The sequence below is a fragment of the Lissotriton vulgaris genome, chromosome 12, assembly GCF_964263255.1.
Source record: "Lissotriton vulgaris chromosome 12, aLisVul1.2, whole genome shotgun sequence".
Classification (NCBI taxonomy): Eukaryota; Metazoa; Chordata; class Amphibia; order Caudata; family Salamandridae; genus Lissotriton; species Lissotriton vulgaris.
The window spans coordinates 4,335,816-4,624,173 of record NC_141700.1 but is presented as its reverse complement, the minus strand read 5'-3'; the positions used below and the strand labels follow the sequence as shown (position 1 = coordinate 4,624,173).

The 288,358-nt window shown below is 51.0% G+C and overlaps 1 protein-coding gene and 1 long non-coding RNA gene across 2 annotated transcripts; one reads left to right on the top strand and one right to left on the bottom strand.

Moving 5' to 3' along the window:
- The first annotated feature begins 62,816 nt into the window (after positions 1-62,816).
- EFNA2 (ephrin A2) lies at positions 62,817-281,651 on the top strand. The gene is made up of 4 exons (XM_086946670.1): positions 62,817-63,163; positions 222,686-222,978; positions 270,388-270,453; positions 277,063-281,651. The coding sequence occupies exons 1-4, from the start codon at positions 63,039-63,041 to the stop codon at positions 277,179-277,181; spliced, it is 603 nt and encodes a 200-aa protein (XP_086802796.1). The 5' UTR covers positions 62,817-63,038; the 3' UTR covers positions 277,182-281,651.
- On the bottom strand, positions 190,989-192,949 carry LOC147673010 (uncharacterized). Its single transcript, XR_015302587.1, has 6 exons — positions 192,773-192,949; positions 192,595-192,682; positions 192,402-192,506; positions 192,203-192,314; positions 191,708-191,818; positions 190,989-191,151 (listed from the first exon to the last, which is right to left on the bottom strand). It is a non-coding gene; the product is annotated as an uncharacterized LOC147673010 (long non-coding RNA).
- Positions 281,652-288,358: the final 6,707 nt, after the last annotated feature.

Sequence of the window (288,358 nt, the reverse complement as noted above, 5' to 3'; positions counted from 1 at the left end):
GTCGAGCGCTGCGGTCAAACCCAAAGAGCAAGAGCAAGAATCAACTGCAACCAAAATACATTTGAACGCAGTATCCGAAATCAGTGAACCACAATGATCAAGGTAAATACAGTCGAAAGGCTTATGGGAAATCAAGAGGTGAGTCTGCAGTAGACGAGCCCTGGTGGAGCCTTTACTTTGGTGACAAATGCCACAACACAGGACATATTTCTTGGCCTGTTTGTATAAGCATTGCCACCAATAACATTGTGTAGCAGCAAAATTGTGTTGGCTACTAATGCATGTGCGAAAGCAACACCACATGTGCCGCTACAACCAAAGCTTATCTGTAGTCTCGGTTGGGAATCAAGCGATTGCCAACCAAAGGAATAGTTACAAAAGGAACATTCTGTTCATTTAAAGAATAAGAGTATTTAGAAGGAAAACCCTTTAGTAAAGGGGCGCCGTTCTTATTGACAATCATGGTTGCCAATACATTATCTATAAGGGTTTTTGAGTGTGTAACTGCTGCTATTTTAGCTGTGGTTAATGCAGATTTGGCTGCTTCATCAGCCAGTAAATTTCCTACAGTGTGCGCTCCCACATGCTGATGACTCGGTGTATGCATTACATGAGTTTGTGGAAAACGATCCATAAGGTCCAGCACTCTAACCCAAATCAGTTTATGCTTGACTGTGCTACTCTTTGAATCCTTGAATGCATATTGTTACCAATAAAGTATCATTAAAGGACTGTACACAGTAATACGAATCACACACAATAAGTGTGGCTAATTCTGGATCCGTATTTTCAAGTGCAAGAAGCAAAGCCTTCAGTGCAGCCAACTGCATAGTGCAGTCTCCTAGAGACTGTCCGCGAGTAGTTGGAGGGTGGAAAACTCCATCAAACATAATACCAATAACAATGGCGCATGCTGCTGAATATTGCTGTTTAGAGCCTATCAGAGGTTGAGCTGAACCGTGGGTATAAATAATACATTTATACTGATTAAGAGGCAGAAGAGTAGATGGCAAAGGGTAAACATGCTCATACTGTAGAAATTCTCGTTTCTACAAAGAAGAGTCAAAGACAAAGTCCACATCAACAGCTGTTAAGGATGTTGCACACTAATCAATCGAGGATGCAGGACTTTAGCTTTTGATACACTAGCTTTGGTAACAGCCTCTAAAGCTGGCATGGGACTAACAACAACAATGTGTTTCCCTTGATAAAGTCGCCATTCTTTAAGGATGGCCATCTGCATGACAGTCAGTACTTTTTCAGTGGAAGCAAAACGCATTTCTGCTTTGGAATATAAATGCAATTTATATGCAATGGGTGCTATTTCACCTTGGTTAAAGGTGATGTATGTAAATCCGATTGCACCTAGTAAAATTTGAATGACCAGGTTCATGGTATGGACACTGGTATGCAAGTGGCGTGTTTCAAGCAAGTCAGATTGTAAAGATCTGAGTTTGTCTGTGTGTTCTGATGTCCAACATGAAGAGGAAAAATCAGGGCGTATTAATGCTAAACGAGGTTTTATGTGTCCTAGCAGGGACTGCAATTTTTTCAAGTGTGTTTGGAGGTTTCAATTGTGCACATTTCTCAAAAAAATAAGGGGCTAGGCTTTTTCTCTCATGAGTAAGTTCATATTCTAAGAAAAGGACACTTGAAAAAGCCCTACTCTGGGTTCCCACTAATTAGTTATAAACACCACAAGACCTGAGCTCTGTAGAGCGGATATTCTTATATTTTTAAGACCCACTGGGAGTTTTTCAGCAACTTTGACTTGCCCCACATTCCAGCTAACTGCCAGTGACCTGTTGGTCCGACTATTGCATTTGAAAAGAAGGTCAATAACCACAAAACAAACACACATAAGAGTATGTTTGAACCATCACCTAAAATGTGTGAAACAGAAAAAATGCCAGAAAGGCCAGAAAGCACCTCACGTACGCACACCCAAGGAGCTGCTGGATGGTACTCACCATTATGCCCCCGCTATCATCATTGGTTGCTTTCATGACCAAACAGAAAAAGAAGGTGTGTGCCGAAATTCCTCAAAGGTGAGAAATCAGGAAAAAATAAGAAATGAATCAAAGGACGTATCAAACACCACTGAGAATGCTCGTGTCGCTCAGGGCCCCGGTCCCCAACCGCGAAAAGAAATGTATTATTCTCACAATTAAAATGGGGTGCCACTCACATGCAAGACATACTTTATTTAATGCTGTGAGTGTCCTCGGGTTAAAAGAAAGGCGTGTATAAGGCCCACTTTCAAACACTTTCAAATAGAAGCCGAGGCTGCCCGTGACGCTCTGCTTTCCTTTTTAGACACAGTGGGCCTTATTTACGAAGTCCTTGCGCCACGGGTGCGTCACTTTTTCCCATTTTAAAAGTGACGCACTGGCGGCGCAAGTCCTTCATAAATAAGGCCCAGTGAACTTAAGTGGTTTGCCCAGAATCACATGGTGCTGAGATAAAGACGGGACTTGAACCTACGAATAATATATTGTCTCTGAAATTGTTCACACGTAGGACTGACGTCCCCACCTGTGCTGAAAGAATTAAAATGACAAACGTCGCGTGAGGTGTCTGCTGGAAATTCATTTCCAGGACATTCTGAGGTTTTTTTCCTTCCAAACTGACCACGTTCCTGCGCTGGCATTACCGAATGGAGCCGGTAGATGGCGCCAGTGGAATGCATTTGTTTTTTTAAATCACAGCCGGATGTTGGAACTTTATTTAATTATTAGTAGCGCCAAGGTTTTCCCAGAGGCTGTGAGGGGCAGGGGAAAGGAGGCGCCGGGGCAAAGGAAGTGCAGAGGCCAGCGCTGTGAGCAGAGGGCACTGCCCACTGCCCAGAACTTCAAAACTGACCTCAAAGTTCTCCTCCTTCAAAGACACTTCCACATTTAATTCACACCCTCTCTATTATCTGAAGGAAGAACTTCCATTATAGGAAATTCTACCCCCATGACTATGGAAGTGCCTTCCCAGTGTGTTTTTGTGGTTTGAGAGTCTGCCATTTATTGCAGTATTACCCTTCTACCTCTTTTGTAACATGCACACATCATTTTTCTCTTGTAACTCACTGTTTGCTACCTCTTACATTTTGTTTGTTTTAGATTCTTGCAAATGTGCCACGATTGCCTACGTAAAGTTTGTTCTTGTGTTTGAGTGTCTGCCATGTATTGAAGTATTTTACCTCTACTTGTACTTTTTATATTTCTGTAACTTGCACACATGTCACTTTTTCCTCCTGTAATGCACCGTTCGCTCCTCTTGTATTTTGTTTGCTCACAATTGTCACTTTTGACTCATGTAACTTAACATTTGCTTTTGTAATTTGTTCACTTGTAATTTTCTCCTCATGTATCATTACTGTTCCTTTTGTGAAGCGCTCTGACACCTTCGGGTAAAGTACGCGCTATATAAAAACGCATAAAATAAATAAAAATAAATAAATAAATAAAAATAAAACTGGAGGGCTGTGGGGCCGTCTGCCCTGGGGCTCTCCAGTGCTGGACCTGTCAGGTGACATGCTGCTGGCCTCCTCGAGCAGCAGAGGGAGTATGAAGCAACTTTGTGTTCTGTGCTGCCATCTTGTGGACATTAGAGGCCTCTTCCTGAGGCTGGTGCCTACAAGGCTTGATGCAGGAGCTGAAGACAGGGAAGAGGTGTGGTGCAGCGGCCAGGGAGGCTGACTCCGGGGTGCAGGCGCAAGCTCAGCTCAGTTCAGCACCATGTGACTCTGGGCAATAGCTCACCTAATCTGCCCGACGGCCCCCAGCGCCTTGAAACTTTCAGGGGTGAAATGTTTGCGCTTTACAAGTATAGATTGATTTATTTAAGACTTGTATCCCGCTTGGTGGTGAAGGTGCAAGCAGGCACCCCAAGGCCCCTGTGCAGGAAGGTCAAGTGAGGTCAGACAGATAAGACTTGGGCAGGCCATGCGCATCCTCTCCGGCCTGACGGTGGTCCCAGCTGGGCTTCCAGAGCTCAAGGCCTCATCCCAGGCTGCCTGGGGGTCTTCTCTGGTGCAACCTCCATGAACCTGGCCGAGGAGAGCTTGATGGAGATGGACTCGGAGGAGACACCTGCTCATTTCACTGTAGTGATTCAGGACTGCGCGCTTCTTAGCGCAGAGTGAGTGCAGGGTGGGCTTCGGGGAGTGAAGACGCAGGGCACAGACCTTGGACATTTTGGCTCTCAGACCGCAGGGGCCTGGACTGCTGGGTGAAAGTGCCTGTGTACAGGACATGGGCTGAAAATCATTATTTCTTGGAGTATTTTTTTCACTTGAACTGGAGATAAATTAATACTTTTTATTAAAAAATATTTTTAATTCCATAGAATAATTTCAGCTAAAAGGGTTACAATTGAACAAAACAACCCCAGTGCACGTCTCATGACCGCAAATGTGACAGCATTCATAAACCTCATCGCATGAAAAGCTTCTGCGCGTATGTACATATGAATGTATGTAATATTTGCATACCACACACCAGCCTAAAGGCAGCTCACGGCTGTACAGGGTGAAAGGCCAGCATACAGACAGTTTGTGCTAGGAGCGGTAGCAGAAGTAGACTCTTACTGCAGGCTCATGTAGTGTTCTTTGAAGAGCTGCGTCTTTGACTCTTTCCTAAATAAGAACAGAATTGGGGCGGTCCTAAAGAACATAGGGATCCACGGGATGCTGTTCCAGATCCATGGGACGCTGTTCCAGATCCATGGGACGCTGTTCCAGATCCATGGGATGCTGTTCCAGATACTGGGGACGCTCTTCCAGATCCTGGACACTGTTGCAGATCCATGAGACACTGTTCCAGATCCATGGAACACTGTTCCATATCCATGGGACGCTGTTTCAGATCCATGGGACACTGTTCCAGATCCATGGGACACTGTTCCAGATCCTGGGGATGCTGTTCCGGATCCTGGGGCGCTGTTCCAGATCCATGGGATGCTGTTCCAGATCCATGGGACGCTGTTCTAGATCCTAGGGATGCTGTTCTAGATCCATGGGACGCTGTTCCAGATCCTTGGGACATTGTTCCAGTTCCTGGGGATGCTGTTCTATATCGTGGTGGGCTATTCCAGATCCTTGGGACGCTGTTCGGATCCATTGGACATTGTTCCAGATCCATGGGATGCTGTTCCTGATCCTGGGGACGCTGTTCTATATCCTGGGGACGCTGTTCCAGATCCTTGGGATGCTGTTCCAGATCCTGGGGACGCTGTTCCAGATCCTGGGGACGCTGTCCCAGATCCTGGGGACGCTGTTCCAGATCCTTGGGACGCTGTTCCAGATCCTGGGGACGCTGTTCCAGATCCTGGGGGTGCTGCTGCAGATTCCGGGGATGCTGTTCCAGATCCTGGGGACGCTGTTCCAGATCCTGGGGACGCTGTTCCAGATCCTGGGTTAAAAGAGGAAGAAGGCCTGCTGCTTTGTTTTTCTTTTTTACACTTGGAAGTGATGCATATCCTGGCCAGTGTTAAAGGTGTTCAAGAAAAGGCCTGGCTGAAACATGTCGACCACATAGGACGCGGGAGTTCTTAATTCGCTCCACCGCGTCCGCTTGCCTTTTTATACGCTAGCGTGGGCCCAGCTATTAAAGTTGTATATACCCTCGGGCACTGGGACCTACAGCATAGCTTTTAAATCACTTTCTTATCCACCCCCTCACAGCACACTCAGAGAAGTATACCAGCTCCTCAGTAATCTGGAGTCGAAGCACACCCGGGACGCATTCGGCGTCACTGTGGTGGGCCCGATGATGAAGCATGCCACCGACTAGGTCGGTGGGTGAGGGCTTAACAACCAAACCAAAATGGTTTGCCATCATACGTACTGAGTCTCCCTTTGTAAACACAACCTAGCTAGTCCTTTTTTGATATATTACAGTGTTAAAAGTAGTCATAAGGCTGGTGTCTAGATGTCCTTCCACTAAATATGTAGATTTACTAATCAGTTTAAATTTTTGTGCATTGCTGTGATTGGTGGTCGTATCTGGGCCATCAGTGCAGCCGTCCATAAACACCATTTGTTCATTGAATTTTTAGAATGATCTTCAAGCAGCTCTTTCTATTTCAACCCTCAAAGAGGGTCTCGGCTTGTGCTGCAGGAAAAACTGCTGAATGGAGAACACCAAATTTAACACGAAGACAGAACTTTATTCACAACCGCGTCTTGTGGTTTGGTGTAAATCCTGTCAAGATGTTGATATTATGGGCTGGATTTTGAGGGTCACCGTGGATATGTGTATCAATAGCTCATGTGTCATTGGCTTATCAAGATCCAAAGTGAAATCTTTGACAAATATTCAAATCTGATTGGATGAGGAAGCATTTCTCGTGTCAGCTGTTTCGATGTCCGAGGGTCCAGAATGGATCAGCAGATGTGAGCAGGGTCGGATTGGTAACGTGGGCACTCGGGCAATGGCCGAAGGGCCGGTAGCCGAGTTCTAGCTGTGGGCTGCTTTTCTGGGCAGCCTGGGAGCTGTCTGTGCTGTTAGGATACCTCCAGCGGCCCAGTGGGTGCCTGAGTGGCCTTTCTAGAGGCAGATGGGCAGAGGTATCACTCCCTTTCTCTCGCTGGGCCGGCCCATTAATGTATGCTGATTGAGCGGGGCGGGGGGCCTGAGCAGAAGTGGTCTCACTTGCATTCATGTGCGGCTCAGCAGTGTGAACTCATCTGTGAAGTTTTTTTTAAATCTAAGTGAAGTTAATAAAACATGCCCACCACCCCCTTTCTTTTTATACAACTTTGTGTAATCTGCTGGCCACGCTGTGCGAGATCTGTTGATGTTCACTGATTCCACGTCACTAGGAAACAGTTAGGATATAAAGCGACCAAGAGAGGATGTGGGGGCATTACAGATGAGATAGACCCTGCCCCCAAAAATGCTTAGAAATGTTGGCATCTGAGGTGGTCTCCATGGAGCCACATGAAGGGGCCTCCAGAGATATCCATGCTCCAGCTCTACAGATGGGGTGCAATGAGCCAGGGAAGGGTTCACTGCCTTATAGAAGTATTGGGGACTCTTAAAAGTGGAGAGCCTAAACACAAAACAATTTCAACCCACGGAGTCCATGGTTCTGAAAGAGGAACTTACAAAGCTGGGAACTTCTTTTCTTTGATAAAGATATACTTTGAAAGGTGTTTGAAGGATGAACTGGACATGGCCTACAGGCATGCCCAGCAGGGAATGTGAACATGGTATATCTTTATCAAAGAAAAGATTGTTAAAAGGACCTTGCTCTTGCCTGTTAACTTCACAGAGCTTCTTAAAGTTCCCCTGTGTGGTTAGCTCTGCAAACACAACACCCCGCCCGCCCCTTCCAAAGTGCTGATGGCCTCATGTAGAGCATCACCGAAGGCTTTGCTAGCTGGCAATCTCATCGACCTCCATCTCGGCTGGGAGCTTTCTTCCTACTCTATTTCAGCAATTCTAGGACAGTGTTTACCTCCCCTCCATATGCTGCATATGATTGAGACTCATACGTCCTAAATGGGGCACGCGCTCTTTTTGCTTATCATGGTCCTAAGCCTTGGAGCCAGCTTCTAAAATTGTTACATTTTCAATGGTTTGTTGTATTTTGTATTCTTCTCAGTTCTTGGTTTTCTTCCACCCATTGGGAGTTTCTTCCACCCATTGGGAGTTTCTTCCACCCATTGGAATTTATGTGGAGCTTGTAAGAGCCAAAGCATTATTAATGTTATTGTATTAGGGTCGAAGGCACTTTGCTACCCAGGGCCAGGGACCCGCATCACATACGGTCACTATGGGGAGTAACTTGTAGTAACTGAAAACGATTGAATCTTGTAGGGGTGTACTACATTTGTCTTCATTTGAGAAAATTACAATTTCGAATTCCGGCAACACCGTCGACGTCCATGGATACCGGGGACGACCAGTCTGCCTTGGAGGCTCCAGCAACACCGGAGCCCCATGAGGAAGAACCGGCAGAGTCCAACGAACTCGAAGAAGGAAGAGGGCTTGATGAAGAGTTATGGCATGATCTCGAAGCTGAATCCCCAGAGGAAGGAGTTGACAACTACCCTTTGAGGCCTTTGCCACCAGAAACCCTTTCGATGCACAACAGCCTTATCAAGAGGGCTGCAGATACCTATGGTATCGAACTTGAGGAAGTGATGGGAGACTCTTGCTTTTTCCTCGAATCTTTAATGTCGTCCAACAGAGGAAACGCATATCTGCCAATCCTGTCCAGCATTTTAGATCAGGGCAAGGACGCTCTTTGAGAACCTACCACTGCCAAAGCAGTGACTCCCAGAGTGGAAAAAACATGCAAGCCTTCGACACAAGATTCTTAGGGGCCTATTCATGAGGCCTTGCGTCACTTTTGCGCCACCAATGTGTCACTTTTTGTGACGCATCAGCGGCGTAAAAAGTGAGCCTTGTTGCACCATATTTACAAAGTGACACCTCTACCTAGAGGCGAAACTTTGTCAACCCCTGCGTCACAATATACATGCACCAGGTATAATGTATGCACGGTGGGCGTTCTGACGCAAGTAAGCCTCGTAGAAGTGATGCAGTGAAATCCATGAGATTTCACTGTGTCATTTCTAGGACGCAAATGCGTCAATATCTTACGGCTGCCTCACACCAGGTGTAAGACTGACGCAGGCACATTTCACATGGGGCTTGTCCCATGTGTAACGACCCATTGCTGGAGTTGTGTCATTTTTGCGCCTACAGATACGTCAGAAATACTGAGGTATCTGTAACTCCTTGCAACATGATGCTTCATACTGTAAATATCACGCACCATTGGTGTCGTAAGGAGGGCGCAATAAAAAGTGGCGCATCGCTGCTTTCTCACAGCGATGCGTCACTGTTCATAAATCAGGCCCCCGTACAGAGGGAAGGGCCCCAGCTGACCTCATCACTGTCACAACCACTATAAACTGGAGCAATGCTCACACCTCCACAGCGCCACCAACCGAAAAGAAGAACAAAAGGCGTGACATGGTGGGAAGGAAAATGGAGAGGGAGAGGGCAACCCAGGGGCGGATTGAAAACTCAAACGCTCTCCTAAACAGACACGGCCACCAAAGGAGGGCAAGATGGAGTCCCTCATGCAACACCTTCCTGAGGAATGCAAGGAGAGGCCACGGCAGTCATGCAGGGAGGCGCGGCACGGCCAATGCGCTGCTGACCCCGCCAGCAGGCAGATGTGCACAGGCACAACGCTGAGGACACGCACGTGGCTGAGAGTGTCCGGGTCTAAACCGGAGGTGCAAGCATCCATTATCAATTTGCCTTTTACTGGAGAGGCGCTATTCGTCCAGGCGCTCGATGAGTCCTTACAACAGCTGAACAAGGACATGAAAGAGCCGAGGCAATGGAGGCTGCACAGTACAGAGGCCCATTCCGAAGGGATAGAAACACAACCAGAGCGCCTTTGACATCTGCCAGCAGCAGCGATCACAAGGCAGCCTCCACCCGGCCACCCGGCAGACCATGCATTACCTCCTCGTCCTGGTCTCCCCGTCCCATTCCTGATACATGAGCAGCTAGTCTGCTCTACAGAACCCCTACCTAGCTGAGCTGTTGGCACTTCCCCCTAGGATGACGTCACCATCACGTGACTACAAAAGGGGGAAGTGCCGGAAGAATCATCCTGTTTTTTCTATTCTGCAGTCTACGACCGCGTTCCTGGCTGTGCTGTTTGGAGGCTTCCTGTGTCCTGGTAAGTCTCCTGGCTGTTTTACTTTGTTTTTGCGGCGACCTGCTCTAGCGGCCGCCTGTGCTTGTTGCGCTGCCTTTCCCCCACGCTGGCTCCATTTTGGGGGCTTGTTTCTTTCACGCGGCTCGCGTTAGCGGCCGGCTCTGTTTGGGGGCACTCCTTTACACGCGGCTCGCGTTAGCGGCCGTTTTTAGTATTTGTGCTTCGTGATGCTCACCTGACTTGGGTTGGTCTGCTCCAGCGGCCGTTCCTGGGCTTTCTCCGGTCCTTTTTCGCCCTGCTATAGCGGGCAGGGGCTGTTCTGTGGAGTTTGGTGTCCTGCATCCTCTTAAGGGGCGATTTTGGCGGCTGGCTGGGCTTTTTATGCCGGCCTGTTTTTTTTTTTTTTTTCTCCTCCCACAGGTGTTCGGGTCCTCGGCTATATCTGGGGTCCTTGTTGGGATGTTTTTTGTCCTTGTTGGTGCCTGTTGGGAGTGTTGTTTGGACTTTTTTGGCTTCCGCTATGGATTCGGATGCTTCTTCTTCTGCGGCTCCTCTTGATGCCCTGCGCCTCATTATTAATGAGGCTGTGGCTGCTGCTTTCCTGGCTAGGGACGCGGCTGGGCCTCCTCCCAAGGTGCCTCGTGTATCTTTAGATCCACAAGATGCTCCTGAGGATGGCGTTGATCCTGGTGAGGATGAGGGTGTCCGTGGTCGTTTTGTTCAGGGTGCTGAGCTCGCTGACCTGTTTACCCATGTGAGGTCCAACTTGGGTTTTTCTCCTCCTGCGGATGCTGTTGTTGAGGATGACTTTTTTGCACAGTATGTCCAGCCTGCTCCGGATTCTTTGCCTTTGCATGGTGCAGTGCGCAATGTGCTGTCTCACGAGTGGAAGGAGGTGGACAAGTCTTCTTTCCCTCGTTTCCTGTCCAGACGTTACCCTCTTGAGGGTTTTGCGGATGAATTCCCTCAGTCTGTGAAAGTGGACAATTTGATGGCTGGCCTTTCCTCTCAGGGTTTGGTTGTTTCTGAAGATGCCCTTCCTGCGGACGCTGTGGATAAGCGTGTTGAGGGGGCTGTGAAGCGTTCCTATGCTGCTTCTAATTTCTCTGTCCGGGCGACTGCGTATTCCAACTATATGGTTCAGTCGCTCCTTAAGGACTTCCAGTCTCTGTCTGTTCTGCTGAACGACGGCGAGGATGCCACTCCTCTTCTGTCTTTGATGGAGTTGCAGGTGCGTTACCTATCGGACATTTCCTTCGACAATTTGGGGGCGGCGGCCGCTGCTTCTGGTGCTTCCATTGCTGCCCGGCGTCATATTTGGATGCGTTCCTGGAAGGCGGACTCTTCGCAGAAGTCGGTCCTACTTAAGTTACCTTTTGAAGGTTCTAAGGTGTTCGGTCCTCAGCTGGAGGGCATGGTCAAGCAGTCCGCGGAGAACCGCAAGCTGGTGGCTCCGGTCCGTCCTCCTGCCCGGGGGAGCGGATTTGGTTATCATCGCGCTTTTGGGCCTCCTGCTCGTGGCGCTTCTCAGCCCTTTCGAGGCAGGGGTCGTGGCCGGGGGGCCCCTGGAAGTGCCAAGCCCCGGGCCGCTGCCAGTGTTGCCACTACCGCTTCCTCCTCTTCACAATGACTGTCTGCCTTTGCCCGTTGGTGGTCGACTCCAGTGCTTCCGCGCCCAGTGGTTATCGGTTCCGGATGCCTGGGCGGTTCAGACTGTTTCAGAGGGTTGCCGGATAGAGTTTTCCTCTCCTCCTCCTCCGGGTTTTGTTCAGACTCCACTGCCCCGTCTTCCCTTGCGAAGAGTAGCTTTGTTGTCGGGGGTTCAACTCCTGTTGCAGAAAAATGCTATTGTGGAGGTTCCGCCTCTGGAAAGGGGCGAGGGTTGCTACTCGATCCTATTTCTGGTTTCCAAGAAGGACACTTCGGATCTTCGTCCTGTTCTGGATCTGAAGCGTGTCAACCGCTTCGTAGTCCATCGCCCTTTCAAGATGGTGACCCTCCAGTCCATCCTGCCACTGGTCCTTCCGGGTGGCTTCCTGGCGTCCCTGGATTTAATGGATGCATACCTGCATGTTCCTATCCTTCCTGCCGACCAGCGTTTTCTGCGCTTTGCTGTGGAGTCCCATCACTACCAGTTCCGGGTGCTGCCTTTCGGCCTGTCCTCGGCGCCCAGGGTGTTCACCAAGCTCCTGGCCCCTCTGGTGGGTATTCTTCATTCCAGGGGGCTGCTGGTGTTTCCATATCTGGATGACTGGTTGATTGTCTCTCCCTCTTTTTCGCAGGCTCTGTCGGATGTGGCCCAGGTGTGCCATCTGCTGGGTTCCTTTGGCTTCCTTATCAACCACCGGAAGTCCTCCCTGGTGCCCTCTCAGTCCCTGAAGTTCCTGGGGGCTTTCTTCCGGATGGACCTGGGCATGGTGTTCCTCTCCCAGGAGCGCCAGTTGACTTTGTTTCGCCACCTTTCTTGGCTTCTTTCCCAGTCGCAGGTGTCTGCCCGTCTCTGGTTGCGGAGTCAGGGGGAGATGGCGTCCACTCTGCATCTCCTTCCTTGGGCCAGGCTTCATCTGTACCCCCTGTTGCATCATGTCCTGTCTCACTGGGATCCCGCCTCCTTGGACTACGAGACTCTGATCCCTGTCACTCCGGGGATTCGGGCGGATCTACAGTGGTGGTTGTTTCCTCTCTCCCTTTCCGGGGGGTTCGATCTCCTTCCCCCTCAGTCTGTGGTCGTGGTGTCCACGGATGCGAGTGCATTGGGTTGGGGGGCTGTTCTGGGTTCTTCAAAGGGTCAGGGTCGGTGGTCCCGATTCGAGTCCCTGCAGTCCTCGAACTGGAAGGAGTTGCGAGCGGTCTGGCTTGCTCTCCTTTAGTTCGCTCCTCTCCTTCGGGGTCGGGCGGTCTCGGTGCAGACAGACAATCAGGTGGTTCGCTCCTATGTGAATCACCTGGGGGGCATGTGTCATTCTCTCTTTCTCCTGTCCCGGGAGATCGGCCTTTGGGCCGAGTCGAATCTGTTGTCTCTGACAGCGGTCTATCTTCCGGGGAAGGAGAATGGGCCTGCGGATACTTTGAGCAGGGTGTTCCCCTCCTCGGTGTCCCTCTGTCTGTCCCCGGATCTGTTCGGGCAGATTGTCCTTCGGTTCCACCTTCCTTGGTTGGATCTTTTTGCCTCAGAGGATTCCGCCCTTCTTCCTCTGTTTTGCAGCATCATTCCGTCTCCAATAGCTTGGGCGACCGATGCTTTCTCGATTCCTTGGTCGGGGGGTCTGCTGTTTGCCTTCCCTCCCTTTACCTTGATTCCGTGGGTCCTCCGGAAGATTCGTTTGGATCGGGCGGAGGTTCTCCTGGTGGTTCCGGAGTGGTCTCGGCAGTCTTGGTTTCCCCTGCTGCTGACTTTTGCCGTTTGCCCTCATTGGAGGTTTCCCCTGTCTCCCTCCCCCCTGCGGGCTCCTCTTCTCAGTCTTGCCTCCCTGCGTCGCCTCCGGCTGGGGGTTTGGCACTTGAGAGGTTGAGTTTGCTGGGTCTGGGTTGCTCATTGGAGGTTGCCCAGTGTCTTCAGCTTTCCCGGCGTCCGTCCACCTTGAAGTCTTATGCCCGTCACTGGAAGAATTTTTCCACCTGGTGTCATGGGAGGGATCTCTCTCCTGTATCCTGTGAGGCAGTGCGGGTGTTGGACTTTTTACGGGATGGTTTTGTCTTGGGACTGGCTGTTTCTTCCCTGCGGGCGCAGTGGGCTGCCGTTCTTGCCTTTCGGGGTTCCTCTGTTTCATCTGTGTCCCCGTTGGTGGCTCGTCTTCTGAGGAGTTTCTTGCTTCAACGTCCTGTCTCCCGTTCCCCTGTGCCTCCTTGGGATCTGCCCTTGGTTCTACGGGCTTTGACGGGTCCCCCGTTTGAGCCTTTGGACTCCGTGGCCCTGAAATTCCTTTCTGCCAAAGTTATCTTCCTGGTGGCCATTACCTCTGGGCGTAGGGTTGGTGAGATTGGTGCGCTGATGGCTTCCCCCCCCTTCTTGCGCTTCTGCGCTGACAAGGTCGTTCTCCGACCGAGTCAGTTTTTTCTCCCTAAAGTGATTTCCACTTTTCACTGTCAGGAGGATATTGTTCTCCCTGTGTTTTTTCCTGCTCCTGCCTCTCCTGAGGAGGAGCTCCTCCATTCTTTGGATGTGTTGAGGGCTCTCCACATCTACTTGGAGCGGACGGCTGGTTTCCGTAAGGTTGACTCCCTGTTCGTCACCTACGGCCTGTCGGGTCTAGGGCTTCGTCCTTCTTTGTCCTCCTTGTCTCGTTGGGTCAAGGGCGCAGTGGTTGCTGCTTATGATTCTGTCCAATGTCCCCTGCCTTCTACTGTTCAGGGTCGGTCGACTCGGAGCGTTTCGTCCTCCTGGGCCATGTTCAGGGGTGCCTCTTTGCGAGACATTTGCAATGCTGCTACGTGGGCTTCTCCCCACACTTTTGTTGCCCATTATCGTCTGGAGTTGGGGATGGCGGCCTCCGCTGCCTTTGGGACTAGTGTTCTGTCTGCAGTGCTTGATTTATGATTTGTACTGTTTGATGTGATTAAAATGGACCTGTTTTTCTGGCATACTTCTGGTCTGTTTTCTTCTTACAATCACCATGTGCTTGGGTATGGGCTCATGTATCAGGAATGGGACGGGGAGACCAGGACGAGGAGGTAATGCCCGGTTACTCACCGGTAATACCCATTACTCCGAGTCCCGGTCTCCCCGTCCCATTCCTGAGCCGTTCCCTCCCTCCCTGTTTTGGGTTTTCTGTGGGTGATTGTATGTGTTTCGTTCTGTTGTCTTTGGTATTTTCAGGATGATTCTTCCGGCACTTCCCCCTTTTGTAGTCACGTGATGGTGACGTCATCCTAGGGGGAAGTGCCAACAGCTCAGCTAGGTAGGGGTTCTGTAGAGCAGACTAGCTGCTCATGTATCAGGAATGGGACGGGGAGACCAGGTCTCGGAGTAATGGGTATTACCGGTGAGTAACCGGGCATTCGCTGCGGCAACACCCAGACAGGCAGCCCTCTCATGCACGAGGAAGGGGGAGGACAGGCAGCCCTCTCATGCACGAGGAAGGGGGAGGACAGTCAGCCCTCTCATGCACGAGGAAGGGGGAGGACAGGCAGCCCTCTCATGCACGAAGAAGGGGGAGGACAGTCAGCCCTCTCATGCACGAGGAAGGGGGAGGACAGTCAGCCCTCTCATGCACGAGGAAGGGGAAAGGACAGTCAGCCCTCTCATGCACGAGGAAGGGGGAGGACAGTCAGCCCTCTCATGCACGAGGAAGGGGGAGGACAGGCAGCCCTCTCATGCACGAGGAAGGGGGAGGACAGGCAGCCCTCTCATGCACGAGGAAGGGGAAAGGACAGTCAGCCCTCTCATGCACGAGGAAGGGGGAGGACAGTCAGCCCTCTCATGCACGAGGAAGGGGGAGGACAGTCAGCCCTCTCATGCACGAGGAAGGGGAAAGGACAGTCAGCCCTCTCATGCACGAGGAAGGGGGAGGACAGTCAGCCCTCTCATGCACGAGGAAGGGGGAGGACAGGCAGCCCTCTCATGCACGAGGAAGGGGGAGGACAGTCAGCCCTCTCATGCACGAGGAAGGGGGAGGACAGTCAGCCCTCTCATGCACGAGGAAGGGGAAAGGACAGTCAGCCCTCTCATGCACGAGGAAGGGGGAGGACAGTCAGCCCTCTCATGCACGAGGAAGGGGAAAGGACAGTCAGCCCTCTCATGCACGAGGAAGGGGGAGGACAGCCAGCCCTCTCATGCACGAGGAAGGGGGAGGACAGTCAGCCCTCTCATGCACGAGGAAGGGGGAGGACAGGCAGCCCTCTCATGCACGAGGAAGGGGGATGAGGTAATATAAATTTTATGGTCAAGTTATGTTCCCTAGCGCGTACCCCACCGACTCCATGTACGAGTTAAAGTGCATGTAACTTCCCTCCTGTACCAGCTATGAAGACGCAAATACATTTGCGTCCAACGTTAACATGTCCTCTTTCAGACCCACCATGAATGGGTTGAATGGTCCGTTCCTAAGTATGCTATGCCAACGTCTTTTTGAAGTGTACTCCTACGTTTTTCAGCCTGGCTGAAAGTAGGCCCTGAATCTCCGCCACCGAGCCTCTTTTCTGGCTTCTGACTGCGAGGGCCTCTGCCCAGCAGCCCCCGTACCCGTGAACTCTGACTTACTTCTAGCGCGGCCCTCCGTGCTCAGCTCAGCCTGCTGCCTGCCAAGATTGACTATAACCTTCGAGTTATCTGTTTTCCTCCCCGAAAATACATTCCAGCCTGCTAACTTCAGTAAACATCCTTCCTCAGCTGCAGGGCTAAAGGGCCGACCTGTCTCCACGCAACTAATTCAAGTAATTCATAGCTCCGTTGCCATGCTTCCATGGAAGGCCCCATGCCCCACGCTTCTCATACAGACACTCAGGCGCTTATACACGCACTCACAGTTAGTATAGAATAGCTTCTGCCCTAGAGACCTTTCTGCCCAGATAGCTTAGTTCCTAAACATCAGATATCAGATATGATAGAAGCACAAGTTGATCTGACATGCCAGACTTCTGTCTCTTTCCGTCAGTGTAAATGTCAAGTCCCCTGCACCCCTCCAATCACACGTCATGCAGCTGCGCGCGCATCCAAGCTTCCGATTTCTGCTGACATTGCCACATTTTCTGTTAGTGCCACCCCTTTGTGACACCTATCAGTGACGTTTCCAGACTACACCTCTAGTTCACGCCTCTTGATTACGCACATGCACCACGTGTATATTGTTATCTTGTCTTCTCTCAGCTGTTACGCCTCTTGCACTGTAACCTATGGTATGAAATAAGTATATAAGCTATGTACTGTTAATAAAATGCAGCGCGCTCTATCCCTTCTGACACCCTGTGTGGTGGTCAGAACATGATATCTTGGCCATGACTATTCCTTTTTAAGGAATAAAACCCCTTAGAACTCTAACACCACGGACTCTGTCTTTTTTCATCCGATTTGAGTTATTATTGATTAAGTACTTACCTGCATAGAAATTAAGAGAGTAAATGAATTATTTACGTCATTTTGGCGCCCGAATAGGGACCCCTCCCCCACCTCACGCGCCGGTTGGTGCGTTGCAATCTGTGTCCCCTGCCGTCAGTTAGCTGGAAACATACGCGTATCGGCAGGATTTCCTGCATCTCCCTCTGACCCACGGAGGTGACGAAGACTGCGATCAGTACCCAGACGAGGCGGTGAGGAGTGCGGAGGATCCCGACCAGAGCCCAGCCGAAAGAAGCAAGGTCCGAGGTGTCAAGAGGCCCACCAGGTTTCCGAAGTTTTCCGAAATTTTCCGAAGTTTTCCGAAGTTTTCCGAAGTCCCGAGTCGAGTCCAGTCGAGTTTTCCGAGGCCTTCTGTTTTCCGTGCTTCCCGGTGAGTACCATTGCTGGGTCGTATCTAGACGGGTTTGGGGTACGCAAGTCCGGTCTGCACTGTTTTTAGGCAGTGTATCTGTACTGTTTAGCAGTATATCTAGTATTCCGAATTTCTGCATTTTTGCACTGTTACCACAGTGTATCTGTACTGTTGAGCAGTACATCTAGTATAGTGGGGTAGTCATCTATGTTTTTAATGTTTTTGTGATTAATGTCGTGGTATGAATGTGACTGTTTTTATGTGCATTACTGTGTTTTTGTATAAATAGTTAAAACTCAGAATTAAGTATTCAGGATCGAGCATTTCAGTATCAAGTAGGCACAATGCCGTTTTTCAACAAATTAAAGCAGATAGGAACTAGGAAAGGGATGTTAGAGGAAGAAATCCCTATCCCCCCTAGGGACACTCCAGGCAATTTTATGTATAATAAACATGGCATAGACGCCATACTGTATCTAGAATTATGGACCGAGTATACAAAGCACCTAGAAGAAAGATACCGATGGCCAGTTAACGGAACATGGGATGCCGAGTGCATCATTAAGGTAGAAGAGGCATTACGGAAAAAGAAAGCTAGACAATCTCAAAAGGACGCCATAGAATTTTGGCGTAAGGAGTCACATAAACGTGCTGAAAGAGCACTCCGTAGAGAAGACAGACTTAGAGAATCGGAAAAGGCCCAGGAAAATGAATTAGTTATCGAAGGAATCCGAGTAAAATCAGAACAAATAGATCGCATCCGAAATAGTCAAGTGAACAACATGTATCTTTTGGCCGAGGGTACACCTGACGCCATTTCAGAAATACCGAAAAATCTGCCGTCACCATTAGTTCCAACTAAAGTAATGCACAAGACTACTAAAGACATATTTCTAAATTCCTACCTAGAAGATGTAGCACCAGCTTACACCAATCTGCCTGTTCGTGCCCTGCCTACTGACAGGGACGGGGGTGGCACTCCACCCCCAGGTCATGTTCCGCCGGTACCACAACAGACTTCTCCTGTTCCGCCAGCCCCGCCACTTCCCGTACTCAAAACCGACCTGCCGAAACCACGTTTACCTGATGCACCTAAACGACAAATTCCAGTCCAGATACAGACTCCGCAGGGAGGTAATGCACAAGTTTCCGCTTCAGGAGGTGCGACCGCGGGTCCTCAGACCCCGCCACCAACTCACAGATTCAATCTCAGAGATATGCAGAGTCCTCTCACGTACAGGTCTCCCCACTCCTCTAATTCATCCCGCCTTGACACATTAAAAGAAAACATGTCAGTTTGCAGATATGATCCAGTACCCGGAAAGGACGATTTAATGATATTGGCATCATTACGGTTAAGGTCTGCTACGGATAGCTTGTTATGCTATGCAGGAATGAAGGACCGTCTAGATAGGATATATGAGTTTGTTCAGACAGGGAAAGACCCTGACAGTATTAAGGATGCCATGGAGAAACAGAAAGTTGCCATACAAGCACTGATACTACGATTTTTCATAAATTGCCTAATAAGAGAACGAGACAGGCCCGGAACAGATCAGAGTGAGTTAGATGCATTGAACAAGTGGGGTCAAAATATAGCTGATGGAAAACATGACAGACAAAATTGCATAGACTCTATGTACAAGAAAATTAGGAAAGCAGTGATAGCAGTACACCAGAAAGAGAAAGAAAAGGCTTCCTCCGAGGAGGAAGAAGAATCTGAAGAACCCGAAAGAAATATAGGCACCATAGCATATGTAGGTAAGGGAACTTACCTTAGGAAGGGTATCCGTCCGGAGAGCAAGAGAGTTTTCTTCTCTGCCTTAACAAATCCGAACTCCGCTGAGCATCAGTTCCAGGAAACTGATAAAAGGCTTCGAGACCGAGTTGGGTACCATGTACTCAATTCTATGGATGAACAAGAACTAGCTCGATCAGCTGTATCATGGGCCGAGAATGCAGACATATATAATGATGATACCGTAGCACAGACATTTCTGAACCTCTCCCCCGACGAACAGAAATTAGCAGGTGTATACATGATTCAGCACCTTCTTATCAAATACAGGAAACACTATTCTGATCCAGGTCCCTTACACGAAACACTAGAAGCACTACTGATGGATAGATGGAGAGGTCTAAGCACTAAATTAATTCAAATAATTCTAGAACAGCGACACAGATATGATACCTTTGTAAGCTCTGAATATGTTCCCGCCCCACCTCCAGAAAGGAAAATGTACCACATGCAATGCGGGGGTGGTATTGAAAGTCAGAACCCCTTACGAGAAGTGCACCCTGTTATGGGTGAGGATAAAACCTTGAAACGCGTGTATGTACACACGCCCCTGACTAAATTAGAACTGTTAGAAATGAAGAAATTAGTTCCGTGCCATGATAAGGACCCTGCAGGTTTTCATAGAGAGCTCAAAGATATGTTACTGATGGGAGACTACACGTATGATGACATCATGAAAATGTTGAAAGTATTATTGCCTACGGGTATATTCGAGAAACTGAAGGAAAAGGAATGGGAGGTGGGAGACACAAAGATTGCCTGGGCAGAAATAGAAGAAGAAGAGAAAAAACGGGTTCCAGGGTTAGGCCTTGGGGACAAAACTAAAGCATTACCAGGTTTGATAGTACAGGTCCTGCCCAGATTATTGACAACTAGAAAGGAGGATTGGGATGCAATCTCGTCCTGTAAACAGAAACATGATGAAGATACTAGTGACTTCTATTCAAGATTCGAGAAATGTTTTATTATCAATAGTGGCCTCCAGCCAAGTAGCGAGTCGTACCCACATCTTTTTGTATCAAAGTTAGTCGAGAATTCCCTACCGTTAGTTAAAAATAGAGTGTATAAAGTCGAGAGTACATGGCAAGCAAACACGCCATCACAGATGTTACAAATGTTACAATATCACCAGAACAGAATTAGAGAAGAACAAGATCAGGAACAAAAACGTATGAAAGACACAAAGATGAAAATGTTAGTAGCTCAGACGGTTCCATCCGACAGTCACAGAAAAGGTACGACCCAGACAAGTCACACTGCAGCTCCCGTTAAAGGGACATGTAACTACTGCAAACAGCCAGGTCACTACGTACACGAATGCCCAGTTCTGAAACATAACATAGCGACAGGTAAAACTAAAGAAAGACCGCATCCGCCTAGACAAGACCATAGCCAGCCTCAGTCTACACAGAATACACAGCCTATGCATGCTTCCTCGACTCCAGTACAGACCGTAGCAGTACCACAGCCACAGCCCATTGCTGCAACTCAGCAGGTTTCACAACAGATGTACCAGTATGCCCAGTCCGCTTATCCCGAATATTCCCGATATACATGAAACAGCCTAGAGAGGGAAGGTGGCTTGCCTCTCATTGAGATTCCCGTGGATCAAGAAGGTCCTTATGTACACAGTCAAGTATTGGGAAAAGACAGAAAGTTCTTAATTGACACAGGGGCAAGTCGCACGACAATAAGTCATGATGAAGTTCCAGGGGCACCCCTCTCAGGCTCACAGAATGTTTCCCTGGGTTTTTCAGGACAGCCTATTGTAAATGAAGTATCCGAACCAGTCCCCCTGGCTGTGGGTCCATTATCACGTGTTACAGATTTGCTACTTACAAAATCATGTCCAGAAAATCTGTTAGGCATTAAAACATTGAAGGCTCTAGGAGCTATAATCTGCTGTTCCCCGGAGGGAGTTAGACTCTTTCTGCGGGATTTCAAGGGTCACTATGTTCTTCGTGAGTTTGATGTCAGATTGAAAAATGTACCAGATTACTTGTGGGCAAAAGGCCCAACTGATGTAGGATGTATGCACATTACACCATACCGTGTTACACTCAAGGCAGGTGTTGTATTACCCAGAATCAGACAATACAAGTTACCACCCGATGCTGTAGTGGCTTTACTGAAAATGATTGAAGAGCTCATTGCCCAAGGAGTGGTCGTCGAGACCGACTCCAATATCTGTAATTCACCGATCATTCCGATTCTTAAACGTACTGATCCCAATGCACCGCCAGTATACCGGCTGGTGATTGATCTTCGAGAATTAAATAAATGCATTATCCCACAGTATCCTGTGGTCCCCGATATCTCATCCTTATTGACTGCTATTGATTCAGAAGCAACGTTCTTCACTGTAATTGATCTCAAGAACGCCTTCTTCAGCGTGCCTATTGATCCAGAGAGCCAATATCTCTTCGGATTCTGTTTAAATGGACGCAGTTTCAAATTTTCACGCGCACCTCAAGGATTCACAGAAAGCCCCAGCATCTATAGTCAAGCACTGAAAAGACAACTAGATTGTATTCAAATGCCAGTTAACACCGCTTTACTGCAATACGTCGATGATCTGCTGATCACCGCACGAAGTGAGCCCGAATGTGAAAAGGCATCACTGACAGTTTTACATTTCCTGGCCGACAAGGGACACAAGGTGTCTCCTTCGAAGCTACAATTCTGTGTTCAGCAAGTTGTGTACTTGGGTCACTTGCTGTCCAAAGTGGGGAGACAGCTCACTCCCGATCGCATTCAGTTAATTGCAAATATGCCGCAACCCCAGACACAAAAGGAAGTGCGGGCCTTCATAGGCCTCACCTCGTACTGCAGACAATGGATTCCCCAGTATGCATTTCTAGCCAAGCCACTCATTCAGTTAACGACACAGGAGGCAGCGACTTCGACTGTCCTCCCTTGGACTCAGGAACATACACAAGCTTTTGAAGACTTAAAGAAAGCATTATGCCAAGCACCAGTTTTAGCAACACCATGTTACAGCAAACCGTTTACACTTTTTGTTACAGAACGTGATGGTACAGCGTTGTCTGTCCTCACTCAAGATCAAGCAGGTTCACATAAGCCTTGCGCTTATTTCTCTAGTACATTGGATTCAGTAGCCCAGGCACTCCCTGCGTGCTTAAAGTCAGTAGCAGCAACAGCGTTAGCAATAAGACAAAGTGATTCAATTGTTCTAGGTCATCAGTTGACAGTTCAAGTACCACACTCTGTAGAGGTTTTGTTAAACAGAACCCAGACTCAACACTTAACTATAGCACGACTGACAGGTTATGAATTAACACTATTCCAGCCACACATAGAAATCAGACGTTGCAGCATCCTGAATCCAGCAACACTGTTACCTACAGTTATGACAGATCCAGCCCCACATGATTGTATAAAAATCATTAATGCAGTAACAAAACCTAGACGAGACTTGACAGATGTTCCTTTGACAAATCCAGACCTGACACTTTATGTGGACGGTTCATGCATGAGAACAAGTACAGGAGAATTAGTGGCCGCGTATGCCGTGACCACTGAAACTGAAATTAAAGAAACACATCGTATTGACACACTGTCTGCTCAAGCAGCAGAGCTCATCGCTCTGACCCGAGCTTGTATTCTAGCCAAGAATAGAAATGTTAACATATACACAGATTCCCGTTATGCCTTCGGAGTTGTGCACGACTTCGGAGTCCTCTGGCAAGAACGAGGTTTTCTGACTTCTCATGGGGCCAAGATACAGCATGGTCCCCTCATTCAAGCACTGTTAGAAGCAATACATTTGCCCTCGGGCATATCAGTCATGAAATGTAAGGCACATACTAAAGTTACAGATTCCGTTTCCCAGGGTAACGACCTGGCAGACCAGACAGCAAAACATACAGCACTGACTCACACTCAGACTACTGATGTGACAAAGACAATAGTACCGACACAGTGTATGGCAGTTAGAGATCCCGCCCTAGACGTAATTGATATCCAGACACATGCTACTCCAGATGAGATAAAGAAATGGACTGAACTAGGAGGGATTCAGACAGATCAAGGTTGGATGACGAAGGAAAAATCTAAATGGTTTCTTCCTGACTCAATGGTTCAAGTCATGATAAATACAGCACATAGTCCTGCACATCTCGGAGAGAAAGCCATGTTAGACAGTTTACAGAATCTCTGGTACAACAAACACTTACGAGCAGCAGCAAAACAGAAAGTGCGTACTTGCATGATCTGTTGTCAGTTCAATCCAGGTAAAAGCGTCCCTGTAGAGCAAGGAGGATTCCATCCTCCCGATCACCCTTTTGAAGTCCTCCAGATGGATTATATCCAGATGAACAGTTGTAGAGGATTTAAGTATGTCCTTGTAATTGTATGTGCTCTGTCCCGCTGGACCGAAGCATACCCAGTTCCAGATTACACTGCTCCGACCACTGCCAGACAGTTGGTTCGTGAATTCTTCCCACGGTACGGTTAGCCCCGTGTCGTGTATTCAGATAACGGACAGCCATTCTCGTCCGAGTTGATGAGACAAGTTTCCCTCTTGCTGGGATATCAGTGGAGGTTCCACTGTGTCCGACATCCCGAAGCAGCAGGCCTTGTAGAAAGGCATAATCAGACACTAAAAATCCGCCTTGCAAAGATCTGTCAGGAAAAAGGGGTCGACTGGATAGTCGCCCTGCCCGTGGCACTATTCTACATGAGAATGGTCGCCCATTCTAGATCAGGGCTATCCCCGTACGAGGTGGTCTTTGGCAGACCACCGAATATGTGGGGGACGCCCATTCCGAAGAAAATAACCGATGTTGATTGTAACATGTTGACAGATTACCTTGCCTCCTTGATGTCTGCACTCCAATCATGTCGTTTACAGGTTGCCGCAGCCTTCCCTGACAACACCGATGTAAAGGCGCATGAGGTCCGTCCTGGGGACCTGGTTCTCGTCCGGAATTTCGACCGGAAAAGTCCGCTGGAGCCCCGCTGGAAGTCTCCGAAGACCGTCCTCCTTACCACCAGGACCGCCGTGAAGATCGAGGGGAGAAAGGGGTTGGTCCACACGAGTCACATCAAACTATGCAATGAACTAAAGAACGGACTGAAACAGGACTCTGACTCGTCCACCCCCACCAAAGACTGTGTTGAAACGAAAGACGTTACCGTCTCCAAACGAGAAAAGACTCCCCAAGAACTATACCGAATGAAACTCCGATCTAGCAAGTCAGACAGTTTAATTGTTTAAGTCCTCCCCTAGGTGAATCGGTTAAATAGTTTCTGACATGTATCCCCTAGATCGAGATAGAGAGAGAGAGAGAGAAGCAAAGAAACGTACATACTGTAAATCACTGCGTAGTCACTGTATAGTGACGTTGTTAATAATGTTTTTTCTAAGTATTCTAATTATTATTGCCAGCATCCTGCTACCTATATATTGGCCTATTTTCAGGCGTGAACAATCTGCTTACAATGTCTCTGCTGAACACACTTTTAGTGAACTTCCTGCACATGAACTCTCTTACAGACTTGCGCTGCGCAATAACACATTCATTAGTATGTTACACCACTCCCATCAGACAAATAATGCTACCGACTGCTGGATATGTGGCCGACTCCCTCCCTACCAGAATTACAAGGGAGCTCTGCCCCTCTTTCCGTACCCATTCACTCACAATGGCTCCTGTGGGGCATGGTTTAAAATAATTAATTCATTGGATCCTGATATTGCTGTTTTCGATGGGGGCTGGGTTTGGGGAAACCTGAACTTAGTCCTGCTCAACGTCTGTTACCCTGATAAAGAGGGACTTCCCACTCGAATAGGAACTGATCTAGAAAATGAAGTATATGGATTAGGTAACTACACAATTAGTCTCATGATCCTTACTGTTGAATCCGAGACCGCTCCAGTTTTGCCCCATATGTTAGTATTACCAGTCACAGGTGAACTATGTGTTAGCAAGAAAGGTTCAGTACACGTAGGTCATAGTAAATGCACTACTGTGGTCGAATTCAGTGACCATGGTAAATCATCCTTCAAAGCTATCAGTCACTCCTATTTTGTTTGTGGTCATACCGCATACATACGTTTGCCTCCAGATTGGGATGGTACCTGTTATATTGCATTCCTTCTGCCACCTGTTTTTCTAGCTCCCCCTGATTACCATAGAAATACGAATCTAGTACAGAATAGACCCAAAAGAGATATTCCACTTGTCGACTACACAGAAACGGCATGGGAACAGTACACTGATTTCAATAAAGGATTCTTTTTCTTCCTAGGACCTGTCCAAAACAGTAAATTAATACGCAGATTAACCAGAACCCTTGAAGCTGTAGTACATGAAACTGCCTCCGCCTTAGGTAACTTAACAGAGGAGCAATCTGCTATGCGGGTTGTTGTCCTTCAAAATCGTCTTGTGATTGACGTCATCTTGGCAGATAGAGGTGGAGCCTGTAAGGTCATCGGGTCAAGTTGCTGTGTTTTCATTCCACAAAATGCACCATCTGTCTATCAAGCTATTACCCGTTTGCATAAAATTGCAAATCAGATACATCAGAATCCAGGCACCTGGACTTGGTCCGGTTGGTTCTGGACAACGTTATCCGCTTGGGGATGGAAGATCCTATCATTCCTAGGCATTGGCCTTGTTATAGTATTCAGTTGCTGCCTGTGCCTACAGTGTGGGCCAGCGATATGTGGACTGTGTGCCACATCCTGCATTGAGCATTCCAGTTGTCTTTCAAATAGTCAAAGAAAGAAAGATGAACACATAATGTTACAAGAACAGACTGATAGATTCATGAGGATTGATATATCATGAAGGGTCCGTAGGGAACAAGGAGGGAATGAGGTAATATAAATTTTATGGTCAAGTTATGTTCCCTAGCGCGTACCCCACCGACTCCATGTACGAGTTAAAGTGCATGTAACTTCCCTCCTGTACCAGCTATGAAGACGCAAATACATTTGCGTCCAACGTTAACATGTCCTCTTTCAGACCCACCATGAATGGGTTGAATGGTCCGTTCCTAAGTATGCTATGCCAACGTCTTTTTGAAGTGTACTCCTACGTTTTTCAGCCTGGCTGAAAGTAGGCCCTGAATCTCCGCCACCGAGCCTCTTTTCTGGCTTCTGACTGCGAGGGCCTCTGCCCAGCAGCCCCCGTACCCGTGAACTCTGACTTACTTCTAGCGCGGCCCTCCGTGCTCAGCTCAGCCTGCTGCCTGCCAAGATTGACTATAACCTTCGAGTTATCTGTTTTCCTCCCCGAAAATACATTCCAGCCTGCTAACTTCAGTAAACATCCTTCCTCAGCTGCAGGGCTAAAGGGCCGACCTGTCTCCACGCAACTAATTCAAGTAATTCATAGCTCCGTTGCCATGCTTCCATGGAAGGCCCCATGCCCCACGCTTCTCATACAGACACTCAGGCGCTTATACACGCACTCACAGTTAGTATAGAATAGCTTCTGCCCTAGAGACCTTTCTGCCCAGATAGCTTAGTTCCTAAACATCAGATATCAGATATGATAGAAGCACAAGTTGATCTGACATGCCAGACTTCTGTCTCTTTCCGTCAGTGTAAATGTCAAGTCCCCTGCACCCCTCCAATCACACGTCATGCAGCTGCGCGCGCATCCAAGCTTCCGATTTCTGCTGACATTGCCACATTTTCTGTTAGTGCCACCCCTTTGTGACACCTATCAGTGACGTTTCCAGACTACACCTCTAGTTCACGCCTCTTGATTACGCACATGCACCACGTGTATATTGTTATCTTGTCTTCTCTCAGCTGTTACGCCTCTTGCACTGTAACCTATGGTATGAAATAAGTATATAAGCTATGTACTGTTAATAAAATGCAGCGCGCTCTATCCCTTCTGACACCCTGTGTGGTGGTCAGAACATGATATCTTGGCCATGACTATTCCTTTTTAAGGAATAAAACCCCTTAGAACTCTAACACCACGGACTCTGTCTTTTTTCATCCGATTTGAGTTATTATTGATTAAGTACTTACCTGCATAGAAATTAAGAGAGTAAATTAATTATTTACGTCAGGGAGGACAGTCAGCCCTCTCATGCACGAGGAAGGGGGAGGACAGTCAGCCCTCTCATGCACGAGGAAGGGGAAAGGACAGTCAGCCCTCTCATGCACGAGGAAGGGGAAAGGACAGTCAGCCCTCTCATGCACGAGGAAGGGGAAAGGACAGTCAGCCCCAGTCAGCCCTCTCATGCACGAGGAAGGGGAAAGGACAGTCAGCCCTCTCATGCACGAGGAAGGGGAAAGGACAGTCAGCCCTCTCATGCACGAGGAAGGGGGAGGACAGTCAGCCCTCTCATGCACGAGGAAGGGGAAAGGACAGTCAGCCCTCTCATGCACGAGGAAGGGGGAGGACAGTCAGCCCTCTCATGCACGAGGAAGGGGAAAGGACAGTCAGCCCTCTCATGCACGAGGAAGGGGGAGGACAGCCAGCCCTCTCATGCACGAGGAAGGGGGAGGACAGTCAGCCCTCTCATGCACGAGGAAGGGGGAGGACAGGCAGCCCTCTCATGCACGAGGAAGGGGGAGGACAGTCAGCCCTCTCATGCACGAGGAAGGGGGAGGACAGTCAGCCCTCTCATGCACGAGGAAGGGGAAAGGACAGTCAGCCCTCTCATGCACGAGGAAGGGGAAAGGACAGTCAGCCCTATCATGCACGAGGAAGGGGAAAGGACAGTCAGCCCCAGTCAGCCCTCTCATGCACGAGGAAGGGGAAAGGACAGTCAGCCCTCTCATGCACGAGGAAGGGGAAAGGACAGTCAGCCCTCTCATGCACGAGGAAGGGGGAGGACAGTCAGCCCTCTCATGCACGAGGAAGGGGGAGGACAGTCAGCCCTCTCATGCACGAGGAAGGGGGAGGACAGTCAGCCCTCTCATGCACGAGGAAGGGGGAGGACAGTCTCCCCGGGGGGAAGGAACCACAAGCAAGTGACTTGCTCAACGACACAGGTCTCCACAGAACACTAGTGGGAGGCAGGATAGGAACTTAGCCACTGGAGTGGGAAAACAATCACCACAGACAATTGTACTTTGAACGTGGAATGTCACAGATACTGCATAGAACCACTGAAAGAACCACCACCAATCACACAGAAAACAAAATGGCTTCAAGGGTGGGATCATTTAACTCACGAAACAGGTCAAGGAACTTTCATAAAAGAGAGCCATTGAAAAGGAAACAAACAAAGGAAACCACTCAGCTTACTTCCTGGTCCCGAAACAAGACCTGACCCTAAGACCAACCTTATATCTCAGCTTCATAAACAAATTCATCCGCACAAAGCATTTCAGGATGACAACACTTCCAGCACTAGTCCCACTCCTGCAAAAGGGGGACACTATGACCAACTTAGATCTGAATGAAGCGCATCGAACACATCCCGATGAACAAAAGACATCAAAAATATCTAAGGTTTGTACTAGAAATGCTACACTACCAATTCAGAGCCCTAACATTCGGGATCAAATCCGCACCAAGGGCCTCATTTATGAGGCCTTGCGTCAGTTTTGCGCTGCGGATGCGTCACTTTTTGTGACGCATCTGCGGCGTAAAACATGCGCCTTGTTGCGCCATATTTAAAAAGTGACACATCTAGGTAGATGCGTCACTTTTTAAACCCCTGCGCCACATTATACCTGCGTCAGGTATAATGTATGCAGAGGGGGCGTTCCCCCGCAAAAAGCCTCGTAATAGTGACGCAGTGAAATCTATGAGATTTCACTGCGTCACTTTTAGGATGCGGTTGCGTCAAAATCTTGCGCCTGCCTCACAGCAGGCGTAGGACTGACGCAGGCCCTTTCACATGGGGCTTGCCTCATGTGAAAGGACGCATTGCTGGAGATGCGTCACTTTTGTGACACACTCCAGCAATGCGTCACTTTTGCGCTTACAGATGCATCAGAAATACTGACGTATCTGTAAGTCCTTGCGACATGATGCGTCATACATTAAATATGACGCATCATTGGTGTCGCAAGGAGTGCGCAGTGAAAAGTGACGCATCGCTGTTTTCACGCAGCGATGCGTCACTTTTTCATAAATGAGGCCCCAAGAGTCTTTATAAAGTGTCTCGCAGCAGTCGCAGCTCACAAAAGAAGAAAGGGAATGCATGCATACCCATACCTCGACGGCTGGCTAGTAAAGGCGACGTCAAAACAAAAGGGCAAAAAGGACATTCGCACAGTAATCACAACCTTAATGCCTGGGCTTCTCCATAAACCACAAGCAGAAAAGGTGTTCCGGAGCTCAACATTAATCTCAAGGACAGCGCAGGCATATCCAGTCCTGAAGAGGGTACAAGCGACAGCAGAACAAGCTCACCCATACCAGAGGGATCAGTCTCTGACAGTGAGGGCAGGCATGAAGCTGATGGGTATGATGGCATCATGCATCCCGCTTATAACACACTCGAGACTGCACATGCGACCCTTCCAAGGATGGATCTGCAATAAACGACCACGAGCGACCAGCAGTTGGAGGATCTATTGGTTGTCACAGCAAAGGTACAAAAGGAGATGCAATGGTGGCGATCAAAACACGTGGCCTTAGGGAGACCATTCAAGACACCCACTCCAACCCTGACCATCACAACGGATGCATTGCATAAGGATTGGGGAGAACACACAGTCAAACTGAAAGTGTTGGGACACTGAAACAATACAGCTGCGCCGAAACACATCAACTTCCTGGAGATAAAGAAAGTGTTCCCAGCGCTGAAAGCATTCAAAGCACACACGACAGGGCGAACAGTGCCAATACAGACAACACAATAACCACATTTTACCTGAACAAGCAGGGAGGAACGAAATTGTTCACTCCGAGCAAAATAGCCCAAGAAATGTGGCAATGGGCAATACCAAGGAAGCTCACACTACAAACAGTCCACCTACCTGGAAAATAAAACACGGAGGTGGACCGACCAAGCAGGCAAGAAAGAAGCTTCCACGAATGGGAACTAAAAACAAACACTGGAAAACGTATTCAGAACATTTCGCTGTTCGCAACACCAAAAAGCGCAAAATGTCAACACTTTGACTCCAGGCTTCAACAGCCCTAATCAGGGGGAATGCCGTCAATAAAGAGGTCAGGGAGATTTTGCTATTCCTTTCCACCAATTTCCCTAACACCGAAGGTGCTGGAGAAAGCCAGACAACAGCGGACAAAACTCATGTCCCCCGTTGTCTCTCGAATCCCCTAACACTGAAGGTGCTGAAGAAAGACAGACATCCGGGGACAAAACTCATCCTCATAGCCCCACAGTGGGCCAGACAAACCAGGTACTCAGACACAAAATCGACGTTTGTGCTAAGAGCACTGTGGAGTGAGGATCTACAATATATTTACATACTCAGAACCCCTAAAGTCTCCCCTAGATGTTCCAGGGCTGGGGGTCCTGTAGATATAGGCAGGGTCCTTTTAAAATATGTTTTATAAGCCCTGCTTTCGGAGAAATTGCCCAGTTTATTTTCCCTCAGCCACATAGATTAACATGGCAAGCAGTTATTATTTAAGTACTCCCGCCAGGACAAACTTAAAAATATGACTCTAGGGTTTAGTAGAACGGTATTGATGAAGCCAACAAAATGCTATTGTCGAATTTACCTTAAAATGTACAGACAAGAAGTTATGAGACTCTGGCCGCATTTATGAGCAGTAACGCATTGCTGCCTGAAAGCAGAGATGCGTCACTTCTCAGTGCGCCCTCCTTGCGACATGGTTGATGCGTTATATTTACTGTATGAAGCATCCTGTCTCAAGGAGTTACAAATACATCACTGTTTCTGACGTATCTGTAGGCGCAAAAGTGACGCAACTCCAGCAATGTGTACTTTCACATGGGGCAAGTCCCATGTGAAAGAGCCTGCATCAGTCTTACACCTGCTGTGAAGCAGGCGTACGTTTTTGACGCATTTGCACCCTAGAAGTGGCGCAGTGAAATCTCGTAGATTTCACTGCGTCACTTCTACGAGGGTTACTTTCGTGGGAAGGCCCACCCTGCATACGTTATACCTGACGCAGGTATAATGTAGCACAGGGGTTTGCGTCACTTTGTAAATAGAACGCAACAGGGGGCATGCTTTACGCTGCCGGTGTGTCACGAAAAGTGATGCAACAGCAGTGCAAAAACTGACGCAAGGCCTCATAAATAAGGCCCTCTGTTTTCTGTAAGCCAAAATTCAGCCTTCCAGTGATCTGTCCTGATTGGTGAAAGTTAAGTGGATTAGCCAGGCTACTTTGATGAGGTGATAAGTGGCACCTGGGGTGAAGAGCCATTCTGGGAAGAGATGGTTCTGTTGCATAGGGATGCCAGAGCACGGGGAAGGGGTTGTAAACCATGATTTTCAGATGAAAGAGAGAACAGGCAGAAGAAACCAGTTTCATTTACACCCCTGAATAAGAATCTAAGAGGGGCCGCTGTTTTCTGCGCTGCTGCTTGAAACAGAGAAGAAGAAGGAATTGAAAGCTTGAAACTTGATTTGCACCACTAGGCCCTGCATTCTGACTGGCTGCCACCGCTGCATTATCTGGAACTACAGCCCTTTGGATGTACCTTGTTTCAAGAGAAATAAAGAGTGGGCTCCCTGCAAGCTTCAGGTTAACAGAGCTCACCTGCGTCAACTCCACCAAGAGTCCCCTGTCTGGAGCGCATCCAGTGGACGTTTAAGGGTTTTGGACAGGTGCATTGTGGGAATTGTGGTCCCAAACCTTCAAGGACTATCTTGGAGCTTCCAGAAACTTGGATTGTTTTTTGGACCCTTTGGACCCTCAAGAGGAACTTCAGGAAGAAGTTCCAGAAGTTTGGAGCAACTTTGGAAAAAAACACCGTACAGTGACTAAGAGCTAGAAAGTGTGTATTCTTTAAAAAGTATTCTCTCAGATTCCTTACATTGGATTTTTTTTGTTTTGGCATCATTTTAAAGAAACGAATATTTCCTATTTTTAGAAATTGGTGTTGGGTTTTTATTGGTTGTTGTGTCTTAATTTTTTACTGAATTTTTGTTTTTAAATGCTTTACATACCAGTCTCAGAAGTTAAGCCTGCCTGCTTGCAGCCAAGCTACCCAGGGTTGAGCATGGGAATTATTTTCTGAGACCTGTTCTGAGCCCTAGACTGGGTTAGTGGCCATGTGGCCAGTGGTGGAAGCATATATGCCACTACTAAATAATCCCCTTTCCAATAGCCACATAATCTAATGCACAGCATGTGAATCCTATCACTGTTTCTCGCAAAACGAAATGACTACTTACCAGTAGGAGTAGTTTTGCAGCTTGAAGAGTTTTCTGGATGGAGATGCGACTCAGCCGCCTCCCCGGTAATGAGAGATGACGCAACTAGACGGGGAGCAAATTAGCAGAAAGAGAAAGAAAAAAGTAGCTGAAAATGGCTAGTACGCACAGAACACCCGTGACGCCATCTGATGTCACAGAGGGATGGGAGATCACCATTTGGGGGTTGACGATGGCCAAAAAGAGGGGAATTAAAAGACAATTACCGACGCGACCACTAGATGGTGGATTAATACACAGCATGTGAAGCCAGAAAACGTCTGTAGCTGCAAAACGACTCCTGCTGGCAAGTGACCCTTTGATTTCCATGTCATACATCACAGCAATGTAACCATTAGCAACTCTGGGCCACAGGGCCTTGAGGCGAGTAAAAGCGCAACATTGGTAAGTGCCGGAGCGCCCCTGTTGTGTCCAGCGAGGGTTCACAGCCCATGGTGGCACTGACTCCCCCTGTCCTCTGTGAGGGTCTGTGAGGGTCTGTGCCTCTGGGATGGCTGTCTTTAGCTTGTTGGCCTGCGGGAGAGGCAGTTGTTTTCTTTTCACCTGCTCCCCGTGCACCGGGGACGTTATATTTTTATTTCTGCTGCTCAACCAGGGCAGAGGGTGAAGGCTGAGCTCCTGTGAGGGGCAGAGGGTGAATGCTGAGCTCCTGTGAGGGGCAGAGGGTGGAGGCTGTGTTCCTGTGACAATGACAGAGGGTAAAGGCTGGGTTCCTGTGAGAGGGTCAGAGGGTGGGTTCCTGTGACAAGGGGCAGAGGGTGAAGGGTGAGTTCCTGTGATGGGCAGAGGGTGAAGGCTGGGCTCCTGTTACAGGGCCAGAGGTAGAATGCTGGGTTCCTGTGAGAGGGTCAGAGGGTGGGTTCCTGTGACAAGGGGCAGAGGATGAATGCTGGGTTCCAGTGAGAGGGTCAGAGGGTGGGTTCCTGTGACAGGGGCAGAGGGTGAAGGATACGTTCCTGTGATGGGCAGAGGGTAAAGGCTGGGTTCCTGTGACAGGGCCAGAGGGTGAATGCTGGGTTCCAGTGAGAGAGTCAGAGGGTGGGTTCCTGTGACAAGGGGCAGAGGGTGAAGGATGAGTTCCTGTGATGGGCAGAGGGTAAAGGCTGGGTTTCTGGGACAGGGCCAGAGGGTGAATGCTGGGTTCCTGTGAGAGGGTCAGAGGGTGGGTTCCTGTGACAGGGGCAGAGGGTGAAGGATAAGTTCCTGTGATGGGCAGAGGGTAAAGGCTGGGTTCCTGTGACAGGGCCAGAGGGTGAATGCTGGGTTCCAGTGAGAGGGTCAGAGAATGGGTTCCTGTGACAAGGGGCAGAGGGTGAAGGATGAGTTCCTGTGATGGGCAGAGGGTAAAGGCTGGGTTTCTGTGACAGGGCCAGAGGGTGAATGCTGGGTTCCTGTGAGAGGGTCAGAGGGTGGGTTCCTGTGACAAGGGGCGGAGGGTGAAGGGTGAGTTCCTGTGATGGGCAGAGGGAGAAGGCTGGGTTCCTGTGACAGGGCCAGAGGGTGAATGCTGGGTTGCTGTGAGAGGGTCAGAGGGTGGGTTCCTGTGACAGGGGCAGAGGGTGAAGGATGAGTTCCTGTGATGGGCAGAGGGTGAAGGCTGGGTTCCTGTGAGGGGCAGAGGGTGAAGGCTGGGTTCATGTGAGGGGCAAAGGGTGAAGGCTGGGTTTCTGTGAGGGGCAGAGGGTGAAGACTGGGGTCCTGTGAGGGGCACAGGGTGAAGACTGGGGTCCAGTGAGGAGTAGAGGGTGAAGGCTGGGTTCCTGTGAGGGGCAGAGGGTGAAGGCTGGGTTCCTGTGAGGGGCAAAGGGTGAAGGCTGGGTTCCTGTAAGGGGCAAAGGGTGAAGGCTGGGTTCCTGTGAGGGGCAAAGGGTGAAGACTGGGGTCCTGTGAGGGGCAGAGGATGAAGACTGGGGTCCTGTGAGGGGTAGAGGGTGAAGGCTGGGTTCCTGTGGCAGGGTCTGGGCTGGGAATCCCCGAGCCTCACACAGATTAATTGCATTTGACGACTCCGACATTTCCTAAACTCGGCTGCGGGTCCCTGGACGGCCGCTGGAGGGCAGTGTTGTCTTTAATGGCACATGTATCTGAGCCCGGGACCTGCCAGCACCCCCTCTTTAGAAGAGTCTGGTGGGGTCACTCCTGGACTCAGGGGTGGGGGGGGGGACGACATGCAGGCCCGATGAGTGCATTACGCACAGGATGTCGAGAGCGCCCCCAGCACCAGTGAGGCTCATGATGGAGACGCCCAGAGGGCCCCACATCTCAGCCGCCTTCCTAGGGGGACCCATGGCCCTCGCCCCAGCTCCTGCACATGGGGCCGCCACGCTTTGGTGAGCTATGCGCGTGTCCTCGAACGCGCACTAACAGCTCCGACCCATGTAGCGCCTGCACAGGGACACATTATCGTCAGCTGGACAGGCTCACGGAGCAGAAGCCACGTGGGCATCGTGCGGCAAGCTTCCCTACCTCAAAGGGCAGCTAGTAAATAGACTCCAGCTGTGCAAGCTTCGCTCGCAGAGACTGTACCACCTGAACCCCAGCTGTGCAAGCTTCCCTCGCAGAGCATGTACCACCTGAACCCCAGCTGTGCAAGCTTTCCTCACAGAGCATGTACCACCTGAACCCCAGCTGTGCAAGCTTCCCTCGCAGAGCATGTACCACCTGAACCCCAGCTGTGCAAGCTTCGCTCGCAGAGCATGTACCACCTGAACCCCAGCTGCGCAAGCCTCGCTCGGAGAGCATGTACCACCTGAACCCCAGCTGTGCAAACTTCCCATGCATAGCATGTACCACCTGAACCCCAGCTGTGCAAGCTTCGCTCGCAGAGACTGTACCACCTGTACCCCAGCTGTGCAAGCTTCGCTCGCAGAGCATGTACCACCTGAACCCCAGCTGTGCAAGCTTCGCTTGCAGAGACTGTACCACCTGAACCCCAGCTGTGCAAGCCTCGCTCGGAGAGCATGTACCACCTGAACCCCAGCTGCGCAAGCTTCCCTACCTCAAAGGGCAACTACTACATAGACTCCAGCTGTGCAAGCTTCCCTACCTCAAAGGGCAGCTAGTAAATGGACTCCAGCTGTGCAAGCTTCGCTCGCAGAGACTGTACCACCTGAACCCCAGCTGTGCAAGCTTCCCTACCTCAAAGGGCAACTACTACATAGACTCCAGCTGTGCAAGCTTCCCTACCTCAAAGGGCAACTACTACATAGACTCCAGCTGTGCAAGCTTTCCTACCTCAAAGGGCAACTACTACATAGACTCCAGCTGTGCAAGCTTCGCTCGCAGAGACTGTACCACCTGAACCCCAGCTGTGCAAGCTTCCCTCGCAGAGCATGTACCACCTGAACCCCAGCTGTGCAAGCTTCCCTCACAGAGCATGTACCACCTGAACCCCAGCTGTGCAAGCTTCGCTCGCAGAGCATGTACCACCTGAACCCCAGCTGTGCAAGCCTCGCTCAGAGAGCATGTACCACCTGAACCCCAGCTGTGCAAGCTTCCCATGCATAGCATGTACCACCTGATCCCCAGCTGTGCAAGCTTCGCTCGCAGAGACTGTACCACCTGTACCCCAGCTGTGCAAGCTTCGCTCGCAGAGCATGTACCACCTGAACCCCAGCTGTGCAAGCTTCGCTTGCAGAGACTGTACCACCTGAACCCCAGCTGTGCAAGCCTCGCTCGGAGAGCATGTACCACCTGAACCCCAGCTGCGCAAGCTTCCCTACCTCAAAGGGCAACTACTACATAGACTCCAGCTGTGCAAGCTTCCCTACCTCAAAGGGCAGCTAGTAAATAGACTCCAGCGGTGCAAGCTTCGCTCGCAGAGACTGTACCACCTGAACCCCAGCTGTGCAAGCTTCCCTACCTCACAGGGCAACTACTACATAGACTCCAGCTGTGCAAGCTTCCATACCTCAAAGGGCAACTACTACATAGACTCCAGCTGTGCAAGCTTCCCTACCTCAAAGGGCAACTACTACATAGACTCCAGCTGTGCAAGCTTCCCTACCTCAAAGGGCAACTACTACATAGACTCCAGCTGTGCAAGCTTCGCTCGCAGAGACTGTACCACCTGAACCCCAGCTGTGCAAGCTTCCCTCGCAGAGCATGTACCACCTGAACCCCAGCTGTGCAAGCTTTCCTCATAGAGCATGTACCACCTGAACCCCAGCTGTGCAAGCTTCCCTCGCAGAGCATGTACCACCTGAACCCCAGCTGTGCAAGCTTCGCTCGCAGAGCATGTACCACCTGAACCCCAGCTGCGCAAGCCTCACTCGGAGAGCATGTACCACCTGAACCCCAGCTGTGCAAGCTTCCCATGCATAGCATGTACCACCTGAACCCCAGCTGTGCAAGCTTCGCTTGCAGAGACTGTACCACCTGTACCCCAGCTGTGCAAGCTTCGCTCGCAGAGCATGTACCACCTGAACCCCAGCTGTGCAAGCTTCGCTTGCAGAGACTGTACCACCTGAACCCCAGCTCTGCAAGCCTCGCTCGGAGAGCATGTACCACCTGAACCCCAGCTGCGCAAGCTTCCCTACCTCAAAGGGCAACTACTACATAGACTCCAGCTGTGCAAGCTTCCCTACCTCAAAGGGCAGCTAGTAAATAGACTCCAGCTGTGCAAGCTTCGCTCGCAGAGACTGTACCACCTGAACCCCAGCTGTGCAAGCTTCCCTACCTCAAAGGGCAACTACTACATAGACTCCAGCTGTGCAAGCTTCCCTACCTCAAAGGGCAACTACTACATAGACTCCAGCTGTGCAAGCTTCCCTACCTCAAAGGGCAACTACTACATAGACTCCAGCTGTGCAAGCTTCGCTTGCAGAGACTGTACCACCTGAACCCCAGCTGTGCAAGCTTCCCTCGCAGAGCATGTACCACCTGAACCCCAGCTGTGCAAGCTTTCCTCACAGAGCATGTACCACCTGAACCCCAGCTGTGCAAGCTTTCCTCACAGAGCATGTACCACCTGAACCCCAGCTGTGCAAGCTTCCCTCGCAGAGCATGTACCACCTGAACCCCAGCTGTGCAAGCTTCGCTCGCAGAGCATGTACCACCTGAACCCCAGCTGCGCAAGCCTCGCTCGGAGTGCATGTACCACCTGAACCCCAGCTGTGCAAGCTTCCCATGCATAGCATTTACCACCTGAACCCCAGCTGTGCAAGCTTCGCTCGCAGAGACTGTACCACCTGAACCCCAGCTGTGCAAGCTTCGCTCGCAGAGCATGTACCACCTGAACCCCAGCTGTGCAAGCTTCGCTCGCAGAGACTGTACCACCTGAACCCCAGCTGTGCAAACCTCGCTCGGAGAGCATGTACCACCTGAACCCCAGCTGCGCAAGCTTCCCATGCAGAGCATGTACCACCTGAACCCCAGCTGCGCAAGCTTCCCTACCTCAAAGGGCAACTACTTCATAGACTCCAGCTGCGCAAGCTTCCCTACCTCAAAGGGCAACTACTACATAGACTCCAGCTGTGCAAGCTTCCCTACCTCAAAGGGCAACTACTACATAGACTCCAGCTGTGCAAGCTTCGCTCGCAGAGACTGTACTACCTGAACCTCAGCTGTGCAAGCTTCGCTCGCAGAGCATCTACCACCTGAACCCCAGCTGCGCAAGCTTCCCTACCTCAAAGGGCAACTACTACATAGATTCCAGCTGTGCAAGCTTCCCTACCTCAAAGGACAGCTACTACATAGACTCCAGCTGTACAAGCTTCCCTACCTCAAAGGGCAGCTACTGCATAGACTCCAGCTGTGCAAGCTTCGCTACCTCAAGGGGCAACTACTACATAGACTCCAGCTGTGCAAGCTTCCCTACCTCAAAGGGCTGTGCAAGCTTTGCTCACAGAGCCTGTACCACCTGAACCCCAGCTGTGCAAGCTTCGCTCGCAGAGCCTGTACCACCTGAACCCCAGCTGTGCAAGCTTCCCTCGCAGAGCATGTACCTCCTGAACCCCAGCTGTGCAAGCTTCGCTCGCAGAGCATGTACCACCTGAACCCCAGCTGTGCAAGCTTCGCTCGCAGAGCATGTACCACCTGAACCCCAGCTGTGCAAGCTTCCCTCGCAGAGCATATACCACCTGAACCCCAGCCGTGCAAGCTTCCCTCGCAGAGCATTTACCACCTGATTCCCAGCTGTGCAAGCTTCCCATGCAGAGCATGTACCACCTGAACCCCAGCTGTGCAAGCTTCCCTCGCAGAGACTGTACCACCTGAACCCCAGCTTTGCAAGCTTCCCTCGCAGAGCATGTACCACCTGAACCCCAGCTGTGCAAGCTTCCCTCACAGAGCATGTACCACCTGAACCCCAGCTGTGCAAGCTTCGCTCACAGAGCATGTACCACCTGAACCCCAGCTGTGCAAGCTTCCCATGCAGATCATGTACCACCTGAACCCCAGCTGTGCAAGCTTCCCTCACAGAGCATGTACCACCTGAACCCCAGCAGTGCAAGCTTCCCTCGCAGAGCATGTGCCACCTGAACCCCAGCTGTGCAAGCTTCGCTCGCAGAGCATGTACCACCTGAACCCCAGCTGCGCAAGCTTCCCTCACAAAACATGTACCACCTGAACCCCAGCTGTGCAAACTTCCCTCACAGAGCATGTACCACCTGAACCCCAGCTGTGCAAGCTTCCCTCGCAGAGCATGTACCACCTGAACCCCAGCTGTGCAAGCTTTCCTCACAGAGCATGTACCACCTGCACCCCAGCTGTGCAAGCTTCGCTCACAGAGCATGTACCACCTGAACCCCAGCTGTGCAAGCTTCTCTCACAGAGCATGTACCACCTGAACCCCAGCTGTGCAAGCTTCCCATGCAGATCATGTACCACCTGAACCCCAGCTGTGCTAGCTTCCCTCACAGAGCCTGTACCACCTGAACCCCAGCTGTGCAAGCTTCGCTCCCAGAGCATGTGCCACCTGAACCCCAGCTGTGCAAGCTTCCCATGCAGAGCATGTACCACCTGAACCCCTGCTGTGCAAGCTTCGCTCACAGAGCCTGTACCACCTGAACCCCAGCTGTGCAAGCTTCGCTCACAGAGCATGTACCACCTGAACCCCAGCTGTGCAAGCTTCCCTCGCAGATCATGTACCACCTGAACCCCAGCTGTGCAATCTTCCCTCACAGAGCATGTACCACCTGAACCCCAGCTGTGCAAGCTTCCCTTGCAGCGCATGTACCACCTGAACCCCAGCTGTGCAAGCTTCCCATGCAGATCATGTACCACCTGAACCCCAGCTGTGCAAGCTTCCCTCACAGAGCATGTACCACCTGAACCCCAGCCGTGCAAGCTTCCCTCGCAGAGCATGTGCCACCTGAATCCCAGCTGTGCAAGCTTCCCTCACTGAGCATGTACCACCTGAACCCCAGCTATGCAAGCTTCCCTCACAGAGCATGTACCACCTGAACCCCAGCTGTGCAAGCTTTCCTCACAGAGCATGTACCACCTGAACCCCAGCTATGCAAGCTTCCCTCACAGAGCATGTACCACCTGAACCCCAGCTGTGCAAGCTTCCCTCGCAGAGCATGTACCACCTGAACCCCAGCTGTGCAAGCTTTCCTCACAGAGCATGTACCACCTGCACCCCAGCTGTGCAAGGTTCGCTCACAGAGCATGTACCACCTGAACCCCAGCTGTGCAAGCTTCGCTCACAGAGCATGTACCACCTGAACCCCAGCTGTGCAAGCTTCCCATGCAGATCATGTACCACCTGAACCCCAGCTGTGCAAGCTTCCCTCACAGAGCCTGTACCACCTGAACCCCAGCTGTGCAAGCTTCGCTCGCAGAGCATGTGCCACCTGAACCCCAGCTGTGCAAGCTTCCCATGCAGAGCATGTACCACCTGAACCCCTGCTGTGCAAGCTTCGCTCACAGAGCCTGTACCACCTGAACCCTAGCTGTGCAAGCTTCGCTCACAGAGCATGTACCACCTGAACCCCAGCTGTGCAAGCTTCCCTCACAGAGCATGTACCACCTGAACCCCAGCTGTGCAATCTTCCCTCACAGAGCATGTTCCACCTGAACCCCAGCTGTGCAAGCTTCCCTTGCAGCGCATGTACCACCTGAACCCCAGCTGTGCAAGCTTCCCATGCAGATCATGTACCACCTGAACCCCAGCTGTGCAAGCTTCCCTCACAGAGCATGTACCACCTGCACCCCAGCTGTGCAAGCTTCCCTCGCAGAGCATGTGCCACCTGAATCCCAGCTGTGCAAGCTTCCCTCACAGAGCATGTACCACCTGAACCCCAGCTGTGCAATCTTCCCTCGCAGAGCATGTACCACCTGAACCCCAGCTGTGCAAGCTTCCCTCGCAGAGCATGTGCCACCTGAATCCCAGCTGTGCAAGCTTTCCTCACAGAGCATGTACCACCTGAACCCCAGCTGTGCAAGCTTCCCATGCAGATCATGTACCACCTGAACCCCAGCTGTGCAAGCTTCCCTTGCAGCGCATGTACCACCTGAACCCCAGCTGTGCAAGCTTCCCATGCAGAGCATGTACCACCTGAACCCCAGCTGTGCAAGCTTCCCATGCAGATCATGTACCACCTGAACCCCAGCTGTGCAAGCTTCCCTCGCAGAGCATGTACCACCTGAACCCCAGCTGTGCAAGCTTCCCATGCAGAGCATGTACCACCTGAACCCCAGCTGTGCAAGCTTCCCTCGCAGAGACTGTACCACCTGAACCCCAGCTTTGCAAGCTTCCCTCGCAGAGCATGTACCACCTGAACCCCAGCTGTGCAAGCTTCCCTCACAGAGCATGTACCACCTGAACCCCAGCTGTGCAAGCTTCGCTCACAGAGCATGTACCACCTGAACCCCAGCTGTGCAAGCTTCCCATGCAGATCATGTACCACCTGAACCCCAGCTGTGCAAGCTTCCCTCACAGAGCATGTACCACCTGAACCCCAGCAGTGCAAGCTTCCCTCGCAGAGCATGTGCCACCTGAACCCCAGCTGTGCAAGCTTCGCTCACAGAGCATGTACCACCTGAACCCCAGCTGTGCAAGCTTCGCTCACAGAGCATGTACCACCTGAACCCCAGCTGTGCAAGCTTCCCATGCAGATCATGTACCACCTGAACCCCAGCTGTGCAAGCTTCCCTCACAGAGCCTGTACCACCTGAACCCCAGCTGTGCAATCTTCGCTCGCAGAGCATGTGCCACCTGAACCCCAGCTGTGCAAGCTTCCCATGCAGAGCATGTACCACCTGAACCCCTGCTGTGCAAGCTTCGCTCACAGAACCTGTACCACCTGAACCCCAGCTGTGCAAGCTTCGCTCACAGAGCATGTACCACCTGAACCCCAGCTGTGCAAGCTTCCCTCACAGAGCATGTACCACCTGAACCCCAGCTGTGCAAGCTTCCCTCACAGAGCATGTACCACCTGAACCCCAGCTGTGCAAGCTTCCCTTGCAGCGCATGTACCACCTGAACCCCAGCTGTGCAAGCTTCCCATGTAGAGTATGTACCACCTGAACCCCAGCTGTGCAAGCTTCCCTCGCAGAGCATGTACCACCTGAACACCAACTGTGAAAGCTTCGCTCACAGAGCATGTACCACCTGAACCCCAGCTGTGCAAGCTTCCCTCACAGAGCATGTACCACCTGAACCCCAGCTGTGCAAGCTTCCCTCGCAGAGCATGTACCACCTGAACCCCAGCTGTGCAAGCTTCCCTCACAGAGCATGTACCACCTGAACCCCAGCTGCGCAAGCTTCCCGTGCAGAGCATGTACCACCTGAACCCCAGCTGTGCAAACTTCCCTCGCAGAGCATGTACCACCTGAACCCCAGCTGTGCAAGCTTCCCTCGCAGAGCATGTATCACCTGAACCCCAGCTGTGCAAGCTTCCCTCACAGAGCATGTACCACCTGAACCCCAGCTGCGCAAGCTTCCCGTGCAGAGCATGTACCACCTGAACCCCAGCTGTGCAATCTTCGCTCACAGAGCATGTACCACCTGAACCCCAGCTGTGCAAGCTTCCCTCGCAGAGCATGTACCACCTGAACCCCAGCTGTGCAAGCTTCCCTCGCAGAGCATGTACCACCTGAACCCCAGCCGTGCAAGCTTCCCTCACAGAGCATGTACCACCTGAACCCCAGCCGTGCAAGCTTCCCTCGCAGAGCATGTACCACCTGAACCCCAGCTGTACAAGCTTCCCATGCAGAGCATGTACAACCTGAACCCCAGCTGTGCAAGCTTCCCATGCAGAGCATGTACCACCTGAACCCCAGCTGTGCAAGCTTCCCTCACAGAGCATGTACCACCTGAACCCCAGCTGTGCAAGCTTCTCTCACAGAGCATGTACCACGTGAACCCCAGCTGTGCAAGCTTCGCTCAGAGAGCCTGTACCACCTGAACCCCAGCTGTGCAAGCTTCAGTCGCAGAGCATGTACCACCTGAACCCCAGCTGTGCAAGCTTCGCTCGCAGAGCATGTACCACCTGAACCCCAGCTGTGCAAGCTTCGCTCACAGAGCATGTACCACCTAAACCCCAGCCATGCAAGCTTCTCAAGCAGAGCAGGGACAGCCTGAACCCCAGCTGTGCAAGCTTCCCTCACAGAGCATGTACCACCTGAACCCCAGCTGTGCAAGCTTTGCTTGCAGAGCATGGACCACCTGAACCCCAGCTGTGCAAGCTTCGCTCATAGAGCATGTACCACCTGAACCCCAGCTCTGCAAGCTTCGCTCGCAGAGCATGCACCACCTGAACCCCTACCACCTGAACCCCAGCTGTGCAAGCTTCCCATGCAGAGTATATACCACCTGAACCCCAGCTGTGCAAGCTTCCCATGCAGAGCATGTACCACCTGAACCCCAGCCGTGCAAGCTTCCCATGCATAGCATGTACCACCTGAACCTCAGCTGTGCAAGCTTCGCTTGCTCCCAGTCTATAACATTGCTCTCCAGCGAGTAGCAGGAGGCATGGGTAGCTCCCCGGCACTCTCAGGAATGTCTATAGCACTGCTGTCCGGCGAGTAGCACGGGTGGCTCCCTGCCACTCTCGGGATGTCTATAGCACAGTTCTCAGGCGAGTAGCAGAAGGCATGGGTAGCTCCTGGCACTCTCAGGGATGTCTATAGCACTGCTCTCCAGCGAGTAGCAGGAGGCACGGGTAGCTCCCCGGCACTCTCAGGAATGTCTATAGCACTGCTCTCCGGCGAGTAGCACGGGTGGCTCCCTGCCACTCTCGGGATGTCAGCACAGTTCTCAGGCGAGTAGCAGAAGGCATGGGTAGCTCCTCATCACTCTCAGGGATGTCTATAGCACTGCTCTCAGGTGAGTAGCAGGAGGCATGTGTAGCTCCTGGCGCTCTCGGGGATGTCTAGAGCGCTACTCTCCGGCAAGTAGCAGGAGGCACGGGTCGCTCCCCGGTGCTTTGTGGGATGTCTATAGCACTGCTCTGCAGCGAGTAGCAGGAGCCACGGGTAGCTCCAGGCACTCTCTGGGGTGTCTATAGCACTGCTCTGCAGCGAGTAGCAGGAGCCACGGGTAGCTCCAGGTACTCTCGGGGGATGTCTATAGTACTGCTCTCCAGCGAGTAGCAGGAGGCTCGGGAAGCTCCCCAGTGCTCTTGGGATGTCTATAGCACTGCTCTCCAGGGAGTAGCAGGAGGCACGTTAACCTCCAGGCACTCTCGGGGGTGTCTATAGCACTGCTCTCCAGGGAGTAGCAGGAGGCACGTTAACCTCCAGGCACTCTCGGGGGTGTCTATAGCACTGCTCTCCAGCGAGTAGCAGGAGGCACGTTAACCTCCAGGCACTCTCGGGGGTGTCTATAGCACTGCTCTCCAGGGAGTAGCAGGAGGCACGTTAACCTCCAGGCACTCTCGGGGGTGTCTATAGCACTGCTCTCCAGCGAGTAGCAGGAGGCACGTTAACCTCCAGGCACTCTCGGGGGTGTATATAGCACTACTGCCTAGCGAGTAGCAGGAGGCACTAGAAGCTCTCCCGCGCTCCCGGGGATGTCTATAGCACTGCTCTCCAGCGAGTAGCAGGAGGCACGGGAAGCTCCAGGCACTCTCGGGGGTGTCTATAGCACTGCTCTCCAGCGAGTAGCAGGAGGCACGCAGGCACTCTCGGGGGTGTCTATAGCACTGCTCTCCAGCGAGTAGCAGGAGGCACGTTAACCTCCAGGCACTCCCGGGGGTGTCTATAGCACTGCTCTGCAGCGAGTAGCAGGAGGCACTAGAAGCTCTCCCTCGCTCCCGGGGATGTCTATAGCACTGCTCTCCAGCGAGTAGCAGGAGGCACGGGAAGCTCCAGGCACTCTCGGGGGTGTCTATAGCACTGCTCTCCAGCGAGTAGCAGGAGGCACGGGAAGCTCCAGGCACTCTCATGGGTGTCTATAGCACTGCTCTCCAGCAAGTAGCAGGAGGCACAGGAAGCTCCAGGCACTCTCGTGGGTGTGTTTAGCACTGATCTCCAGCGAGTAGCAGGAGGCACGGGAAGCTCCAGGCACTCTCGGGGGTGTCTATAGCACTGCTCTCCAGCGAGTAGCAGGAGGCACGTTAACCTCCAGGCACTCCCGGGGGTGTCTATAGCACTGCCCTGCAGCGAGTAGCAGGAGGCACTAGAAGCTCTCCCTCGCTCCCGGGGATGTCTATAGCACTGCTCTCCAGCGAGTAGCAGGAGGCACGGGAAGCTCCAGGCACTCTCGTGGGTGTCTATAGCACTGCTCTCCAGCGAGTAGCAGGAGGCACGTTAACCTCCAGGCACTCTCGGGGGTGTCTATAGCACTGCTCTCCAGCGAGTAGCAGGAGGCACGTTAACCTCCAGGCACTCTCTGGGGTGTCTATAGCACTACTGCCTAGCGAGTAGCAGGAGGCACTAGAAGCTCTCCCGCGCTCCCGGGGATGTCTATAGCACTGCTCTCCAGCGAGTAGCAGGAGGCACAGGAAGCTCCAGGCACTCTCGTGGGTGTGTATAGCACTGCTCTCCAGCGAGTAGCAGGAGGCACGGGAAGCTCCAGGCACTCTCATGGGTGTCTATAGCACTGCTCTCCAGCGAGTAGCAGGAGGCACGGGTAGCTCCAGGCACTCTCGGGGGTGTCTATAGCACTGATCTCCAGCGAGTAGCAGGAGGCATGGGAAGCTCCCCGGTGCTCTAGGAGGATCACTGACATAATATCGACAGACAAAATTTCGACCTACCAAAATATCGAGGTAAAAATATAGAATGCCAGAATATCGACTGCCTATCTACAAACAGGTAAGTACAAAAATATCGACTCCAAAATATCAATTGTAAAAAATATAGACTGTGAAAATATCGAATTTTTTAAATGTCTTAAAATTAATTTAAAAGTGATATAATAATAAATATAATTAATTTAATATATACATATTATTAACAAAACATATACAATATTTTTACAGTAGGATAGCGAGATGGTTAAATTTAATATAACCACTCCAGTAAGTGCAACAGTAGGGAAAACATTGGTTAGCGAAGGGTAAAAATTACTATTCCCACTCCAGTGAGTGCAACAGTAGGGAAAACATTGGTTAGCGAAGGGTAAAAATTACTATTCCCACTCCAGTGAGTGCAACAGTAGGGAAAGCGTTAGATACCGTAGGCGTAAAAATTAGTATTCCCACTCCCGTGAGTGCAACAGTAGGGAAAGCGTTGGATAGCGTAGGGGTAAAAAGTTACTAATCCCAACTCCAGAGAGTGCAACAGTAAGGAAAGCGTTGGATAGTGGGAGGGTAAAAATTACTATTCCCACTCCAGTGAGTACAACATTAGGGAAAGTGTTGGATAGCGTAGGGGTAAAAATTACTATTCCAACTCCAGAGAGTGCAACAGTAGGGAAAGCGTTGGATAGTGGGAGGGTAAAAATTACTATTCCCACTGCAGAGAGCACAACAGTAGGGAAAGCGTTGGATAGCGTAGGGGTAAAAATTACTATTCCCACTCCAGAGAGTGCTACAGTAGGGAACGCGTTGGATAGTAGGAGGTTAAAAATTACTATTCTCACTCCAGAGAGTGCAACAGTAGGGAAAGCGTTGGATAGCGTAGGGGTAAAAATTACTATTCCCACTCCAGAGAGTGCAACAGTAGGGAAAGCGTTGGATAGTGGGATGGTAAAAATTACTATTCCCACTTGAGAGAGTACAACAGTAGGGAAAGCGTTGGATAGCGTAGGGGTAAAAATTACTATTCCCACTCCAGTGAGTGCAACAGTAGGGAAAGGGTTGGATAGCGTAGGGGTAAAAATTACTATTCCCACTCCAGTGAGTGCAACAGTAGGGAAAGCGTTGGATAGCGTAGGGGTAAAAATTACTATTCCCACTCCAGTGAGTGCAACAGTAGGAAAAGCGTTGGATAGCGTAGGGGTAAAAATTACTATTCCCACTCCAGTGAGTGCAACAGTAGGGAAACCGTTGGATAGCGTACGGGTAAAAATTACTATTCCAACTCCAGAGAGTGCGACACTAGGGAAAGCGTTGGATAGTGGAAGGGTAAAAATTACTATTCCCACTCCAGAGAGTGCAACAGTAGGGAAAGTGTTGGATAGTGGGAGGGTAAAAATTACTATTCCCACTCCAGTGAGTACAACATCAGGGAAAGTGTTGGATAGCGTAGGGGTAAAAATGACTATTCCAAATCCAGAGAGTGCAACAGTAGGGAAAGCGTTGGATAGTGGGAGGGTAAAAATTACTATTCCCACTCCAGAGAGCGCAACAGTAGGGAAAGCGTTGGATAGCGTAGGGGTAAAAATTACTATTCCCACTCCAGAGAGTGCTACTGTAGGGAAAGCGTTGGATAGTGGGAGGTTAAAAATTACTAATCTCACTCCAGAGAGTGCAACAGTAGGGAAAGGGTTTGATAGCGTAGGGGTAAAAATTACTATTCCCACTCCAGAGAGTGCAACAGTAGGGAAAGCGTTGGATAGTGGGAGGATAAAAATTACTATTCCCACTCGAGAGAGTGCAACAGTAGGGAAAGCGTTGGATAGCGTAGGGGTAAAAATTACTATTCCCACTTTAGAGAGTGCAACAGTAGGGAAACCGTTGGATAGTGTAGGGGTAAAAATTACTATTCCCACTCCAGTGAGTGCAACAGTAGGGAAAGGGTTGGATAGCGTAGGGGTAAAAATTACTATTCCCACTCCAGTGAGTGCAACAGTAGGGAAAGCGTTGGATAGCGTAGGGGTAAAAATTACTATTCCCACTCTAGAGAATGCAACAGTAGAGAAAGCGTTGGATAGTGTAGGAGTAAAAATTACTATTCCCACTCCAGAAAGTGCAGCAGTAGGGTAAGCGTTGGATAGTGTAGGAGTAAAAATTACTATTCCCACTCCAGAAAGTGCAGCAGTAGGGTAAGCGTTGGATAGTATAGGGGACAAAATTACCATTCCCTTTCCAGTGAGTGCAACAGTAGGGAAAGTAAAGACTTCATATATATTTGAAAATAATTTAAATATTAATACCAATTACAAATTAATTAAAATGAATACCCAATTTAAGATATTATAATAATTATCCAATGTAAAATAATAAAATTAACTTAATTGCCAACAAATAATTACCTATTAATACAAAATAATCACTAACAACAATTAATTATTAAAACATTTAAAAATAATTAACAATTAATTCAAAATAAATACCAATTTATATATTAATAAATTTAATTAATTACAATTCAATGACTTCCCCCCAATTCCGCTATAAACCCACAACCCACTACAAAAATTATACACATAAAATTAACATAATTATCAATTAATCAATTAATAAAAATTAATTACCAATTATATTTTAATTAATTGCCAATCAATAATTAATTAACAATTAATTGTACATAAATACCAATAAATAAAATATTTAATTAAATATAATTAAATTACTTCCCACCCTATTCCCCTATAAAACCACAACCCGCTCCAGAATTATATTACGCAAAAATTAAATATCATAAATTGACTTAGTTACTTACCTAAAATTCGATATTTTTGTTGTCTATATTCTATCCATCTATATTTTTGATTCGATATTATTGTCCTTCTATTCGATATTTTTGTTGTCGATATTATGTCTGTATGCCGCTCTAGGAGTAGCTCTCTGGGTGAAGTCAAACCAGTTCCTCTGTGCATATTAAATAAGGCAGCGCTGCTTACCTCAAGACCCTTGGAGTGGCAGCCAGGCCACCCAATGGCAAGCCCTCATGTTAATATTCAGACACACAGAGGCCTGGGGGGTCTGCTGTGCGCCCATCGGTCTCCACTCTCCCGCAGAGTCGCAGCGAGGTTGGCCACCTTGTAGGCCCTGCTTCAGCCGCCACACCCTGTGTGTGAGCAATGGCTAAAGAAATACAAGCGCTGGCAGTAGCCCAGAGGGGCTCACCAAAGTGTGGGACTGCAGGAGCCAGAGTGAAATGTGGGTCCAACCCCCCATGCCCCGAGGAGCTGAGGACAGCAGAGCCTTGAGCCGGAGATGGGGCCGGTGGGAGCCTCGTGTTCATGCTTCTCCGCCTGAATACGCATTGTGCACATGTATGTGTGTATTTGTGTGCGTGAGTGGCATTGTGTACCTGGAAGGTATGCATTGTGCCGACCCACACAACTATAGTCTGCCCCTTCATTGGGGGTCATCTCGACTTTACTGTCTCGTGGCCCGGCCGAGGCCTGCTGGCAGCGCCATTGACATATCAGGAGCCGGAAAGCCCCTCACTCCATGATAGAGAGAATCATGTCCGTGTCCGTTCTGGTGTCCAGCCTTGGCACAGAGGGGTCCCTGGTGCAATGATGGGCCTGGTAACTGGCACCCCTGGTGTCATGCTGAGCATCCGAGCCCTATGAATGTCGCCCTGGCCATTTGACGCAGAATCTGTCCACAGGAGCCGCCTCCACAGGTGAATGCTTTATTAAAATGGCAAGATGATGCTTTGGGGCTGTATAGTTCCTTAAAACGAAAACTTACAAAAAAAGAGTTTTCTTCTGGAAAATTGTTTGTTGCCTCAACATGGAAAGTGGTATTTGCTAGAAAAATATGAGCATTTTCAGAAGCTATTATTCTGATAAAGACAAAAGGCTGCAATTCCAAAGCACATTATGTCAATGTAAATTGATACTTGTATAGCGCACTACTCACCCGCAAGGGTCTCAAGGCGCTTGTACGAATACCGCTGTGGAACCCATCCTGGCTCTCCCTGTGAGGCGTCCACTTATGGGCACCCCCAAGGTGATGGCCAGACATCCTTAGCGTTGTGGGGGCCGTTGTGGAGATTAAGCAAGCTATTGCCCAGAGTTGCAGAGTGGGACTCCATGTTTGGAATAGGCACCGAGGCGAGAATTATCAGGTCCGTGGAATTTTGAGCCCAAGACCCGCCGAGGCGGGGAAGGTCCCAGGATGCTTGTTTCCAGTCCAGGGGGGACCTGGCCTAGCAGTTCGGGCTGGACTGTTCCCGTGAGGCACAGGGTCAGACTGATTAGCATATGGCCATGTCTGAACTGGGGTGGCAGAGTGGGCTAAAGAACAATGGATTTAACCAGAAAACATCCTTTACAATGTAACTGGTACAAGGCGGTACCGTTATGACGCAGCTTTAACAACAAAAGTCGTTGCAACGACTTTCGCTGGAGGGCGCTCTAGGATAGGGGATTGTTTAATTTACTATCCAACACCTTCCCTACTATCCACAGGGACTGGAGTTGAAATAGTAAATTAAACTATTCACTATCAGCGCCCCTCCAACGCAAGTTGTTGTAACAACTTGCGTTGTTAAAACTGCGTTGTAAAGGGACGCATTGTAACAGTACGCTTTGTACCGTCATACATCCGATTTAAACAGATCTCTTGACCGGGGGTGAATGTATGATTTATTCAGCATTCCGTCCATCATTTGTTTGCGTAGCAGGAGTCTTGCCTAAAATGCCTGCGTGCCCACTCCTGATGTGCATTCCTGATGTGCATTCCTAGGGTGGTGGCTATTCTAGTGTGAATGGGCATGGTCACTGGTTTACAGCAAAAGAAAAATGCTGTTATCTCCAGAGGATTCTTTCTTGCGCTCTCACCACAGAAAAGGTTGCAGAATCCTGGCCTTCAATCTGGCACCTGCTCACCCAGGACTGAACCAGCACAAGGGGAACCTCTGCTTCTGTACAGGGCTGCTCTAAACGCAGGGCGGCGGATTTATTCAGAAAGGAAGGACCTAATTACGTGGCATTGTTGACTAAATCATGTGGCAAAAAAGCAAATGTGGTGGTAAGCATCACACAATACCTCATCCTGGTTTCTTTTTACACATTTTTAACCCGATCTGGGTGAAGGTTTCACCTCATTAGTACCAGTTTGACACCCAAACACAGCATCAAGGAACAGAAAGAGGACTAATCAACCTTTGTTGAGGGCTTGCACTGTGTGGGAATACTTGTTGCTGTCTTGTTAATAACGTTTGATCCGTTTGAGCTACAAACGGTTTTTGGTAAAATCTACAGTGGAGCAGATAAAGGGATAGGGGGCAAATCGATAAAACTCCGCAGTCATTAAACCACATAATTCCAATGGCGCTGACCAACAATAGCCGTGTCTGTGTGGTGTGCGGTGGTGCCGGACCGACGTCTTTATGCGGTGTGGTAAGTGGTTCTGAATGGTGGTTCCGCCAGGGGTTTGTATAGTGGTGCAGTGAGGGGTCGGTACAGTGATACGGTAGGGAGTCTGTACATTAGTGCAGTAAGAGGTCCATACGGGGTGCTGTAAGAGACCTGTGTGGTGGTGCAGTAAAGGGTTTGTAAGATATTGCATTAACCCCTTCCATGCTGGTGACGAACCCCAGCCGTCATGCACTACAGTGCTCGTGTGCTGATGACGGCTGGGGTTCGTCATGGCCCGCCCGTGTTCTGCCGGCGGCCGCACACGGGGAAAATCGCGGCCGCACGGAAGGGGTTAAGGGGTCTGTACGGTGATGCAGTAAGGGATCCATACAGGGTGTGTAGGAGAGTAGGATCTGCTTCTTATAGTAACCCCCTACTTTTTGCTGATGTTTCACTGTTTTCGACGTAGTCTGGCTGCTATCCTACTATCCAGGACCCCAGTCTAGCTGCTTTCTCCTCTAACTTGATTGCATGTACTTTAGGTTCACTCCAGATTGGATTCTGGGGTACCCTTATACGTCCCAAGTATATGGTATACTATGTACCTAGGGCATAGGAACCCCAGAGGCCTCCCAGGGGCTGAAGCATGTATTATGACACCCCTGGGAGACCATTCAAAATGACACCAACCTGTGTGAGGTAGTGCATGCACCCCTTACTTAGATATAGGTTCACTATATCTACCTTATATCACTGCACATATAAACCTATCAGGCACCCCTATGGCAGGCCTCATCAATCCTGAAGGCAGGGTGCTGGGCTTTATGTGAGAGGGTGCCCATGCATGAGCAGGACCCCTCTGCAGCGTTCGGAATCTATTCCCCAGGGTTGATCTGTGATGCAGGCAGACCATATACTCTTAAGTGAATTATAACCTTGCGGTAAATGCTAACTTTGAAACGGCTGCACAGAAACCTGTCGTGTTTGGTGTCAAACACCTTGGAACCCTACCCCCAAACCAGTAACTGATGTGGGAGGTATGATTGCACCCTCCTAGAGGGAGAAATATGACAACACCGGTTTCTCAACCCTGGCATCACAAGGTGGATGCTGCTGCCACAGACACGAGTCTGCACTCCTGCTGCTGGACGAAACTCCGGCAGGGGAAGGCTTGACAATAGGTTTCCTGTCACAGGGAGGTGTCACCACCTCCCAGACAGGCTCTAGTGTATTGGGGCTGTGCAGGTGCACTCTGAGAGTGCTTTGATGTCCAATGGCGACTTTCCCATAGAGTTGTACGGAGCTTTCGTCTGTGTTCTCACACTGTACGCGTCCCCGTGGGCTCCCTGTGTCACCCTTTTGGATGGTTCCTTGGGGTCCCATCGATTCTACGTGCTCTAGGCACTGTGTCTAGTCAAGTCGTGGTTCTTATACCACTTATTTAGTATATGGTTTGGTACGCCGCTAGGGCTCAGCGTATGCTGTGCTATTTACTGAAGTTCTATTGCATTGAAATTGTGTACTTTGCTCTGTAATCTCATAAAGATATTACTAGAGAGTGTTTAGAAATAAATACATATATTTTATATATACCTTGTGTGGTTCTCCTTTCATTTGGTCACTCATGAGATTATAGACTGGTAAAACAAGCTGCTTTACATTCCTTCAAGACTTAGCCTGAAGGCTGCTCTCCACAGCTACCACTAGGATAGCTTTCTATAAAGGTTGTCTTAAACCTACCATCAATAAGGGTTGTTTGGACTGGTGCAAGGTGCCCACTAGAATAGTGGACATCATATGCCAGGCCAACTTCTCACAGGGTGCTGTAAGGAGTCTGTATGGTGGTGCATAAGGGGTCTCCAGGGGGTGCAGTAAGGGGCTGTAGTAAGGGATGGGTGTTAGGTAGTACATGTAGGTAGGTCTGTTGTACCCAGTGCGGGTTGTGTGGGGGTCTGTAGAGGGATCCTTTAAGCCCTTCTACGCTGATGACGAGCTGGGCTCGTCATGGCGTAGCCCGCTCGCACGCTGATGACGAGCCCAGCTCGTCATGTAACATGCGGTTTTAAAAAACTCAGCGTACGAGCGGAATTCCGCCCGCATGCATGTGGTTAAGGGTACAATCTAAGAGCATGTATACATGTGTTGTATGTGGTGCTGGTTAGGAGTTGTTTGGGAGTTGTGTTAAAAGTTAGACAGGTGATGATTGTAAGTAATTAGTTACTGGTAATCTCGTTACTTCACTCCGTCCAATACTGCAGGGGGTAGTAACTTCAGCCGACCCCCCAAGACATCCTTTGTGCTTGAAAGCATCATGCAAGGGGCAGGTGGTGGTCTGTAAAACTGGGGCGATCAGATAATGTCATGTGTAACGTACCCGTGAACCCCCAAAGAGGAGCTGTTATAGACAGCGGTGGCTGCTACCTAGAAGCAGCAGTTGGGCGGTGGGAAGTGTGTGTGGGGATGGTTAAAAAACAAGCATTTAAAATGCAATAGATCTCACCTTTAATTAAGTTAAAGGCATTTCTGTTGCTATATAATACCATTAGCAATGCAAATGGCTTTAACTTAATCAAAGGCGAGACCTATTGCATTTTCAATGCTTTTTTTTTTACTGGAGCAATTGTGGCTTGTACCATCTCAGAAGTGGGTACTCGGAGTTGAGCAACACCTCCCTAAATGTACACATGGAGCTCTGTTCAGACCCTTGCTTCATGGTTCGGTCTCTCCTCACTCTGTGACTCAAAGACATGCTCTAAGTCCTTCAGCGATGGATGCTCTAACCATGTCTGTGAAGAATGCTCTGAAGATGCCCTTGGGTGCATCCATGCATAGACAACTCAGAGGATAATATCATCATTCCCTGCTTACCAGTCGCTGCTCATTCAGGACACGTGGCTTCAGTGCCTTTAAGAGGAGCTCCTAATGGCCGGCGCCCACCGCGGCTGCGCTTATCACAAGCAAGCTGGCCATCTCGCCTCAACCATCGGCTGAGGAGTATAGAGAGGGGCACCCGTGGGCACACAGCTGGGCACCCATGAGCCAAGACTATCAGAAGAGGTCCGAGACCCTAAGCTGTGTTGAAGAGTGAGCTGAAGAGCCGACGGACATCCTCTGCGCGTTTGAAAGGGTCTTCCCATTCAGTAAGATACAGCAAGAGGTAACGACAAACCAGGGGTTAAAGGTACTGACCATTGGAAGGCAAGGGCAGGATCTCGTAACATTCGCTTTGGATGCTTGACTTCTCATAAAAAGCCCATGGGAGTGAGTGGGCGCGGGGCTGCAAAAGTGAAAGCAGCTGCAGCGTCCACACGCTTAATGACCCGTGAAAGGCAGGTGGCAGCTGCGCGTGTGCATGCTCGCATAATGCAAATGCTAGGCCAGCCATGGCAGCATGTTTTAAAGCCCTTACTAAAAAGTCTGGCCAGATCAGCGCATGCGCTGGGTCAGGCGAGACCTAAAAATAACGCCTTCAAAACAAAATGTATATGTCTGCCCTCAAAACGTACCTTCTCTGCACCCCAAACACTCGTCAGCACCCCGCAATCTTTCCTTTCTGAGTGAGCGCCTCTGTGACAGTCACACACGGAGTTGTGACTTTCCCACCTAAGTGATGTAACCCTCTCCTCAGACGGCGCACGTCTACCCATGGACACGGTGGCACACTCCCTAGTCCATGTGCGACGGGTATGTGCCCTAGTGAACAGTATCCCTGTCTCTCTTCCGGTTGTATGATCACAATCCTCTTTATCTTGTAACTTCCCAAGAAGGAACTCCACGCATGCGCCGGTAGGGGGCGCACCTCAGAAAGGGCATCTCTATTCTCTAGTGTCCATATCGCAGCCGGATAAAATTTTAGAAAGGCAACCACAGCTCGCAGGACAACGAGCCACAGCATTCACAGGGACCCTGGTGTGTTCACTCTTTCAGCGCTGATGGCTATGCGGCACTAGCTGGGCACAGGGGGCTAGCCCCTCTCTGCTGCCAGCGTACAACACCTATTCTAGGCGCTAGCTCAAGATGCGAGGGGGGGCAGTTACCCCTTGCCCCTCTCAGTAGGCCCCCAGTCATCGGGTTGTGGCTATGCTCCCTAACCACGACCTGTAACACATAGGACAAAGGCTTTGGGCTAACATTTACGGTATGAAGCCCCCCTTAGGAAATCAAAGAACTGATGCTCTCGACCCTTCGCACCACGCGCCCAGAACTGACTCCTGCACTGGTAATAGTCACTCACCCCACGTCACTGTTCTACCGTCCCACAATGAACTTAGGACATGGGACTGACAGCTCTGTGCATCCATGCGCGTCGCCAGGATGGAGTGGAGGTAGAGCGCGTCAGGGAATAGGCCGGCAAGGAGCTCAACGCGGGCTAAAGCCTGGGCATCCCTTTGGGCTCGGTCTTAAAAAAAATGGTGTATTATTGTAATCAAATGTAATGTGTTATTCAATATTATTTTAGAGAGAAATCTTAGTTCCTCCTCTGTGGATAACTTAATTCATTCCAGGGGGAGACACGAGGCGCCATCACATCGAGGCCGAAATACAAATCCTTTTTTAGCAAAACCCAAATGCAATTACACTCCGCTTGTAAGCAAATATTCTGGATTGCTGAATCAAAGCGTGCAAATGAAAGCGCACAACAGGTGATTTTTAAACTAGTCACGCGCTTGGCACAGCTACCATCAGTGATAGGCTAAACGAGCAAGATCAACGGACCAGTTTCGATTTGACATGACTAGTCATGTGAAAAGGAAGTCCAGTCACAGCTTGTCACTGCTACCATTGGTGATAGGCTAAAAGAGCAAGATCAACGGGCCAGTTTCGATTTGAGACCCCATTCCGTATTTACAATGCTATAGGTGTTTCATTGTATAAAACAAGATGGCGTCGGACTGGCCACTGTCCGTACCTACATGTGAACATACGGGTGCATGTTTACCTTTGGCTGAATGGCGAGAGCAGCCATCTTTATCCATCCCTACAAGCTTTGGGTGAATCGATTGCAAAAGGCACTCGCAATGGCGTTAGCAGCGCATGCGCACTGCTAACACCAGGCGAGACCTAAAAAATCACTTACCTCCTGGCTGGCCGCTGCCTCTCCAACGTCCTCTTCTTGGCTTCTTGAGGAGACAGGAAGCACCAGGGATCCCTGCAACCAATCACAACACTGAAATGCAGCATTGTGGTTGGTGTGAGTGCTGTGCACGGCACTCAGCCAAAGAATGGAGGGAAGGGCATGTTCTCCACGCTGGCTCCAATGCAGCCTGCATGGAGAACACGGTATGAGCGCATGACTGTTTTGGGCGGCTCGAGAGGGCCGGCCAAGCACTCACGCTCACATAGGGAGCGCAAACCACTCCTACCCCTGCTCTGAGAGCAGCATCCTCACAAAGACGCCCCGTCGGGGAAAACTGAAATAATAATAACTTGGAGTTATTATCATTTTATTTTTCCTTTTTTTACACTGCAAAGAGCAGTGGGGCGGCGCTCCTCCGACCCAGCAGAGGAGCTGCCACTGGTTATAGAGCATTGCAGCAGCCTGTATGGTTATGTAGTTAGAGGTCTGTGTGGTGGTGCAGTGAAGGGTCTGTATCGTGGTGCAGTAAAGGTTCGTACCGCAGTGCGGTAAGGGTTCGTACCATGGTGCGGTAAGGGTTCGAACCGTGGTGCAGTAAGGGTACATACCGTGGTGCGGTAAGGGTTTGTACCGTGGTGCAGTAAGGGTTCGTACCGTGGTGCGGTAAGGGTTTGTACCGTGGTGCAGTAAGGGTTCGTACCGTGGTCTGGTAAGGGTTCGTACCATGGTGCAGTAAGGGTTCATACCGTGGTGCGGTAAGGGTTCGTACCGTGGTGCAGTAAGGGTTCGTACCATGGTGTGGTAAGGGTTCGTACCGTGGTGCAGTAAGGGTTCGTGCCGTGGTGTGGTAAGGGTTCGTACCGTGGTGCAGTAAGGTTTCGTATCCTGGTGTGGTAAGGGTTCGTACCGTGGTGTAATACGGGTTCGTACCATGGTGCAGGAAGGGTTCGTACCGTGGTGCGGTAAGGGTTCGTACCGTGGTATGGTAAGTGTTCGTACCATGGTGCAGTAAGGGTTCATACCGTGGTGTGGTAAGGGTTCGTACCATGGTGTAGTAAGGGTTCGTACCGTGGTGCAGTAAGGGATGGTAGCGTGGTGTGGTAAGGGTTCGTACCGTGGTGCAGTAAGGGTTCATACCGTGGTGCGGTAAGGGTTTGTACCGTGGTGCAGTAAGGGTTCGTACCGTGGTGCGGTAAGGGTTTGTACCGTGGTGCAGTAAGGGTTCGTACCGTGGTGCAGTAAGGGTCCGTACCGTGGTGCGGTGAGGGCTCGTACCGTGGTGTGGTAAGGGTTCGTACCGTGGTGTGGTAAGGGTTCGTACCGTGGTGCAGTAAGAGTTCGTACCGTGGTGCGGTAAGGGTTTGTACCGTGGTGCGGTGAGGGCTCGTACCGTGGTGTGGTAAGGGTTCGTACCGTGGTGCAGTAAGGGTTCCTACCGTGGTGCGGTAAGGGTTTGTACCGTGGTGCGGTGAGGGCTCGTACCGTGGTGTGGTAAGGGTTCGTACCGTGGTGCAGTAAGAGTTCGTACCGTGGTGCGGTAAGCGTTCGTACCGTGGTGCGGTGAGGGCTCGTACCGAGGTGTGGTAAGGGTTCGTACCGTGGTGCAGTAAGAGTTCGTACCGTGGTGTGGTAAGGGTTCGTTACGTGGTGCAGTGAGGGTTCGTACCGTGGTGCGGTGAGGGCTCGTACCGTGGTGAGGTAAGGGTTCGTACTGTGGTGCAGTAAGAGTTCGTACCGTGGTGCAGTAAGGGTTCGTACCGTGGTGCGGTGAGGGCTCGTGCTGTGGTGCGGTAAGGGTTCGTACCGTGGTGTGGTAAGGGTTCGTACCGTGGTACAGTAAGGGTTCGTACCGTGGTGCGGTGAGGGCTCTGTAGAAGTCTATACAGGGTGCAGTAAGGTGATGAGTAAAGTGGTGCAGTAAGGGGTGGCTGTAAACGGATGGGTGTTAGGTAGTACATGTAGGTATGTATATGGTACCCAGGGCGTGTTGTGTGGGGTCTGTAGAGGGGTGTTTCAGGGAGATGCTGTAAGGCTCTGTATACACGTGCTGTATGAGGTTGTGGTTCGGAGTCGCTGTTTGGGGGTTGTGCTAAGGGCTTACACAGATGATGATTGGAAGTAAGTAAGTCATTATAATCCTGTTACTTCATTCTGTCCCATAGTGCAGGGGGTAATGTTCCCCCAACATCTTTTGTGCTCGAAAGCATCATGGAAGGGGCAGATGGTGGTCCGTAAACACAGGTGATCAGAGAGGGTCATGTGTAATGAATCCGAGACACATCTAAACGGGAGCAGCTAAATAGTAGGCGTTCCTTGGGGTCGGACAAACTTCGTGAGGTAAGAAGATGAACATCGGGTGCAAAGCAGTAGTCCCGGGGTAGGGTAGAACAAGGGGTGCAGAGCCAGAGGGGACAAGGTGTAGGGTAGGTTGTGGGGTGTAGAGTAGAGTTTGGTAGCAAGGTGCAATGTAGGGGGTAGGTCTGTACTGGGGTGGCAGAGTGAGCTAAAGAACGATGATGGATTCAACCCAGATCTGTGACTCGGGGTGAGTGTCTGAAAAGGTTCAGCGCCCCTTTTGTACCGTTTTGTTCGCCATAAGTTGGCAGGGTTTGCACAGACATGGGTCCCTTGCTCCCTTTGCCACTGGATTCAAGCAAGCCGGGCTGAAGACGGATGAAATGCCAGAAACCGGGGAAGCTTGTTTCCGGTCCAGCGAAGGCATGGCTTGGCAGTTCGGGCTGGACTGTTCCCATGAGGCACAGGGTCAGACTGATTTGCATATAGCTGGGTGTGAACACGATGATGGATTCAACCCAGATCTGTGACGGGGGTGAGCGTCTGAAAAGTTTCAGTGCTCCGTCCATCATCTTATTGTCTTTGTTTTTAGGGGGCAGGATGCAGGGTAGGGTGTATGGGGCAAAGTAGAGTACATGGGCAGAATAGGAGGCATGAAGCAGAGTAGGGTGTATGGCGCAGGGTGCAGAGGAGGATGTAGGATGCAGGGTGTAGGATGCACAGGAGTTGTAGGGCAGGATGCAGGGGAGGTACAGTGCAGGGTGTAGGATGCAGAGGGGGTGCAGAGCAGGATGCAGGGTGTAGGATGCAGGGCAGGATGCAGGGTGTAGGATTCACAGGAGGTGCAGAGCAGGATGCAGGGTGTAGGATGCAGGGGAGGTGCAGGCCAGGATGCAGAGGAAGTGCAGAGCAGGATGCAGGGAAGGTGTAGGGCAGGGGAGGCTCAGGGCAGGATACAGGGTGTAGGATGCAGGGTTTAGGACGCAGGGGAGGTGCAGGGCAGGATGCAGGGTGTAGGATGCAGGGCAGGATGCAGGGGGTGTAGGGCAGGATGCATGGTGTAGGATTCACAGGAGGTGCAGGGCAGGATGCAGGGTGTAGGATGCAGAGAAGGTGCAGGGCAGGATGCAGGGGAGGCACAGGGCAGGATGCAGGGGGGTGCAGGGCAGGATGTAGGATGCAGGGCAGGATGCAGGGGAGGTACAGGGCAGGGTGAAGGGGAGGTGCAGGGCAGGATGCAGGGTGTAGGATGCAGGGCAGGATTCAGGGGGGTGTAGGGCAGTATGCAGGGGAGGTGCAGGGCCGGATGCAGGGTGTAGGATGTAGGGCATGGTGCAGGGAAGGTGCGGGGCAGGATGCAGGGGAGGTGCAGGGCAGGATGCAGGGGAGGTGTAGGGCAGGATGCAGGGTGTAGGATGCAGGGGAGGTGCAGGGCCGGATGCAGGGTGTAGGATGCAGGGCAGGATGCAGGGGAGGTGCAGGGCAGTATGCAGGGGAGGTGCAGGGCAGGATGCAGGGGAGGTGTAGGGCAGGATGCAGGTTGTAGGAGGTACAGGGCAAGATGTGGGATGCAGGGTGTAGAATGCAGAGGAGGTAAAGGGCAAGATGTGGGGTGTAGGGTGTAGGATGCAGGGCAGGATGCAGGGTTTAGGATGCAGGGGAGGTGCAAGGCAGGATGCAGGGTGTAGGATGTAGGGCAGGATGCAGGGTGTAGGATGCAGGGGAGGTGCAGGGCAGGATGCAGGGTGTAGGATGCAGGGCAGGATGCCGGGTGTAGGATGCAGGGCAGGATGCGGGTGTAAGATGCAGGGGAGGTTCTGGGCAGGATGCAGGGGAGGTGCAGGGCAGGGTGTAGGATGCAGGGGATGTGTAGGACAGGATGTGGGATGCAGGGTGTAGGATGCAGGGCAGGATGCAGGGTTTAGGATGCAGGGGATGCGCAAGGCAGGATGCAGGGTGTAGGATGCAGAGCAGGATGCTGGGTGTAGGATGCAGGGGAGGTGCAGGGCAGGATGCAGGGTGTAGGATGCAGGGCAGGATGCAGGGTGTAAGATGCAGGGGAGGTTCTGGGCAGGATGCAGGGGAGGTGCAGGGCAGGGTGTAGGATGCAGGGGATGTGTAGGGCAGGATGTAGGGCACAGGTGTACCTCCGAGTACCTCCCCCCCTCGCCATCCTGGGCACCTCACTCCAGACGCTGTTTCTTTCTCCACCTTAAGCATTTCCACCTTAAAAAGGGCCAATCGTCGCCGTTTTAGCAGCAGGAAGCGACCAATGAGGGTCTTGCCTGGGAATATATTCAAGCGCGGAGACTGCTGGGGCCCCTCCTGTAGGGGGGGGGGGGGGGGGGGGGGGCACATGTGCTGCCGGAGCGGAGCCCGGGGGAGTGGAGATCAGACCCGAGAAATAAGAGCAGCTGAAGCACCCCCGACCCGGAGCAGGGGCACCCCGGGAGCACCGCAGCATCAGCCCGGGAGCACCGCAGCATCAGCCCGGGAGCACCGCAGCATCAGCCCGGGAGAACCGAGGCACCACCCCGAGATCACCGAGGCATCACCCCAACTTCCCTGCCCCCGGCTGGACCCAGCAACCGGGGCCATCAGGAGGGACCCACAGCCCGTACCAGCACCCTGGACCGGTACCGGGCACTCACATCCTCTGGACCCGTGCATAGTTCCGTGCACTGACACCTCTGAACTCGTGCACAGTTCCGTGCACTGACACCTCTGGACCTGTGCATAGTTCCGTGCACTGACACCTCTGAACTCGTGCACAGTTCCGTGCACTGACACCTCTGGACCTGTGCATAGTTCCGTGCACTGACACCTCTGGACCTGTGCATAGTTCCGTGCACTGACACCTCTGGACCCGTGCATAGTTCCGTGCACTGACACCTCTGGACCCGTGCATAGTTCCATGCACTGACACCTCTGGACCCGTGCATAGTTCCGTGCACTGACACCTCTGGACCTGTGCATAGTTCCGTGCACTGACACCTCTGGACCTGTGCATAGTTCCGTGCACTGACACCTCTGGACCCGTGCATAGTTCCGTGCACTGACACCTCTGGACCTGTGCATAGTTCCGTGCACTGACACCTCTGGACCCGTGCATAGTTCCGTGCACTGACACCTCTGGACCTGTGCATAGTTCCGTGCACTGACACCTCTGGACCCGTGCATAGTTCCGTGCACTGACACCTCTGGACCCGTGCATAGTTCCATGCACTGACACCTCTGGACCCGTGCATAGTTCCGTGCACTGACACCTCTGGACCCGTGCACTGACACCTCTGGACCCGTGCATAGCACCGTGCACTGACACCTCTGGACCCGTGCATAGTTCCGTGCACTGACACATCTGGACCCGTGCATAGTTCCGTGCACTGACACCTCTGGACCCGTGCATAGTTCCGTGCACTGACACCTATGGACCCGTGCATAGCACCGTGCACTGGGATAGGTGAGAGAGTGCAGACAGGGGCTCAGAGGTAGGTGGGGGTGCAGACAGGGGCTCAGAGGTAGGTGGGAGTGCAGACAGGGGCTCAGAGGTAGGTGGGGGATGCAGACAGGGGCTCAGAGGTAGGTGGGGGTGCAGACAGGGGCTCAGAGGGTGGGGGTGCAGACAGGGGGTCAGAGGTAGGTGGGGGTGCAGACAGGGGCTCAGAGGTAGGTGGGGGTGCAGACAGGGGCTCAGAGGTAGGTGGGAGGGCAGACCGGGGCTCAGAGGTAGGTGGGGGTGCAGACAAGGGGTCAGAGGTAGGTGGGAGGGCAGACAGGGGCTCAGAGGTAGGTGGGAGGGCAGACAGGGGTCAGAGGTAGGTGGGGGTGCAAACAGGGGCTCAGAGGGTGGGGGGTGCAGACAGGGGCTCAGAGGTAGGTGGGGGTGCAGACAGGGGGTCAGAGGTAGGTGGGAGGGCAGACAGGGGGTCAGAGGTAGGTGGGGTGCAGACAGGGGCTCAGAGGTAGGTGGGAGGGCAGACAGGGGCTCAGAGGTAGGTGGGAGGGCAGACAGGGGGTCAGAGGTAGGTGGGGAGTGCAGACAGGGGGTCAGAGGTAGGTGGAGGGTGCAAACAGGTGGTCAGAGGTAGGTGGGGGTGCAGACAGGGGGTCAGAGGTAGGTGGGAGGGCAGACAGGGGGTCAGAGGTAGGTGGGGGTGCAGACAGTGGCTCAGAGGTAGGTGGGAGGGCAGACAGGGGGTCAGAGGTAGGTGGGAGGGCAGATAGGGGGTCAGAGGTAGGAGGGGAGTGCAGACAGGGGGTCAGAGGTAAGTGGGGGGTGCAGACAGGGGCTCAGATGTAGGTGGGGAGGGCAGATGGGGCAGAGCGCCGATGTTGGGGGCTGAGGGTTCTGGGGGCCCGGGGAGGGGAGCCCCCTCGGTGCAGAGTGCTGACAGACGGGAGTGGACAGAGAGGCTTAGGACAGGGCACCTGAGGGCTGGAGAGCAGGGGGAGGGGGCTGGATGCAGGGTGCAGAGGAAAGTGGAACTGAGTTACAGTAGGGGGGTGCAGAGCAGGTGAGGGGTGTCTCGGCTGGTGAGGGGGCGCTTTTGCAGAGGGTGCACTGAAAGGGAAAGTTCAGAGGGGGGCAGGGTGCAGAAAGGAGGGGGCAGAAGTAAGAGGCAGAGTCAGGCCATGGTGCACCGAGGGTGGGGGGTCACTGTGGAGGGGTGGGGGCGCAGGTAGAGAGTGCACGATAGAGTGAAGGTGCCCACCCATGCCCAGCTGCAGGAAGTCAGTGGCAGTGCCCCTTCCCGGACTGAGCCCCCTCCCGGACAGGGGCAGCGGTCTGATCCCCTCCCACGGACCCCCGTACTTGGAGCAGAGCCGTGGACCCCCCGAGGGGCTCTGATGGGCGCGGACGGCAGCGGAGCCCCCCGCCGCAGGGTGCCCATGGAGCCCAGCCCGCCTTGAAGCCCCCGCCTGGCATGGAGCGGCCCCAGCCCCTCGTGCTGCTGCTGGGGGTCCTGCTCTGGGCCTCCGTCTGGACGGACGACCCCAGCAAGCTCGTCTCGGACCGGTACGCGGTGTACTGGAACCGCAGCAACCCCAGGTATGTGCAGGGGGGAAGGGGGTGGGGGGGGTATAGGGACAGACTCCGAGGGGTGCTGGGACAGGCTTCCAGGGGTGCTGGGACAGGCTCCGAGGGGTGCTGGGACAGGCTCCGAGGGGTGCGGGGACAGTCTCCGAGGGGTGCTGGGACAGTCTCCGAGGGGTGCTGGGACAGGCTCCGAGGGGTGCTGGGACAGGCTTCGAGGGGTGCTGGGACAGGCTCTGAGGGGTGCTGGGACTGGCTTTGAGGGGCCCAGGGCATTGTGGGAGGGCCCCTGTGTTGCAGGGGGGCTTAAAGAAGTTTCTACAGGTGAGTTCTGGGGGTCACGCAGTCCACCAGAGCTGTAGCCCCCCAGAGGGAGACGGGCCCTGGAGGGTCTGTGCTCGCCATCCTGCCAGTCCTACTCTGCTTACTGCCAAGACACTTGCAGCGCTGATGGTCACCGGGAATCCTCTCCTTATGGATGGTGTGCTGGCGCTCACGGCCAAGACTGGTGGTTTGCACCATGCTTGTGATCTAAGCCGGCGAAGACTGATGGCTTTCACCATGCTTGTGATCACCACAGGTTGAGCCCAGTGGTTTGCACCATGCTTGTGACCATCGCAGGTGAAGACCGATGGTTTGCACCATGCTTGTGATCTACGCAGGTGAAGACCGATGGTTTTCACCATGCTTGTGATCTACGCAGGTGAGGACCGATGGTTCGCACCATGCTTGTGATCTACGCAGGTGAAGACCGAAGGTTTGCACCATGCTTGTGATCTACGCAGGTGAAGACCGAAGGTTTGCACCATACTTGTGATCTACGCTGGCGAAGACCGATGGCTTTCACCATGCTTGTGATCACCACAGGTTGAGCCCAGTGGTTTGCACCATGCTTGTGACCATCGCAGGTGAAGACCGATGGTTTTCACCATGCTTGTGATCTATGCAGGTGAGGACCGATGGTTCGCACCATGCTTGTGATCTACGCAGGTGAAGACCGAAGGTTTGCACCATGCTTGTGATCTACGCAGGTGAAGACTGAAGGTTTGCACCATACTTGTGATCTACGCCGGCGAAGACCGATGGCTTTCACCATGCTTGTGATCACCACAGGTTGAGCCCAGTGGTTTGCACCATGCTTGTGACCATCGCAGGTGAAGACCGATGGTTTGCACCATGCTTGTGATCATCGCAGGTGAAGACCGGTGGTTTGCACCATGCTTGTGACCATCGCAGGTGAAGACCGATGGTTTACACCATGTTTGTGATCATCGCAGGTGAAGACCGGTGGTTTGCACCATGCTTGTGATCATCGCAGGTGAAGACCGGTGGTTTGCACCATGCTTGTGATCTATGTAGGTGAAGACCGGTGGTTTGCACCATGCTTGTGATCATCGCAGATGAAGACTGGTGGTTTGCACCATGCTTGTGATCTACGCAGGTGAAGACCGATGGTTTGCACCATGCTTGTGATCATCGCAGGTAAAGACCGGCGGTTTGCACCATGCTTGTGATCATCGCAGGTGAAGACCAGTGGTTTGCACCATGCTTGTGATCATCGCAGGTAAAGACCGGCGGTTTGCACCATGCTTGTGATCTACGTAGGGGAAGACCAGTCGTTTGCATCATGCTTGTGATCTACGCAGGTGAAGACCGATGGTTTGCACCATGCTTGTGATCATCGCAGGTGAAGACCGGTGGTTTGCACCATACGTGTGATCATCGCAGGTGAAGGCCGGTGGTTTGCACCATACGTGTGATCATCGCAGGTGAAGGCCGGTGGTTTGCATCATGCTTGTGATCTACGCAGGTGAAGACCGGTGGTTTGCACCATGCTTGTGATCATCGCAGGTGAAGACCGGTGGTTTGTACCATGCTTGTGATCATCGCAGGTGAAGACCGATGGTTTGCACCATGCTTGTGATCTACGTAGGTGAAGATCGATGGGTTGCACCATGCTTGTGATCTAAGCAGGTGAAGACCGGTGGTTTTACCATGCTTGTGATCTACGCAGGTGAAGACCGGTGGTTTGTACCATGCTTGTGATCATCGCAGGTGAAGACCGGTGGTTTGTACCATGCTTGTGATCATCGCAGGTGAAGACCGATGGTTTGCACCATGCTTGTGATCTACGTAGGTGAAGATCGATGGGTTGCACCATACTTGTGATCTACGCAGGTGAAGACCGGTGGTTTGTACCATGCTTGTGATCTACGCAGGTGAAGACCGGTGGTTTGTACCATGCTTGTGATCATCGCAGGTGAAGACCGGTGGTTTGCACCATGCTTGTGATCTAAGCAGGTGAAGACCGATGGTTTACACCATGCTTGTGATCATTGCAGGTGAAGACCGATGGTTTGCACCATGCTTGTGATCATTGCAGGTGAAGGCCGGTGGTTTGCACAATGCTTGTGATCATCGCAGGCGAAGACCGGTGGTTTGCACCATGCTTGTGATCATCGCAGGCGAAGACCGATGGTTTGCACCATGCTTGTGATCATCGCAGGTGAAGACAGATGGTTTGCACCATGCTTGTGATCTACGCAGGTGAAGACCGGTGGTTTGCATCATGCTTGTCATCACCACAGGTGAAGACCGGTGGTTTGCACCATGCTTGTGATCATCGCAGGTGAAGACCGGTGGTTTGCACCATGCTTGTGATCATCGCAGGTGAAGACCGGTGGTTTGCATCATGCTTGTCATCACCACAGGTGAAGACCGGTGGTTTGCACCATGCTTGTGATCATCGCAGGTGAAGACCGGTGGTTTGTACCATGCTTGTGATCATCGCAGGCGAAGACTGATGGTTTGCACCATGCTTGTGATCATCGCAGGAGAAGACCGGTGGTTTGCACCATGCTTGTGATCATCGCAGGTGAAGACCGGTGGTTTGCACCATGCATGTGATCTTCGCAAGTGAAGATTGGTGGTTTGCCCCTTGCTTGTGATCGACGAAGGTTGAGCCCATTGGTTTGCACCATGCTTGTGATCATCGCAGGTGAAGACCGGTGGTTTGCACCATGCTTGTGATCTACGTAGGTGAAGACCGGTGGTTTGCACCATGCTTGTGATCATCGCAGGGGAAGGTCATGGTGTTGGTCATCATCTTTGCCATCACAGCCCACCTTGGTGTTTGTCCTGGATGATGATTGTTCTTTCATCATCAAAGTCAACTTGAGTGTCTGGGGAATGTTCTAGAACAGCCTGGCAGGGTGCCAACGTAGGCGTCAGTGTGCCAGTGTCTACAGGCTGTGCCACTGTCTCACGTCTTTACCACAGCCTTCTGGTGAGCTGTGTACAACCCGTGTGGATGGGGAAGGTGTGATCGGACAAGCCGATGGACAAGCCTCAGTGCCCTTGCCTCAGTGCTCAGCGTCTTGGGCACTTCATCGATATCTCGTGAGCTCTTTATCTGCACTGACAGCTGAAGTGTCTTCGGATTGTGCCACTGGGGAGTGATAGAGGGTCATCGTGGCCTTCATTATAAAGGTGAAACTTCCTGTGTGGATGCCACGCCAGTGAAGACGCGCTTCATCACTTTTCGCTCTTGTTTGTGGTAGTCCACTGTCGCGAGTACCGGCTCTTCTGTTGAAGTGATGCGTCTGAAGAGCGGTGATGTTTCCTCATGCTCTTCGTCCTCGCTGTCAGCTTTAGTGCCTGTGTGTTGTGCTGGTGAACATTGGTTGGATGTTATCACAATCTTCACCACTGTGGCCAACTTTCTTTTGTGCATTCTGTGCGGATGAAGCTAGACAGTGCCCCACCATGCTCTTTTTCAGTCAACTTTTTTTGTGTTTTGCAATGTTTATTTATTTTTTATTTTATATAGTGCTACAAAGGGGCAATATTGGCCACACCCATCATCATCAATAAAGTTTCTGCATTGATGTCTCTCAATAAAGTCTAGTAATATTGGGAATGACCTACATCATCGATTACTCTTTCGATGAAGACTGGTAGTATTGGCCCTTCGTCATCGATCGCTTCAGTGTGTATGATCTCTTGATGAAGACTAGGAGTATTGGCCGTACCCTTCGTCATCGATTGCTTGTGTGTATGATCTCTCGATTAAGACTAGGAGTATTGGCCGTGCCCTTCATCATCAATCGCGTCAGTGTGTAAGATCTCTCGATGAAGACTAGGAGTATTGGCCGTGCCCTTTATCATCGATTGCTTGTGTGTAAGATCTCTCGATTAAGAATAGGAGCATTGGCCGTGCCCTTCATCATCAATCGTGTCAGTGTGTAAGATCTCTCGATGAAGACTAGAAGTATTGGCCATGCCCTTCGTCATCGATTGCTTGTGTGTATGATCTCTCGATGAAGACTAGGAGCATTGGCCTTGCCCTTCGTCATCGATTGCTTGTGTGTATGATCTCTCAATGAAGACTAGGAGTATTGGCCGTGCCCTTCGTCATCGATTGCTTGTGTGTTTGATCTTTCAATGAAGCCTAGGAGTATTGGCCGTGCCCTTCATCATCGATTGCTTGTGTGTTTGATCTCTCAATGAAGACTAGGAGTATTGGCCGTGCCCTTCGTCATCGATTGCTTGTGTGTTTGATCTCTCAATGAAGACTAGGAGCATTGGCCTTGCCCTTCTTCATTGATTGCTTGTGTGTATGATCTCTTGATGAAGACTAGGAGTATTGGCCGTGCCCTTCATCATTGATTGCTTGTGTGTATGATCTCTTGATGAAGACTAGGAGTATTGGCCGTGCCCTTCGTCATTGATTGCTTGTGTGTATGATCTCTTGATGAAGACTAGGAGTATTGGCCGTGCCCTTCGTCATTGATTGCTTGTGTGTATGATCTCTTGATGAAGACTAGGAGTATTGGCCGTGCCCTTCGTCATTGATCGCTTCAGTGTGTATGATCTCTTGATGAAGACTAGGAGTATTGACTGTGCCCTTCGTCATTGATCGCTTCAGTGTTTATGATCTCTCGATGAAGACTTGGAGCATTGGTCTTTTCCTTCGTTATGGGTAACTTCAGAGTACGATCTCTGTCGATGAAGGTTGTCAGTATTGGTAATACTCATTGTGTTCAATGCTGTGATTAACTTCTGTGCGGTCTGTGCTCAGAGAGTGCTCGCTCCTTCATCGATATCACAAAATTCAAAGGGAATATTGAGCCGGAGCCAAGGTGAAATATCGTCTTCCTTCTCCGTGACCTCGCTGTCTCAGGCGGTGAGCGCTGTTTTATTGCAATAAATTATTTTAATTGGCTCACCCAGGATTTATTTTCTGGACAACACGTGTTGTGTCCAATAAACTGACTTATCAAGGCTTTTGCACAGAATCCCTATGGTTTCGTTCATTAAATGCACTGTTCCTCGTATGCTCTCCTGGTTGGCGCTTCATGGCGACGCGACTCAACCTCGTGGTCCCATCGCACTGGCATGAAACACCGGCCCAGAGTGTACACGCGGCATCTGAGGGGTTAATGCGGGGTGAGTGGGCGCACCTGCCCACCCCACAAATCCGAACGATGGAAATCAAGTTCAGTCGTTGATATTACTTTTTATTTCTTCTTCAACATTTATTAAATTCCGTTTGTTCAAGCCGTCCGTTGCTCACTTTAGATTCCTGCTTGCCGTGATGGAGCCAGCCTCATAAATCCACATTTCGGAATGAATGGCTTCTTCTCGGTTCACGACGCGCCCTTCAACTTCACAAATGGCAAAGCCTCCTGGGTGCGTCGTGGCCCGAAATATTACACTCTCCCTTTTGAGAAAATATCCACTTTGAGACCGTCGTAAGCCCCGAAAAAGCGATTATTGAAAGAAAATCATGTTGGTTTGTTGAAGGAATTTTATAAATATGGCATTATGGTGAGGGCTGTCCCTGCTCTTCATCCTTGATGGGCGCTGTGGCGCGGGGTCTCAGGGCAGAGCTCCCCGGTCTTGGAGCCGCTCGTAGGTTCGAAGCCCCCCGGGCAGCAGGTGTGTGTGTAGGGGCCGTGGGGGTGCAAAGGCGGCCGCTGTGGAGTCCACAGGCTGTGCCATGCCTACTGGCGGTGCTTACGGGGCTGGGAGTAGTGTGTCTGTTTTGTGTAGTATGTCAGATGTAGTCAGTCAGAGACCCCGTCTTGGCTGAAGTGTGTCGCCTGTAGTGTCTCTTTGATATTGTGTGGCGGCGGAAGTGTGTGGGATGTAGTGTGTCGGATATACGGTGTCGACGGTAGTGTGTCGTGTATTCTGTGACAGATATACTGTGTAGTGTGTTAGTTGTAGGATATCATCTGTACTGTGACAGTGAGAGTGTTAACTGGCCGTAGTGTCAGTCTGTAGTGTGTAAACGGTAGTATCTAAGGTGTAGAGCAGAGGTCTTCAAACTTTTGGATGCCGAGACCCCCCTGTCAACATTTTCAAGCGTAAGGACCCCCTCCTGACAAAAATTTCTAAACGTCTAGGTTGTGAGGATGGTGAGGACCAAATTATGCGACAGGCTTGACTAAATTGTGTGAGTAGAAAATGTAAATAATGTTCTGTGATGCTGCATATTTTGGGGTAGCATTGCTTTATTATTTAGAATATTTTTAAACACAGTAATACTGAGGAAAGATTTCACCCCACAAGTACCAGTTTATAACCAAAATACAGCAATTAACATCAGAAAGATGTCTAGTCAACCTCTGTGAAGGGCCTCCCAATCCGCAGGAATACGCGCTGCCACATTAGAAGCTCACCTGGCCATGGCCGGGAGCAGCAAGGGTGCATTCAAACCGTGGCGGTCTTGTGCAGAGTTAAGCAGTTTACCAATGCCCCTTTCCTCTCACCCCCTTCCTTCCATCCCTCTCTTCTCTCCTCTCCCGGCCCCGGATCCCTCTCTCACATTGCAGGCAGATGGTTATTAGCCCCAGGACACCTTTTGGTAACAGTAGCGCACTACAATGTAAATAATAAGCAGAAGCAGGGTATCCACTAGACCCGAAATTCAGGGGGGGGGGGGGGCTTAACACTCCCAGCCAGGGCTTGTCCAAGCACTGTTAGCATACGGTGCAACAGTCTTTCCACCTTCTCCATGAATTCCCTCACTACCACTCACCAACAATACACCTCATCTCTCTATAGCACCTGTCTGACAAACATTTCATTTTTTTATAGCGCTACTCATAGTTTACTCGCACTCAGTTCTGTGATGTGCATGGTACATCTTCTTTGTACCAGGCACTTTAACCTTCTGCACTGTGTGGGTGACAAGAGGGCCCATGTGACTGCACGGTGAGCAATGCAACAGTGTGAGAGTAGGGTAAAAGGAGTGACTGCAGGGTGAGTGAGGTGACCATATGAATTTGGGTTCAGCGGTAAGTGCAGAGTGGGACAAATTAGTGCATGGTTAGTGATGGCCTTGTTTGAGTTAGCTACAGATTGAGCAGTAAGGGGGGACAGGTGAGAGAAGTGTCACATGAGTGCAGGGTAAGAAGTGTGCTCGTGTGACTGCAGGGTGAGGTACAGAGTGAACAATGCAAGCGAATTTTTAGTGCAGTGATCACTATGAGAGCAGAGTGAGCGGGTGATTGGTGTGAGTGCATGGTGATTGGTGTGAGTGCAGGGTGAGCGAGTGAATGATGTGAGTGCATGGCGATCAGTGTGAGTGCATTGTGATCAGTGTGAGTGTATTGTGATCGCTGGGAGTGCAGGTGAACGTGAAAGTGAAGGCGAGAATGGAAGTGAGTAGTCTAAAAGCAGGGTGCATTCCCAGAAACTTGAAGCGTAGGGTTTCAGATACAAGTTAAACTATTGCTATAATGGCATTAATCAGGGTTCGAGGGTGGAGGAAATAAAGAATGTGCTGATCCTGCAACAAACTTCCAGGCTAATGATTAGGGTTACCAGCTCATTATTTTGATGGCCCAGAAGTAAACAGTCACCTACAGCTGTATTTTTTTCACTTATCTGTGAATACTTAGAACAGCAAATATAAATAGAAAGCACTTTTAATTGTGTTCTAGGGATGCCTCAATGATCCATGACTAATAATTAAAGAGAATAAAGACAGAAAAGTCACATAACTAATACATACTTTTTTATTTATAACTCAATTTAGTGTCAAGAGCAGGTCTCTGCAGGATCTTTAAACAACACATAGCAGGGATGTTTCTTTTGGCAACCCAACTTTATATTTCTTTTCATTAAATGCATTCTCACACTACAGCAGGAAGTGTAAAAATACAAATGTAAGGAATAGGCAGAGTGGGGGACCAGGGGGATCACATTTAATGAGTGTCTGCCGTCTTAAAAGCGATCATGATAGAACTTAATTCCCAATGCAGGTGAGGCACTTTTCAGCTCTCAGATAACAGCGGTCGCCGCACAGCTGGAGTCAATGTGTGCCACTCATTTATTAACACTTCGCCCCCACGCATGCAGGCTGTGGATGGCTCCAATGCAGGATTCAATCAACAAGCATTAGTGGTACATAAACAGACTGTGATATCACTTCCTGAGTTTCCACTCATAGATCATGTGCACTTTTGTTTCACCCCAAACTCGATCTTCATTTAGAATGCAGAAATACATGCAGTCATTTCTTCTTTAAAAAACTATCCCCCGAAATCGCATTTCTTGGTCTGCTCCTAGCCATCCCCTCACCACCACTTCCTGCTGGTCAATTTAACGCCATCTCCCCTAAAGCATAGTTTAATTTGAGCGTGTTTAGCTTCGGCGCCTCGCTATGCCTTCCCCACCCATCACTGCTTGTAAGGTGGCTGTTCTGTGTTTAAAAAAAAGAAAGGCGCTGCTCTTCAAACGCTTCAGCAGGTCTTTAAAGACCATTAGCATATTTACATGCCTTTGTTAACCGATTACCAAAGCTTAGTTTTTTTATGGTTCCAGTACCCCCTGGGCCCTGGAACCATAAAAAACTAACCTTTGGTAATCAGTTAACAAAGGCATGTAAATATGCAAATGGTCTTTAAAGACCTGTGAAAAACTCGGGCGGAGATAAGACTCCAGACACTGCCCAGCCGAGGCCCCAGGAGCGCGAGTTGCTCTGCAGCAGCCCGGGCCGGGCTGAGACACAGGATGGGGGAGGAGGGGGGCTGAAGCCCTGGAGCCCAGGGCAGAAGTGACACTGTGAAGGCGCGACCCCCTTTGCATCGCTCCACGGCCCCCCTGGGGGTCGCGCCCCACAGTTTGAAGACCCCTGGTGTAGAGTGTGGGCGAGGGAGGCAGGTGAAGAATGTTGTTGTTGTGTTTCGGGTGTAGTGCGCACACTCTAGCACGTCAGCTGCAGTGTGTTGAATGTGATCGTTGGATCTTTAGTTGTGTCCCCTTTAGTGTCCGCTGCAGAGCGCTGGATACGACGTGTCCGCTGCTGCGCTTCGGCTGTTGTGTTGGATTCGGTGTGTTGGCTGTTGGTTTCTGGATATAGTGTCTCGGCTTTAGTGTGCCGCTGCTTGTGTGTCGTGTCAGATGCTGTGCTCCTGATACAGTTATAGTAAGCGCCCTGTGATTGTAATATTCCAGATGTAGTGTTGAACGTAAGTAGTGTTCTGGCTGTAGTGTGATGAAACTGTGTGTCTGATACACCGTGCTGGTTGCATTTATCCGCTGTAGTGCCTCTGTTAGGGTGTCCGCTGTGTTGTCCTCTGTAGAGTAGTTTGTCCACCGCTGTATGTCTGCTGTAGTGTGTCGTTTGTGGAGTGTTGGCTTGGGTGTGTCATCTGTAGCAGGACAGATGTAGTGTGCTGGGTGAGGCGTCGCTGCAGTGAGGCAGACGAGCTGTGCGGCTGGAGTACAACGTATGGAATGGAATGTGTGGATATAACGCGCGTTAACTGCCACAGGGGTGATGAATAGCACTATATAGATAACAATGGAATACAGTACAATGCAGTGTGTCGGATGCAGCGTGTTGGCTGTGTTGTATCAGCACTCGTATATCAGCTGCAGTAAATGTAATGTAAATATAAATTGATACTTGTATAGCGCGCTACTCACCCGCAAGGGTCTCAAGGCGCTTGTACGAATACCGCTGTGGAACCCATCCTGGCTTTCCCTGTGAGGCGTCCACTCCTGGGCACCTCCAAGGTGGAGGCCAGGCATCCTTAGCGTTGTGGGGGCCGTTGTGGAGATTAAGCAAGCTATTGCCCAGAGTTGCAGAGTGGGACTCCATGATTGGAATAGGCACCGAGGCGAGAATTATCAAGTCCGTGGAATTTTGAGCCCAAGACCCGCCGAGGCAGGGAATTGAACCCTGGTCCCGGGCCAGACCTCTGCATCAGGGTCTGCCGCTCTAACCATTGCTGCAGTGTGTTAGCACTTGTATATCAGCTGTAGTGTGTTGGCTGTAGTGTCACGCAGGACACATATGTGACAGTAGATAAGACCCGCGCAGCGATTGATCCGTTTCTTGGAGCATCTTTTCTGGTCTCTCCTACTAGACAGTGCTACAGACTACCTATTGTGTTCTTGGTGGGCTCACAACCCTCCCATTGGTTGCCTCTGTTGTCAATCTCATTTGCTTCTTGTGTTTGTCCCTCACCTGGAGCATGCCCTCTTTATGATTGGTTGACTAGTATTCCTCCACTGCTCGCTTTTAAGGAATTACTTTTTTCTTTTTAATTTAGCACTCCATGAAAGCGCATGTGTTTTCCAGCTCTCTTCCTTGTGTGCTTTTCTTCCACCCAATACTTACCCCCATGTTGTTCTTTCCCTGGCCGGCTGCGTGCTCGCTCTCAAGCGCCTTTTCTCCCAATCTGCTCTCCAGTTTGCTCTCTCCCTCATGGGTTTCTACTCCTCCTATCTGTTGCTCTCATGTGTGCTGTACCCATTCTTGTGTACTTCCCCTTCTGTCATTGTGCTCTGTGTTGTTCTCTCTATTGTGTCTTCTCCGCTGCCCCCATGCGCACAAGCGCTGCCATCTCAACCTTCTCACGCACACATACAAAGCCCTACACAACACAGGGCCAGAATACCTGAACAGCCAAATACTGTTATCCAACCCACCAAACACCTAGGCTCTGCCACACTCATACACATTCCCCGCATCCACAAAAGCAAAACTGGAGGTCACTCCCTCTTGTACATCACCCCCAAGGCATGGGACGGCCCCCCTCCACACATCAGGGCGGCCTGCTCACTTCCTGAGCTCCGCCGGAAGCTAGACTTGGCTCTTTGCATCAGCACCTCGGGGACCACACACCCACACACCCGCGCGCTATACAAATCAACACAACATAACATTGCTCTCGCCCTCGTGTGCGGCTTCTCCTCTCCTTCCCACACCCTCTTCCCCACTAACTCCTCCATCACCCCCTGCCCGCGGTTCTAGTGGACCGCTCCAGCGGCCCTCACCTGCTCCCTGCATCCTCTATGTGTGAATATGAAGGGGCTTATTACAAGCCCCCTGCGTCACTTTTGCGTTAGTTTTAACATGGGAATGGCTCAAGTGGCTTGTAAATATGCCCCAAACGTGTTTTGCGGTCTGGACGAAGCTGCAATCCACGCCCGTCCCACCTCCAGGCCGTTCGTCTGAGCTCGCCAGGGCAGGACGCCCATAGAGATGCTCTCTCATTGGATGGCTGGTCCGTGGCGTTTGAAAGAGTCTCCGCTGCTGATTGGGTGAGAAGGGTGCAGAGCTTGGCTTCTGCAGATCTGGCGCCTGCACTCTGGACATGAACCTGCGCGTGGACTATCACCGGAAGTATCTTAGTGAGGTGCCTACCGAATCTATCCCCCAGTGTAATGGATAGATGGAATTAACTGCAAATACTATATTGAGACGAGTTGAAGTAACACTCGCCGCTATTTTAATCTTAAAATTTCTTGTGGGCCAACTCAATTGAAAGACGGTTGGATTGTTTTTAAACAGAACTGCTTGTGACGCTCAAGGGAAATCAGAGTCCTGATGATGACCGTGTAATTGTACAATGGTCGAAACGCCGTTGACGCTTATGTGGCTAAAAATTGTAGGAGGACACATTATCTTTGTATATGTTGTTCCTTTATTGTAATGTGTATTTCTTCGTTTGCCACCTGTCTGGTTTGTGATATGTATTGTTTGTATACCAGCACTTTGTCGTGAGCGTAATTGTCTTAACTGTAATTGTCTTAACTGATTTTACTATATGTATTAAATAACCCATCATTTTTGATATATAAAACATTTTTTGTGTAAGGGGCTTCTTCTCTTATTTACTTTTCTTTTTTCATTTTTGCTCAATTGTTTGATTTGGGATTTATGTGTTATAGTGTATGCTCAAAGCAATTTGCCTCTTGAACCACTTGTTAGGTGTATATATCACCCCACAGCTGCCACAAGCCAAAGAGGCTCGTCTAAACTGACCTGGCCATCCCTTCTGCTCAGGACTGGACTTGTCAGCCATTCTGGTACTCTGACATCCCTCCGGTGGGCTGCAAGCTGGGGGGCTGCTTCCAGGGCAGGATGAGGTGGCCATAACCCCACTGCGCCCTCTGCTGGACTGGCTTCTTGGGCAGTTCAATGCTGCCAGATGGGCCGGCTTGGAAGGGACAGTGTGTGTGTCGTTTACTCTATATTGAGTGACTGACGGACACTCAGAGACTCTCTTTAACCTTCACTCTCTGACACTCGAGACAGACATCAATGCTCTCCTGCCGCTGTCACTGGGATGCACCAGAAACAAAGGGACAGTCTTGCAAACTCGCAAGAGGTGTCCCGGGATCCAGGACAGTGACGTCATCGCTGATACTGCCCCATACTGCCCATCTGCCGGGATCTAGAGAAGAAGCCTGGCACCTCTTCCCCACAATGTCCTTCATACAGCCCTCTTCCTCCGTTATTCCATTTACGAGTGTGAGCGACAGAGCTGTCTCTCCAAATGAACTTCATATGGGTCCTTCTGACCTGGACTCAATACTTCAGGTGAGGCCTCCAGAGATGGATTCAATACACATGCACCGCATGCTGATCTCTTATTTGTTGGTTCTTTGAGGATCCACTTAAAAACGGAATAGAGTGCTGAATATGTTCAGTCTGCATATTCTGAATATCCCTGGTCGGCATATCGTAAATATTTCCAGTCAGCATATCATGAATATCTCCAGTCGGCATATTGTGAATATCTCCAGTCGGCATATCGTAAATATCTCCAGTTGGCATATCATGAATATCTCCAGTCGGCATATCGTAAATATCTCCAGTTGGCATATCGTAAATATCTCCAGTCGGCATATCGTGAATATCTCCAGCCGGTATATCGTAAATATCTCCAGTCGGCATATCGTGAATATCTCCAGGCGGTATATCGTGAATACCTCCAGTCGGCATATCGTGAATATCGCCAGCCGGCATATCGTCAATATCTCCAGTTGGCATATCGTGAATATCTCCAGTCGGCATATCGTCGATATCTCCAGTCGCCATATCGTGAATATCTCCGGTCGGCATGTTGTGAATATCTCCAGTCGTCTTATCGTAAATATCTCCAGTCGGCTTATTGTAAATATCTCCAGTCGGCATATCGTGAATATCTCCAGTCGGCATATCGTGAATATCTCCAGTCGGCATATCTTAAATATCTCCAGTTCGCATATCGGAAATATCTCCAGTCTGCATATTGTGAATATCTCCAGTCAGCATATCGTAAATATCTCCAGTCGGCATATCGTAAATATCTCTGGTCTATATATTCTGAATATCTCTGGCTGGCATATCGTGAATATCTCCAGTCGGCATATTCTGAATATCTCTGGCAGGCATATCATGAATATCTCCAGTCGGCATATCTTGAATATCTCCCGTCGGCATATCTTAAATATCTCCAGTTCGCATATCGTAAATATCTCCAGTCGGCATATCGTGAATATCTCCAGTCAGCATATCGTAAATATCTCCAGTCGGCATATCGTAAATATCTCTGGTCTATTTATTCTGAATATCTCTGGCTGGCATATCGTGAATATCTCCAGTGGGCATATTCTGAATATCTCTGGCAGGCATATCATGAATATCTCCAGTCGGCATATCGTGAATATCTCCAGTCTGCACATTGTGAATATCTCCAGTCGGCAATTTGTGAATATCTCCAGTCGGCATATCATGAGTATCTCCAGTCGGCATATAGTAAATATCTCCAGTCGGAATATTCTGAATATCTCTGGCCGGCATATTGTGAATATCTCCAGTCAGCATATCGTAAAGATCTCCAGTCGGCATATCGTGAATATCTCCAGTCGGCATAACGTAAATATCTCCAGTCGGCATATAGTAAATATCTCCAGTCGGAATATTCTGAATATCTCTGGCCGGCATATTGTGAATATCGCCAGCCGGCATATCATCAATATCTCCAGTTGGCATATCGTGAATATCTCCAGTCGGCATATCGTCGATATCTCCAGTCGCCATATCGTGAATATCTCCACTCGGCATATCGTAAATATCTCCGGTCGGCATGTTGTGAATATCTCCAGTCGGCTTATCGTAAATATCTCCAGTCGGCTTATTGTAAATATCTCTAGACGGCATATCATAAATATGTCCAGTCGGCATATTGTAAATATCTCCAGTCGGAATATTCAGAATATCTCTGGTCGGCATTTGGTGAATATCTCCAGTCGGCATATCGTAAAGATCTCCAGTCGGCATATCGTGAATATCTCCAGTCAGCATAACATAAATATCTTCATTCGGCATATCGTAAATATCTCCAGTCGGAATATTCTGAATATCTCTGGCCGGCATATTGTGAATATCTCCAGTCAGCATATCGTAAAGATCTCCAGTCGGCATATCGTGAATATCTCCAGTCGGCATAACGTAAATATCTCCAGTCGGCATATTGTAAATATCTCCAGTCGGAATATTCTGAATATCTCTGGTCGGCATTTGGTGAATATCTCCAGTCGGCATATCGTAAATATCTCCAGTCGGAATATTCTGAATATCTCTGGCTGGCATATTGTGAATATCTCCAGTCAGCATATCGTAAAGATCTCCAGTCGGCATATCGTGAATATCTCCAGTCGGCATATCGTAAATATCTCCAGTCTGCATATCATAAATGGATCACTGACATCATGTTGGTTACACTAATAGAGAATTACAAAAATATCGAGGATAAAATATCGAATACAAAAATATCGAATTCCTATCTACAAACAGGTAAGTACAAAAAAGTGTTGAATAGCCTAGGGGTCAAAATTACTATTCCCACTCCAGTGAGTGCAACAGAAGGGAAAGCGTTGGATAGCATAGAGGTAAAAATTACTATTCCCACTCCAGTGAGTGCAACAGAAGGGAAAGCGTTGGATAGGTTAGAGGTTAAAATTACTATTCCCACTCCAGAGAGTGCAATAGTAGCGAAGGCGCTGGATAGCGTAGGGGAAAAATTACTATTCCCACTCCAGAGACTGCAACAGTAGGAAAAGCGTTGGATAGCGTAGGGGTAAAAATTACTATTCCCACTCCAATGAGTGCAACAGTAGGGAAAGCGTTGGATAGCGAAGGGGTAAAAATTACTATTCCCACTCCAGTGAGTGCAACAGTAGGAAAAGCGTTGGATAGCGTAGGGGTAAAAATTACTATTCCCACTCCAGAGACTGCAACAGTAGGAAAAGCGTTGGATAGCGTAGGGGTAAAAATTACTATTCCCACTCCAATGAGTGCAACAGTAGGGAAAGCGTTGGATAGCGGGAGGGTAACATTTACTATTCCCACTCCAGTGAGTGCAACAGTAGGGAAAGTAAATGTTTAATATATTAATAAAAATAAATTAAATATCAATACGATTAAAAATTTAATTTAAAGTAATTACCAATTTAATATGATAATTAATCAATTAAAAATACAAATAAATATTAATTATTCAAATTCATTGCCTATTAATACAAATTAATTAACAATTAACAATTAATTCGCAATTAAAAATTAATTAACAATTAATTCAAAATAAATACCAATAAATACATTAAAATATTTAATTAATTACAATTAAATGACTTCCCACCCTATTCCCTATAAACCCTCAACCTGCTATGCAACATAAATTAATAAAATTAACATAATTATCAATTGATCAATTAATACAACTGAATTACCAATTAACAATTATTTAATTAGCAATTAAAAATTAATTAACAATTAATTCAAAATAAATACCAATAAATAAATTAAAATATTTAATTTATTACAATTAAATTACTTCACACCCTATTCCGCTATAAACCCACAACCCGCTACAGAATTAAATTACGCAAAAATTAAATAACATAAAATTCATTACTTAAAATAAATTATACTAAAAATATACACTTTTCACACATATACTAACATACAAAACACTTTAAAAAAATTACAATTATAAATAAATTGATATCTTTTAATACCTATATTATATACTTCGATATTTTGACTTTCTATATTTATAAAAATCGATATTAAATTGCTTACCTTAAATTCGATATTTTTTTGACTATATATTGTTCATTCGATATTTTGTCCATTTTATATTTTTACTTCGATATTGATGTAAGTCTATATTTTGTATTCGATATTTTGTGTAGTTACCATCATAAATATCTCAAGTCTGCATATTGTAAATATCTCCAGTTGGCATATCGTAAATATCTCCAGTCGGCATATCGTAACTTTCTCCAGTCGGCATATCGTAAATATCTCTGGTCTGCATATTCTGAATATCTCCGGCCGGCATATCGTGAATATCTCCAGACGGCATATCGCATATATCTCTGGTCTGCATATTCTGAATATCTCCGGCCGGCATATCGTGAATATCTCCAGACGGCATATCGCATATATCTTCAATCGGCATAAAGTAAATATCTCTAGTTGGCATATCATAAATATGTCCAGTCGGCATATTGTAAATATCTCCAGTCGGAATATTCTGAATATCTCTGGTCGGCATTTGGTGAATATCTCCAGTCGGCATATCGTAAAGATCTCCAGTCGGCATATCGTGAATATCTCCAGTCAGCATAACGTAAATATCTTCATTCGGCATATCGTAAATATCTCCAGTCGGAATATTCTGAATATCTCTGGCCGGCATATTGTGAATATCTCCAGTCAGCATATCGTAAAGATCTCCAGTCGGCATATCGTGAATATCTCCAGTCGGCATAATGTAAATATCTCCAGTCGGCATATTGTAAATATCTCCAGTCGGAATATTCTGAATATCTCTGGTCGGCATATGGTGAATATCTCCAGTCGGCATATCGCAAAGATCTCCAGTCGTCATATCGTGAATATCTCCAGTCGGCATATCGTAAATATCTCCAGTCTGCATATCATAAATGGATCACTGACATCATGTTGGTTACACTAATAGAGAATTACAAAAATATCGAGGATAAAATATCGAATACAAAAATATCGAATTCCTATCTACAAACAGGTAAGTACAAAAAAGTGTTGAATAGCCTAGGGGTCAAAATTACTATTCCCTCTCCAGTGAGTGCAACAGTAGGGAAAGCGTTGGATAGCGTAGGGGTAAAAATTACTATTCCCACTCCAGAGAGTGCAACAGTATGTAAAGCGTTGGATAGGTTAGAGGTTAAAATTACTATTCCCACTCCAGAGAGTGCAATAGTAGCAAAAGCGCTGGATAGCGTAGAGGAAAAATTACTATTCCCACTCCAGAGAGTGCAACAGTAGGAAAAGCGTTGGATAGCGTAGGGGTAAAAATTACTATTCCCACTCCAATGAGTGCAACAGTAGGGAAAGCGTTGGATAGCGAAGGGGTAAAAATTACTATTCCCACTCCAGTGAGTGCAACAGTAGGGAAAGTAAATGTTTAATATATTAATAAAAATAAATTAAATATCAATACGATTAAAAAATTTATTTAAAGTAATTACCAATTTAATATAATAATTAATCAATTAAAAATACAAATAAATATTTATTATTCAAATTCATTGCCTATTAATACAAATTAATTACCAATTAACAATTAATTTGCAATTAAAAATTAATTAACAATTAATTCAAAATAAATACCAATAAATAAATTACAATATTTAATTAATTACAATTAAATGACTTCCCACCCTATTCCCTATAAACCCTCAACCTGCTATGGAACATAAATTAATAAAATTAACATAATTATCAATTGATCAATTAATACAACTGAATTACCAATTAACAATTATTTAATTAGCAATTAAAAATTAATTAACAATTAATTCAAAATAAATACCAATAAATAAATTAAAATATTTAATTTATTACAATTAAATTACTTCGCACCCTATTGCGCTATAAACCCACAACCCGCTACAGAATTAAATTACGCAAAAATTAAATAACATAAAATTCATTACTTAAAATAAATTATACTAAAAATATACACTTTTCACACATATACTAACATACAAAACACTTTAAAAAAATTACAATTATAAAAAAATTGATATCTTTTAATACCTATATTATATACTTCGATATTTTGACTTTCTATATTTATAAAAATCGATATTAAATTGCTTACCTTAAATTCGATATTTTTTTGACTATATATTGTTCATTCGATATTTTGTCCATTTTATATTTTTACTTCGATATTGATGTAAGTCTATATTTTGTATTCGATATTTTGTGTAGTTACCATCATAAATATCTCAAGTCTGCATATTGTAAATATCTCCAGTTGGCATATCGTAAATATCTCCAGTCGGCATATCGTAACTTTCTCCAGTCGGCATATCGTAAATATCTCTGGTCTGCATATTCTGAATATCTCCGGCCGGCATATCGTGAATATCTCCAGACGGCATATCGCATATATCTCTGGTCTGCATATTCTGAATATCTCCGGCCGGCATATCGTGAATATCTCCAGACGGCATATCGCATATATCTTCAATCGGCATAAAGTAAATATCTCTAGTTGGCATATCATAAATATGTCCAGTCGGCATATTGTAAATATCTCCAGTCGGAATATTCTGAATATCTCTGGTCGGCATTTGGTGAATATCTCCAGTCGGCATATCGTAAAGATCTCCAGTCGGCATATCGTGAATATCTCCAGTCAGCATAACGTAAATATCTTCATTCGGCATATCGTAAATATCTCCAGTCGGAATATTCTGAATATCTCTGGCCGGCATATTGTGAATATCTCCAGTCAGCATATCGTAAAGATCTCCAGTCGGCATATCGTGAATATCTCCAGTCGGCATAATGTAAATATCTCCAGTCGGCATATTGTAAATATCTCCAGTCGGAATATTCTGAATATCTCTGGTCGGCATATGGTGAATATCTCCAGTCGGCATATCGCAAAGATCTCCAGTCGTCATATCGTGAATATCTCCAGTCGGCATATCGTAAATATCTCCAGTCTGCATATCATAAATGGATCACTGACATCATGTTGGTTACACTAATAGAGAATTACAAAAATATCGAGGATAAAATATCGAATACAAAAATATCGAATTCCTATCTACAAACAGGTAAGTACAAAAAAGTGTTGAATAGCCTAGGGGTCAAAATTACTATTCCCTCTCCAGTGAGTGCAACAGTAGGGAAAGCGTTGGATAGCGTAGGGGTAAAAATTACTATTCCCACTCCAGAGAGTGCAACAGTATGTAAAGCGTTGGATAGGTTAGAGGTTAAAATTACTATTCCCACTCCAGAGAGTGCAATAGTAGCAAAGGCGCTGGATAGCGTAGAGGAAAAATTACTATTCCCACTCCAGAGAGTGCAACAGTAGGAAAAGCGTTGGATAGCGTAGGGGTAAAAATTACTATTCCCACTCCAATGAGTGCAACAGTAGGGAAAGCGTTGGATAGCGAAGGGGTAAAAATTACTATTCCCACTCCAGTGAGTGCAACAGTAGGGAAAGTAAATGTTTAATATATTAATAAAAATAAATTAAATATCAATACGATTAAAAAATTAATTTAAAGTAATTACCAATTTAATATAATAATTAATCAATTAAAAATACAAATAAATATTTATTATTCAAATTCATTGCCTATTAATACAAATTAATTACCAATTAACAATTAATTTGCAATTAAAAATTAATTAACAATTAATTCAAAATAAATACCAATTAATAAATTACAATATTTAATTAATTACAATTAAATGACTTCCCACCCTATTCCCTATAAACCCTCAACCTGCTATGGAACATAAATTAATAAAATTAACATAATTATCAATTGATCAATTAATACAACTGAATTACCAATTAACAATTATTTAATTAGCAATTAAAAATTAATTAACAATTAATTCAAAATAAATACCAATAAATAAATTAAAATATTTAATTTATTACAATTAAATTACTTCGCACCCTATTCCGCTATAAACCCACAACCCGCTACAGAATTAAATTACCCAAAAATTAAATAACATAAAATTCATTACTTAAAATAAATTATACTAAAAATATACACTTTTCACACATATACTAACATACAAAACACTTTAAAAAAATTACAATTATAAAAAAATTGATATCTTTTAATACCTATATTATATACTTCGATATTTTGACTTTCTATATTTATAAAAATCGATATTAAATTGCTTACCTTAAATTCGATATTTTTTTGACTATATATTGTTCATTCGATATTTTGTCCATTTTATATTTTTACTTCGATATTGATGTAAGTCTATATTTTGTATTCGATATTTTGTGTAGTTACCATCATAAATATCTCAAGTCTGCATATTGTAAATATCTCCAGTTGGCATATCGTAAATATCTCCAGTCGGCATATCGTAACTTTCTCCAGTCGGCATATCGTAAATATCTCTGGTCTGCATATTCTGAATATCTCCGGCCGGCATATCGTGAATATCTCCAGACGGCATATCGCAAATATCTTCAATCGGCATAAAGTAAATATCTCTAGTCGGCATATCATAAATATGTCCAGTCGGCATATCGTAAACCGCCCTCTCAGATCAAGCAATCTTCACCAAATGACGGTACCAAAGTTCAAATATAGCAGGCTTGGTGGACAATCCATCTCTGTTAGAGCAGCGAGAGCTTGGAATACCCTGCCTCTGCAGCTGAGAACAGCCCCTTCCATCATGGCATTCAGGAAAGGCTTAAAAACCCACCTTTTTAACACCACTGCCTAACGGCTGTCTCTCTTTTGCATATACTGTGATCTGTCCCCTTCTCTTCCGCGCCAGGATACTATACTATTTAGTAACAGAGCGCGTTACAAAAGCCTCTATAATAATAATAATAAATATCTTCAGTCAGCATATTCTGAATAGCTCTGGCCAGCATATTGTAAATATCTCCATTCAGCATATCGTAAATATCTCTAGTCGGCATATTGTAAATATCTTCAGTCAGCATATTCTGAATATCTCTGGATGGCATATCATGAATATCTCCATCGGCATATTGTGAATACCTCCAGTCGGCATACACCAAATATATTCAGCATAATGTGAATATCTACAGTCGGCATATCGTCAATATCTCCAGTCAGCATATCGTAAATATCTCCAGTCGGCATATTGGAAATAGCTCCAGTCGGCATATAGTAAATATCTCCAGTCGGCATATCATAAATATCTCTAGTCGGCATATCGTAAATATCTCAAGTCGGCATATCGTAAATATCTTCAGTCAGCATATTGTAAATATCTCCAGTCGGCATATGGCAAATATCTTCAGTCGGCATATTCTGAATATCTCTGGCTGGCATATCGTGATTATCTCCCATTGGCATATTGTGAATACCTCCAGTTGGCATTCGTCAAATATGTTCAATCAGCATACGCCAAATATATCCAGCGGGCACATCACAACCCTATCCAGCCGGCATATCCAGAATATCTCTAGCCGACATATCCTGTATATATCCAGCCGGCTTATCTCGAATATATCCAGCTGGCATATCCCAAATATATCCAGCCGGCATAACTTGATATATCCAGCCAGCTTAAGTAGGATATATCCAGCCAGCATATCTTGAATATATCCAGCCGACATATATTGAATATATCCAGCCGGCATATCCCGAATATATCCAGCCGGCATAACTTGATATATCCAGCCAGCTTAACTAGGATATATCCAGCCAGCATATCTTGAATATATCCAGCCGACATATATTGAATATATCCAGCCGGCATATCCCAAATATATCCAGCCGGCATAACTTGATATATCCAGCCAGCTTAACTAGGATATATCCAGCCAGCATATCTTGAATATATCCAGCCGACATATATTGAATATATCCAGCCGGCATATCCCGAATATATCCAGCCGGCATAACTTGATATATCCAGCCAGCTTCACTAGGATATATCCAGCCAGCATATCTTGAATATATCCAGCCGACATATATTGAATATATCCAGCCGGCATATTCCAAACACATCTAGCTGGCATATTCAGCTTTTGCCGTACAATTTTGTGAGTACCACTAGAGAGGGGCTTTGGCTCTGCCCACATGTTTGGAACCAGGAGTACATGTTTTGATTGGTCAGAGAGTGTGTTGTTCCACAAAAAAGTGCTTGCCCTCCATTAGCTGTGATCACTTTGTTTATTTACCCTGCTGGGTAACCTTGAAGTTTCAGGGGCAGGCACATGACACTGTAATGCTATTAAAGTGTCTTAGATAACTAGATAATTGATGGTGCTTGTCTTTATCTGGCAGCCGCACAGATGCGGGAGGGAGGGCAGCCATTAACCTAAATGGATGTTTTGGTCTGGCCTGACAGTGCAACTGTAACCCGACCTTTTAACCTACAGAAATATTATTCTACAGTTCTTTGCTGCCACACAAGTACAGATGCTATTGATGTGCAAGGCTTCACATTACCATACAACATTCCTTTAAAGCAGTGATGCTCAAGGTACAACCTGGGGGCCACATGCTGCCCTCCGAACCTTTCTCCTCAACAGCAGTCCAGGGCTGCTGTTTACTCGGCTCAGCACTTTGCCAGGGCCGGTTGTGGTTCCCAGTCCTGCCCTGGATGCTGGGCACAAGAGATTCTCCTGCCTGCTAGTAGCCAGCGGAGGCTCTGAGGCCCGGCGGTCGCCTGCTCCTGCATTCGTTGTACCTGGCCTGTTAGGTTTTTAGAAGTGTTGTGTAGAAGTAATTTGCCTAATCTTGGATTGTGAAAAAGAGGTCTTGGTAGGGTGCAGGCGTTCCCACCCACGAGTAGTGAAAGTGTCGGCTTCAGTGAGCTGTGGGTGAATGTTCTTGCTGTTTGGGTGCTTGACCCATTCTCTTACACACCTTCGAGGATTGTATTTAAGCACGTTACAATCCAAGAGTGTGTGTCTATCAGTGGCGATGAGGGGTGTTGGTGTTGTAATAGACCGTTTACGGCATATTTGGGCTGCGTGGGATATGTTCTGCCAGTTCTGTCATTACGTGCTTGTAAAAAATGTAATTATTGTTTGGGGCGGATGTCTTCCCACTCAAGGAATAATCACACCCCTTGTCAGGGTGAACCCCCAAAGTCACTTCATTACCGTTAGCTCAAACCCGTAGTAGCTTTGGCACAGAAGAGACAGACTTAACTTAGGGCAGTATGTGAAGTATTTATGCAGTAACAAAAGAACAATAAACTCAAAACAATAATACCAAACCAAATTGAAAAATAGAGTACAATTTAATACACAAAATGACACCAAGATGGCAGAAATTCAATATGGGAAACCGGAGATATGAATTTTATAACATTTTAAGTAAAAAAAAGTGCTGAAGCGCACAAAGAATCATTGCTAGTCAACGGTTGCTGTAGACCGGGACCTAGGCGCAGATTGAGGCTGGACCTCAGGGGAGGCACTTAAAGACACCCACAGCGCCAGGCAGAGGTCGGCAGAAGGGACCAATCTGAGTCCAGTTGTCACTGGTCAGCTGGGTACTTCCAGGAAAATGCCTGTTGTAGCTTGTTGTGTCCCTGTGCCCTCACAGGAGGTCAGCCTATATCCCTTGGAGTCCACTTCTTTGTCCTGGGTACAAGGGGGGGGCAGTCCAGTCCTCCAGGGCTCCCCGCAGGTCACAGAGAGCAGGTCCAGCCCTCTTCTGATCATCTGCAGTCCCTGGAAAGGTTCTGAAGTGGGTGCCTAGAGATGCCACATTTATTCCTGGCATGCCCTTACTAATGGGGTAAAAGTTCCCAGTGCCAACCCTATCCACTTTAGGCATTTCCAGGATGGCAAAACCGGTGCTAGGATGCTTGTTTCAGTCCAGGGAAGACTCTTTCAAGCAGATACTATAAAGTATTCTCTTTCACGAAAAGCAGACCATGGTACCGCCTCTGGTGTGCCACAATCCTGAAACCGGTCCCAGGATGCTTGTTTCTGGTCCAGGGAGGGCCTGGCCTGGCAGTTCGGGCTGGACTGTTCCCATTGGGCGCAGGGTCAAGACTGATTTGCATATGGCTGGGTTCAAACTGAAATGGCATGGTGAGGAAAAACGCGATGGATGTAGGCCCGGATCTCTGTGCTGGGGTGAATGTACGACATTGTTCTGCATTCTGCCCTTCAATTGTTCTTTTTGCATTTGTCACCCCGAGTGGGACGGGTGTGCTCAGGCGTGAGTCCCGTGCTCTCCATGCCACTAGAATCAAGCTATCCTGGCTGAAGAGGGGTGAACTGTTCTGCATTCTGTCCATTAACAGTTCTTTTTGCATTTGGTGAAAGTCTTCAGACACACTAATCTAAAGCTCTGAGGGCTGGGGTGTGTGCAGTGAGTATACTTTGGTACCCCTAGTGTCTTTCAAGCATCTGACACTAAAATACCATTTGAGGCAGCCACTGTCCCCAAGATAAACCCAGAGACAGAAGTCTGGTAGGAGACAAGCAGAGTCCTTCGGCAAACAGAGAGTGGAGCAACAAGAACTGTCTTGGCATCCTGTTTTCTCCACTTTCAAGTGTGCCCCAGGGTGTATATGTAAACCCAGCAGACCTGTCAAGTAGGGTTTTACCCTCTAGCAGGACTTGACACTGTAGTGTCAAAATGGACGCTCACAGCCTCCCCTGTGCATATTCTGCAGAGTTCAGAGGAGTCGTCTCTGCCTGTTCAGGTCAGCCTATTGTTTGCTTCTTGGTGGCATTTCGCACCTATTCAGGGCTAATTATTGGCTGGGAAAAGCTGGAGAGCAATCCCAAATTAGTCACCAGGAAATGGATGCAGGAAAAAGGTAATTTCTGAAAGTTCCTTTTCTTTAATAATAATTGAAAATCTGACTTAACCACTGAATTGGACTTTTAATTACTATTAAAAATAGCTGTTTGATTTTTGGGGGGATTGTCCTATTCCCAGATCTGTGACTGGGGGTGAATGTTCTGCCATTGTGCAACATTCCGTCCATCAATTGTTGTTTTTGCATTTGTCCCCCGAGTGGGACGGGTATGCTCAGACGTGAGTCCCATGCTCTCCACACCACTGGAGTCAAGCTATCCAGGCTATCCAGGCTGAAGAAGGCTGATGCTTGGTTCCAGGCCAGGAAAGGCATGGCTTGGCAGTTAGGGCTGGACTGTTCCCATGAGGCACAGGGTCAAGACTGATTTGCATATGGCCATGTCTGAACTGGGGTGGCGTAGTGAGCAAAATAACAATGGATTAAACCCAGGTTTGTGACTGGGGGTGAATGTTCTGCCATTGTGCAACATTCCGTCCATCAATTGTTGTTTTTGCATTTCCTATTCCCAAGATACAGCATTAGTATTTTTTAAATGTTATCATTCTAAGATACTGTGTTATTATTTTAATAAACCTCGGCCTTCCCCAGTGGAATGTAGCTTTTGAGAGCCAGTGACTGTAGGCATGTCTTAACATTAAATGTCTATGGTAATTGAACTTTAAGGCGCTTCGTTCATGCTGAAGGGTGATTTGCTGCATTGCCGGCAGCACCTACAGAGGCAGCGCTGCAAATATAGGTGGTGAGATGCCCGTGGGCAAGACGGGAAGCAGAGTGGGAGTAAGCAAGGCTTCACCCATTAAAAAAAAGCAATCTCCTCGGGCTAACGCTGGTGTCGAGAGTGAGTCGGTCTTTGCCTCGCAGCTAAGTGTCTGCAAATCAATTTCTACATGTCCTACCTTTAAACACCATGCACCCCGCCTTGTGGGTGACACGACCTACATAGGGGTGAGTTATTAGTCTTTAAAAGGGAGGTTTTGACTTGTCAAACACTTCTATGCTGAGCGGTTGAGTTGCAGTTTTTACCTCGCTTCACTCAGGCAGCAGCTGTGGGAGGGAAGCCGTGTTTACACCAGGCCTGGGCATGAAATTCCGCCCCACCCGTGGAGTTTACGGAGTATTTCCCACTCTGCTCTGCGTAGCTAGCTTGTGGAGGTCCGAAAAACCGCACTCCCAGGGTGTGGCTAAACACCCAGGGGCATATTTACATGTTCTGGCGCATCTCTGCAAATCAGCAGGGATACGCCAGAACAGATGCGTCATGCAATCCCCTCCTTCCGCCACCAAAGATGCGTCGCATTTACAATGCGGCGCACCACGGTGCAAGGAAGGAAAGATGCGTGACGCATCTTGTGGCGTATGGGTGGCGCATTGCTGGAGTCACGTCGCAAGCGTGACGCAACTCCTGCAATGCACAGGGGCCACCCATACTCAACGTGCTGCGTCACTCCTTACGCCTGCTTCAAGCAGACGTAAGGATTTGACGCAGCAGCGTCGTAAAACTGACTCCCTGAAATCTTGTAGATTTCACTGCGTCAGTTTTACGGGGCTTTCCTGCGAGGGAACGCCCACCCTGCGACAGAACGCCCACATGAAACCAGACGCAGGTTTCATGTGGCGCAGGGCTTTACAACGTGACGCATCTGCGTAGATGCGTCACGTTGTAAATAAGTCGCAACGTGGCGCATTGTTTACACCGCCGCTGCGTCACAAAAGTGACATAACGGCAGCGTAAAAGTGTCACAAGGGGCTTGTAAATCTGCCCCCCAGTATTCTATCTGAAGTGAAGCGCAGAATGTTGTGTGATAGCACACGGGGACGGGCAGTGTTGTGTGGTCGTCCATTGGGACGTGCACACGGGGATGTGCACTGCGGCGTGCACAGTGATTTACAGCTCTATCCAGAGGCGCAACTAGAGGCAAATTTCGGGGGGGGGGGATTTTTCCAGCAATCTTCGGAGTGGAGATGCGGGGGCTCTAAGAGGGGGTGAAGAAACACCAAAGCCTCATTAACAAGTGAATGGTCTTTGAAAGACCTGTAAAGTACTGTGTGTGTGTGTCCGGGTAGCTGTCTCTGCGGGGGAAGGGGGGTTTAGGGGGGGCTTGAGCCCTTTCAGCCCAATGGCCCCTGTGAGGGGGGAGGAGGCGGTAGCAGCTGGAGAGTGTTGGCGGCGCTAGATGAAAAATACAATAGAGACGGGTTCTCGCGTAGCGCTGCGAGGGAAGCCGTGGATGGAAGAGGCGCTACACAAGAACTGGAATATGCGCGGCTCTTCAAGCGCCTTCTTAGAATGTTGTGAGCTGCACGTGGCACTATACAAGCAAGGAAATACTGGGGGCTCCTCGCCAAGCGCCTCGTTAGGAGGCCTTGTATTCCCCTTGACGCTATACGAGTTCTAATGCTGCAAGTAGCGCTATACAAAAATATAAATATGACAGATGGGGGCCCCAAGCGCGGAGCTTTGCGGTGCACTGCGCTGCCTAAGGCGCTATACAAAGTATAGATATGAGGGGCTCTTCGCCTAGCGCCTTACTCTGCTTGTAGCGCTCTCGCCGTGCGGCTCTTCAACGAGGCCTAGCGCTGCAAGAGGCGCTATACAAGGCGCAGCACCATGAAAGGAATGTAATAGGCATAAATAGTCATATACAAGCCGAGAGCGCCAGAGGCCTCGCACCATTAGTCTGGGCGCTATCTTGACGAAGTCCAAATGCAGATGTGAAATGAATCTGATTTTATTTCTGAATCAGCATTTTCAAGCGCCTTGATGTGAACTCCCAAAGCTGCCCCCGCCCGTCCCTTCCTCGTGGACTCCGGTCCAGCTGCTCGAAGCCGCTCCCGTGAATACGTCTTTAATTCTCCGATTTTAACTGATATTTAAGCCCATTTCTCCCTTTTGAATCCCGCGCTCCCCCGCGGTCCGCCCATTCTTTTGTATTGGTTTTAATTTCAAAACTGCGCTACCGCCGTTCGTTCTCTCTTTGTTTACAATCCTCGCTTTCCGATGCTTTAAGCGCCTCCGTTTTATTCTGCATCGGGAGGAGCTTCGAATCCGCATCAGGGCGCTTTTATTGTGTGTCCCCCCCCCTGGCTGCTTGAGGCCGGGCGTTTCTTTCACAACTGCGGGTTTTCTTCCGCCTCCGTTTTCGGCAAAGAGGTCTTTTGGAAACGGCGACGCTGCAGCGACGAATCTGAAATAAATGGAACGAAAACCTCCAACATCCGCCAGAATGGGCCTTAATTTCTACTAAAAGAAGATATTCCGAAAACGTGTCTGGGAGCGAAATGGTAGCCATACTACTAATGTTAAGCTGTTTGTTGTAAATGTCTTTTTCTTGTTTCCTATTTCTTTATTTCCCGTCTTTCGAGGGGGCTCCCTCACACCCTGACAGGGGTCGCCGTCTTTCGAGGGGGCTCCCTCACACCCTGACAGGGGTCGCCGTTGTGTAGTGCTCGCAGGTTTGCAGCGCTGGGAAGAGGATTTGAAAGACACGATGTTTCCATAAAGAAGTGTATGTGGAAAACGACATACGAGGGGCCGTGGTGGGCTGGAGGCCCCGGTGTGAAGACACCTGACTTCAACACCCAGAATTCGAGAAAGTGTATTGTAGTATATTGTAGTGTATTGTATTGTAATTGCATTTGTAAAGCGCTCAGTAACTCCGACGAGGCGTCGAAGCGCTTTTTCAGTAAGTAGCACGCTACTCCAGAACCCATAGAGGATTAGTGTTGAATTAGTAAAGTGAAACATGAAGTCATTTGAGTGATGGATCTGTTATTCAGTTCTTTGAATAGAGAAGGTAGGTGGCATTTCGCACCTATTCAGGGCTAATTATTGGCTGGAAAAACTGGAGATCAATCCCAAATTAGTCACCAGGAAATGGATGCAGGAAAAAGGTAATTGATGAAAGCTACTTTTCCTTAATATTAATTGAAAATCTGACTTAATCACTTGATTGGACTTTTAATTACTCTTAAAATAGCTGTTTTGATTATTTTTTTGGATGGTCCCATTCCCAAGATTCAGCATTAGTATTTTTTTAAATGTTGCTATTTTAAGATGCTGTCTTATTATTTGGATAGAAGAGGGAAAAAGGTTTGCATTTATATAGCGCTTGCAACCCCTGATGGGGTTTTGAAACGCTTTATTGGCGAGTAGCACGCCACCATGGAACCCATAAAGGATTAGTGGTGAGTTAGTCTAGTGGAATATGGAATTTGAGAAGTGAACATGCTACTGTGTTATTTTGATTGTAAAGGATAGTGGAGGGACAGAAGAGGGTAGGGTTTCTTTTTGTAGGTCACAAGAGTAGGAGGAGGCTTTTGGATGAGTAAAAAGGGTGTTTGGAGGGGGAGGAGTCAGAGGGAAGGATTTAGAGAGGTCTGTTTTAGGGGATCGGGGTCAGATGATGCAAGGAGGGGTAGAGTAGGAGAGAGTCTAGAAAGGGTTATTTTGGGGATCATGGTAGTGGTATGGGGTTTGGGATAAATGAGAGAGTGGATGTAGATGATATATTGATAGATGTATAGGATGAGAGATAGGGTAGTGCATTGGAAGGAGTAGTAGAAAGAAGTTCGAGATGAGTCAGAAAGTTGGGCTAGAAGATATATTGAGAGAGGTATAGGCTGAGAAATAGGGTAGCGCATTGCAAAGATCTCCCGGTAGGAAAGATATGAGAGGGGAGATTTCCACTCACAGGTTTGTGAATGGGTCTTTTTTGTAAGTACGTGGTTCTATTGTGGCACTACTGTCGTTACTACACAATGCACTTTGCAGATGTCAGCAGAACCTCAAAGTGGTCTCATAGGATCATATCACATGGTATCCATATTTATATCACATGTTTATTTTGAGGCATTTGGCTTTGTACATGTGTTTATTTTCAGTTATGGTGGACACTGGACTGTATGTACTCTTAGTTGTCTGTAGAACACAAAAGACAAAAAAATCTGTAGTTAGGAGTGTAGAAATTTAGAAGAAATGCTTTTTGCGTTTTTTAGAAATCCTTGCGTCTGAGGCAGGGCGAGATTGGCGAAGCCCTCAGGGTGCAGCCGGGGATGGTCGCGGACGGGAGCTGGAAGATGCAGGGTTTGTTTCTCTCATGGGTACAACAACGTTGAAAAAACAATGGGTGATGGCGAAGCTGCGCAGAGCGGTTTGGCAGCTGTCAAGATGGTGACGCGCAGATTTCTCTGGAGCTTGTTCAATATTTTTCATGTTTCACACCGCTGTGAAAAAAAGGCTATTATAGTGCTGCATATTGTGCCATAAAAGCCCCCAGATATTTAATTTATTATATATATATACACACACATATACATATACACACACGCATGTGCAATTTGAGTATGGGAATTTCACGCTTAACATATAATTCAATAGTTTTGCTGTGAGACTTGAAGGCCGGGGATTGCGTCCCCCTTTTGACTGGTTTTGGCGTTTCGAGGGGCGTCTCGAGCTGAAGTGGCCGAGCCGCCCTGAAAGCACCGGATCGCGTCTGATCTCGGAAGTTACGCAGGGCCGGAAAACCTGTGATCCGTTAAGAATCGGCTTATTTAGGATCGCCGAAGAACTTTTTTCTACTCTGGAAAAAAATCGCCATCAGATTGACTGGAGATTCCGCTAAATAAGCATTTCTATGTATTGTTTGAAACTGTCCACCTTAATTTACAATAATTTAGCATTTAAACCTCTCATAATCCTCTTGCGCCGCAAGTGGAAATGCTCCCTCTGAAACCATCAATCTCATCCGTAACCCCCGATATCGGCATCAGATTCAAACAGCCCATAGTTTAAGTCAGGAGGGTGATAATATGGGGGCATTTTACCAATGGCCATTAGCGCCGCCTTAGCTGGACTTTTTCCCGCTAAAGCGGCGATAATTTTATCGCCCTATTACCTAGCTGCCGCTAACACCAGTTAGCGACAGCTAGTAGGAGATAGCGATCATCTTGGGCCCCACTTTGCATGTCAGCGATATTTATCGCTAATGACATGCAAAGTGGGCGTGCCAAGATGTTAGCGACTGAAAACAGTCGCTAATATCGCTATCTCCAATTATCAACAAAGCCTTACTTTTGGAAATATTCGCACTAAGCTCGAATATCTCCAAAAGCTAACGCCTGCCCAGAGCAGTTCTTAGCCATGTTATCCAATGGAAGGTGGGTAACATGGCTAAGAGCATTGTCACGATAATGCATGAATATCGCTGAGTTTTCAGCGATATTCATGCATTTTGCAGGATTTTTACTGCTTTTGAGATAAACCTTGATAATATCAAGGTATCTCAGCGATAAAAATCATCGGAGCGCGGCGATATAATTTAGCCGCTAACCATGCATAACGATAATTATCGCTATTGCTTGGTAATATGCCCCATGGGAGTTCTGGATGAAGTTAGAAACAGTAGTGTCAGCCCTCTTGACTCCACTCATGCTCAAACTATCTGCTCTGGAGGCGGCTGGTTCAAAATTGGAAAAGCGGGTGGGAACTTTCCCCCAAGCCCCGCAAGGGACCTGTCAGTGTCTGACAATGGACACTTGAACCAGCAGATCCGGGGGGCTAAACCACAAGGAGATTAGTAACCGGGGGAGGGGGCCGGGCCCCCAGTACCACCAAGATTCCCCCCGTATATTCAAGGCTCCGGCTGGGCCTGGCCCACTCCACCCAAGAGAACAGCTTTGCATCAATTACCAACCACAGCATGTACAGGGCATGAACGGAAGCAGCGAGCGGTCACTGAACACACAAAGAGAGACTCTTCCCGCCAGGGATTTTTAGAAACAAGGTGTCCAGACCCTAAGTGATTCAAGACATCGAAACCGAACTAGGGAGAACCTGGCTGACCGCAGTCATTTGCACCGCCCTCCCGAAGTAACCCCCTACACGGTCATACTGGCCAATGTCCACCCCTGTCTTAATTCTGGCGCTGCCTCCCATTTACGTTGCCCTTGTAAATAGGGGGTAGTGTCAACATCAATGGGTGTTGCGCTGGAACGCCCACCACAACACCGATTGCCCTCCCCTTTCACGCTAAGTGCAGCGTGAAAGGCTGCCTTATTTTCAAGGCAGCGTTAATCCACGTTAAGTGGCTTAACGCTGCCTTGTGAATAAGTTGAAGCCCGTATTGCCATCACAACATCACAGAAAGTGACGTTGTGGTGGCGATAGGGGCTTGTAAATATGCACTTCAGTGTCATTAAAGGTCCGGTTGAAAGAGGTTTAAAAAAACATTCTGGCTGCTCCTTTGGGACGGTTTCACCACGGCGGCAGACTGCTCCCCTAACGCGCACCGTACACAGGCACCTGCCGATGGAGAGGGCTGGTGCTGTGTGTCTCAAGCCACTGTGACTTGGGGGCAGAGGTCGAAGTGGGCGGGATCTATTGGGAAAGATGTACCAAAGTTGTTTGGTAATTTTATCAAAGCAATTCCCATACTTTTAGTTACTTCTTCCTGCACAGTTAATTGACGATGTTGAGTTGCTCAGGCTTAAAGGGAAAGGAGGGCGTCTCCTGTTTTGAGAAGACAAGTTTAACTTGCATTTGTTTTTCATTTGACTAGGCCTTATTTTCTATTACCAGTTAACTCTAGGTGAAAATATCCAACATTATTGTTATAGAATATATATATATATATATATATATATATATATATATATATATATATATATCGACGCTCCAAAACACCAGCCTGCCGCACTCCAGAGCGGGTGCACACGTAACAGGGGTGTACCCGTCAACTATATACTGCTCCCAACATCCCCAGGCACACAACCTGATAAGGAACGCAGCACTCGCGGGGGTGATTTTCACTCCGATTTTAATGGAAAACCCTCAGTACATCAAGACGCGTTTCAGCATAGGCTTTCGTCAGTTGTTGTACAGAAACGCGTGGTGGCCATTTGTATTTTATAAACATTGAGCATGGAACAAATCATAGACATCAACAAAGGACTAACATGCATTCGCCAGCAAAGTATACCGCCATATTGGAACATGCATTTTATAATGAGAATAGATATCATATGCCAATTCAAATATGCATGCATTTAAACATTAACTGCCATATAATGGCAAAAAAGATCCCTTATTTGAATAGGTATCTTGAGTAATACCGCCCTGAATGGGCATTGCTATGCACCACGTCCTAGGTAATGCCTCCTTGTTAAAATCACGCCCTGTATGGGCCAAACCAATTCCTTCGTCATGATTTTAAATTATGTTTTCTATTTTTACGATCTCAGGTGCAATTCAACTTTCTATAATACTGTCAAGAAAGTCCATTTCACCTTATATATACACACATATAATGCAGTGGTTTCTACATATTATGCATTACCTAGAGGATTACATGAAGGAACAGGTAGAAATTTCTCTTATCCCAAATGTACCTCCAGTTCCTCATGGGTCACACCCTCTTATGCTTGTGGGGACACTATCCAGGCAAAAATATGCAACAGGTCCCTATTGCGATTATGAGCCTTCTCAAAGTGTCTAGCAATGGGGTAGGCTTCATCAACGTTGTTGATGGCTCTCATATGCTCCAGTATGCGTATCTTTACTGGATGGGTGATGCTTCCAATATATCTGAGCCCATATGGACACATTAAGCAGTATACTGCATAAGGAGTCGAGCATGTCAGAAATTTGTGTATGCGTCTAGGTGTCACTAATCCTGGTACTTTATAAGTTAGAGTACGCTTACTGTATTTACAAGCCTTGCACCGGCCACAGGGATAAAATCCATTCATTTGTTGCAAAGTGGGTTTGACAGAATGTCCTTCATAATGGCTCCTCACAAGGTGGTCCTTAAGTGCCCTTGCTATTCTAAAAGTGACTAAGGGGTTAGTAGGTAAATCCTTCTTTTCAACAGTGTCAGTGAGTAGGATGTTCCAGTTTTTTCGTAATATCCTTTTTAAATGACCACCATTCTCAGAAAACGTAGTGATCATACGAAATGTCTCGCTATTCTTTTTATCTTTACTTTTCGTGATCAGTATATCCTCTCTCTTGATATTATTCACTTTTTTCAAAGCTTGTGTGAGAATGCCCTCACTGTACCCTCTTTTCCTGAACCGTTGGCGGCATACTTTGCTGGCGAATGCATGTTAGTCCTTTGTTGATGTCTATGATTTGTTCCATGCTCAATGTTTATAAAATACAAATGGCCGCCGCGCGTTTCTGTACAACAACTGACGAAAGCCTATGCTGAAACGCGTCTTGATGTGCTGAGGGTTTTCCATTAAAATCGGAGTGAAAACCACCCCCGCGAGTGCTGCGTTCCTTATCAGGTTGTGTGCCTGGGGATGTTGGGAACAGTATATATATTTATATATATATATATATATTGCCTAATTCCATACTTCGTGTTAAAAGAAGGCGCTGACTCCGTGAATCTTAATCCAAACGTTTATTACTGGATCAGTTTCTGCTTAGACGCGTTTCGGCGTTGCCGCCTTGTTCACTACATCTGCCATTGTGCTAAGCACATACATATATACATACAGAAACATGGGTGTGTCACTCAATTAGTGTTACCAGGTAGAACCAGATGTTGCCATGGTTACATTGTGGCATTAGGTTCATAGACATAGAGACGTGCATGACTTGCACTTTTGACTTATTACATCAGTCATTCCACATTTGCTTCATGTTATTCGAGCTTGATTAAGAAATATTTTACATTTAATTGTGAAACAAGTAAATCACCGTGTTTATACAATCCTGACCTTCCGTTATATATATATATATATATACATATTTTTACTTGTAAAAGAGAAAGCTCTAAGAGGCAACATAAACAAGCAATCAGAGTATATACAGCACAAACGCCAAGCACAAACACTTTGAACGAGAGGAGGTCTTTGAATTTCTGATCCTTTAGTTCAAATATTTATGCGAAAAGCAAATGCAGCCAAAGCGTTTCACCCGAGACAGACTTCTTCAGGGCTGCAATACATATAAATACAATCTGTATTGCTCACAAAAAACTACCAATAAACTTAAAAGAGCAGAATTCACATACGTCAACATAAATATCAATGCCACAATCTTGAATCGCAGCCCACTCTGGCATTCATCATATTTGATGTCGAGCCTGAGGCCGAGTTCCACCTAGAGCCCTATATCTGGTTCCAGAAACATCTGCAGTTTCCTCATGGCCTCCACCTGGCAAAGCACAGGTAGTCGAAAACCGGAGGGCACATAAGAGCCAGAACTCTAGGGGGCATATTAGCAAGGGCAGTATCGCCACTTTAGCAGCACTTTTTGCCGCTAAAGCGGCAATATTTGTATCAGCCTATCAGCAAGCTGTCGCTAACAGCAGTTAGCGACAGCATCCAGGCGATAGCGACCGGTTTAGGGCCCGCTTTGCATGTCAGCGATATTTATTGCTAATGACATGCAAAGTATGTGTACCCAAACTGGTAGCGACTGAAGGCAGTCGCTAACACAGCTATCGCCTATTAGCAACGGAGGCGAAGCGATAAAAAAAGTTGCGTTAGCGCAATTATCTCTATTAATTAACACCTGCTTGAAACCTGACTTACCTGTATTCCCCAATGGGAGGTGGATTATCAGGCTAAGTCCACCATGCATTAAAGCGTGAATATCGCTGGATTTCCAGCGATATTCAGGCATTTCGCCGCCATCGCTGGATATTTTATCACAGTAGAAATAAATGTTGCTAATTGCATGTTTTTTCCACTAAAATAATAATAAACGTGCTAGGCGCGTTTTGCGATAAATATCGCAACTTCTTGCTAATATGCCCCTAGATTCTTTGTCCCATGACGTATTTCAAGGTTAACTTACCATTGGCGATACCGAGCAAATCACACATCATGCGCCAGGCGTGTAAGAATAGATCCAAAAATGCATGACCATGATTGGTGGTTTCCAAGTTACTAGCCCTTATTGTTTCCCCAACACAACTGGTCCCTCTGACCCCCTATGCTCCTGGGTTGTGTACCATCCTGACCATGGCCAGCCAGTTCTAAGATTCAGGCCCATTAAGATTGTTGGGCTTTGAACGATGTCCTTGTGAGGTTGGTGTCTTCATCCAGTTTGTGGAGTAAGTGGCCCTTTTTGTCTATTGAGTAGCCCCAACTTACAACCACAAGGCAAGGGCTGCTCTGGGAGCACCTGTAGACATTGTAAATGGATGGTATCTTTGGGGGATTCAGCAATGAGTGGCTCAAGTGAGAGATGTTTGTGCATGTTGTGTTATGGCATGATTTATTTTCCAGTGATGTCTTCTGCCTCAATTTCATCAGCAGTGGGACCCTATTAACAGTGCTCTTGAATGTCTTTTTGTGGTGGGGAACATGGAATTGTTGGCACTAGTCACTGTTGCATGGAAACCATTTGGTGATATACTATTTTGTATAGATTTGTGGAGACGAAATAAGTCTGATTATAGATTGATTGCCTAAGATGAATGGTGCCGAGGGAAGCCAATTTGTTAATTATGGAGGGCCAAGCATCAACATGTTAATAGCTCAGACTGCACCCTAAGTTCAGAAATCTTTCAGCTTTAAAAACCCCATATGGAGCATTTAGGTTTTTCTGGATGCTGTGTTGAGCCTGTTGTTGTCCAAGCATATGATGAACAACTTGTCTGACATTGATGATCTTGCAGAAGTTCAGTGGGGTGGACATGTTTTGGCTTAAAACAAGCTCATATCTTGAGCAGAAAAGATAAAATTACATGCAAAGTAACCCCAACAAAACAAACCTCGTTTAACTACCCGCTCCAGACTGGGGGAATGCATAGTCCCATTATAGGCAACCCCCCACCCACACCACAACAGAGTAGATATTTATAAATAAATATACAACACAACTATTGTTTGGAGAAAATATTGCTGCAGGTTTATTCCATACAAAAGTATGCAAAAATGGTGGGTTATCTTACAGGCGATCGAAGGGCAGGCAGCTGTATCAACCTATGCTGCCCGCCCACCTGATGAGCCAAGCACTGTGTAGAAAGCAATCAGCACTACCCTTGTGGGAGTGATCCCCTTACTGGATCACGTGACACATTGGTCCCTTATTACTCACGGCCCTTTCAGGGCGGAGCGTAGCAAGGCAAGCCCCCGGTTGGTCAGGCCCACAACCGCTCGAAAGACTAACGGGGCGCTGACGTAATTGTTCTAGGTCCCTCCCACAATCGTGCCCAGGATGGGGAGACCGGGCGAGGAGGGGGCGGGTATGCACTCACCCCAAACTATAGCAGCTCAGGGACAGTCACCACGGCGTCAAGGGTGACCACACCGACGGCGTGCCAGGCACCAAAGAGGACCCAAAATGGAGGGGGAGGCCTAAATACCCTCCCCACTCCACGGTGCGCCGCAAATGACGTGCTTGGAACGCCAGGTAAGGGGACTCCTCCCGGAGTCCCGCAGTAGTAAGGGGGGTGGGGAAGTGCCCAAATGCCACTGAAGGGGCTGCCCGTTTAAGGTGGCCCCCTGCGGGGGCCGCAGGTAGCCCCATTCTTTCACTTGGATTAGAGTGCTGCCAGCTCCCATCTCAACACAGGACATGTTGTGCCAGCCCTTCCCCTGGCAGCGAGTACCGGGCCTCCTCCTTCCCAACTCGGGGCATGGAATATTTTACCCAGCCCTGCCCCCTGGCATGGACTACCCTCCTTCCTCCCCTACTCGGGGCATGGAGTGCCCCCCCCCCCCACCCCCTGGCATGGACTGCCCTCCCTCCTCCCCTACCCGGGGCATGGAGTCCCCCCCCCTCCCCCCGCCCCCTGGCATGGACCCCCCTGCCTCCACCCCTACCCGGGGCATGGAGTCCCCCCCTCCCCCCGCCCCCTGGCATGGACTACCCTCCCTCCTCCCCTACTCGGGGCATGGAGTGCCCCCCCCCCCCTCCACCCCCTGGCATGGACTGCCCTCCCTCCTCCCCTACCCGGGGCATGGAGTCCCCCCCCTCCCCCCGCCCCCTGGCATGGACCCCCCTGCCTCCACCCCTACCCGGGGCATGGAGTCCCCCCCCCTCCCCCTGGCATGGACCCCCCTGCCTCCACCCCTACCCGGGGCATGGAGTCCCCCCCCCCTCCCCCCGCCCCCTGGCATGGACCCCCCTGCCTCCACCCCTACCCGGGGCCTGGAGTCCCCCCCTCCCCCCGCCCCCTGGCATGGACCCCCCTGCCTCCACCCCTACCCGGGGCATGGAGTGTCCCCCCCTGCCCAGCCCCCTGGCATGGACTCCCCTGCCTCCACCCCTACCCGGGGCATGGAGTGCCCCCCCCACCCCCTGGCATGGAATGCCCTCCCTCCTCCCCTACCCGGGGCATGGAGTCCCCCTCCCCCTGCCCCCTGGCATGGACTCCCCTGCCTCCACCCCTACCCGGGGCATGGAGTGCCCCCCCCCACCCCCTGGCATGGACTGCCCTCCCTCCTCCCCTACCCGGGGCATGGAGTCCCCCCCCCCCCCCTCCCCCCGCCCCCTGGCATGGACCCCCCTGCCTCCACCCCTACCCGGGGCATGGAACCCCCCCCCCCCTCTTTGCCCCCTGGCACAGGCTGCCAAGGTCTTTGCAGACATGTCAGATCTCAGCTGCGGGCCTCTCCGGCGCAGGCAGAAGAAAGGCGCCTTTGAAGGCGGGACGGGCCTCTCCGCTGGGACCGCCAGCTTTTCAAAGACGCTCTTATTTTTATTTTTAAATTGCAAAATCACAAAGTCTTTGCTCTGCCACCGACCCACAGCCCCTCCGGGAGCCCCAACTTCACCGTAGAGAGAGCCCCCATCCGCAGAACTGCGCAGTCTGAGGGGCCCCGTCACTGCAGGTGAGGGGCCCTGTCACTGCAGGTGAGGGGCCCTGACACTGCAAGTGAGGGGCCCTGAGGGGCCTGTCACTGCAGGTGAGGGCCCTGTCACTGCAGGTGAGGGGCCATGTCTGTTCAGGTGAGGGGCCCTGTCACTGCAGGTGAGGGGCCCGATCACTGCAGGTGAGGGGCCCGGTCACTGCAGGTGAGGGGCCCTGTCACTGCAGGTGAGGGGCCCTGTCACTGCAGGTGAGGGGCCCTGAGGGGCATGTCACTGCAGGTGAGGGGCCCTGTCTGTTCAGGTGAGGGGCCCTGTTACTGCAGGTGAGGGGCCCTGTCTGTTCAGGTGAGGGGCCCCGTCACTGCAGGTGAGGGGCCCTGTCACTGCAGGTGAGGGGCCCTGTCACTGCAGGTGAGGGCCCTGTCACTGCAGGTGAGGGGCCCCGCCACTGCAGGTGAGGGGCCCTGTCACTGCAGGTGAGGGGCCCTGTCACTGCAGGTGAGGGGCCCCGTCACTGCAGGTGAGGGGCCCTGTCACTGCAGGTGAGGGGCCCTGTCACTGCAAGTGAGGGGCCCTGTCACTGCAGGTGAGGGGCCCTGTCACTGCAAGTGAGGGGCCCTGTCACTGCCGGTGAGGGTCACTGACTGCAGGTGAGGGGCCCTGTCACTGCAGGTGAGGGGCCCTGTCACTACAGGTGAGGGGCCCTGTCACTGCCGGTGAGGGGCCCTGTCACTGCAGGTGAGGGGCCCTGTCACTGCAAGTGAGGGGCCCTGTCACTGCCGGCGAGGGGCCCTGTCACTGCAGGTGAGGGGCCCTGTCACTGCAGGTGAGGGCCCTGTCACTGCAGGTGAGGGTCCCTGTCACTGCAGGTGAGGGGCCCTGTCACTGCAGGTGAGGGGCCCTGTCACTGCAGGTGAGGGGCCCTGTCACTGCAGGTGAGGGGCCCTGTCACTGCAGGTGAGGGGCCCTGTCACTGCAAGTGAGGGGCCCTGTCACTGCAGGTGAGGGGCCCTGTCACTGCAAGTGAGGGGCCCTGTCACTGCCGGTGAGGGTCACTGACTGCAGGTGAGGGGCCCTGTCACTGCAGGTGAGGGGCCCTGTCACTGCTGGTGAGGGGCCCCTTCACTGCAGGTGAGGGGCCCTGTCACGGCAGGTGAGGGGCCCTGTCACTGCCGGTGAGGGTCCTGTCACTGCAGGTAAGGGCCACTGACTGCAGGTGAGGGGCCATGTCACTGCAGGTGAGGGCCCTGTCACTGCCGGTGAGGGTATTGTCACTGCAGGTAAGGGCCACTGACTGCAGGTGAGGGGCCTTGTCAGCTCTGGTGAGGGGCCCTGTCACTGCAGGTGAGGGGCCCTGTCACTGCAGGTGAGGGGCCCTGTCACTGCCGGTGAGGGCCCCGTCACTGCAGGTGAGGGGCCCTGTCACTGCAAGTAAGGGCCACTGACTGCAGGTGAGGGGCCCTGTCAGCTCTGGTGAGGGGCCCTGTCACTGCAGGTGAGGGGCCCTAACACTGAAGGAGAAGGGCCCTGTCACTGCAGGTGAGGGGCCCTGTCACTGCAGGTGAGGGGCCCTGTCACTGCCGGTGAGGAGCCCTGTCACTGCAGGTGAGGGGCCCTGTCACTGCCGGTGAGGGCCCTGTCACTGCAGGTGAGGGGCCCTGTCACTGCAGGTGAGGGGCCCTGTCACTGCCGGTGAGGGCCCTGTCACTGCAGGTGAGGGGCCCTGTCACTGCAGGTGAGGGGCCCTGTCACTGCTGGTGAGGGGCCCTGTCACTGCAGGTGAGGGGCTCTGTCACTGCCGGTGAGGGCCCTGTCACTGCAGGTGAGGGGCCCTGTCACTGCTGGTGAGGGGCCCTGTCACTGCCGGTGAAGGCCCTGTCACTGCAGGTGAGGGGCCATGTCACTGCAGGTGAGGGGCCCTGTCACTGCCGGTGAGGGCCCTGTCACTGCTGGTGAGGGGCCCTGTCACTGCTGGTGAGGGGCCCTGTCACTGCTGGTGAGGGGCCCTGTCACTGCAGGTGAGGGGCCCTGTCAGTTCAGGTGAGGGGCCCTGTCAGTTCAGGTGAGGGGCCCTGTCAGTGAAGGTGAGGGGCCCTGTCACTGCAGGTGAGGGGCCCTGTCACTGCCGGTGAGGGGCCCTGTCACTGCAGGTGAGGGGCCCTGTCACTGCCGGTGAGGGCCCTGTCACTGTAGGTGAGGGGCCCGGGTCACTGCAGGTGAGGGGCCCTGTCACTGCCGGTGAGGACCCTGTCACTGCAGGTGAGGGGCCCTGTCACTGCAGGTGAGGGGCCCTGTCACTGCTGGTGAGGGGCCCTGTCACTGCAGGTGAGGGGCCCTGTCACTGCCGGTGAGGGCCCTGTCACTGCAGGTGAGGGGCCCTTTCAATGCAGGTGAGGGGCCCTGTCACTGCCGGTGAGGGCCCTGTCACTGCCGGTGAGGGGCCCTGTCACTGCCGGTGAGGGCCCTGTCACTGCTGGTGAGGGGCCCTGTCTCTGCAGGTGAGGGGCCCTGTCACTGCAGGTGAGGGGCCCTGTCTCTGCAGGTGAGGGGCCCCGTCACTGCAGGTGAGGGGCCCTGTCACTGCTGGTGAGGGGCCCCTTCACTGCAGGTGAGGGGCCCTGTCACTGCAGGTGAGGGGCCCTGTCAGTTCAGGTGAGGGGCCCTGTCAGTGCAGGTGAGGGGCCCTGTCACTGCAGGTGAGGGGCCCTGTCACTGCCGGTGTGGGCCCTGTCACTGCTGGTGAGGGGCCCTGTCACTGCTGGTGAGGGGCCCTGTCACTGCTGGTGAGGGGCCCTGTCACTGCTGGTGAGGGGCCCTGTCACTGCAGGTGAGGGGCCCTGTCAGTTCAGGTGAGGGGCCCTGTCAGTTCAGGTGAGGGGCCCTGTCAGTGAAGGTGAGGGGCCCTGTCACTGCAGGTGAGGGGCCCTGTCACTGCCGGTGAGGGGCCCTGTCACTGCAGGTGAGGGGCCCTGTCACTGCCGGTGAGGGCCCTGTCACTGCAGGTGAGGGGCCCTGTCACTGCAGGTGAGGGGCCCTGTCACTGCCGGTGAGGACCCTGTCACTGCAGGTGAGGGGCCCTGTCACTGCAGGCGAGGGGCCCTGTCACTGCAGGTGAGGGGCCCTGTCACTGCAGGTGAGGGGCCCTGTCACTGCCGGTGAAGACCCTGTCACTGCAGGTGAGGGGCCCTGTCACTGCAGGTGAGGGGCCCTGTCACTGCAGGTGAGGGGCCCTGTCACTGCCGGTGAGGGCCCTGTCACTGCTGGTGAGGGGCCCTGTCACTGCAGGTGAGGGGCCCTGTCACTGCCGGTGAGGGCCCTGTCACTGCAGGTGAGGGGCCCTGTCACTGCCGGTGAGGGCCCTGTCACTGCTGGTGAGGGGCCCTGTCACTGCTGGTGAGGGCCCTGTCACTGCTGGTGAGGGGCCCCTTCACTGCAGGTGAGGGGCCCTGTCAGTTCAGGGGAGGGGCCCTGTCAGTGCAGGTGAGGGCCACTGAATGCAGTGAAGGCTCAGAGGGACCCTCTCTCTAAAGGGTCTGCAAATGCACATGGCCCCTGTCACCGCAGGGGCCACTGCAGGACCTGAGGTGCCCGGACCCTACAGGAGAAAGGGACCCTGTCACTGCAGTGGAACAGGGAGCTGTCATTGGAGGAAACAAGGAACTCTGTCACTGCAAGAAACAAGGAGACCTGTCACTTCAGGAAACAAGGAGCCCTGTCACTGCAGGAAACAAGGAGCCCTGTCACTGCAAGAAACAAGGAGCCCTGTCACTGCAAGAAACAAGGAGCCCTGTCACTGCAAGAAACAAGGAGCCCTGTCACTGCAAGAAACATGGAGCCCTGTCACTGCAGGAAATAAGGAACTCTGTCACTGCAAGAAACAAGGAGCCCTGTCACTGCAAGAAACAGAGAGCCCTGTCACTACAGGGGACCAAGGAGCCCTGTCTCTGCGGGAAACAAGGAGCCCTGTCACTGCAGGACCTGAGGCGCCCGGTCCCTACAGGAGCAGTGGGCCCTGTCATTGCAGGGGAACAGGGAGCTCTGTCACTGCAGAAAACAAGGAGCTCTTTCACTGCAAGAAACAAGGATCCCTGTCACTGCAAGAAACAATGAGCCTTATCACTGCAGGAAACAAGGAAGTCTGTCACTGAGGCAAACAAGGAGTCCTGTCTCAGCGGGAAACAAGGAGCTCTGTCACTGCGGGAAACAAGGAGCCCTGTCACTGCAGAAAACAAGGAGCACTGTCACAGCGGGAAATTAGGAGTGCTGTCACTGCAGGAAACAAGGAACTCTGTCACTGCAGGAAACAAGGAACTCTGTTACCATGGGAAACAAGGAGCTCTGTTACTGTGGGAAAGAAGGAGCTCTGTCACTGTGCGAAACAAGGAGCCCTGTCACTGCAGTAAACAAGGAACTCTGTGACTGCAGGAAACAAGGAGCTCTCTTACGTGGTAAACAAGGAGCTCTGTCACTGCGGATACAAGAAGCACTGTCACTGTGGTAAACAAGGAGTCCTATCACTATGGGAAACAAGGAGCTCTGTCACTATGGGAAACAAGGAGCTCTGTCACTGTGGGAAACAAGGAGCTCTGTCACTGTGGGAAACAAGGAGCCCTTCCACTGCGGGAAACAGGGAGCTATGTCACTGCAGGTGAGGGGCCCTGTCACTGCAGGTGAGGGGCCCTGTCACTGCAGGTGAGGGGCCCTGTCACTGCAGGTGAGGAGCCCTGTCACTGCAAGTGAGGGGCCCTGTCACTGCAGGTGAGGGGCCCTGTCACTGCAGGTGAGGGGCCCTGTCACTGCAGGTGAGGGGCCCTGTCACTGCCGGTGAGGGTCACTGACTGCAGGTGAGGGGGCCCTGTCACTGCAGGTGAGGGGCCTTGTCACTGCAGGTGAGGGGCCCCATCACTGCTGGTGAGGGGCCCCGTCACTGCAGGTGAGGGGCCCTGTCACTGCTGGTGAGGGGCCCTGCCACTGCAGGTGAGGGGCCCTGTCACTGCAGGTGAGGGGCCCTGTCACTGCAGGTGAGGGGCCCTGTCACTGCTGGTGAGGGGCCCTGTCACTGCTGGTGAGGGGCCCTGTCACTGCAGGTGAGGGGCCCTGTCACTGCCGGTGAGGGGCCCTGTCACTGCAGGTGAGGGGCCCTGTCACTGCCGGTGAGGGCCCTGTCACTGCAGGTGAGGGGCCCTGTCACTGCAGGTGAGGGGCCCTGTCACTGCAGGTGAGGGCCCCTGTCACTGCTGGTGAGGGGCCCGTCACTGCAGGTGAGGGGCCCTGTCACTGCAGGTGAGGGGCCCTGTCACTGCTGGTGAGGGGCCCCTTCACTGCAGGTAAGGGCCACTGACTGCAGGTGAGGGGCCCTGTCACTGCAGGTGAGGGGCCCTGTCACTGCCGGTGAGGGTCCTGTCACTGCAGGTAAGGGCCACTGACTGCAGGTGAGGGGCCCTGTCAGCTCTGGTGAGGGGCCCTGTCACTGCAGGTGAGGGGCCCTAACACTGAAGGAGAAGGGCCCTGTCACTGCAGGTGAGGGGCCCCGTCACTGCAGTGGAACAGGGAGCTGTCATTGGAGGAAACAAGGAACTCTGTCACTGCAAGAAACAAGGAGACCTGTCACTTCAGGAAACAAGGAGCCCTGTCACTGCAGGAAACAAGGAGCCCTGTCACTGCAAGAAACAAGGAGCCCTGTCACTGCAAGAAACAAGGAGCCCTGTCACTGCAAGAAACAAGGAGCCCTGTCACTGCAAGAAACATGGAGCCCTGTCACTGCAGGAAATAAGGAACTCTGTCACTGCAAGAAACAAGGAGCCCTGTCACTGCAAGAAACAGAGAGCCCTGTCACTACAGGGGACCAAGGAGCCCTGTCTCTGCGGGAAACAAGGAGCCCTGTCACTGCAGGACCTGAGGCGCCCGGTCCCTACAGGAGCAGTGGGCCCTGTCATTGCAGGGGAACAGGGAGCTCTGTCACTGCAGAAAACAAGGAGCTCTTTCACTGCAAGAAACAAGGATCCCTGTCACTGCAAGAAACAATGAGCCTTATCACTGCAGGAAACAAGGAAGTCTGTCACTGAGGCAAACAAGGAGTCCTGTCTCAGCGGGAAACAAGGAGCTCTGTCACTGCGGGAAACAAGGAGCCCTGTCACTGCAGAAAACAAGGAGCACTGTCACAGCGGGAAATTAGGAGTGCTGTCACTGCAGGAAACAAGGAACTCTGTCACTGCAGGAAACAAGGAACTCTGTTACCATGGGAAACAAGGAGCTCTGTTACTGTGGGAAAGAAGGAGCTCTGTCACTGTGCGAAACAAGGAGCCCTGTCACTGCAGTAAACAAGGAACTCTGTGACTGCAGGAAACAAGGAGCTCTCTTACGTGGTAAACAAGGAGCTCTGTCACTGCGGATACAAGAAGCACTGTCACTGTGGTAAACAAGGAGTCCTATCACTATGGGAAACAAGGAGCTCTGTCACTATGGGAAACAAGGAGCTCTGTCACTGTGGGAAACAAGGAGCTCTGTCACTGTGGGAAACAAGGAGCCCTTCCACTGCGGGAAACAGGGAGCTATGTCACTGCAGGTGAGGGGCCCTGTCACTGCAGGTGAGGGGCCCTGTCACTGCAGGTGAGGGGCCCTGTCACTGCAGGTGAGGAGCCCTGTCACTGCAAGTGAGGGGCCCTGTCACTGCAGGTGAGGGGCCCTGTCACTGCAGGTGAGGGGCCCTGTCACTGCAGGTGAGGGGCCCTGTCACTGCCGGTGAGGGTCACTGACTGCAGGTGAGGGGGCCCTGTCACTGCAGGTGAGGGGCCTTGTCACTGCAGGTGAGGGGCCCCATCACTGCTGGTGAGGGGCCCCGTCACTGCAGGTGAGGGGCCCTGTCACTGCTGGTGAGGGGCCCTGCCACTGCAGGTGAGGGGCCCTGTCACTGCAGGTGAGGGGCCCTGTCACTGCAGGTGAGGGGCCCTGTCACTGCTGGTGAGGGGCCCTGTCACTGCTGGTGAGGGGCCCTGTCACTGCAGGTGAGGGGCCCTGTCACTGCCGGTGAGGGGCCCTGTCACTGCAGGTGAGGGGCCCTGTCACTGCCGGTGAGGGCCCTGTCACTGCAGGTGAGGGGCCCTGTCACTGCAGGTGAGGGGCCCTGTCACTGCAGGTGAGGGCCCCTGTCACTGCTGGTGAGGGGCCCGTCACTGCAGGTGAGGGGCCCTGTCACTGCAGGTGAGGGGCCCTGTCACTGCTGGTGAGGGGCCCCTTCACCGCAGGTAAGGGCCACTGACTGCAGGTGAGGGGCCCTGTCACTGCAGGTGAGGGGCCCTGTCACTGCCGGTGAGGGTCCTGTCACTGCAGGTAAGGGCCACTGACTGCAGGTGAGGGGCCCTGTCAGCTCTGGTGAGGGGCCCTGTCACTGCAGGTGAGGGGCCCTAACACTGAAGGAGAAGGGCCCTGTCACTGCAGGTGAGGGGCCCCGTCACTGCAGTGGAACAGGGAGCTGTCATTGGAGGAAACAAGGAACTCTGTCACTGCAAGAAACAAGGAGACCTGTCACTTCAGGAAACAAGGAGCCCTGTCACTGCAGGAAACAAGGAGCCCTGTCACTGCAAGAAACAAGGAGCCCTGTCACTGCAAGAAACAAGGAGCCCTGTCACTGCAAGAAACAAGGAGCCCTGTCACTGCAAGAAACATGGAGCCCTGTCACTGCAGGAAATAAGGAACTCTGTCACTGCAAGAAACAAGGAGCCCTGTCACTGCAAGAAACAGAGAGCCCTGTCACTACAGGGGACCAAGGAGCCCTGTCTCTGCGGGAAACAAGGAGCCCTGTCACTGCAGGACCTGAGGCGCCCGGTCCCTACAGGAGCAGTGGGCCCTGTCATTGCAGGGGAACAGGGAGCTCTGTCACTGCAGAAAACAAGGAGCTCTTTCACTGCAAGAAACAAGGATCCCTGTCACTGCAAGAAACAATGAGCCTTATCACTGCAGGAAACAAGGAAGTCTGTCACTGAGGCAAACAAGGAGTCCTGTCTCAGCGGGAAACAAGGAGCTCTGTCACTGCGGGAAACAAGGAGCCCTGTCACTGCAGAAAACAAGGAGCACTGTCACAGCGGGAAATTAGGAGTGCTGTCACTGCAGGAAACAAGGAACTCTGTCACTGCAGGAAACAAGGAACTCTGTTACCATGGGAAACAAGGAGCTCTGTTACTGTGGGAAAGAAGGAGCTCTGTCACTGTGCGAAACAAGGAGCCCTGTCACTGCAGTAAACAAGGAACTCTGTGACTGCAGGAAACAAGGAGCTCTCTTACGTGGTAAACAAGGAGCTCTGTCACTGCGGATACAAGAAGCACTGTCACTGTGGTAAACAAGGAGTCCTATCACTATGGGAAACAAGGAGCTCTGTCACTATGGGAAACAAGGAGCTCTGTCACTGTGGGAAACAAGGAGCTCTGTCACTGTGGGAAACAAGGAGCCCTTCCACTGCGGGAAACAGGGAGCTATGTCACTGCAGGTGAGGGGCCCTGTCACTGCAGGTGAGGGGCCCTGTCACTGCAGGTGAGGGGCCCTGTCACTGCAGGTGAGGAGCCCTGTCACTGCAAGTGAGGGGCCCTGTCACTGCAGGTGAGGGGCCCTGTCACTGCAGGTGAGGGGCCCTGTCACTGCAGGTGAGGGGCCCTGTCACTGCCGGTGAGGGTCACTGACTGCAGGTGAGGGGGCCCTGTCACTGCAGGTGAGGGGCCTTGTCACTGCAGGTGAGGGGCCCCATCACTGCTGGTGAGGGGCCCCGTCACTGCAGGTGAGGGGCCCTGTCACTGCTGGTGAGGGGCCCTGCCACTGCAGGTGAGGGGCCCTGTCACTGCAGGTGAGGGGCCCTGTCACTGCAGGTGAGGGGCCCTGTCACTGCTGGTGAGGGGCCCTGTCACTGCTGGTGAGGGGCCCTGTCACTGCAGGTGAGGGGCCCTGTCACTGCCGGTGAGGGGCCCTGTCACTGCAGGTGAGGGGCCCTGTCACTGCCGGTGAGGGCCCTGTCACTGCAGGTGAGGGGCCCTGTCACTGCAGGTGAGGGGCCCTGTCACTGCAGGTGAGGGCCCCTGTCACTGCTGGTGAGGGGCCCGTCACTGCAGGTGAGGGGCCCTGTCACTGCAGGTGAGGGGCCCTGTCACTGCTGGTGAGGGGCCCCTTCACTGCAGGTAAGGGCCACTGACTGCAGGTGAGGGGCCCTGTCACTGCAGGTGAGGGGCCCTGTCACTGCCGGTGAGGGTCCTGTCACTGCAGGTAAGGGCCACTGACTGCAGGTGAGGGGCCCTGTCAGCTCTGGTGAGGGGCCCTGTCACTGCAGGTGAGGGGCCCTAACACTGAAGGAGAAGGGCCCTGTCACTGCAGGTGAGGGGCCCCGTCACTGCAGGTGAGGGGCCCTGTCACTGCCGGTGAGGGCCCTGTCACTGCAGGTGAGGGGCCTTTCACTGCTAGTGAGGGGCCCTGTCACTGCAGGTGAGGGGCCCTGTCACTGCCGGTGAGGGCCCTGTCACTGCAGGTGAGGGGTCCTGTCACTGCAGGTGAGGGGCCCTGTCACTGCCGGTGAGGGCCCTGTCACTGCAGGCGAGGGGCCCTGTCACTGCAAGTGAGGGGCCCTGTCACTGCTGGTGAGGGGCCCTGTCACTGCAGGTGAGGGGCCCTGTCACTGCCGGTGAGGGCCCTGTCACTGCAGGTGAGGGGCCCTGTCACTGCTGGTGAGGGGCCCTGTCACTGCCGGTGAGGGCCCTGTCACTGCAGGTGAGGGGCCCTGTCACTGCAGGTGAGGGTCCCTGTCACTGCCGGTGAGGGCCCTGTCACTGCTGGTGAGGGGCCCTGTCACTGCTGGTGAGGGCCCTGTCACTGCTGGTGAGGGGCCCCTTCACTGCAGGTGAGGGGCCCTGTCACTGCAGGTGAGGGGCCCTGTCAGTTCAGGTGAGGGGCCCTGTCAGTGCAGGTGAGGGGCCCTGTCACTGCCGGTGAGGGGCCCTGTCAGTGCAGGTGAGGGTTCTGAATGCAGTGAAGGCTCAGAGGGACCCTCTCTCTAAAGGGTCTGCAAATGCACATGGCCCCTGTCACCGCAGGGGCCACTGCAGGACCTGAGGTGCCCGGACCCTACAGGAGAAAGGGACCCCATCACTGCAGGAAACAAGGAGCCCTGTCACTGCAAGAAACAAGGAGCCCTGTCACTGCAGGAAAGAAGGAGCCCTGTCACTGCGGCATACAAGGAGCACTGTCACTGTGGTAAACAAGGAGCCCTGTCACTGTGGTAAACAAGGAGCCCTCTCACTGCAAGAAACAATGATCCCTGTCACTGCAAGAAACAATGAGCCCTGTCACTGCAGGAAACAAGGAGCCCTCTCACTGCAGGACCTGAGGTGCCCGGTCCCTACAGGAGCAGGGGGCCCTGTCATTGCAGGGGAACAGGGAGCCCTGCCACTGTGGGAAACACGGAGCTCTGTCACTGCAAGAAACAAGGAGCCCTCTCACAGCAAGAAACAAGGAACCCTCTCACTGCAGGAAACAAGGAACTCTGCCACTGCAAGAAACAAGGAGCCCTGTCACTGCAGGGGACCAAGGAGCTCTGTCACTGCAGGGGACCAAGGAGCCCTGTCACTGCTGGAAACAAGGAGCCCTGTCACTGCAGGACCTGAGGCGCCCGGTCCCTACAGGAGCAGTGGGCCCTGTCACTGCAGGGGAAAAGGGAGCTCTGTCACTGCAGAAAACAAGGAGCTCTTTCACTGCAAGAAACAATGAGCCTTATCACTGCAGGAAACAAGAAACTGTCACTGCAGTAAACAAGGAGTCCTATCACAGCGGGAAGCAAGGAGCTCTGTCACTGCGGGATACAAGGAGCCCTGTCACTGCAGAAAACAAGGAGCCCTGTCACTGTGGGAAACAAGGAGTCCTGTCACTGTGGGAAACAAGGAGCTCTGTCACTGCAAGAAACAAGGAGACCTCTCACTGCAAGAAACAAGGAGCCCTGTCACTGCAAGAAACAAGGAGCCCTCTCACTGCATGAAACAAGGAGCCCTGTCACTGCAAGAAATAAGGAGCCATGTCACTTCAAGAAACAAGGAGCCCTGGTATTGCAGGAAACTAGGAGCCCTGTCACTGCAAGAAACAAGGAGCCCTGTTATTGCAGGAAACAAGGATCACTGTCACTGTGGGAAACAAGGAGCTCTGTCACTGCAAGAAAGAAGGAGCCCTGTTACTGCAGGAAACAAGGGACCCTGTCACTGCAAGAAACAAGGAGCCCTGTCACTGCAAGAAACAAGGAGCCCTGTCACTGCAAGAGACAAGGAGCCCTGTTACTGCAAGAGACAAGGAGCCCTGTCACTGCAAGAAACAAGGAGCCCTATCACTTCAGGAAACAAGGAGCCCTGTCACTGCAGGATACAAGGAACTCTGTCACTGCAAGAAATAAGAAGCCCTGTCACTGCAAAGAGCCCTGTCACTGCAGGGGACCAAGGAGCCCTGTCACTGCATGAAACAAGGAGCCCGGTCACTGCAAGAAACAAGGAGCCTTATCACTGCAGGAAACAAGGAACTGTGTAACTGCAGTAAACAAGGAGTGCTGTCACAGCGGGAAACAAGGAGCTCGGTCACTGCGGGATACAAGGAGCACTGTCACTGTGGTAAACAAGGAGCCCTGTCACTGTGGGAAACAAGGAGCTCTGTCACTGCAAGAAACAAGGAGCCCTCTAACTGCAAGAAACAAGGAGACCTGTCACTGCAAGAAACAAGGAGCCCTCTCCCTGCAAGAAACAAGGAGCCCTGTCACTGCAAGAAACAAGGAGCCCTCTCACTGCAAGAAACAAGGAGCCGTGTCACTTCAGGAAACAAGAATCCCTGTCACTGCAGGAAACAAGGAGCCCTGTCACTGCAGGAAAGAAGGAGTCCTGTCACTGCAAGAAACAAGGAGCCTTATCACTGCAGGAAACAAGGAACTGTGTCACTGCAGGATACAAGGAGCACTGTCACTGTGGTAAACAAGGAGCCCTGTCACTGTGGGAAACAAGGAGCTCTGTCACTGCAAGAAACAAGGAGCCCTCTAACTGCAAGAAACAAGGAGCCCTGTCACTGCAAGAAACAAGGAGCCCTCTCCCTGCAAGAAACAAGGAGCCCTGTCACTGCAGGACCTGAGGTGCCCGGTCCCTACAGGAGCAGTGGGCCCTGTCACTGCAGGGGAACAGGGAGCTCTGTCACTGCAGAAAACAAGGAGCCCTGTCACTTCGGAAAACAAGGAGCACTGTCACTGTGGTAAACAAGGGGCCCTGTCACTGTGGGAAACAAGGAGCTCTGTCACTGCAAGAAGCAAGGAGCCCTCTCACTGCTGGAAACAAGGAACTGTGTCACTGCAGTAAACAAGGAGTCCTGTCACAGCGGGAAACAAGGAGCTCTGTCACTGCGGGGTACAAGGAGCACTGTCACTGTGGTAAACAAGGAGCCCTGTCACTGTGGGAAACAAGGAGCTCTGTCACTGCAAGAAACAAGGAGCCCTCTCACTGCAAGAAACAAGGGGCCCTCTTACTGCAAGAAACAAGGAGCCCTGTCACTGCAGGGGACCAAGGAGCCGTGTCACTGCAGGAAAGAAGGAGCACTGTCACTGTGGTAAACAAGGAGCCCTGTCACTGTGGGAAACAAGGAGCTCTGTCACTGCAAGAAAGAAGGAACCCTCTTACTGCAAGAAACAATTAGCCTTATCACTGCAGGAAACAAGGAATTGTGTCACTGCAAGAAACAAGGAGCCATCTCACTGCAGGGGACCAAGGAGCTCTTTCACTGCAAGAAACAATGATCCCTGTCACTGCAAGAAACAATGAGCCTCATCACCGCAGGAAACAAGGAACTGTGTCACTGCAGTAAACAAGGAGTCCTGTTACAGCAGGAAACAAGGAGCTCTGTCACTGCGGGATACAAGGAGCACTGTCACTGTGGTAAACAAGGAGCCCTGTCACTGTGGGAAACAAGGAACTCTGTCACTGCAAGAAACAAGGAACCCTCTCACTGCAAGAAACAAGGAGCTCTGTCACTGCAAGAAACAAGGAGCCCTCTCACTGCAAGAAACAAGGAGCCCTGTCACTGCATGAAACAAGGAGCCCTGTCACTTCAGGAAACAATGAACCCTGTCACTGCAGGAAACAAGGAACTCTGTCACGTCAAGAAACAAGAAGGCCTGTCACTGCAAGAAACAAGGAGCCCTGTCACTGCAGGGGACGGAAGAGCCCTGTCACTGCAAGAAACAAGGATCCCTGTCACTGCAGGACCTGAGGTGCCCGGTCCCTAATGGAGCAGTGGGCCCTGTCACTGCAGGGGAACAGGGAGCTCTGTCACTGCAGAAAACAAGGAGCTCTTTCACTGCAAGAAACAAGGATCCCTGTCACGGCAAGAAACAATGATCCTTATCACTGCAGGAAACAAGGAACTCTGTCACTGCAGTAAACAAGGAGTCCTGTCACAGCGGGAAACAAGGAGCTCTGTCACTGCGGGAAATAAGGTGCCCTGTCACTGCAGAAAATAAGGAGCCCTGTCACTGCAGGAAACAAGGAACTCTGTCACTGCAGAAACAAGTAACTCTGTTACTGTGGGAAACAAGGAGCTCTTTTACTGTGGGAAACAAGGAGCCTTGTCACTGCATGAAACAAGGAGCCCTGTCACTGCATGAAATAAGGAGCCCTGTCACTGCAGGAAAGAAGGAGCACTGTCACTTCAGGAAACAATGAACCCTGTCACTGCAGGAAACAGGGAACTCTGTCACGCCAAGAAACAGGAAGCCCTGTCACTGCAAGAAAGAAGGAGCCCTGTCACTGCAGGGGACAGAGGAGCCCTGTCACTGCAAGAAACAAGGATCCCTGTCACTGCAGGACCTGAGGTGCCCGGTCCCTACAGGAGCAGTGGGCCCTGTCACTGCAGGGGAACAGGGAGCTCTGTCACTGCAGAAAACAAGGAGCTCTTTCACTGCAAAAAACAGGGATCCCTGTCACTGCAAGAAACAATGAGCCTTATCACTGCAGGAAACAAGGAACACTGTCACTGCGGGAAACAAGGTGCCCTGTCACCGCAGGAAATAAGGAGCTCTGTTACTGCAGAAACAAGTAGCTCTGTTACTGTGGGAAACAAGGAGCCCTGTCACTGCGGGATACCAGGAGCCTTATCACTGCGGGATACAAGGAGCACCGTCACTGCGATAAACAAGGAGCTCTGTCACTGCAGGAAACAAGGAGCTTTATTACGTGGTAAACAAGGAGCTCTGTCACTGCGGGATACAAGGAGCACCGTCACTGCGGTAAACAAGGAGCTCTGTCACTGCTGGAAAGAAGGAGCTCTATCACTGTTGGAAACAAGGAGCTCTGTCACTGCAAGAAACAAGGAGCCCTGTCACTGCAGGAAATGACGAGCCCTGACACTGCAGGAAACAGAACCCTGTCACTGCGGAAAACAAGGAACGCTGTCACTTCAGGAAACAAGGAGCTCTGTCACTGCAGGAAACAAGGAGCCCTGTCACTGCGGGAAACAAGGAACTCTTTGACTGCAGGAAACAAGGAACCCTGTCACTGCAGGACCTGCGGTGCCCAGTCACCACAGGAGCAGTGGGCCCTGTCACTGCAGGGGAACAGTGAGCTCTGTCACTGCAGGAAACTAGGAGCTATATCACTGTAGGGTCTTAGTGGTCTCACTTTAGGACCTGAGGTCTTTGGTCCCTGCAGGAAACAAGGAACTCTGTCACTGCAAGAAACAAGGAGCCCTGTCACTGCAAGAAACAAGGAGCCCTGTCTCTGCAGGATGAGACAGGCCTGTCACAGCAGGAGCCGTGTGGCCACCATCACTGCAGCAGCGGAGGAAAGAGACCCGTGCCCTCCGCTGGCATGAAGGGAGGGTGGTTGGTAAATGGCAGCTCCTGAGTTAGCTCTGAGGTTGTTGATTGAGTGAGCCGTGTGCCACTACAGGTCTTGTGTTCAGGTTGATTGAACATGAGTTGCATGGCAGCGCTAACACCTGTGTGTGTGTGTACCTGGTATTTCTGTAGCACAAACCTCGCTCAAAGGCAGCGTCCGCGCTGTACCTGGTCAACGACAATCACAGAGCCAACGATTGACAGGAGAGGTCGCTGGTTATGGACGGTTAATGCACTGTGATGTAGTGTTCTTTAAAGAAGTGAATATTCAACCCATCCCTACATGGGAGCAGTGTTGGGGCGGGCCTGGTGGACACTGGGATGCTGTTCCTGAACCTGGGTGCAGAGATGGAAAGAGCCTGCTCTCTTGTTAGTTCAGGTTTTATACCTCTTAGTCTGCCGTCTGATGGCGTCTTGGCTGCGGGTGAATTTGTCAGCTTGATGAGCAGGGGTGCTGATCGTGGTGGCTTTGTAAATGATGCAGCTGGTGCTGATGATGTTGCATGCCCTTTGATGACCATCACTTGTTTGGCGACAAGTCAGACAACGTGCTCGAGCACTTTAAGCACTCCTGGGCTACGGCCAGGTCCTTGGGCCTCGCTTCTATCTCTCGCCCAGCGCAGTCTGATTTTCACTCCTTTCTGGGCCACGGAAGGGGTGCCCTGCCACGTTCTGCACAGAGCCACAGGCCCACGCAAGCTGTCCAGCCTCTGTTCGGCCGGGGACGTGGGACCCACCGTCGTGAGTCTGGGGGCCAGCGGGTGGGCCAGTACACCAGCGACCCCTCTGCAGCGGCCTCCAAGCCCTCCTAGTCCGACCTTTCAGGGCCACCATTCGCCAATGGGCAGCAGGGTCCGCTATCACCCCCCCCACTGGGTCAACATCACATCAGACAGGAGGGGTTTGCTACTCCCTCCCCTTCAAGACTACCTCTCCATCCATGCCTCCTCAATTCCATCGCATGTCGGGGATCACTGGGCCCTCCACCCTAAGGAAGTTACAGCTCTCTTGGCCAAGGGAGCCATCAAACGATTTCCCGCCCCAGAAGTAGGTTGTGGTTGTTACTCCCACTACTTTCTGGTTCCCAAGAAGGACAAGGGCCTGAGTCCTATCTTGGATCTCAGGAACGTCAATCACTTCCTCCATAAGGAGAAGTTCAAAATGTTGACGCTAGCTCAGGTCTTGTTTGCCCTCGACCCGGGAGACTGAATGGTAGCGTTGGACTTGCAGGATGCTTATTTTCACATCCCCGTCCTGCTGACCCACCGGCATTACCTGCGGTTCATGGTAGGCCATGAGCAATTTCAGTTACTGTGCTCCCCTTTGACCTTACCAGCGCCCCTCGAGTGTTCACAAAGTTGGTGGTAGTGGTTGCAGCTTATTTGCATAGATTAGGGGTTCTAGTCTTCCCCTATCTCGACGACTGGCTGTTAAAGGCGGGCTCGCCCCAGGCTGTCGTCTCCCACCTCCAGACTACGGCCAACCTCCTGCACTCACTGGGGTTCACTATCAACGTGCCGAAGTCACACCTGATTTCCTCTCAGAAGCTCCTCTTCATCGGAGCGGTTCTGGATACGACGCAGTTTCAGGCCTATCCTCCCAATCTGGAAGTCCAGGATATTCAGGCTCTGATTCAGATCTTTCAGACTCTATCACGGGTTTCGGTCAAACTGACCCTGAGGCTGCTGGGCCTCATGGCCTCCTGCTGATCGATCAGGCCAGGTGACATATGCGGGCTCTGTAGTGGGACCTGAAGTTCCAGTGGGCGCAGCATCAGGGGAACCTGCGTCCAGATCTCGGAGGGGACTGCGACCGAACTACAGTGGTGGCTAACGATCCAGGATTGGGTCAGCGGCAGATCCCTCTCCCTTGACGGCTGCATCACTGCTGGGGTGGGGGACCACATGGGAGAGGCGGAGATCAGAGGCCTCTGGTCTCCGGCTGAGTCCGGGCTCCACATCAACCTTCTGGAGCTGCGGGCGATTCGGCTTGCACTGAAGGCATTCCTCCCTCTGTCCCGGGAAGTGTATTGCAGGTGTTCACGGACAACAACACCGCCATGTGGTACTGCAACAGGGTGGGGTGAGGCATGGATCCTATGTCAGGAGGCACTTTGTCTCTGGAAGTGGCTGAAACATCAGGAATGTCCCTGATGGATTAACACCTGACAGGTTCTTTGAACGGCAGGGCCGACGAACCCAGCCGCCGGTGCATGATGGATCACAAATGACGTCTTCACTCTGAGGTGGCGCAAGGTCTTTTTCAGCGGTGGGGAGAGCCCTGGTTAGATCTATTTGCCACCGAAGAGAATGTGCCATATCATCAGTTCTGCGCGTTGGAATTTCCAAGGCGCCACTCGCTCGGCAAAGCTTTTCGTCGTGAGTGGAGTTGCGGTCTTCTATATGCCTTTCCGCCTATACCACTTCTACCTAGAGTGCTGAAGAAGATCAAGCACAACCAGGCACAAGTCATTCTTGTGGCTCCGATTGGGCACGAAGAGTCTGGCATCCCAAGCTCTTGCGCATGGCCATCGATCCTCTGATCAGGCTGCCCCTTCAGGAGGATCTTCTGTCGCACCAGCAGGGGATGGTCCTCCACCTGAACCCGTCCAGCCTCCAACTACTTGAATGGAGATTGAGCGGCGGCAGTTGACAGCTTTCGACCTCCCTCCCGAAGTCTGTAACGTTATCTTGGCAGCCAGGCGTCCCTCCACCAAAATGGTATATGTCTGTAGATGGAACAATTTTGTGGCACAGTGCACACAAAGGCTGTGGATCCCTCTCTGCCCCTCTTTCTGAGGTTCTCCTTTTTATTCTTTCTTTGGACCAGCAGGGCTCTGCTCTGGGCACTCTCAAAGGCTATCTTTCAGCCATTTCGGCCTTTCTTCACTTCCAGATCAAATTTTTCTTTTCAAGTCCCCTATTGTAAATCGCTTCCTTAACACCTTGGCTGCTCTTGATAGTCCCCTGCTGTGCTGGGCCATAATATTAGTGGGTGTGGTCATAACGAGCTCAGCTCGTCATGAGCACACGAGCACCGTGTGAGCACGGAAGGGGTTAAGGGCATTACTCACCTCTTTCTTCCTATGTCTGTCGTAAGGCCCCAGTGGGATTTGAACCTGCTTCTGACCTACCTTATGTGCGCTCCTTTCGAGCCGCTACATAACCGTCCTCTCAGCCTCTTGACACTCAAAACTGCTTTTCTGGTTGCGATCACCTCTGCTCCCAGGGTGAGTGAGCTTCAAGCCCTTTCTTCTAAACCTCCCTTCCTTGCTGTTCATCCATCGGGACAAGGTTGTCCTTCGCACTAGGCCTTCTTTCCTTTCCAAAGTGGTTACCTCTTTCCACATAGGACAGACCATCACGTTGCCCACCTTCTTCCCACCCACATCCTTCTAAAGAGGAGGAGCGGCTCCGCCGTCTGCATCCAAAACGTGCGCTCTCATTTTATCTGGATCGCACAAAACAATTCCGGGTGGATGACCAGCTCTTTGTTGGCTATGTGGGCGCCATGAAAGGCCGGGCCATGGAATACCTGACCATCTCTAGGTGGGTCGTTCTTTGCATTAAAATCTGCTATTCCTTAGTGAAAAAGGAACCTCCAATAGAATTACACGCCCATCCCACCAGGGCGATGGCAGCCACTACTGCTTTGAGACATGGAGTCCCCCTGTGTGATATCTGCCAGGCAGCCACGTGGGCATCGCTGCACACGTTCCCTAAGCCATACTGCTTGGACAGCCAAGTCTGGAGAGACGGCTTCTTTGGCCGTTCTGTTCTCCAAGACTTCCTGGTGTGAACTTGGTTCGCAGACCCACCTCCGGGGTTGGTATTGCTGGGGTATCTATTCTGAGGTGAAAAATCCATAACTAATAATCTCTTTCAAAGGAACAAGTTACTTACCTTCGGTAACGATATATCTGTAAGAAACATATATTAGTTATAGATTCCTTACCGCCCCACCCATCCTCGCCGTTTTGCTAACTGACTTCTAGGGTAATCGACTCCCTTTCAGGGCCCTAGTTTAATGCACCGGTGGTCAGTGTCTTGCATGGCTCTGCTCTTCTGGCGTGGAATGTCGTGTAAAGAACTGACATCAGCGCACAGGGACGGCGTCTAAGTAGATACCGCAACGTCATTCCAGTGATTATGACGCCAACGACAAACGGGGAGTCGACCAACGTCACCTACAGACGCGCAGGGATACTGCTGAAGAAAAATTCTCTGGATCCAGTCTGACGCCCGGGGGTAATTCTAAGGTGAGGACACCATAACTTATATAGGTCTGTCAAAGATATGTCGTTACCAAAGGTAAGTAACGTGTTCTTTAGGTCAGTAAGTGGTTTAGAGTATTGTATTGGGGTGAAGCCTATGTAGTGGTTGGTAAGTAGTTCAGTGGATGTTGCCCATAGACATTGTGTTCGGGTTGGGCAGAGGTTGAGTAGACTATGTCTGTAGACCTTGCATCGATGTCAGTCAGTCGATGGTGGCCATAGACCTTGTGTTGCAGTTGGCCGGAGATTAAGTAGATTGTGCGTGTTTGGACCCTATGTCGTAGTTGGTAACTAGTTGAGTGGATGCTGTCTGTAAACCCTGCATCGATGTTAGTCAGGGGTTGAGTGAATGCCCTCCATACAGCTTGTGCCAAGTTTGGTGATTAGTTATGCAGATCTCTTCTGCAGATTTTGTGCCAAGCGTAGTGAATAGGTCACTGGATTTGTCTACAGCCCTTATGTTGAGATTGATACACACTTGAGTTGTTAATCTGTATAAACCTTGAATTGAGATTCTTGAGTAGCTCAAACATCTTTTATACGTGCCGTGTGCGACGTCTATCCGAGGTTGTCATTCTCCACTACCGATGAGGAGTCTGTGTCGGTGAATGCTTCAATGGATCTTGTCAATGAACCAAAGGTTGGGGTTGTCAGTGGTAACACATCCTGTGTCGAGCTTGGGGAACATTCAATGGAGCTTTTTTTCAAAGCATTACAGAGTGAAATGTGTCACTAATGGATTTGGTGTTTTGAGAGACTGTGGGTCACTGTTTGCCAATAGTGTAATGGATTTGGTCGAAGGCTGAGTGTATCACGCCTTTAGTCCTTGTCTTGACGTCGCTGAGTGGATGAGTGGGTTTCCTATAAAGATCAGTTGTGGAAGTCGGAGAATGTTTACGTGGATTCACTCCCTAGACTGGTGGTTTAACTTAGACAAAGAGTTGACTTGGTCATCTCTACTTTGCTCATGTTAAGGTTGATCAGTGGCTGAGGGGCCTCCTCTCTACATCATTGGGGCTATAGAGAAAGATAAATATGCATGTGTATATTTTATTTCAGTGCAATCTGAAACCGAAAAGTGCGACAAAGAAATTGTGCAATATAAGGGGTGATTTAAAACTGATTAAAGGTGTCAATCAGAAAACAAACTTTATTAGACTTTACTTGGCACCTCTACCAGGATTAAAAAATTTGTGAACAGAGGATGGGAAAATGCCTTCAGGAGATAATTAGGAACCTCAAGGCTTCCCTCCTACCACTGCCAGAGTCAACATGTTTCGACCTTATACTGCACAATTTCTTTGTCGCACTTTTCGGTTGGAAACACTTGGTGTTTGCACTATCTTCACCTCATTGGATGTGTTAAGTGTTGTGTTTGGTCAGTTTGTTTGACTATATGTTGTGTTAAGAGAAATGTATTATTTTTTCCCCCTCCCTTATGCTCCGCCCTGTGTGGGGTACACCAGGGCGTATTGTAAGCAGGCCCAATGATGAAGCATGTCACATACCTCGGTATGTGAGTGAGGGCAGTTTTTTCAAATAGAGTGATTTGCCCTATTGGGGCTGGCTCTATTCCCCACCGTATTAGTATATACGGTGTTATTATTTACTCTTCCCACCCCTTTTGTGTGTACACTATAGGTCTCTGGGGGTTTGGGGTGGCAGAGTTTAAACTTATTTTGACCCTCGCCCCTCCTTTGTGATTGTAAATTGCAATTTGTACACATAAAGTTTTAATTGCACAATGTAGGTGAAAAAATCATCTTGAACTACCAATCCCAGAATACATCATAATGTGTGAACTTGGTGTTTGGTATAAAAAAGAGAAACTGTAGAGGGACTGCTGTTTGTTTGTACCGTGATCAAGCCCAGCCGGGTGAAACGGTAAGGTGTGGTAGGAGTAATGGCTTGCTAATGAAAAATAAATAAACCGTTTATTTTCACAATCTGGAAGAGGGCTGCGTGTTTCTACATTTGGTGAGGAAAAAAATATATATATATATAAAGGAGGTGGAAATTAATAGCTTGAGAATGATTATGGATTATTCATGTGACGCCTTAGAAATTTTGGCGGATGTTTGCAAAGAATTGGCACATCTTAAGATCCGACCCAAATATTGGAAAGGATCTTTCAAAGTCACCCCTTATTACTTCTTTTAGGAGAGCGAGATCTCTACGAAGTAGTATAGTTCAGAGCCACAGTGAGAAAGATGAGAACATTTCGCCATTTGGGAAATTGGCGGGATTTTACCCATGTCTGAAGTGCAAAGCCTGTAAAAATAGCAAAAAGGTGTTTGAATAGAATGTACCAGGCACAAAAGAACCAAAGAAAATCAAGAGTCTAATGAATTGTAACACAAGCCACACGGTGTACTGTCTGGTATGTCCGTGTGGCTTGTGCTACATTGGAAGCACTATACACCCCACTAAGATCAGGATCTTGGAACATCTCAGGGCTATTCAGAACAAGGATCCTACCTACCCGGCGGCGAGACATTTTGAGATGTTTCACCAGAGCAACAGAGATCAATTAAGTTTCTTCTGCATGGATCAGGTATCCGCGGATGTAAGAGGAGGGAACAGGCTACTCCAGCTGCGGAGATTAGAATCACGACCCATAATTGATAACCAGACAAAGAGACCAGGGGATCTTAACAGTGGAGAAGAGTTAACCTGAGGTGAGCAGATCTAGAGTGTCGCTGGTGTTGAGAGTGCTCTAACAGGAGCTGCTTTCCACCTAAACTTGAGAACTACCCAGAGTACTCTCCTTCTTTTTTGCATAATTTATGCGTCACTCTATGCCTGAAAGGGTTTTGTTTTGAGATATATATATATATATATATATATATATATATATATATATATATATATATATATATATATATATATATATATATATATATATATATATATATATATATATATATATATATATATAAAATTACTTTTTTATTATTCGTCCCTATGGGGTGTTATTTTATTTCCCTGTCTCCACTGTTTTCTATGGGGCTGTTCTGCAGTTCCTGTGAGTGGCCATGGGCTGTGCTGGACTCCCTCCAACGCTTGGCTGGGATATGTTTGAGCCTACTTTAACATCTCTAAGGCTGTGGTAACTATAGAAGTGTAGTTTGTGAATAATAATGGTATTAATCTTGTGTGTGTGTGTGTATTAATTTCCATGTCCTTCCCTAAACGCCTCTTGTATTTCCCTAACCCTCTTCCATCTACAAGTATTACCCATTTTCCACCATGGCAGAAGTCTGTGCACAGTAAAGATAGGAAAGGCGGAGGTCTCTTGACATGGAGTTGTGAGTAACATTTTGTAGTACCTAACTAGTTCTACTGAAGTACATTTTACGTACTACAAAATGCAGTTTGTGACTTGCCCCAATGTTTTGAAGTTGATCATTGTTTTACCTGATGTTCTGCACATACCTTGTGAGGATGCCTTCTTTGAATGGTTCCTATCTGACGAATAGCTGAGTGCGTGAGATCTATAGATCATATTTTTAACTTGATCAGGGGTGGAGTGGATCTCTTCGTTAAACTTTGTGTTGCGCTTGGTGAACAGTAACATGGATCCTGTCTGTAGACTTTGACAAACTTGGTGAATAGTTAAGTGCTTCTCTCTTACAAACCTTACATTACGATTTGTCAATAGTTTAGGGCGTCTCTCGTATAGACCTTACATTACGATTGGTGAATAGTTGAAGGCCTCTCTCGTATAGACCTTACATTACGATCGGTGAATAGTTGAAGGCCTCTCTCATATAGACCTTACATTACGATCAGTGAATAGTTGAAGGCCTCTCCTGTATAGACCTTACATTACGATCGGTGAATAGTTGAAGGCCTCTCTCGTATAGACCTTACATTATGATCGGTGAATAGTTGAAGGCCTCTCTCGTATAGACCTTACATTACGATCGGTGAATAGTTGAAGGCATCTCTCGTATAGACCTTACATTACGATCGGTGAATAGTTGAAGGCCTCTCTCGTATAGACCTTACATTACGATCGGTGAATAGTTGAAGGCCTCTCTCGTATAGACCTTACATTACGATCGGTGAATAGTTGAAGGCCTCTCTCGTATAGGCCTTACATTACGATCAATGAATAGTTGAAGGCCTCTCTCATGTAGACCTTACATTACGATCAGTGAATAGTTGAAGGCCTCTCCCGTATAGGCCTTACATTACGATCGGTGAATAGTTGAAGGCCTCTCTCATATAGACCTTACATTACGATCGGTGAATAGTTGAGTGCTTCTTCTGATAGGCTTTACATTACGATCGATTAATAGAGTGCTTCTCTCTTACAGAACCTTACATTGCGATCGGCGAATCGTTGAGTGCTTCTCCCTTATGGATTTGATAGTTGCAATCAATGAACAGTTGAGTACTTTTCTCTGTAGACCTTACATTATGATCAGTGAATAGCTGATGGCTTCTCTCTTACAGAACTCACATTACGCTCGGTGATAGTTGAGTGCTTCTCTCTTACAGACCTCACATAAGGATTGGTGAATAGTTGAGTGTTTCTTCCCTATAAACCATACATTACGATCAGTGAATAGTTGAATGCTTCTCTCTTATCGATCTTACATTACGATCAGTGAATAGTTGAATGCTTCTCTCTTATAGAACTTATATTTGCGATCAAGATACAGTTGAGTGCTTCTGTCTTATAGACCTTATATTAAAATCGACCAGGAGCTGATTTCTGCCCTCTTGTAGATCTAATATTGAAACCTGTGAACAACTGAGCACCTCTTTCTTATCCAGGCACTCATCAACCATTTTTGTGAGGGCAAACGGTGCAATTCGCAAAAATCGTCTGTTTGCACCCGCAAAAAGGGCATTTGCAATGCATCAAGGTTCAAAGCAATCGCAATTTGAGAATTCGCAATTATTTGCAATTTCTCAAATTGCAATTGCATTTAAGGAATCACAATTTGCGATTCCTTAAATGCAATGCAAGAACTACTTTAGAATAGCGATTTCGCTAATAGGGGGCGCTAATTTACTTGAAGTTGAACTTGATGGTAATTTGCAAAATACTTTGAAAAATGCACTTTAGTGCATTTTTCAAAGTGTCATGTTGCACACACACATGCCCTTGAGGCATGTGTGTGCGCAACATGGGTCCACATCACTATTTAAGCCAAGGGGTGCTATAAGGTGTCATTTGACACCCCTGCACCCTTGAAATTGCATGCACAAATTGCGAGTACTCGCAAATTGCGCATGCAATCTCCTATTCATTCCTATGGGCCTGCAGGCACATAGGAATGAATGGGGAGCCATTCCTTAATTGTGACTCGAAATGTGCGAGTCTCAATTAAGGAATTTGTAGGAATCGCTATTTTCACAGCGATTCCTACATGCATAGGCATTTGCGCTTCCTTATTAGCGAATCCTGATTTTACGCTAATAAGACCTTATATTGATATGGGCAAATAGTTAAATGGATCGTGTACACAGGCTTGGTACAGAGGAAAGTGAATGGTTGGGCAGCTCTTCACCATTACATTTTTGTCAAGGTCGGTGAATAGTTACAAAGATTTTGTCTTGAGACCTTGTTCCGAGGTTGGTCAGTGGTTGACCATTCTCCACTGCAGACTATGCCTCTAGCCTAGAGACCTTGAGCCAAGATCGGTTAAGAGTTGAATACATTTCTTCGATTAGACTTCGATTGAGGTAGGTTAGTTGCTCTCTTGATCTTGTCCCTTAAGTATGTGCCGAGGTTGGTTAGCAGTTGAACTGAAAATGTCTTTTGAGACCGTGGCTTGCGGTTGGTCACTCTTGTGTCAAGGTTAGTAAGCATTTCAGTGACTCTTCTCTATAGTTTGTCAATCGTTGATTGGTTCTCTTCTATAGATCTTGTGTAGGGGTTGGTCAGTTGCTAGGTGATCTGCTCCTTGGACTGTGTGTGGAGGTTGGTGAGTAGCTGAATGTATCTTTTCTATAGACCCTGTACCTATGTTGGTAAATGGCTGAGTCGATCTATTCAGAAGACCTTGTGTTGAGGTTGGTTAAGAGTTCACTGGATCTTATCTCTGGAACCCTATAGCCAGATTGGAGAGTGCCTGACTCGCACTCTTCTACATGCCGTGGACTATTCTATTCTATTGGGATTTATAAAGCGCATGGCGACCCAGAGGCTTCTCCGCGCTAGCATCCACCACACAGCTGACAATTAACGCTCATCGGGTTCATTACCCATCAGACGTAGACTGACAGGCACAGAACTCCACAGCTTTGAGACAATGTCGGAAAAGAAGTGCCCTCTACAGCTCATCGTACTTATTGGAGGAACGTTCATGAGCCGTGCACTGGTCGACCTCGGGGCCCTACTTGGAGAGTATGGCGGCATAAGAGCCCGTACTAGAGTAGGCGCTTTCACATGAAGTGCTTTATGTGCAATGCATAATAATAATAATCCACATTTGTAAAGCGCACAATCACGGGTAAGGGTCTCTAGGCGCTAGGGTCCGTCAGGAAGATTAAGCAAGCTATTGCCCAGAGACACATGGTGCTGGGCTGACCTGCCTCTGGTGCCGGGGATCGAACCGTGATCCCCAGATTCCGACGTCAGTCGCCCTGGCCGCGGCGCCACACCTCATAGAGGCTTCAACTTCACCTGTTGATCAATAGGAAGCCCATGAAGCGTAATCAGGGCACTCTGAGCTGATGGATGTTTTGGTTGAGGTTGGTGAAGTTTTCATTTGGTCTTTTCTACAGACCTTTTGCTAAAGATGTTCAATGTTTGAAGAGAATGTGTCTGCGCTTGGTTCTCTTCTGTAGACTTTCTGCCAAGGTTGATCAGTGGTTGTGCCAAATGTGTCTGGATATCTTCCCTTGCGGTTGGTCATTGGTTCTCCTCTATATGCTTTGTGTCAAGGGTGGCCATTGGTTGTGCTGAATGAGTCTAGATATCTTCCCTTGTGGTTGGTCATTTATTCTCCTGTATGGAGTTTGTGTCAAGGGTGGTCATTGGTTGTGCTGAATGAGTCTAGATATCTTCCCTTGTGGTTGATCATTTATTCTCCTGTATGGAGTTTGTGTCAAGGGTGGTCATTGGTTGTGCTGAATGAGTCTAGATATCTTCCCTTGTGGTTGATCATTTATTCTCCTGTATGGAGTTTGTGTCAAGGGTGGTCATTGGTTGTGCTGAATGAGTCTAGATATCTTCCCTTGTGGTTGGTCATTTATTCTCCTGTATGGAGTTTGTGTCAAGGGTGGCCATTGGTTGGGCTGAATGTGTCTTGATATCTTCCCTTGTGGTTGATCATTTATTCTCCTGTATGGAGTTTGTGTCAAGGGTGGTCATTGGTTGTGCTGAATGAGTCTAGATATCTTCCCTTGTGGTTGATCATTTATTCTCCTGTATGGAGTTTGTGTCAAGGGTGGTCATTGGTTGTGCTGAATGAGTCTAGATATCTTCCCTTGTGGTTGGTCATTTATTCTCCTGTATGGAGTTTGTGTCAAGGGTGGCCATTGGTTGGGCTGAATGTGTCTTGATATCTTCCCTTGTGGTTGATCATTTATTCTCCTGTATGGAGTTTGTGTCAAGGGTGGTCATTGGTTGTGCTGAATGAGTCTAGATATCTTCCCTTGTGGTTGGTCATTTATTCTCCTGTATGGAGTTTGTGTCAAGGGTGGCCATTGGTTGGGCTGAATGTGTCTTGATATCTTCCCTTGTGGTTGATCATTTATTCTCCTGTATGGAGTTTGTGTCAAGGGTGGTCATTGGTTGGGCTGAATGTGTCTTGACATCTTCCCTTGCGGTTGGTCATTGGTTCTCCTGTATGGAGTTTGTGCCAAGGGTGGTCGGTATTTTAATGGCTCTTCTCTAGAGTTGGTCAATAGTTGATGGCTTCTGCTCTATAGATCTTTTGCTCAGGTTCCTCAGTGCTGGCCTGTGTCCTCTTTACAGACTCATGTATGTGAACTGTTAAGTGTATCTATGAAACAGGCGTTGTATAGAGCGTTGGCAAGAGTTTGCTGGGTCTTCAGATTAGCGAAGAGTTTACCAGAATCTCATCTGTATGCGCTGGCAGCCATGCTGGTGAAGGGCCGAGTCGGTTTGTTCTACACACCGTGCATTGAGGGTCGTGAGTGTGCACCGGGTCTCACCAGTAGACCCTGTGTGGCTGCTCAGGGGGGGCGGAGGCCTTCTTTGCAGACCTCGATTCCGGGATGAGGAGCGGTTCAGCTGAGGTTGTCTTTTGATCCTCTGTCGCGGATCTTAGGTGATTGGTTTTGCGCATTCTGCATTTCATTTCTCCTGGATTCTGGCAGGTGTTGGCTGGATATAGTCCATGCATTACAACACCTTGTTCCCTCCAGGTCACTAGAAATAACCTATAGATGGCTTCCACAGTTCACCTGAAGTAGCCTATAGATGGCTCCACAGTTCACCTGAAGTAGCCTATAGATGGCTCCCACAGCACACCTGAAGTAGCCTATAGATGGCTTCCACAGTTCACCTGAAGTAGCCTATAGATGGCTCCACAGTTCACCTGAAGTAGCCTATAGATGGCTCCACAGTTCACCTGAAGTAGCCTATAGATGGCTCCCACAGCACACCTGAAGTAGCCTATAGATGGCTCCCACAGCACACCTGAAGTAGCCTATAGATGGCTCCACAGTTCACCTGAAGTAGCCTATAGATGGCTGCCACAGTTCACCTGAAGTAGCCTATAGATGGCTTCCACAGTTCACTTGAAGTAGCCTATAGATGGCTCCACAGTTCAACTGAAGTAGCCTATAGATGGCTGCACAGCACACCTGAAGTAGCCTATAGATGGCTCCCACAGCACACCTGAAGTAGCCTATAGATGGCTCCCACAGTTCACCTGAAGTAGCCTATAGATGGAAAGATCCTGTCCCCAGGCCTCGGCTGACACCGCCCGGGGAAGGCTCAAGGTTTGAAGGGGTCTCTTCAAAGGTTGGGCGGGGGCGCCCCCCCCCCCGCCTCTCTCTGCTCTTTCATCCCCCTCGGAGCAGCTCCGCCAATGGGCTGCCTCCAGCCGCCCCTCCCTGCTCCCCCCGCCGGATTGGACTCGTTTTATACAGCCCCAGATTTCTTTTTTTCCACCGTTTAATTCTGAAAGACAGGGCCATGAATTATGCATCGCCCCCGAGCACCCCCCCCCCCCCACCCCGCCCCCTCCTCTGCGCATGATCCGGGCCGTGGCGGATGCATCGACGCGCAGCTCGCCCGGCGCATGTCTCAAAGTTTGTTTTTAGGTCTCGCCTGTCGATGCGCATGCGCATCGAGCAAGGCGAGAGTATTGGGACTTATCCACTCTTTATCCACACTGCAAGGAATCGTGGCGATTCCTTGCAGTGCCCGTGACTTTTAAGCTCAATGCGCATGCGCATTGAGCTTAAAAGCGCGTGCACGTCCGTCTTTGTTTACCCGCTCCGCCCCCTCCCCTTCCCGCCGTGTCGCATTTCTCCTCCCCCCTCCCCTCTCTTCCCTCCGTCTTGTTTATTTTACCCGCTCCGCCCCCTCCCCGCCGTGTCGCATTTCTCCTCCCCCCTCCCCTCTCTTCCCTCCGTCTTGTTTTTACTTTCAGCGCGGGGGCTTATTTCTAAACATGTTCACACTCTCGACGTCTGAAACGGGTGAAACAGGACTATGAGATTGCATGATTTCTGCGAAAATTGGTCGTCTTAAAGAGCTCTGCCGCCCACTTTAAAACACATTCAAGACCTCACTAAGTGAGGAGACCCCACTGTTCCTCTACCACGAGGCATCAGACCTTTAAGACCGCAGCGTTCTTTCTGTTCGAGTGAACGCAGACCCTGTACAATACCACTCGTACGAGTCACAACCCATCCTCCTATAATCGCGCAGCTTTGTGTGACACGTTCCGTGAATTCAATTCCCCGAATCTGTTGCGAAATACTACAGCCCACCCTTTACCCGTGTTGTGACTGACTAGTTTTAATTTATTGCGGTGCCCATTTCATTTACACTATTTTTGTTCTGAAGTGTCTGCCATTTATTGCAGTATTGTACCTCTACCTGCACTTTGTACGCTTCTGAAACCTGCACACATCACTTTTCCTCCTATAATGTACCGATTGCTACTTCATGTATTTTTGCTGCTCACCATTGTCACTATTCATTCACGCAACTCAACGTTGCCTTCCTTCACCTGTAATTTTCTCCTCACGCATCCTTAATGCTCCCATCGAGACGTGCCCCGCCAACCCACTGCAAAGTCCGCGCTACCAAAACCAACAAACAAACTATCACCCGCGCATCACTCTCCGTACTCTGGCCTCAGCAACCCCCTTCTCCACCCCCACCTGTCCCCTCGGCTAACTTGGTAGAGATGCGGCCCCGCCCGGGCTCCCCCCTCCCAGGACTTCCTCCTCGCATCCCTGCCCCCACGCGCTGCTTCAACCCCTCCCCTGGCCACGGCACTTTATTAGGGGCCTAATCCGACGCACATGCCCTTGTGCGCACCGTGGCAGCCTCGATCTATCTCGCACAATGTATATAAACAATAGCATTTGACTGTCATTGTAAGTCTCTTGCTGGAGCTACAGTGCCAACAAAAAATAAACCTTTCGACAGTCAGATGTCCCAGCTGCGTCTAGCTTGCTTTCTGTGACCAGACACACGTTTTTTGGCTTTTATTGAGTTATCCCCTCTGCTCTTGAACATTGTAAATCGCACCCTCTCTTCTATGGGTGCTAAGTGCTATATCCTGTATTTTTCTTCTTCATATATGACTTTGTTTATATCACTGTGTTGCTCTCTGCAAATTTATAAAGCGCTCTGATACCCGTCAAGTTTGCGCTATAAAAAACGATCAAATAAATAAATACTTGCATGAAGTCCGTGTTTTAAATCTAGCGACTGAGATGTATTTTCTATTTTGTTTAGTTCATTTCGTGACAAAAACGTTACGAGTCATTGCCTGTGCGACTTCTTTTAATCTTGCAGAAGCAAGGCTGCACCACGCCACATCTTGTTCCTCTTTTACCCACTCTGACACTGTCCCGGTACCGTCAAAACCAGTTTGCCCAGTTTGGAAAGCTTCACTTCAGTGCTTCTCTCCTCTACTTGCATATCAACACGGTGGTGTGAGGGTGTCTGCTGGGGTGTGGTGTCGGGAGAGGTAGGCTGGGGGGAGGAGAGGTGTGTTTGTGATAACTCCCAGGGCTGTGCACAAACGCCTTTCATTTGCTCGGTTACCAACAATCTCATCGCCAGCTACTTAAGTGTCCAGGGAAGGCAACACGCAGGGCCGAAAGCTGCCGTTATTATCCGTAACGACCTTAGAGGAGACCTATCAACATTACTCACAGAAAGGCAACACGCTTTTATTCCACTAATTGATGCTGCCTTTTAATGAATACAAACTAACAAAAGTAATAGAAAAGGAACAACTGTGTGATGAAAAAAGGATGAAAAAAAACAAGAACGAGACATGCTGCATTGTTTTAAAGCGAAATCATGTATTTGCTGAAATAAAAAAAACAGAGCAAGTCTTTTTAAATGTTAACCTGGGCGAAGTTTGAAGTGTGGCCAAGACTGATTCTACATTTCATGCTTCCCAGGTAAATAAACACACAATTTAGGAGAATTAATTTCCACTATTCATAATTACACGCCACATAATTACACTGCACTCAATGCAACATACACTCCAAATACCACTCAGTGCCACATAATTACACTGCAATCAATGCAAAATACATTCCAAATACCGCTCAGTTCCACATAATTACACGCCACATAATTACACTGCACTCAATGCAACATAATTATATGCTTCATAATTACACTGTGTTCAACGCAACATACACTCCAAATACCACTCAGTGCCACATAATTACACAGCACTCAATGCAACATACACTACAAATACCACTCAGTGCCACATAATTACACGCCACATAATTACAATGCACTCAATGCAACATACACTCCAAATACCAGTCAGTGCCACATAATTAGACACCATATAATTACACTCTACTGAATGCAACACACACTACACACAATACCACGTAATTATATGCTACATAATCACACTGCACTCAATGCAACATACACTCCAAACAATACCACTCAGTGCCACATAATTACGCGCCACACAATTACACTCTACGGAAGACAACATAACCTCCCCATAATACCACTCAGTGCCACATATTTATATGCAACATAATTCCACTGCACTCAATGCAACATACACTCCAAATACCACTCAGTGCCACATAATTAAACTCCACATAATTATTCTGCACTCAATGCAACGTACATTTCAAATACCACTCAGTTCCACTCACCCTCACTCACCCTCCCTCACCCTCCCTCACCCTCCCTCACCCTCCCTCACCCTCCCTCACCCTCACTCACCCTCAACCCCTCACCCTCAACCCCTCACTCACCCTCACTCATCCTCACTCACCCTCAACCCCTCACCCTCACCCTCACTCACCCTCAACCCCTCACCTTAACTCACACTCACCCTCACCCTCACTCACCCTCACCCTCACTCACCCTCACTCACCCTCACCCTCACTCACCCTCACTCACCCTCACCCTCACTCACCCTCAACCCCTCACTCACCCTCACTCACCCTCACTCACCCTCACCCACCCTCACCCACCCTCACCCTCACTCACCCTCAACCCCTCACCCTCACACAGTGCAATAGGTCTCGGAGCATTTGAGTTAGAGCTCTTAGAATTGTTTATGGCTTTTTTTATTTGTAATTCTTTAGCATTGGCTACAGGAAACAAAAATGCTAAAGATTTACAAAAAAAACCCATAAACAATTCTAAAAGCACTAACTCTAATGCTGCGAGACCTATTGCATTTCCAATGCTTGTTTGGGCGAGGGGTGGGGGGGAGGGGGCGGGGTCCTGGTGTAAGCCCAGTCTCTCATCCCACGAGCGCAGACCCGAGAGCAAACGCCCGGCGGCCGCCCAGGGCGCTGCATTGTGCGGAGGGGGCGTGAACCGGACACTGCTCGGGCCCTCGGGGGCCCCGGCCTGGTGAGCAGTGCTCTTAGAGGCCTCGCCGAGGTGCACCACTCTGGCAGGGGCCTTGTCTACGTGCAGACAGGGAAGAGGCCTCACCTGCGCACGGTCCCATGACTGGACACACCTGTACCAGGACTGGACACACCTGTCCCATGACTGGACACACCTGTACCAGGACTGGACACTCCTGTCCCATGACTGGACACGCCTGGTCGCCGCACTGTCCTATTTAAGGCCTTACCACCTGTCCCATGACTGTCCTAACCTGTCTCATGGCTGGACACACCTGACCCATGGCTGGACACACCTGACCCACGGCTGGACACACCTGTCCCACGGCTGGGCACACCTGACCCACGGCTGGACACACCTGTCCCACGGCTGGGCACACCTGTCCCATGGCTGGACACACTTGTCTCATGGCTGGACACACCTGTCTCATGGCAGGACACACCTGTCACATGAATAGACACATCTGTCCCATGACTGGACACACCTGTCACATTACAGGACACACCTGTCCCATGGCTGGACATACCTGTCCCATGACTGGACACACCTGGCCGCCTCACTGTCCTATTTAAGGCCTTACCACCTGTCCCATGACTGGACACACCTGACCCATGGCTGGACACACCTGACCCACGGCTGGACACACCTGACCCACGGCTGGACACACCTGTCCCACGGCTGGGCACACCTGTCCCACGGCTGGACACACCTGTCCCATGGCTGGACACACCTGTCCCATGGCTGGACACACTTGTCTCATGGCTGGACACACCTGTCTCATGGCAGGACACACCTGTCACATGAATAGACACATCTGTCCCATGACTGGACACACCTGTCACATTACAGGACACACCTGTCCCATGGCTGGACATACCTGTCCCATGACTGGACACACCTGGCCGCCTCACTGTCCTATTTAAGGCCTTACCACCTGTCCCATGACTGGACACACCTGACCCATGGCTGGACACACCTGACCCACGGCTGGACACACCTGACCCACGGCTGGACACACCTGTCCCACGGCTGGGCACACCTGTCCCACGGCTGGACACACCTGTCCCATGGCTGGACACACCTGTCCCATGGCTGGGCACACCTGTCCCACGGCTGGACACACCTGTCCCACGGCTGGACACACCTGTCACATTACAGGACACACCTGACCCATGGCTGGACACACCTGACCCACGGCTGGACACACCTGTCCCACGGCTGGACACACCTGTCCCACGGCTGGACACACCTGTCCCATGGCTGGAAACACCTGTCCCATGGCTGGACACACCTGTCCCATGGCTTCTCACACCTGTCCCATGGCTGGACACACTTGTCTCATGGCTGGACACACCTGTCTCATGGCAGGACACACCTGTCACATGAATAGACACATCTGTCCCATGACTGGACACACCTGTCACATTACAGGACACACCTGTCCCATGGCTGGACATACCTGTCCCATGACTGGACACACCTGGCCGCCTCACTGTCCTATTTAAGGCCTTACCACCTGTCCCATGACTGGACACACCTGACCCATGGCTGGACACACCTGACCCACGGCTGGACACACCTGACCCACGGATTGGACACACCTGTCCCATGGCTGGACACACCTGTCTCATGGCTGGACACACCTGTCCCATGGCTGGACACACCTGTCTCATGGCTGGACACACCTGTCCCATGGCTGGACACACCTGTCTCATGGCTGGGCACACCTGTCTCATGGCTGGACACACCTGTCCCATGGCTGGACACACCTGTCCCATGGCTGGACACACCTGTCCCATGGCTGGACACACCTGTCCCATGGCTGGACACACCTGTCCCATGGCTGGACACACCTGTCTCATGGCTGGACACACCTGTCCCATGGCTGGACACACCTGTCTCATGGCTGGACACACCTGTCCCATGGCTGGACACACCTGTCTCATGGCTGGGCACACCTGTCTCATGGCTGGACACACCTGTCCCATGGCTGGACACACCTGTCCCATGGCTGGACACACCTGTCCCATGGCTGGACACACCTGTCTCATGGCTGGACACACCTGTCCCATGGCTGGACACACCTGTCCCATGGCTGGACACACCTGTCTCATGGCTGGACACACCTGTCCCATGGCTGGACACACCTGTCTCATGGCTGGCCTCACCTGTCAGGTGATTGGAGACACCTGTCTCATGGCTGGACACACCTGTCCCATGGCTGGACACACCTGTCCCATGGCTGGACACACCTGACCCATGGCTGGACACACCTGTCTCATGGCTGGGCACACCTGTCTCATGGCTGGACACACCTGTCCCATGGCTGGACACACCTGTCCCATGGCTGGACACACCTGTCCCATGGCTGGACACACCTGTCTCATGGCTGGACACACCTGTCCCATGGCTGGACACACCTGTCCCATGGCTGGACACACCTGTCTCATGGCTGGACACACCTGTCCCATGGCTGGACACACCTGTCTCATGGCTGGACACACCTGTCCCATGGCTGGACACACCTGTCCCATGGCTGGACACACCTGTCCCATGGCTGGACACACCTGTCCCATGGCTGGACACACCTGTCTCATGGCTGGACACACCTGTCCCATGGCTGGACACACCTGTCTCATGGCTAGGCACACCTGTCTCATGGCTGGACACACCTGTCCCATGGCTGGACACACCTGTCCCATGGCTGGACACACCTGTCCCATGGCTGGACACACCTGTCCCATGGCTGGACACACCTGTCCCATGGCTGGACACACCTGTCTCATGGCTGGACACACCTGTCCCATGGCTGGACACACCTGTCTCATGGCTGGACACACCTGTCCCATGGCTGGACACACCTGTCTCATGGCTGGGCACACCTGTCTCATGGCTGGACACACCTGTCCCATGGCTGGACACACCTGTCCCATGGCTGGACACACCTGTCCCATGGCTGGACACACCTGTCTCATGGCTGGACACACCTGTCCCATGGCTGGACACACCTGTCCCATGGCTGGACACACCTGTCTCATGGCTGGACACACCTGTCCCATGGCTGGACACACCTGTCTCATGGCTGGCCTCACCTGTCAGGTGATTGGAGACACCTGTCTCATGGCTGGACACACCTGTCCCATGGCTGGACACACCTGTCCCATGGCTGGACACACCTGACCCATGGCTGGACACACCTGTCCCATGGCTGGACACACCTGTCCCACTGCTGGACACACCTGTCTCGTGGCTGGACACACCTGTCCCATGGCTGGACACACCTGTCCCATGGCTGGACACACCTGTCTCATGGCTGGACACACCTGTCCCATGGCTGGACACACCTGTCCCATGGCTGGACACACCTGACCCATGGCTGGACACACCTGTCCCATGGCTGGACACACCTGTCTCATGGCTGGCCTCACCTGTCAGGTGATTGGAGACACCTGTCTCATGGCTGGACACACCTGTCCCATGGCTGGACACACCTGTCCCATGGCTGGACACACCTGACCCATGGCTGGACACACCTGTCCCATAGCTGGACACACCTGTCCCATGGCTGGACACACCTGTCTCGTGGCTGGACACACCTGTCTCATGGCTGGACACACCTGTCTCATGGCTGGGCACACCTGTCCCGTGGCTGGACACACCTGTCTCGTGGCTGGACACACCTGTCTCATGGCTGGACACACCTGTCTCATGGCTGGGCACACCTGTCCCATGGCTGGACACACCTGTCCCATGGCTGGACACACCTGTCCCATGGCTGGACACACCTGTCCCATGGCTGGACACACCTGTCTCGTGGCTGGACACACCTGTCTCATGGCTGGACACACCTGTCTCATGGCTGGGCACACCTGTCCCGTGGCTGGACACACCTGTCTCGTGGCTGGACACACCTGTCTCATGGCTGGACACACCTGTCTCATGGCTGGGCACACCTGTCTCATGGCTGGACACACCTGTCTCATGGCTGGACACACCTGTCCCACTGCTGGGCACACCTGTCTCATGGCTGGGCACACCTGTCTCATGGCTGGACACACCTGTCCCATGGCTGGACACACCTGTCCCATGGCTGGACACACCTGTCCCATGGCTGGACACACCTGTCCCACTGCTGGGCACACCTGTCTCATGGCTGGGCACACCTGTCCCATGGCTGGACACACCTGTCCCATGGCTGGACACACCTGTCCCATGGCTGGACACACCTGTCCCATGGCTGGACACACCTGTCTCGTGGCTGGACACACCTGTCCCACTGCTGGGCACACCTGTCTCATGGCTGGGCACACCTGTCCCATGGCTGGACACACCTGTCCCACTGCTGGGCACACCTGTCTCATGGCTGGGCACACCTGTCTCATGGCTGGACACACCTGTCCCATGGCTGGACACACCTGTCCCATGGCTGGACACACCTGTCCCATGGCTGGACACACCTGTCCCACTGCTGGGCACACCTGTCTCATGGCTGGGCACACCTGTCCCATGGCTGGACACACCTGTCCCATGGCTGGACACACCTGTCCCATGGCTGGACACACCTGTCCCATGGCTGGACACACCTGTCTCGTGGCTGGACACACCTGTCTCATGGCTGGACACACCTGTCTCATGGCTGGGCACACCTGTCCCGTGGCTGGACACACCTGTCTCGTGGCTGGACACACCTGTCTCATGGCTGGACACACCTGTCTCATGGCTGGGCACACCTGTCCCATGGCTGGACACACCTGTCCCATGGCTGGACACACCTGTCCCATGGCTGGACACACCTGTCCCATGGCTGGACACACCTGTCTCGTGGCTGGACACACCTGTCTCATGGCTGGACACACCTGTCTCATGGCTGGGCACACCTGTCCCGTGGCTGGACACACCTGTCTCGTGGCTGGACACACCTGTCTCGTGGCTGGGCACACCTGTCTCGTGGCTGGGCACACCTGTCTCATGGCTGGGCACACCTGTCCCGTGGCTGGACACACCTGTCTCGTGGCTGGGCACACCTGTCTCGTGGCTGGGCACACCTGTCTCGTGGCTGGGCACACCTGTCTCGTGGCTGGGCACACCTGTCTCGTGGCTGGGCACACCTGTCTCGTGGCTGGGCACACCTGTCTCGTGGCTGGACACACCTGTCTCGTGGCTGGACACACCTGTCTCATGGCTGGACACACCTGTCTCATGGCTGGGCACACCTGTCCCGTGGCTGGACACACCTGTCTCGTGGCTGGACACACCTGTCTCGTGGCTGGGCACACCTGTCTCGTGGCTGGGCACACCTGTCTCGTGGCTGGACACACCTGTCTCATGGCTGGACACACCTGTCCCACTGCTGGACACACCTGTCCCATGGCTGGACACACCTGTCTCATGGCTGGACACACCTGTCTCATGGCTGGACACACCTGTCTCATGGCTGGGCACACCTGTCCCGTGGCTGGACACACCTGTCTCGTGGCTGGACACACCTGTCTCATGGCTGGACACACCTGTCTCATGGCTGGACACACCTGTCTCATGGCTGGGCACACCTGTCCCGTGGCTGGACACACCTGTCTCGTGGCTGGACACACCTGTCTCGTGGCTGGGCACACCTGTCTCGTGGCTGGGCACACCTGTCTCATGGCTGGGCACACCTGTCCCGTGGCTGGACACACCTGTCTCGTGGCTGGGCACACCTGTCTCGTGGCTGGGCACACCTGTCTCGTGGCTGGGCACACCTGTCTCGTGGCTGGGCACACCTGTCTCGTGGCTGGGCACACCTGTCTCGTGGCTGGACACACCTGTCTCATGGCTGGACACACCTGTCTCGTGGCTGGACACACCTGTCTCATGGCTGGACACACCTGTCTCATGGCTGGGCACACCTGTCCCGTGGCTGGACACACCTGTCTCGTGGCTGGACACACCTGTCTCGTGGCTGGGCACACCTGTCTCGTGGCTGGGCACACCTGTCTCGTGGCTGGACACACCTGTCTCATGGCTGGACACACCTGTCCCACTGCTGGACACACCTGTCCCATGGCTGGACACACCTGTCTCATGGCTGGACACACCTGTCTCATGGCTGGACACACCTGTCTCATGGCTGGGCACACCTGTCCCGTGGCTGGACACACCTGTCTCGTGGCTGGACACACCTGTCTCGTGGCTGGACACACCTGTCTCATGGCTGGACACACCTGTCTCATGGCTGGGCACACCTGTCCCGTGGCTGGACACACCTGTCTCGTGGCTGGACACACCTGTCTCGTGGCTGGGCACACCTGTCTCGTGGCTGGGCACACCTGTCTCATGGCTGGGCACACCTGTCCCGTGGCTGGACACACCTGTCTCGTGGCTGGGCACACCTGTCTCGTGGCTGGGCACACCTGTCTCGTGGCTGGGCACACCTGTCTCGTGGCTGGGCACACCTGTCTCGTGGCTGGGCACACCTGTCTCGTGGCTGGGCACACCTGTCTCATGGCTGGACACACCTGTCCCATGGCTGGACACACCTGTCCCATGGCTGGACACACCTGTCTCGTGGCTGGGCACACCTGTCTCGTGGCTGGGCACACCTGTCCCGTGGCTGGACACACCTGTCTCGTGGCTGGACACACCTGTCTCGTGGCTGGGCACACCTGTCTCGTGGCTGGGCACACCTGTCTCGTGGCTGGACACACCTGTCTCATGGCTGGACACACCTGTCCCACTGCTGGACACACCTGTCCCATGGCTGGACACACCTGTCTCATGGCTGGACACACCTGTCTCATGGCTGGACACACCTGTCTCATGGCTGGGCACACCTGTCCCGTGGCTGGACACACCTGTCTCGTGGCTGGACACACCTGTCTCATGGCTGGACACACCTGTCTCATGGCTGGACACACCTGTCTCATGGCTGGGCACACCTGTCCCGTGGCTGGACACACCTGTCTCGTGGCTGGACACACCTGTCTCGTGGCTGGGCACACCTGTCTCGTGGCTGGGCACACCTGTCTCGTGGCTGGGCACACCTGTCCCGTGGCTGGACACACCTGTCTCGTGGCTGGGCACACCTGTCTCGTGGCTGGGCACACCTGTCTCGTGGCTGGGCACACCTGTCTCATGGCTGGACACACCTGTCCCATGGCTGGACACACCTGTCCCATGGCTGGACACACCTGTCTCGTGGCTGGACACACCTGTCCCATGGCTGGACACACCTGTCCCATGGCTGGACACACCTGTCTCGTGGCTGGACACACCTGTCTCGTGGCTGGGCACACCTGTCTCGTGGCTGGACACACCTGTCTCGTGGCTGGGCACACCTGTCTCGTGGCTGGGCACACCTGTCTCGTGGCTGGGCACACCTGTCTCGTGGCTGGGCACACCTGTCTCACTGCTGGACACACCTGTCTCGTGGCTGGGCACACCTGTCTCATGGCTGGACACACCTGTCTCACTGCTGGACACACCTGTCTCACGGCTGGGCACACCTGTCTCACTGCTGGACACACCTGTCTCGTGGCTGGACACACCTGTCCCATGGCTGGACACACCTGTCTCACTGCTGGACACACCTGTCTCGTGGCTGGGCACACCTGTCTCGTGGCTGGGCACACCTGTCCCATGGCTGGGCACACCTGTCTCGTGGCTGGGCACACCTGTCTCGTGGCTGGGCACACCTGTCTCGTGGCTGGGCACACCTGTCCCATGGCTGGGCACACCTGTCTCGTGGCTGGGCACACCTGTCTCGTGGCTGGGCACACCTGTCCCGTGGCTGGACACACCTGTCCCATGGCTGGGCACACCTGTCTCGTGGCTGGGCACACCTGTCTCGTGGCTGGGCACACCTGTCCCATGGCTGGGCACACCTGTCTCGTGGCTGGGCACACCTGTCTCGTGGCTGGGCACACCTGTCTCGTGGCTGGGCACACCTGTCTCGTGGCTGGGCACACCTGTCTCGTGGCTGGGCACACCTGTCTCGTGGCTGGGCACACCTGTCTCGTGGCTGGGCACACCTGTCCCATGGCTGGGCACACCTGTCTCGTGGCTGGGCACACCTGTCTCGTGGCTGGGCACACCTGTCCCGTGGCTGGACACACCTGTCCCATGGCTGGGCACACCTGTCTCGTGGCTGGGCACACCTGTCTCGTGGCTGGGCACACCTGTCCCATGGCTGGGCACACCTGTCCCATGGCTGGGCACACCTGTCTCGTGGCTGGGCACACCTGTCTCGTGGCTGGGCACACCTGTCTCGTGGCTGGGCACACCTATCATCATCATCAAAGCTTTATTCGATATACAAAATATCATAAAAGCGCACAGAAGTATAAAACCACAGTAGATTGACATGACATTTTCTAAAAAAGATTGTGATAAAAACCATTCATATTCAATAAATACTTTCAAATACATATGAAACTTTTACCAGCTTTGTGAAAATTTTCTTTTTTTTTAAGATACAGCTAAGACTAAGAACCTCTAATGGCCTTCAATCTAATCAGCCAGGCCCAACTAAGAAATGTGGCCACCCCACACACTAAGGTTGTGCTAGTGTCGGCCTTGAGTATTCTGAGTGCAGAGGAGTGGTCTCTGGTTCCAAGCAACAGACACACAGGTTTGAGCCATCTCTGCCTAAGTTTTGCATAGGCTGGGCATACAAAGAAGACAGGAGGGATGTTTTCAGTCACACCTTCACAGAATGGGCATACGGAAGAGGTTTGGTACGGCGGCTTCCATTTGCAGGTGTAATCTCGGAGGGGGAGTGTTCCCAGCCTGAACTGAATAAAAAGAGACCTATCTCTAGGTTTCTTGATAAAGTCCAGGTATAACTTCAAGCGAGGCTTTAGTTTATGCTGTCTGAATGCCTCCGTGAGTCTACCTTGGTTTGGGTCCCTTAGTTCTTGGTCACCGACCCATGTCCAGTAGGCTCGCTTAGTTTCTGTCTTGGATAAGGAGACCCCAGGCTCCCAGTCAGTTGGCAAGCCAGATTCGCGCAAGAGCTTCTTAATATTATGAATCCAGCTAATTTTATGAGCACCATAAAGATTCATAACTTCTATCAAACCATCTAAATACCTTGAGAGCTCCGGTGTCCGTCATAACCGAGCCCAATATAAGAGAGGGCGTAATCTGGCTAATTCCTTGATAGAGCGGCGACCCAAGTCACTCAATAGTGGTTTGATGGGAGTACCCCTTGGAAGCGATACCAGCTCCCTAAAAAACTTATTCTCAGAGATGACCAAGGCATCAACATCCTCAAAACCCCACATCTCTGCACCATAGAGGGTGCATCCAACAGCTTTTGCAGCGTAGATATCCAATGCGGGAGCAATGGGTTTAGAGATGGATGTACGGTGTTCCCGCCCTAGAGCTCCAACAACCCTTTTATGGTTTAATACCATTTTATCAATGTGAGGTCGCCACTTTAGGTTATCCGAGATTCTAATTCCCAAGTAGTCAAATTGTTTTACACGTTCCAGTGTCTCCCCGTCTAGGGATAGGGTGGATATATATGACTTACTAGGATTAAAATAAAGGAGCTTAGTTTTCGAGGTGTTTATAACAAGACCCCTAAGATTGCAGAACACCTGTCACATAACTGGACACACCTGTCCCATGGCTGGACAAACCTGTCCCATGGCTGGACACACCTGTCCCATAACTGGACACACATGTCCCATGGCAGGACACATCTGTCCCATGACTGGACACACCTGTCACATTACTGGACACACCTGTCCCATGACTGGACACACCTGTACCAGCACTGTCCTCACCTGTCCCATGACTGGACACACCTGTCCCATGGCTGGACACACCTGTACCAGGACTGTCCTCACCTGTTGCATGACTAGACACACTTGTCCCATGGCTGGACACACCTGTCCCATGGCTGGACACACCTGTCCCATGACTGTACACACATGTCCCATGGCTGGACACACCTGTCCCATGACTGACACACCTGTGCCATGGCTGGACACACCTGTCCCAAGACTGGACACACCTGTCCCATGACTGGACACACCTGTCACATTACTGGACACACCTGTCCCATGGCTGGACATACCTGTACCAGGACTGTCCTCACCTGTCCCATGACTGGACACACCTGTCCCATGGCTGGACACACCTATACCAGGACTGTCCTCACCTGTCCCATGACTGGACACACCTGTCCCATGACTGTACACACCTGTCCCATGGCTGGAAACACCTGTCTCATGACTGGACACACCTGTGCCATGGCTGGACACACCTGTCCCAAGACTGGACACACCTGTCCCATGACTGGACACACCTGTCACATTACTGGACACACCTGTCCCATGGCTGGACACACCTGTCCCATGACTGGACACACTTGTCCCATGACTGTCCTCACCTGTCTCATGGCTCGACACACCTGTCCCATGGCTGTACACACCTGTACCAGGACTGTCCTCACCTGTCCCATGACTGGACACACCTGTCCCATTGCTGACCACACCTGTCTCATGGCTGGGCACACCTGTCCGATGACTGGACACACCTGTCACATGACTGGACACACCTGTCCAATGGCTGGACACACCTGTCCCATGGCTGGCCTCACCTGTCCGATGACTGCAATCACCTGTCTCATTGCTGGGCACACCTGTCCCGTGACTGGACACACCTGTCACATTACTGGACACACCTGTCCCATGGCTGGACACACCTGTCCTATAACTGGACACACCTGTCCCATGGCAGGGCACACCTGTCACATGACTAGACACACCTGTCCCATGACTGGACACACCTGTCCCATGGCAGGGCACACCTGTCACATGACTAGACACACCTGTCCCATGACTGGACACACCTGTCACATTACTGGACACACCTGTCCCATGGCTGGACACACCTGTCCCATGACTGGACACACTTGTCCCATGACTCTCCTCACCTGTCCCATGACTGTCCTCACCTGTCCCATGACTGGACACACCTGGTGCGCAGTCTCATGGCTGGACACACCTGTCCCATGACTGGACACACGTGTTTTTTGGCTGGACACACCTGTCCCATGGCTGGACACACCGGTCCCATGGCTGGACACACCTATACCAGGACTGTCCTCACATGTCCCATAACTGGACACATGTGTTTTATCACAGGACACACCTGTCCCATGGCTGCACACACCGGTCCCATGGCTGGAGACACCTGTACCAGGACTGTCCTCACCTGTCCCATGACTGGACACACCACTGTCCCATGGCTGGACACACCTGTACCAGGACTGTCCCCACCTGTCCCATGACTGGACACACCTGTCCCATGGCTGGACACACCTGTCTCATGGCTAGGCACACTTGTCCGATGACTGGACACACCTGTCCGATGACTGGACACACCTGTCACATGGCTGGTCACACCTGTCCAATGGCTGGACACACCTGTCCCATGGCTGGCCTCACCTGTCAGGTGATTGGAGACACCTGTCACATGGCTGGGCACACCTGTCCCATGACTGGACACACCTGTCACATTACTGAACACACCTGTCCCATGGCTGGACTCACCTGTCCCATAACTAGACACACCTGTCCCATGGCATGACACACTTGTCACATGACTAGACACACCTGTCCCATGACTGGACACACCTGCCACATTACTGGACACACCTGTCCCATAGCTGGACACACCTGTCCCATGACTGGACACACCTGTCACATTACTGGACACTATAATTAATCAGAGTTAGATAGGACACTTGTAACCACGTTGCCAGGAGATCTGTTGAAAAACCCTCATAAACGCTGTGTATTTGAAAAGCGGTTCATCTTGATTCTCCGCCCCACACTAGCGTTGTGGCATTATTCATAGGGTTCGACAACGTGCACCATGCCAGTCTCACCCGAGGCAGTCTCTGGTAAAACGTGGCAGTCTCCAGAGATCTCCAATTGTAACCCCACAAACAGATTTTTCAAAAATTAAAATAGTCTCCAAACAACTCCAGTAGTTTATTTAGTTGTTGGACTACCAGCTAAAAAGGAAAATAAATGGGTATGCTATGTGGACCGAGTGAATGAGTCTCAGGCATATAACTTTTTAAACACAAACGTCGACATGTTTCAGCTCGCTTGGCCCTAAGGTCTATGGAGCCTTCGTCAGGACAAAAACAATTAACATAAAGTATTTTAAAATACTGACACTATTTGTGTAGTATGAAGCGGGTTGCTAACAATTTGTCTTACTAATCAATCAATCAATCAAAGCATTTATATAGCGCACTACTCACCCAGAGGGTCTCAAGGCGCTGGGGGAGGGGGGGTCCGCTACTGCTCGAACAGCCAGGTCTTGAGTTGCTTCCTGAAGGCGAGGTGGTCCTGAGTCAGGCGGAGGTGGATCGGGAGGGAGTTCCATGTCTTGGCGGCGAGGTAGGAGAAGGACCGTCCCCCTGTGGTGGCTCTTCGGATGCGGGGGACGGCGGCGAGGGCGTGGCTGGTCAATCAATCAATCAATCAATCAATCATAGACATTTATAGAGCGCTCTACTTACCCGGAGGGTCTCAAGGCGCTAGGGGGGGGGGGGTGCTGCTACTGCCCGAACAGCCAGGTCTTGAGCTTCTTCCTGAAGGCGAGGTGGTCTTGGGTCAGGCGCAGGTCGGTCGGGAGGGAGTTCCAGGTCTTGGCGGCCAGGTAGGAGAAGGACCTTCCTCCTGTTGTCGTTCTTCGGATGCGGGGGACGGCGGCGAGGGCGTGACTGGCTGATCGGAGGTGTCGTTTGGGAGCGTAGAAGTTGATGCGGTTGTTGAGGTAGCTCGGGCCTTGATCGTGGAGAGCTTTGTGTGCGTGGGTAAGGAGACGGAAGGTGATTCTCTTGTTGACCGGGAGCCAGTGCAGGTCTCTTAGGTGTCCGGAGATGTGGCTGTGTCGTGGGATGTCGAGGATGAGTCTGGCTGAGGCGTTCTGGATCCGTTGGAGTCTCTTCTGGAGCTTGGTGGTGGTTCCGGCGTAGAGGGCGTTGCCGTAGTCCAGTCGGCTGGTGACGAGGGCCTGGGTGACAGTCTTCCTGGTCTCGGTGGGGATCCACCGGAAGATTTTCCGTAGCATGCGCAGGATGTTGAAGCACGACGAGGAGACGGCGTTGACTTGCTTGGTCATGGAGAGGGAGGAGTCCAGGATGAAGCCCAGGTTGCGTGCGTGGTCTGTCGGTTTGGGTGCGGTTCCCAGGGCGGGGGGCCACCAGGAGTCGTCCCAGGCGGAGGGCGAGGATCCCAGGATGAGGACTTCCGTCTTGTCCGAGTTCAGCTTCAGGCGGCTGGTCGACATCCACTCGGCTACCTCTTTCATTCCTTCGTGAAGGTTGGCTCTGGCGGCGGCGGGGTCGTTGGTAAGGGAGAGGATCAGCTGGGTATCGTTGGCGTAGGAGATGATGTTCAGGTTGTGTTGGCGTGCGATGGCCGATCGCAGCTGGCGTTTGGGAGCGTAGAAGTTGAGGCGGCTGTTGAGGCATCCTGGGCCTTGGTTGTGTAGGGCTTTGTGTGCGTGGGTGAGGAGTCGGAAGGTGATTCTCTTGTTGACCGGGAGCCAGTGCAGGTCTCTCAGGTGTCCGGATATGTGGCTGCGACGGGGGATGTCCAGGATGAGTCGTGCTGAGGCGTTCTGGATCCGCTGGAGTCTCTTCTGGAGTTTGGCGGTGGTTCCGGCGTAGAGGGAGTTGCCGTAGTCCATCCGGCTGGTGACGAGGGCCTGGGTGACTGTCTTCCTGGTCTCGGTGAGGATCCACCGGAAGATCTTACGTAGCATGCGCAGGATGTTGAAGCACGACGAGGAGACGGCGTTGACTTGTCTGGTCATGGAGAGGGAGGAGTCCAGGATGAAACCCAGGTTGCGTGCGTGGTCTGTTGGTTTGGGTGCGCTGCCTAGGGCGGGGGGCCATCAGGAGTCGTCCCAGGCGGAGGGTGAGGATCCCAGGATGAGGACTTCCGTCTTGTCCGAGTTCAGTTTCAGGCGTCTGTTCTTCATCCATTCGGCTACCTCTTTCATCCCTTCGTGAAGGTTGGCTCTGGCGGTGGTGGGGTCGTTGGTGAGGGAGAGAATCAGCTGGGTGTCGTCGGCGTAGGAGATGATGTTGAGGTTGTGCTGGCGTGCGATGTCTGCGAGGGGGCTCATGTAGACGTGGTTCAATTATTTCCACCTGAAACAGAAAAAAATAAATTGTGGGGTGGCTTCATTCTTAGTGGTAAGTGCATATGTAATTTTACATGCTTAGTATATATTACTGGACACACCTGTCCCGTGGCTGACCTCACCTGTCCGATGAATGGACATACCTGTCTCATGGCTGAGCACACCTGTCCCATGGCTGGACACACCTGTTCCATAACTGTACACACCTGTCCCATTGCAGGACACACCTGTCACATAACTAGACACACCTGTCCCATGACTGGAAACACCTGTCACATTACTGGACACACCTGTTCCATGCCTGGACACACCTGTCACATTACTGGACACTTTTCTACACACAAGTATCAAAGGGTCTACAACACAGAAATATATACGCTAAAGTGAACAGGACGCCCAAAGCCACCACTATACCTATTCTGTACATCTAAATCAAAAGTCTAATATCTAATCTCAGACCCCCAATCGGTCAGTTGAGGATACCCATCAGTCACCACACGGAACCGCCCTTCATCATTTGGGATTCCTTTATGACCAATATGAAAAAGCCCCTGTCCTTCACAGATGAGGACAAAGGTGGTAAAAGCCCTCACCTGCTCAGACAGGTCTCAATATGGTCTTGCTACTCTGTTTCGAGAATATAGGTGGAACAGAGTGACTGATGTCGCAGTGCCAAAAAATTGTGTAAAAAGAAAAGTGTGTTAAAATTGGATGAGGGAGTACTGAAAAGTTTTTTTCTGGTGCCACTCACTCCTCCAACATTAAAAATAGTCAGTGACAGTTTTGTAGAATAACTGCCTAGATGTAATGCGAGGTCAACATGTTTCGGCAATTCTTATGGACACATTTGTCCTTGCTTTCTTCAGGACCTATATAACTGTTGCTACTGCAAGAACGTATAAACAAACATTAATAAACAAAATAGAATGTGATTCCTGTGATAAATAAAGAAATCATAAGGAGACAAGCATAGAGATCACCTGAATTTTCTAGGCGTCCACATCGTGTCTTGCCTCGCAAGTCGTGTGTGTCACTGAAAGCACAGAAAAGTGATATTAGGTGGGCGTGTCGGTGAACCCTCACTGCGTATATATAGAGAATGAAAGTCACTAAACATGAACCATAACATAGTGTATCAAGCAAGTATACACCAAACACCCACTAACATAGTGTATTATCGACTCTTCTTTGGATATATAGTTATATTCCACGAAGGGGAAAGCATGCATCTTACCAGACTCGCAAGAGGTAGAGACCTCACCCCACCTGGCTGGGGCTCAGGAAATAAGTGAAGCACCGCTCTAAAATAAGGGGCAAGTAAACACAAATATGAGAACAAGCTCCCTACCAATCATAGGGTAAAACACGCCTGGTGCCAAAGAAATATCCCACATAGTAACTGGCCAAGTAATGTGTTCCACAGCAGAACAGAGACTCACTAGAGATAATGAGTCGCCAAACCATGCTCATAACATGGCCCACATGAGAACCATGCATATAGTAGACAGAAGCCGAACCCGACCCCGTACTTAGAAATCCCCGGCGCGGAGTCTATAGCTTTGATGACAACAAGCGCAGCGCTCAAGACAGCGTGTGAGTTAAAGATTAAAAAAGCTTAAAAAAGCTGTGGACAGATCTAAGTGTGTCCGCTAAAGAGAGATAGGCTCGGGAGAAATGCTTGCCTGTCCGTCGGTACTTCTCTGCCGGCGTCCAAGTCGACTGGGGAGGTACTGGGACTGGAAGCTTCCCAAGTATATAACGCGGCACATCATTGGTGAAATTAGTCACGTGGGCACGTTGTATTGTTTCTGATTGGATACTAATAAGCTTGCTTGTAATAGGCTATTGTCCACTGGGCCGGCCCATCACAGCGGCCCCGATTGGAACTGAGCTAGTCCAGAAAAAATACGATCACACCCATCGCTCATGGTAAAGATAGTAAATCCTCATTAAGACAAAGGGCGGTCGTAGTGGAGTGGTGTGGCTCACCAGTTAGAGGCGGCAGACCCGGGAGCAGAAGTCGGCAGAAGTCGGCCGGGACCAGGGTTCAATTCCCGACGCGGCAGGGTCATGGACTTGGGTCAGCGGACTCGATAATTCTCGCTTCGTGCCTACTCTAATCTGGGGGTCTCACTCGGCAACTCTGGGCATTAGCTTGCCTAATCTCCACAACGGCCCCCCCCAACGCCGGGGATGCCTGGCTCCACCCTGGGGACTCCCAGCAGGGACCGTCCCACAGGGAAAGCCAGGACGGTTCCCCAGCGTTGCACAGCGCCAGGAAACCTCCGGGTAGCAGCGCGCTTTACAAGTGCAAACATAAAAAAAAAAAAATCCTCAGTAAGACAAAGGGCGGTCGTAATCTCTGAAACCTTCTATAAAATAACAATAGTAAGGCGTGTTGATCCACAAAAACATATACCCTTAAAATGAATGCGTGTGACCTGCATGGTATATGACAGCACAGTGTCTCAACCGTATGTGATTGGACACTCCTAAACACACTCATAATTGGTTCTTGATTCACGGCCCAACCTGTCATAGCGGCCCGATAGGAACTGAACAATTATACCTGTGATACCTGAAGCATGGATAATGGTCCAGCTATACAGCGGGTAATCATAGACACGAACGATGGGACCCTTATGAAACCATCATAATAAGAATGAGGTGTTTGATCATGAAAGAAAACAGATGCATGAGCCCCACGTGATGTTTAGTAACACAGTGCATCCACAAGTCAAAAAACATTATTGGTTAATATACAGTCCACTCATAACGGAATGTTTCTTCGTTCTCAGGAGGAGGTGGCAAAACATGTATAAACATCAGGCCCATCCCTATCCTGTTCCGTTGGAAGCAAAAGGGAGGAAAAGTATCCCTCATGACCATTAATGATAACATCGGAACAGGGGTGTGTACGTTTTTCAACATATGTGTGTTCGTTTTTCAACATATCAGGTACCAACGTGCCTGGCTCATACTGACACTTTCACAAAGAGGACCAAGGTATTTCGTCATTCAAGCCCACCCGGTTGGTGCCCAGTCTAAAGACCCATTTCTGCTCTTTTAATAAAAGATATTTAGTCACATCTGCAACATGGGCTGGAATGAAGGGTTGTCCGAGGACTGTCCACTGGAATGCAGTGGAAGGTTGACGTGCCTCTAAGAAATGGTTGGTCAGTTTTGTGCCCTGCCTTTTGCACTATATAGTGCTCTTGTGTTCGGATATCCTAATCCTGATTTTACGGGTCGTCATCCCTACATATCTCAGCCCACAGGGACATGTGATGAGGTAGATCAATTTATCACTATTACAAGTAGTGAACCTGGTCTGGATCCAGGGTCTCGTAGTTCCTATATCTATCTAAACAGATTTCTCAGTTTGTGGGCAAGATTGGCATGAGCCGTAAGGGTGGTGACCTGCCACTGAAGGAAGATCCCAGAGAGAACCTAGAGCCCTGGGTCTCTTGTTACGCGGTCTAGTGTGGATAATGTGATCCCTAAGATTGGGACCCCTCTTGAATGAGAACAAGGGGCTCTGTATTGATGTGTGTCCAGAGTTCAAAATGGGCCGATGTCTCCTGACCACTTTCTGTATTTTATTGGAAAGAGTTCCAAAGTGTTAACAAAAGTGAGGCTCTCCAACTGAGGCTTCGGCACAGATGGTTCCAGAAGTGCGAGACGGTTATTGTTCTTGGCACGTTTCAGTGAGCGTTGCACCAGTCTAGGTGGATACTTCAGAGGAATCCGTTGATCATGTAGATTTGTGGAGTGTGTTTTGAAAGCCGTGGCATTAGAGCAGTTCCTCTGTACTCTGAGGAACTGCCCATACGGCAGATTCTCCCTTAGAGACTTGGGATGGTGGCTGTCAAAACAAAGTAGGGAGTTCTTGGACAGTGGTTTCCTGTACAGTTCCGACTGGAGACCCTCAGGGGTTGCCACAATCAAAAGATCTAAAAAGGCCAATTTGTCTCTGCCCAATTCAACTGTAAAGCGGAGAAAAGCATTTCTATTGTTCAGCCAGTTCAGAAACTCCAGGCATCTCTCAGTAGACCCTCGCCACACCACCAGGACATCATCGATGTACCTTTTCCATAGCTTTTTACAACTAAGGAAGGGATTCATGATGGTCAAAATGTGCTCCTGTTCAAATGAATGAACATAAAGATTTGCTAAACTGGGAGCATACATGCTCCCCATGCTCTTACCAGATGTCTGCAGGTATACAGTGTCCTCAAATCTGAAAAAATTGTGTTTCATTGCTAGGGTAGCACAGGCCATAATAAAATGGACTGGAGTGATGCTTTCCAGAGTCCTTGTTTGTAGTAAAGAGCAGATCACTTCTAAAGTCTCATCCTGTGGTATAGATGTATATAGCGACTCAACGTCGAATGAAACAAGAAGGTGAGTGGTGATGTCAAAATCAATCTCAGGTAGTAGGTGTAATACATCGGTGGTATCCTTCAAAAAAGTGGGCATCTCCTGTACCATAGGGCGCAGGAAATGATCGACGAAGGTGGACAGTGGCTCAAGGATCGACCCAATGCCCGAGATTATGGGGCGACCTGGGGGTGGTCTTTGTTTCTTATGCACCTTCGGAAGGACATAAAAGTAAGGAGTTACAGGATGTTCTGTGCATAGGAAGGCCGCTTCTTGTGGCGTAATCCAGCCTTCAGACAGGGCTTCTTCAGTCATGGACCGGATGTTTTTTTTTTTAGATCTTCTGTAGGATCGTTCTCAAGGGGGCGATAAGACTTCTCGTCGCTCAACTGTCGTAGGCACTCCGCGCAGTAGGTGCTAGTGTCTAACAAGACAATAGCACCCCCTTTATCTGCAGGTTTTATAGAAAGCTCATTATCAGCCGATAATGACCTTAGTGCCAACTGTTCTCCTTTTGGAAAATTACAGAACGCGCCCTCATTGTGCAAAAACAGGCCCTCAATTTCCTTCTCAATTGCCTGCTCAAAGGCGAGAGCTTGTGGTGGCATGGTATGGGCAGGTGGATTAAAGGTGGACTTCCTCCTAAGTCCAGTGTTATTATCCTTCATATCCTGATCCTCAGAGCCCTGCTTGTCTGCAAAAAAGAAGTGTAGTCTGACCTTCTGCAGAAACGTAGCCAACTCTATGCATGTCTCAAAAGGGTCGTTCCTAAATGTGGGGACAAACCCCCGGCCCCTGCTGAGCGCCTTTTCTTCAATTGGGGTAGGTGTGTCCGATGACTGGACACACATGTCCCATGGCTGGACACACCTGTCCCAAGACTGGACACACCTGTCCCATGACTGTCCTCACCTGTTCCATGACTGGACACACCTGTCCCATAACTGAACACACCTGTCCCATGACTGGACACACTTGTCCCATGACTTGCTGACCTGGTGCACAGTCACATGACTGGCTGACCTGGTGCACAGTCCCATGTCTAGACACATCTGGTGCACAGTCCCATAACTGGAAACACCTGTGCACGCAGACCCTTCCAGGCAGAGATGAGGTGGTTCTGCAGCTTTGCTGCTTCATCTCTTCTAAAGGCCCCTGTTAGTGGGCGTTATTGTATGGCTCAGTGAATTTTCACACCCTCATGTCTGTTATTGCACGGCTTCTGTTCTCGCGCTGTTGGCATAGGTTTCTCTTGCGGTATTGAATATCTTTCGTTCTCTGGTATCCCCTCAGCTGCTGTCTCCAGGTTGGCTGTTTTTGGACTTGTTTGCATGGTTTCTTTTCCCAGGTATTGCAGAGCTCCTCTGCTCTCAGGTGTGGTAGATCGCCCCGCTCTCAGGTGTGATTGTGTCTGTTAGTGCTTAGTTTCTGTCCCCGGAGGTGACTGATCGCCTCCATTCCCTGGTGTTTGTTACCGGACATTATTACATGTTTCTGTTGCCAGGTATGATTGGGCACCTGTTTCCAGGTGTGATTGGTCGCCTCTGTACTCAAGTGTGATAGATAGATAGGTCACCTGTTTTCAGGTGTGATTGATCACCTCTGTTCCCAGGTGCTGTTGCATAGTGTCTGTTCTCGGACAGCATTGCATGGCTACTGTTCCCAGGAGGGACTGACCTCTTCTGTTCCCATGTGTGATTGATCATTTCTATTCCCAGGTCCTGTTCTTGGGTGAATTGCAGCCTCTGTACTCTAGTATGATAGATAGGTTGCTTATTTTCAGGTGTGATTGATCACCTCTGTTCCCACATCCTGTTCCATAGTGTCTGTTCTCGGACAGAATTGCATGGTTTCTGTTCGCAGGAGGGACTGACCTCTTCTGTTCGCAGGTCCTGCTCTTTGGTGATTGGTCGCCTCTGTTCTCGATGTGATGGATAGGTTGCTTGTTTACACGTGTGAGTGATCACCTCTGTTCCCAGGCGCTGTGGCCTAGTCCCTGTTGTCGGACAGCATTGTGTGGCTTCTGTGCTAGGTCCTGTTCTTGGGTGATTGGTGGCCGCTGTTCTCGATGTGATGGATAGGTTGCTTGTTTACACGTATGAGTGATCACCTCTGTTCCCAGGTGCTGTTGCGTAGTCTCTGTTCTCAAACAGCATTGCATGGCTTCTGTTCCCAGGAGTGACTGATCTCTTCTGTTCCCAGGTCCTGCTCTTGGGTCTTGGGTGATTGGTCGCCTCTGTTCTCAATGTGATGGATAGGTTGCTTGTTTACACGTGTGAGTGATCACCTCTGTTCCCAGGTCCTGCTCTTGGGTCTTGGGTGATTGGTCGCCTCTGTTCTCGATGTGATGGTTAGGTCGCTTGTTTTCAGGTGTGAGTGATCCCTTCTGTTCCCAGGTCCTGCTCTTGGGTCTTGGGTGATTGGTCGCCTCTGTTCTCGATGTGATGGTTAGGTCGTTTGTTTTCAGGTGTGATTGATCCCTTCTGTTCCCAGGTCCTGCTCTTGGGTCTTGGGTGATTGGTCGCTTGTTTTCAGGTGTGAGTGATCACCTCTGTTCCCAGGTCCCTCTTCTCTAATGTTATTGCATTGTCTCTGCTCTCAGGTGTCATTGATCTCCTCTCTTCTCAAGATTGATTGTTTCTCTTCTCACATGTGATTGATCGCTTCTGTTGCCTAGCCCATGTTCTCAGGTGTGATTGATCATCTCTCTTCCTAGCTCAGATTGATCGCCTCTGTTCCCAGGGGCTGTTGTCTATTCTCTGTCCCTGAAATCACAGGAAATGAAGTAACACTTGAGCACAGACAAGCCTAACCCTTGTTTACAGCTGTTATTAGATGGCCTGCTTCCTGCAGGACTTTTTGGTCTAGTAAATCTATCCGCAGCCCAATGCCAGGAGGTATGGCTTGGTTATCCATTCAAAGGTAAGGAATCTGCAGCTAAACGTCTTTATCAGATGAACAAGTTGCTTACCTTTAGTAATGCATTATCTGGTAGAGACAATATCTTGTAGCAGATTCCTTACAGACCCACCCATCCTCCCCACTCTGCAGACTAATTTATAGGGCTTGGGTTGTTGCCCTTTATTCACACACAATAGTAAGTTCACTTCATGACTCTGCGCTTTTGGCGTGGAAAAAGTGAAAAGGAACTGATACCATGCCTGGGGTGTGCCTATATAGGTGACATGACGTCAAAACCTACGCTGACGACAGCGGCGGCATTACGCAGAGCTGGGCGGAGCCACCCGACAGCACGCCGGGATACTGTTCAGCAAAAGTTTCTGGATCCAGTCTGACGCCTGGGAAATTCAAAGGTAAGGAATCTGCAGCTAGATATTGTCTTTACCAGATAATGTGTTATCGAAGGTAAGTAACTTATTCAACGGAACTGGAGGTAGAGCTTCTGGGCAGCCGCAGGTTCAATCTCATCAAGAAACTGCTCTGCCCGAAAGGCATCTTTCACCAAGACGAAAGCATCAGCCAAAGACCCAGGAGAGGCGTGTGCAATGGTTAGGCCCTGCCTGTGCTGGGCATCGCACCTCTCAATGGTTAACTTGTTACTAGACAGGGCTGATAGTGGCTTGTCCCACAATATCCCGTTGCCTGACTTTTTTAGGGTTTCACTGGCGTGCCATATCCACAGTATATTACTGGAGCCGGGGAGACCCAGAATCTCCTCCAACGCCTGGCGATAAGAAAGACGCGAAGGTGTGGCCCAGATCCTCCTCCTGGAGAAGATGATTTGGGTCTCTGCCGGCCACACGCTCGACCCCGTCTTCTCCACAAGCACCCACATCGCCTTCAGCCACACCACCAAACTCCACTGGACCGACCACCGCTGCATCCACTTCACCTTCAAGAAACCAACCACGCACCACCGCACCCAACAGCTCCCTCGCCGCTGCTGGAGCAAAGTCAACGAAGACCAGCTGGCCTCCACCCTTGCCCAGAACCCGCCCACCGACCCCACCGTCTCAGACGCCGCCACCCGAAACTTCAGACAGTGGATCCACGATTGCGCCAACACCCTCGCCCCACTCAAGAAACCAGCCACCAACCACTCCAGCAAGAAAGACGCCTGGTTCACCGAAGAACTCCAGACCTCCCAATGTAATTGACGGAGGTTGGAGAAGAAATGGCTCCACGACCGCACACCAGACAGCCACATAGCCCACAAGGACGCCATCCGCAGACATCACCACCTCATCAGAACAGCCAAAATATCTTTCTTCAAGACCACCTGGACAACAGCGCACATGACAGCAAAGAACTTTTCATCATAGTGAAGGAACTCTCCAACCCCAGCGCCAACACCAACGACGTCCTGCCCTCGCAAGACCTGTGCGACTCACTGGCCACCTTCTTCCATCCCAAGATCGCCGACATTCACGGCAGCTTCAACACCCCATCCACCCCGACCGCTACAGACCCCACCCCGAACACAACCTGCACCACCCAGCTGACCTCCTGGTCCCACGTAATTGACAACGAGACACACAAGATCATGAACTCCATCCACTCAGGATCACCGTCAGACCCCTGCCCACACCACATTTTCAACACAGCGGACGCAACCATCGTACCCCAACTACGGAAGGTCATCAACATCTCCTTCGACACAGCAACATTCAAGGAAAGCTGGAAGAACGCCGAAATCAACGCCCTCCTTAAGAAGCCCAAGGCAGACCCTAAAGACCTCAAGAACTTCCGGCCCATATCCCTCCTCCCCTTCCCGGCGAAGGTCATCGAAAAAATCTTCAACTTACAGCTGACCCGCCACCTCGAGAACAACAACATCCTAGACCCATCCCAGTCCGGATTCAGACGGAACCACAGCACCGAGACAGCCCTCATCGCTGCCACAGACGACATCAGGCACCAACTGGACAACGGCAAAACGTCAGCCCTCATCCTCCTGGACCTGTCGGCTGCCTTCGACACGGTCTGCCACTGCACACTAAGAACACGCCTCCAAGAAGCCGGAATACAGGAGAAAGCCCTGGACTGGACCACGTTCTTCCTCTCCGGCAGAACCCAGCGAGTCGGCCTCCTAACCTTCCGATCTGAAGCCACCGACATCATCTGCGGCGTCCCCCAGGGCTCATCCCTCAGCCCAACCCTGTTCAACGTCTACATGGCCCCCCTCACTCAAGTGGCCCGCCAGAATGATCTGAACATCATCTCTTACGCCGACGACACCCAGCTAATCCTCTCCCTCACTAAGGACCCTCACACAGCCAAGACCAACCTCCACGAGGGAATGTAGGCCGTCGCCGACTGGATGAGGATCAGCCGCCTGAAGCTGAACTCAGACAAGACGGAGGTACTCATCATCGGCCCCAACCCCTCTGCGTGGGACGACTCCTGGTGGCACTAGGAACAGCACCGACACCCACGGACCACACATGCAACCTAGGATTCATCCTCGACTCCTCACTCTCCATGTCAAAGCAGGTCAATGCCATCTCCTCCGCTTGCTACAACACCCTCCGCATGCTCCGCAGGATCTACAAGTGGATCCCGACCGAAACAAGAAGAACGGTGACCCAGGCCCTCGTCAGCAGCAGGCTGGACTATGGAAACGCACTCTACGCAGGAATCCTGGGCAAACACCTGCAACAACTACATCACATCCAAAACGCCTCCTCCTGACTGATCCTCAACGTCCCTCGCCACAGCCACATCACCCCCCACCTGAGAGACCTACACTGGCTCCCCGTCGACAAGAGGATCACCTTCAAGCTCCTCACCCACGCACACAAAGCACTCCACAACACCGGACCAGCATACCTGAACAGCAGACTCAGCTTCCACACCCCCACCCGCCAGCTCCGCTCCGCCAGCCTCGCCCTCGCCGCTGTCTCCCGCATCCAACGAACGAACTCCGGCGGCAGATCCTTCTCCCACCTCGCCGCCAAGACCTAGAACACCCTCCCTACCCACCTACGGCAGACCCAAGACCTACTCGCCTTCAGAAAACTCCTCCAGACCTGGCTCTTCGAACAGTAGCAGCACCTTGAGACCCTCACGGGTAAGTAGCGCGCTTTACAAATTCACTGATTGATTGATTGGTCTCATACCCATCCCTTCAGAGATTGACCTCAGGCCCGCGTCAGGTCTGACGGGGAGTGCTGATGAGGAGGCTCAGCAGTTGGCACAAAAACTATTTCCACTGTGGTTAGGTCTGCGAGGTCCTTGTGGCCCCAAAGCTCCACACCACATAGGGCCGCAGCCTGGACCTGCTGGTTGTAGGTTTGGACACAGCCCTGCTTCCTTCTTTCCTGCCTTTCTCTTTCTCGCCTTCTTTCCTTTTTATTTCTTACTTTCATCTTTCTTTCCTTCATTCTTTCATGTCATCCTCTTTCTTTTCTTTTTTTCTTTGTCTTTCTCATTCTTTTCTTTCTTTCATTCAGTCCTTTTGTCTTTTCTTTCCTTCCTTTCTTTTTTCTTGCCGTCTTTGCTTCTTTCTGTCCTTTCTTTCCTTCTTTGCTTTGTTGTATATCCACTTTTTCTTTCCTTCTTGCCTTTCATCTTTATTTCCCTTTTTGGTTCTTTCTTTTTTGGACTTCTTTCTTTCTTTTTGCCTTCTTCTTACTGTCCTTCCTTTCTTTCCTTTTTGATTCTTCCCTTCCTCTTTCTATCATTTCTTTCTTTGTATTTCATCCTTATTTGCAGCATTCCTTCGAACTTTCTTTTTGCATTGACCTTTTCTTCTTTCCTCTTAATTTTCTTCATTCGTTCTTCCCTTTCTTCTCTTCTTTCCATTTCATTTCTTGCCTCAATATCCTTCTTTCTTATTTTCTTTCTCTCAGTGCCAGGCTGGTGGAAGAAAACCTTTTCCTGCAGAAGGACTTTAGTCTTTTGGATTCCCTTTCCCAGGTTGTGGTAGGGAATGCACCAGGATTTACCTGGGAAGTGGCGGTCTGGACCCCCAAGCTCTCCGCGGTGGGGTACTGGGTGAGGAAATTGGGGTCCCCTGGGACGGTGCGATGGTGGAGGGCAATCATCCTATCCAAAGGAGACCCTGTGCCGGACTTGGACCAAACCCCGAGTTGTACGTCTTTGGGGGCTTCGTTAAACAGGAGAAGTGGTTTGCCCCGGGTGACTTCCGGGTGAAGCACTTCTGTCAAGACGTTTTTCTTGACAGCCATGGAGGGCCACTGTAGGTTCAGGACCTCGGCCGCCCTCCTCACCACCGTAGCAAATAAGGCTCCCTCCTCTGTAGCCACGGTACGAGGACAGACCAAGACAGCATCTGGGGAGGTGCCAAGTCCCCTCGCATTCTCCAATTCCTACCACCAAGTGTCCTCATTGGGGTCTAGATGTTAGTAGTCATGAGGGTCCAGTGGACACTCCCAATCTTCCCTGAATCCCAGCCCATAGGAATAGGGCTCATGCTCCGACCTGGGCAGTACAGCTCCAGTTGGCGTCAGACGACGCACGTCCGAATCCATGTCGGAGTCAGGGATAAGTGGGGATCGTGCTGGCAGCGCTGGGGGGATCAGCACTGGAGGATCAGCGCTGGGGGTGCCGCTGGGGGGATCAGCACTGGGGGTGGTCGGATCGGTGCCGGTCGGATCAGTCTATGGATCCAATGGCCCAGACTGGTTTCGAGGGGAAACTCACTGGCAGAAGATGAGTGGCGGCCCCTCCTACTCTAGTGGGGATGGGCCGCCTGAATATGAGGCGCATGGCCTCATATAATTCACAAAGCTGGGTGGGGGTCGCTCTGGTTCCAGGAAATACAGGGAGGCACAGAGATGGCCCAGGCGTAGGCTCAACCTCGAAGCAGGGCTCGAGTATCAATGCTTCTTTGTTGGATGACTTTGACGGACAAGGCAAAGTCGAAGACCTCTTTCACTTCCTGCTCTTCTTTTTCTTGTGGGACTTACCCGAAAGGGACGACTTTGAGTGCGATGAAGATCTGTGGCTCCGTGACCAATCTCAGGACCTTCCTCTCGACCAGGATCGAGACCATCGAGCGGCAAGGAGCTTCACGGATCGCCCCCTCCATGCCTCGGGATGTGCGGTGTGACAATCTACGCAGGTCTTGTCATTGTGGTCCTGCTCAAGGTACCAAAGACAGACAAGGTGTGGGACCATCACTGACAGTAGTCAATGACAGGCGCTGCAGGGCTTGAATCCAGCCGACCTCGTGGACATCCCTGCTGCACCAGACTATGAGCCTCAAAAAAACTTTGAATAAAAGTTTTTAACAAGGCATTCAAAAAACGACTGAGGGTAGCTCTCTCTGGGTCTACGCTGACTGGCTTCCTGAACATCAGAGTTTTGCAAAAAATATGACAGAACAATTGCTGAAAGGCTGCGGCCAACACCAGACCTATTCGCTTAGCCAATGCTTGTTTATATCCTGAGGGCTACTTCTCAAATGCTCTGCCCGTTAGGAGGCCTCTCATCACCCTCCTGGGTTTCTGCAGACTGAAACAGCTGCTGTTCAGGGCTGTACCCAGCAGGTAATTCTGGAAGAACCATTAGGCACCTCGAGCAAACAAATCTATCTGAGAGTAGACTGACAGCGCTCTTTTTGGGTCGAGAAGGTGGAGTCGCTCCTCTTCCTTAGAAGGACGAGGCGGGGTCAGGGCTCGAGTCGGGGTACCACGCCGGTGGACGGCGCCCCCCCACTTATTTTACCGGGGAGACGCCATCCCCCCTGCCAAACAGCTGTACTTCACTCTTTATCCTCTACGACGAGGAGCTCGGCACCTTTCGTGACGTCACTTCCTGTCGTGACATCACTACCGGTGATAGCGTCCCCTCACTTCTTTTTTCAGGACTTGTGCCCTGGGCGGGGTACAATAGGAAGACAGGGCAATGGACTGGCCTATGTGAAAAGGAGAGTTGACGCGTTTACATATCTGGGGGTCACCCTCCAGAGAGATATGGGATGGACTAGCCAATTAGATCTTGCAGTATTAAAACATCACCAGCAGGCAGGTCTTCTTCTGAAAAAGTTTAACACCTCAGTATCGAAACCTATTAGCCCATTATTGAAGATATGCGGGATGAAGGTGTTAAGTTCGGCCCTTTACGGGGCTGAACTTTGGGGGTCTGAAAATCTAAGGAATTTGACGCCTACGGAAAATGAGTTTTTGAGAAAAGCAACTAGCGTTCCGCAGAGTACCCCCTTGACGCCATTAATGTGGGATCTGGAAAAAAAAGCTGCCCAGGATCCTGCTTCCCTACGGCGGCTATTGTATTGGCGCAGGATATGGACGACAGAGGAACTACAGCACTACGCACGGGGCCTAAAGGAAAGAATTGAGAAAGATTCCTGCCATAAAATACACTGGCGGAAGGCCATTAGATCCCTGCTAGTCAGCCTAGGAATGGGAGAATTGTGGGATGACCCCACAAATGCGATATTCTGTTCTAAAAAAATCTTGAAGGCGAAGTATTGGGAGATGGTCAATTTAAAAGCATGTATAAAGGGTCTTTCTTCTCTTCTAACAGGTCGTTTTCTGGAATTTAAGGTACAACCGAAGCTGGAATTATATTGGGATGCCATAGAGAAGCAGTATGACCGTAAACTCTATTTCCAACTTAAAGTAGGCACCCTTCCAATAAGGTCATTCACAGCGAAATGGGCAGGAGAAAACGACAATGATAAATGCCCGAGGTGCAGGGACGAGCAAGAATCTATAAGTCACCTTTTGTTTTTTTGTCCCCTTTATGTTGCTCCTAGGTCAATGTGGGTGAAACCTATTTGTAAACTGATTGGCACCCGCAGACACAAAGAGGCGTTAAGAATCCTATGTACTGACCCCAGTCTCCCAATTGCTATAGCTGTGGCTAAGTATCTAAAATGGGCTTGGGTAATTCGGTTAAAACAGTTGCGGCAGTAAATAGAGGATTTTATACTCATCTACTCAAATTAGTTGTGAAAAAAAGGGGACGTATTCTTTTATTTGAGCTTCGAGTAATATCACCCTGGACTATATATATTGGGGAAACGGCCATTACAACGAAGCCTTTACAACGAAATTGTTAACCACGCATGCAGTACAACGCATGCGTGGTTAACACGAAAGCCTTTACCACGCATACCTGTACTACGAGGTTTGTAGTAAAGGTATATGTGGTAAAGGCAAAAAAAAAAAGGGGGAGGGGGCTTACCCCCCCAAAAAAGAAACTCACCTGGAGTCACGTCGGGTATCAGCGTCGTTTAAGAGAAAACGGAAAATAAACTTCCGCTTTCTCTTAACGACTATGACGTCACCACGCTAGTAATTGTGGTAAATGTTATGCGTGGTGAACGAATTCCGTTGTAACGCATGCGTGGTAAAGGCATGCGTTGCAACGGAATTCGTTGTAACGTCATATATTCTATATATTGATGACTTTTAAGGATATAAGATATTCGACAAATAGTCTTTTGAAGTTCAATCTCTTTTTAAATATTTATTGAATACATTTTAATGTAATTTTATATTGAATAATGTGTATTTTATGTACTGCTTTTATGACTTAATTGTCGAATAAAGTTTATGAATGAAAAGGAGGGACCACCTTCGGATAGAAGGAGGCACGTGTCCGGAGAACTAGTTTGTCTGAGTAGAAAGTAGTGTACTGAGAATGCACCGAGAGTGCCTGCAACTCGCTGACCCCCCTGGCTGATGGAAGGGTCACCAGAAGAGTGGTCTTGGTGGTCAATAACCGAAGAGGGCAGTTTTGCAACCGCTCAGAAGGTGGGCACAGCAGGAAAGTGAGGACCAGGTTCAAATCCCACTGGGGCATAGTGAAGGGCTGGGGGGGCGGGTTGCAAACCTTTGAGAAGTCTGGGCACAACAGTGACTTGTGCTTTCTCTTCTCACTCCCTGCTTCCCTCAACCCTCTCACCTGTCTTCCCTCGCTCTTCCATTCCATTCTTTCTTCCTTCAGGCCTCTTAATGCGCTTCTTTCCCCCTTTTCTCTCCTTCCCCACTCCTTTCTTCCTTCACTCCCTCCTTCCCTTCCACGCTCCCTTTTATCTTCCTCCATCCCTCATATCTCACTCATTTTACCCCACACCACTACTAACTTCTCTGCCCTCACTGCCTCCTCACCCCTTAGTTTCTTCCTTTACGCCCTCCTTCCTCCCTTGTTTCTTCCTTCACCCCTCCAAACTCACTTCTTTCCCCTGCGCTCCTCTCCTTTTCTTTCACCACATGGCTCCTTTCCACCCTCATGCCCTCTTTTCTTCCTTCGCCCCACCTCCATCTCCCTTCCCTCTCACTCATTGTGTTCCCTTCTCATTCCTTCCTTGTTTTCTTCTCTCACCTTCCCCAGTTCGCTGCTCTCTCCCCTCCCGGCTCAACCCTTCCCCTCCTCGCGCCTACACTCCCCATCACCCCTCACTCTCTCATCTGCCCCCCGAGCAGCTGGCTTCCAGGCCTTGCTGATGAGAGCAGGTGGGGCAGGCAGCCAGGGCCATGCCTGCACTGCCACCACTGCCAGCACCGCCTGCCACCACTGCCAGCGCTGCCACCACTGCCACCACTGCCAGCACCGCCTGCCACCACTGCCAGTGGCCACCACTGCCAGCACTGCCACCACTGCCAGCGCTGCCACCACTGCCAGCACTGCCAGCACTGCCACCACTGCCAGCACTGCCACCACTGCCAGCACTGCCAGCACTGCCAGCGCTGCCACCGCTGCCACCACTGCCAGCACTGCCACCACTGCCAGCACTGCCAGCGCTGCCACCACTGCCAGCACTGCCAGCACTGCCAGCGCTGCCAGCACTGCCAGCACTGCCACCACTGCCACCACTGCCAGCACTGCCACCACTGCCACCACTGCCAGCGCTGCCACCACTGCTACCACTGCCACCGATGCCAGCACTGCCACCACTGCCAGCACCGCCTGCCACCACTGCCAGCGCTGCCACCACTGCCACCACTGCCAGCACCGCCTGCCACCACTGCCAGCACTGCCAGCACTGCCACCACTGCCAGCACTGCCAGCACTGCCAGCACTGCCACCGCTGCCAGCACTGCCACCACTGCCAGCACTGCCAGCGCTGCCACCACTGCCAGCACTGCCAGCACTGCCAGCGCTGTCAGCGCTGCCACCACTGCCAGCACTGCCAGCGCTGCCACCACTGCCACCACTGCCAGCACTGCCACCACTGCCACCACTGCCAGTGCTGCCAGCACTGCCACCACTGCCACCACTGCCACCACTGCCAGCACTGCCATCACTTCCACCACTGCCAGCACTGCCATCACTTCCACCACTGCCACCACTGCCACCACTGCCACCACTGCCAGCGCTGCCAGCACTGCCACCACTGCCACCACTGCCAGCACTGCCAGCACTGCCACCACTGCCACCACTGCCACCACTGCCAGCACTGCCACCGCTGCCAGCACTGCCACCGCTGCCACCACTGCAGCACTGCCCCGGCAGCCGCAGCCTCCAAGCCCCTTCAGTCTGCCCTCCTACGTCACGTCGTCCAGCTGGGGCCAGGGTATGCCATCACCTGCCCCACTGGAGGGCAATGAGTGGCATCCCACCCTTGGATACTACAGATTGTACACAGGGGCCGCTTCACTGCCCCTAGCCCCTGTCTCTGACCACAATGCGCAGCGGGAACTCTTTTAATTTTTATTTGTAAAGCTGTGTTTTTGCTTCCAGCGGGTTTGAGTCCTGGGTTAGGGGTTTCCAGGGAGGTGACCTGCGGTCCGAGGGTCTGGGCTCGGTGTCTGCAGCTTGCCCCCTCCGACCTCCCCCTCGCAGGGCTGGGGGCACCTTCATCCTTGCCCACCCTGTGCTCCTCGCCAGGCCTCGCTCTGAGCTCAGCAGGGTCCCCACCCCTCCCCCTCATGCACCAGGAGCCCTAGACTGCGGGCTTTGGCTCCGATGTCTGGTAAAAAGAGGGCTGGGGCGGGGAGAGGGCGCGCGTGAACCTCCACACCCCGAACATGCCGGGGGCGCGAGGCGCTTTCATGTCTGCACGGGGCCTCGTAGCGCTCTGCCGAGTGCAGGCCCATGGGAGCGCCTCGGCGAGGCCGGGCCCTCAGATCTGGCACTAGCCGCGGGCACTGAAGGCAGCAAAGGAGGAGAGAGGGGAGAGGAGGCTAAGAGGAGAAGAAAGGAGAGAGGGAGAGGAGCTAAGAGGAGAAGAAAGGAGAGAGGGAGAGAGGGGAGAGGAGCTAAGAGGAGAAGAAAGGAGAGAGGGAGAGGAGCTAAGAGGAGAAGAAAGGAGAGAGGGAGAGAGGGGAGAGGAGCTAGGAGGGGAAGAAAAGGGGGGGAGAGAGGGGAGAGGAGCTAAGAGGAGAAGAAAGGAGAGAGGGAGAGGAGCTAAGAGGAGAAGAAAGGAGAGAGGGAGAGAGGGGAGAGGAGCTAAGAGGAGAAGAAAGGAGAGAGGGAGAGGAGCTAAGAGGAGAAGAAAGGAGAGAGGGAGAGAGGGGAGAGGAGCTAAGAGGAGAAGAAAGGAGAGAGGGAGAGGAGCTAAGAGGAGAAGAAAGGAGAGAGGGAGAGAGGGGAGAGGAGCTAGGAGGGGAAGAAAAGGGGGGGAGAGAGGGGAGAGGAGCTAAGAGGAGAAGAAAGGAGAGAGGGAGAGAGGGGAGAGGAGCTAAGAGGAGAAGAAAGGAGAGAGGGAGAGAGGGGAGTGGAGCTAAGAGGAGAAGAAAGGAGGGAGAGAGAGAGAGGGGAGAGGAGCTAAGAGGAGAAAAAAGGAGGGAGAGAGAGAGAGAGGGGAGAGGAGCTAAGAGGAGGAGAAAGGAGGGAGAGGGAGATAGAGAGGGAGCTAGGAGGAGAAGAAAGGAGGGAGAGAGGGGGGAGGAGCTAAGAGGAGAAGAAAGGAGAGAGGGAGAGAGGAGCTAAGAGGAGAAGAAAGGAAGGAGAGAGAGAGAGGGGAGAGGAGCTAAGAGGAGAAGAAAGGAGGGAGAGAGAGAGGGGGGAGAGGAGCTAAGAGGAGAAGAAAGGAGGGAGATAGGGAGGTAGGAGGGGAAGAAAGGGGGGAGAGAGGGGAGAGGAGCTAAGTGGAGAAGAAAGGAGGGAGAGAGAGAGGAGAGGAGCTAAGAGGAGAAGAAAGGAGGGAGAGAGAGAGAGAGTGAGGGGAGAGGAGCTAAGAGGAGAAGAAAGGAGGGAGAGAGAGAGAGTGAGGGGAGAGGAGCTAAGATGAGAAGAAAGGAGGGAGAGAGAGAGTGAGGGGAGAGGAGCTAAGAGGAGAAGAAAGGAAGGAGAGAGAGAGGGGAGAGGAGCTAAGAGGAGAAGAAAGGAGAGAGGGAGAGAGGGGAGAGGAGCTAAGAGGAGAAGAAAGGAGGGAGAGGGAGATAGAGAGGGAGCTCGGAGGGGAAGAAGGGAGGAGAGAGAGGGGGGAGAGGGAGCTCGGAGGTGGAGAGGTAGAGAGGAGGAGTAGGGGAGAAGGAGCTAAGAGGAGAAGAAGGAAGAGAGAGAGAGGGGAGAGGGAGCTAGGAGGGAAAGAAAGGAGGAGAGGAAGAGGGCGTTAGGAGGAGAAGAAAAGGATGGAGAGAGGGGAGAGGGAACTAGGAGGGGATAAAAGGAGGGAGAGAGGACGTTAGGAGGGAAAACCAGGAGGGAGAAAGGGGAGAGGGAATTAGGGGGGAAGAAAGGAGGGAGAGAGGAGCATAGAGGGAAGAAAGGGGGAAGAACGGGGAGAGAGGGAGCTATTAGGGGAAGAAATGAGGGAGAGAGGGGAGAGGGCGTTAGGAGGGGAAGAAAGGAGGGGGAGAGAGGGAGCTAGAAGGGGAACAAAGGGGGAGAGAGGGTCTAGGAGGGGAAGGAAGGAGGGAGAGGGCGGAAAAAGAGGCAGCTAGGAGGGCGTGAGGGAAGAAAGGAGATGTGGAAGAGGGATTTATGGAAGTAAGGTATGGAAGGGCAAGGGAAGAAAGGAAGGCGTATAAAGGGAATGGAGAGAAGTGAGGGAAGAAGGGAAGAAAGGAGAGATGAGAAAAAGGAGTGAGTTAGGAGACGTGAGCAAAGAAAGGAGCAAGTGAAGGGGAGAAAGATTGAGGAAAGAAAGGTGTGAGTTAGACAACTTGAGGGTAGAAACGAAGGAGTGAACAGGCCATTGGGGAAGGGAAGAGGGGAGAAAGGAGCACGTTAGAAGGAGTAAGGGAATACATAAGGGCATAAAGAGGGGATGGAGCAAGCGAGGGAAGAAATAGGTTAGAAGGGAGAATAAGGGATGATGGAGGGTACGTAGGCATGAGGAGAAGGGTTGAAGCAGGGAGGGGAGAAAGCAGTGGATTGGGAAAGGTGAGGGAAGAAAGGAAGGAAGAGATGAGCTGGGAAAACATGAGTGAGGGGGAAAGAGCGATGTAGGTGGGATGAAGGAAAACAAGGGAATGAGGGTGGAAAGGAGCCATGCGATGAAAGAGAAGGTGAGGTGGGAGTGATGGAGCAAGGATTCGCACGTAACGCGACTTGCTCTCTTCATGAACCTCGCCTGAATCATAACTGTACTAACTCCGATTGTTTGTCATTTTATTTGTATTTCCCAACACACGGGTGTCCCTAGGGAGTGCAGGGAAAATAATTGAGTTTGGAGTGGTGAAGGAAGAAACTAAGGGGTGAGGAGGGAAGAAAGAAGTTAGAAGTGGTGTTGGGAAAAATAGTGAGATATGAGGGATTGGGGAGATAAAAGGGTGTGCAGAAACGAAGAAGAAAGTAAAGGAAGAAAGGAGCGAGTTCGGAGGGTTGAGGGAAGAAAAGAAGTATTGAGAAGGAGGGACACCGGGGAAAGAACCACATTAGAAGGGCTCAGAGAAGAAAGGAGGGAATGGAAGAGCGAGGGAAAAAGGGGAGAGGGTTGAGGAAAATAAGGAGAGAGTGAGGAGAGAAAGGAGCGAGTTAGGAGACAGCAGGGACGAACAGGGGAGAGGGCGGGTGAATGAGGAGAAGTAAGGAGTGAGATGGGCAATGAGGAGAGGAAGGAGCTAGGGAGTGGGACACACACTTGTGTGCGACGTACATTTTGTTTCTTTCCAAGTTCTGAATCCGCTGGGATCTGTTCCTGATCCCTTAGTCGGGTGACCTTAAAGATCCACGGTCTGTGGCTGAGGACTTGATCCAATGTGGACTGGAAAAAGTGTTACTCAAGAAGGATCAACGCCCGATCTAAATGCTGTCAAGAGGGAACTCCATCGCAACGGCGACAGAGCTCCCCCCCGCCATGGTTATGGTCCACCCGCCCGATTTAGAACTGGGCAGCCCATCGGTTGAACGACGGACGAGACTTCTTCGTCTAATTTAGATGGGCGGACATACAGCCGATTTTCAATGTGTCACTGCCTGGAAACACCTGGGGGCATATTAGCAAAGGGCGTTATCGCCGCTTTAGCTGCCCTTTTTTGCCGATAATGCAGCAATTTTTTTATCGCCCTATTACCAAGCTGTCGCTAACGGCACTTAGCGACAACTTCCAGGCGATAGCGACTGGTTTGGGGCCCGCTTTGCATGTCAGCGATATTTATAGCTAATGACATGCAAAGTGGGCGCACCCAAACTGGTAGCGACTGAAAGCAGTCGCTAACACAGCTATCGCCTATTAGCAATACCTGCAACGCGATCAAAAAAGTGCACTAACCGCGATTAGCACCAGGATTGTACACCTGGTAACAACCTGACTTAGCCATCATAGTCAATGGGAGGTGGATTCTATGGCTAAGTCCCCACCTGCCTATTAGCGAGATTTTCCTTGGCGATAGGATTTTTATCACTGGAAATCTCACATTATAGATGGGATTTGCCGCTATCAATGGATTTTCTATCGCTGTGGAGATAAACGTTGGTGTTATCTCCAAGATAAAATCCAGCGATAGGAGGCTATAAAAAAATGATCGCAAGTTGTTGCTAATATGCCCCCAAGTGATAAGGGGCGCTGAGAAGCGCTCCATGCCCGCTCCCCTCTCTTGCCCTGGGAGGAAACTCCCATGACAAGGGGGCATGTTTTTTTTTATTTTCAAAAAGAAAATCCCGCCTTGGGATTTTTTTCTATTAAAAAAAAAATATACGTTTGCTGCACAGCTCAGTGATGTGACGGTGGTTCCTCCCAATGCTAGAAATTTTCCGCTGGGCCGGCGGACCATTCTGAATTTGGCAGACGGTATCGCCATAATTGGTACAGTGTAATTTACTCTGTTGCCCTGGCGGGGAAACAGACCGCCTGCCAAGATTTAAATTGGCATATAGTGCCGAGTGTTTGTACCCAAGCAAACCCTCCGTTACCGGCTTCTCACCCACGGCTCGGAGGCGTGGGCTCCTCTTCCTGATCTGCACCCCACCTCATCTGCTTTTAGCCTCTGTTACCCCATGCCGCGACTGGCGTCCCCCGCACCAGATTGAACCGTGCCCGAGGAAGGTGAACCAATGGGATAAGACTGGAGGAGAAACTGAGAAAATGCTGAGAAAGGAGACGGACATGGTGTAGGAATCGAGGGAAAGGGGAAATGGGTTACCCTTCCAGTACAAAATACTATGCCTAGACTTTTGAACGTTTTGCACACTGAAGTGTGATAGACAAAGCAACATACGTGCTTTGTGTGTAAAGTTAGGAGAAATAAAAGCACTCCCATTGTTAGCATCTGCCTCCAGGAGGCGTCGTGTTTTTTTTAACACAAACTTCGCTCTGCCTTTATTGGTGGTTTTGGCTTTGTGCCAAAACCCCTGGGCTGTTGTGTGTCTCCCTTCTACCTGTTCATGTGGGTTTGTCTTTGTGTTTTTGTGAATGCCCTTGTGTGCGTGTGCGACTGTGTGTGCCTTTTGGGTGCCTATTTGTATGTGCTTCCATTGCTTGTATGAGTGAGTTTATGTATGTGCCTCTGTTTCTTTGTGTAAGCGCGTCTCTAAGGGGCAAATTACGAAGGCAGGCGAAATGAAATTATCGCCACTTTTGCAGCCATTTTCCACCGCAAAGCGATGATAATTTCATCGCCCTATTAGCAAGCTGTCGCTAACATCAGTTACCGACAGCTTTTAGTGATAGCGAGCGGTTTGGGGCCCGCTTTGCATGTCAGCGATTTTTATCGCTAATGACATGCAAAGTGGGCGTACCCAACCTGTTAGCGACTGAAAGCAGTCGCTAACATCGCTATCGCCTACTATCAACACAGGCGTAGCGACAAAAAAAATTGCGGTAAGCGCGAATATCTCTGAAAACCTGCTCAGACCAGTTCTTAGCCTATATATCCAGTGGGAGGTGGGTATTCAGGTTAAGTCCCTGTTTGCGTTAATGCCTAAATATCGCTGGATTTCCAGCGATATTCATGCATTTTGCTGCTATCACCGGATATTTTATCGAATTGGAGATAAAGGTTGCTAATAGCACGTTATCTCTGAGTAAAAATCCGGCGATGCGCGGCGATAAAAAAACTGTAGTGAAGCTTATTTAGCGATAAATATCGCTAGTTGTTGATAATATGCCCCTAAGTGCCTCTGTGTGCGTGCACTCATCTGTGTTCCTCTGAGTGTGTCTTTGTGTGCCTCTGCGGTACGTGTGTACCATCAGTGGCGCTTTGCCAATAATAGGCAAAAAATACGCATTAATGTGACATTGTGGAAAGTGGGTCACTCCTGCGTTGCTCTGGCGTTCTGCTGAGTGTTGTGGATAAGACACCGCGGCGCGAAGCGAGTGTAAAAACCATCTCTTAATTGTCTCATTCCTGTCAGCCTGTCACATCACCAGGCACTTGTGGTGAGAAAGTAACACAGCTGCACTTCTGTCATGAGGGTTGTGACACACACAGGTGCCCCCAGCGCCAGCAGAGTCTGTGAAAAGCAGATTTCTTTGCAGAACCTTTAGGGGGGCACATCAATTATTATCCGAGTGACTGCCTTTTTACACCTGTCTCCTCCAATGAGGAAGAGGCCGTCATTAGCTGCTTATGGTAAATTGTTTATTTGATGCGCAGCTGTGTTTTAATCCGGGTGGCTGGCGCCCTTCCCTGCCTGACCCACACTTTCTAAAGCCCAAAAGTGCCTCTGATAATCCAGCGCATTAAACTGCTTAAAAGCGAATCTGCACGAGACTACAAGCGGCTCCTGCGCACGCGCGTTCAGTGTACAGATTCCACCTGTTTTCACATTACCTACAAGCAGAAAGAAGGAGAGAACAAGAGGGTCTTTTACACCCGGGGGTTGGCTGCCAACCTCTGGGGCGGCGGGGGTCCTGGCATCGCGCGTCTGGAAGCCATATTCACAGTCCCTGGAGGTCTGGTGGGAGCAAGTAGCAGCGGTGGGGACGAGTAAGGGGGGATTTCGAGGGACGATGCAGAGGGAAAATTAAATAAATAACTAATAACTTAGTGACTAAGCATGGGCGAATTTTGCGAATTCGCAATTAGCGAATTTGCAAATTCGCGATCCGCAAAATCCACTAATTTGCAGGTTTGCGGATTTTGCGGATTGTGTGGGTAAAGGCCGGGCGGGAAAACGGTGCACATCGCTAGTGTGAGGGGCAGGGCCAAACGGGCGAGGCTTATATGCGAGTTCACATGCCTCTTGTGTGCATAAAAGGACAGGCACGGACAGAGAAGCTTGTGGTCACAGGAACTGCACAGGGATTGAGCTCGTGAAAGTCAATAATGCAAAGGCCTCCATCAAGCATCATAGCTATTTTTCGACGATAGATATGGGGAGAACGTACACCTGCCCAATCTCGACAAAACTCACATTTTTGGGCTGTAACTATTTTAGGATGGCGCCGGCAAGCTGCCAGCGCCATCCTAAAACAGTTACTAAGTTAGCTTCAACAGGAAGCACTAATAGATAAAATAAAGCAGGTGCTCGAGCACCTGCTTTATTTTAAATTCGCGGGAGTTCGCGGATTTACCGAAAATCCGCGAAATCCGCGAGCAGAACGGATTTTGCACTCACCCTTATTAGTGACAGCCCTGTAAATGTCCCCATCCCCCATGCACAGCGGGCACCGCTGCCAGAAACCTCCACCCTCAGAGGGGCCGCAGTGTCCTCGTAAGTGCGGTGTCGCCTTGAGCAGTTCTGGTGCCCACCAGGTGCCCGTCATCCTTCGATGGCTCTGGGCATCACAGGCAGAGAGGAGACAGACGGATGGACAGAAAGAGAGGTCAGGGAGAGAGGAGACAGACGGACGGACAGAAAGAGAGGTCAGGGAGAGAGGAGACGAGTGGACGGACAGATAGAGAGGTCAGGGACAGAGGAGACGGACGGACAAAAAGAGAGGTCAGGGACAGAGGAGACAGACAGATGTACAGAAAGAGAGGCCAGGGAGACAGGAGACAGACGGACGGACAGAGAGAGAGGCCAGGGACAGAGGAGACGGACGGACAGAAAGAGAGGTCAGGGACAGAGGAGACAGGTGGACGGACTGAAAGAGAGGTCAGGGAGACAGGAGACAGACGGACGGACAGAAAGAGAGGTCAGGGACAGCGGAGACAGACGGACGGAAAGAAAGAGAGGTCAGGGAGAGAGAAACTTTGCTTCCCAGGGCCCACTGGGAGGTGTGCCCCCTCCGCCCCGCCTTACACCTCCCTGCATAGAGGGCCCCGGGCAGCTCTCAGACCCCAGCGCCGAGGAGCCCCCCACAGACACACGAGGGACGGCCGAGCGAGGCCGAGGGCGGGAAGCGCTGTATTCAAATCACATTTGTAGATTGAGTTGGAATTGCCCAGTGGCCCCAGCTCTGCGACCCCCACATGCAGATTGCAGTGAGTGCTCTGTAATTACTACCTGTCCAGCACACCAGCCCCCCCATCCCAGTCCCATCAGCGCGAAGAGCGCCAATGAAATGGAAATGCTCGATGTGCGGAGACAGGCTCTGTCGAGGCTCTTCAGGTGTGAGGGTCTTGTACATGTATGCTGCTCGGTGTGGGATGTGATGAAGTTTGAGTGTGTGTACATGCCAGGTCATGTATGCATACTGTGTGTGTGTACATGGGTCAGTTCATGTATGCATAGTGTGCGTGTACAGTTGTCAGTTCATGCATGCACAGTGTGTGTATACATGTGTCAGTTCTTGTTTGCATAGTCTGTGTGTACATGTGTCAGTTCTTGTATGCATAGTCTGTGTGTAGATGTGTCAGTTCATGTATGCACAGTGTGTGTATACATGTGTCAGTTCGTGTATGCATAGTCTGTGTGTACATTTGTCAGTTCTTGTATGCATAGTCTGTGTGTACATGTGTCAGTTCTTGTATGCATAGTCTGTGTGTAGATGTGTCAGTTCATGTATGCACAGTGTGTGTATACATGTGTCAGTTCGTGTATGCATAGTCTGTGTGTACATTTGTCAGTTCATGTATGCATAGTCTGTGTGTACATGTGTCAGTTCTTGTATGCATAGTCTGTGTGTAGATGTGTCAGTTCTTGTATGCATAGAGTGTGTGTGTTCATGTGTCAGTTCATGTATGCATAGTGTGTGTGTTCATGTGTCAGTTCATGTACGCATAGTGCATATACTTCTTTGGTTGGTGTGTGAGTTGCCCAAGAGAACTTTTCTGTGTATATGGTATTTCTATGATTTTATTGTCCTTGTTTGTTCTAGTTTGTGTGCTGCCTGTAGTCTTTTGGTGAGTTCGATCAGCTGGTTTTTTTGTAGCTTGTCTTTATAGGTTGTCTTTCTGTGCACATGTCTGACAAGTATCTGTGTTGTTTTCATCAAGTGTAGCGTGTCTGCATTTGTGTGTGCGTGTGTCCTCTGTTTGTGCTTTTCTATATCTGTGCACTGTGCCTTTGTGGGGGTGAGTGTGTGGTGTGTTTCAGCATGTGGCCCTGTTTGGTTGTATTTTTATGTGTTTGACCTGCCTGTGTTGAGTGTTTTATGGCTGAGCTATGTTGGAATTGTTTCTCTGTATGTGTGGGGTTCTGGCCTGGTTTTGCTTTGGTCTCCCTGCTTGCAGTTATGTTGTGTTTGGTGCCAAACTCAATAGTAAGTATCCAAAACGGCGGGATTCTGCTCTTCCTCTAAATGACAGAGTTACTGAGTCACGGGAGACCGGAGCCAAGTCAGCCCCAAGTGGGGGTTACAGTTGGGAATCCAGTTGTTGGATTGTAATGCCCTCACACACCCTTGCAGGTGTCATGCTTCATCATCTGGGCTGCTCCTCGTTGGGTTGGCGGGGCAATACCCAACGGGCTACCTTTGGCCGGGACCAGCCTTTTGGCAGCACCCAATGTTTCCACAAGGCCCACCTCAATTTGGACCCCAAAGCATGAGCCAGCCTTTTTTAGGCAGAGGTTGGGGCAGAGGGCGCGGGCGAAGAAGAGAAAACCAACAGGAGAAGAGGGTACAATGGGAGGAACCACAACAACGGATGGTGGAGACCAAGAGTCACACCACCAAAAAATGAACCTATTTGTCAGCCTGTCAACACGACAACTGAGTAAAACAGAAGAAGACGTCCTCCAGAAAGGGTTAGGATTTGTCCCCAAACCCAAGTGGGATAATTTCAAACAAACTTGCGAACTACATCAGTTTTTTTCCGCAAAATACACCTCAAAGCATTCTTTGACGGGAAGGCCACCCAACCCGAAGATGACTCAGGTCTACATAACCCCTCCACCTTCACCCCCAATAGTGGGATGGTGCCTAACGAGGTGCTAACCTACGAACAGGCAGTCCTAAAAGATGTTAAAGCCATGACTGAATTGAGACATTTCAACGTCTCTAAAAAAGAATTGCAGGCAATAGAATCATTAGCCAACGACCCCACAATCACTGTAAAACAGGCTGATAAAGTGGGGGCCACAGTCATAATGGCGACTTCTGATTATGACACAGAATGTCTAAGACAATTGAGCAATTGGAAATATTACACACCTATTCCTAAGAATCACATTGAACGCCTAACGAAAACCATCACGGGACTGGTCTAATCGGCTGAGGGTCAAGGATGTTTGAGTAAGAAGGAGGCTTCCTTCCTCATCAAAAAAGAACCCAAGACCCCCTATTTCTATATATTACCAAAGATTCATAAGGGGGTCACCCCTGTTCCGGGCCGACCAATTGTATCTGGAATTGATTCAATTCTAGAACCGTTGTCACAACTTTGTGATCATTTCCTACAGCCGTTGGTGAAACTTGTAACATCATACATACAAGACACCACAGATGTACTGCGTTTACAGGACCAATTCCAAGAAACTATTGAAATTGTCTTCCTCGTCACTCTAGACGTGTAAGCCCTGTACACCAACATCCCACAGAGGGCCGCCCTAGATGTGACTGAGGAAGTTCTGAACGCAACCACTTGGAGTCATTTACGCCACCCAGCTTCATCATGGAATGCGCCACACTGGCCCCGACTGAAAAGTGACCAAAATCTGCATCCTTTTACAATCTTCCTGAGGATGAAAAAATTGATTGGGAAAATATGACACCCCATCCCTTAGTTCAGGTCCATCTGGCCTCTTTGACCCCTTTCTCGGAAGAACCGGTAGCCAAAGCTATGATTGAGGTCAGGGCAGGTTCACCACTCGATCCCTGTCCACACTTTATCTTTTCTCGACTAGTGCCAATCCTATGCCCACATGTTACCAAAGCTTTTAATCATTCCCTAGAGCTAGCCTCCTTCTCAGACGCATGGAAGGAAACAGTGGTCGTCCCTCTATTATAGAAACCAGGCCTTGAAATTTACGACCCAGCAAATTACAGACCAATGTCTCAACTTCCATACTTGTCCAAGGTTCTGGAGCGCCAGCTTACCAATTTCCTGGAAACCAAGAAGTTGCTGGACCCATCGCAGACCGGCCTTAGGGCTAATAACAGCACTGAGGCCACTTTACTTGCTGTATCCGCTAATATCAGATCCCTAGCCGATCAAGGCAGAGCCGTAGTTTTGATCCTTTTGGACCTTTCTGCGGCTTTCCACACCGTATCTCATAGTAAATGACTACGAATCCTCCACGAAAAAGGAATAAGCTCAAAACCCTTGTCATGGTTCTCATCGCTTCGTGAAAATGGAACCCAAAAAATCCAAATAGGATCTTGCTCCCCTTCCCCAAAAAGCATTAAATATGGAGTTCCACAGTTAGCTTCCCTGAGCCCTACCCTTTTTAATGCGTACGTCTCCTCCCTGGCAAGGATCAGCAGGAAATGGGGTTTTGATATCTGCTCATACGCCGACGACACAGAATTAATGATCCCCCTGACTGACAGTTTGACTAATACTGATACCAAGAGCAACTTAATCAACTTCATTGGATTGCACCTCCATTGACTTCAATGGCATCACACTTCCATTGACTTCAGTGGCATCACACTTCCATTGACTTCAATGGCATCACACTTCCATTGACTTCAATGGCATCACACTTCCATTGACTTCAATGGCATCACACTTCCATTGACTTCAATGGCATCACACTTCCATTGACTTCAATGAGATCGCACCTCCATTGACTTCAATGGGATCGCACCTCCATTGACTTCAGTGGGATCGCACCTCCATTGACTTCAATGGCATCACACTTCCATTGACTTCAATGGCATCACACTTCCATTGACTTCAATGAGATCGCACCTCCATTGACTTCAATGGTATCGCACCTCCATTGACTTCAGTGGGATTGCACCTCCATTGACTTCAATGGCATCACACTTCCATTGACTTCAATGGCATCACACTTCCATTGACTTCAATGAGATCGCACCTCCATTGACTTCAATGGTATCGCACCTCCATTGACTTCAGTGGGATCGCACCTCCATTGACTTCAGTGGGATCGCACCTCCATTGACTTCAATGGCATCACACTTCCATTGACTTCAATGGCATCACACTTCCATTGACTTCAATGAGATCGCACCTCCATTGACTTCAATGGTATCGCACCTCCATTGACTTCAGTGGGATTGCACCTCCATTGACTTCAATGGCATCACACTTCCATTGACTTCAATGGCATCACACTTCCATTGACTTCAATGAGATCGCACCTCCATTGACTTCAATGGTATCGCACCTCCATTGACTTCAGTGGGATCGCACCTCCATTGACTTCAGTGGGATCGCACCTTCATTGACTTCAATGGCATCACACTTCCATTGACTTCAATGGGATCGCACCTCCATTGACTTCAGTGGTATCGCACCTCCATTGACTTCAATGGCATCACACTTCCATTGACTTCAATGAGATCGCACCTCCATTGACTTCAATGGGATTGTACCTCCATTGACTTCAGTGGGATCGCACCTCCATTGACTTCAATGGGATTGCACCTCCATTGACTTCAATGGGATCGCACCTCCGTTGACTTCAGTGGGATCGCACCTCCATTGACTTCAATGGGATTGTACCTCCATTGACTTCAGTGGGATCGCACCTCCATTGACTTCAATGGGATCACACCTCCATTGACTTCAATGGGATCGCACCTCCATTGACTTCAGTGGGATCGCACCTCCATTGACTTCAATGGGATCGCACCTCCATTGACTTCAGTGGGATTACACCTCCATTGACTTCAGTGGGATTGTACCTCCATTGACTTCAATGGGATCGCACCTCCATTGACTTCAATGGGATTGCACCTCCATTGACTTCAATGGGATTGCACCTCCATTGACTTCAGTGGGATCGTACCTCCATTGACTTCAGTGGTATCGCACCTCCATTGACTTCAATGAGATCGCACCTCCATTGACTTCAATGAGATCGCACCTCCATTGACTTCAATGGGATAGTACCTCCATTGACTTCAGTGGGATCGCACCTCCATTGACTTCAATGGGATTGCACCTCCATTGACTTCAATGGGATCGCACCTCCGTTGACTTCAGTGGGATCGCACCTCCATTGACTTCAATGGGATCGTACCTCCATTGACTTCAGTGGGATCGCACCTCCATTGACTTCAATGGGATTGCACCTCCATTGACTTCAATGGGATCGCACCTCCGTTGACTTCAGTGGGATCGCACCTCCATTGACTTCAATGGGATTGCACCTCCATTGACTTCAATGGGATCGCACCTCCATTGACTTCAGTGGGATCGTACCTCCATTGACTTTAATGGGATCGCACCTCCGTTGACTTCAGTGGGATCGCACCTCCGTTGACTTCAGTGGGATCGCACCTCCATTGACTTCAGTGGGATCGCACCTCCGTTGACTTCAGTGGGATCGCACCTCCGTTGACTTCAGTGGGATCGCACCTCCATTGACTTCAGTGGGATCGCACCTCCATTGACTTCAATGGGATCGCACCTCCGTTGACTTCAATCGCACCTCCGTTGACTTCAATGGGATCGCACCTCCATTGACTTCAATGGGATCGCACCTCCGTTGACTTCAGTGAGATCGTACCTCCATTGACTTCAATGGGATCGCACCTCCGTTGACTTCAGTGGGATCGCACCTCCATTGACTTCAATGGGATCGCACCTCCATTGACTTCAGTGGGATCGCACCTCCGTTGACTTCAGTGGGATTGCACCTTCGTTGACTTCAATGGGATCGCACCTCCGTTGACTTCAGTGGGATTGCACCTTCGTTGACTTCAGTGGGATCGCACCTCCATTGACTTCAATGGGATCGCACCTCCGTTGACTTCAGTGGGATCGCACCGCCGTTGACTTCAGTGGGATCGCACCTCCATTGACTTCAATGAGATCGCACCGCCGTTGACTTCAGTGGGATCGCACCTTCATTGACTTCAATGGGATCGCACCTCCGTTGACTTCAGTGGGATCGCACCTCCATTGACTTCAATGGGATTGCACCTCCATTGACTTCAGTGGGATCGCACCTCCATTGACTTCAGTGGGATCGCACCTCCGTTGACTTCAGTGGGATCGCACCTTCGTTGACTTCAGTGGGATCGCACCTCCATTGACTTCAATGGGATCGCACCTCCGTTGACTTCAGTGGGATCGCACCTCCATTGACTTCAATGGGATTGCACCTCCATTGACTTCAATGGGATCGCACCTCCGTTGACTTCAATGGGATCGCACCTCCGTTGACTTCAATGGGATCGCACCTCCATTGACTTCAGTGGGATCACACCTCCATTGACTTCAGTGGGAACCTCCATTGACTTCAATGGGATCGCACCTCCGTTGACTTCAGTGGGATCGCACCTTCATTGACTTCAATAGGATCGCACCTCCATTGATTTCAGGGGGATTGTACCTCCATTGACTTCAATGGGATCGCACCTCCATTGACTTCAGTGGGATCGCACTTCCATTGACTTCAGTGGGCTCGCACCTCCATTGACTTCAATGGGATCGCACCTCCATTGACTTCAGTGGGATCGCACCTCCGTTGGCTTCAGTGGGATCGCACCTCCGTTGACTTCAATGGCATCACACTTCCATTGACTTCAAAGAGATCGCACCTCCATTGACTTCAATGGGATCGCACCTCCATTGACTTCAATGGGATTGTACCTCCATTGACTTCAGTGGGATCGCACCTCCATTGACTTCAATGGGATTGCACCTCCATTGACTTCAATGGGATCACACCTCCGTTGACTTCAGTGGGATCGCACCTCCATTGACTTCAATGGGATTGTACCTCCGTTGACTTCAGTGGGATCGCACCTCCATTGACTTCAATGGGATTGCACCTCCATTGACTTCAATGGGATCGCACCTCCGTTGACTTCAGTGGGATCGCACCTCCATTGACTTCAATGGGATTGTACCTCCATTGACTTCAGTGGGATCGCACCTCCATTGACTTCAATGGGATCACACCTCCATTGACTTCAATGGGATCGCACCTCCATTGACTTCAGTGGGATCGCACCTCCATTGACTTCAATGGGATCGCACCTCCATTGACTTCAGTGGGATTGTACCTCCATTGACTTCAGTGGGATTGTACCTCCATTGACTTCAATGGGATCGCACCTCCATTGACTTCAATGGGATTGCACCTCCATTGACTTCAGTGGGATCGTACCTCCATTGACTTCAATGGGATCGCACCTCCATTGACTTCAGTGGGATTGTACCTCCATTGACTTCAATGGGATCGCACCTCCATTGACTTCAATGGGATCGTACCTCCATTGACTTCAGTGGGATTGTACCTCCATTGACTTCAGTGGGATCGCACCTCCATTGACTTCAGTGGGATCGTACCTCCATTGACTTCAATGGGATCGCACCTCCGTTGACTTCAGTGGGATCGCACCTCCGTTGACTTCAGTGGGATCGCACCTCCGTTGACTTCAGTGGGATCGCACCTCCATTGACTTCAATGGGATTGCACCTCCGTTGACTTCAGTGGGATTGCACCTTCGTTGACTTCAATGGGATCGCACCTCCATTGACTTCAATGGGATCGCACCTCCGTTGACTTCAGTGGGATCGCACCTCCGTTGACTTCAGTGGGATCGCACCTCCGTTGACTTCAGTGGGATCGCACCTCCATTGACTTCAATGGGATCGCACCTCCGTTGACTTCAATGGGATCGCACCTCCATTGACTTGAATGGGATCGCACCTCCGTTGACTTCAGTGGGATCGTACCTCCATTGACTTCAATGGGATCGCACCTCCGTTGACTTCAGTGGGATCGCACCTCCGTTGACTTCAATGGGATCGCACCTCCATTGACTTCAGTGGGATCGCACCTCCGTTGACTTCAGTGGGATCGCACCTTCGTTGACTTCAATGGGATCGCACCTCCATTGACTTCAATGGGATCGCACCTCTGTTGACTTCAGTGGGATCGCACCTCCGTTGACTTCAATGGGATCGCACCTCCGTTGACTTCAGTGGGATCGCACCTCCATTGACTTCAATGGGATTGCACCTCCGTTGACTTCAGTGGGATTGCACCTTCGTTGACTTCAATGGGATCGCACCTCCATTGACTTCAATGGGATCGCACCTCCGTTGACTTCAGTGGGATCGCACCTCCGTTGACTTCAGTGGGATCGCACCTTCATTGACTTCAATGAGATCGCACCTTCATTGACTTGAATGGGATCGCACCTCCATTGACTTCAATGGGATCGCACCTCCGTTGACTTCAGTGGGATCGCACCTCCATTGACTTCAATGGGATTGCACCTCCATTGACTTCAGTGGGATTGCACCTCCATTGACTTCAGTGGGATCGCACCTCCGTTGACTTCAGTGGGATCGCACCTTCATTGACTTCAGTGGGATCGCACCTTCATTGACTTCAGTGGGATCGCACCTCCATTGACTTCAATGGGATCGCACCTTCGTTGACTTCAGTGGGATCGCACCTCCATTGACTTCAATGGGATTGCACCTCCATTGACTTCAATGGGATCGCACCTCCGTTGACTTCAATGGGATCGCACCTCCATTGACTTCAGTGGGAACCTCCATTGACTTCAATGGGATCGCACCTCCGTTGACTTCAGTGGGATCGCACCTTCATTGACTTCAATAGGATCGCACCTCCATTGATTTCAGGGGGATTGTACCTCCATTGACTTCAATGGGATCGCACCTCCATTGACTTCAGTGGGATCGCACTTCCATTGACTTCAGTGGGATCGCACCTCCATTGACTTCAATGGGATCGCACCTCCATTGACTTCAGTGGGATCGCACCTCCGTTGACTTCATTGGGATCGCACCTCCATTGACTTCAGTGGGATCGCACCTCCATTGACTTCAGTGGGATCGCACCTCCATTGACTTCAGTGGGATCGCACCTCCATTGACTTCAATGGGATCGCACCTCCATTGACTTCAGTGGGATCGCACCTCCATTGACTTCAATGGGATCGCACCTCCGTTGGCTTCAGTGGGATCGCACCTCCATTGACTTCAGTGGGATCTCACCTCCATTGACTTCAGTGGGATCGCACCTCCATTGACTTCAGTGGGATCGCACCTTCATTGACTTCAGTGGGATCGCACCTCCATTGACTTCAGTGGGATCGCACCTTCATTGACTTCAGTGGGATCGCACCTCCTTTGACTTCAGTGGGATCGCACCTCCGTTGGCTTCAGTGGGATCGCACCTCCTTTGACTTCAGTGGGATCGCACCTCCATTGACGTCAGTGGGATCACACCTCCATTGATGTCAGTGGGATCGCACCTCCATTGACGTCAGTGGGATCGCACCTCCATTGACGTCAGTGGGATTGCACCTCCGTTGACTTCATTCGGATCGCACCTCCATTGACTTCATTGGGATCGCACCTCCATTGACTTCAGTGGGATCGCACTTCCATTGACTTCAGTGGGATCGCACCTCCATTGACTTCAATGGGATTGCACCTCCATTGACTTCAGTGGGATCGCACCTCCGTTGACTTCATTGGGATCGCACCTCAATTGACTTCAGTGGGATCGCACCTCCATTGACTTCAGTGGGATCGCACCTCCATTGACTTCAGTGGGATCGCACCTCCATTGACTTCAATGGGATCGCACCTCCATTGACTTCAGTGGGATCGCACCTCCATTGACTTCAATGGGATCGCACCTCCATTGACTTCAGTGGGATCGCACCTCCGTTGGCTTCAGTGGGATTGCACCTCCATTGACTTCAGTGAGATCGCACCTCCATTGACTTCAGTGGGATCGCACCTCCCTTGACTTCAGTGGGATCGCACCTTCATTGACTTCAGTGGGATCGCACCTTTATTGACTTCAGTGGGATCGCACCTCCATTGACTTCAGTGGGATCGCACCTTCATTGACTTCAATGGGATCGCACCTCCATTGACTTCAGTGGGATCGCACCTCCGTTGGCTTCAGTGGGATCGCACCTCCTTTGACTTCAGTGGGATCGCACCTCCATTGACGTCAGTGGGATCGCACCTCCATTGACGTCAGTGGGATCGCACCTCCGATCGCACCTCCATTGACGTCAGTGGGATCGCACCTCCATTGATGTCAGTGGGATCGCACCTCCGTTGATTTCAGTGGGATCGCACCTCCATTGACGTCAGTGGGATCGCACCTCCATTGATGTCAGTGGGATCGCACCTCCATTGACGTCAGTGGGATCGCACCTCCATTGACATCAGTGGGATTGCACCTCCGTTGACTTCATTGGGATCGCACCTCCATTGACTTCATTGGGATCGCACCTCCATTGACTTCATTGGGATCGCACCTCCATTGACGTCAGTGGGATCGCACCTCCGTTGGCTTCAGTGGGATTGCACCTCCATTGACGTCAGTGGGATTGCACCTCCGTTGACTTCATTGGGATCGCACCTCCATTGACTTCAGTGGGATCGCACCTTCATTGACTTCAATGGGATCGCACCTCCTTTGACTTCAGTGGGATCGCACCTCCGTTGGCTTCAGTGGGATCGCACCTCCATTGACTTCAATGGGATCGCACCTCCTTTGACTTCAGTGGGATCGCACCTCCATTGACGTCAGTGGGATCGCACCTCCATTGACGTCAGTGGGATCGCACCTCCGATCGCACCTCCATTGACGTCAGTGGGATCGCACCTCCATTGACGTCAGTGGGATTGCACCTCCGTTGGCTTCAGTGGGATCGCACCTCCGTTGGCTTCAGTGGGATCGCACCTCCGTTGGCTTCAGTGTGAACGCACCTCCATTGACTTCAGTGGGATCGCACCTCCGTTGACTTCAGTGGGATCGCACCTCCGTTGACTTCAGTGGGATCGCACCTCCATTGACTTCAGTGGGATCGCACCTCCGTTGGCTTCAGTGGGATCGCACCTCCATTGACGTCAGTGGGATCGCACCTCCATTGACGTCAGTGGGATCGCACCTCCGATCGCACCTCCATTGACGTCAGTGGGATCGCACCTCCATTGACGTCAGTGGGATCGCACCTCCGTTGACTTCAGTGGGATCGCACCTCCATTGACGTCAGCGGGATCGCACCTCCATTGATGTCAGTGGGATCGCACCTCCATTGATGTCAGTGGGATCGCACCTCCATTGACGTCAGTGGGATCGCACCTCCATTGACGTCAGTGGGATTGCACCTCCGTTGACTTCATTGGGATCGCACCTCCATTGACTTCATTGGGATCGCACCTCCATTGACTTCATTGGGATCGCACCTCCATTGACGTCAGTGGGATCGCACCTCCGTTGGCTTCAGTGGGATCGCACCTCCATTGACGTCAGTGGGATTGCACCTCCGTTGACTTCATTGGGATCGCACCTCCATTGACTTCAGTGGGATCGCACCTTCATTGACTTCAATGGGATCGCACCTCCATTGACTTCAGTGGGATCGCACCTCCGTTGGCTTCAGTGGGATCGCACCTCCATTGACTTCAGTGGGATCGCACCTCCTTTGACTTCAGTGGGATCGCACCTCCATTGACGTCAGTGGGATCGCACCTCCATTGACGTCAGTGGGATCGCACCTCCGATCGCACCTCCATTGACGTCAGTGGGATCGCACCTCCATTGACGTCAGTGGGATTGCACCTCCGTTGGCTTCAGTGGGATCACACCTCCGTTGGCTTCAGTGGGATCGCACCTCCGTTGGCTTCAGTGGGATCGCACCTCCATTGACTTCAGTGGGATTGCACCTCCATTGACTTCATTGGGATCGCACCTCCATTGACTTCATTGGGATCGCACCTCCATTGACGTCAGTGGGATCGCACCTCCGTTGACTTCAGTGGGATCGCACCTCCGTTGACTTCAATGGGATCGCACCTCCGTTGACTTCAGTGGGATCGCACCTCCGTTGACTTCAATGGGATCGCACCTCCGTTGACTTCAGTGGGATCGCACCTCCGTTGACTTCAATGGGATCGCACCTCCATTGACTTCAGTGGGATCGCACCTCCATTGACTTCAGTGGGATCGCACCTCCGTTGACTTCAGTGGGATCGCACCTCCGTTGACTTCAGTGGGATCGCACCTCCATTGACTTCAGTGGGATCGCACTTCCATTGACGTCAATGAAGTCATTTGCCAGAAACAAGGTCCAGCTTTCACACTTGAGCTCAAGGGTCCGACCTTCACACAGGGTGCAAGGGTTCTGCATTCCAATTGGATTCTACAGCTTCACGTTCATACACACGGCTTCAAAGACCAGCATTCACACTGAGGCTCAAAATTCCCACCTTCACACTGGGTTCAGTGTCCGCCTTTACATGGGGGCTCAAGGGTCCCACCGTCGCACTGGTTTCAATGGACCCTCATTTACACTGGGTTCTAGGGTCCCGCCTTCACACAGAGATTCAAGGGTCCCGCCTTCACACAGAGATTCAAGGGTCCCGCCTTCACAATGGGGCTCAAGGGTCCCGCCTTCACCCTGGATTTCAAGAGTGCCACCTTCAAAGTAGTGGAAAGGGTCCCGCCCACAGCTTGGATATCAAGGGCCCTGTGCTCACACAGGGGTTCAAGAGCCCCACCTTCACTCACTGGAATTCAAGGGCTCAGCCATCACTATGGGGTTCAAGGGTCCCACCTTCACACTGGTGTTGGAGGTTCCTGCCTTCACACACCGGGTTCAAGAGCCAACCTTCACGAGGGGGTTCAAGTGCCCCTACATTACTCTGGGTTTCTGTTTCTGTTGTGTTTGAGTGTTACATTTATGTGTAATCAGCCTCGGTCCTCCTCGCTGCTCAGCCAGAGTGAGAGATGGTAGCGGAATGTTTATGTGACTGTGATGAATGGAATGCCCGGGTGCCCGGGTGCCCGGGTGGATGAGTGGATGAGTGGGTACAGTTGGCGGTGGGCTGAGAAGCAGGCAGGCTGCTCCTGGTGGGGCCGGTGCATGGCTAGTACCTGACTGAAGCTGGGGAAACAGAGATTGATACGACCCTGAACTGGAACCAATAAAGAAGGCATAAAATATACAACATGGTTTCCAGTGTCTCTATGTGCAGGGTACAACAGTTTCAAGGGTCCCCGCTTCACGCTGGGGTCCAGGGGCCCACCTTCATCCTGGGGTCCAGGGGCCCGCTTCACGCTGGGGTTCAAGGGTCCCACCTTCATCCTGGGGTCCAGGGGCCCACGTCACCCTGGGGTTCAAGGCCCCTCTTCAAACTGCGGTTCAAGGTCCTCCCACAAGCGTCACCCGTGTCCGTTAGTGTGAGCGCCCCCCCCCCCCCCCCCCCCCCCCCCCTCAGGCTACGTCACTTTTCCCTCTACCAGGGTGGGTCTGGAGCACGCCTCGCTGCTCGAAGGGAGGAGAAACTCGGCTGCTAGAAAGTGCCTTGAAGTTAGATCGATCCCCACCCAGCGCTTTATCATCGAGCCCTGGAGGCTCTCTTTATTCCAATGCTAATCCATTCAGGGCGCGCGGGGGGGGGGGTCCTTGGGCTCGGCCTCCTCCACGAGAGTGAGGAGGCATCGATTCAATGCAGACAGACAGAGCGCCAGCAGCATTGGTCGCGGAGAGCAGGGGAGAGCAGAGCAGAGCAGGGGTGGAAGAGCAGAGCAGGGGTGGGAGAGCAGAGCAGCGCAGGGGTGGGAGAGCAGAGCAGAGCAGGGCAGAGCAGGGGTGGAAGAGCAGAGCAGAGCAGAGCAGGGGTGGGAGAGCAGAGCAGAGCAGGGCAGAGCAGGGGTGGGAGAGCAGAGCAGGGGTGGGAGAGCAGAGCAGAGCAGGGGTGGGAGAGCAGAGCAGAGCAGGGCAGAGCAGGGGTGGAAGAGCAGAGCAGGGGTGGGAGAGCAGAGCAGCGCAGGGCAGAGCAGGGGTGGGAGAGCAGAGCAGCGCAGGGGTGGGAGAGCAGAGCAGGGCAGAGCAGGGGTGGGAGAGCAGAGCAGAGCAGGGGTGGGAGAGCAGAGCAGGGGTGGGAGAGCAGAGCAGAGCAGGGGTGGGAGAGCAGAGCAGAAGAGCAGAGCAGGGGTGGGAGAGCAGGGTAAGACAGCTGGGAGGGGAGAACAGGGCTGGGAGCGCAGGGGTGGGAGAACTTGGGTGGGAGAGTAAGGTGGAAGAGCAGGAGTGGGAAGTTGGGAGGGGAGCGCAGGGAGGGGAGAGCAGGGGTGGGGGAGCAGAGCAGGGTTGGGAGAGTAAGGTGGGAGAGCAGGGGTGGAAGAGCAGAGGTGGGAGAGCAGGGGTGGGAGAGCAGGGGGGAGAGCTGGGAGGGGAGATCTGGCACTCGTGGGAGGGTGGAGAGGACTGAGGAGCGAGGGTCAGAGGACTGAAGAACAGAGATTGTGACAGCAGCAGGGTCTGTGGGAGCATGGGACGGAGGAGCGGGTGGTGAAGAACCGGGTTTTAGAACCCAGCGGCGCCAGGGGCACGCCCAAAGTCTTCGGGTTCACCTGTCTTAGAATACAGAGACACAGGATACTTCTCGGTGACGTCAAAGATCAAATTTATTGGCTGCAACCAGGAACAGAAGTTTACGAAGTACGACACAAGTAGGTTTGTCAGAGACTGCTCAGTTTTCGTATTGCGAGACATCGTCTTTTATGCTAAAAATCACATTTCGGACAAACACCCACTAGTTACAGATTGTCCAATCATAGGTAACTTTGCAAAAGGTATCGCATGACGACAAACCCACTTTTCAGTTGTTCAGCCCACCATCAATTACACGGGAAAGCTCAACATTCTTTCTCGAACAGGCCGGACAAACCCATAATAAAAGACCACAACCCACACCATAAATAGGCCATAAAGGAAGGAACAGAAACAGATGAGAAGCAAGATAAAGGGTGTGTGCGTGTGCAATAAACTCAACAATGTCCTGTTCTTTGATCCTTAATCTCGATCAACTACCGGACAAGCTAACAAGGTTAGCTTCAGGCAACGGGGTCAGTTCGCTCAGGTCATTCAGAAGTCAGTTAACGTGTACGTGTACTAAAGACTCGTTCGGCCGTAGTCATCGGCCTATGTGAGGGCAACCACAAAATGGCTGCCATGCACAAAATGGAACCCGAGGGTTCAGAACGAAATCCCTAAATACGTAGTGAATCCATCAGTGTAACATGGCGAAAACACTCGTACTTGCCGCACTCACTAGTTACGGTTCGCTACTATCAAATTCGTAACGAAACCATGACCTTTATGAAACGGGTTCAGAATTCACAGAACCTCAGTGGGGGCTGTGGAGAAGGGTAACTGTGGGAAAATGGGAACTCGTGGGCACAGAGTTTGGGGAGGATGTCGCTGGGAGAGCAGGAGAACTGGGGGGCACATGCGGGAGAAGGCGAGATGGAGAAGCAGTGGAAATGAAGGGGCGTGGGAACTGGGGGAGCACAAGCTGGGGTAAAGGAAACCGGGAGAGTTGGGTAAATGGGGTGCAGAGGGCTGTGGGGCATGAGGACCCTGGCGCAGGGTACCTGGACTCATGGTGATGTGGAGGAAAGAAGGATCCGCCTCTTATGGCTACCTGCACTTTATGCTTGATGTAATGCTGTTTTTGACTAGTCTGACTGGACCCTGCTAATCAGGACCCATTCTATATGCTTTCTCCTTAAAATGTAATGTCATGTACTTAGGTACACTCCAGGTTGGATACTGGGGTACCCTTGTCAGTCCCTAGTATATAGTAACCATCTCCAGGCTCCATCATCTCCAGGCTCTATCATCTCCCCTGTTTTTAAAGGAGGTAAGAAACTAGAGCCGGCAAGCTGCAGGTTGATAGCCCAACTTAACAGCGAGGCGAAATATCATGCCGGGATCCTGCTGGTGCCCCGCCTCGAGTGGGCTACCCTAAATTAAATTATCCCGCTTATTCAAACAGGTTTCACAAGAGAAACTGGAACCTCGACAAACATGATGGCTTTGTCACTTATCCTCGACTCCTCGAAAAGTGCCAAACTCCCTCTCTATCTCTGCTACATCGACTACCCATCTGCCTTTGACTGTGTAAACTGACAGGCTCTGGAAAGAACCTGGCTCACCCCGGCTCTGGGTTAGAATCAAACTCGGGAGCGAGCCAACTTATCAACGGCCATTCCAACAACCAGCGGACTCAAACAGGGGTGTGCTCTGACCCCCACATTATTTAACCTATTGCTGGCAGACCTGTCCCCAGTCCTCTGTAAACTCAATGCTCCAAACTTGAGTCAATGCAACCATCCAACCTTCTCAACGCCGACGATCTGGTGCTCCTCAGCGGGGCCCAGCGTTGGCATGCAGCGTCTTCTGGGCCACCCAAGTATATTCGTCTGTGAAAGGATTAAAAATAAATAACATAAAGACAGAAATCCTGATTCTCTCCAGAAGCAGATCCAAAACAAAGACCAGTTGGATTCTTGATGGTAAAAAGGTCGATGAACAAGAGAATGTAAATATCTCAACCTCTTATACGACAGCAGCGGCTCCTTTAAACCACACTAGGAAGAAATCAAAAGAAAGGGATGGTTCAGCCCGATTTTAGAAATCGGCAGCGCAGGCGCGGTCCCCACTCGACCATGGAAGGGAAGCTTGACCGGGCAGAGGCTCACAAACTCTGCACACTACGATTGCAAAAATGTACAGACACATTTTCCAGTTACCCCGTTACACCTCATCAGTCCAGATCAGGCGGGAGTTCGGGCAACAAAACAGTCTTTTGCCGGGCGAGCAGTATTTGCCATCACACTCTACAGGCTTAAATCTCCAGAGGAGATACCATCAACTATCACACATGGGAGGAAATGTCTGAAAGATCACACTCACCAGTGAGAGATTATCTCGGTGAAACGATTGACCTGTTCGGGCTAGCAGAACCATGGCCGGCTGCGGCGAGCTATGTGACGTTTCGAAGAGCCCTTAATAAAACTTCTAAAATATTATCATCCCTAGAAGACAGGGCAACCCTAGAAAAACGCTCTCTTGCCTGGACAATATGAAACACCTATAATAACCTGAAACCACAGAAATACCTGGGATGAGTTCTAAATTGTAGGATGAAAGACAAATATTTGAAGTATCGCTGTGGGATCATGCCCTCGAACTCGCATGACAAGCCCTGGCTGAGGGTAGAAGGGAAACATAACAGGTGTATTTGTAAAGCGCCCTTATCACCCATGGGTCACAAGGCACTGAATAACAGATGTTTATGTTACCCAACTCAATGGTACTCATTTTATTGACGTCAGAGGGATGAAAGGCTGAGTGGACCCGCCAGGATTTGACTTTTTGAAAAACAGGGGACCCCTATATTTCTAAGTTTGCTATACGTAGGGTTCAAATGTCACAATCTGGGAAAGTAAGAAACTATAGCAAACATGCAATTAGTGAATGCCTACTCTTTTTTAGGTGAAAATCTAGACAATAGCGACCATATACATATAACTAATGATTCATGACCAAATAGTTAAAAGAGGTATATAAATATTTTATTTCAAGTTTTTTTTATATATAAATATCTTATTTTTCATTTTTAGATTTGATAGTATAAATCATTTCATATTCATATTCATTATATTTTTAACACATTACATATACATACACTTAGAACACACATAAAGAAGAAAACACAAATTATTTGGTCAGTGTAGAATTGAAGTAAGCAAAGCGGTGGAATTTGACTACGTGCGTTTCGGCAACTGCCTTCCTCAGGTGACCGTCATTCGCAAGAAATAATACAAGACACAACACTATAAAAAGAGAGTGCAAAGATAAAAAAAAAAGGAGATGCATCAGTCGCTACTTAATTTTATACAGTCTACTAACAATCACCTAAAAAAGTGGGTCAATAGTTACATTTATCATCCAAGAGGTTCTTATTACACATGATTCTTTCGCAGCTAACTTCTCATGATTTATGCACACTGGTGTTATACCATTTATATTCGCATATTGTGTATATATTTAAAGTTTGTTTTAATCTATTGTATACCGTTTTTACCTATGTGACATTTCCTACTTTACAGATCATCATTATATACATGCATCTACAACTTATACCTAAACGTGCTGTTCTAAAGAAAGCCAATGCCTGACTATAGAATAGATAGAGTAGAGAACACAAAACCAAGAAGCAAAAAAAGTCAGGGCTAATTTACTGACAAAGAGAGGTCAGATATGTAAAAGTCATAACATCACGTCCTAATATTAAATCCTTCAGTGCTCTATATTTTTTGTCGGAACCTAATATTACCCTTTGCCTTTTTTAGGTTCTTTTTATACACAAGAAGAGATGTTTATACTTACTATATCCTTAGTGTTAGTCGTCTTAGCTGATTTTTTAGACAATGCAAGTTTTTGAAATGAATATGGCAAGTAGCTTCTCTCAAACACGCCTCCTGTGATTACGCGACAGGCCTTTATAGAGAGAGAAAAAAGTTATAAATGAAAAATTTGACCTGGGCCATTGTTTAAACTAACCTTATTTTGTTTAATTCGTTAAGTATGGATCTTGGACCCTAAGCTGTATTATTAATGTCCCTATACTCTACGTTATTATCGTATAGCTATTGTTTTCTTTTTAACTCTAGGCTCAAAACAAAAACAAAAACCTTTTTCTGTAAAACAGTCAATTTCATTTCCCCTTGTTGGTATACTAAAGAAGCATATAGCTACAAGTTACAGGAGTAAGTGTTCGCTTTCGTACATTTAACCATAGTGACTTTGATACATAAGTCTCTAAACATTAAATATTCCTTTACTCTCTATTTTATCCTTTGATATCTTGCTTTTAATATTTACCAAAAGGCAGGATCCTGGGTCGATTATATTAATACTCTTAGTTGATGTGGTACCCTCATAGCCGGCCTGCTGTAGATTTCTCAATATAATGTCATTCTCTAAAAACAAAGTCCTGTAACAGATATAGAAAATCAAATATCCAAGGTTTGCATCTCTTCTCTATATCGTAGGCAAGCTCTCATATATTATATCTTATTACCTTATTTTAATTCGAACACTTCCTGACTTTGTTTCAGGTTCTGGATATTTTCTTGTTTCTTTCAAATGCCATAGCCCACACCGTCTTAATGGGAGTAAATATTTCCTGAAACAAGACGAAAATACTGGAGTGTGACCCTTATCGTCTAAATTGCTTTAAAATCGGCAGGTTATATGTTACAAACAATATGTACCTTTAAAACAGTGAATGGTCGGAGCCTTCTAAATGCCTTCATATATGCTTTCAGCGCTTTCAGGCTTCGATCGGAATGTCTTTAATTCCTATGGTTAGGGACAAGAACATTCTCTGTTAGCAGTTGCTTCAAAGGTAGTTCTCAGAAATTCTCTAATCCAGAGGGTAGCAGAACTTACTTGTGTATTTTCCTAATCTTGTTTGTAACGGGGGTTCTTTTGACAGACCTCACCGATGGCTCCGAGTAGAGAGACGAGGAAAAGCTGATATTCCTGCTCTATATATAGTTAAAGGAGCCTGCGTTTCTGTCCGTAATTGTAAACAGCTGTGTACTAAAACGGCGCACTCGTTATGACGACATTCTTAAATCCTTGAGTCGGATTTATGGTCATAAAAATAAACGATGGACTCACAGCACAGAGTAGGTAAAAGTGCGAAAAATAGCGCTAATCTGATTCATTTAGATGTTATAGAGAAGTTGAAATCAAACTAGCAATATTCAATATGACAATTCTCACATAACTCTCATTTTGCAACTCGCCTCATGATCGTATAGGCGGCCAATATAGAAAATTCTGACTTGTGGCAATTAGCCAGCCTATACTGTTATATCGTTACTACTTCAGTCTCACAGTACCAGTCTTAAATAATTCACGTTTTCAGGAAAAGAGTAATATAATACAGCAACCGTGTCATTCAGTCCAGTTGTTACAGTTCCTCTAATCGCACCTCGACCTATATTCTCAGTGAGTTATAGCTATCCGGTTTATTGGAGACTGCTCAATTATATAATTGCTTGCTCCCACGGGATCTCCAGGTTAAGGCCTTTTTTTTTACTGTGTCCAGAGTAAAAATCCAGAAAATGTCACGTTTTCTACGGATTTTATCGGTACATAACCCTTCTCTAGCCTCAGATTTTTCCAGGATCATCCAGCGGATATCCTCTGGTCTGTGATTATTCTCTATGAAATGCATCACTAAGGGTGCATTCATTTTTCTTGTCCGTATCGCCGACTTATGTTCAGTTACTCTTGTACATAGGGACCGCGATGACTTGACGACGTACCATTTTTCGCAGGGGCATATTAATAAATAAACAATATTTTTTGTCTTACAGTTAGTCATGCCCTTCGTTTGTATCCTGACCCCATTATGTTGGATTTCTTTTGTTACAATAGCTTGGGGACACACCTTACATGTTCCACATTTGTAGTTTCCAATTACAGGGTCACTGCTAGTAATGCTCCTCTGTGTAACTTCTCTCAAAGCTGGCATGCGTGAACGTACCACCATGTCTTTGATGTTCTTGTTTTTTCGGTACGCAAAGAGAGGTTTTGGTATTTTTTCTTTTTCAGATTTGTTCACATTCAGTAAATGCCAGTTTGAGTACAATATTTGGCGCACCTGGTTGTTTAATAGCGAATGTCTAGTCACAAACACCAAATTTGCATCTCGATTTGGTTTTGTGCTTTGCAGAAGATGTTGGCGGTCATACTATCTGGCCAGTTTGAACGATTCTCATACCAGTCTATGAGGGTAGCCGCGCTCTTCAAATTTTTCTTTTAACACCATCGCTCTTTTGTCGTAATCATTCAATTTTGTACAGTTCCTTCTCAGCCTTAAAAATTGGCTGAAGGGTATACTGTTCTTCTGTACCGACGGATGAAAACTATTGTAATGAAGGAGGGTATTGCGAGAAGTAGGTTTTACCAGGATTTGAACCTCTGACCATGAGGTTGAACACAGGCCCCTGCAGTGGATGCATTAGTCCACTAAGCCACCAGACCCGACCTATCGACTATGCGACCTCTCGAATGGGGACTTGGTACACACCCGAGCCTACGTCAATGCTGGCTGCACCCTCTCTGGAACCAGCTTGGGGTGCGCCCCTGCAGGCAAGCCAGACTGGCCTGCCTCCACTCAGCAGACCAGGTATCCATCTACCGGACCGTGACATACCTCCAGGGAGTTGAGGGTGTCCTGAAGAAGGTCTCAGGCACTTAGTAGTTTGCTGGGACATACACCAATCCATCGCCCTTTTTGCATCTTTGCTCTGTGCACACTGTAATGATTTTAACTGCCATCTAAGGCTTTTAACATTTGTATTTTTGCACTCTGCAATGATTTTGCATGAATTTATTGCTCTGTTCTTGTGTTTGCATTGTGCACACTGTACTGACTCTAGCCAATTTATCGCTCTTTTTTCACTTCGCACATTGTAATGATTTTAATTAATCAAACAATAAAGGGTGCCTTGACTTGACTAGCTCCTTCCTCCTTCCCTTTCCGTCTCTCCGGCACCTTGCGTATCCCTACTCTTCCCTCCTCTGTCCATCCACCTCCTGCACGGCTCCCTTCACCCCGCACCTTACTCTTTCTTCTCCTGCCTCCTACAACTGCATCGTTTAGAGCATCTGATGCGGGGTCACTCCACACACGTGTCAGCCCTCGGGAAGCGCGGGTTTGATGTCAACGCAGATTATTGTCTAATCCTCCCTGACTCTGGTAATCAAGGAGCCTCAGAAGCTGTTCCGGGTCACCCCGCTTGGTATTCGCGGCAGAGCCTGAGAGTTACCTTGCCAGGGGCAGGGTTGGGGCTGGGGGGTCTGTGGGGACTGCAGTCCCCGCCCCCTCCCATAATGAGCAGCTTCCTGTGTGAGGAGCCTGCTGATGAGGCTGCTGATGAGGCTGCTGATGAGGCTGGGGATGCGGGAGCCAGCCTCACTCTCGTTTCATTATTATATTATTATTATTTAGAAGTTTATAGAGCGCACAGCTACCCCCGGCAGAGGTGTCCCGGCGCTAGGTGTGGAGTACAGGAGGAGGAAGCAGGCTGCTAAACGCTACAGGTGCTAGAGGAGACTAAAAAAACAGGTTTTTAGGAGTTTACGGAAGTCTGATTCTGAGTTGGCCTTCCTTATGAACTCGGGTAAGGAGTTCCATAGCTGGGCAGTTCTTACCGTATTGGACCGCCCACCTAATCTAGGTCTTTTTAAGCGGGGAGTAACAAGTAGTACTTGGTGGCAATGTATGATAAGAAATCAGCACCCATCCAAAAGGTATTGTCTTTATAGTTTCAAATGTCCACAGTACATATAAAAGTGCACGATCTTGTGAAAAAAGTCCGAATTCTTGCAGATTTTCTTATTAAAATTCTTTATTGTAGTGTTTCAACACAAGAAAAATTCAAGAACACAAATGGATTTCCTTCTTAGCCAGCAAACGCGTTTCGTCTCTGACAATGAGACTTCTTCAGGGCTTCAATGTAAATTGGTAATCATAAATCAGTACATCATGGTAGATTTCCTCAAAAACAGCATATTATGGTAATTTCTCTTTGTCCTGACGAGAAGTGTTCAAGAAGACAGAACCCATACACAGTCAGGATTCCAGCGGACAGCAACCTACAGTTGATGTGGAACTACCGCTGGTTACCATACCTTTTCTAAGACTATCAAGATTAAGCACGGCAAAAACAGTGTGAGAAATACAACTATCTAATAGACAGGGAATCCTGACTGTGTATGGGTTCTGTCTTCTTGAACATACCGCTGTGGAACCCTTCCTGGCTTTCTTGTGAGATGTCCACTCCTGGGCACCCCCAAGGTGAAGCCAGGCATCCAAGCGCTGCTGGGGCCATTGTGGAGATTAAGCAAGCTATTGCCCATGATGAAGATAAGCCTGTTCCATCACTCTGGTGATTTAGGGCCTTATTTGGGGGTGGGTGGCCCCGCAGCCATCAAGGTGGCGGAGAACATTACAAGCACAACCCCGATGGACTCCACCCGCCATATGTACCGAAGACGGCCAGCCCAGCGGGGGTCTCTGTGCCTTCAGTGGACCTGCCCTCACAAGGCCCCCCTAAATGCACCAGATGTTTGGAGGATGGTCATCAAAAGTGGCCACCGATGGTGATGGACAGAAAAAAAGGACATCAGACCATCAGCCCTCGATAGATTATTCCAGGCTGTGCCCCCACTCCTCTAGATTATTCCAGGATGTGCCCCCCTTCCTTTAGATTATTCCAGGCTGTGCCCCCCTCCTCTAGATTATTCCAGGATGTGCCCCCCTTCCTTTAGAATATTCCAGGCTGTGCCCCCCTTCCTCTAGATTATTCCAGCTGTGTCCCCCCTTCCTTTAGATTATTCCAGGCTGTCCCCCCTCCTCTAGATTATTCCAGGCTGTGCCCCCTTCCTCTAGATTATTCCAGGCTGTGCCCCCCTTCCTTTAGATTATTCCAGGCTGTGCCCCCCTCCTCTAGATTATTCCAGACTGTGCCCCCACTTCCTCTAGATTATTCCAGGTTGTGCCCCCTTCCTCTAGATTATTCCAGGCTGTGCCCCCCTTCCTTTAGATTATTCCAGGCTGAGCCCCCTTCCTCTAGATTATTCCAGGCTGTGCCCCCCTTCCTTTAGATTATTCCAGGCTGTGCCCCCCTCCTCTAGATTATTCCAGACTGTGCCCCCCCTTCCTCTAGATTATTCCAGGTTGTGCCCTCCTCAGCCCATCCTGTGCTTCCCACCTTCAAGATTCTTCTAGGAGGGCTCCCTTCCTAAAGGGCAGTCTTAGCCAGGCCCCTCTCTCCTTCCAGATTCTACGGATCAGAGCTCACCCCCCTCCCCACCCAGAGATCAGCTCCCATCTCCCTCCTCCCTCACCCACACCCTGCTTCCCACCTATACTGCCCCTGTTCCCTCCTCCCTCTTCCACACCCTGCTTCCCACCTATACTGCCCCTGTTCCCTCCTCCCTCTTCCACACCCTGCTTCCCACCTATACTGCCCCTATTCCCTCCTCCCTCTTCCACACCCTGCACCCAACCCATACTGCCCCTGTTTCCTCCTTCCTCCTTCCTCTTCCACACCCTGCTTCCAACCTATACTGACCCTGTTCCCTCCTCCCGCTGCACTCTTCCACACCCTGCTTCCCACCCATACTGAATCTGTTCCCTCCTCCCTCTTGCACACCCTGCTTCCAACCTTTACTGACCCTGTTCCCCCTCCCTCATTCACACCCTGCTTCCAACCCATACTGACCCTGTTCCCTCCTCCCTCATCCACACCCTGCTTCCCACCCATACTGCCCCTGTTCCCTCCTCCCTCTTCCACACCGTGCTTCTCACCCATACTGACCGTGTTCCCTCATCCCTCTTCCACACCCTGCTTCCCACCCATACTGCCCCTGTTCCCTCCTCCCTCTTCCACACCCTGCTTCCCACCCATACTGACCGTGTTCCCTCATCCCTCTTCCACACCCTGCTTCCCACCCATACTGACCGTGTTCCCTCATCCCTCTTCCACACCCTGCTTCCAACCTATACTGACCCTCTTCCCTCCTCCCTCACCTACACCCTGCTTCCCACCCATACTGACCCTGTTCCCTCCTCCCTCTTGCACACCCTGCTTCCAACCTACACTGACCCCTGTTCCCTCCTCCCTCATCCACACCCTGCTCCCCACCCATACTGCCCCGTTCCCTCCTCCCTCATCCGCACCCTGCTTCCCACCCATACTGACCGTGTTCCCTCATCCCTCTTCCACATCCTGCTTCCCACCCATACTGACCCTGTTCCCTCCTCCCTCTTCCACACCCTGCTTCCAACCTATACTGACCCTGTTCCCTCCTCCCTCATCCACACCCTGCTCCCCACCCATACTGCCCCGTTCCCTCCTCCCTCTTCCACACCCTGCTTCCAACCTATACTGACCCTGTTCCCTCCTCCATCATCCACACCCTGCTTCCCACCCATACTGACCCTGTTCCCTCCTTCCTCTTTCACACCCTGCTTCCCACCCATACTGACCCTGTTCCCTGCTCCGCTGCACTCTTCCGCACCCTGCTTCCCACCCATACTGACCGTGTTCCCTCATCCCTCTTCCACATCCTGCTTCCCACCCTTACTGACCCTGTTCCCTCCTCCCTCTTGCACACCCTGCTTTCAACCCAGACTGACCCTGTTCCCTCCTCCCTCATCCACACCCTGCTTCCCTCCCATACTGCCCCTGTTCCCTCCTCCCTCTTCCACACCGTGCTTCTCACCCATACTGACCGTGTTCCCTCATCCCTCTTCCACACCCTGCTTCCCACCCATACTGACCGTGTTCCCTCATCCCTCTTGCACACCCTGCTTCCCACCCATACTGACCGTGTTCCCTCATCCCTCTTGCACACCCTGCTTTCAACCCAGACTGACCATGTTCCCTCCTCCCTCATCCACACACTGCTTCCCACCCATACTGCCCCTGTTCCCTCCTCCCTCTTCCACACCGTGCTTCTCACCCATACTGCCCCTGTTCCCTCCTCCCTCTTCCACACCGTGCTTCTCACCCATACTGACCCTGTTCCCTCCTCCCTCTTCCACACCGTGCTTCTCACCCATACTGACCCTGTTCCCTCCTCCCTCTTGCACACCCTGCTTCCCACCCATACTGCACCTGTTCCCTCCTCCCTCTTCCACACCCTGCTTCCCACCCATACTGACCGTGTTCCCTCATCCCTCTTCCACACCCTGCTTCCAACCTATACTGACCCTCTTCCCTCCTCCCTCACCCACACCCTGCTTCCCACCCATACTGACCGTGTTCCCTCCTCCCTCATCCACACACTGCTTCCCACCCATACTGCCCCTGTTCCCTCCTCCCTCTTCCACACCGTGCTTCTCACCCATACTGCCCCTGTTCCCTCCTCCCTCTTCCACACCGTGCTTCTCACCCATACTGACCCTGTTCCCTCCTCCCTCTTGCACACCCTGCTTCCCACCCATACTGCACCTGTTCCCTCCTCCCTCTTCCACACCCTGCTTCCCACCCATACTGACCGTGTTCCCTCATCCCTCTTCCACACCCTGCTTCCAACCTATACTGACCCTCTTCCCTCCTCCCTCACCCACACCCTGCTTCCCACCCATACTGACCGTGTTCCCTCATCCCTCTTCCACATCCTGCTTCCCACCCTTACTGCCCCTGTTCCCTCCTCCCTCTTCCACACCGTGCTTCTCACCCATACTGCCCCTGTTCCCTCCTCCCTCTTCCACACCCTGCTTCCCACCCATACTGACCGTGTTCCCTCATCCCTCTTCCACACCCTGCTTCCAACCTATACTGACCCTCTTCCCTCCTCCCTCACCCACACCCTGCTTCCCACCCATACTGACCGTGTTCCCTCCTCCCTCTTGCACACCCTGCTTCCAACCTACACTGACCCCTGTTCCCTCCTCCCTCTTCCACACCCTGCTTCCCACCCATACTGACCCTGTTCCCTCCTCCCTCTTCCACACCCTGCTTCCCACCCATACTAACCTTATTCCCTCCTCCCTCTTGCACACCCTGCTTCCCACCCATACTGACCCTGTTCCCTCCTCCCTCTTCCACAACCTGCTTCCCACCCATACTAACCTTATTCCCTCCTCCCTCTTGCACACCCTGCTTCCCACCCATACTGCCCCTGTTCCCTCCTCCCTCTTCCACACCGTGCTTCCCACCAATACTGACCCTCTTCCCTCCTCCCTCACCCACACCCTGCTTCCCACCCATACTGACCGTGTTCCCTCCTCCCTCTTGCACACCCTGCTTCCAACCTACACTGACTCCTGTTCCCTCCTCCCTCTTCCACACCCTGCTTCCCACCCATACTGACCCTGTTCCCTCCTCCCTCTTCCACACCCTGCTTCCCACCCATACTAACCTTATTCCCTCCTCCCTTTGCACATCCTGCTTCCCACCCATACTGACCCTGTTCCCTCCTCCCTCTTCCACAACCTGCTTCCCACCCATACTAACCTTATTCCCTCCTCCCTCTTGCACACCCTGCTTCCCACCCATACTGCCCCTGTTCCCTCCTCCCTCTTGCACACCCTGCTTCCCACCAATACTGACCCTGTTCCCTCCTCCCTCTTCCACACCCTGCTTCCCTTCTCTCTCCAGTTTATTCTAGTCTGTGCCTCCCCACTCCATATCATCCTGGACCCCCCCCCCCCCCCCCTCCCTCTGGCTCCTCTCGAGGGCGCCCCCTGCCTGTGCTCCTGAATTGCCTCTTCCCAGCGCTGTGGGAGCCGCTCTCGCCCGACATCCATCTGCATTTAGATGGAACCGAGGGATGTGGGGGGGGGGGGGGGTGGGGGGGGGAGGGTGCATCCTGAGGGGGTAGAGGGGGGCTCTCACAGCCGGCCTGGACACACAGTTCACATGGGGAACCCTGAGGGAGGGGGCTGCTCTCAGGGCTGGAGCTGAGCGGGACTCAGGCTGGGACAGCGGGAGTGAGGGGGAGGTGCAGTTTCCTGCCGCTAAAACCGCAATAATTTTAACGAGGTTCTTGCTAATACGCCCCAAAGTTTCTTTTGTTTCCCACAGTTCATAAAGTGTAATCCTCGTCCTATAGCACAGCGAGCCATGAAGGACACGTGACTCCTGCACCCTGTAACCCTCACTGCCTCCTGTAACGCATCGTGTGCACTGATTTACACATGTGCATTATTTATTGTCAATGTACATTGTGTGCGTTACGTAAAGCGCTGTGACACCTGCATTGGGTTGCGTAGCGCTATGAAAGAAATAAAACAGTGCAATTGAAATTGTTATTTGTGTGAATACTGGGACGGACCAACACACCTGACATCCTTACAGTGCGTGCACCCACTATATCCAGGGACTGAACACAGGCACGGGCACAGGCGCAGGCACAGGCACAGGCACAGGCGCAGGCGCCCCTCTCTTAAGGACCTGTGAAGAGATGACAAGCGCTGGGCCTTTGTTTAGGTGTTTAAGTGTGAGGTTCCAGGCCGCCTCCAGTCAGGGTATTCAAACAGAAGGAGGCCGGATGGCCCCTGGACTTCGGCCCGGCTGGAGGAAGAAAAAAAAAAGCCCCCACGCTGCCTTCAAGTTGCTGCTGAGAATTGAAAGCAGACAACGTACATGCGCCACTGAACGTGTCTCGGTGTCTTACACCGGGACAAGTTCAACATATTTCTGTAGGGCACAACTTCTTGGCAGGGGGGATGGCGCTCACCCTGTGAAAATAGTGGGTGGACGCCGTGTACCTGCGTGTACCCCCGACTTGAGCCCTGCAGACTATCATGACATAGAGACAGCCTGCACAGACACCGGCTGCGCACACATCCCCGCACCAACGATCGTAGCACTGACACAGGCCGGACACTTACCTCACAGACACCTACCGCAGGGTGACACGCTACACAGACACTTGTGAGCTGAGTCCCCAAGCCTCGCCGGAGACGAGGCGTTATACATGGAGGCGCGAGCCAGGTGGGGGATTTATTTGTTATTGTTACTTATTAAGCGCAACAAATCACCCTGCCTGGGTCTCTAGGCGCTGCTGCAACGCCACAGGTTAGGAGGCAACAGATTGTGGTCTGCTAAATTAAAAACGGAATAACAGGCTAATACAACCATTTTTTAAGAGCTTTTTAAACTGTCTACGGTCAGTGCAGGCACGAATATGTATCGGAAGCTGGTTCCAGTGCTGGGGAGACGGGTACGAGAAAGATCGCCCCCATATCTAGCAGTACGGGTGCGGCGAGGATGAAGCAAAAGTTTCCTGCTAGACCTAAAACTTCACGTGGGCGTACCATTTAAGCTTTTCATGTCGGCATAGTCGTCCATTCCCATGAAGAAATTTGTAAATCAAACAACGAACAGTGGGGCATACTATCAACAACTAGCGATATTTATCGCTAAATAAGCTTAGCAACATTTTTCTTTTTCGCCGCGCATCGCCGGATTTTATCGCAGAGATAACGTGCTATTAGCAAAGTTTATCTCCAATGCGATAAAATATCCGGCGATAGCGTCGAAATGAGTAAATATTGCTGGGAATCCAGCGATATTCAGGCAATAACGCCAATACGGTCTTAACCTGAATATCCAACTCCCATTGGATATACAGATTAAGAACTGGTCTGAGCAGGCGTTAGTTTTCAGCGATATTCGCGCTGAGCGCAAACTTTTTAATCGCTACACCTGCGTTGATAATAGGCGATAGCGATGTTAGCGACTGCTTTCATTCGCTAACAGGTTGGGTACACCCACTTTGCATGTCATTAGTGATAAATATCGCTGACATGCAAAGCGGGCCCCAAACCACTCGCAATCACCTAAAAGCTGTCGCTAACTGATGTTAGCGATAGCTTGCTAATAGGGCGGTGATTTTATTTCGCCTGCCTTGGTAATATGCCCCAGTGATCGCTCTTTGATGGGCAGCCAGAGGAGGCTTCTGCGAATGGGTCCCGAGGGTGACCGAGGTGGAAGGTGACTCACTAGCTGTGCCGCAGTATTTTACACCAACTGAATTTTGGCAAACAGTCCTTTATTCATAGAAGCCATCAGCACATTCCCATAGTCCAGGAGACTAATTATAATGGCCTTGCCTAGCGATTTTCTTGACTGGAGTGAAAGCCATTGAAATAATTTTCTAAGAGGGCACATTATTCCAAAACATGAACCCGTGATAGCGTTCACATGTTCCTTCACGGAAAGGTTCCCATCCACCATGACTCCCAGGTTTCACACCACTACCTTCGGAGTTGGGACTATGCCCAGGCTGTGACGCCCCCAGTCCTCAGAATACATCGAATGGGTCTTTCCAAATGGAATAGTCTCTGTTTTGTTGGCATTCAGTCGCAGACAGTTTTGCTGCATCCATGTAGCGAAAATATCCATGCAATCTTACTTTAGGAGACTCTGGATTTGGCCCCATTGTGATGACAAGCTGAGCGTCATTTGCGTCAGAGATGACCTCGAAACCATGGGTTTTATTCACTTGTGCCAGCGGTGCCGTAGATGTGGGGCTTGGTGCAGCTCCCCGTGGCACTCCCTTGTCCAAGGCTATGGTTCGAGCGACGAAGGACTCTAACTGCACCGCGTGAGTGCGGTCACCAAAGCTTTTCCACCGATGCCAGTCTCTTCCAGTCTGTTGATTAGGACGGCATGAGAGATGGTGTCAGATGCTGCTGATAGATCCAATAGAACCAGAATTGCTAAGTGTCCGTCATCCAGGGAAAGTCTTATGTTGTGTAAGACCTCTACCAGTACCGTCTCTGTGCTATAAGATGCACGGAAACCTGACGGGGATGGTTCGAATAGGTAGTGGCTTTCCAAGAAAGTCATCAATTGCCTGTTCATCAAAGTTTCCATAACTTTCGCCAGGAAAGGAAGTATGGAAATGGGTCTAACCACGCGTGAAGCACTGGTGGCCCCTGTTCTGAAACCAGGGCGCTCGCCCCAGGTTGTCTGAGCCTATCGCTCGCTGTCCATGCTTAACATGGACTATAAAATATTGAGTGGAATTTTAGCCTCCCGCCTCCTCCCTCACATGCCATGCTCATCCATAAAGATCAAACGGGGTTTATTCCAGGGAGAAATACAGCAATGAATATTAGGAGACTGCTCTCAATCTTGCACTCCGGAACACCAGGAGGACGACGAGGCGTTGATAGTATCCATCAATATGGAAAAAGCATTTGACAGCCTCCAATGGGACTATTTGTACCAAGTGATGGGGAAAATGGGCTTGAGTTCAGCCTTTATTGCATGGAGTAGACTTCTATTTTCAGGTCCCTCGGCACGCGTACGCGCTGGTAAAACAATATTCCACGCGTATGAGGTTGGAAGGGGTCCTCGCAGGGATGCCCACTCTCTCTCCTTCTTTTTGTGATAGCGGTTGAACCCTTGACCTCTCGAGCGCAGGAGGGCCAGGCCTATAGGGAAGTGTTCCGACGGGGAATCTACCACCAAATGACATTATATGCGGATGACATGCTCCTCTTCCTGGCTGAAGCTGGGAGGGGTCTCCCTGGAGCGATCTCCCTTCTGGACCCATTTGGCTCCATATCGGGCCTGCACATGAATTAGTAAAAATCGTGTTCCCCCTGAGTCCGGACATGCACGAACTGCATGATCTACGGGGTTGATATGGGAAAAACGCTGCATGAAATACCTTGGGGTGAAGGTACATCGCGCTACTAGCGACGTGCTGGATGGCAACATCAGGGTGGCGATTCGTGCCTTCTGCACCAGCGTCGGCTTCTGGAAGACCTTGACCCTGTCAGTGGCGGGTCGGATAGTGGTGGCCAAAATGGTGGCACTGCCTCGCACGCTCTACTTTTTGCCACCCTACCGCTTATAACCCCTCGGAACGTCTTTGCTGAACTTAATGGTGGAACTATCCTGGGGAGTTGGTAAGAGGCGAGTAGCAATTACTAGATTCCTTAAGCCCACCGATGACGGAGGCCTCGCGGAGCCCGATCTTGAGATCTACTACCTGGCAGCCCAGCTACAGTGGCTTAATCATTGGCCCCATGGCCAGCTCCATCCTGGGGAGGGAGACCCGGGCGATGCCCCAGTACCAAAATACTGTGACACCCACACGTCCTCTAGCGGTGGCTGTTAATGCGCCCACTCTCACCTGTCAGCCCCCCCCCCATGCCTCACCTCTCACCAGCCAGGTCTCCCCACCCCCACCCCCTCCTGTCACCCTGCGCTGCCGGGTGATCACCGCTTCACGCATTTCATCCTCTGCCGAGCTCTGCTCTTGCCTTGTCTTTCTCAGACTCTGTCCCTCTGCTTCCTGTCACCCCAAAGGAGGGGTTCGAGGAACCTTGGGGCAGGAGAGCGAACCCCTGGGGTACCGAGCCCCTCTCCCACGCGGGTGCGCTACTTTACCATGCACTCTGCATTTCGAGGGCCACGGGGGGGTCAGTCTTCACTACTGGATTTTATGCTAATGTAAACACACAAGAGGTGCATTATTCCTCCCCTCAGCCAGGGCCCCCCCATAGAGGGAGGGGGGCAGTGCCAGATGCACAGAGGGGGCTCAGGGGCACCGGCTGCTCTGCGAGGGCCTGGCTGAATATGAGGGGCCCCTTGGGGCTCTGATCACTGACCCCCGTGGTACCCCAGCCCGGAGGGCCCCTCGGCTGCCCCTCCTATACCAGCCCTGCTCCCAGGCCCAGACAGCCCCCAGCCCAGGAATAGCCTCTCTTGTGGGAATGTGTGACCCCGGCTGGGCCCCCGAGTGCCTCTGCGCAGCGCCTCTCCCGTTCCTCTATGCGGTCTGGCGCATATTAACAAGGAACAGGGAAAATTAACGCTAAGGGCGCTTAGCGTTAATTTTTTTAACGCCCGCTATCGCTGGACAATATCGCCTGGTTATTGCGTTATTAACAACGCTAACCACCTAGGCAATAAAAAATCCGGCGATAGCAGCATTTCGGGAGGTTATCGCTGGGAATGCAGCGATAAAACTACAAGGATCGGGATATCCTTGTTGAGAGCCCGCGGTGTGGATTACATGGCTAAGTCTGAAAATTAGCAGACGTAAGAAAGCAGCGCTAACCGTGGTTAGCGCTGCTTATTTTTGTCTCCAACAGGGTTAACGTGAAGCTTGATTATAGGTGAAATGTCGCTTAGCAACATTTCTCCTATTATTTTTCTCTGGAACGCCCCCTTTGCATCTCATTAGAGATGCAAAGGGCGAAGCGTAGTGGAAAAGGGTGCTGACATGCGATTTTGCATGTTAGCACCCTGCTGTTGATAGGGCGATATTTTTATCTCCGCTTCTTTGGCTTTTAAAGCCAAAAAAGCGGAGATAAAGCCCTTGCTGATGTGCCCCTCTGTGCTTTCGCTGTCAGGCCACTCATGACTAACTCTGCCCCTCTGTCTCCCTGGATCTGCCCCTGGGATGGACCGGGGGCCCTCTGGAGGGTGAGTGACAGCTGACAGGCCCGGGGCGGCGACCCCCGCACAAGGGTCTCTTGTTGGCAGCGCCCCCCTGACTCCCTCCAGACGGGTCCATTGTCCCTGTCTGAACCCACCGAGGGCTCTGCTGCTGGCTGTGACACCCCCTTGCCCCCGCCAGCCATGCCTCTGGCCTCTTGTGCCCTCTGGGGGCTCCCTTCACAGGGGCCCCTTGTTGGCTGTCACTCTGCCTCTCTTCATACTTCCGCCTGCTGTGACCCGGGTCAGCAGTCAATGGGTGGCTTCAGTGGCGCAGCGCCCCCTCCAGGCCTGGCCTGCCAGGGCTCCGCCTGCAGAGGCCTGCCCGGGGTGCGGGGCTGCGTCCCGTGCAGGGCCAGCCCTGGGTCCCCGTGTGCCCGAGGCTGGTGCGTGCCCAGCTCCAAGGCCACTGTGTGCCTGAGGGCGGTGTGCGCCTCTGTGCCAGGGCAGGGCCCCGGCATGAAGGTCTGCGACTGTGCTAGGGAAGGTCCTGGAGCGAGGGTCTCTCTCTGTGCCAGGGAAGGCTCCTGAAGCGAGGGTCTCTCTCTGTGCCAGGGCAGAGTCCTGGAGAGAGGGTCTCTCTGTTCCAGGGAAGGGTCCTAAAACGAGGGTCTCTCTCTCTCTGTGCCAGGGAATGGTCCTATGGCAAGGGTCTCTCTCTGTGCCAGGGCGGTGTCTTGAAGTGAGGGTCTCTCTCTCAGTGCCTGGGAAGGGTCCTTGAGAGAGGTGTCCGCCTGAGGTGGGCACTGAAAGGTGTCCGCCCGAGGTGTACACTCGAGGTGGGCACCAAGAGGTGTCCGCCCTGGGTGGGCACAGAGAGGTGTCCGCACGGGGTGGGCACTGAGAGGTGTCCGCCCAAGGTGTCCACCCGAGGTGGGCACCGAGAGGTGTCCGCCCGGGGTGTCCACCCCGAGGTGTCCGCCCGAAGTGTCCGCCGGAGGTGGGCACCGAGAGGTGTCCGCCCGAGGTGTCCACTCTCTCTCTGCCAGGGAAGGCTCCTGAAGCGAGGGTCTCTCTCTGTGCCAGGAAGGGTCCTGGAGAGAGGGTCTCTCTGTGCCAGGGCAGAGTCCTGGAGAGAGGGTCTCTCTGTTCCAGGGAAGGGTCCAAAAGCGAGGGTCTCTCTCTCTCTCTCTGTGCCAGGGAAGGGTCCTATGGCGAGAGTCTCTCTCTGTGCCAGGAAAGGCTCCTGAAGCGAGGGTCTCTCTCTCTTTCAGTGCCAGGAAGGGTCCTGGAGAGAGGGTCTCTCTGTTCCAGGGAAGGGTCCTAAAACGAGGGTCTCTCTCTCTCTGTGCCAGGGAAGGGTCCTATGGCGAGGGTCTCACTCTGTGCCAGGGCGGTGTCTTGAAGTGAGGGTCTCTATCTCTGTGCCAGGGAAGGGTCCTATGGCGAGGGTCTCACTCTGTGCCAGGGCGGTGTCTTGAAGTGAGGGTCTCTCTCTCAGTGTCTGGGAAGGGTCCTGGAGAGAGGGTCTCTCTCTCAGTGACTGGGAAGGGTCCTGGAGAGAGGGTCTCTCTCTGTGCCAGGGCAGGGTCCTGGCTGGAGAGAGGGTCTATCTCTGTGCCAGGGCAGGATCCTGGAGAGAGGGTCTCTCTCTCAGTGCCTGGGAAGGGTCTTGAAGTCCTATGGCGAGGGTCTCTCTCTGTGCCAGGGCGGGGTCTTGAAGGGAGGGTCTCTCTCTCAGTGCCTGGGAAGGGTCCTGGTGAGAGGGTCTCTCTCTGTGCCATGGCAGGGTCCTGGAGAGAGGGTCTCTCTCTCAGTGTCTGGGAAGGGTCCTGGAGAGAGGGTCTCTCTCTGTGCCAGGGAAGGGTCCTATGGCGAGGGTCTCATTCTGTGCCAGGGCGGTGTCTTGAAGTGAGGGTCTCTCTCTCAGTGTCTGGGAAGGGTCCTGGAGAGAGGGTCTCTCTCTCAGTGCCTGGGAAGGGTCCTGGAGAGAGGGTCTCTCTCTGTGCCAGGGCAGGGTCCTGGCTGGAGAGAGGGTCTATCTCTGTGCCAGGGCAGGATCCTGGAGAGAGGGTCTCTCTCTCAGTGCCTGGGAAGGGTCTTGAAGTCCTATGGCGAGGGTCTCTCTCTGTGCCAGGGCGGGGTCTTGAAGGGAGGGTCTCTCTCTCAGTGCCTGGGAAGGGTCCTGGTGAGAGGGTCTCTCTCTGTGCCATGGCAGGGTCCTGGAGAGAGGGTCTCTCTCTCAGTGTCTGGGAAGGGTCCTGGAGAGAGGGTCTCTCTCTGTGCCAGGGAAGGGTCCTATGGCGAGGGTCTCTCTCTGTGCCATGGCAGGGTCCTGGCGAGAGGTTCTCCCTCTCAGTGCCTGGGAAGGCTCATGTAGAGAGGAAGCCCCCTCCACCACCTGCAAACTCTGCCCCACAGCAGATCCTAGAGTTGTCTACCAACCTCTAAAAGTAGTTGTGACGTAATCCACTGTGCAGACAGCTCCCGCACGGGGTGCGGCATCTGAGACGGCAGTGCGTCCCTGGCAGTGTCTCTCTGGCAGTGCCTCTCTGGCAGTGTACCCTGGCAGTGCCTCCCTGGCAGTGCCTCCCTGGCAGTGTCTCCCTGGCAGTGTCTCCTTGGCAGTGCCTCCCTGGCAGTGTCTCTCTGGCAGTGTCTCTCTGGCAGTGTCTCTCTGGCAGTGTCTCTCTGACAGTGCCTCCCTGGCAGTGTCTCCATCGCAGTGTCTCCCTCACAGTGTCTCCCTCGCAGTGTCTCCATCGCAGTGTCTCTCTGGCAGTGTCTCCATCGCAGTGTCTCTCTGGCAGTGTCTCCATCGCAGTGTCTCTCTGGCAGTGTCTCCCCGGCAGTGTCTCTCTGGCAGTGTCTCTCTGGGAGTGTCTCCATCGCCGGGTCTCTCTGGCAGTGTCTCTCTGGCAGTGCCTCTCTTGCAGTGTCTCCATCGCCGGGTCTCCCTGGCAGTGTCTCCCTGGCAGTGTCTCTCTGGCAGTGTCTCCCCGGCAGTGTCTCCCTGTCATTGTCTCTCTGGCAGTGTCTCCCTGGCAGTGTCTCTCTGGCAGTGTCTCCCCAGCAGTGTCTCCCTGGCAGAGTCTCCCTGGCAGTGTCTCTCTGGCAGAGTCTCCCTGGAGTGTCTCCTTGGCAGTGCCTCCCTGGCAGTGCCTCCCTGGCAGTGTCTCCCTGGCAGTGTCTCCTTGGCAGTGCCTCCCTGGCAGTGTCTCTCTGGCAGTGTCTCTCTGGCAGTGTCTCTCTGGCAGTGTCTCTCTGGCAGTGCCTCCCTGGCAGTGTCTTTCTTGCAGTGTCTCCATCGCCAGGTCTTCCTGGCAGTGTCTCCATCGCAGTGTCTCCCTGGCAGTGTCTCCATCGCAGTGTCTCCCTCACAGTGTCTCCCTCGCAGTGTCTCCATCGCAGTGTCTCTCTGGCAGTGTCTCCATCGCAGTGTCTCTCTGGCAGTGTCTCCATCGCAGTGTCTCTCTGGCAGTGTCTCCCCGGCAGTGTCTCTCTGGCAGTGTCTCTCTGGGAGTGTCTCCATCGCCGGGTCTCTCTGGCAGTGTCTCTCTGGCAGTGCCTCTCTTGCAGTGTCTCCATCGCCGGGTCTCCCTGGCAGTGTCTCCCTGGCAGTGTCTCTCTGGCAGTGTCTCCCCGGCAGTGTCTCCCTGTCATTGTCTCTCTGGCAGTGTCTCCCTGGCAGTGTCTCTCTGGCAGTGTCTCCCTAGCAGTGTCTCTCTGGCAGTGTCTCCCTGGCAGTGTCTCTCTGGCAGTGTCTCCCTGGAGTGTCTCCTTGGCAGTGCCTCCCTGGCAGTGTCTCCCTGGCAATGTCTCCTTGGCAGTGCCTCCCTATCAGTGTCTCTCTGGCAGTGTCTCTCTGGCAGTGCCTTTCTGGCAGTGTCTCTTTCGCCGTTTCTCCATGGCAGTGTCTCCCTGGCAGTGTCTCTCAGACAGCTTAACCCCTGTTTTTAAAATTGTCACCACCGCATTGCTGCACTATAATTGTGCCCCTCACCGCTATTTTAGCGGGCCGGACCCTCGCGCTAGGATTTTGGCGGGCGCCATCTTGGGTGGGTGCTAGGGAGCAGTAACATTCGCCGCGCTCTAGCAGTCAGGTGGACTGGCTAGAGGCAGCGCGTGGTTCTTCAGTATAAAGGGGCTGAGGTAAGAGCAGGCTCGTTCTATGCTGCACTGCGCTTGCATTTATCGCGCTACTGTTTTAAATTACCTTTTTCTGTCTTTTTAGTTGTTTTTTTGATCACAGCTTAACCCCTGTTTTTAAAATTGTCACCGCCGCATTGCTGCACTATAATTGTGCCCCTCACCGCTATTTTAGCGGGCCGGACCCTCGCGCTAGGATTTTGGCGGGCGCCATCTTGGGTGGGTGCTAGGGAGCAGTAACATTCGCCGCGCTCTAGCAGTCAGGTGGACTGGCTAGAGGCAGCGCGTGGTTCTTCAGTATAAAGGGGCTGAGGTAAGAGCAGACTCGTTCTATGCTGCACTGCGCTTGCATTTATCGCGCTACTGTTTTAAATGACCTTTTTCTGTCTTTTTAGTTGTTTTTTTGATCACAGCTTAACCCCTGTTTTTAAAATTGTCACCGCCGCATTGCTGCACTATAATTGTGCCCCTCACCGCTATTTTAGCGGGCCGGACCCTCGCGCTAGGATTTTGGCGGGCGCCATCTTGGGTGGGTGCTAGGGAGCAGTAGCATTCGCCGCGCTCTAGCAGTCAGGTGGACTGGCTAGAGCCCTATATTAATCAGGGGAAATGACGCGCAGCGTGTGCGCGCAGCGTGTAAGCCGTCGCTACGCCGGAGTCACGCCAGAGTCCAGCCCGTCTGCGCCCGTCCGCGCTGAGTACGGGCTGGACGGGGGGACCTATAGGTCGAACACTGTGGCCCACGGAATATTGAAATATTCCTTACTGGATATGTTACGCCTCCGACCTAAAACTGCTCCATGCTTCCACAGCCTCACTCCGGAGGACCTCCTCGTGTCCAAGGGATGTGGGTGCTTCTCGACAGACTCGGTTGATATAATTCCCGCCTTGTCCGTCACCCCTCGGGAGTCCTGCTCGCCGGTCTCTCCTAGTGAATTGTGTATAGAATGCTTGCTCCTTAATGCGCGCTCGCTTATTAAAAATAACATCATTTTCAAAGAGCTTATTTTGGAGAAGAATCCGATCTGGGCTTTCATTACGGAAACGTGGGCTAAGGACTCCTCGGGTCCAGACCTTATTGAAGCAGTCCCTGAAGGGTACTGCCTGACTCGGCAGGACAGAGTTGGCCGGGTCGGTGGCGGCTTAGCCATCCTGCATAGGGACAGCTTTCAATGTCATACTACGCCTTTATCTGACCCCAAGGACGCTATTCAGGTGGTGTATTTTTCATTACATGATTCCCATATCTCCCCATTTAATGGGATTCTGGTCTATCGTCCGCCCGGTCCCAGAGCAGATTTTAGCTTAAAACTGCTTCAGCTCCTGGAGCCCTACTTTGGTCGGGAGAATCTTACTATTCTCTGTGATTTTAATTTTCATTTAGAGCTATTGGAATCACATGACACCTCCGTGCTGTTGGAAGCATTGACAGCATGTGGATTCACTCAACTGGTGAAAGGACCCACCCACCGAGCTGGTCATACGCTCGACGGGATTTTCTCTAATGACCAGAGACTTTCAGTTACGGTTCCCTTCTCCCTCTCCTGGTCAGACCACTTGGCCGTTCCTTTCAATGTGGCCTTCCCTAGTCAGGAAAATGTCAGGAAAGTCCCGAGTACTTTTGAAGTACGCAGGAATTTTAAAAACATCGGTGAACACTCTTTTGACCCATGGACTTCCAGTCTGTCTTCTATCCGGGAGATGGATTCCTCTTCAGCGGTGTCGCATTATGATAACATTCTTAAAGAGGCCCTGGACGAACTGGCGCCAGCTCGGTCCTGCTATTCAGCAAGGAAAAGACCATCAGCCCCTTGGTTCTCTGAACAACTCAGACTCCTTAGGCAGGAAGTAAGGAGACAGGAGCGTCAATGGCATGCCAGTTGGGATCTCAAAGACAGGGAAGCTCATAAAACCCTGCTCAAGAGATATAAGTCGGAAATTATCAGGGCCAAACAAGACTACTTTGTGGCCCTGACTTCCTCCCTTTCATCTCCCAAAGAGCTCTTCAGGATCGTGGACTCTCTTACATCTCTTCAGGTCCCCGATCCAGTTGTTCCATCTCAGGAGCTCTGTAATGACATCGCTCGCTTCTTTCAGTCCAAAATAGCGGACATTTACACTGCTCTGGAGTCTCAGAGGCTTTCTACAGCTGAGCCACCTGTTACTGTAGTCCCGGATGTTCCCTCGGCAGAGCCTCCCTTGGCCGGCTATTTGGAATCTTTCCCCCCGCTCTCCCTACAAGATCTTGACACGCGGCTTGATAAAACCAAGTCAGGTTCTCCACTAGATGCTTGCCCTCTTAAGATCTTGAAGCAGTGTAGGGGATCTCTTCTACCCCCCCTACTTGAGATCATGAACGGGGCCATGAGGGAGGGTGTCTTTCCACAGCAGTGGAAAAATGCTGTGGTCAAACCTCTTCTTAAGAAACCCTCCCTAGATCCTGGGGTTTTAAAAAACTTTCGCCCCATCTCACTGCTTCCGGCCTCCGCAAAGATGCTCGAGTCCCATCTTAATGAGCATCTAGCTGCCTTTGTGGAGAATTCAGGCTGCCTTGACCCTTCCCAGCACGGTTTCAGGAGGGAACATAGCACCGAGTCCGCCCTCACCCTGGTTCTCGACTCCATCCGTATGAGTGTGGATGAGGGCCGGACATCCCTCCTGATCCTTCTGGATCTCACAGCTGCCTTCGATACCCTATCTCCCCAGGTTTTAACATCTCGACTGGGTGAGATTGGGGTCCGGGGGGCAGCCTTGGGCTTACTCTCTTCCTTTCTCGACCATAGGGAGCAGAGGGTAATGCTGGGAAAATTTCTATCTCCATCCCTGTCTGTGCAATGTGGGGTCCCTCAAGGGTCGGCGCTTAGTCCCACCCTTTTTAACATCTATGTGACCCCCCTTGCCAGACTTATTAGATCTTTTGGGATGGAGGTAGTTTCCTACGCGGACGACACTCAGATCCTCGTGTCTCTCTCCCAATCAATTGAGCTGACCGCCTCCAGATTTAGATCCTGTATGGAGGCTGTCGGCCAGTGGATGATTTACAATTCACTCAAATTGAATGGGGAGAAGACCGAGGTGATGGTGTTCGGCGGAAGGGAAGATATTTGGTCCATGGAGTGGTGGCCTAACTCGCTCGGTCTTTGCCCTAAACCTACTTCTTCTGCTAAAAATCTTGGGGTAATGATTGACCCTACCCTGGACATGCGCCAGCAAGTCAATAGGACAGTATCGACCTGTTGGGGCATAATCCATGTTCTTAGGAAAATTAGGAACTACCTTTCCCAGCCGGCAAGAAGGCAACTTGCTGTCGCCCTTTTGGGATCGCGTCTGGACTACAGTAATGCGCTGTATGCTGGACTGAATAAGAGTCAGATGCAGCGCCTGCAGGTAGTCCAGAATGCGGCAGCCAGATTTGTCCTCGATCTTCCCCGTCGCTCTTCGGCCACGCTGGCCAGGAAGCAGCTGCATTGGCTTCCGATAAAGGAGCGGATTGTTTTTAAATCCATGTGTATGATCTATAAGGCCTTGGCTAAAAGCAGCCCCACAGAGATTAGAGCCATCCTGACCTATTACAACCCTGGCAGGAGCCTCCGCTCCTCCAATCATTCTTTCCTCCATATCCCTCGCATTCGGAAAGCCAGATGGGGTGGTAAGGCATTTTCCCTCTTGGCCCCTAAATGGTGGAACGATCTTCCATTAGAACTTAGGTCCCTCCCTTCCCTCCAAACCTTCAGAGCTGCCCTTAAAACACGCCTCTTTGTTCAAGCGTACATGTAAGTGCATGAGTGCTCGCTTTTCGATCTTTTTGTTAGGCGCCTTGACACCTTCGGGTTTTAGTTTGCGCGGTACAAGATGCAAAATAAATAGATAAATACAGTGTCTCCCTGGCAGTGTCTCTCTGGCAGTGTCTCCCTGGAGTGTCTCCTTGGCAGTGCCTCCCTGGCAGTGCCTCTCTGGCAGTGTCTCTCTGGCAGTGTCTTTCTGGCACTGTCTCTCTGGCAGTGCCTCTCTAGCAGTGTCTCCCTGGCAGTGTCTCTCTGGCAGTGTCTCCCTGGCAGTGTCTCTCTGGCAGTGTCTCCCTGGCAGGGCCTCTCTGGCAGTGTCTCCCTGGCAGTGTCTCCCTGGCAGTGTTTCTCTGGCAGAGTCTCCCTGGAGTGTCTCCTTGGCAGTGCCTCCCTGGCAGTGCCTCCCTGGCAGTGTCCCCCTGGCAGTGTCTCCTTGGCAGTGCCTCCCTGGCAGTGTCTCTCTGGCAGTGTCTCTCTGGCAGTGCCTCTCCGGCAGTGTCTCCATCACCGGGTCTCCCTGGCAGTGTCTCCCTGGCAGTGTCTCTCTGGCAGTGTCTCCCTGGCAGTGTCTCCCTGTCAGTGTCTCTCTGGCAGTGTCTCCCTAACAGTGTCTCTCTGGCAGTGTCTCCCTGGCAGTGTCTCTCTGGCAGTGTCTCTCTGGCAGTGTCTCCCTGGAGTGTCTCCTTGGCAGTGCCTCCCTGGCAGTGCCTCCCTGGCAGTGTCTCCTTGGCAGTGCCTCCCTGGCAGTGTCTCTCTGGCAGTGTCTCTCTGGCAGTGCCTCTCTGGTAGTGTCTCCATCGCCGGATCTCCCTGGCAGTGTCTTTCTGGCAGTGTTTCTTTCGCCGGTTCTGCGTGGCAGTGTCTCCTTGGCAGTGTCTCTCAGGCAGTGTCTCCCTGGCAGTGTCTCTCTGGCAGTGTCTCTCTGGCAGTGTCTCCCTGGAGTGTCTCCTTGGCAGTGCCTCCCTGGCAGTGCCTCTCTGGCAGTGTCTCTCTGGCAGTGTCTTTCTGGCAGTGTCTCTCTGGCAGTGCCTCTCTAGCAGTGTCTCCCTGGCAGTGTCTCCCTGGCAGAGTCTCCCTGGCAGAGTCTCTCTGGCAGTGTCTCCCTGGAGTGCCTTCTTGGCAGTGCCTCCCTGGCAGTTCCTCCCTGGCAGTGTCTCCCTGGTAGTGTCCACCTGGCAGTGTCTCCTTTGCAGTGCCTCCCTGGCAGTGCCTCTCAGGCAGTGTCTACCTGGCAGTGTCTCCTTGGCAGTGCCTCTCTGGCCGTGCCTCTCTGGCAGTTCTCACTGGCAGTGTCTCCCTGGCAGTGTCTCTCTGGCAGTGCCTCCCTGGCAGTGTCTCTCTGGCAGTGTCTCTCTGGCAGTGTCTCCCTGGCAGTGTCTCTCTGGCAGTGTCTCCCTGGCAGTGTCTCTCTGGCAGTGTTTCCTTGGCAGTGTCTCCCTGGCAGTGTCTCTCTGGCAGTGTCTCCCTGGCAGGGTCTCCCTGGCAGTGTCTCTCTGGCAGTGTCTCCCTGGCAGTGTCTCCATCGCAGTGTCTCTCTGGCAGTGTCTTCCTGGCAGTGTGTCTCTGGCAGTGTCTCCCTGGCAGTGTCTTTCTGGCAGTGTCTCCATCGCAGGGTCTCCCTGGCAGTGTCTCTCTGGCAGTGTCTCTCTGGTAGTGTCTCCCTGGCAGGGTCTCCCTGGCAGTGTCTCTCTGGCAGTGTCTTCCTGGCAGTGTCTCTCTGGCAGTGTCCCCCTGGCAGTGTCTCCCTGGCAGGGTCTCGCTGGCAGTGTCTCCCTGGCAGTGTCTCCCTGGCAGGGTCTCTCTGGCAGTGTCTCCCAGGCAGTGTCTCCCTGGCAGTTTCTCTCTGACGGTGTCTCCCTGGCAGGGTCTCCCTGGCAGTGTCTCCCTGGCAGTGTCGCTCTGGCAGTGCCCCTCTGGCAGTGCCTCTCTGGCAGTGTCTCCCTGGCAGTGTCTCTCTGGCAGTGTCTCCCTGGCAGTGTCTCTCTGCCAGTGTCTCCCTGGCAGGGTCTCCCTGGTAGTGTCTCCCTGGCAGTGTCTCTCTTTCAGTGTCTCCCTGGCAGTGTCTCTCTGGCAATGTCTCCCTGGCAGTGTCTCTCTGGCAGTGTCTCTCCTGCAGTGTCTCCATCGCAGTGTCTCTCTGGCAGTGTCTCCCTGGCAGTGTCTCCCTGGCAGTGTCTTCCTGGCAGTGTCTCTCTGGCAGGGTCTCCCTGGCAGTGTCTCCCTGGCAGTGTCTCCATCGCAGTGTTTCCATAGCAGTGTCTCTCTGGCAGTGTCTCTCTGGCAGTGTCTCCCAGGCAGTGTCTCTATGGCAGTGTCTCCCTGGCAGTGTCTCCCTGGCAGTGTCTCCATGGCAGTGTCTCCATCGTAGTGTCTCTCTAGCAGTGTCTCTCTGGCAGTGTCTCCATCGCAGTGTCTCCCTGGCAGTGTCTATCAGGCATCGCAGTGTCTCCCTGGCAGTGTCTCCTTGGCATTGCCTCTCTGGCAGTGTCTCCATCGCCGGGTCTCCCTGGCAGTGTCTCCCTGGCAGTGTCTCTCTGGAAGTGTCTCCCTGGCAGTGTCTCTCAGGCAGTGTCTCCCTGGCAGTGTCTCCCTGGCAGTGTCTCCATGGCATTGTTTCCATCACAGTGTCTCCCCGGCAGTGTCGCCATCGCAGTGTCTCCATCGCAGTGTCTCTCTGGCAGTGTCTCTCTGGCAGTGTCTCCATCGCAGTGTCTCTCTGGCAGTGTCTCTCTGGCAGTGTCTCCATCGCAGTGTCTCCATCACATTGACTCCCTGGCAGTGTCTCTCTGGCAGTGTCTTCATCGCCGGGTCTCCTTGGCAGTGTCTCCCTGGCAGTGTCTCCTTGGCAGTGTCTCCCTCGCAGTGTCTCCATCGCAGTGTCTCCATTGCAGTGTCTCCCTCGCAGTGTCTCCATCGCAGTGTCTCTCTGGCAGTGTCTCCCTGGCAGTGTCTCCCTGGCAGTGTCTCTCTGGAAGTGTCTCCATCGCCGGGTCTCCCTGGCAGTGACTCCCTGGCAGTGTCTTTCTGGCAGTGTCTCCATCGCCAGGTCTTCCTGGCAGTGTCTCCATCGCAGTGTCTCCCTGGCAGTGTCTCCATCGCAGTGTCTCCCTCACAGTGTCTCCCTCGCAGTGTCTCCATCGCAGTGTCTCTCTGGCAGTGTCTCCATCGCAGTGTCTCTCTGGCAGTGTCTCCCCGGCAGTGTCTCTCTGGCAGTGTCTCTCTGGGAGTGTCTCCATCGCCGGGTCTCTCTGGCAGTGACTCCCTGGCAGTGTCTCTCTGGCAGTGTCTCCATCGCCGGGTCTCCCTGGCAGTGTCTCCCTGGCAGTGTCTCCCTGGCAGTGTCTCTCTGGCAGTGTCTCCATCGCAGGGTCTCCCTGTCAGTGTCTCCCTGGCAGTGCCTCCCTGGGTGTGTCTCCCTGGCAGTGTCTCCCTGGCAGTCTCTCCCTGGTAGTGTCTCTCTGGCAGTGTCTCCATCGCCGGGTCTCCCTGGCAGTGTCTCTCTGGCAGTGCCTCCCTGGACTGCCCCCTCTGCCTCCCCCTCCCTCCTTGTGCCAGGGGCTTGTGTTGAGGGGGGCAGTCCCCGGGTTTCTCTACTGTAGGTTTATTTTCCAGCTCAGCTCACCCTCCTCTGCCAGGCGCTGGCGGGTGGGCACTTTGTGCGCCCTTAAAACCCAAAAAATGTATTCATATAAAGTATCCTGCGACCGCAGCCCCCCCAAGAGGACCTCTGGGGCAGTACACCGGACTCCAGCAGGTAAAGACCTGTCCTGAGGGGTCAAACCCTGAAAGATCCTGTTCTGCAGCTGCACCTGCTGGACAGAGGGTCGAGGGTGGGCGCCCCCCCGTGCCCACCCTCAGCTGCCAAATCTCTGTATTTCACGCACTCACGATCATTCACAACCAGGCCTAGGATACAACGCGCTGCAACTTTTGTTTGTCTTAAAAACTGCGCGCAATCAACATCTGAAGATAAAGGGAAACCCGAGTCTGCGGTGACTGGCGTGCACCTGGAGCAAACCCGGGGCACATTACCAACAACTAGCGATATTTATCGCCAAGTGCGCTTAGCGTCAATTTTTTTATCGCCGCTCATCGCCGGATATTATCGCTGAGATAACGTGCTATTAGCAACGTTTATCTCTAAAGCGATAATATTTCCGGCGATAGCAGCGAAATGCGTGAATATCGCTGAGAATACAGCGATATTCACGCATTATCACTAAAAGGGTCTTAGCCATTATAGCCACCTCCCATTGGATATACAAGCTAAGAACTGGTCGCTAACAGGTTGGGTACACCCACTTTGCATGTCATTATCGATAAATATCGCTGACATGCAAAGTGGGCCCCAAACCGCTCGCTATCGCCTACAAGCTGTTGCTAACTGCTATTAGCGACAGCCTGCTAATAGGGCGATAGAATTATCGCCGCTTAGCAGCCGAAAACGGCAGCTAAAGCAGCAATAATCACATATCGCCCACCTTGGTAATATGCCCCTTGGTGTCTGCCCCGAGGTGGGTACAGAGAGGTGTCCGCCCGAGGCGGGCACCGAAAGGTGTCCGCCTGAGGTGTCAGCCTGAGGTGGGTACCGAGAGGTGTCCGCCCGAGGTGGGCACAGAGAGGTGTCCGCCCAAAGTGGGAACCAAGAGTTGTCTGCCTGATGTGTCTGCCCGAGGTGGGCACCGAGAGGTGTCCGCCCGAAGGTGTCCACCCGAGGTGTTTGCCCCGAGTTGTCCACCCGAGGTGGGCACCGAGAGGTGTCCGCCCGAGGTAAGCACTGAAAGGTGTCCACCCGAGGTGTACACTCGAGGTGGACACCAAGAGGTGTCCGCCCTGGGTGGGCACAGAGAGGTGTCCACACGGGGTGGGCACTGAGAGGTGTCCGCCCAAGGTGTCCACCCGAGGTGGGCACCAAGAGGTATCCGCCTGGGGTGTCCACCCCGAGGTGTCCGCACGAAGTGTCCGCCGGAGGTGGGCACCGAAAGGTGTCCGCCCGAGGTGTCCACCCGAGGTGGGCACCGGGAGGTGTCCGCCCGAGGTGTCCACCCGAGGTGGGCACCGAGAGGTGTCCGCCTAAGGTGGGAACCGAGGAGTGTCTGCCCAAGGTGTCCGCCTGAAGTGTCCGGCCGAGGTGGGCACGAGAAGTGTCCGCCCGAGGTGTCTGCCTGAGGTGGGCTCTGAGAGGTGAGTCCCCGATGGCTCCACTCTGCCTCTTTGAGCCAGCGTGCAGTAAGCCCCCTCTTGCTAATTTGCTCAAAAATTCCCACATTTCTGGCAAGGGCAGTGCTTGAAATGGAAAAATGGAAGTGCCGGTACTCTGTACCAGAGAACCTGCTTGTTTCTGAGCAGTGCCGGTACTATTCAGTAAAAGTATAGCGTTTCTCTTGAGAAGTGCTGGTACTCTCCCTCTCAAAATAAAAAAGTGCTGGTACTCCGTACTGGACAGTACCGGCCCATTTAAAGCTCCTGGCAAGGGGAGTTGGCTATGGATGCCCCAAACCTGGAGCACAGAGAGCTTCTCGACGCCACTGGTGTGAAGACCCCGTAATCTCACCGGACTGCCTGGAAGTTTCTGCCCCGTCTTTATACTAAAATTACAGCTAGTGTGCATATATTCCAAGGAGGGGAGGGTGATGAACTCCTCTCTGCCGGTGGAGTTCTCTGAGTTTTTCCCACTTTCCCACTTTGAGTGAGAAGTTCCAGCAAAACTCAGCCAAACGCTGCGTAGCAGTTTTTTCTTGTACGCGGCTTGCCAACGTTAAGTTGGCAAGCAAGAATTTGCATCCTCTAGCATGAATTTTGGGCAGTAGAACGCCTTCCAGCGAGATTTCTCAACATGGCGGTCAGGCAGGCAGTGACCGTTAACATTGAGAACACTGCCGCTTCAGGAGATAATCTATTTGAGCGTCAGAAAGAATCAGTGCCCTCTGGCACGCCCCACAGTGCAGTTTGCGCTGATCTTACAGCACGGAATAAGCTCCCACGCTAAAAATGACCACGAACAGTGCCGAATTCCCCCACTCGCGAACCCCACAGAATTTTATGTAACTCCACAAGTTCCGCCTTACGCTTATTCCAAGTTTGGGAATGGTTCTGGTTAGTTCTGACCCTTTCAGCGTACTCGCTACAGACCTCGTACCAGGGTCTCTGTTTCAAGCACTAGCAAGGATGACATGTGTAGCTGGGAGCCTCCTGGCAGGGCAGACCCAAAACAGGAGTACAAAAGAAAAGGAGGTTCTCTTACTTAAATACCTGTTAAGGAAAAGGCAGCGAAGCTATCTGAGCCTAATAAGGACCGTCTCCTCCTCACCTAGAAGTCTGACGCACTACAAAAGATCCCCGTAATGTCCTGTAGGAGCCCTGCAATCTATATGCATAGCCTGCAAGCTCTGTCCATCGGAGCCCTGCAATCTATATGGGTTGATTCTGACAACTCTCTTCATTGGAGCCCTGCAATCTATAGACATGGTCTGCACGTTCTCTCCATCGGAGCCCGGCAATCTATATAACTGTCTACACACTTTCTCTATTGGAGCTTTGCAATCTATACATGCTCTCTGCACACTCTCTCCATCAGAGCCCTTATTAGACCTGGCACCATTGGCGTGGGTCTCCCTTCCATTTTTTGCTGTTGCCTCATCTGTTTTTGCTGGTCTAGATGCTTTGGGCTCTGTGCCACTGCTATTCAGTGCCAAAGTGCAAGTGCTCCTTATTGTAAATTGTTGTAATGGATTAGTGACTCCATGATTGGCTTATTTGATTTACTTGTCAGACCCTAGTACAGTGCACCATGTATGCCCAGGGCCTGTAAATCAAATGCTGCTGGTGGGCTTGCAACACTGGTTGTGCCATCCACAGAAGCAGCGTGTAAAATATGGCTCAAGCCTGCCATTGCAGAGCCTGTGTGCAGTCTGGGACTGCCATGTCGACTTGGCAAGTAAATACACTTGCCAGTCCCTAAACCTTCCCTTTTCTATATGTTTGCCACCCCTAAGGTAGGACCAAGGTACACCTGTGGGCAGGGTGCATTGTATGTAAAAGGTAGGACATGCCCTGGTGTGTGTGGCATGTCCTGATAGTGAATTACAGCCAATTTCGTTTTTCACTATTGCAAGTCTACCTGTTCCCGTAGGCCAGAATAGGCAGTTTGAGTATAACATCTTATAATCCTAACTGACCCAGGGAACTAGGTACAAAGTCGAGTACCTACCTCTGCCAACTCGAGATCCCCATTTCTAACAGCCCTGCAATGTATATACGCTGTTTCTGTACACTCTCTCTATCGAGGCCTGCGATCTAAATACACTGTCTGCACACTCTCTCCATCGAAGCACTGCAATCTATATATGCTGTCCGCACACTCTCTTCATCAGAGCCCTGCAATCTATATATGTTGTCTGCACACTCTCTGCATCAGAGCTCTGCAATCTATATATGCTGCCCGCACACTCTCTTCATCAGAGCCCTGCAATCTATATATGTTGTCTGCACACTCTCTTCATCAGAACCCTGCAATCTATATCCGCTGTCTGCACACTCTCTCCATTGGAGACATGCAAACTTTATACGCTGTTTCTGCACCCTCTATCTATCAGAGCCCTGCAATCTATATACGCTGTCTGCACGCTCTCTCTATTGGAGCTGTGTAATCTATACACACCGCCTGCACTCTCTCTACGTCAGAGCTCTGCAATCTAAACGTGCTGTGTCTGCACACTCTATCAGAGCCCTGCGATCTATATGCACTGTCTGTACACTCTCTTCATTGGAGCTTTGCAATATATATATGCTATCTCTCTCCATCGGAGCTCTGCAATCTATATACACTGTTTGTACACTCTCTTCATTGGAGCTTTGCAATCTTTATACTCTCTCTGCATAATCTCTTTATCAAAGCCCAACAAACTTTATAAGCTGTTTCTGCACATTCTCTTTATCGGAGCCCTGCAATCTATATACACTGTCTGCACACTCACTTCATCAGAGCCCTGCAATGTATATATGCTGTCTGCACTCTTTCTCCATTAGAGCTCTGCAATGTATATACGCTGTTTCTGTATACTCTCTCCATCTTAGGTAACCCTTGGCTGTAGGAAATACTGAATGGAATCTAGTGTGCCTATAGCAACATGTATCTGTCACACACTCCGCACATGGATACATATAAACACATGACAGTCGCTCTCAGTTGGGATGGTGCTTGTGTTGTGCTCATCCACACCACTGAGCTCCAATCTGTGTCTCCATCCAAGTTACGAATATGCATCTAGTGATTGTTATGTGTGTTGAGGTAAAAATCCACAGCTTGCTAAGATGAACTTGAAGCAGAGGCACTCGCTCTCCCGAGCCATGAAAGGGACCTTTCTGAGTCCGAGATGAGGTTTTTATACCCGGCACACATTGGCAGGTGATAGTTTCTGGATGTGGCGCTGTGCTGACGGTCCTAAGCAGAAGACCCACCTTCACTGTCTTGTAACCTTCTGTTCCTGCAGGTTCCTCAATGGAGAGTACACGGTGGACGTGACCATCAACGACTACCTGGACATCTACTGCCCGCACTACGAGGGCACCCCGCTGCCGGACCGCATGGAGCGGTACATACTCTACATGGTCAACTATGACGGACACGCCTCGTGTGACCACCGGCAGAAGGGCTTCAAGCGCTGGGAGTGCAACCGGCCAGACTCACCCGGCGGGCCCCTCAAGTTCTCTGAGAAGTTCCAGCTTTTCACCCCCTTCTCCCTTGGCTTCGAGTTTCGGCCAGGGCATGAGTATTACTATATCTGTGAGTACACTCTAACAAGTATTACTATGTCTGTGAGTACACTCTAACAAGTATTGCTATGTCTGTGGGTACCCTTTAACAAGTATTACTATATATCTGAGTACACCTACTATATCTGTGAGTACCCTCTAACAAGTATTACTATATCTATGAGTACCTTCTAACAAGTATTACTATATCTGTGAGTACCTCCTAACAAGTATTACTATATCTGTGAGTACCCTCTAACAAGTATTACTATATCTGTAAGTACCCTCTAACCAGGGGCGCAACTAGGTCTTAATTTCGGGGGGGGGGCTAACATGGCAGATGAAGGGGCGTGGCTAATGTAAATCAATGGGGCGGAGCTAAAATGGCAGATAATCAGGATCGGTTAATGCTCAGGTCAAGCTGAGAAAAAAATGTGGTGAATTCTGCATTTGAAACTGGACAACAATTAAAGCACACATTTTTGTTAGTTTGATGCATTGCCCCCCAAAACCCATACTCACCCTGATTCTTAAAATTACCCCTGGCACACCAAAACACATACCCACGCTGAACCCTAAAATTAACCCCCTCACACCCTAAAACCCATACCCGCCCTGAAATCTATAATTACCCCTGGCACCCCAAAACCCATACCCATCCTATCCCTAAAATTATCCGTCCCCGGCACCCCAAAACCCATACCCACCCCACACCCTAAAATTACCCCCTGGCACCCCAAAACCCAATACCACCCTGAACCCTAAAATCACCCCTTGGAGCCCCAAAACCCATACCCGCTCAGAACCCTAAAATTACCCCCTGGCACCCCAAAAAAAAATGAACACTACAAACTTACACTACATTTGCATATTTGGAGGGGACTGTCCTCTTTGACGTTTCTATGTATGTAAGTGAAGAACAACATTCACAGTAACCTAGATATGCAGGCAGTAGGTAATGCTGTGCTGAAAAATGCATTAAAGTTACTGGAACTTACACAAAAAACTGCTGCCTGCTCTTCTGATACTATACTGTGGAGTCTGGCTGATCAGCAGCACTGCGTCCTGGCATCCAGCCCCTCCCGAAGGTCTCACTGTGTAGATCAATGTGGGTCAAATGCACAGACAGCAGGGGGAAAGGGATGGCCAGTGCAGGTGAAGCTTTTCCTTTGTAAATTACTTCCTGCTGGCGTCATAGCCCAGGGTTTGCTGTCTGTGCACTTGTATGGAATACACATCTATACAAGTGCCCAGACAGCACACCCATGGCTAAGATGCCAGCAGAAATTCCTTTACAAAGGAAAAGCATCACCTTAACTGGCCATGCCTTCCCCCTGCTGTGCACATATTCACACCCCATGCACACAACCCATCAAGTGCTTAGGTGAAATCCCTGCCTTTAGGCAAGGATTTCACCTCTGCGCCACTCTAAAGGAAACACAAGAGGTCAGAGCAGGGGGGTTCACTCCCTGAAACTGTTCAGAGGCTCGCTGTCTGGCTCGGGCTGCTGGGCCTCTCTGAAATCATTAAAACAATCACATTCTCGGATGGGATGCGCAGCCTTCTTGCACCATTTCAGTGCGTGTCATTTTAGCCCGGGCAGAGGAGGCGACGGGGGTGGCTGAAGCCCGCTGAGCCCAATGGGTGTTGCGCGCCTGCCTCTAACAAGTATTACTACATCTGTGAGTACCCTCTAACAAGTATTACTATATCTGTGAGTACCCTCTAACAAGTATTACTATATCTGTAAGTACCCTCTAACAAGTATTACTATATCTGTAAGTACCCTCTAACAAGTATTACTATATCTGTGAGTACCCTCTAACAAGTATTACTATATCTGTAAGTACCCTCTAACAAGTATTACTATATCTGTGAGTACCCTTTAACAAGTATTACTCTATCTCTGAGTACTCCTTCTATATCTGTGAGTACCCTCTACAAGTAATATTATGTCTGTGAGTACCATCTAACATGTATTACTATATCTATGAGTACCCTCCAACAAGTATTACTATATCTGTGAGTGCACCTACTATATCTGTGAGTACCCTCTAACAAATATTACTATATCTGTGAGAACCCCTAACAAGTATTATTATATCTGTGAGTACCCTCTAACAAGTATTACTATATCTGTGAGAACCCCTAATAAGTATTACTATATCTGTGAGTACCCTCTAACAAGTATTACTATATCTGTGAGTACACCTACTATATCTGTGAGTACCTCCTAGCAAGTATTACTATATCTGTGAGTACACCTACTATATCTGTGAGTACCCTCTAACAAGTATTACTATGTCTGTGAGTACCCTCTAACATGTATTACTATATCTGTGAGTACACCTACTATATCTGTGAGTCCCTCTAACAAGTATTACTATATCTGTGAGAACCCCTAACAAGTATTATTATATCTGTGAGTACCCTCTAACAAGTATTACTATATCTGTGAGAACCCCTAATAAGTATTACTATATCTGTGAGTACCCTCTAACAAGTATTACTATATCTGTGAGAACCCCTAACAAGTATTAATAAATCTGTGAGTACACCTACTATATCTGTGAATACCTCCTAACAAGTATTACTATATCTGTGAGTACCTCCTAGCAAGTATTACTATATATGTGAGTACACCTACTATATCTGTGAGTACCCTCTAACAAGTATTACTATGTCTGTGAGTACCCTCTAACATGTATTGCTATATCTGTGAGAACCCTCCAACAAGTATTACTATATCTGTGAATACACCTACTATATCTGTGAGTACCTCCTAGCAAGTATTACTATATCTGTGAGTACACCTACTATATCTGTGAGTACCCTCTAACAAGTATTACTATATCTGTGAGTACCCTCTACCAAGTATTACTATATCTGTGAGTACCCTCTAACAAGTATTACTATATCTGTGAGAACCCCTAACAAGTATTACTATATGTGTCAGTACACCTACTATATCTGTGAGTACCTCCTAGCAAGTATTACTATATCTGTGAGTACACCTACTATATCTGTGAGTACCCTCTAACAAGTATTACTATGTCTGGGAGTACCCTCTAACATGTATTACTATATCTGTGAGTACACCTACTATATCTGTGAGTCCCTCTAACAAGTATTACTATATCTGTGAGAACCCCTAACAAGTATTATTATATCTGTGAGAACCCTCTAACAAGTATTACTATATCTGTGAGAACCCCTAACAAGTATTACTATATCTGTGAGTACCCTCTAACAAGTATTACTATATCAGTGAGAACCCCTAACAAGTATTACTAAATCTGTGAGTACACCTACTATATCTGTGAGTACCTCCTCACAAGTATTACTATATCTGTGAGTACCTCCTAGCAAGAATTACTATATCTGTGAGTACACCTACTATATCTGTGAGTACCCTCTAACAAGTATTACTCTATCTGTGAGTACCCTCTAACAAGTATTACTCTATCTGTGAGTACCCTCTAACAAGTATTACTCTATCTGTGAGTACCCTCTAACAAGTATTACTCTATCTGTGAGTACCCTCTAACAAGTATTACTGTGTCTGTGAGTACCCTCTAACAAGTATTACTATATCTCTGAGTACTCCTACTATGTCTGTGAGTACCCTCTAACAAGTATGACCCTATCTCTGAGTACTCTTATTATCTCTGTGAGTACCCTAGAATGTGCTTATCTCTGATGACCCATTAGTGAGCAGTATTCTATGTCTTACTCCCTTGGAAGGAGTATTACTATGAGAGTATACAGGCATGAGATTCACTATACCTGTGAGTACACTGGAAGAGGTAGTCAAGTCAAGTCAAGTCAATTAATTTATATAGCGCGCTACATACCCAGAGGGTCTCAAGGCGCTTGAGGGAGGGTGGGGAATTACTTGTCGAATATCCAGGTTTTAAGTTGCTTTCTGAATGCTAGGTGGTTCTGAGTGAGGCGAAGGTGAATGGGAAGTGAGTTCCAGGTTTTAGCCGCCAGGTAGGAGAAGGATCTTCCTCCCATGGGGGTTTTGTTGATGCGAGGTACAGCAGCAAGGGCTTGGTTGGAGGAGCGTAGCTGGCAGGAGTGGGTGTAGAAGGAAAGTCGTGTGTTGAGGCATTCGGGTCCAAGTTCGTAAAGTGCTTTGTGTGCGTGGGTTAGGAGGCGGAATCTTATCCTCTTCTTGACGGGGAGCCAGTGGAGGTTTTTTAGGTGACCAGAAATGTGGTCTTTACGCGGGATGTCTAGTATGAGTCTGGCTGATGCGTTCTGGATGCGTTGGAATTTTTTCTGAAGTTTTGCGGTGGTACCGGCGTATAGGGTGTTTCCGTAGTCCAGGCGGCTTGTAACCAGTGCGTGGGTGACCGTTTTTCTAGTTTCGATGGGGATCCAGCGAAATGTTTTTTTGAGCATGCGAAGAATGTTGAAGCAAGATGATGAGACGGCATTGACTTGTCTGGTCATCGAGAGTGAGGAGTCCAGGATGACGCCAAGGTTCCGTGCGTGGTCCGTCGGGATGGGTGCTTTTCCAAGGGCCTCTGGCCACCAAGAGTCATCCCAGGCGGAGGGGGATGTACCTAAGATGAGGACTTCTGTTTTGTCTGAATTCAGTTTCAGACGGCTGTGCTTCATCCACTCGGCTACTTCTTTCATTCCTTCGTGTAGGTTGGTTTTGGCGGTGTTAGGGTCTTTGGTGAGTGAGAGGATCAGTTGAGTGTCATCAGCGTAGGAGATGATGTTGAGGTTGTGTTGGCGTGCGATGGCCGCGAGGGGGCTCATGTATATGTTGAAGAGGGTGGGGCTGAGTGAAGATCCTTGTGGCACGCCGCAAATGACTTCAGTGGCCTCTGACTTGAATGGTGGGAGGCGTTCTCTCTGAGTTCTTCCGGCAAGGAACGAGGTGATCCATTCCAGTGCTTTTCCTTGGATTCCGATGTTTCTGAGGCGTTGTAACAGGGTGCTATGACAGACTGTGTCGAAGGCTGCGGAGAGGTCGAGGAGGATGAGGGTGACTGTGTCTCCATTGTCCAGTAGAGTTCGAATGTCGTCTGTTGCTGTGATGAGTGCGGTCTCAGTGCTGTGTTTGGCTCGGAAGCCGGACTGTGAGGAGTCGAGGGATTTGTTGGTTTCGAGGAAGGCGGCGAGCTGGTTGTTGACAGCTTTCTCATGACTTTGGCCGGGAATGGAAGGAGCGAGATGGGGCGGTAGTTTTTGAGTTCGGTGGGGTCGGCTGTGGGTTTTTTCAGAAGGGCGCTGAGTTTGGCGTGTTTCCAGCTTTCCGGGAAGGTGGCGGAGTTGAGGGAGCAGTTGATGACGTCTCAGAGGTGTGGTGCTATGATGGAGTCCGCTTTGTTGAAGATGTGGTGAGGGCATGGGTCTGTGGGGGATCCTGAGTGGATGGAGTTCATCAGGCGGATGGTGTCCTCAGTGGAGATTGGGTTCCAGTCATTAAGGATGTTCAAGGGGGGTGAAGGTGCGGCAGAAGGTTGGGTGGGTTAGTCTCCGGGTTGGTTGTCGAAGCTGTTGTGGATGTCTGCGATTTTGAAGAACGAAGCTAGGGAGTCGCAAAGGGTTTGAGCGGGAGTGATGTCGTTGGAGTTGGCAGTGGGGTTGGTAAACTCTTTTACGATGTTGAATAATTCCTAGCTGTTGTGGGCGTTGTTGTCTAGTCGGTCTTTAAATGCGGCTTTCTTGGCAGTCCGGATCAGTTGGTGGTGTATGCGGGTGGCGTTTTTGAAGGCGTCCCTGGTGCTGGTGTTTGGGTCTTTTTTCATGGCCTTCTCAAGGGAGCGACAGAGTTTCTTGGATTTCTTAAGGTCATCGTTGAACCAGGGGGCGTTTTTGCTGCCTAGTTTGATTTGACGTTTTTTCAAAGGTGCTAGGTTGTCTGCGCTGTTGGTTAGCCATTGAGTGAGGTTAATGGCTACTTGGTTGGGGTTCGAAGAGTGGGCAGGGGGGTTTTGAAGAAGCGATGAGGAGATCTGGTCGATGGTGATTTTGTTCCAGTTTCTTCGCAGGGTAGGTTGAGGATGGTTGTGGGTTGTGGTCTTTTTGTAGACAAAGTGAACGCCGCTGTGGTCCGTCCAATGGAGAACTGTGGTGCCGTGTGACTGAAGGAGATATGTTTGCTGGAGGTGGAGATAGGGTCGAGTGTGTGACCTACGTAGTGAGTGGGGGTATTAACAAGTTGTTTGAGACCGAGGTTAGCGAGATTGTCCAGAAGGGTGGTGGCGTTGCTGTCGTTGCTCTTTTCCAGGTGAAAATTGAGGTCTCCCAATAGAATGTAGACCTCGGAGGGGAGGGCGTGTGGGGTGATAATTTCAGTGATGTATTCACTGAATTGTGCACGGGGTCCTGGTGGCCTATAGAGGAGGGTGCCTCTGAGTGTGGTCTTGGGGTCAGTGTGGATCTGGAAGTGAAGGTGTTCAGCGCTAGCGAAGTTGACGTCTGAGCTGGTTGAGATGCGGATGGAATTCTTATGGACGATAGTGATGCCTCCTCCTGTTTGGTAGGTGCGGTCTTTTCGGATGATCTTGTAGCCTTCCGGGATGGCAATGGTGATGTCTGGGGCTGAGGAGGCGTTCATGGCTCACTGGTTCGAGGCGGCAGACCCGAGAGCAGAGGACAGCCCGGGACCAGGGTTCGATTCCCGGCGCGGCAGGTTTCTGGACCAGGGTCAGCGGACTCGATAATTCTCTCGCCTCGGTGCCCACTCTGATCAGCGATCACACTCGGCAACTCTGGGCATTAGCTGCCTCATCCTCACTAACGGCCCCACCAGACCGCCGGGGATGCCTGGTCTCACCCTGGAGATACCCATCAAGGGACCATCTCTCAGGGAAGCCAGGAAGGGTTTCGCAGCGGTCGAAGCGCCTTGGGATCCTCCGGGTAAGTAGTGCGCTATATAAATGCCTATACATACATACATACATACATACATACATCCATGTTTCTGTTAGGAAGGCGACGTCCGGAGAGATGGTGTCTAGTAGATTCCAAAGGTCGATGGCGTGTCTGTGGACCGAGCGGGTGTTGAGCAGGATGCATTTTAGGTGGTTGGTGTCAGATCTCTGTTTGGTGTTAGTGGATGAGGAGTTGGTCTTGGTGCCGTCATACTTGCAGGAGTTGCATGTGAAGGGTCCATGGGTGTGTCCAGGAGCGGCTTGGGCGCATTTGGGGAGTCGACCGGGGTTTAGGGCTAAGAGGGTGGAGGCGTCGTATGTAATGCGGGTGGGGTGGGTGGTACGGGGGCCAGGGGGTCTGGCGCTGGGCGCGGGCTTGGCGCGGACGGGCGTAGACGGGCTTACCTTTGGCGCACCTTCGGCGCAACTGGGGCGCGACCGCTGCGCGTGAACGCTGCGCGTAGAGACATCAGTCATATGTGGATAGTGGAGGGGGAGGGGCGAGGGAGGGTCAGCTGGGAGGTGGGAGCGGGGCGGAGCTACGGGCCGGGAGGCACCGTCACAAGATGGCGACAAAAACAGACGAAAACACGTGGTGAATGCGTGTCAGCAAGCAGGCAGGGATCCACACAGCAACCAAAGCGGAGCTCTAATTAAATTAAGATTAAAGCGCTCCTACAATAAGCCAGCACGAACACCCAACAGAGATTCGGCTCACAAACAGTGTGAAAGCACGATCAGAGCATCAAAGACCCAGGCACCAATTTCAACGCACTGCGAGTATGCAGTAAGCGCTACGGTTATAGGTATGCACAGAAACAATTCCAGTGTCACTAAGCAGCCAAGCGCTACGATATCTCTGCAAAAGCGCTACGTTTTGGATTGTGCAAGCAGAGTATTCTAAGTCACAAAGCAGCCAAGCGCTACGATATTTATGTCAAAGCGCTACGTTTTACAATGTCTGAGCAAAGGAATTAAATGTTACCAAGCAGCCAAGCACTACGGTATTCGGTGGCCAGGGAAGCGTGGGGGAGCGACCGCTACTGCCAGAGACAGGACGTGAATATTATACAATGAGTACTACTACATGTGGTGGTACCCTAGATGAGAATGACTATATCTGAGAGTACCTAAGAGTGAGTATTAATATATCTGTGAGCACACCGGAACAGCTATTAATATATCTGTGAGTGTTTGGGGACATGTGGTACATAAACAGGTACCCAATCATGATCATTTATATGTTTGAAAAAGAATGACTCTACATGTGAGTACCATAGGAGTATTATTATGTGTCTGAGCATCCTGAAACAATTACCAGTATACTTGTGACTGACTGGGTGGGGTATTACTTTATCTGTGATTTTCAAACACACGTGTTCCTATGTCTAAGTGTGCCTGAGAATGAATAGCACCATATGTGTGAGTACACCGGGACAAGTGTTACTAAATGAATACCCAGGTAGGTGGATTTTCAGATCTTTGAGCACCCCAGGATTGATACTACATCATCTGTAATTAGCGTAGAGTAAATAGTATATGTTTAAGTCTCTCCTATATGTGAGACTAACTGGATTGAGTTTTACTTTGTCTGTGAGTTTAGAACATAAACATATTTCTTAACAGTTATCTGTCTGTGAGTATCATTCAGGCAACACATACTATCACATCCAAGTGACATTCAGTTTGTATATACATCTTAGGACGTAAGTATTACTCTATGAGTACCCGCATTTTAGTAATGAGGAATATTCATCTGACTGTTACTAACATTCATTATACAAGTATTATTATATCGGAGTACCTGGCGATCATTATTACAATATATACGGAAGTACTCTAAAAGAAGTAATATTACGAGTGTGAGTACCTGGGCATTTTTATTATTACATTTTGAGTAGGGGTGGGCGGAATTTGCAAAATTGCCTTTCGCACAATTTCGCGAAACGGCAAAAAATCTCCGCGAACACGTGGAATTTCGTGTGCTCGCTGAGATTTCGGGGGTGGGGCTTCTATGCGAGTTCACATGCCTCTCGTGTTTATAAAAGGTCAGAGACCGATCAGAGCAGCAGATGAGGAGAAAGAAGCTCCTGGTCACAGGAACTGCACAGGGATTGCGCTCGTGAAATTCAAGGATGCAAAGGCCTCCATCAAGCATCACAGCTAATTTTCGAGAGTAGATATGGGTAGAAAGCACACCTGCCCAGCCTCGACAAAGCTCATGATTTTTTTGGGCTGATTAATGAGTTACTGAATTTGAGCTTAAACTCGGGCACCTGCTTTATTTATATCTGTAAGTACTTCCTGTTGAGCTTTAATTTTTGTGACAGGAGCACTGTGCCAAAAAGAATCCTGCCTTGCATATTATCAACGAAGATGCTTCCGTTCCACCACGAATCGCAGAAGTTTTGACATTTTTTCGCGTTCGGCGCGGAACGTGAAAATACCGAAATTTCGCACATTCCACGTGCGGGACGGAATTTGCCGCCCACCCCTTATTTTGAGTATCCAGGCACATATATCTCTATATTCATGAGTTTCTAGATATCAGTTTTACAATATCTGTGAGTATTACTCTATCAGTCAGTGCCCAAGAAGGAATCTCTGCCTATCTAGGAGTCGAGGCCAGGACAGGAGTCAAGACTGTTGCTGGGACAGGAGTCGAGGCCAGTACTGGATAGGAGTCATGGCCGTTGCTGGGACAGAAGTCAAGGCCAGTGCTGGAGCAGGAGAGTCGAGGCCAGTACTGGACAGGAGTCAAGGCCAGTGCTTGGGCAGGAGTGTAGGCCGTTGCTGGGACAGGAGTTGAGGCCGGTACTGGACAGGAGTCAAGGCCGTTGCTGGGACAGGAGTCGAGGCTGGTCTGGATGGGAGTCATGGCTGGTGCTTGGGGCAGTATCCGAGGCCAGTACTGGACAGGAGTCACGGCTGGTGCTTGGGGCAGGAGCCGAGGCCAGTACTGGACAGGAGTCACGGCTGGTGCTTGGGACAGGAGTCGAGGCTAGTACTGGACAGGAGCCAAGGCCGATCGTGGGGGCAGGAGTCGGCTCCAAGTGTCGAGGCTGGTGCAGGAATAGAGGCCTGTGCATGGGGCAGGAGTTGAAGCTGGTGCTATGGGCAGGAAAGTCGAGACCGGCCAATACTGGGCAGGAGTCGAGGCCGGTGCTGTAGCAGGAGTCGGCTCCAGGAGTCTAGGCTGGTGCAGGAATTGAGGCAAGTGCATGGGGCAGGAGTCCCAGTCGAGGCTTGGGGCAGGAGAGTCGAGACCGGTCAGTACTGGACAGGAGTCGAGGCTGGTGCTGGGGCAGGAGTCGCAGTCGAGGCTTGGGGCAGGAGAGTCGAGACCGGTCAGTACTGGACAGGAGTCGAGGCTGGTGCTGGGGCAGGAGTCGCAGTCGAGGCTTGGGGCAGGAGAGTCGAGACCGGCCAGTACTGGACAGGAGTCGAGGCTGGTGCTTGGGGCAGGAGTCACGGCTGGTGATTGGGGCAGGAGCAGAGGCCAGTGCCGGGATATGAGCCGAGGCCGATGCTGGGGCAGGAGTCGGCTCCAGGAGCCCAGGCAGGTGCAGGAATGGCGGCCAGTGCTTGGGGCAGGAGTTGAGGCTGATGCTGGGGCAGGAGTCGAGGCCGGTGCTGGGGCAGGAGTCGAGGCTGGTGCTGGGGCAGGAGTTGAGGCCAGTACTGGACAGGAGTCGAGGCTGGTGCTTGGGGCAGGAGTCACGGCTGGCGCTTGGGGCAGGAGCAGAGGCCAGTGCTGGGACATGAGCCGAGGCAGATGCTGGGGCAGGAGTCGGCTCTAGGAGTCCAGGCAGGTGGAGGAATAGCGGCCAGTGCTTGGGGCAGGAGTCGAGGCTGATGCTGGGGCAGGAGTCGAGGCTGGTGCTGGGGCAGGAGTCGAGGCTGGTGTTGGGGCAGGAGTTGACGGTACAAAAGGGGGTGGTGATGGACGGAGCATCTGAATCAATCAAACACTCACACCCTGTCCAGTTGAGGCTGGTGCTGGGGCAGGAGTCGAGGCCGGTGCTGGGGCAGGAGTCGAGGCCGGTGCTGGGGCAGGAGTCGAGGCCGGTGCTGGGACAGGAGTCGAGGCCGGTGCTGGGGCAGGAGTCGAGGCCGGTGCTGGGGCAGGAGTCGAGGCCGGTGCTGGGGCAGGTGTCGAGGCCGGTGCTGGGGCAAGAGTCGCTGCCGGTGCTGGGGCAGGAGTCGAGACAGGTGCTGGGGCAGGAGTCGAGGCCGGTGCTGGGGCAGGAGTCGAGGCCGGTGCTGGGGCAGGTGTCGAGGCCGGTGCTGGGGCAGGAGTCGCTGCCAGTGCTGGGGCAGGAGTCGCTGTTGGTGCTGGGGCAGGAGTCACTGTTGGTGCTGGGGCAGGAGTCGAGGCCGGTGCTGGGGCAGGAGTCGAGGCCGGTGCTGGGGCAGGAGTCGAGGCCGGTGCTGGGGCAGGTGTAGAGGCCGGTGCTGGGGCAGGAGTCGAGGCCGGTGCTGGTGCAGGAGTCGAGGCCGGTGCTGAGGCAGGAGTCGAGGCCGGTGCTGGGGCAGGAGTCGAGGCCGGTGCTGGGGCAGGTGTCGAGGCCGGTGCTGGGGCAGGAGTCACTGCCGGTGCTGGGGCAGGCGTCACTGTTGGTGCTGGGGCAGGAGTCGAGGCCGGTGCTGGGGCAGGAGTCAAGGCCGGTGCTGGGGCAGGAGTCGAGGCCGGTGCTGGGGCAGGAGTCGAGGCCGGTGCTGGGGCAGGAGTCGAGGCCGGTGCTGGGGCAGGAGTCGAGGCCGGTGCTGGGGCAGGAGTCAAGGCCGGTGCTGGGCAGGAGTCGAGGCCGGTGCTGGGCAGAAGTCGAGGCCAGTGCTGGGGCAGGAGTCGAGGCTGGTGCTGGGGCAGGAGTCAAGGCCGGTGCTGGGGCAGGAGTTGAGGCCGGTGATGGGGCAGGAGTCGAGGCCGGTGCTGGGGCAGGTGTCGAGGCCGGTGCTGGGGCAGGAGTTGCTGCCGGTGCTGGGGCAGGAGTCGCTGTTGGTGCTGGGGCAGGAGTCGCTGTTGGTGCTGGGGCAGGAGTCGAGGCCGGTGCTGGGGCAGGAGTCGAGGCCGGTGCTGGGGCAGGTGTCGAGGCACGTACTGGGGCAGGAGTCAAGGCCGGTGCTGGGGCAGGAGTCGAGGCCGGTGCTGGGGCAGGAGTCAAGGCCGTTGCTGTGGCAGGAGTCGAGGCCGGTGCTGGGCAGGAGTCGAGGCCGGTGCTGGGGCAGGAGTCGAGGCCGGTGCTGGGGAAGGAGTCGAGGCCGGTGCTGGGGCAGGTGTAGAGGCCGGTGCTGGGGCAGGAGTCGAGGCCGGTGCTGGGGCAGGAGTCGAGGCCGGTGCTGGGGCAGGAGTCGAGGCCGGTGCTGGGGCAGGAGTCACTGCCGGTGCTGGGGCAGGAGTCGAGGCCGGTGCTGGGGCAGGAGTCGAGGCCGGTGCTGGGGCAGGTGTCGAGGCCGGTGCTGGGGCAGGAGTCACTGCCGGTGCTGGGGCAGGAGTCGCTGTTGGTGCTGGGGCAGGAGTCGAGGCCGGTGCTGAAGCAGGAGTCAAGGCCGGTGCTGGGGCAGGTGTCGAGGCCGGTGCTGAGGCAGGAGTCGCTGCCGGTGCTGGGGCAGGAGTTGAGGCCGGTGCTGGGGCAGGAGTCGAGGCCGGTGCTGGGGCAGGAGTCGAGGCCGGTGCTGGGGCAGGAGTCGAGGCCGGTGCTGGGGCAGGAGTCACTGCCGGTGCTGGGGCAGGAGTCGAGGCCGGTGCTGGGGCAGGAGTCGAGGCCGGTGCTGGGGCAGGAGTCGCTGCTGGTGCTGGGGCAGGAGTCGAGGCCGGTGCTGGGGCAGGAGTCGAGGCCGGTGCTGGGGCAGGAGTCGCTGTTGGTGCTGGGGCAGGAGTCGCTGCCGGTGCTGGGGCAGGAGTCGCTGTTGGTGCTGGGGCAGGAGTCGAGGCCGGTGCTGGGGCAGGAGGCGGGGCCGGTGCTGGGGCAGTTGTAGAGGCCAGTGCTGGGGCAGGAGTCGAGGCCGGTGCTGGGGCAGGAGTCGAGGCCGGTGCTGGGGCAGGTGTCGAGGCCGGTGCTGGGGCAGGAGTAGCTGCCGGTGCTGGGGCAGGAGTCGCGGTTGGTGCTGGGACAGGAGTCGAGGCCGGTGCTGGGGCAGGAGTCGAGGCCAGTGCTGGGGCAGGTGTCGAGGCCGGTGCTGAGGCAGGAGTCGCTGCCGGTGCTGGGGCAGGAGTCGCTGCCGGTGCTGGGGCAGGAGTTGAGGCCGGTGCTGGGGCAGGAGTCGAGACCGGTGCTGAGGCAGGAGTCGAGGCCGGTGCTGGGGCAGGAGTCACTGCCGGTGCTGGGGCAGGAGTCGAGGCCAGTGCTGGGGCAGGAGTCGAGGCCGGTGCTGGGGCAGGAGTCGAGACCGGTGCTGAGGCAGGAGTCGAGGCCGGTGCTGGGGCAGGAGTCACTGCCGGTGCTGGGGCAGGAGTCGAGGCCAGTGCTGGGGCAGGAGTCGAGGCCGGTGCTGGGGCAGGAGTCGCTGACGGTGCTGGGGCAGGAGTCGAGGCCGGTGATGGGGCAGGAGTCGAGGCCGGTGCTGGGGCAGGAGTCGCTGTTGCTGCTGGGGCAGGAGTCGCTGCCGGTGCTGGGGCAGGAGTCGCTGTTGGTGCTCGGGCAGGAGTCGCTGCCGGTGCTGGGGCAGGAGGCGAGGCCGGTGCTGGGGCAGGAGTCGAGGCGGGTGCTGGGGCAGGAGTCGCTGCCGGTGCTGGGGCAGGTGTTGAGGCCGGTGCTGGGGCAGGAGTCGAGGCCGGTGCTGGGGCAGGAGTCGCTGCCGGTGCTGGGTGTGAGAAGTTGGCCAGATATATAGTGCTCACTATTCTAGTGATCACTGTGTATCATACCAAACGACCCTTATTTATGATTGGTTGTAAGTCAACCTTATAGACCAGCTATCCTAGTAGCATGGACAAGAGCAGTCTTTAGGCTAAACTCTAGAGGGCGTGTTAAGCCAGCTGTTTTACCATCACATATACCCCTTGAACACCAAGTGAAAAGACACCACACAAGTCGTTATGAAAATAAAGGATATTTATTTATAACAAGTCTACCCTGAACTCTTTATGAGTCAGGGAGCTAAGCACACAACAAAACTCTTATGAAAATACTTTAAGTCGCACAATTTACACAAATGCCCGAGAGGCACGAAAAACCATATACACTAAAAGTGGAATGCGAAATACTAGCAAGTAAGTAACAAGATCCAGAGGCTTCAGGATCGCTAGGACTACCTTACTGAACCCTAAGGTTAGGAGCAGGAGGCCTAGGGAGTTCGGGTGCAGAGTGTGCACTCTCATGCGGGATGCGGGACAAAGTCTATGGAGGCTAGTATTTCTAAAGTTACTGTTATCGGACGAATCCGACTAGGTAGACTAAAAACGACAAAGGATCTGGACACTTGGATAGTGAACCTGCGTTGGAGCACCGAAATGCTCGGGTTACCTAGCCCAGGGGCTGCGGCTGCATAGGGTTCGAAAGACGTCGGGAATCCTCGTTGTAGTCTATGGAGCCTGAAAGAAGAAGTTGCTGGCAGGCGACCAGTGAAGATGTTCGATGTGATCCAAGTCTGGATCGGTGATGGAGACGACCTGAAAGCAGAGGGGACTCAGTTCTTAATCACTAGCCAGTGATTGTGTGGGTACCAGGATGGCACCGGATGAAGTCACCTCGGCCAGGTGAGTGGGCGACGCTGGACTCTGCTGTCCCTCGGACTAGGAGGCGTTGTCGGCGACCAGGCTGGAGGTGCGAGCTGTCCCACGAAGGTGTCTGCTGTCGGCGATGCTGGACCCAGGATTGGGGCAACAAAACTTGGCAAAGTCAAGCCCACGCGGTGGAGTCAAGATGGCGTCTGGAGTGGACCAGGAGGGTCCGGGGTGCTCCTCTTTTAGAGGGGAGCAAGGGCCAGTCTGGAGCAACCAGACCAGCGATGAAATCGTCGTGGTACGTCGTCAGGAGGGCCACTAGCCAGCAGGCAAGTGACCGGACAACGCGGTGAGCAGCAAAGAGCAGAAGGGCCCCACGCAGATCTCGTGGATGCTGGGGGGCTGGACTTCGGTGCTGGAGCTGCTCAGGGTTAGGGCTTCTCAAACCCCAAAGCACTCATTCGAAGATCCCTCGGCGGTCGTGCTGGTTAAGCGTCGTGCAGTTTTGAAGATGGCCGGTCCCTCAGGTCTCGTCACACCCACGAACCTCAGCTGGGCTGATGATGCAGGTAGAGGTCAGAGATACCAGGGAATCAGGGTCTCGTCGAGCTGGGCAGTCTTGGTCCGGAGGATGGACCTACAGCAAACGCGATGCTTAGATCGTGCCTGCGGGTGCAGGGTGGCTACTCCTTAGCCACAAGGGAGAGTCTTCAGAAGGTATCAAGAGTTCCTTTCGTGGAAAGTAGTTCAAGATTTAGAATTATCAAATTTGGGAAGGGGGCCCGCTCCTACCCTTATCCTAAGAAAAGGGGCTGGCACGCGACTAGGTCCTGCCCATGGGTGGGACCAGGAGGGGGTGGTTACACCCCTCTCCCTTGTCCGGACTTTCCCCAGCTCAGGGGCTGGTGTGCCCCTGGAACTGGTTTAAGCCGGCATATGCACAGTGAGCACCGGGGTGCCACTTGCAGTCACCTTCCTCTCAGCCCTGCCTACCTGGGATACACAAAACCCTATCTGGGATGGTGCTAGCACCGCCCCTGACAGGAAACCCTTTGTCTAAGCTCTCCCCGCTGGAAGGACTCTCAGCAGCAGGAGGTCAGACTTGTGTCTGTGGTGGCAGCATCCATTTTGTGATGCTGAGGCTCGAGTTCACAGTTACATACATGTCGTGTCCCTCTAGAAGGGTGGAATGCTAACCCCGTCACCAGAATTGGCGAGGGGTTAGTATTCCAATTCGTATGACACCTTACTCGACATGTTTTGATAAAGCGATACCAAATTTGGCAAATAACCGCGAGGATTATAAGGCACTTAAGAGTATATGGTACGCGTTATCATGGAACAGCTATTAGGACTTGGTTCCGCAAGCTGCAAACGGGCTCAGCTCATGCCAGAGCACCATCTCACATAATTCCAAGCACTCTGCCTTCAGTTTTGATAAAGCCTGCCATAGGAGTGACTGATAGGAATACATGTGTCCATTTTAGGGTTAGATATAGGAAGACTATATCTAAAGCAAAGGGTGATTACACCACCTTGCCCCAGCTGTCGTGCAGCCAGTTGTGTCAGATTTGGGTGGACAGCCAGGGGTGGCATAATTCATGCTGCAGCCCCTGGTAGGCCCTGGGTACATCTATGCCCTGGATACCTAAGGTATACTGTACAGGGACTGATAAGGTGGCCCAGTACCAATTGGTAAATGCACCTAAGGTACACGTGTGTCAATTTAGAGAGAGAACAGCTAGGCTGTGGGTCTGATTAGCAGGCCCACAGCCAGGGAAAGTCGTAAACCAGTGAAGCAAAAATCAACAATTTGGGGTGATCATAGGATTGCAGACCCTACTCTCCTACATGACCCCCCCCCCCCCCAAACTTTGGGACAATAAGCTAACCTTGACCATGTGAGTCTTCTTGCTCTAAGTGGAAATACCATCTGCATTGCCATGATCAGTGCCAGGTCTATGCTCCACTGTAAATACCATCCCCTGTAGGGAAATGGACCACCTAAGTAGTTTGGGGTTTTCACCCTTCATCTGATTTAGCCACAAGAGGGGCTTATGGTCGGTCTGAATCTTGAAATGAGTGCCAAACAAGTATGGCCTCAATTTCTTCAGGGCCCAAACCACAGCAAAGGCCTCCCTCTCAATAGCTGACCAATTCTTCTCTCTGGGGGTCAGCCTTCTGCTAATAAAAGCAATGGGCTGGTCATGACCATCAAAATTCAGCTGAGATAGAACAGCTCCCACACCCAACTCAGAAGCATCTGTTTGGATAATGAATGTTTTGGAGTAGTCTGGACTCTTTAGGATAGGTGCTGTGCACATGGCCTGCTTTAGGTCATCAAATTCTTTTTGACAGCTTGCTGTCCACTGAACTTTCTTTGGCATCTTTTTACTTGTCAGGTCATTAAGTGGAGTCACAATGGATCCATAATTTCTGACAAATGTCCTGTAATATCCAGTCAGGCCCAAGAAAGCTCGAACCTGAGTCTGGGTGGTTGGAGGAGCCCAGTCCTTGATGGCCTGTATCTTGCTCTCCAATGGCTGAACCTGGCCTCCACCTACAAGGTGGCCCAGGTATGCAACCTGTGTCTGCCCTATCTGGCACGTAGTGGCCTTGATAGTGACACCTGCCTTTTGCAGTGCCTCTAACACTTTCCTCAGGTGGACCAGGTGATCCTCCCAGGTGGAGCTAAAGACAGCTATATCATCAAGATATGCTGCACAGAAGTCATCCAACCCAGTGAGAACTTGATTCACCAGCCTTTGGAAGGTGGCAGGTGCATTTTTCAAACCAAAGGGCATTACCACAAATTGATAATGCCCACCAGGGGTAGAAAATGCTGTTTTGGGCTTGGCCTCCTCAGCTAACCTGATTTGCCAATACCCAGCTGTCAGGTCAAATGTACTTAAGTAGTTGGCAGAAGCCAATCTATCTATAAGTTCATCTGCCCTTGGTATTGGGTGGGTATCAGTCTTAGTGACTGTATTGAGGCCTCTGTAGTCTACGCAAAACCTCATCTCTTTTTTACCACCCTGGGTGTGAGGCTTTGGCACTAGAACTACTGTGCTAGCCCAAGGGCTATCTGAGGGCTCAATGACTCCCAGCTCCAACATTTTCTGCACTTCTGTCTTGATGCAGTCTCTGACATGATCAGGCTGTCTGTAGATTTTACTCTTAACTGGCAGACTGTCCCCAGTGTCAACCTCATGGGTACACCAATTGGTCTGACTGGGTGTCAGAAAGAACATATGTCTAAAGGATTGAATAACTTGTTTACAATCCTTTTGCTGATGTTCAGAGAGGCTGCCACAAAAGACAACACCATCTACTGATCCATCATCAGGGTTCTGAGTGAACAGGTGTGGGAGAGGGTCACTCTCCTCCTCCTGTCCCTCATCTATGGCCATGAGCAAGCTCATGTCCTTCCTGTTGACATATGCTTTGAGCCTGTTCTCATGGAGCACCCTGAGGGGGCTCCTGGGAGTTCCAAGGTCTACCAGGTAGGTGACCTCTCCCTTTTGCTCAATGATTGTGTGGGGCCCAGACCATTTGTCTTTGAGTGCTGCTGGGGCCACTAGCTTCAGGACCCACGCCTTCTGTCCAGGCTGGTAAACAGTCAGGACAGCTTTTTGGTCATGCCAAGCTTTTTGTAATTCTTGGCTGGCCTCAAGGTTTTTAGATGCCTTCTCCATATATTCAGCCATCCTGGAGCGGAGACCAAGTACATAGTCCACAATGTTTGCTGCAGGCTATTTGAGAGGTCTCTCCCATCCTTCCTTTACCAAACAAGGGGTCCTCTTACAAGATGCCCAAACAGAAGTTCAAAAGGGCTGTAGCCAACCCCCTTCTGTGGGACCTCTCTGTAAGCAAACAAGAGGCAGGGTATCAGGACATCCCATCAACGCCTGAGCTTTTCAGGGAGTCCATGAATCATCCCTTTGAGGGTCCTGTTGAATCTCTCAACAAGCCCATTGTGTAGGAGAGTAGGGTCTGCAATCCTATGATCACCCGGACTTTTTGCTTTTGTTTCACTGGTTTACGACTTTCTCGGGCTGTGGGCCTGCCAATCAGACCCACAGCCTAGCTGTTCTCTCACTAAATTGATGCGTGTACCTTAGGTGCATTACCCAATTGGAACTGGGCCACCCTGTCAGACCCTGTAACTCAGGGCATCGGTGAACCCAGGGCCTACCAGGGGCTGAAGCATGTATTATGCCACCCCTGGCTGGCCACCTAAATCTGACACAACTGGTTGCACGACAGCTGGGGCAACGTGGCGTACTCGCCCGTTGCTGTAGGTATAGTATCCCTATATCTAAACTCAAAATGGACACCCGAGTTCCTATCAGTCACTCCTATGGCAGGCCTTAACAATCCTGAAGGCAGAGTGCGCGGAATTGTGTGAACTGGGCTCTGGCACGAGCCGAGCCCGGTTGCAGCTTGCGGAACCAAGACCCAATAGCTGTTCCAGGATAACGCGTATCATATCGGTAACTTCGGTATAGCGTTATCAAGACATGTCGAGTAAGGTGTCATACGAATCGGGATGCTGCCCCCTCACCAATACTGGCGACGAGGTTAGCATTCCACCCTTCTAGAGGGACACGACATGTACGTAACTGTGAACCCCGGTTAAAGTTAGCCGAAGCCTCAGCTCCACAAAATGGATGCTGCCACCACAGACACGAGTCTGACCTCCTGCTGCTGGGAGTCCTTCCAGCGAGGAGAGCTTGGACAAAGGGTTTCCTGTCAGGGGCGGTGTTCGCACCGTCCCAGACAGGGTTTGTGTATTCTGGGTAGGTAGGTCTTTGCAGGAAGGTGACTGTGGAGTGGCACCCCGGTGCTCACTACGCATCTGCCGGTTAGAACCAGTTCTAGGGGTCCCTGACCTGGGGAAAGTCCGGCAGTGGAGAGGGGTGTAACTACCCCCCTTCCTGGTCCCACCCTTAGGGCAGGACCTAGTCATGTACCCACCCCTTTCTTTAGGTTAAAGGCCGGAGCGGGGACCCTTCCAAATTAGATCATCTTTGAATCAAGAATACTTTCTACGAAAGGACTTCAAGACTCTTCTCAAGATTTCTCCCTTGTGGCTAAGGAGTAGTCACCCTGCACCAGCGGGCACCATCTAAGAACTCTGCGGTTTGCTGCAAGTCCTTCCTCAGGAATCCGACGACCCAGCTCGACGAGAACCGGCTTCCCTGGCTACTCTGACCTCTACCCACATCGTCAGCTCAGCTGAGATCTGTGGGTGCGACGAGACCTCGAGGGACCGGCCATCATCAAAACCTGCACGCTTTCTTAACTCAGCACGACCACCGAAGGAATTCTCTGGTGAGTGCTCTGGGGTCCGAGAAACCCCGACCCTGAGCAGCTCCAGCACCGAAGTGCAGCCTCCCAGCATCTCCACGATCTGAGTGGGGACCTTCTGCCGCTGCTCAGCACGTTGTCCGATCACTAGCCGCTGGCTTGTGACCCTTTGACGACGAACGACAACCAACGCTGCTGGTCTGGTTGCTCCAGACTAGCCTTCTGCTCCTTTTTACGAGAGGAGCACCGCGGACCCTCCTGGTCCACTCAAGACGCCATTTTAGGCCCACCACGTGGCATTGAAATCTGCCAAGGCTTGTTGCCCCAATCCTGGGCCCAGCGACGCCGACAGCATCAATCTTCGTTGGACAGCTCGCACCTCCATCCTGGTCGCCGACAACGCCTCCTGGTCCGTGAGACTGCAGAGCCTAGCGTCGCCCACTCACCTAGTCGAGGTGACGGCCATCCGGTGCCTTCCTGGTACCCTCTGACTACTGTCTAGTAGTACGAACTTGGTCCCCTCTGCTTTCAGGTATCAACGATCTCTGATCCAGGCTTGGATCTCTACGAACTATTCATCACTGGTCGCCGGCCAGCAACTCCTTCCTTCCGGCTCCTGGCTCATCAGCGAAGACCCCCGACGCCTGTAAGACTTGTGCAGCCGCAGTCCTTGTGGCTAGGTAACTCCGACACTACGGTGTCTGCATAGCCTCCTTACTTAAGGGTCCTGAGTCCCTCGCTTCCGACTTGCCTTATCGGGTCCGCCCGAGACCACTAGAACTTTCCGTGCCCTCGGGCACTTGTTTTAATTGTGCACTTGAAGTATTTTCCTAAGAGTTTTGTTCTGTGCTTAGTACCCTGTCCTCATAAAGAGCCCAGGGCTGTTGTGATTCTAATAAATACACTGTTTATTTTCATAACACTTGTGTGGTGTCCTTTCACTTGGTGTTCAAGGGGTATGTGATGGTATTACAGCTGGCTTAACACGCCCTCTTGAGTTTAGCCCGAAGACTGCTCGTATCCACGCTACTAGGATAGCTGGTCTAAGGTTGACTTACAACCAATCACCATAAGGGTCGTTTGGACCGATGCATAGTGGTCGCTAGAATAGCAAACGCTGCATATCGGGCCAACTTCTCAAACATTGCACTGTGGGTGATAGGGTGTGGTGAACTTATAGTTGACACCACATTCCTTCCACATTGCAGTCAGATATCCTGACATGAAATTTGCACCTCTGTCAGAGACAACCTCCTTAGGGAAGCCCACTCTGGAGAACACTCCAACTAGGGCTCTTTCCACAACAGGTGCTGTAGTGGTCCTAAGGGGAATAGCTTCAGGATACCTGGTGTCATTGTCCATCACCACCAGTATAAACTTGTGCCCTGATGCTGTCTGGGGTTCCATTGGACCAACAATGTCAATCCCCACTCTCTCAAAGGGTACCCCCACCACAGGTAGTGGTATAAGGGGGGCCTTTGTTTTGCCACCTGACTTACCACTGGCTTGGCAAGTGACACAGGAGCGACAAAACTCCTTGGTATCTTCATTCATGTGAGGCCAGTGAAAGTGTGGGACAAGTCTGTCCCAAGTCTTGTTCTGGCCTACGTGTCCTGCAAGGGGAATCTCATGGGCCAAGGTGAGAAGGAAACCTCTCTGAGACAAGGGGATGACCAGCCTCCTGGCCATGCCAGGCTTGGGGTCTCTTGCCTCAGTGTACAGGAGTCCTTCATACCAGTATACCCTGTGGGTACCTGTGGTGTTCCCTGCAGCCTCAGCAGCAGCCTGCTGTCTGAGGGGTTCAAGTGAAGGGCAGTCTAACTGTGCCTTCCCCAGGTCTTCCCTGGAGGGTCCCCCTGAGCCCAGAAACTCAACCTGATCAGGTTCAAACTCTTTAGGCTCAGTTTCCCTCAGTTCCTTAAGGTCAGCCTCCTCTGAGACTTGATCCTCAACCTGAGGCAGGGGGGGAAGGCGATGCCTTAACCCTACTGCTCCTTCTCTTGGGAGGTCTGGTCCATTGTTCCAGGATCCAGCACCTGTTCAGTGGGGCATCTTTTGGCCTGTGACCTAGTCACAGCAAGGACATGTGCTGGCAAGCCTAACATTTCCATGTGAGTCCTCTGCTCCACTTCTGACCATAGTGATGTTTCCAAATCATTGCCCAACAGACATTCTACTGGGAGGTCTGAACTAACCACAACTTTCTTTGGACCACTTACCCCTCCCCAGGAGAAATCAACAACTGCCATACTATGATTGGTAGTGACATTGCTGGCATTGGTCACCAGGAATTCTGTACCCGGCATGATCTGTCCAGGGTCCACAAAGTTAGGTGTCACCATTGTGACGCTGGCACAAGTGTCCCTATAGGCCTGAGCCACTTTTCCATTAATTAAAGGTGTCTGCCTGTATTTGCCCAAAGTATTGGGACTTGCATCAGGGGATATATCCTCATCCCCTGTACAGACAAGGACAGCCTGAGTGAGTGTGCCAACTAGGTTGTCATACCCCTCAGTTCCCAAGGTTAACCCAACTAGTCCCTTGGGAGGTGCACTACCACTACTGACTGTACTAGGGGGTGCAGGTGCCTTAGGGGCTGTAGTGGTAGGAGTTTGCCCTCCTTTCTTGGTGCACTCACTAAACCAGTGAGTCTTACTTTTACAGTATTGGCACCACCTTTTTGACTGGCCTTCTTGAGTCTTCTTTTTCTGCTGTGAAGCCTGACCCCCACCCTCTTTGGTTTGTTGGGGACCTGTTGAAGACTTCTGGTCATTTTGTTCACTCTTGTTACTACCCTTTTGGTCTGCTTTCTTCTGACCACCCTGGTTCTGAGTCTGGTTCTGCTTGACCCTTGTTCTGACCCATCTGTCTGCCTTCTTTCCCAATTCTTGGGGAGAGGTCAGATCTGAGTCAACACGGTGCTGATGCAACAACTGGTTCTGACAGTTATTTAAAATCTGTTCTCTCATGATAAGATTATACAACCCTGTGTAATCAGTAACCTTGCTACCCAGCAACCAGCCTTCCAAAGCCTTAGTGGCACAATCAACAAAGTCAGCCCAATCCTGAGACTGAATTTTCTGGGTGTCTCTTAACAGCAACCTGTACTGCTCAGTTGTTAAGCCAAACCCTTCAATCAGTGTATTCTTCAGGACTTGGTAATTGTTAGCATCCTCAGCTCTAGTAGTGAGGAGCTTATCTCTACCTTTGCCTTCAAAGGAGAGCCACAATATAGCTGCCCACTGCCACAATATAGCTGCCCACTGACTCTGGGGGACGCACAGGACAGTGCAGGCCCTCTCCAAAGCAGTCATCCATTTGTGGATGTCATCCCCTTGTTTAAAGGGGGGCACTATTTTACTCAGGTGTCTAGTGTCTAAACTCCTGTCTTTATCTCTAGGGATAATGCTGCCACCAGTGGGGTCTGCCCCACTCAAGTTCTGCTCTCTAGCAAAGGCAAGTCTTTCCTTGGCAAGGGCAAGTTCTTCCCTCTCAATCCTCAGATTGACTTCCCTCATCTTAGCTTCATGCTCTCTTCTCTGAGGGGATGTCATTCCTCTGTGAGAAGAGGCCTGAGAGCCATTGGTACGAATGGATCTGTTAGAGCCTCTGGAGAGAGACCTAACTCGTCCATTACCAATGTTAAGCCTGTCTGAGAGTGGGCCTGGGGTGCCCCAAGTCCATTCTCATGCCTACTTAAGTTGGTCCTGGTGAGTCTACTGACTTCTACCTGACCCTTGTCTGCCTCGTCCCCTGACAACTCCTGTTCCTCCTCCTCTCCTTCACTTCCTGTTCCATTGAGGTTGAGGTCAGGGTCCCCAAGGGTTCCCTCTAAGGGGGGCATACTCCCATCTGGATTAGGGGGGCCTGTGTTAGAAGCCCTCCTGGCATCATAAGTCTCTAAGAGACCTATCAGAAAAGGAGTGGTAGGGTTAGAACCTTGTTTTAGCTTCCTGGAGGTATACAGTTGTCTCATCTCCTGGAAGCTAAGAGCTGCATATCTTGACATGACTTATGGAGGGTCAATAACCACAAGGGGAGTCTCTGAAGACTCTCCATGGTTAGACATGCTTCTAGTGAGGTGTAAGTGATGCACTTACCTACACTATTTGTTTGCCTACTGATCCCTTGCTAAGAGTTGCAGTCAGGGTGTGCTAAGCCCTGTTACACTACAACAGCTGGTTCAGTAGAACTCAGAGTATTCTAAGCTAAGTTATATGTACCTTGGTACTTATGTGATCTTTCAAATGATATTCTTAGGATACGTGCGAGGAAAAACAACAGCAAGCTCAAATCCCAACCGCTGCTCACCAATGTGAGAAGTTGGCCTGATATGTAGTGCTCACTATTCTAGTGATCACTGTGTATCATTCCAAACGACCCTTATTGATGATTGGTTGTAAGTCAACCTTTAGACCAGCTGTCCTAGTAGCATGGACAAGAGCAGTCTTTAGGCTAAACTCTAGAGGGCGTGTTAAGCCAGCTGTTATACCATCACATATACCCCTTGAACATCAAGTGAAAGGACACCACACAAGTCGAAAATAAAGGATATTTATTTATAACAAGTCTACCCTGACTCTTTATGAGTCAGGGAGCGAAGCACAATACAAAACTGGAATGTGAAATACTAGCAGGTAAGTAACAAGATCCAGAGGCTTCAGGATCGCTAGGACTACACTACCTAACCCTAAGGTTAGGAGCAGGAGGCCTAGGGAGATCGGGTGCAGAGTGTGCACTCTCACACGGGATGCGGGACAAAGTCTATGGAGGCTAGTATTTCTAAAGTTACTGTTATTGGACGAATCCGACTAGGTAGACTAAAAATGACAAAGGATCTGGACACTTGGATAGTGAACCTGTGTTGTAGCACCGAAATGCTCGGGTTACCTAGCCCAGGGGCTGCGGCTGCATAGGGTTCAAAAGACGTCGGGAATCCTCGTTGTAGTCTATGGAGCCTGAAAGAAGAAGTTGCTGGCAGGCGACCAGTGAAGATGTTCGATGTGATCCAAGCCTGGATCGGTGATGGAGACAACCTGAAAGCAGAGGGGACTCAGTTCTTAATCACTAGCCAGTGATTGTGTGGGCACCAGGATGGCACCGGATGAAGTCACCTCGGCCAGGTGAGTGGGCGACGCTGGACTCTGCTGTCCCTCGGACCAGGAGGCGTTGTCGGCGACCAGGCTGGAGGTGCGAGCTGTCCCACGAAGGTGTCTGCTGTCGGCGATGCTGGACCCAGGATTGGGGCAACAAACCTTGGCAAAGTCAAGCCCACGCGGTGGAGTCAAGATGGCGTCTGGAGTGGACCAGGAGGGTCCGGGGTGCTCCTCTTTTGGAGGGGAGCAAGGGCCAGTCTGGAGCAACCAGACCAGCGATGAAATCGTCGTGGTACGTCGTCAGGAGGGCCACTAGCCAGCAGGCAAGTGACCGGACAACGCGGTAAGCAGCAAAGAGCAGAAGGGCCCCACGCAGATCTCGTGGATGCTGGGGGGCTGGACTTCGGTGCTGGAGCTGCTCAGGGTTAGGGCTTCTCAAACCCCAAAGCACTCACTCGAGGATCCCTCGGCGGTCGTGCTGGTTAAGCGTCGTGCAGTTTTGAAGATGGCCGGTCCCTCAGGTCTCGTCACACCCACAAATCTCAGCTGGGCTGATGATGCAGGTAGAGGTCAGAGATGCCAGGGAATCCAGGTCTCGTCGAGCTGGGCAGTCTTGATCCGGATGATGGACTTACAGCAAACCGTGATGCTTAGATGGTGCCTGGGGGGCGTGGCTTGGATGCCGAGGAGGTAGGCAGCGTGAGCCCGGAGCTCCGCGCCCGATCCTGAAAATCATCCTGAATACCTGATCGGACCCCAGCAAAACTGATAAAATCCGGTATCTAAAGACATCACGGAGGGTGCGGCGCTTACAGCGGTCGACCTAAGGCTGTTCCTGGCCCAGAATTTTGGGTTTGAAAGTTCGTATCAGGCGTGAAGTCGTCGAGCCAAGATGGCGTCTACGGCCTGAGACAAAGGAACGACGGGGACACGAGACCGGACTCCCTTACTAGCCTACTGCTAATGGTGTTGGAGGAGTTGGCGGGTACTCCTCGACTCCTTCGGGGGTTTTGAGCGGACCTTTCTCGCACTAACGCGAGTAGCTGGGAGTCGAGACTTTGGATGTGTGAGCGGCGGAGGCGACAACATGGCGACAGCCCTGTGACGATGGCCCCGGCCCTTTGAGCACAACTGGCATCGGACGGATCAGCGGCTCATCGGGGACCCCAGCCCCAGGAGGCGGCTTTGGCCTGAGTGTTTGGAGCGGGACTCAAGGTGCGGAGCACAGAGGGCCTATTTGCTACTACTGAACAGGGACTTTCCTAGGGGCGGCGCCCTGCGGAGTGAAGAGAGGGTGAAGAGGTGACACCGGAGGCTGTCACTCTTTCCAGCCCAGATGGGGAAGCCGAAGGGGAAGGGGGATGGCGCGACCGACACTGAGGCTGCGGAAGGAGCGGATCGGGACCAGTCTGCTCTTCAAGGTATGCAAGACCGTATATTGGAGGCCATCTCCACCACAAAAGACGCCCTGCAGCAGGACATAGCTCAGGTGGCGACGGGCCTGGGCCTCCTGAAAGCAGATCACGATAAGCTTAAGGACAGAGTGAAATCTGTGGAAATTACAGTTCAAGAGTTGGCCCCGGACCATGCAGCAGTAAAGGCACAGATGGCGGATGTGACGGATCGGCTGAAGGTGCTGGAGCGAAGGGCTGAGGATGCAGAAAACCGAAATAGATGCAATAACGTGCGCCTCGTAGGCCTGCCGGAAAAAAATTGAAGGCGACGATATGGTGGGCTATCTCGACAACTGGTTACGAACTGAGGTGGCACCGGAGGGATTGTCCCCTTTCTTCTCCCTCGAACGGGCCCATAGGGTGCCAGCTCGGCCGCCGGCCCCGGGCCTCCCACCTCGCCCGGTGGTGTTCAAGTTGCTCCACTACAGAGATAGAGACTGGCTGTTGCAGAGGGCGAGGGAAGCAGGACCTTTTCAGGTGAATAACAACAGGGTCACCATGTTCCCAGATTATACGTTTGAGACTCAGAAGCTCAGGGCCAATTTCCTGTCCCTTAAGCGTGAGCTCCGTGATGAGGGCATTAAATATTCCCTGCTCTTCCCAGCGAAGTTGAGAGTGATGGTGGATGAAAAGGCACTCTTCTTTACAACCTCGGCGGACGCCTGGGCCTGGTGGGACACTTACAAAGCGGGGACGGATGTCGCCAAGGCCAGGGCGGAGGAGGCTAGAGTGGCACAGCCAATCAGGAAATCCCAACGGATCCGGAAGAATCGTCGGAGGACTGGCAGACCTTCAATACCACAAACAGAGACGGAGAGGCAGGCGGCCCTGCAGGCAGTGGTGAACTTATCTAGCGCAACCAGGAGCCAGTCCGGGAAGGGCACAGACTCGGAGGAACCAGGCACGGGGTCGGAGACGGGTCTCTCGGAATTTGGTGGAGCCAAAGGCCCTATAGTGACGCCTCAAACTTCGGAGGAGATCCTTGAGGCATGATACGCTGGACAGAAGGAGCGGCCTGCTGGTTAGACACTGGGGCGCTGAGCCCGTGGGTGCAGAACACTGTTATTTGGGGTTTCGAGATGCTGTAATGTGGGGATTGTGACTGTTGCCCGTACAAAAGTTCAAAAGGGCTGTAGCCAACCCCCTTCTGTGGGACTTCTCTGTAAGTGAATAAAAGGCAGGGAATCAGGACGTCCCATCTACGCCGAAGCTTTTCAGGTAGTCCATGAATCATCCCTTTCAGGGTCCTGTTGAATCTCTCAACAAGCCCATTGCATTGTGGATGATAGGGTGTAGTGAATTTGTAGTTGACACCACATTCCTTCCACATAGCAGTTAAGTAGCTCGACATAAAGTTTGCACCTCTGTTGGAGACGACCTCCTTAGGGAAGCCCACTCTGGAGAATACTCCAACTAGGGCTCTTGCCACAACAGGCGCTGTAGTGGTCCTAAGGGGAATAGCTTCAGGATACCTGGTGGCATGATCCACTACCACCAGTATAAACTTGTGCCCTGACGCTGTTGGTGGTTCCATGGGACCGACGATGTCAATCCCCACCCGTTCAAAGGGCACCCCCACCACAGGCATTGGTATAAGGGGGGGCCTTTGTCGTGCCACCTGACTTACCACTGGCTTGGCAAGTGACACAGGAGCGGCAAAACTCCTTGGTATCTTCGTTCATGTGAGGCCAGTGAAAGTGTGAGACAAGCCTGTCCCACGTCTTCGTCTGGCCTAAGTGTCCTGCTAAGGGAATCTCGTGGGCCAAGGTAAGGAGGAAACCACGCTGAGACAAGGGGACGACCAGCCTCCTGGTCATGCCAGGCTTGGGGTCTCTTGCCTCAGTGTACAGGAGTCCATCTTCCCAGTATACCTTGTGGGTACCTGTGGCGTTCCCAGCAGCCTCAGCAGCAGCCTGCTGTCTGAGGGGTTCAAGAGAAGGGCAGTCTAACTGGTCCTTCCCCAGGTCCTCTCGTGTGGGTCCCCCTGAGCCCCGAAACTCAACTTGATCAAGTTCGAGTTCTTTAGGTTCAGTTTCCCGCAATTCTTGGAGGTCAGCCTCCTCTGAGTCCTGAGCCTCGACCTGGGGCAAGGGGGAAGGCGAAGCCTTAACCCGACTGCTCCTTTTCTTGGGAGGTGTCTGGTCCGTTGTTCCAGGATCCAGCACCTGTTCAGTGGGGCATCATTTGACCTGTGACCTGGTCACAGCAAACACGTGTGCTGGCAAGCCTAACATCTCCATGTGAGTCCGTTGCTCCACTTCTGACCATCGTGATGACTCCAAATCATTGCCCAACAAACAATCCACTGGGAGGTCTGAACTAACAACAACCTTTTTCTGGCCATTTACCCCTCCCCAGGAGAAAGCAACAATCGCCATACTATGACTGGTAGTGACGTTGCTGGCATTGGTCACCAGGAATTCTGTACCTGGCATGATCTGTCCAGGGTCCACAAAGTTAGGCGTCACCATGGTGACGCTGGCACAAGTGTCCCTATAGGCCTGAGCCATTCTTCCATTTATTAAAGGCGTCTGTCGGTATTTGCCCAAAGTATTGGGACTGACATCAGGGGATATATCCACATCCCCTGTACAGACAAGGACAGCCTGAGTGAGTGTACCAGCTAAGCTGTCACACCCCTCAGAACCCAAGGTTAACCCAACTAGTCCCTTGGGAGGCGCACTACTACTGCTGGCTGTACTAGGGGGCACAGGTGCCTTAGGGGCTGCAGTAGCAGGAGTCTGCCCTCCTTTCTTGGTGCACTCACTAAACCAGTGAGTTTTACTTTTACAGTATTGGCACCACCTTTTCGATTGACCTTCTTGATTCTTCTTTTTCTGGGAAGCCTGACCCCCCCCCCCCTCTTTGGGTTGTTGGGGACCTGTTGAAGACTTCTGGTCAGTTTGTTCCCCTTTCGAATCCTTACCCTTCTGGTCTGCTTTCTTCTGACCACCCTGGTTCTGGCCCTGGTTTTGCTTAACCCTTGTTCTGACCCATCTGTCTGCCTTCTTTCCCAATTCTTGGGGAGAGGTCAGATCCGAGTCGACAAGGTGCTGATGCAACAACTGGTTCTGACAATTGTTTAAAATCTGTTCTCGCATGATCAAATTATACAATCCTTGGTAATCAGTAACCTTACTGCCCAGCAACCAGCCCTCGAAAGCCTTAGTGGCACAATCAACGAAATCAGACCAGTCCTGAGACTGAGTTTTCTGGGTATCCCTGAACAGCAACCTGTACTGCTCAGTGGTTAGGCCGAACCCATCAATCAGTGTGTTCTTCAGGACCTGGTAATTGTTAGCATCCTCGACCCTGGTGGGGAGGAGCTTATCTCTACCTTTACCTTCAAAGGAGAGCCACAAGATAGCTGCCCACTGACTCTGGGGGACGCACTGTACAGTGCAGGCCCGCTCCAAAGCAGTAATCCATTTGTGGATGTCGTCCCCTTGCTTAAAGGGGGGCACTATCTTATTCAGGTGCTTAGTGTCTAAACTCCTGGGTTCCCGTGGGGGAATGCTGCCACCAGTGGGAATTGTCCCACTCAACTCTTGCTCTCGAGCAAAGGCGAGTCTCTCTTTGGCTAGGGCAAGTTCTTCCCTTTCGATCCGCAGTTTGACTTCCCGCTCCTTTGCTTCGTACACTCTTCTCTGAGGTGATGTCATCCCTCTTCGAGCAGAGCCTCGAGAGCCATTGGTTCGAACAGATCTGTTAGAGCCTCTCGACAGAGATCTAACTCGCCCGTTCCCAATGTTAAGCTGGCCCGAGAGAGGCCCCAGGGGTCTCCTAGTACCAATCTCGTGCCGGCTTAAGTTGTCCTGAGTTAGCTGACTAACTATGACTGGACCTTTGTCTGCCTCGTCCCCAGATGTCTCTGGTTCCTCGTCCTCCTCTTCGCCCTCGGCGGAGAGATGGATAAGGTCAGGGTCACCTTGGGTTCCCTCGAGGGGAGGCATTTCCATTTCGGGATGAGAAGGGTCGGTGTTACCCGCCTTCTTGGCATCATAAGTCTCCAAGAGACCAATCAGAAACGGAATGGTAGGGTTTGCACCCTGTCTTATCTTTCGAGACGTACAGATCTGTCGCATCTCATGAAAGCTAAGCGCAGCATATCTGGAGGTGACCTGTGGAAGGTCGACTGACACGAGGGGAGACTCAGAGTTTCCGCCTTTGTCTGACATGCTGCTTCTAGTGTGGTGTAAGTGATGCACCTACCTACACTATGGGTTTACCTACTGATCCCTTGCTAAGAGTTGCAGCCAAGGTGTGCTAAGCCTTGAGGAGCTACAACAGCTGGTTCAGTAGAACTCAGAGTATTCTAAGCTAAGTTATATGTACCTGGAGTACTTATGCGATCTTTCACAAGATGTTCTTAGGATACGCGTGGTAAAACAACAGCAAGCTCAAATCCCAACCGCTGCTCACCAATGTGAGAAGTTGGCCCGATATGCAGCGTTCGCTATTCTAGCGACCACTATGCATCGGTCCAAACGACCCTTTTGGTGATTGGTTGTAAGTCAACCTTAGACCAGCTATCCTAGTAGCGTGGATACGAGCAGTCTTCGGGCTAAACTCTAGAGGGCGTGTTAAGCCAGCTGTTATACCATCACATACCCCTTGAACCCCAAGGGAAAGGACACCACACAAGTGTTATGAAAATAAACAGTATATTTATTAAGAATCACAACAGCCCTGGACTCTTTATGAGGACAGGGTACTAAGCACAAACCAAAACTCTTAGGAAAATACTTCAAGTGCACAGTTAAAACAAGTGCCCGAGGGCACGGAAAGTTCTAATGGTCTCGGGCGGACCCGATAAGGCAAGTCGGAAGCGAGGGACTCGGGACCCTAGAGTAAGGAGGCTATGCAGGCACCGAAATGCCGAAGTTACCTAGCCACGAGGGCTGCGGCTGCACAAGTCTTACAGGCGTCGGGGGTCTTCGCTGACGAGCCAGGAGCCGGAAGAAAAGGAGTTGCTGGCCGGCGACCAGTGATGAAAAGTTCGTAGAGATCCAAGCCTGGATCAGAGATCGTTGATACCTGAAAGCAGAGGGGACCAAGTTCGTACTACTAGCCAGTAGTCAGAGGGTACCAGGAAGGCACCGGATGGCCGTCACCTCGACTAGGTGAGTGGGCGACGATAGGCTCTGCAGTCTCACGGACCCGGAGGCGTTGTTGGCGACCTGGATGGAGGTGCGAGCTGTCCCACGAAGGTTGATGCTGTCGGCGTCGCTGGGCCCAGGATTGGGGCAACAAGCCTTGGCAGATTTCAGGGCCACGTGGTGGACCTAAAATGGCGTCTTGAGTGGACCAGGAGGGTCCGGGGTGCTTCTCTCAAAGACGGAAGCAAAGGCCAGTCTGGAGCAACCAGACCAGCAGCGGTGGTTGTCGGATGTCGTCAAAGAAGGGCACAAGCCAGCGGCTAGTGACCAGACAACGTGCTGAGCAGCGAGCAGAAGGGCCCCACGCAGATCGTGGAGATGCTGGGAGACTGCACTTCGGTGCTGGAGCTGCTCAGGGTCGGGGCTTCTCGGACCCCAGAGCACTCACCAGAGAATTGCTTCGATGGTCGTGCTGATTAAGAAAGCGTGCAGGTTTTGATGATGGCCGGTCCCTCGAGGTCTCGTCGCACCCACAGACCACAGCTGAGCTGATGACGTGGGTAGAGGTCAGAGATGCCAGGGAAGCCGGTTCTCGTCGAGCTGGGCCGTCGGATTCCTGAGGAAGGACTTGCAGCAAACCGCAGAGTTCTTAGATGGTGCCTGCGGATGCAGGGTGACTACTCCTTAGTCACAAGGGAGAAATCTTGAGAAGAGTCTCGAAGTCCTTTCGTAGAAAGTATTCTTGAGTCAAAGATGATCTAATTTGGAAGGGTCCCCGCTCCGGCCTTTATCCTAAAGAAAGGGGCGGGTACATGACTAGGTCCTGCCCTAAGGGTGGGACCAGGAAGGGGGGTAGTTACACCCCTCTCCCCTGCCGGACTTTCCCCAGGCCAGGGGCTGGCGCCCCCGGAACTGGTTCTGACCGGCAGATGCGTAGTGAGCGCCGGGGTGCCACTCCGCAGTCACCTTCTCGCAAAGCCCTACCTACCCAGAATACACAAACCCTGTCTGGGATGGTGCGAACACCGCCCTTGACAGGAAACCCTTTGTCCAAGCTCTCCTCGCTGGAAGGACTCCCAGCAGCAGGAGGTCAGACTCGTGTCTGTGGTGGCAGCATCCATTTTGTGGAGCTGAGGCTTTAGTTAACTTTAACCGGGGTTCACAGTTACGTACATGTCGTGTCCCTCTAGAAGGGCGGAAGGCTAACCTCGTCGCCAGAATTGGTGAGGGGGTAGCATCCCGATTCGTATGACACCTTACTCGACATGTCTTGATAACACTATACAGAAGTTACCGATATGATACGCGTTATCATGGAGCAGCCATTGGGTCTTGGTTCCGCAAGCTGTAACCGGGCTCGGCTCGTGCCAGAGCCCAATTCACACGGGTCCATGCACTCTGCCTTCAGGATTGTCAAGGCCTGCCATAGGAGTGACTGATAGGAACCCGGGTGTCCATTGTGAGGTTAGATATAGGGATACTATACCTATAGCAACGAGCGTGTACGCTACGTTGCCCCAGCTGTCGTGCAGCCAGTTGTGTCAGATTTAGATGGCCAGCCAGGGGTGGCATAATACATGCTTCAGCCCCTGGTAGGCCCTGGGTACACCGATGCCCTGAGTTACAGGGTCTGACAAGGTGGCCCAGTTCCAATTGGGTAATGCACCTAAGGTACACGCATCAATTTAGAGAGAGAACAGCTAGGCTGTGGGTCTGATTAGCAGGCCCACAGCCCGAGAAAGTCGTAAACCAGTGAAACAAAAGCAAAAAGTCCGGGTGATCATAGGATTGCAGACCCTACTCTCCTACACTTGCTAAGCGGGAGATAACGAGAAATTGGAAATCGAGGACGGGACCCACATTTAAAAGATGGTATGGTGAATGTTTGCGGTGGGCGGCATGTGAAAGCACCTTGAGGTACCAGGTGGCTTGGAGAACGAAGGATGAGAAGGCTATGGAGAGGGCGACTGCATGGGAATTGATGGTACAGGCGCTCCGAGAGGCTGCCGATGAGGAGCATGAGGAATTGGAGGAATTGGGTACAGCCAACCCCGTCACCTTACCGGGGGACACACCTTAGTGAATGTATGAACTTCCTACACCACACCAGACTCTCTTTTCAGTAGTGATTTTGTACAGCGCGACCACGGGGGGGGATGTTGGAGTTGTTGGGTTGTTGGGGGCCGTTGTTTGTTGGGGTGGGGGAGGGCCGAAAACCACAAAAGCAACCCACTCTTTTTTGCAGTAATGACATCAGACAATGTAAGATGCAGCAAGGACTGTTCTACGGATGGAGGCTGAACTGTCTTCGGTATGGGGACGTGCCACTCAGTACGGGGGTCGACAATCACTGTGTTTTCTTGCTATGTTTCTGATTGCACTTTGACTTTAATGTCTGTACATTTATATTGGTGATGCAATAAAAACGATGTTAAAAAAAAAAAATGCTTAGATGGTGCCTGCGGGTGCAGGGTGGCTACTCCTTAGCCACAAGGGAGAGTCTTCAGAAGGTATCAAGAGTTCCTTTCGTGGAAAGTAGTTCAAGATTCAGAATTATCTCATTTGGGAAGGGGGCCTGCTCCTACCTTTATTCTAAGAAAAGGGGCTGGCACGCGACTAGGTCCTGCCCATGGGTGGGACCAGGAAGGGGGGTGGTTACACCCCTCTCCCTTGTCTGGACTTTCCCCAGCTCAGGGGCTGGTGTGCCCCTGGAACTGGTTTAAGCCAGCATATGCACAGTGAGCACCGGGGTGCCACTTGCAGTCACCTTCCTCTCAGCCCTGCCTACCCAGGATACACAAAACCCTGTCTGGGATGGTGCTAGCACCGCCCCTGACAGGAAACCCCTTGTCCAAGCTCTCCTCGCTGGAAGGATTCCCAGCAGCAGGAGGTCAGACTTGTGTCTGTGGTGGCAGCATCCATTTTGTGATGCTGAGGCTCGAGTTAACTTTAACCGGGGTTCACAGTTACATACATGTTGTGTCCCTCTAGAAGGGTGGAATGCTAACCCCGTCGCCAGAATTGGCGAGGGGTTAGTATTCTAATTCGTAAGACACCTTACTCGACATGTTTTGATAAAGCGATACCAAAGTTGGCAAATAACCGCGAGGATTATAAGGCACTTAAGAGTATATGGTACGCGTTATCATGGAACAAGCTATTAGGACTTGGTTCCACAAGCTGCAAAAGGGCTCAGCTCATGCCAGAGCACCATCTCACATAATTCCAAGCACTCTGCCTTCAGGATTGATAAGGCCTGCCATAGGAGTGACTGATAGGAATACATGTGTCCATTTTAGGGTTAGATATAGGAAGACTATATCTAAAGCAAAGGGTTATTACACCACCTTGCCCCAGCTGTCGTGCAGCCAGTTGTGTCAGATTTGGGTGGCCAGCCAGGGGTGGCATAATACATGCTGCAGCCCCTGGTAGGCCCTGGGTACATCTATGCCCTGGATACCTAAGGTATACTGTACAGGGACTGATAAGGTGGCCCAGTACCAATTGGTAAATGCACCTAAGGTACACGTGTGTCAATTTAGAGAGAGAACAGCTAGGCTGTGGGTCTGATTAGCCGGCCCACAGCCAGGGAAAGTCGTAAACCAGTGAAGCAAAAAGCAAAAATCTGGGGCGATCATAGGATTGCAGACCCTACTCTCCTACACTGGGCAGGAGTCGAGGCCGGTGCTGGGGCAGGAGTCGAGGCCGGTGCTGGGGCAGGAGTCGAGGCCGGTGCTGGGGCAGGTGTAGAGGCCGGTGCTGGGGCAGGAGTCGAGGCCGGTGCTGGGGCAGGAGTCACTGCCGGTGCCGGGGCAGGAGTCGAGGCCGGTGCTGGGGCAGTATCATACAGTCATCGTTGCTGAAGGAGCTAGAATTGAGGTCATGGTATAGTTGGATGCGCGTGCTTGGCGCACATGAACACACCGTCGCCCCTGGGGTGCTTGGAGGGCAGGGCCTCATTACCCTGGCAGGCGCGGAGCGGGCCCAGGGGCCCTGGTTCTGGGTCAAGGGGAGCAAATGGCTGCAGCTCGGAGGCACCAGGGCAATTAGTGCCGGCAGCACCCCCAGGCCACGAGGAGGAGGGCTGCACTCTGACAGCTAGGTTACCCTGCTGCACTCTTGAAAGAGAGGGACTTGTTTCTGAAAGGGGCGCACATCTCTGCTTCGTTGAACCCCGTTGGATCCAAAGTCGAGCGTGGACTACGCAGAGGGCGACTCCTGTCCGCTCCAAGAAGGCCACACGCCTCACACCACATGTTCATTTGACCCCTCGCCATTAAAAGAGGCCTCTTTCCAAACAGGAGAATGTTAATAAGAAACTTGTTATTTAAGGTCGTCTGAAGGTGAGGATCAAGAGGATCAAACCTTGCTGATGTGAGGATGATTCCTGTCTGCAGCACGGGGGCTTCTGCAGCTCCTCTGCTGTGTTCAGCTACCTCTGGGCACCTCACTGCGGATGCAAAGTTCAGGTGTTGCCCACATGTCATGGAGAGGGTGATGAGACAAAGGGGTATATGTACAAGAACTGCTGCTTACTAACGCTAACTCTAGTTAGCGGCAGTTTTCTAAACTCGGCCTATCACCAAAAACTGTTGTCCTGTTAGCGATGTATTTACAATACGTCGCTACATGGTGATAGTATCAGCTACACGCAGTGAAAACTGCCGCTAACGCTAGCGTGAAGGTGATACAAATTCTGACGTTAGCGGGCGGAAACTGACGCAAGGCCCATTAGCGGCAAAAAAACCTCACATTAGTCAGCCCAGCGAAGGGAGCAGCCAGGGCCAAGTGCGGCAGAGATCAACAACCCCCCCAAGCCCCCCAACAGCCAGAATGACCAGCCAGAGGAAGAGGAAATTCAGGGCTACAATCATGAAAAGAGGAGCATCGCTGGGCAAAACCAGCGATGTATCACTCATCATTTCACAATCCTTGCAACACCAAGGCATCCAAAACCTTGAGTTCGGGGACAGTCCCCAGGGCCCGGAGGCCTCTCTGAGCAGCGTCTGTGACCCGGAGCGGGAGGCAGAGGTCCTGTGGAGTTGCTGGGCCGTGGCGCTAGACATTGAGGCGTGGCGATCGCCCTTACCTGGTGGGGAAGTCTGCCAGGTCTCATGGAGACATGTTGCCTGTCTGTGTGAGAAGACCGCCTGGTGCCGCTTGGAGCTATGAATGGTAGAGGCGCTCCTGCGCACCAACGTGGTGAGGTCTGCATCGCATACCGCTCGTCACCACCACACCGGGGTGAACGCAGGAGATTACTAATGGTTCGCCGCGCCTCTCTGCATCACAGGCTGGAGGATGTTGCGATGGCAGGACGCTGTTGAGGGTGAGGCCCCTGAACTGCGAGGAACTGTAACTTCATGCCTAAGGGGGCCTTGTTGCATCACCTGCATCAGGATGTTCCCCAGCAGACTTGGCGGCGGCTGCTGTGACCAGGCTTGTGAAATCCCGCCTGACTGAGGCTCCTGCTGGCTGAGTCACAGGTTTGGAGAGAGTGCAGCTGATTTTGCCACAGTGCAGGTGAGGAGAAGGTGGGATGCGTAGCGGAGGAGGCCTGGGGATCGAGTCGGGCCCAGGCCTAGCACCTGTTGGTGACACACCCCCAGTGGCGCTCATCTGCTATAGCCGAAGAGCGTCGCCCCACAGTTTTCAAGCTATGTAAGAGGGTGAAACATAACATGATGATAGCTTGTCCTGGAGTACGCATCAGGAGAAAGCACTCCTTAAATTGACTCAATATTTGGGGGGTATTATGAATCTCCTGGGCAACAACAAATCATCCATTCGGCCCATAGGTCCCCCTATACAGATCTACAAGGTACAGGCAAGGGGGGCTGCCATGTATGGGTGTGAACTTTGGGGTCATGCAGGAACACAAGACTTGGCAAAAGAGGAGAACAAATTCATTCGGAGAGTTGTAGGACTTCCTCCCAGCACGCCTCTTGTCCCTTTAAGGCTGGACCTAGGGTTGAGGCCACTAGACCAAGATCTGGCTTTTCGTCCGCTGGCTTACTGGCGCAGGTTGTGGGCAACTCCCGAATTGACCAGCTACAGACAGGGATTACAGGAGGTGCTCGCTATGCCCAACGCAGGGAAAATTAAGTGGCTCAAATTCATCAAGTCAGAGTTGGAGGGTCTGGGACTCCCGAAGATGTGGTCTGATCCTTTAACCACGTTCCCACTTTTTCCCAAAAAGAAATTAGCTAAGGCATACCACAATAGTAAATTAACGGAACTCCTAAACCATCAAAAACCTGGCTCACTGACCGACTCTTTTCTATGCATTAAGGATACTTACAGCTTTGTACCAGTTCTAGATAAACTGTATCCCCCCTTGCTTAGGAAATTATATTTGCAGTGGAGGCACGGGTCCCTCCCCCTTCGAGCTTTCACAAGCAAGTGGAGTGAACAATCAGTCAGCTTGTGTCCAGCCTGCAGAATGTCCGATGAGTCTGAACTCCATATACTCTTTTTTTGCCCGGTCTACAGTAAGATTCGCAAGAAATGGATAGTTCCCCTATGCAGAAACCTGGGATTCGTAGAGTAATTGGCTGCCTTCAGAGTTCTGAAATCAAATCTGTCGGACTATATTGTTTTTGCAGTGGCCAAATATTTGGGTGCCATTTGATTTCTGAGAAGAAAATGCCTCAAGGCTGGCCACTGACTCTAACGTACCAAGGACAGATACTGTGCCAAGAAACTGTTTTTATTGACAATGGATGATTTTATAAAGCATATATCCTTACTTTTTTATTAATTTTATGAATGTTATGAATGTCTTTTATGGTGAAAAATTTTACAGAAATAAAGATTTATGAAATGAAATGATAGCTTTCTGATGTACTCATGCTATGTTCCCTATGCATGTGGGAGGGTAGGTGGGGCTGCTCTACTCACGGAGCTGGGCTGGGCCGGAGTGGTAAGCCCACTCAAGTGCACAACTGTTCGGTCGACCCACTCAGGCCGCCCAAAGTAGTCATGTGCACTTCCCTATTTGCAATGCAGTGTGCGTTACAGCCTGTATGGAGTACATGCCCACCCCACCAGCCCCTGACTGAACGCCTTGTCACGGCGCTCCAGAACAATCACAACGCCGTATTGCAGCATTGTGATTGGCTATGGGGAGGGGGTCTGGGTGCCTGCTTCCTGTTCTTGGAAGCAGACTCAGGAGAGCAGGACCACAGAAGACGCGGGGCCCGGCCTCGAGTTAAGAATCATTTTAAAATATATGTTCGAGGCATATGAGTTGCAGATCACACACTATGCATAGATCTCGATCTGGTGTTGGGCCTGGATGTTTGCAGTTTGTTATTGTCTTGGAAAAGTCTTTGGAAATCACGAGGTGGGTGACTCCTCCTTTGGACAATAGCGCGCATGGGTATCGACTCCCTCCTCAAATTGTTTTTTACCGCCATCGGGCTCAGATGTGTTCCACGCATTCCAGTTCGGTATAGTTACCGAGTCAACTTTTGACGTGTAATCCTTACCCATTTCTTTGGTATTGTCCCAATTGTGTTTCCCTTTCGGCACGCATCTCTACAAACTTCTACTCCTGTTCCTGTCGTCGAAGCAGGCCTTCGGGCCTACCATCACCATCAGTCCTTCATGGCTCATGGAAAGGACTCCATTCAAAAAATGTCCTCAGTGTGGATCCAAATTTCCACACGCCGATCTGCATGAGGTGTGTAACCCCTGCCTTTCACCTGAACACAAGGCCAAAGACTGTCCAGCTTGTTTCTCTTTCCGCTCCAAGAAAACTATCAGAGATCGTCGAGCTCGAAGAAGAATGGCTCGATCATCAACATCGATACCGTACAACATCTTCCAGGAGGGCGTCGATTTACCAGAGCTGGAGCGGATGGAAGAAGGAGTGTCCGAGGCCGAAAAATCTGATGTCCAAGACATCACCCGGGGGCAAAGGGTCATAAGTACTGACGTCGACCCCTTCCAAAGGCTTTGGTAACACCTTCACCTTTGGGCCCAGGTGCACATCATGACAAAACTTCACACGCCCCGCCTTCTGGCTCGGCAAAGAAGTCTACAGTCAAGCCTTCAGGCCACTCGGGATCGAGTGAGCCTACCCTCAGTGCCAAAACTCCATCCTCTGCACCGGCCAAGGAGAAACCGAAAGTGAAACTGAAAGACAAACCATTATCTTCGTCCGCCGAAGCCTGCTCCGACACAGGCGCATTTGGCACCGAAACCAAAAGAGACTTAACCTTCGGATCTGAAAAAATCCTCTGAACCAAGGAAGCCACCGGTTCCGAAAGCCAATACCGAACCTTCGGATCCCAAAAAACCATCAGAACTGAAAAACAACCCATTTCGAAAACACCCTGCACCTCCGATCCTAAAAAATCATCGGAGTCATACAAACCATCGGTTCCAAAGGAGCCTAAAACAACGCTAAAGACTGTGCTGCATAAGCATTCGGACCACAAAAAATCGGCGGGACAGCTTTTTTAGCCAGATCCTACACAAAAGACTCTGGAAATAGACCCAGAAACAGGTCATCTCAGGATTAGTCCATCCAACAAAAGAAAAATGGACAAACCTGTACCATCTCGACTAAAGAAAAGGGACATTGCCACTTCTCCTTTAAGGATCCCTTCTCCACCTCCACACATTTCTCCTGTTTCATCTCCAAGACCAACTGAATCTCCTCCACCTCCAGATGAGGATTATACCACTGGTGACGAAGGGGATAATGAACCTCTACAGGAGCCTATTCTTTACATCCCAACTGACCCATGGGAAAATTACGGCACACCAGATGTTCCTGATGTACCACAAGAGGACGTCTATCCATCAGACCATCCCCTCCAGAGGACACTATAGGTTTCACTCAGCTAATGCACAGGGCTGCAGAATACCACAGTGTGAATTTACATACAAACCCCATAGAAGAAGACTTCCCCATGGACACTTTTGCAACATCTCAAAGTTCCACCTCCATTCTACCAATGTTAAAAGGGGTAATTAAACACGCTCCTGAAGTCTTCAAAGTCCCGGTTAGAGCAAGAGTTATCAACCCTAGAGTAGAGAAAAAGAACAAAGCAGCCCCAACGGATCCTACATGCATTAAGGGACAGCTCCCATTAAATTCCTTGGTTGTTTCAAATGCTAGGAAAAGGGCCAAAACATCAGGGGATGCTTCACCACCTGACAAGGAATCAAAACTCTTGGACGCATCTGCCAAAAGAACAGCGTCACAAGCAGCAAACATATGGAGGATTGCCAACACACAGGCTTTACTAGCCAGATACAATAGGGCGCACTATGACGAGCTAGAGACCCTACTACAACACCGTCCAGATTAATATAAAACAAAAGCCCATGAACTTATACAGGAAGGTAAAATAATAACGTATACCTCCATTCGCTGTGATCTAGATGCCACAGATACAGCCTCCCGAGTCATAAACACCAGTGTCCTTTTACGCAGACATGCCTGGCTAAGAATATCAGGGTTTAAACAAGAGGTTCAGACTACCATACTGAACCTACCCTTTGACAAACAACACTTATTTGGACCTAAGGTGGATTTATCTTTAGAAAAGATGAAAAAAGACACTGACACTGCCAAACCAATGGGAACTTTGCAATCGGAAGCTCCCAGAAGTTCGTTTTGTTACTCCTCTTATAGGGGCACCTCTAGAGGCGTCAACACAGATAATGCCTCCACTTCATACAAAAGTCCCACACAAACCTCCTCTACCAGAGGTTATTACAAAGGAGGCTACAGGGGCAATACCAACAAAGGTAGGGGCAAAACTACCAATACTCGTACAGCCACCACGTCAAAACAATGACTTCCCGTCGCTCCCCCTGGACAATTCTACTCCAGTTGGGGGATGATTAACCCAGTTCCTACCTGTCTGGAACAATATCACCACAGACAGGTCGGGGAGACAAATTATACACTCTGGTTATTGCCTGGAGCACACTCCGACTCCCCCAAACATACCACCCAAACAGCGTCCAATGTCAGCAGAACATTTAGCGCTTCGAAAACAAGAGTTGCTTTCCCTACTGCACAAACATGCAATAGAGCCAGTTCCCCTTCAGCATCAAAACACAGGGGTTTACTCCCTGTATTTTCTCATTCCAAACCCTGAGGCCCATCTTAGACCTCAGATCATTAAACCACTACATACAATCAGACCATTTCCACATGGTCACTCTTCAGCAAATCCTTCCCCTACTCATACAAGGCGATTTCCTTGCCACCTTAGATCTCAAGGATACCTACTTCCACATTCCCATTCATCCTGCTCACAGGAAATATCTTTGATTTGTAGTGGACGGTCAGCATTATCAATTCAAGGTTCTCCCATTCGGAGTCACCACAGCACAAAATGTCTGGCAGCAGTAGTAGCCCACTTAAGAAGACAACAAATTCACTTCTTCCCATACTTGGACGACTGGCTCATAAAAGCCAAGTTGCAAACCCAGTGTGTAAATCACACGCGCACCACAATCCAACTACTCCACGACTTAGGGTTTACAATAAACCTCACAAAGTCTCGCCTCCAACCGTCCCACATCCAACAATATCTAGGTGCACAATAGACACCTCAAAAGGCCTTGAATATCCCAGTCCAGCCAGGATAGCAAGCATGCAGACCTTAAAACAACATTCGAGCCGCAACACTCCCTTCCAGCTCGAGTGTTTATGCAACTAATAGGGGTGATGGCCTCTTGCATATTCATTGTACCTCATGCAAGACTTCAAATGCGCCCCTTACAGGAATGCTTAGCACGTCAGTGGAACCAAGCTCAAGGTCAGCTAACAGATCTGGTGTCTAGAGTGGTTTGCTGGTCTAGGATTAGCTTTGCTCTCAGTAGAGCTCGTCTGGTTATCCACAAGCTGTCCGTCAGGTGCCAGTAGCGGGTCTCGTCATGGGTTGGTTGTGTGCTGACAGCATTGCTCGAGCAGCTGGTCACAGTTCTAAGGTCGCTGCGCCCATGGATGTGATGGGGGGCACGCTGGCTGGGTGCCCGGCGAGAAATGGTACTTGCCAGCTCGCCCATGTGCCTCTCGGCTGAGACTTGATGTTTTGCTTTTGGCGGGAGCGTGGGAGGCTAAGAGGGGATCCCATGGAGGGCAGTGTGTGGGCTGAGCTCCTGCGTGTGTGCCAGGGGCAGTGCCAGCTCGCCATCTGCTCTCGGTGCTTCGTGCTACGGCGGCCACCCGCTCCCACCCCCCTCCAGACTCAATGGAGCACCCCCCCTGCACGAGCAGAACGTGTGCCCTTCGAGACTCACTAGAGACCCCCCCGCACGAGCAGGACGTGTGCCCTTCCATGCTGCCCCCCATGCAGGGCCTGGCACTGGGCCAGCAGCCTGTCCTTGGTAGAACTCAAGGCCTCTGGCAGTCATGACGAGGGTAGTGATGGCCCTGGCCTGTGCCCCCATCCCTGTCACTCAGAGTGTCACCCCCTCCTGGCCAACTCTCATCTCCTTTACACTCCCTCCTTCCTGTAACCCCATCACCCGCTGCACCCCTCTGTCACACCATCACCCCCTGCACCCCTCTCTGACACCATCACTCCCCCTGCACCCCTCTGTCCCACCATCACTCCCTGCACCCCTCTGTCACACCATCACCCCCTGCACCCATCTCTGACACCATCACTCCCCCTGCACCCCTCTGTCACACCATCACCCCCTGCACCCCTCTCTGACACCATCACTCCCCCTGCACCCCTCTGTCACACCATCACCCCCTGCACCCCTCTGTCCCACCATCACTCCCCCTGCATCCCTCTGTCCCACCATCACTCTCCCTGCATCCCTCTGTCCCATCACTCCTCTGCACCCCTCTGTCACACCTCCTGCATCCCTCTTTCATACCATCACTCCTCCTGCATCCCTCTGTCCCACCATCACTCCCCTGCACCCCTCTGTCACACCTCCTGCACCCGTCTGTCCCATCATCACTCCCTGCACCCCTCTGTCACACCATCACCCCCTGCACCCCTCTCTGACACCATCACTCCCCCTGCACCCCTCTGTCACACCATCACCCCCTGCACCCCTCTCTGACACCATCACTCCCCCTGCATCCCTCTGTCCCACCATCACTCTCCCTGCATCCCTCTGTCCCACCATTACTCCCCTGCACCCCTCTGTCACACCATCACTCCCCTGCACCCCTCTGTCACACCATCACCCGCTGCACCCCTCTGTCACACCATCACCCCCTGCACCCCTCTCTGACACCATCACTCCCCCTGCACCCCTCTGTTCCACCATCACTCTCCCTGCATCCCTCTGTCCCACCATCACTCCCTGCACCCCTCTGTCACACCATCACCCCCTGCACCCCTCTCTGACACCATCACTCCCCCTGCACCCCTCTGTCCCACCATCACTCCCTGCACCCCTCTGTCACACCATCACCCCCTGCACCCCTCTGTCACACCATCACCCCCTGCACCCCTCTCTGACACCATCACTCCCCCTGCATCCCTCTGTCCCACCATCACTCTCCCTGCATCCCTCTGTCCCACCATCACTCCCCTGCACCCCTCTGTCACACCATCACTCCCCTGCACCCCTCTGTCACACCATCACCCGCTGCACCCCTCTGTCACACCATCACTCCCCCTGCACCCCTCTGTTCCACATCACTCTCCCTGCATCCCTCTGTCCCACCATCACTCCCTGCACCCCTCTGTCACACCATCACTCTCCCTGCATCCCTCTGTCCCACCATCACTCCCTGCACCCCTCTGTCACACCATCACGCCCTGCATCCCTCTGTCCCACCATCACACCCTGCACCTCTCTGTCACACCATCACTCTCCCTGCATCCCTCTGTCCCACCATCACTCCCCCTGCATCCCTCTGTCACACCATCACTTCCCCTGCATCCCTCTGTCCCACCATCACCCCCTGCATCCCTCTGTCATACCATCGCCTGCTGCACCCATTAGCTCTCAGCTCAGCCTGGAGAGTGGCTGCTGCTTGAGGTATGTTTTGATATTGGATACTATAATATTCACTGGACTCTAGCATCTCGTCCCATAATGCTTTGCAGGGCCTTGGGTTGGGATTGTATTTTTGCCCATAACTGTGCTCTGGGTGGTCCTAGGAGGATGGGACCACCACCGAATCGTTCAGCATGATGTGCTCTTTGTGTAAAAGGAATCTGCTTGGTTCTCTCCCTCTTTAGCATGTTAAGATAGAGTTACTTGTTGCTTTACCAAAGGTACATGAGGTTTCTGTTTTACTAATTGGAATGTGACTCTTTTTTTTGTTCAACTCCGTGTAATTCGATGTAGTGGTAGTCTGCCAACTTCGCCCACACTTTGTGACACCATTACTTCTCTGTCACACCATCACCCCCCTGCACCTCTGTCGCACCATCACCCCCCTGCACCTCTGTCGCACCATCACCCCCCTGCACCTCTGTCACACTATCACTCCCCTGCACCCCTCTGTCACACCATCACCCCCTGCACCCCTCTCTGACACCATCACTCTCCCTGCACCCCTCTGTCACACCATCACCCCCTGCACCCCTCTCTGACACCATCACTCCCCCTGCATCCCTCTGTCCCACCATCACTCTCCCTGCATCCCTCTGTCCCACCATTACTCCCCTGCACCCCTCTGTCACACCATCACCCGCTGCACCCCTCTGTCACACCATCACCCCCTGCACCCCTCTCTGACACCATCACTCCCCCTGCACCCCTCTGTTCCACCATCACTCTCCCTGCATCCCTCTGTCCCACCATCACTCCCTGCACCCCTCTGTCACACCATCACCCCCTGCACCCCTCTCTGACACCATCACTCCCCCTGCACCCCTCTGTCCCACCATCACTCCCTGCACCCCTCTGTCACACCATCACCCCCTGCACCCCTCTCTGACACCATCACTCCCCCTGCACCCCTCTGTCACACCATCACCCCCTGCACCCCTCTCTGACACCATCACTCCCCCTGCATCCCTCTGTCCCACCATCACTCTCCCTGCATCCCTCTGTCCCACCATCACTCCCCTGCACCCCTCTGTCACACCATCACTCCCCTGCACCCCTCTGTCACACCATCACCCGCTGCACCCCTCTGTTCCACATCACTCTCCCTGCATCCCTCTGTCCCACCATCACTCCCTGCACCCCTCTGTCACACCATCACTCTCCCTGCATCCCTCTGTCCCACCATCACTCCCTGCACCCCTCTGTCACACCATCACCCCCTGCATCCCTCTGTCCCACCATCACACCCTGCACCTCTCTGTCACACCATCACTCTCCCTGCATCCCTCTGTCCCACCATCACTCCCCCTGCATCCCTCTGTCACACCATCACTCCCCCTGCATCCCTCTGTCCCACCATCACCCCCTGCATCCCTCTGTCATACCATCGCCTGCTGCACCCATTAGCTCTCAGCTCAGCCTGGAGAGTGGCTGCTGCTTGAGGTATGTTTTGATATTGGATACTATAATATTCACTGGACTCTAGCATCTCGTCCCATAATGCTTTGCAGGGCCTTGGGTTGGGATTGTATTTTTGCCCATAACTGTGCTCTGGGTGGTCCTAGGAGGATGGGACCACCACCGAATCGTTCAGCATGATCTGCTCTTTGTGTAAAAGGAATCTGCTTGGTTCTCTCCCTCTTTAGCATGTTAAGATAGAGTTACTTGTTGCTTTACCAAAGGTACATGAGGTTTCTGTTTTACTAATTGGAATGTGACTCTTTTTTTTGTTCAACTCCGTGTAATTCGATGTAGTGGTAGTCTGCCAACTTCGCCCACACTTTGTGACACCATTACTTCTCTGTCACACCATCACCCCCTGCACCTCTGTCACACCATCACCCCCCTGCACCTCTGTCGCACCATCCCCCCCCTGCACCTCTGTCGCACCATCACCCCCCTGCACCTCTGTCACACTATCACTCCCCTGCACTCCTCTGTCACACCATCACCCCCTGCACCCCTCTATGACACCATCACTCCCCCTGCACCCCTCTGTCACACCATCACCCCCTGCACCCCTCTGTCACACCATCACTCTCCCTGCATCCCTCTGTCCCACCATCACTCCCTGCACCCCTCTCTGACACCATCACTCCCCCTGCACCCCTCTGTCACACCATCACCCCCTGCACCCCTCTGTCACACCATCACTCTCCCTGCATCCCTCTGTCGCACCATCACCCCCCTGCACCTCTGTCACACTATCACTCCCCTGCACTCCTCTGTCACACTATCACCCCCCTGCACCTCTGTCACACTATCACTCCCCTGCACTCCTCTGTCACACCATCACCCCCTGCACCCCTCTATGACACCATCACTCCCCCTGCACCCCTCTGTCACACCATCACCCCCTGCACCCCTCTGTCACACCATCACTCTCCCTGCATCCCTCTGTCCCACCATCACTCCCTGCACCCCTCTCTGACACCATCACTCCCCCTGCACCCCTCTGTCACACCATCACCCCCTGCACCCCTCTGTCACACCATCACTCTCCCTGCATCCCTCTGTCGCACCATCACCCCCCTGCACCTCTGTCACACTATCACTCCCCTGCACTCCTCTGTCACACTATCACCCCCCTGCACCTCTGTCACACTATCACTCCCCTGCACTCCTCTGTCACACTATCACCCCCCTGCACCTCTGTCACACTATCACTCCCCTGCACTCCTCTGTCGCACCATCACCCCCCTGCACCTCTGTCACACTATCACTCCCTGCACCCCTCTGTCATACCATCAAATTAAACAAAAAAAAGTTTCCAATGGAAAGTGTCAGCATCATAATTTAACATTGCTTTATGTTCTTGTGCGGGTGTGTATATGTTGTCAGATCAAACTTTTCTTGAATAAACTGTGCGAACATTGAGGCGCCATCTTCTCTCTCCTGACACCTTTCTTTTCTCACCCAGCCTCTACTCCTCCCCATCCGGTGGACCGACCCTGCCTGCGGCTGAAAGTCTACGTGCGGCCGACGAGTGAGTGCCGTCCGTTGTGATGGGGATTCTGAAACGATACAGTGGGAAGAGAACAAATAACACTTATTCCATGAAGATGCCTGCAGTGTGTGTGTCCCGCACCCACAAGCTGTCCTTGTATCCAAGAGCCACCTCCTACTTTGAATGTTGTCACCGACAGACACCTTCCCAAGCACACACTGTGGCACATGCACCCCTAAAACCCCGTTCTCCACGCTCAGCAACCAGCAACGCTTCCCAATTCCAGCATATACTCACTCATATCTATATCCAGGGCCGGATTGGGATCACAATTCAGCCTGGGTACTCCTAAGAAAGTGGCCCACATTCCCGAAATATTCATTTAGCACCAATTGATCAGTCTCATTTGGCACATGTTTATAGAAATGTTTGGTAATTTTAACATTTTATAGCTTATAGAGCCAGGAGTTGGGTAAAAACTAGGAGCACTGAGATATAGCCCGCTCTGCAACTGCACACAACGCGGGACCCCTTTGCAGCATACGGATCACTGAAAAAATATCAAGGGACAAAATATCGACTTGCAAAAATATCGTGGACAAAATATCGACAGTCAAAATATCGAGTTTGTATCTACAAACAGGTAAGTACAAAAATATCGAGTACAAAATATCGTTTACAATAATATAGTTATAAAAAATATCGACTTTATTAAAAACAGTGTTTAATTAAATAAACATTAAAATTTAATTACTAAAATATACTTAAAAATACTTAAATTAACTTATACTAATTAAATAATAAATGAAAATAATAAAAATAATTTTTTACTATCATATTTGTTAAAACATATATATATAGTAACATACTATAATTAAATAAGATACTATTATATTACGGTACAATACCAGAAGTGTAAAAAATACTATTCCCACTCCAAAGAGTATCGACGGTCACATTATCGACTTGCTAAAATATCATTAAAAAACTGAAAACTGACCCTGAACCCTAAAAATACCCCTTTACGCATAAACTGAAAACTGACCCTGAACCCTAAAAATACCCCTTTACCCAAAAACCCAAAACTGACCCTGAACCCTAAAAATACCCCTTTACCCATAAACTGAAAACTGACCCTGAACCCTAAAAATACCCCTTTACCCAAAAACCCAAAACTGACCCTGAACCCTAAAAATATCCCTTTACCCTAAAACTGAAAACTGACCCTGAACCCTAAAAATACCCCTTTACCCAAAAACCCCAAACTGACCCTGAACCCTAAAAATACCTTTTTACCCTAAAACTGAAAACTGACCCTGAACCCTAAAAATGCCCCTTTACCCAAAAACTGAAAACTGACCCTGAACCCTAAAAATACCCCTTTACCCATAAACTGAAAACTGACCCTGAACCCTAAAAATACTCCTTTACCCAAAATTAATCAATATTATTTAATTACCAATTAATTATTAATTAACAATAACAGAGACCGAGCACGATTGGTGCTCGGTCTCCCTAGAAGATCATCTGCTAAACAGGCGCTTGCCAAGCTTCACTGGCTCCCTATCAAAGAGAGAATCATATTCAAGACTCTATGCTATGCATACCGCATTGCTCAAAATAAAGGCCCTGGCTACCTGAGAGATCTTATTACCATCCATAGGCCGATTAGAGACCTCAGATCGTCGGGCATGATGCTATTCAAAATACCCCGCATCACAAAAGCTAAGATGGGCGGAAAATCCTTCCGCTACCTGGCCACCAAATTTTGGAATGCTCTGCCGATCCATCTGCGGATGGAGCCATCTGAAAAGAGTTTTAGAGCTAAACTCAAAACCCATCTATTTCCTAGACACTAGCCTCATCTCCCAAGGTTCTTTGCTCCTCTAATGGGTTTGCATTTGCAGTCAGCGCGGGGACACACAGTTTTGTGCAGCCAGGCGCTTAATAAATGCTTATTATTATTTATTATTATTATTAAGCACATTAGCTGTAATTAATTTAATAATTAATATTATTTTTTCCCAATTAATTACTTAACAATAACACAAAATTATATATATAATTACCAATTAATTACTAATAAAAATATGTACAAAATTATAATAATTAATTAACGAATGAATATTAATTAATTATCAATTAATTATTAATTAAAAATATTTTACAAACATATATTAATTAATTAATTATTATTAAATTACTTCCCACCCTATTCCCCTATAAACCCACAACCCGCTACAGAATTACATTACGCAATTATTATAAAAACAAAATTCATTTAATAAAATATTTTATAACATTAATACACACTTTTCACACATATTATTACATAATAATACACTATAAAATATTATATATTATAAAAAATTCGATATTTTTGCTATCTATATTTTATACAGTCGATATTACTTCACTTACCTTAAAAACAATATTTTTGTAGTCGATATTCTGTCCAGTCGATATTTTGTCCAGTCTATATTTAAAAGTCGATATTATGTCCAGTCGATATTTTGGAGTCGATATTTTGTCTGTGCACCGCAGCATACATCACTGCTGCTCCCTCTCTTTGTTCATCAACTTCCTCTGGGTGCTCCACATCGAGAACATGAACACACTGGGCCTATCCCCCTAGACAGTCTCACCTACAGGGCCAAGCACACTCCTTCCCTCTCTCCGCAGGCCGGCCAGCTTCTGTGCTCTTTAGGTAGATCCCAGCTCTTCCCACAGAAAATGTGACTTCAAGTGGTGTCCCCTGACATATGGGAGAATGAATGACTGGCTGACAGGCAGACCCCTAGCCTGCTCACATAGCTCTACAGGTACTCTGCTGATGTGCGCACTCCCTTCCTTGGTCAAGAAGAACGCAACACTTGAACAAAGTGGGGTGGTTATAACCTCACTTTTGTGCACAGTTTCCAGCGCAAGTATATGGAACAGCTATCTAAGGTTTCAAAACCAATTTGGGCAGGTTCTCTTGTATATGTCATTTACAGGCTGCTCTTCAGGCACAGCCTTTGTGCAAAGTGATATTTCTCACAGCAAGTAGCAAATGGATTGGCTCCAAGGACAGTTATCCAAAACGTGGGCACATGGAAGTGTGAGTTCTCTGCACCTGGCTGTCATCAGCCCTCCTGAAGCAGTAATAAGAGACAGACCAAAAGGCTGGCCCGGCCGAGAGTCGCACCGATCTTGAGCAACAGAAACTGCAGGCATCCACCTACTTACCATCCACCAAATAATAGTGCTCACACAAAACTAATCTGCAGCCCTTTGATAACAAGATTGGTGCTGAATTCCTAACAGTAGCCTTCTCCATGTTCCCCACTTGTGTCTAGGTCTCCACCCTCCAGCCATAGGAATGCAGGCAATACACTTCCATTGTCTGAGGATGCTATACTCATCCTCCATCTTGTACCTTGCTACAACAAAGGGCATCTAAAAAGGATCACACAGGCACCAGTGTCCAGATTCATACCACACTCAAATTCCTACTACCATACATGGGCTACTCATGCACTACACTTACATGTACTCAATATGCACATGGGACAACAGTACAAGGTTCTGGATTTTACATAACACAAAAAAATGGGTCAGTAAACCATGCTCCCACTAACACAAAGAAAAGGGTCTGGTCACACTACAAACTTGCACAACTCTTTAAGCTGGCACCACCATATTTTGTTATGTACCCAGGACAGAGACTGTAGCCTTGAGATGAAAGTACAACTAGACCTAGTAATAGGGTTGGAAATATTCAAGTACTATGAAGCTTTCTGGCTTCAGTATATGCTCAAGAAATGCACATTTATTCAAAACAAATCCCAGGTTGTAAATAATTATGAGTCACCCAACAACATAGTAGTTTCTCCTGTGTTGAGCAGATGGTTTTATTCAATGGCATTAGTTGTATTGAATGACTAAGATCAACACACATCCTGATACTGGCAGAAATGTTATAAGCAACCACAATGCTTGCCACCCATGCTAGAGCCTCTGTGTGCTCATTCACCGATTCTCCCCATACGTTTTAGTAAATGTCCAATTGTTTAAAGAACACCTCACATTTTTATTTGGCACATTTCTAGGGAGCTCGTCATATTGGTAAACATGGAATTGGAGATTACCAGTTGTGCACCTCCTCACACTATCCTTCATTCATTGCTTAATTTGTAGTAGAATAAGTGCTGGGGCCAAAAGTTTAATACAGAAGTCTGTTGCCGGTGCTATTGAAGGCCAAGGTGCTAAATACCAAGGCTACATAGTGTTGGTAGCATATAATGCCTCTTAACTTGCCTTTTTATCTCACTCTTGCAGGTTACATTTCATCCTTGCTTTCTGTGTTTGTTACTATTTTCCTAGCTTTCTTTTACTCCTCCATTTCCCCTTTTATGTTTTTCTCTCCTTTGGCTGGATCAAAGTTTGTTGAGTAGCAGTGTGTGCCACTCCCAAAAAATGATTGCCAGTGGGCCACACCTGTAACCACTGGCTCAAATTAAGCACTGCCTGCACTGCATACCAAGGCACCTCTGGCATATCCTTTGCTAACATACCCATGCTTGGCAGTCGTTCACTTCTGAGATTGACAACCCTTCACCTTTTGGCCCTAGTTACCTTTTACCTATATTGGTCTACATCCCTATTACGGAACAGACAATACAATCCCAACAATTAATACTACCACGCATCAAATACTCTCATATTCCTAACATTAAACCTACTTTCAACAGTACCTCAAATCCCTTATACTCACTGTTCACACCTGATACTAAACTGTGCCCTTAACAGTACCTCACACCTAATACAAACTATCACATGTAATACTAACCTACTCACTAACACAACCTAAGACCAGATACTACTTCATGAACTCATATTAGAGCATACAATACTGCCCAACCTCACTACTACCCACATCTGACACTACAACAAAGCTTCAATATGACAGCAGATTTTATAATACCCTGCTACTAACACGTTATACAAAATCACACTTCTGACTCTGCATATCACCATAAACTGCCCCACAAGATGTAAAACTGCACCACATCTTTTACTACTCCACCTCGAAAACTACCATCTCTAACAGGGCCTCACCTACAACTTTATCCCATCTCTGACACTCTTGATACTCATCCGCACCAACACCATCCTGCCTCTGCCATTTTGCCACTGAGGAAAACACCATGCGTCTGACACTACCCACTTATGACACTACTACATCTGTAGCACTAGGCTACCTCTGCCACTACCCGCCTCTTTTGCTACTTGCATCTGACATTACCCTGCCACTAACATAATTTAACCTTTGAGACTTATGGTCTGTGACACTTCTCTCTCTCTGATACTGCCGCACCTCTGAGACTCGTACCCCACTGCTGCCTCATCCATGGCTAACAGGAGTCATCCTCTGACACTCCTTGTGGCTGTACCTCACACCTGACACTACCTCAGCTTTAAACTGCCCACCTCTGATACTACCTAGCTGATCAAGCTACCTCACTTTTTATAGTACCTATATCTGATAGTACCTTGCTGCTATTAGTTTAGCCTTGATAACACCCCAATGTTAACACTACCTCACCTTATTTATTTTATTTATTTATTTAATGAGATTTATATAGTGCTGGCTAGACCCGTAGGTATCGGAGCGCTTTACATTCGGTTAAACAATGTTACAGACAATGATGATAATTACAAATTACGTCAAACTAAGCAACACAATGAAAGAGGAAGGAAAGGTGAGAGAAGTAGGAAGGAGGTGGGGGAAGGGGGGAGTGTGACAGGGGGAGGGAGGGAAAAGACGGCAGGAGAGACAAAGCGAAGTCTGCCCAAAGAGCGACTGGGTAGGTGACGTCCGAGTAGGGAGTGCCTAGCCCGTCACCCCTATAGCTAAACAAGGTAGCACCATTAGTCATCAGTCAAATATCTAGGTCTCAACTGATGAGGGAAAGTTCACATAAGGAAGTCCAATGGATTAACATGGTGGTAACTATGAGCAAGGATGGGTGAGGGCAGGGGTCAGTAGCTGGAAAGAAGAGAAGAGTAGAGCGGTAGGGGGTAGGATGAAGGGGGAGGAGAAGAGATGAGGTCAAGGAGAGACCTTAGCTACTATCCACCAAATACTACCCTGTGCTGATATTACCTGACCCTTTAAACCACCTACTTCTGATACCTTGCCATCCCTGATTTTACTCTACCTCAGAGACTACCCCACCTCTGTTTCGACCCCACTCCTGGTACAACCTCATCTTGAAATTACTCTACCTCTGATACAAATATATTGCAAAAACTACTCACCTCTGATACTACAACATTGCTGTTAACACCTCAACTTTTACACCACCGACCTCTGATACTACGCCACCCTAGACATTGCCCTACCTTGGTAACTTCCCCACCTCAGATTCTACCCACTGCTGTTACAACCTCACATTTGATACTGCCCACCTCTGACATTGATCCACCTTCGATGCAAGCCTGATTTTGTACAACCCGCTCTTGACACCACATCTCCATCACACTGGCTTTGTGCTTTTTGTCGCGCCTCTGGCTGGCTCTGCGCTTGGACTTGCTGCTGCAGTAACGATAATCAATGAACGGAAAGCACTGGAGCCTAACAATGCTTGTTTCTTTCTCTTACAGATGAGTCGCTGTTCGAGTCCCCAGAACCTATTTTCACCAGCAATAACTGCAGCCGCTGCCTGCACATATCACAATTAGGCCTTGTGCTTGCACTGCTCTGGAATCTGCTCGGATCCTAGCGCCTGGAAGACAGCAGCAATTTCAATAATAAACCCAGAGGGAGCATCTGTGACTCTTGTAATGGGGCGTTATGGCCTTCAGCGGGATTCAACCGGCCTCAGCAGGACTCAACCCACTTCAGAGAGAGTCAACCGTTCTCAGCAGGACTCAACCCGATTCAGAGAGAGTCAACCGGTCTCAGCAGGACTCAACCTGTTTAAGCAAGGGTCAACCGGTCTCAGCAGGACTCAACACGCTTCAGCGAGAGTCAACCAGTCTCAGCAGGACTCAACCTGTTTCAGCGAGAGTCAACTGTCTCAGCAGGACTCAACCCGCTTCAGCGAGAGTCAACTGTCTCAGCAGGACTCAACCCGCTTCAGCGAGAGTCAACTGTCTCAGCAGGGCTCAACTGTTCTCAGCTGGACTCATTGGCACTCAGATGGACTATATCCTGCACAGGAGATTGGGGCTCTGTCCAACTTCTGTCCTTGTCTTGATCCTTCGCAATGATTCTGATGTTTTCTTCTAACTTCTATCCCTTGTTCCACCTCATTGTGCCTGAAATACATGAGCCAGTCAGAAGACCCCTACCTATTCATCCCCGGATTATGTGAAGGTGATGTAATTCATGGCATATATCATTGGTCTTCTCCTGTTGCTCAACTGTGAGGTAGGTTTAATCACCTTAAATAAGACATGATATGATTGGCCCCTGGTGGGTTAAGATATGAAACAGGGGTTCCTGATTGCCCAGCGGCACTTCACAGATTCATTTCCTTGGGGGAAGTCCTACCATGGGTCCCCCGTACCAATAACTTGCACTGATGACCTGTTGTTGCACCGTTGGCCAATTCTTACTCCTCACACTTCTTTTGAATCTGTCTGTAAGCTGTTGGATTTACTCCTGTCTTCACCAACGAGTATCCGCCACGCTGCTGCATGCCTTCCACACGCCTGCACACAGCTGAGTCTTGTTTTAGAGAAGACAATAAGAGAATGCCTTGAATCTGGCACATGCTCCAGGTTCACAGTTCAATGGGAGCAGACAGAGAAAGAATTGAGCTGTTTCGGCATTGAGGGGTCTTCTTAAGGCACATGGCGAACAGATCGGAAAGCAATGGTGCTGTAGCAGAACACCCACACGGGTGCGTGTTCATTTTGAGGAACTCTGGATAACTGAGGATTGGGCTCAACCCGTTGCAGCGAGAGTTAACTGGTCTCAGCAGGGCTCAACCGATCTCAGCAGGACTCATTGGCACTCAGATAGACTATATAGGGTTCAGCGATGCTCAGCAGGACTTAGTGAGCCTCTACGGTAATGCCACAGTATCCTCAGTCAGATCTGCTCTCTGATTTCTCGTTTCCAATACGCAATGAAGCAGATTTGTCCAAACATGCGAAGAGGAGCCAGGAAGGTCACTTCTGACATTGCACCCTTCCTCTGCTATGCGACGCACGTGTTGTCGTGGAGCCTGAAGACTCAAAAGATACAGTGGAGAAAATCTGTCTTTCGAGCACCAAGGACTGATGCTTCTCGAAGGAGTTGTTGTTTAAAGCAGTGTTTTTAATTTAAAGAATGAAAATCTGGACACGGAGACGAGGACAGATTTGATGAGCTACTTCTCAGAAGCTCATTCTAGTGCGGGTTGTGGGTGTTGGCAGTTGGGGCTCCGCCCCCACATCTGGTGACTGCTGTTCTCCTGTCCCATTTGGTCCAAGGGACGAGGGTGGCTTGTAGATGGCACTACCTTTGACATATGAATGTTGGGGGGTCTTTGCTAGTGGCTGGAGTCATGTTGACAAGGACCAAGAGGTTTTTTAGGGCCATGACTCTTGCCCTCGGCCAGTGTAGGATCTTCCTGGTATTGAGTATCCTGTACCATGCACCGCTGTGAAGGTTTCTATACTACTTTGGGGCCCCATTCTCTTTCTTGGACTTCAAGACAGTGATGTTTGTGCTTACGTCTCTTAAATGTTTTTAGTCCACTTGGGATGAAGACACCTCCTTTTTACATTTCTAGAACAGCTGCAATGTCTTTGAATTTTCTGTATTCTTTCCTGTGTCCGTCACAGGGGATCGGGCTCTGCCCAACTTCTGCCCTACTTTCCGCAATGATTCTGATCTTTTCTTAAGACTTCTATCCCTTCTTCCACCTCATTGTGCCTGAAACACTTGAGCCAGTCAGAAGATCCCTACCTGTTCATCCCCAGATGATGTGAAGGTGATGTCATTCATGGCCTGTATCATTGGTCCTCTCCTGTTGGTTGCTGAACTCTGATGTAGGTTTGTTCACCTTAAGTAAGACACAAGATGATTGGCCCCTGGTGGGGTAAGATATGAAACAGTGGTTCCTGATTGCCCAGAGGCCCCTCATTGATTCACTTCAATGGGGGAAGTCCTCCCATGGGTCCCCTGTATCAATACCTTGCACTGACGACCTGTTGTTGCACACTTTGCCAATTCTTACTCCTCAAAATTCTTTTGATTCTGTCTGTAAGCTGTTGTATTTACTCCTATCTTCACCAATGAGTATCTGCCACTCTCCAGCATGCCTTCCACACACCTGCACACAGCTGGGTCTTGATTTAGAGAAGGTGATGGGAGAATGCCTTGAAAATGGCACATGTAGGTTCATAGGTCAATGGGAGCAGAGAGAGGAAGAATTGAGCTGTTTCGGCATTGAGGGGTCTTCATCAGGCACATGGTGAACAGATCGGGAAGCAATCATTCAGTAGCAGAACACCCGTACGGGTGCGTGTTCTTTGTTAGGAACTGTGGAGGCCTGAGGATTTGAAATGTGAGACACATTGGTGCATCATCTGTAAGAGCAGATGCCACTAGGCTGAATTGGAAGGAGGACCACACCAGTTGTCCTCAGGTTCGTCTAGCTCCATTAAATATGGTATTGTGAATAGGAATAAAGGGCACATTGATCTATGCCGCGTATGTTGTGTATTTAAAGTGTACAGATCTGTGCCGCATAGTCCTTGGAAGTTGTGCACTCCCTTGCAACAGGCAGTGTGCAGTTTGAAGCAGTTTTATATAGAGAGAAACAAAATATGATGGGTGTTAAACTTAAATAAATCTCAGCCACTGGTAATCCCTCTGGGATACTTTACAGAACTTTATTCCCCTCAATCCTGACAAGGACAATACTCCTTGTCCGTCTGCCTTGGTCCTGCTCCGATAGGAAGCTTCCACCCCCAACGGCAAGGCCACATCCCCTCTGAAAGGGACCACGGGCAACACCAGACAGGCAGTTCTGGAGCAGGACTAAGGCTGATTAGCCCCTGGTTGTTCCCTGGGTGAAGTAAGCAAAAACATAGTGGACTGAAAGCAGTCAACAGATTTCAAGGGGCCGAGATGAATTCAAGCCCTCCATCCATCCCTCCGTTTATTATTCTTGGGGTGTTCTGTGGAAGCAGGATACAACCTTGTGTACAGGAGGTGTACAGACGTGCATTGAGTATCGTATGGCGCAGTATGTGGTTGTGGACTGTGCCGGGTGTTGTAAGGAGCAGGGTTGTGCCCTTTGTATAAGTGGTGTAAAGATCTGTGCTGCTATTATATGGAGAAAGATACTGTGGGTCTTCACCCAGTGTTGTATAGGCTTGCACCGAGTGTATGGAAGTGGTCCCTGTGTGTAGTAAGCGTACAGGTCTTCGCCGGTGTTGTAGAGGCTTGGACCGAGTGTATATGGAGGTGGTCCCTGTGTGTAGTAAGCGTACAGGTCTTCGCCAGTGTTGTAGAGGCTTGCACCGAGTGTATGGAAGTGGTCCCTGTGTGTAGTAAGCGTACAGGTCTTCGCCGGTGTTGTAGAGGCTTGGACCGAGTGTGTATGGAGGTGGTCCCTGTGTGTAGTAAGCGTACAGGTCTTCGCCGGTGTTGTAGAGGCTTGGACCGAGTGTGTATGGAGGTGGTCTCTGTGTGTAGTAAGCACACAGGTCTTCGCCGGTGTTGTAGAGGCTTGCACCGAGTGTATGGAAGTGGTCCCTGTGTGTAGTAAGCATACAGGTCTTCGCCGGTGTTGTAGAGGCTTGGACCGAGTGTGTATGGAGGTGGTCCCTGTGTGTAGTAAGCGCACAGGTCTTCGCCGGTGTTGTAGAGGCTTGCACCGAGTGTATGGAAGTGGTCCCTGTGTGTAGTAAGCGTACAGGTCTTCGCCGGTGTTGTAGAGGCTTGGACCGAGTGTGTATGGAGGGGGTCCCTGTGTGTAGTAAGCGTACAGGTCTTCGCCGGTGTTGTAGAGGCTTGGACTGAGTGTGTATGGAGGTGGGCCCTGTGTGTAGTAAGCGTACAGGTCTTCGCTGGTGTTGTAGCGGCTTGGACCGAGTGTGTATGGAGGTGGGCCCTGTGTGTAGTAAGCGTACAGGTCTTCGCTGGTGTTGTAGCGGCTTGGACCGAGTGTGTATGGAGGTGGGCCCTGTGTGTAGTAAGCGTACAGGTCTTCGCCGGTGTTGTAGAGGCTTGGACCGAGTGTGTATGGAGGTGGGCCCTGTGTGTAGTAAGCGTACAGATCTTCGCCGGTGTTGTAGAGGCTTGGACCGAGTGTGTATGGAGGTGTTCCCTGTGTGTAGTAAGCGTACAGGTCTTCGCCAGTGTTGTAGAGGCTTGGACCGAGTGTGTATGGAGGTGGTCCCTGTGTGTAGTAAGCGTACAGGTCTTCGCCGGTGTTGTAGAGGCTTGGACCGAGTGTTTATGGAGGTGGGCCCTGTGTGTAGTAAGCGTACAGGTCTTCGCCGGTGTTGTAGAGGCTTGGACCGAGTGTGTATGGAGGTGGGCCCTGTGTGTAGTAAGCGTACAGGTCTCCTTCACCCGGTGTTGCAGAGGCTTGGACCGAGTGTGTATGGAGGTGGGCCCTGTGTGTAGTAAGCGTACAGGTCTTCGCCGGTGTTGTAGAGGCTTGGACCAAGTGTGTATGGAGGTGGGCCCTGTGTGTAGTAAGCGTACAGGTCTTCGCCGGTGTTGTAGAGGCTTGGACCGAGTGTGTATGGAGGTGGGCCCTGTGTGTAGTAAGCGTACAGGTCTCCTTCACCCGGTGTTGTAGAGGCTTGGACCGAGTGTGTATGGAGGTGGGCCCTGTGTGTGGTAAGCGTACAGGTCTCCTTCACCCGGTGTTGCAGAGGCTTGGACCCATTATATGGACTTGGGCTCTGTGCATAGGGGATGTATATTCCTTGTGTGCACTTAGCCCACCCAGCACTTCCAGCTCTCTTGTTAGTTACCTTCATGGGCTGATCGTGGCATGCCTACATTTTCTTTGACCCCTTCTGGGACACGCCTGGGTTCCAGTGAGTGCTGGTGCAGCCATGCCCGCCTCCAGCCTTGCAAAGGCCTTTTCTTTGATAAGAGTTGACATCATAGACTTTGGCCCTGACCGCGAGGAGGCGGAGTATGCATGCGCTAGCAATGGCTCGCTTTCTGTAGTTTCTAGTTGCCCTTCCCCAACTTACCTAGATGTAGCGTTGTCTTGAGTTTGTGGGCATGTCTCTTGTAGTAGTTTTTTTAAAAGGTGTTTTGTGCCTTTTTAGAAAAAAAAGAATCTCCTACCTAACCCCCAGCCCTCGTTGGCCTTCTTAGTGTCTCATAAGCAATAATCCTGGGGTGGGCGCTTCTTGGGCCTTATCGCAGTTCGAAGGACGAGGTTCAGGTGTACTTCGTAGCCTCCACCTAGTTCAATGAAAGTAGAAATAGTTCCCACCTGCTGGGGTGCCTTTAAGGAACACATTCAACATGGCCTGCGTCCTCTTAAAAGGACCCAAGCCCCCTGACACAATGTTACCAAACACAGCCGCCTACCCCCAAGGGCCTCAGTGTGAGTGATCCTTCTATAGGAACCGGAAGCACACTGTGTACGTCACTCTGTGTACGTCACTCTATTCTTCCACATGGCAGGCCTAGGCTGGCAACCAAGAGCAGACCTGGCACAGGTGTTCAGACCTGCCCATGCTCCCTTCCTGTCTGTTTCCTTTTTCTTTCCTTTCAGTTCCTCGCTCGGTCTCTCTCTCTCTCCCGCTCCTGTATCTGCTGCCATAAGCCCGGAAGAGCTGGAAAGAGGGGCTGCGGCCTTCCAGCCCTACTTTGCAGTTGTATTCATTTTTTTTTTTTGCACATGGGCTTGGATGGTATCTCAGGGACTAGTTTAGACCCTTGCGGTCGACCCGCTCTCCCTCAGGCTGCTGGACCCCCACCTTGGCCTAGTTGCACACAGGCCAGGTGTAGGACTGCACATGGAACACATCTACCGCCTGGCAGTTCGGGCTGGACTGTTCCCATGAGGCACAGGGTCAGGCTGATTTGAATATGGCCATGTCTGAACTGGGGTGGTGGAGTGAGCTAAAGAATGATGATGAATTAAACCCAGATCAGTTGACTGCTTGCAATGTTCAACACTCCGTCCACCATCCCCTTTTTGGTCTTGCTTTGCACACCTACCGCCTGCCACACAGGGGCCAGGTGTAGAAACGTACAATGTACATCCCTATGGCTGTAGTACTCAGCCTAGGTGAAGGGTCATACGCAGTACACGCTGATAGCTTGTCCTACACTAGACAGGTGTCGACCGCTGGCAGTGCACAACTACTGCCTGTTACACACACAAGCCAGGTGTAAGACGATACAAAGTACATACCTACTGCCAGTCCAACACATGTATGGTTTAGGGCCAAACACAGCACATGCTTAGTGCTGGTCACACACCGGCTTGGTGACCACAGCTGACAGGACACATCTTGTTCCAGCACACACAGGCTAGAGGGAGCCCATACCAAGTACTTGGCTAGTGCTTTGCACCAAATGGGTGTGAAGGGAGTGGATGTCAGGCTTTGCACGGCGTATGGATATTCTTCCCCGCCCCTGCAGGCTGCCTCAAGGTGCACCTGTCCGACTATATCTGAAACATGCTGACTTTTGCCTCGCCCTACAAGTTGCCCCAAGATGGCTGACTCTGCCCCAGCAACCCAGGCTGCTCCTTGGTAGCGCCTGCCAGACTTGGTCTGACACAGGCTGGCTCTACCTCAGCATACTCCAAGATAGAATCTGTTATACTTTGCCAAACACAGATTGACTCTTACCCAGCCCCGCAGGCCTCCCTAAGGCACCACTTGTAAGGAATGACCATGTATGGATGGACTTGGGCAGCATTGGTTGAAATACTTCTCCACTCTGAGGAATGGAGGAGGGTGGATGTGAGTAGCTAAACCTATTTGAACGCCTGAATAAGAAGTAGAGCCCAAACCACTTCATATTCTGTGAATGTACTTACAGACTGGTGCACTTTGAGCTGCTGTGTTCCATTTCCATTCACCTCTGAGGAAGGGTGTGTCCAACTGCCTAAAGATCTGCCCACTCTAATTGCTTCAAGGTGTATAGTATATTTGGAAGAAGTTCCATGACTGAAGTAGATGTGCCACTACTTGAGGGGGCATTCCACCACTTGGGGATGGGTGTGTGTGCCCTGCTGCTGTAGGTGCCATTCCACCACGGGAGGGAAAGTTTCACTCTTGGATGGGATGTACCCCAATTATACTCAGTTTCCTAATGGTTGATGATCATTCCTGATCTGGAGTGTCCAACCCCCACTGAAAGGGCAGTCCTATGATGAAGAGGTTATTTCAGGCCTTATCCACATTTAACGGTCATTCCAGAACTGCATACGTATTCCAGTGTTGGATAAGTCGTCAGACCGCTGAACAGGTCATTATTTCTCTATTAGAGAACCAGTTCCTCTACTGGAGAGTCGACCTCACTATTTGAGGGCTTACTCCAACATATTTGTACAAGCGGCAGGTGTTGTTACTGTTATATGTATCGCTGATGGTGGATTTAATGGAAGGTTGTATGTTTTTAGATTAGAAAGCTAAAAGTTGCAATAAGTCATGTATTGTCTAAAAAGAACTCTATGCCTTTAGAGCGGAACCAATTGTATTGAAAAAGAAAACTCTGAAGAATTACGTATTTGTGTGGATCAAATGGGAAGGCCATAAATACTTGTATGTATTGCCTTTCCTTTCTGAATTTGTGCTGTGCCCCTTTTTGCAATGACTGCATACTGTAAAGGTCAGAAGAAAGCCAAGCTTCACAGGTGGGGGGGCCCTAATTTTCGGTCTACCGAGATGAGCGAAGGCCCCACCACCGGAGGGTTCTACCCTTACTGATCCAAAATGCTTGTACATTTTGCAATAAAAATATTTTTCTTTTTATTCAAAGTTTCAAAAAAGATCTGATGTTAAAAAATAAGTTTTTAGAAGAAAAGTCTGTTGTGCTGTGGTTCAACTCCTCGATAATGATGTAAAATTTACATTTCTGAGATTGATAAATAGGTTAAAAAAATAAGTATTATTGCGAAAGGTAATTTTGGCATTTCTTATCTCCACAGAAACATTGCTGTTTGAGAAATCAAGGTGCTAAATGTGAACTGTCCAAGACTCGATCACTTCTTGGGCGGTAGTATTTACATCCTTCCGTGAGGATATACCACCGTTGTACAGTCATGCTCTTTTTGTAGACATACTTCCTACTCACGGGTGCCCGGGGTGGGGGCTCACCTCAAATATCCAGACTCTGACACCAAATAGGGCGCTGGTGCAAATGCAGTCGGTATCCAGCCTCGGATTCACACTTTTCTTTCCTGCCCTCAAAAGGTCATATAATCAAAACCCTCTTTGGATTCTGTATTTTTTTTATAATAAATTATAAAATGGCAATAAATGTTGTACAACATCTATTTCACGATCTGCCTCTTGCCTCTTTCTGCTTGTAGCACATTCATCTGCTTGTCTGGTGTACCCATGTGTTTGTGTGACTGGTCGGCTCAGCCTCCTTTTTGATTTCATGATGAAAGGGCAACTCCTCCCCTTAGCCACTATGTCACGCTGCACAGTATAACACATATGAACGACCCTTGCGGTTCCGATGACCACAGAATCATCAATATGACCCAAACGGCGAGGATGCTGTGCTAGCGCGGGGCGCGGCATCCAGGAGCATTCCGTCTGAGTGTGCAGCACGGACAACTCCAGTATCCTGGGCACAGAGGCAACATTTACATTGAATATTCATGCGTACTTTCATGGATGGACACCTTTGTTTCTTGTTTAGTATTCTACATGTTCTACTGGGAGTGTGTGTATTGTATGATCTCCATGTTGCACTGACTCCTGTGTGTGTGAGTGCATGTGTCTGTGGGGTATATGGACCCCATGTTACATTAGCCATGTGTGTTTGCAATTCTCCCTGGGACATTTGTTGTTTTTTTTACAAGCATTGTGCAGTTTGACTTGTCCATGCACGTGCGACGGAAGAGCTCCCTGCCTGAGCACAGTGGCGTGCTCTGGAGACATTCCCACAGTTGCTTGTTGGCTGTAAACTTCTGTGTTTTGGGGCATTGTGTTGTCTTATATGATCTATATTTGTAAAGTGTTCTATCACCTGTGATGGTATCCTGGTGCTGTGCAGGTGTGTGAGGGTAGTCCATGTGCCAGTAAGAGTCTGGCTGAGCAGAGGCGCCAGGAAGGTGGATGGAAGTGAATGTGGTTTTTCAGGTAGGCTGGGCCTGTGTTGTGTTGGGTAGAGGGGCTTGTAGTCACACCTTCATCAAAGCACACCTCTCCTTTCGTTACCTACTTCTGTGCCTGGAGACCCCTGTTGTTGGCCATGAGGCAATAGTATTGACTAATAGAAATACAGAGTATCATTAAGTAACGTATATATTTTGTGTATACACATTAGGTGTGCACTTCACTGTATCCTCATTATAGAATTTATTAGGAGTGGTACGCACAGGGCTGGACCCCACGTAGTCCTGATGAAGAGCTTGAAGGGGACAGCTCGAAACATGTTGATACAGACGCAATACTTGGAGAACCAAACTCATTAAGGTCAGGTTTTTTCCCGGTATTAACCCCTGATTTTAACCATACCAGCTACGGGCGGGAATAAAATAGTACCTCATTAGTTAGGTATTTCTAAGACTTATCTTCCTTACACTCCACATCATTGCACCTCACATAGTCATAACTAAGTGCTCCCACGTAGTTCGCCAGTTGCAGCACGCCTCAATCCATAGAGGATTGAGAGGAACCTCAATGATGAAGCATGCCACCTAGGGGCAACCCTGGTGGGATAGGGGTCTCTAGAAAAAAAGTATTTTTCTAAAACGGTGATTACAGTGAACTTTCATTGAATCCTAGTTCCCCCTTAGGTTAGTTTTTTTTCGATATACTCGAATTTTGTGAAACTAGAGTTCAGTATCTGTCGTTACCGGGCATGTACCCAAATGGGCAGGCGACGAGCACACTGGGTAGTGGTTAAACAATACCTTGCTCGCTTCTAAGCACAAGTAAGCTATACTGCATATATACAGATGAAAAAAATTAAATATATTCATGAAAAAAAACAATGGAGGGTTGAGAGTGTGCGTGTCACTGGAGCATTGATCACATCCCAGAAGTTGTTCAACAGTGTTTGATGAGAATGGTAAATCTAACTCAAAGGGGGAAAGACATCGACGATCCATAGCCTTTAAACCAGCTTCAGTCAACAATCAATAGTGCTGGTTGCAGGCAGTTCTTTCAGATCGTAGGGTTTTGTGCATTGCTTTGTCTCCAGCCTGTCAGTGCTTTGACTCCTTCTGTGTACTTTCCTCCTGGAGGGGCTCTTCTCAGCCGGGTAATCAGGGGGGCTACAACCAGTAGATTTTAAACTATTTATAGACGGGGTCTGCGTTTGTGTGGCTCCGATTTCCGCTTCTGTAAGGCTGATGACAGCCAGGTGCAGGGGACTCGCACTTCGTTGTGTTCACAGTTTAGATACTCCTGCTCGGTGCCCGCTCCATTGCTACCTGCTGTGAGAGTCATCACTTTGCACAAACATCGGGGCATAACAGCAATGGCCTGAGATAATTATCGCTCAGCGCTTGTAGCGCGAGGATCATTATCGCAGGCTAACGCTGGATTCTATCACGGAGATAGCGTGCTATCAGCAACGCTTATCTCCCAAGCGATAGGAATCCAAACGTTAGCTGGAAAACAGTGTGATTATCACAGGAAATCCAGCGATAATCGCAGTGCGACCAGCGATACCTCGCTGATAGGGTAGGGTGGTCTTAGCCATGTATTCCACCTCCCATTGTATTACATGGCTAAATCAGATTACAAGCAGGCGTAAGGAAAGTAGCAATAACTGTGGTTAGCGCTA

Excerpts from the sequence above, each read along its gene's own strand:
- EFNA2 (XM_086946670.1), top strand. The coding sequence starts at position 63,039 with ATGGAGCGGCCCCAGCCCCTCGTGCTGCTGCTGGGGGTCCTGCTCTGG. Across the intron at positions 63,164-222,685 it reads TGGAACCGCAGCAACCCCAG|GTTCCTCAATGGAGAGTACA; the intron begins GTATGTGCAGGG and ends CTGTTCCTGCAG. Across the intron at positions 222,979-270,387 it reads GCATGAGTATTACTATATCT|CCTCTACTCCTCCCCATCCG; the intron begins GTGAGTACACTC and ends TTTCTCACCCAG.